This window comes from Aphis gossypii, chromosome 2, assembly GCF_020184175.1.
Source record: "Aphis gossypii isolate Hap1 chromosome 2, ASM2018417v2, whole genome shotgun sequence".
Lineage (NCBI taxonomy): Eukaryota > Metazoa > Arthropoda > Insecta > Hemiptera > Aphididae > Aphis > Aphis gossypii.
Window position 1 is genome coordinate 44,640,471 of NC_065531.1, and position 288,358 is coordinate 44,928,828.

The following is a 288,358-nucleotide window of genomic DNA, read 5'->3' on the forward strand; positions in this document are numbered from 1 at the left end:
ATAGACATAGGAGAAAAACCTGAATATATATTATTATTATAATATTGCGAACCTGTTATGTTAGAAGTTTTAAATGATGTCGCAGGAATGCGGTATATCTTCAAAGTGATTAGAAACATTAAAAATTCGAATAATGTAGTTAACTTAAAACACCTATTAACTTTAAATATTCTTTTAGTAATAAAATTTTCAATAGAAATAGTATAGATACTAGATAGTCATTAATATTTAATTACATTTAAAAAATACTACAATGTGTATAATGTATAGCTACAAAAATAAGTTGATATTCACTATAAACATGGTCATTGGTTACTGTTATTTATTTAGGTACATTATACAAAATTATAATATATATGCATATTTAGTGGGATTATTGTAATAATGGAATTTCTATATTATCCATTTATCCCACCATAAAATAGTGAGACGGTTTAGCATATTATGCATATACCTACCTATTATTATGTAAATATGTTTTAAATTAATATTTTCATTATATAATAAAATCCAGATAGTTAATTTAACTTGAAGACCACTTTTCCTGCGTAAACAATATACTTATATACTGTTATAAAAGAAATATTCAAATACTTAAATTGTTTCAAGTTTTCATTGAGGTACCTAACTAAATGTATTTTAATTTTTAAAAGTAATACAATGATAATTCTAAATTGTCTAAATTTGTTTTAAACACCTAAAATTTTAGAAAAAAAAAACATATCGAATTATAATTTGTAATATGTGCCCATCAGTGTGTAATGTACCTAATTATTTATTTTATTATTGGCAAAAATACATAGATTTATATTTTAGACAATTCTATTTTTTGTAATAAATAAGTCTGCAATTGTACAAAATGTAATATCTTAAAAGGGGGCTTTTCAAAAATTAATAATAATACTTAGCCATTATCAAAATTTATTATTAAAATTTAGAGTTTAGCATCTATATAAATCTAATATGATAATTATATTTTCTAGTTTGGTACCCTGCAATTCAATGGTTATACATTGAAATATTAAAGTGCCTATATATTTTTAATATACTGCGAGTTATATTCCATGTTTGTTTATACACTATTCAAAGTTACTTGTAAATTATAATAGCTTTTTACTTTATAATCAATGTAATTGGTATTAACTCGTAAATAGAGGGGGACATAGACCTCCTTGAGCCATTTTATTATATACCAGGAGATATGTTGCATTATTTTAATAAATAGGTAGGTTATCTTTATTTTAATTATAATTGATATAATTTACTATCAATATCTATATTTTATAACCAAAAGTAATAGTTATAAATATAAAGGGGTAAACCACTAGTTAATTTTTTGTACACTAAACTTCCAGCAATGAGTACATCCGCGGACTTCCATGTACTTCCTATATACTTCCATATATACTTCCTAAGTATTTTCTGATATGTGTACACGGTACACCTATTTCCACTAGTAATTTACCCCCCTATAAATGTAAATATAATAATAGTAATAACATATTGCTATTGATTTTAATTGATTTTCGAGATCTAAACGTTTTATAAACAGTATATGATCTGTTATAACTTATAATTAATATAGTTACCTAGTAATTATAAAAACAAACTTCTGCACCAAATGTCATAGCGTTTGAAGGAAATGCATCGTTGTCCGAATATCTACATTCTACTTACACGATACAAGTATATGAGCAGCAAACGTATGTATGTGGAAGGTTGGGTACTATTACTGAATTACCTACATCGTGCCATCTAAGCATATAAATATCATTGATAATTTTAACATAAAAAATGATATGTATGAATTGGGTGGAACTGCGGAAAACGAATCTACCACTATTTTTGTTATTAAAACATTTTGGCCTTTGGGCTCAAACATCAAGTCCTATGCATTTTAGCCTTTAGGATCCTATTACGTTCATGGCCATTACTCATTAGGTTATAACTTATAACTGTTGCAATTAGAATTTATTTATTTCAATAAATTATTCGGTTTATCTATATCCTTTTAAATTAATTATTATCATTAAAATTAAATAAACTACAAACAGTACTAGGAACGAACAAAAATCACGATTTACGATTACTAAATATTTTCTGTAGAAAAGAATTTGTATAGGTTGCATTTATATTAAATGTGACTCGTGTCTATACTCAAAGAGACGACTTTATTATTACTTATCAGCCCGTTAGGATTTTTTAAAAGATAACAAATCAAATTTGCATCATATTTTAAAATAATTCTTACAATTATGAACATTGTATAAAAAAAAAGTAATGCAATAATGCGAGTACTATACCTACTGTATAATAAGTATAAACTCGTATAGGTATACTGTATACATAATTAAGTATACGTTTGAAAACCTACTTATTGTGACTTGTGATAAACAATAGAAAAAAATCAATTAATAGGTATAATAGCCGCAAGGCCGTAACTGAAAAAAAATTCGGGGGAGGGGGAAACATTTTTTTAAATATCTAGATACTGAACACTTGTAATTTTTATCTATAATTTACGTTAAATACTTTTACTTTTAAAAATTTCGGGAGCAGGGTCCGGACCTCTCCCCAGTTACAGACTTGGTATAGGTATACCTAAAACTATAACAGTATAATTCACAATAGGCATAATTTGTGGAATGCAATGATGTGCAACTCTACAGTGAAATCATAACGCTAATGATTATGTATTTATGTAGATTGGAAATTATTGGAACACATGTAACGTGATGTAAGTAACAACTGCGGAGTAACTAAGCCTACAATATTATCAAAGCTTGACAAAAATTTATTGAAACTTTAAATATTATTGCTATCATAGAATTTCTGATTTAATAAAATCAAAAATCTCGTAAAATAATGACTTATTTTCATTAAAAAAATTGAGAAAAATTTTATCTAGATAAAATATTGTACATATACCTACATGTCCTACCTACTATTTTTTAAATTTATATATAAATATATAAAATGAGTATTGAGCATTATACAATAGGGTAGGTACTTCAGTACTTGTGTAGTTTCTAGTTTTGTAAATAAATTTCATCAAAGCCAGTATAAACGTAAAGATAAGTGACTATACTTGTCAAACTTTAACAATTAGTGAGGTTATTAAATTTGTATATGTATAAACTGTAATATTGATCCTTACTTTGAATATAAAAAAAAGCGGATATTATTATTAGCATATTGTGATGATCTATTAAATCTCTGAGTATTTTGAGACCGAAGTGATATTTCGTTTCGATGTATAGTAAATTATTTTATATTATTTCAAGCTCAATAAATTATTCTGAAATGAAGCTGCTGATTGGTGATCCATGAATAATTACGGTTGTATAATGTACTACCTATACTATTAAATATTAATTTTTATCATTGATCAACCATGCAGTCTACAAGTACCTACAATAAAAAATAGGTAGTTAATACTTTTTAGTTGTGTGCTTTAAAAAAATGTTGATTCGTCTAACCAATACAAACATAGGTAGCAAACTTTAAAAGTCCTTAATTTTACACTGTTATTATTAATATTAGAATGATTACATTACATATTAACCTATTATAAAATTTAAAGGTTACCTATAATTAAAAGCAAATTATCCTGCAGGTGGGTTTCACGTAGATTATTTTTGAGTAAGTTATGAACATTTTAAATTTACATGTTTAAATGCTTATAATTTACTTCAAAATTAAAATATTATAAAATAACTGGGCTATGTTCTGGTTAATATTGTCACGTTTAAATTTGATAATAAAGTGAAAATAAGTTCAATATTAATTCTAATATTAAAAATAATAATGATATAAAATGGATTTTATTATAAGTAAAATTTACAATTATTTATGTGTTGGTACAACAGAAAATACAAGTAGTATTAGTACCTACCTCTTTTTAGTTCTCTCACTGGTATAGTAATATTATTATAATTAGCTGTTCGATGGTGCATATCTGTAATCTGTATTATTAGATATTTAAATACTTTTAAGTATTTGATCATAATTAATTCGTGGTAATATAATAATCACAGAATTTTTATAGGGCTATAAAAATATCAATAAGCTATAGGACAATTGTAAAAAATACGCCAAATACGGACTTTTTATGTGGTAACCTCAGCATATCGCTCTGGCTCTACAGAAATCTCATGAAAATATCGATTTTAAATTTTTACAAAACGATAAGTCAATAGCATTAACTGAATATTATATTAAATGCGTGTAAGTATGTGAAAAATGAAATCGGCATCCGCAAGCTAAAAAAAAAAAAAATACTAAATAAAATACTAAATCTCATTGGCAAAGCCTAATGTCGATGGTACATATTAATAAGACCATAAAAAATATTCTAAAGGAAAAATATATGGACATTTCAATAATATTGTGTCTATAACGAGCTAACCGTCTACCGGCCTAACCTATATGCCGTACGGTAAATACTAAATACTCAAGTCAACTACACGGCGTTGTATTTTACTTATTCTTATCTGTTGAAATTATGTCCACTCGTTCCTTATCAAAAATATAATATATATGTATAAAATAGTACGTAAACGTTAAGTGTTAAGTGACTGAACTATAAATTGAAGTGTGATTTGTGGAAAAAAATGCTCGTTTGTATGTAATGCGCACTTTAATAGTTTAATATTTCAATTCCTATCGATTAAATTATTATTGTTCATATAACTACAGCGGAATCGGTTAGTAAGACTATACTAAGACGACTTCAAAATGAACCCAAACGTAAACGAAGAAGATACTAAATATTGTTTCAACTGGTAAGCTCCAGTATACAATATCTGTCTAATCCACCATTTTAATTACTAGCTTTATAGACTTATAAGTTTTAGTGTTTGTTTACACGCATCAAAACCGACATTTTACGATTAATATCAATTAGTTCTGTTATAATTAAGTTTTAACATATGTCCCTCATTACATTTTTGAATTTGGTTTTAACAGTCACAGTATGATTATTTTATCCACGATTGTTTTGTTAATATATATATACTTATATACCTATATATGTATTTGCATGCACTTCCAATAGGAGATAATCGTATTGAAACTAATCAAAAATGTTTTATTCTATTGCTAATTTATAATTTCAAAGCTTTAACCTTAACTTCTGTTAAATAAATCAATGCTTATTACTATGACATTGCAGAATATAGACTTACTACACACATATTTAAAATTTTAACTCTCAGTGCCCACTTAATGAGGATAGTTACAAATAATTATTATTTGTTTTTGTTTAAATGTGATTGGTACCGATATCATTGACTATTAATCCAAATTGCAAATACCTAAGCCACTGTATGTATAACATTATTAATGCTTTAAGAGCTCAGGTATATTAATCCAAAAACAATCCAATTAATTATTATCCTTGGATGCCGACTGTAATTGAGCTTTTAATTGGTTACATATGTGTGATTATGATAGTTAAAATAATTAAAAATATTTTAAGATTTAATAACACATGCAAGTTACTGAATGTAAGTACTATTCTCTTGTGCATTAAAATTGAAAGTGCTCAAGTACTGAAAATGAGTATTTTAGATAATCCATCCATATCGATTTTATAATTGTGATGGTGTATAATTTTCCGCTTTTGCATCCTAATATTTACTAAGATTAATTATGTTTTTTCATTATAGGTACTGTATTAAATTTATATACTCGTAAAAAAAAAAAATAGTTTTTTGGGATTTCTAAGTAACCTCCATTTTATTTGGTAATCATAAAGTTTGATGTTTGATCCATCATAATTGAGTTATTACACAGTATTAAATTTAATATTATTTGAAAAAAATATATAAATCATGCTTTTATTATGTTAATAATTAATATTTTTAGATATTGATGTTGAAATTATTAAGAAAATACCCATAATATCAATATAGTTGGCCAACACTATTAATTATTGTATTTGTAATAATATATACATTTTTTATATGTTATTGTTACTAAATAGCTCTAAAGACAATACTAACTGTCCTGTAGTTTTTTGCATGTAATGGATTTTGAAACACACTTGTACCTTTATACAGTTTATTCTTCTCATATATTTATGGTTTATTAGGTGATTGGCATTTTCAATATATTTATTCTAAAATTCAAGATTTTTGTTGAATGTCATATCATAGCACACAAAATTATTCCAAAGAAAATATATCAATGCTCTATTGGACCAAACTGTATGGAGGTAGATTTGTTTTTGTGCATTCTTTGGAGATAAATTAGGAAACCATATATTTTATAGCCATGTAGACTAATTGCCTACACTCTAGCTATAGTATTGATTTTTGTGTTTTAAATTGTATTGATAGTTAATTTCTGAGTTTTATGCAACATTTTTGTTTTTATTTGTGACTATTCACAAATAAGAAGTATTTATATTTAATGAAACGTGTAGGATGAAATTGTAAAATAATGTTTATAGAGTACAGTAGAAAAATTTATTAATAATTGTGTTTACATCATAAATAATAACTATTATTACAGGTTTTTGATAGTTTAAATGATAAATATATTTATATACCTATATTCAGTCAATATACTTAGATTTATTCAACTATGTATACTAATCTGATGTTTATTAGTATATTTTTTGTTCATAATATAGGTATTTGTTATTATTGTTTTAGCCGAAGAAATATTCCACTTGTTAACCATGTAATGCACACTGCATACTGTCACCGTAACCTGAAGCTTTGCATGAAGTGTGATGAACCATTCCTAACTTCAGAGTATGAAGAGCATCAAAAAACTATGCACTCGGTTATTTTTTGCGATGCCTGTTCTGAAACACTTGAAGCAATTGATTTAGAATCACATAAAGTATGTTCTTTTTATGTTTTTTTTTTTAAATTCTGGTATTTATATATTTTACATTATTTAGTTAAACGATTGTCGTCACCGTATGCAAACATGTAAATATTGTGAGATTGATGTTGAAGCTTTCTCATTACCTGCTCATACAGATGTGTGCAGTAGTCGTACAGAACTCTGTAAAAGTTGTGGACAATTTATAATGCTGAAGTATTTGGCTTTACATCAAGAATCCCATGAACGCAAAGAATTACTTAATGGTAAGAAACATTATGTGATATTGGATATTTGAATTTGATATTTACTATAACTTTGACTATAGCTGCAAAACCAGTAATAGACGACAGTCCAAGCAGTTTGGCCGCATATCCGCCATTAATAAAAAAAGTGCCGAACATTGCAGTAACTGCAAGACCAACAACAAGAACTACTAGCATGCCCACGTTGAGACTACATGAACCAATTATGACTAATAACAGGGTTACGCCACCAGTCAAACGCAACAACGATCAACCTCAAATTAATACTCACAGCAATAATGATAACACACACAAAGATCCAAAAAAGAATATGCCAATAGTAGACACTCCAAGTGGTAATCATTTACTTAATTATTTGTATATTTATTTATTTATTTATTTATCGAATATTTTGTTAACAAAAGATGTAACAACTGTTTTTCTAGCACTTCATATTTTTTTTTCAAAGAATTTATATTATTTATTTTATTAGTTCTAATTTAAGCAAGTTTGATAAATCTGATTTCAGTTTTCTTTTTTTAAGTTAGAATTGTTATAGGTACCACTTTGTATCTTTGTCATTTAAAATTGATTATTGTGTAAGAATCTGGTTTGTTCACAAACAAAATGTTAAGTATTTGAATATTTGATCAAATGCGCTTGTTTTACATAAATGTCAATATGTTATATTTTTAATTATTCATTTAAATTATTAGAATTCAAACCATTTTCTTTTACTAGATCTAGACGATGACGATGATGAATTTCCTGTACTTGGTGCCTATTCAATTCCTAATAACCATTCTACAAAAATCAATAACCAATTAACAAATGAGTATAACAATTTTTCCGATGCATTTAATAGTGTAAAACTACCATGCGAGTTTTGCCTTGAAATGATTGATTCAGAAAATCTTGTTTTACACGAAGTAAGTAACATTGTAATGTTCTTTGCATAGTAAATGTAAATATTTCTTGACTGATATTTTATAGACTGGATGTCGTCCTGATTTGGCAACATTTCATAATGTTTTGCAAACAAATAAAAATACCAATGGCGAGAATAATATGTTTCCAATACCACCTAATGACTTGGATACTTCTAGCAGCAGTGGAGACAGTGAGCTTAATTTGAATACATTGAGTTTGAGTTCAGAAGATGAAGATGATAGTGAAAAAATCAATGTTGAGAAATTGCCTTGTGAATTCTGTGAAAAATTAATATCTATTAAGAAGTTTTTAAACCATCAAGTAATTATTTGGTTCATGATAATATTTATATAAGATATTTGAGTAATTAAATATTTTTTAGCACTCATATTAACATTTTTAAACCAATAAGCTCCATTTGTAACAAAATATTATGATTAACACAATGGTTTTTTCAGTGGAGATGCGAAAAACTACATTTGGATTTACCTGTGATAAATAATTTTGATAAAGATGTATATTCACAACAACGTGAACAACGTATTAATATGACTACAATGTTCCCGAAATCAGTTAACTTACTTGAAACTCAGCGTAATCAATTGAAACCAACATCTAGTAATAATGGTAATGTATTATTGCACTTCATTGATAATAATATGTTTTAGTATAGTGCAATTTCAGTGATCCGTATCGTATAGGTTTTATTATTGATTAATAAATATTAATTGGAATTTAAATAGTCTAATAAAATAAATCTACATATTATACGCCTTTAAGATAATTTCCTTTCCGAAATGTATAGGGCTCCATTTTTGCTGCAATTTAAATGCCGGTACACAGTCAGATTATTTTTATTTATTTATTTAAAATAATAGATCCCATATGGCTTTAGCTTACAATTTTCTACACTAAGATATAATATACAATATACATTTTTAATATAGAAGTACAGTATTACAATAAATTGTCATCATGGTTTACTAGAGACAATGCTTTTCTTAGAGGATCAACCTTAGACGTAGTATGTTCTTGCCGTATGTATGCTCCTCAACGCTTCTATTTATTATAAATATTCAAAAGCCAATGCTTCATATAGTTCGTCTCACAAAAACCAAATGCTCTTGTACATCTTCACGCTAAGTACCCAGTCCACATTCCCCTTGGCATTAATTTATAGCTCAGTCTACATGCATAAAATGGTTAGTTAAATTGATTCATGAACTTTATTATTTAAAATTTTATCCTAAGTTATTACTGTAGACCATACTACAGAACAAACTTAAACTTAACAAACTTAAAAAAAAACAAAAACTTTAACAAACTTACGTGTAATATAAGACTAAAAGATATTTACTAGACTTAACTGATATGCTACTTGAAAAATCCAAGTATTATAGAGATGACACCCGTAAAATTTTCATAACTATAAGTATATTTTTGTACCCAGTATCAGAGTTTTTAATTTTTACTCTATTTCAGCTTCAGCTAATCTATCTAGTAGAACATTGATGTTGAGAAACTCTGATGCTAATGCTCAATCTTCAGCATCATCAACTTATGATCCACAAATGAGACAGATACTACCACGAGTTAAACTAAATAGACAAAATCCAAATAGACCTAACATACCTATGGATAACCGTTATATGAACAACTCTGCTCGTAACAATTATGTACAGTTTATATCCAAGTAAGTCCTTTTATTCTAATCTAAAAATTATTTATTATAAAAATATTATTTTATTTTTGTTTTTAAAATTTTACAATTATCATTATTATTATTAATTAATGTTCTACAACTTGGTCAATATTCAATAATCAGCGTTATGATTAAACTATTGATTGTTTTGTTAGCATCTCTAACAAGTATTACATGTACATAAAATTGATCATTGATATTTTTATTTTTAAAACCTTATTTTTTAGCATCACAGCCAATATACTCAAAAATATGAATTATTAAATTGTTTGAATATGACTTATTTAAATAAAAAAACTGTCTAATAGCTATGATATAGTTTATTGAGTAATTAAAAGAAATAATTAATTGACTTACTTGAATACTAAAATACATTAATTTGATAAAATTTTGGTTTTATAGTAAAAAAAAAAAAACGTAATCATGTTAAAAGTTTTTATAAATTTGTTACAATAAATAAATAATGAAACCATTTATGTACATTTTATATTATTTGTATATAAAAAGTAAATTATTTAAAAGAAATGTAATAGCTGATTTTAGAATTTGACAACATAACTGAACAAATTCATTAATCATTAACAATGTCAATATTTGTTTGAATGCTAATATAGCTTAGATTGTGTTAATTAGAAATTTAGTGTATTTGTGGTAAAGTGTACCATTAAACTTTTAAGTTCAATGATCTTGTATTGAAATGGGATTTTCAAGGAAAAAAAGGTAATACTTAAGTACTAATTTTCAAACAAATTTAAACATTTTAATTCTTGGTGTGCACATGTACAATTAAGATATCCAGGGAAAGTTGTGGGACCTTGTGGATATAATTACCATAGTAGGAGATATAGTTAGAAATAAAAGATCTAAAATATATTTTAATTACTAGGACTCAATAATAGTTATTATTATTATAGTTTCTACTAAATACTTAGAAAAATTAATTCTTACAAAATATGTAACTTTAAGTTTTACAATAGTAGGGGGCTATATCATAAATCTTATGGAATTCGGTAGTTAGAAATGTGTTGATTTTACAGCGAACTGTCATTCTTAAACGGTGTGTATTAGTCAGCAATTAGTTGTTTAATACTTATTGTTACAATGTTGTAGTTGTCACATCTATAAAACTTTTAAGACTTTTGGAACATTAAGGTAGAAACTTTGAACATTTTATTAGGTAGGTAACTAAATTAATAATTATAAACAAATAAATTTTAATTTTAATTTTAGTGAATTCAGTATGTACATTTTTATTATTTTCATTACCTTTAATATTTAATAATTATTATCTTAATTAAATAGTACAAACGGTCATAATTAGAGTATATTATGAAAACAAATTTTTAACTAGAAAAAATTTTATACATACATTTTTTTAAAAAAAATACTTTACCTATACATATAGAAAAAAATGGTGTTATTACTTAAAAAAAAAAGTAAATGGTATTGCGTATAAGTTTAGATACCAATTTAAGTTTGGTTGCCAATATATATTTTGGTATATTAATAGGTAAACCAACTGAAATATTCGATGGTATCTCTTAGGGTGAATATATTGTATGTACCTAATACATTTTATTTATTAATTTATTTTTATTTTCCATAAGTTCAAGATTAAATCATCCAGAGCAGACTTCCACGATTAATAATTCTCCTGTATACCTAAACCCATCTAGTGGTGCTATACCAAAACAGAAAAATAAGAAGTCAAACAATAACAGGAAAATTATAAAAAATAACTGTGAGTAGATTACATATTTACATGTTAGTTAAATTTGAATACAATTAATAGTTGTTTTGTGTTCACAGTATCGAAACGTAAAGGTTCTGAATCATCAAGTGACTGAATGGTGGTATTCAGTTTCCTTTATTTTAATTATTATTTATATTTTTAAGAAGACTACAACTAGTGAAATTTATGTTATCTTAAGTATTAAAAGTTTTTTTCTTGACTTGATTTTAACATATCCTAATAATTTGCTTTTTATAAACATAAAGATGTTAAATAAAATAATAAAGAGAAATGAAATGATTTGCATTTATTGTATTTTAAATTAAAATATTAACTTTCCATGTCCTCGAGATATTATTATTATTTTTTAGCTATACTTATTATAAAATATCATGTTTGTATTATTATTTATTATATTATATTATATGACAAATGTGATAACTGATAACTATTAAATGAGAAATCAGAAAAAATTATAATTACCAGAATGTTTAAAAGGGATTGATCACGGTGTCATAAGGGAAAGATAAACAGAAAGAAAAATTGTATGATTTTATTCCACAGTGAATGAACAATTTGTACGATTTAATATTTATTTAATTGTAAAATTGTAATGTTTTGTCCCTTTACACTGTAAATTTATGAATAATAATAAGAATCCTCTAGTTAATACTACAAATACAATGTAATGTGAAATCACAAAATATCAGGCCTTTGTGCCAATGACCTATAAAATTGAGGCTTATAATATAACTTAACTAAGTTGTAAATGATTCATATGAAAAATAAATATATTATACTGGAATATTACTAATTGATTGTTGTATTTTTAATATGTAAAGGTTACTCACTCACTAAACAATCAATTAAGCTGATGTAATTTAGAAAAAAATTAATTAGTACCAAAAAGTTATTTAAATAGTCAATCAACTAAAACAAGATATAATATTTTTTGAATTTTTAATGGACAATTAGAACTTCTTCACAAATCTGGCCAAGAGTATTTTTTTTGAATATTCTTAGTTCAATCAGTGTTCCTACTAAAAAAAAGTTGAAAAAATTAGTTGTTAATTTTGATTTGTATGCTAGCTATTGCTAGAGTATATGCTTACATTACATTTTATAAATCTGTTACTAAATGGTGAATTTAATTTAAGATAATATGTTAAAAAGAACTATTAAATAATTTTTACCAAAACTGAATATTAATATTTTGAATTTCTACAATCATTCCATATTGATATAAAAATGAATAGGATAAATGGAAACATTTTTTTTATTATTATTATTAATTTTTCATATGCTGTTCAATTGTGAGTTAAGTAATACAGAGTGAAGTATATTTATAATTATCTTAAATAAATTATAATAAAAACAGAATTTAAAATCAAAGCAACATTAAAAATTAATGTACCAAAATTTTAATAATATATATATATTGGATTTTACAAAAAATAAATTTAACAATATTTAATATTTACTTGTATATTACATATTAATAAATATTTATTCATAAATAGTATAATTAATTATTATTAATTAGAATTAAAACTAGTGTTACGGTTGACATGTAAACGGAATAACCGTAACCTCCATTGGTCCAAAATATTAACGAGTTTTAGTGAATCTGACAATCCAGTTGGTTTGACTGCAGCGTTCAGAAAATGATACATATTATGCAGTTTTTCTTCTTCTTGATACAAATCAAATACAACCACAACATGTTCTAACAGTTGAATAACACTGCATAATATTTTTCTTTCATTTTTATTGAAATAATTCTTATCTACAAAATCTTGTACAAACCTAAACAAAGTTTTATTTAAGATCAATACTCTACTAATAATACCTTATACCAATTATAAATATAAAACCAAATACAACTTCATAACTTTTTTACTTATATTTTGACATAATATAAATATTTCATGGATTTAATTAATAAATGGGATCACGAGTATGTCTTCCTAAACACATTATGTATACCTAAGTATAAACAATACATTAAATTTATTATTTTGGTTATCATTTTTTATTGTAACACAATTTTTATGAGCTGTTTGTTAATAATAATGAGCTAATATGTTTTTAAGAGCAATTAGTTTTATAGATAATAGTTGGATGAAGTATTTAAATATTTTATTATAAAGCGTTAACATAAATGATGCCATACCATTCTTTGATGGAAGATGGAAATGCACTCGTATCATCCATCTTTCCTAAAAGTGACTTGTATAATTTGAATGTTATGTAAGTATAAATTTTTTTCATTATTTCTCCTTTCAAAGGTAGAAATAAATCTACCATCATATTTAATAAATCATCTTCATTGTATTTTGAATACAATTCTTGAGCAAACGCTATAATAGTGGTATCATTGTCTTCTTCTAATGCTGTTTCAATACAAACACTAAATAATCTTTTAATCACATTTATCATTTGTCCACAAAGATGATCAAAAGATATTGTTACAATATATTTGGCTATCGTTAGTAACTCGGCAACACTAAATTTCTTATTATTTTTAAGTATACTGTGCGATATGAAATTTATTATTAATTCAAAATTATGCCGTCCAATTTTTTGATATTCTAATGATGGACCACTAGTTGAAGTATCCAAATCAGGTTGCCATTTACACAAAATATTATGGATATCCTGAAAAACATTAATTCTGTTTTTAATAATGGCAATCCTTAGATAAAAAGTTTACATTATAATTATTAATTACTAAATAATGGGGGAATAGAATTTATTATTTTCAAAACATACATTAAATTCTGGTGACCAATTTTCTTTCATTAAGTGGTTAAAATGAATATTTGCTTCAAGTCCATTTTTTTCAATTGACATTATTTCAAAGCGTTGTATACATAATTTTTTCGAATCAGCAATTGAATTGTCTTTAAAGGGTATATTAAAATTAGAGCGGTCAATCACAACATGATCCAAATTTGTTAATTCGAGAGGAAGTTTATTGATGTCTTCAAAATCAATAGTCTCATTTACTTTTTCTTGATACAAGTCATCAATAACTTTCATTTCTTCATCAAGTTCAGCACTTTGCTTCAAAAGCCGTCCTTCAGCGCGTCTTTCTTTCAAAATTTTTTTTATATCAAATTTAAAAGCGGGTTTCCTCGGTCTTTTTGGCACAGTTTTTTTTGATATGCATTGTTTTTTATTATTTATGGCTTCTTTCTTTGTTCTTGGCATTCTGAAAAATAAATAAGATAAGTATTTTTTTTATTACTATATTTTATAACTGGTATTTTAAAACATTGTATAATCATATATTATTAGATTTATTAGGTATTTACTAAAGTAAAAATGATCAAACAAACAATTAAGTAAACAGCTGTAAGAAATCAACACTAGCGATAAAAAATAAAGTTTATTTTTTACTTATACTACTGCAGAATATTAAATGTACTATACTATCAACCAATTAATTATTACTATTATATGAATAAGCTCTGTTGGTACAGAAACAGAAGTTTAACCTATTATAGTACATGAAATATGAATAGACAATAATGAAAAGTCTAAACTCTAAATCAATATTATGTTCACCATTATTTTATTACTTTAGATTTACACAATATGATTTTCTCAAGCTGAGAAATCCCATAACAAAATTTTATAATAGTTTCACCTCTAATTCATAATAAATGAAATTATGATGACTGAAATAATATTCACTTAGCCAGTGTATATTATTGGTTTTTAATTTATTATTTAAATAATTTATGTATTTTGTAAATAGCCAAATATTTCATTTTTACCTTGTTGATTGTTCTTCAATTTTTATGAAATCTCAGAATAAGCTCGACTGAACTTAATCTTAAATGCTCCAAAGTGCTTGATGCGCTGAGTAAAAAATCGCATTACTGTGTTAATAATAATGAATAAAATACTTATGACAAATTACTATTTTATTATATGTTTCCAACTAAGTACTGTCAGCTCAATATCATCCACAATTTTTTGTTTTTAGGTTTAGTTCAATGTGAAATGAATATGTGATTAATATTGTAAGTTAAGTGTAATAAATAATGATTTAAACAGATAAGGTACTAGATAAGAAATATTAATAATTAATAAATATTATAATTTAAAATTTAATTTTAATATTAGATATTTTGTTCTAAATTCTCAACAAAAATTTGTTAAATTGAGCGGGAATAAAATGACCTCGGAAATAGATAGATAAGTATTTATCCGAAAAATGATAAGGTTCCTAACTGAGATAGATAAGATGTACTGGAGCGCGGATTCGGCCGTAAAAAAAGTAAAAATGAGCCGTCGCGTTTGACGTTATCCCCACCATCGAAGGGCAAAACTGAAAATATTTCATTGTTACATTTTACATAGGAAAATACGATGGATTTGTAAATAACGATTTACCTATTTTCATTTTTCGTTCATAATCGCTGAGATATTTACTCAAATGCTTATCAAGCCTTATCGTTAGTTTGTAATTTGTAACAATTTTGTATTGTATCTTCAACATAATAATATAATAGTTGTCTCGTGTTCAGCTTTTGGATGTACTATATAATAGACACATTAAAGGTGAAAGTATTCAGTTACAAGCAAAGAACAAACCTACAAGTGGGAGTTACCCGGCTGTATTTTCTGCCAAAATAGACCTTTATATTGCCAACTGTACTGACTATCCTAATTATCGGAAAACAATTTCAAAAATATATTTGAACTCGTCATGAAGTTTACTTGAAAACGACTGTTTTTATTTTTTTTAAATTAATCACTTAAGTTCTTCAAAATTTTGAACATTAAGAATTTTAAAATATTAATAATATTAATCGACTAACCTCGACTGATGTGGTGCCTATTTTCAGTGGCGGAGGGATATAGGACAATTTGAAACAATTATAGCTTCATATCTAATATGGGTAGGTGGTATAATAGTAACATCTTCTTGATTATTGACCTTTAAGTCTTATAAGAAAAAACAGTTTATTTCTATTAATTAATTTTATTATTAATCGAAACTATATATATATATCATATTTTTTTCTTATATTATAATAGACAATAGTACAGATTTAAAAAATGTCTAAAAAACCAACAAAAAAATTTTGAAATATGCACTAAAAGATTAAATATAAAAATGTCAAAACATGCAAAAATATGCATTAAAAAAGTCATTTTTGTCACGCCTGCACCGAAAGTTTGGTTTTCGACCACGGTTGAAGCGTTCGAAAGCGTCCTTTTTCCGTCCAGCGGGCGGTAAAGTGGAAATCCCCAAAAGTGCCGGCGGAAAAAGAGGAAATCCCCAAAAGTGCCGGGCGGAAAAGAGGAAATCCCCAAAAGTGCCGGGCGGAAAAGAGGAATTCCCCAAAAGTGCCGGGCGGAAAAGAGGAAATCCCCAAAAGTGCCGGCCGCCGGGCGCGTAGGTATCCCCTGCACAACCAGAAACTAAAATGTACACCTACCACGGTTCTTACAAAACATAAACTTTTGGTTACATCTTAAATGTATAGTAATCTCCTTGCATGACGCATAAACATTTAAACATATTATTTAATTTGCACTGTTGGGCGTGACAAAAAATAGTATGTGTGGCTCGTGCGGGAAGGCAATTTCAGTCTTGGGCGAAATGCGGCACTTGCCTACGGCTCGTGCCGCACACAACGCCCGCGACTGAAATGGCTCACTTCCCGCCCTTGCCACACAATATACTATTTTTAATCAGTATGTTATGAAAATATCATATCTATAAATCAATATCATACAATTCATACGAATATACGATCAACCAGAATAAATATGCAAATACAAAACTGCAACGTGCTCTGATGTCTCATACATTAAATATAATATAGATAGGTACCAAAACGTAGATAATAATGACCAAATCCAAATGTTTATAATGAATAGTATTTCTTAGAGCTCATGGACGGGTTCGTTAGAGTAGGTAATGATCAGAAGTCTTAGACCTAAAAGTGAAGGGTAAATAAACTAATCAAAAAACTTCAATTAAATTTAATAACAGTCGTCGTAAACGTATAAGACTTTGTAGGCCTACGATCATCGGTAACAGCGGAGCAGCTTTTTTTGGAAATGCTGGCCGTATCGATAGTATTTTTATATTATATTATTTTATACTATATTATAATATGTAGTTTTATCGTTCATGGTCAACCACAGCATAATCGCACGTACGCTTATGATTCAACAGGAAATCATCGATATATGATTGACGCAAATTCGTGGGAAGAGCGGATGCATGTGCACTGACCAGCAGGGACGTGCCGGTACCGCGGAAGTCTCTGGACGATATATAAGAGGGTCCCGAATGGGCACATTTTAGACGTGATTTACCAATTAGAGCGAGCACCTTCACGTCACCCAGTTTCATATTTATGTCTTCTGGACTTAGAATATTATAGGATAAAATTGGTTAAGAAGTAGGAGAAAAAAGATTTAATTACTTATCTATTTTATGTAAACATAGAGTTGATATTACTAATTTAATAGACACTCAAGTGTAAAATAACATATCTTGTATAGTCCGTGTATTACACTATTATATCTAATAATACTATGATACTTGTGATTGAAGTCAAATATTGATGGCCTATTTAGTTTTTTTCACTTAACTTACCAATAGGCAATACATCACTATCACAACTCATAAGCCATTGTACTTTTAAATTGATACAATTTGTGTATAATTATGTATTAGGTATATCATAACTATAATTTATAAGATTATGATAAATCTAAGTATAAACAACTAAAAAATATAATATACACTACTATACAATTTTTTTATTCTTGTTTTATTGTGACAATTCATCACTGAAAAATAAAGACACTTGAGACGGCATTAGTCATCACCACTGCTTAAGATAGTAAAATCCTATGTAAAACAGCAAAAACCATAGTATAAGGAATAATATTCCTTATACTATGGCAAAAACGTTTTGTTTTGACTGTGTCTTATCGGGTTGCGTATGCGACGTAATTTCCTATATTCTAACTTTAATAAAACTGAGTTAGGTTGACTAATACTGCTTAAAGCAGTTTTGCTCTTTTGGTGTGCGATCGGCACATTAAATTTAATATAACATTAATGTAATATTTATCTTTTTTATAAAAATATTACGCATGGAATAAAAAACACACTAAAAATCTCGCTTTATTATCATAAAAGTCATAGAACAATAGAATGCTATTATTATATTTTTACACACACATGTGTATTTAACCATGAATTATATTAACAATAAATTATAATATTATTATTTTAATAGTGTTTAATTGTTTGGTGTTCTATGGGCGTTTGACATTTAGAATTATTTTAGATTGATTTGTAGTGTATATTGTTATTACATCTTCCTTTCAAGGTTCTAGTTTCTCAATAAAGTTTAAAGTAAGTACAAAAATATCAGTGACTTAATAATAAAAAATTTAATTTCTGCTAAAGTAAGTAGATGTAGTTTTACGTAAAAAAATCAATACGAATAAATTACACTAATTACAGCAATATAGCAACTGACCTGATACATAAATAACTATTTTTGCTTCAATTTGTTGATCTAGCAAGTAACAGAGGGCAGAGTTGAAGAATTTAAAGATGTCATTTGAAGCAGTTAGGAGAAGTATCGAAGGCATTGATCCATTTAGAAAAAGTATTCAAGGATTTGATCCATCAACTTTAGCATTAGCATTGTTTAAAATTAAAGATGATGACGTCAGTAAGAAACATGACATTGTGCTGATGATTGCAGCATACATTGAAAGGGGAAACACTGTTTCAAAGATGGATAAAAACTCTTTACCTTCTTTTGCAAATACTATAAAAAAATTAATCGCAATTTATGGTTTGGTTGATAAGCCTGGATCAAATCCAATAGCTATCACTTTATCTAGAGTGGCAGAAAGTTTTCCTTTTATAACATGTTCATATTTTTCGTTAGGGGCTTACGAATTTTCAACAACAAAATTAATTTTAAATTTTTGTGATTTTGACAAAAATTTGAATCTTTAATATGCTTATAAAAAAAAATGTGACAAACGGTTTTGGATTTTTTTTAAACTGTAAAAAAAAAAATAACTTATATGAAATCAGGTATAAAATTTTCAAATTTTTTGGCATCCAAATTTGCTTTTTGACATTTACAAATTTTAGTGTTTGATAAGTAGCACCAAAAAATCAGAATATTTTAAAAATGTAATCGAGCATAAGTAACACTAATATAAAAATTTGGTGAAAATTTAAAGTACGGGTCTTTACAGTAATTTTTTTTTTTAGTTTCAATAATTTAAAAAAATTGATTTGTCAAAAACTTATTTGCATAAAAATTTCCGTTTTTCCAAAACATTTTTGGTGGTTTTTTTTTAAACTGCTGGAAACTTCTTACATTTGATCTTTTCTATATGCACCAATAAGGAAATTAAATTTGAAACCAAAAACCATCACTGAATTTTTAAATTGAAGCATTATTTCAACAATTAATGGTATATACAGACACAAAATAAAAAAACACACATCATTGTAATTATTACAATATTTTCATCGCTCAGTTCAGAGATTAATTAAATAATTATTTTACATGTATATAATTTTTTTTAGATGTTATCTGGAATGGATAATTTTATATCTTCGGATCTTACAACAGTAAAAATGTTATGCCTAATCCCTTCATTCTTCTTTCAGATATTTTTGGTGTGTTATTTATTTGGAAATTCACACAATCAAGTAATGTTCAATGCATTATTAGTTTTAATATTATAAATTTGTTCATCGATCAGACTAGTATTTCTCATGAGCTTTTATGGAATTGAATATTATACATTTTCATTCAAATGTATCGAACTTGAGAAATAAAATAAATATAATTTTGATGTATGTAGCCAATATACATAATAATAATATAATATGTAATTTTTATTGATTCTGCTCGTTTGAAAACAACTACAAATACACTATACATTGTAGAAAATAATTAGCATCGGTGACAAATTTAATCACAGGTTTAAAAGTTTATAATACATAATATTCTTTGTATTTTTATTTTTGTTTGATTAAAGAAAGATTCAGTAATATTTTCATTACACAGCAGTAATTGGACGGAAATGGACATGAAGTGTAAAAAACTGATATCATTAACAATGCAAATGAATAATGCTAACTATAAAAAGTTAAGATTCACTAGAACAAAAATTGTAAACTTGGAAATGTTTTTTAAGGTAAGTACTAATAAAGTTATTATTTTACAAAAGGTTTAATATTTCAATTTAAAGCAATCATAGAATAGTGTAACAAATTTAACAAAAAGTTAATACAATTCCAATTATGGGATTATCTGTTTAAAATTTAAAATTTCCATATCTAATTATTAAACATAAGTTTTTAGGTAGGTAATATAAAATCTACTTTACGATGTAGTCATGCAAACATTTTAATTACCTCGTCAGTATCAATGCCATAATTGCTATAAATATTCATCAGCGTTAATCCTATTCAGGCGGTTTTGTTCAATATTCTATCTTAAATACGTTTTTAGTCTCCTTAATATTGAAAACGAACGCTTTGCAGCAATAGTATTTACGGACAAAGTAGATAACATAGTTAAAAGGTACTTTATATGTGGTTAGAAATTCTTAGACGTCTAACTTATGGTACTTAATGAAGATTTTGGGGGATCATCATCAGGATATACATTTCGGAACTGTGTTTACCACATTTTAATATTAACGTCAAATGTATCAAAATTATGCAATACACGTTTTAACACAGCTAGTACACATTCTTTCAATGTTTATTTGTGTAGTATTTTGAGTTAAGTACATAGAAATTAAAGATTTTAACGTTGACATTAAACGATGATGTTTAGAAAAATATTCTCTAATTGAAGAATAAAATTATTCAATGATGACAATAAAAATAATAAGTATATAATATAATCGAGTGACGTATTATCACAATAAGTTTGTAGACCTACTACTCTAGGGACCGTAATGATGAGGTAGGCATAATATCATCTTTAAATATTGCTTTTTTGTAATCAGAAAAAATATTTTTAAAACTCTTATCCGAGTTATTCTTCTTTTTAATTATAATTTTATGTACGTCATCAATTTGCACATAACATTAAGACAAATTGATATTATTTTTTGTAATGATAAGCATACGAATAAGGTTACATAAGACATGTTTTCAATCACGTGTAAAGAAATTACAAAATTTGAAGCACCAGTGGCATTAGATAATTGAAATGGAGTTTTTGATATTTCATTATTCAAATTCCTTTTCAATTGTTTTAAAGCATAGTGAATGGTCAAAAACAAATCATTGAAATAAGTTAGTATTTCATGACGTTCAATTCAATTGATTTTACACATTTGTAATTTGTATTAAAAATAACTTAAGACGATTAGGAACATATTTTTTAATATTTTAAATTAAAATACATTGTAAAGAAGCTCAAAAAGATGTAGTGACTGAGGAAATCGTCAAAACAAAATCAAGCTCAATCAAAAGCAACGAGTATTTAATGCTCAATTTTTAAATATTTAATGCATAACCTCCAAAGGTATATTATATATTAAAACAGTCAGTCATGTTGGGCTAGATACGTTTTTTTTGTCCAAAATTAAACACGACTTAATGAATTAAGCAGCTATATAAAGACCAAGAAAATTTCACTCCGGAAGTATATAAAAAAATTTCGATATCAATTGCAAATATTCAATGCGTAACAAAACTCAATCCCAATGTGTACTTGAAAAGGTATAAAATGGAGCTTTTTCCTAGAACAGAATAAAAATACTTAGATAGCAACTATCTGAACTATCTAACTATTTAGCTTTTAAGCAAAATCCATTTTATATTATTATAGCTTTAGTGTTATAGTGAATTTATCCATTATTAAACTGAAAGGTAAGAATATTATCTATGACATCTCATAATATTTTAGTAATATTATATAATTTCAAAGTGAGTTAGGTTCGTTTAAATAAGGTGATAGTTTAGTCGCTGTAGACAATAACCGAAGAAGCGTGTGTGCAGGAAGAACTGGAAGTTTAAAGTGATCGTTTAGCCGTTAGAGAGGAAAACCGAAACGTCGATCACTATGTTAAGCGCATAAAAAGATTTTTTAGAATATAAATATTTAATTTAGTTTTTTTAATGAACTAACTAATGAAATACTTTGGCGACCATGTGCATAGAATGCATTATTTTAATAGTAATCAGCTTATATAATTGGTAAATTTTTGTTTTGTGAATCAAAGGCATAAAGTTTATTATAATATAATAGGCAATTTTTTTTTTTCATGGTTTGCTTGTTATATTATAATAAACTTTACACCTCTGATTCACAAAACAAAAATATACTAATTATATAAGCTGATTACTGTTAAAATAATGTATTCTATGCACATGGTCGGCAAAGTATTTCATTGGTTCGTTCATTAAAAAAATTAAATTAAATATTTAACAACGCGAAAAGCTTAAACTATGCTCCACAACAAAACATGCACCTAAAAAAACTTTTTTGCTCTTACATAGTGATCGGCATTTCGGTTTTGCCTTTCCGACGGCTAAACGATCACTTTCAACTTCCAGTTCTTCCTGCAAACACGCTTCCTCGGTTGTTGCATTTATAGCGGCTAAACTATCACCGTATTTAAATGAACATAACTAACTTTGAAATTATATAATATTACTAAAATATTATGAGATGTCATAGATAATATTCTAACCTTTCAGTTTAATAATGGATAAATTCACTATAACACTAAAGCTATAATAATATAAAATGGATTTTGCTTAAAAGCTAAATAGTTGCTATCGGAATTTTTTTATATACTTCCGGAGTGAAATTTTCTTGGTCTTTATATAACTGCTTAATTCATTAGGTCGTGTTTAATTTTGGACAAAAAAAACGTATCTAGCCCAACATGACTGACTGTCATTACTTTTGGAGGTTATCATTTTTCTGATGTATTTTCAAAACTGAACTTTATGTATAAAACGACATTATGTATTGAATAAAATAAAATAAACCTCATTTCTATAAGTTAGGTTGTTTTTTAATATTACCTTAAAACTTAAGAATCTTTTATTTTTATTTTTACTAGTAATATACTATCTGTATCATTAATACAATAAGAGTATAGGATAAAAGTACAATTGGAAGTAATATTGTTGTAATGGAAGGAGCCATCCAGTGATGACACTTCCTATGGTTACTTAATATTTAACTATGTTTTTTTAATATATAATATACCTTTGGAGGTTATGCATTAAATATTTAAAAATTGAGCATTAAATATTTAAAAATTGAGCATTAAATATCGTTGCTTTTGATTGTACTTGATTTTGTTTTGACTTGATTTTTTCCCCAGAATGGAATTATCCATCTCCAGAAACTCTTTTTTTGACTCCGTTCGTCCAAAACATTTTCCAGTTCATTCGCATCAATATCGATGACTGTTTCGTGTTTAATATCCTCGTTTACTGCCGAAATATCTTTGTTTTCTTCTAAGGCGGAATTTTCTTCACCCAGAGCTACTTCATTTGATTCAATTTGTTGTACATCGAGTCCTGTTTCGTGTTTAGTATCCTCGTTTACTGCCAAAATATCTTTGTTTTCTTCTAAGGTGAAATTTTCTTCACCCAGAGCTACTCTATTTGATTTGATTTGTTGTACATCCTTTAAGTAATATTATGATTGAATTATTTTCAGGTTACGTAAATTTATTAGAATTATGATCTGCATAATTAATCTTTTTTTGGAAGGGGATCCCCCTATCTTATTTCTGTTACATAATATAAATATACAGTGAGTTCCTCTTAGTATGATAACATTGGTTTAGGTCACTTTAATTCTATTGACCGGTTAATACCGCAAAACATTTTTTTTTAACGATTCAATCATATTTATATGGAAAAATATCAATTTATATATTTTATATTATTTTGTTTAAGATAAAATAATAAAATAAATATATCAAAATAATGTTAAGAAACTATCTATTCTCGATTGTGTACTTAAGAATCTACTAATTTTATTTTCATATTAGCCTGAAATCAAAATCCATGTACATTAATATAATAATATATGTATAATTTTAATTATTTAAAATTGAATCTATAATGTGTATACAATGCACGTTGTACATCGTATATAATTAATATAATCCTATAATAAAACAACTAAAATCAGTTTTAAATACAATAAAAACAAATAGAACGTTCATAAAAGTGATTCAATTATCTAGTACTTTATGTGATTCTGATCTAATAAAAGGTTAATTTAACATTAGTAACATAAGCTTTGGTTTGATATTTTTATTTTTGATTCCAATAAATAGTTGATTCTATAAACCAGTGATACAATAAACAGAACTCACTATATACTATATTATTTTTGTACAATTATTATACAAAACAATAATAAATATTATTTTGTATTACACTTTAAACACGTTGAGTGTTGTATCGTGAAAACCTATAACCATAAATTTACTGATCAACTTTAGACATACATTTTATGTTCAAAAACCCCTAAGACGTGTATACATTAGACAAGTTACAGGGATCCTGCAGGCTATTCAAATCTAATTATTTGTACGATTATTCTATTTGTGAATATGAGTATGTTCTATTATGCTCATATTATTATAATTGTATGGATCATAGGTGTACCTGCAATATGTTAACACCTAAGCTGGTACTTGGATCTTGGTACGTCTGCAGAAATGACTTATGTTGTTTTTCTGAATTTTGCAATTCATCTCCTTTAATTTCTTCTATTTCATGCACGCTTTTTGGTGCAATTATTTCACTCAATATACCTTCCACCAGCTCTTTTATTTCATCCTTCGCTAAATCATGCACTACTTCGCCGACAGGCAATATATCTTCCACCTCTTTTATTTCATCCTTCGCTAAATCATGCACTACTTCGCCGACAGGTGATAATAATGACTGATATGTATTGTATGACATTGAAGGTATATCGATACAAGTCGAAAGTTCAGACAGTTGTGCATATCCAATACCTTTTAATATAGTTTTATTTTATTTTATTTAAATAGGGCTGTTATAATAAGTGTTTTCTATATTGAATAGTCTTACCTATAGCTATTGTTGAATTTACTACTGCTTTATTTATTGGAATGCATTCAATGTTCTTAGTATTTTCAGAAGATATTTGTTTTTCGATACCGCACATTTTACAATGAAAATAGAATATTGAGAAGTATCCATTTATTTCTTCTCTTTTAAAAATCATATCTGAAAATGAACATCCAAGTCCACCACTATGACGAATATTTTGAATTTCGTTGAAAATATGACCTATATCAACTATTCTACGACCATTCAAAATATTCACGCTACAAAATAATTAAGAAAATATAGATTTACTTGTATTAGAAATAGGTAAAAAAATTGTTTAAGTATAATCATACTTCAAAGATGTTGTACTGGACAGTTCATTTAATACAGTTGAACGATGATCATTAATGTTGGATTTAATGTCAGTGCATCTACAATAGAAAACATAATAAAAAAAAAATTAAAATCGTATAACATACTCGTATAAGAAGTAAACATATTATTTAAGTATAATCATACTTGAGAGATGTTGTACTAGGTAGTTCATTAGTTAAACCATGGTTAGTAATGTTCGATTCTATGTCACTATACAATAGAAAAAATAAAAAAATAAATAGTAAAATTGTATTACATATGATTATTATCTCTATATATAAAAATGAATCCCTATTTCCCTTGGTCACGCCGCAGTAGCGTATTTAGGGGGGGGATATGGGGGATAGATCCCCCCTTGGTCTTTTTTTTACTCGTAAGTTTAATAATGTTGGTAAGTGTACCTTCCCCCCACCGTCGAGGAAATTATGTTTTCCAACGTATATCCCCCCCCTGGACAAAATCCTAAATACACTATAGGGTCACGGCATCACGTGCGAACGGCTTGACCGATTTCGCTAATTTTTTTTTTTTGTAAAACCTATTTTATTAATTATTATAAATGTGTGTAACTTTTTAACTAAGTATAAATTTAAAAAAAAGACTATGTCATCGTCTCTAAAATATTGTTACCTACAAATTGTATTATGAGATGTTTTGCTATAAAACCGACCAGTAAGCTGTATTATTATTAAAACATATGAACATATTTTTTTACCATTGGTGCGTCGTCTTCTTAACGATTTCATTATTGCTAATTATTTCGATAGTTGATTTCACGAGTTCTAATTCTTCTTCACGTTTTAACTTCATTTCTAGAAATGCCTTATAACAATTGCGATGGCATACTTTTCGACAGTCCTTACATTTGTATACTGCCTTGAAGATGTTTGATTTTTTACAGTACATACATTTTCTGTATCGATATGGAAAAGACGTCGGTGGTTCAATGAAATCGTGAATTAAATCCATTTTTTCAGTATTTAATGAAATATCACGAGCTCTATTTGTAAATTAATCAATGACTAATGACAGACAAATTACAAATAATATAAATATCAATCGAATGTTTGAATAACACGCGTTACTAATAGCATCACGTAATTAACTTAATCAATTGTTTTTAATTCAAGCCATGTATTATTATTTATCTAATAGAAATGTTTTCGGGTTGAGAAATTCTACTAATCGATTGAATTATTTTCCCAAACTCTATAGATACATGGATATAATATAATTTAGTATTAATAATACTATGTATAGTGATATGTATATAGTATATTATATCTATTAGTATTTTAGAATTAATCTAAGTATTTAAAACAATTTAATTATTGTGTACAATAATTAATAATTTTAAAACAAATTTTGTTAATCAATATTCAACTGGATTATTTTATCAATCAATCTAACGTCTATACTATATAATCATTATTATAGAAATTATAATCAAATATTGCTCTGGTTCCATTAATGGCGTAGTTATCTACAATTTACTGGATATTGTTAAATATTTATCATTTATACCTAATAAACCCAAAGAACCATCGTATAGTTTATATAAAGAAAATGCCAATCTAAAGAACTGGTGAAATTTTCAAGTACATACGACTTATATTTTTTGAATAATAACAAATATTGAAAATCGTTTGAGGATAAATCGTAATATTATATTATATTTATTTAAGACGCTTATAAATAAAATTTGTGACCAACGATTTTTGATTTTTTTAACTCTAATAAGAATAATTTATGAGAAACTTTGAAAAAATTGCAAGTGTTATTGTGCACCCAAAATCGATTGTCCATTATCGACACTTAAAAAAAAAAAAATACTTAGAAAAATCGAAAATTTCAGTTGTCTATTACGTATTTATAATAAATAACTCAAAAAGTTGCAGAAAATTTAACTGCAGTATATAGATAATACTTATATAAACATTTGGTGAAAATTTCAAGTATTTACGACGATTCATTTTTGAGTAACAACCATATAAAAAAATTAATTTTGTCCAAAAATGGTTTTGCGTAAAAATGCCCGTGTTTCCGTCACTTTTTATTGTTTTTACCGATTTTTTTTAAAAAACTGTTAGATAATTTTTAGAAAATTTTTATCTAAAATCTATCTAGTGCCCTAAATTGTTGAATATTGTAGTACTCTCAGTAGTACCCATGATAACAAAATAATCAAAGCAAATTGTAAAATTTATTAATATATGGCATAGAACACAGGCGTGGATTTAATGGGGAGCGGTAACCCCCTCTGTTGGCTGTATCAAAATGTGTTACCTACCTATTTATTTTAATTAAATTTAACATTTTGCGTTATTCTATGTAAATGTTATGTTGTATTATTCGGTCACAAATCTTCCTCTTTTATTATTATAGAGCCCTGGTTTCTTACAACCAGGGCTTAACATAAATTTATAAATTATTGATAACAATATTAATATTATTGTCAGCGATGCAGTTTATGAAAAAAAAGGTATTCATTATAATTAATAAGGAATTATTGCATTAAGTAGTAAGTACTATTACATAATCATATTTACTAGTAGGTATCTAAATAGTAAATATATATAATACATATGTATAATCTTCCCTGTTAATGTAGACTGGATCCGAGTCTGGTACAGTATTGATATTAAGTCAATAATAGTGGTTTTATTTTATAAGTTGGTACAATAGTTAGTATTAAAAAATAAAAGTGATATGTTTTTTGTTATAAATACATCAACCTCTATTGCGTATTACCAATAGACAAATAAATTACTGTAAGTGACTTTCACGGTTTCAGTTTTTTGTACTTATTGGTTCTCCTCCGACGGAACCCACCTTGTCATGGTGGAGGAGCTTACGGACTCAGATATATCGATATACGATTTCTGAGTCTTACAAAGAGGTCCCAAACCAGCCCTTTTTTATATTTTTAACCACCGGATTTTGAGGTAATGCGTCAATTGCCGAATTCGACATTGTCACCGACATAAAATAGAAGAAAAAATTGTGTCAACGCATAACGCAGATTACGCGTATCTATAAAGCAGAAGCAAGGGTTGGTGTGGAGAAAGTAGTGGCAGAACCGCTTACCTATAAAAGTAATACTTTCCTGTCAGTACGTCGGAGCCGAAACCTGCGAATGTCGGCCAAAAATTCGTGTTTCTGCGGTGGCAGTGACTAACCGTAAACTGTGTGTAGATAGCAAATCGACCAAATGAAAATACTTTAACGGTAAAGAGTGAAAATCACTACACAATATTATATATATGCTGGTGAGAATCCGTTCAGTTTATATATAATAAATACCGAAAAAATGTTCGATCAGGGTTAGGTATTTTGAATTTTATTTGGGGATTAAGTGAAATTTTGAAAAGATAGAAGTGGGTTTTTTTTAATTTTAACGGTTTTTAGTTTAAATTTATTTTATACAATCAATATAGGTGGTTAAATATAGACACTATAATAAAAGAAAGTTCCGATTTTTTGTCACGCAAACAAATCCACACCGTCCAACCTATCGTCACCAAATTTTTTACTATTGTACCTGACAGTTTGCTGGAGGTTTTAGTACCACTTTTGTTAGGGAATATGTCCAATATTTTGACATTTTCAGATTTTTACAGAAATATGTTATTTCATATTTGTGTTTAAACATTCTAACACACTATTTGGTGTAAAAATGAAACATATCTACGTGTTACAATAGTAATAGTATATATGTATCTTTATTTTATTTATTTCGAAAAGGGAACATAATAAGTTACACAAAATAAGTTTTGTGTCTCTCTTATAAAATTTGAATTTTGACGTATATTATATATATAAAAAAAAATATTATGTCAAAATTCAAATTTTATAGGAGAGACACAAAACTTATTTTGTGTAACTCGTAACTCATTATGTTCCCTTTTCGAAATAAATATAATAAAGATAGGTACGCACAACGCACTACACGTACTATTACTATAGGAACACATACCTAGATAATATGTTTCGTTTTCTCAAAAAATAGTGTGTTTAGATACTAACATAATTCTGTTAAAATCTCAAAATCTCAAAATATTGGACATGTTCCCTAACAAAAGTGGTACTAAAATCGCCAAAATCGGGACTTGCTTTTATAGTATGAAATATAGATTATAATAAATTAAAAATTGTTTAAAGCTTATATAGTTGAGCAATCACCCATACCCACGATCAGAATTTATACATAAAATCGACGATGAATCAATTATTATTGTCGACGTCTATGAGATGTGACAACGGCTCAGTGCTTTGAACAGTTTGAACGGTCCTGCGGGGTTTCAAGTAAAGATCAATGCATTCTAACTACGACTGATGTACTTAATCTCGAGATTCGAGTAGTTAAGATAGGTTAAAAAGCATTCAATATAATAACCAATACAGAAATAGTAGAGAAAATAAGAAGCACGTTGATTGACTGTATGATGCGAAAAAAAAAATATTATCACCACTTTCCGCTACACCATGTGGTCGACGATATCGAATTCATTACTATTATAGCTACTGGACTTAACAAATAAAAATCCCAATTCTGACTAATTAGTACTGATGTATAACACCTAAAAACTTCTTAAAACCAACCAACTTTGAGCTGCTATAACTCATCTACGGATCAACGAAAGTTAAATATTTTAACGGGAAAATTCATGAAAAAATTGCTTTATTAATTTATGCAATTATTAATATAAGTTGCCATTTGAAAATCAAAAGTTGATATTTTTTTATTATTAATTTAAGAGTGAAAAAAAATTTGAAAAAAAAAATCAATACTTTTTGAAATAACGAGAGTTGTTTGATAAAAGAATCAACCTGTATATAAGCGAGATGTGATGAAGTGTCAAAGTTAATAGTAGATTCACAAGTGTACGTATTAAACGTACTCGCAATAAACGATAACGATTTTAACGTCAAGACTTAAATACCACAGTTGTAAAATAATTTGTTACAGTAGTATGAATTTTACGAATTAATAATAATTAAGATAAGATATAAATTAAATAACCATTACTACATACTTACTATACTTATAATATAAATACTTGGGACTTGGGTATATTTTTTTTAATTTATGAGACCTATTCTATTTTTTCTTCTACTAATCAATACATGATTAAATGATTAAAATATATATGTCATAAAACATACATTTGTGCCTTTAAGGTGTTTATTGTTGAAATATGAAATAATATGCGATATTCAATTATTATAATACTTAATTCGTGAATATTTCAATAAATAGAACTTTAAAAATATAATAATAACAATAAAAAAAACTTACTTAGGTACTTGTAAGATTAATAGGTAGGCAAATTCATCGCTCCTCTTAATATCTAAAATTACAGGTTTAATTATTAAATTCATTAGATTTGGAAAATGTTCTAAATGTATTATATTTATAGTTTAATAACTCTTTTTAAACCATTTTTATATTGATCTAGATTAAAAGAACCAATAGCGTTTAAACAATTAAAATTGCTGTACATAAACTTTCATATCTGCAACGTGCTCTGATGTCTCATTTATTAAATATAATATACATAGGCATCGAAACGTAGATAATAAATGACCAAATCCAAAATGGGGAATATTTCTTACAACTCACGGACGAGTTCGTTAAAACAAATATGATCAGTAATTTTAGGCGTAAAAGTGAAAGGCGAAAACTAATCAAAAAAACTTAAAAACAGCGGAGTAACTTTTCTTAGAAACGCTGGCCGCATCGATAATATTATACAGCGGTATCACTCATGGTCACATACAGCATCATTGCACGTACGCTTATGATTTGACAGGAAATCATCGACATATGATTAACACACGACGTCGCTCAGATAACGCAAAGCGTGGGAAGAAGCGGATGCAGGTGACGCTGACCAGCAGGGACCTGCCGGTATCGCGGGGGTCTCTGGACGATATATAAGGGGATCCAGATTAGGGACATTTCAGACGTGATCCACCAGAGTTAGAGCGAGCACCTTCACGTCACCCAGATCAATAGTTTTGTCATTTGGACTTAGAATATTTTTCACAAGTTTAATTATTTAATTAATTGGACTTAGAATAATTTTTAATAAAAAACACTTAGAATAATTTCAAGAGTCTTCATTTATTTTACAACAACCTATCCGATACGACATCATTCTACTGTTTGTACGTGGCACGTTACATATCTATTAATTTTTATTAACAATAATAAATACTAATTTCAGTATTGAGTTTAATATTGTAATGACTTACTATAAATTGATGATATACTTAGATATTTGTAGAACATTCTTCAATAAAAATAAAATTATTTATAATAATATATTAAGTGATCCATTTAACTGAACTCATTATTTAAAAAAATATCAACATTTATGGAAAATATGGTTGACAACATGCATTTTAATTCAATTTTTAGAAAACAGAATATTTTGGAGTATTTTGATTTATAAATATTGAATTTTAAGAACTTGAAATTTTGATAAGCTTAGTGGAATATTACCTATAATCAGTGTTTGAGACCGATATTAGATACCGATTTTGAATATCGGTTAAATCCGAAATAAAAATTCACTGATTTATTTACTACGGAACCTTAAACTTTAGTAAATTGATTAATAGTTTTAGTTTAAATGAATTGTATTTCTAGAGATAAATACATATTTTAAACTATCTTTTAATGCAATTTCCATACCTTTTTATTAACTTAAATTGAAAATCTTATCAGACACACACACTAATTATAATTGTGTGTTAAAATACGTTCAACAGTTTTGTTAAGTCCAATTAAATTATTAACACATTAAAATCTAGTTGCGATATATGGGGTGTTGCTTCTAGCTCGTGTGTTGCCGTGTCTGACAAATCCTTGTCAGTATGAGGAGAGTTTTTATCCCTAATTATAGTTATATTAAGTGACCATGTATAGTCGGTGGATGCTACCCACGTTATTCTATATATCATATCATATTATAACGGATATAATATACGTGTCGGATGTCCCTTCATGGTCATCTCATCATCTCACTTTGCGTATTGTCGCAATTCTAATGCCTAAACACGATTCCAACTTGTATTAGATATCATGATAAATTATAATAATAAAAGATAAAATTTGGTTCTCTGTGTTAAAAGTATCTACAAATATTCATAGGCCTGTTTGTGGTTATATACATATAAGCACAACATTTTCAAATGAAAGTAAATAATAATATATTGTTTACACGCATTATTAATAGTAGCATTGTTAACAGTTATCAAATAATAATTAATATTTTATGCACGTAAAAAATTTATTTGTTATAACGATATATTTTTGTTTGAAAAATGTAATGCCATTATTAAATACTACGGGAAATAACTCTATAAAATTAACATTTAACAATAATTTAAAATCAGCTTCAGTTAATAATTTTTGTAAGGAGTTTTTAACTTATAGAAATCCGTTAAAGGTTAATAGGAAGTTTTACTGGAATGTAAAAATAGAGCTTGAGCGTAATATATATGTATTCAGGTGCAAATTTAGGAATATAGTGACCCGTGGGTGGAATATATTGTAAGGGCCTAAAGTAGACAATACATTTTTTTGATAATTTTGATAATTGTATAACATTTAATATCTTTTACATGCTTCCTATTAAATTTAATTAGTAATAAAATGTATTACTAAGAGTATAAAGCTTAAATTAATAATAAAATAATAATTTTAAATGATACAATTAAAATTAAATTCCTAGAACTTATTTGATTTGCTATTCACAAAATCGTCAATTTGACTATATATACAATGTATATATTGACGAATTGTCGTCAAAATTTGAACTTCAAAGTTCAAATGCTAATAAAAAAAAATTGTGCCTATGTATTCTTATAATTTTGTAATCACTATAAGAATATCATATGAGGAACTTTGTATAAAATTTTCAAATATTTTGATAGGGCCAAAAAATTTTTATCGATACTTCAAAAAAAAAATTCGCATAAAAATCGAAAATTTCAGTGGTCTATAAATAACTCAAAAAAAGTCAAAAATTTTTGAAAATTTAACTGTATATAGATAACACTAACAAAAACTTTTGGAGAAAATTTTAAATATTTACAGTGATTAGTTTTTGGATTACAACCATATAAAAAAATCGATTCGGTCGATAACTGATTTTGTGTAAAAATTCCCGTTTTTCCGTAAATAAATTATTTTTTTGAAAACTGTTGGAAAATGTTTACTTTTTACCTCCATAATGCACCAAGGATATTCACTTTTCCATCGGAAACCTACCCCGAAGTTTGAAATTGAAACATTATTTCGACTAGTTATGCTGTACACAGACACACACAAAAAAAAAAAACATACATCATTGTAAAATCAATACGTTCATCACTCACTTCGTTCAGAATCTAAAATTTATTTGTAAAAATGTTACGATAAGATGCGAGCCGCAAAAGTCTATGTGGCGAGCCGCGATTTAGGCCACCCCTGTTATATAGTAAGATCACAGATCTTTAGTAAAATGATCGAAGCAAACTTTGCTGTATTGTGTGGGAATAAACCCTTTTTGGCCAACTGCCTGGATCCATTGCTGGGCTCGTGATGGATTTTTTAGAGGAAATCTAGTTATTAATAATATTAAATATAATATAAATATTTTATCAATACATATATATACTAATGAAACATATTAGATACATACTGGAAAAAGTGGATTTTTCGACCTCCGGGTTTCGAACGGTTTGTGCACAAATGTACACTACACGAGTACACCATAATAATATTTTAAAAAACTTACTAATATAATATTTTAGAAAAAAATATACCTACTACCAAACACTTTAAATGAGTACTTTTAAACTATTTGCTCCTACGAGAAGTACAAGTACTAGTAGTACTACCGTGTGATTAAATAATTTAAATTTTAAATTATTATAAATTATAATTTTGTCTGTTATCATTAACATTGATAACATCGGCTTGTAAACAATGCCCAATCTGCATTATGACTGTTGGCTTCAAGTATGGAAACCAAGTCGGGCATCTAGTTAATAGTATATATATGTGAGTAACATATACATATATAGTAAGATTCTGATAATGGCACTCTTTTTAGCCATTAACTCAAAGAGTGATTATTATTATAATATGTTGGTACTTAAGTATTATTTGGTTAGTTAGTATAAATAATTGTATGTGCGTATCATTATAAATACTTAAAAACAGTATTTTATCATACAATTTGGTAGATTAGCGTTACACGATTCGTATTCGATTTGGCAGTCACATCACATAGAGACACAAAGTATATCGTATATAAACAGTAAGTAAGATCATTTTTTTTTCATCTTTAAAAAGATAATAGGTTTATTTGATTTCAGTGAACATATACGTATGGGGCTCATGATTCTACAATTTAGAATCTACATATTAATATATACATTTAATAAATAGTTGGTACTATATTAATAGAATAACAATAATAATACATTTTTATTTTATAATTAAAACAATAAATACTAATATTTTGTTATTCATATATTATAATGATATAATACAATACTATTTAGAAAATCACAAGGTAAAAAAAATAGGTAATAGCTAGTATATACGAGTATATATATTTTTCTAAGAATTTTGTAGGAATCGCTTTGTTTAATTTCTAATGCTTGTTTGTTATAAATTCTTGGACTTAAATATAAGTATATGGATTGTGTTAATTTTTTTTTGCATGGTTAGTACTTTGATATTTATTATGTTTGTCTAGTATTATGTACATTCCAATACAGAAATACCGTAATTAATTATGGATTTTATTAGTGTTTTATAAACAACTTTGATTTTTTTAATTTCTAAGATATCTGTTAAAGTTTTGACAACGTGGGGAGTCCGTCAGCCTGGTACCCTAATTTAAAATTATGAGGTCAAAGTCAAACCACACTAAAAATAAGTATCTAATTCGTAATAATTTGTAACTTAAGTCTTAATCCCTAAATTGGTGTTCCCTTTTTTTCTGGAGCTGGTCTGACGTTAGCCTAGTACACTGAATTTAAAATTTCTAAGTCATACAACACTGGAAAATTAGTAACCAATTCGTAATAATTTGTAACCTAATTCTTAATTAATTTTTTTCTACTAGGATAAAACACGTTTTAAAAATCACCATTTGAATTATTTTCAATACTTTAATATTTTTGAATAAATATAAAATATTTAATAATTGTATACATTAAAAATTCAAATAATTTATTTGTTTAAAATGTTCTAATAAAATAGTACTGTGCACCATACAAGTTTAAGACAATATTAATACACATGAGTATATCTATTTTTAAACTATTGTTTTGTATTTAATATTTAGTGATGTGTTTTTTTACTTTAATCAATTATTTTCTCAACCTTTTCTTTTAATTTCAAATATATATATTTTATAAATTATAAAATCTATACAATGTATCTAATATTGACTATAAAAGATAAACTTAATAAAACGAGTATTGTATGAAAATAATTCATCCATAATAAATATGTATTTTTGTTACCTTTACCTATATTATTAATATTATTTTTCATATTATTACAAAGACCCTGTATTGAATTAACTGTAAGTAGGTAACTGTTTCTAAATTAGAGTATTTTCAGAAAAATGTTCACAATACCATTTTATTAGAACATATTAAGCAAATAAATTATTTACATTTTGGATGTATAAAATGTTTAAATATTTTAAATTTATTTAATTATTATTTATTAAAAATAATTTAATTTTTAATAATTATTAATTATTATTAATTATTCGAGAAACGTATTAATATAATTACCGCTAAACATAATTATTTTAAGTTGATTTGAGGATTCCTCTTCTCTATGGCTTCTGACGGCTAACCCTTATCTATTACAGATAAGTAGAGTATCTTATAGACACTTTAAGTATTTCTTATTAACATCAACTGTTTTTGACTTGACTTATAAGTTATAACATTTCTAGAATTTTCAGTAATTTTGTATCCTGTTAACATAGCACTCGCAACTTTGTGAGCCATTGAATTTTCATGCTGTGGAAAAGAATTGAAATAAGCCTCTTTTGACCATTAGCGAAATTATCACTGATAAATATTGGGTCAGAAGTTGTAGAAGGGAAAACATCAGTGGCGCAACTAGGAGGGTGCAAAAAGGTCTTTAGCACCCCCAAGTTAAAATTTAGCACCCAATGTTTTTTATATCCAACTTTTATTATTTTATTGAAGTGCTATGAATGTTATGTTTTTAAATTATGAACAATTTTCTGAAAAATATTTATGGATATTTATGGATATTCCCATAATATTGTTAGACTATTAACTATAAAGTATACATTACGAAGAAATATATTGCTTACGAGCTATTTTTAGCCAATAGGTCGCATCAAAAAGCACTATATCTCTGTGGTGCGTTCACATATTTAGCAACCTCTGTTTTAGAGGTCTAGTTGCACCTATGGAAAGCATGACATTAAAAACACTATGCCGAATCAGTAAAAGGACTATATATTCTAACAAAGTAAATGACTGATACTAATCAGAACGAAACTTTCTTCCATTATGTTTTGGAAAAACAATATTGGGTATGTGATTGATAAGATCTGAACGATTACAACCATTTACCAACCAAAACAATGCATTTTTTTTCTTTTATTCCCTTTTCCAAGGACTTCATTTTGAATTCACTATACTGAAATTTAAAAAAGAATTGTTATTTATAATAATTGATAAATATAAATATTCTATTGAAAAAAATTGAAAAATTAATTTTTATATAAAAATTACTAATTATTTATAATCGGTAATAATGATATGAATATTGGCCAAAACTCAAAATGTATATTATAATGATTTTAAATACACAATTATTACCATTATATTTTTTTTTTGATAAAGACATTTTAATGTAAGGGCCTTTTTTATTTCTTTATTATGTTTATGTATTTGCTAAAATAAAAAATTTGAATAATTTCATCATAGGTATATTAAAATAATTTATCTAAAAAATAAAATGTGTAATACCTATTTAACAACTAATTATAGGTAGGTACTTCAAATATTATAATCACTTAATTTAACTACATACCACTTACCTATTTAACAACCAATACTTCAAATATTACTAATTAACTACATGTTTATTATCTGCCTATTTAAATTTTTATTTAATAGTACGATACTGTAATGTCAATTTTAGAATTATTGATTTTATTAATTTGTTAATGAATCAATAATTTATTATTAAAGGAATTTGATGTTTTTACTTTAATTCGGTTGATATATAATTTTTCTTTAAATTAAATTAAAGGAAAATTATTTATTTATTTATAAAATTGTATACATTTACATTTTATATTATATATTATACACGTTTATTTTCAATTAAATTTATATGATTTATTTTGAATTTAGTGGAACATTAATTGCACTTGAGTGGTCTTGGTGTCTGACAATACATTGGTTGCAACTGTCTGTAGATTGGCAAATCCCCATTTTAGACGATTTGCTGAAAAGGTCTGCTAGCGATTTTATCTGAGTTGAATCGCTAACAGCGATCGACTGCTATTGATCGCCAAGACCAAACCAGTGATATTTAAATTATACGTTTAGCTGGAAGTATTGAGAGGAGAAGCTGCATTCTGTCTATTAAGAGCAATCGTGTTTTATATACTGAAAAATGGCGAGATATGATGATCCCCTAAATAACGCGATAGGCGCGTTGTCTGTCGACGACGATCGATGGATAGAACTAGGATTGGACTACAAAATTCGAACGCAGCTAAGTGAAATTAAAAACAATTATGAAAGCATTTTCTCGTGGGATATCCAAAAATTAACAGAAGTTAATATGTGTCAGAAGTGGAACCTCATTGATAAAATTCGGGATAAGCAAGAAATGATCGTAACCATGGATGATGAATTCGATTTAAATAGGTAAATGCCAGAAATTTATTTAATTGTATTTTCCTTTATGTAATTATTTTGTTTAATTAACAAACACCCATGGGTACCGAATTTTATTAGATATTGATGTATTTAAGGTTAAAGGTGTATTTATCAGGTGTTTACACTTCCACTTGCTATCCCATGAAATAATGAACTCAAATATTAGACCAAATGAATAATTCGCAATATAATTTTTAAAATATGTAGATTAATTGTAAGCTGTTAAAACAGTTTTTAAGTTTTTATTAGTTATTAAAATATATCTTTTATAGTTATATTACAAACATGATGATGGTAAAATAGTTGACTTTTTAGTTTAATTTAAGTGAGACACTCAACACTTACTGTACTACTGAGTAATATACCCGCTTGCTTACATTTTTTATTATATAAAATGTATGTATTATAATTTATTAGCCTTAAAATTAAAAATTCATTATTTAGAGCTATATTTAATTTTAAAATATTTTCCAGCTGTTTCAAATTACTATTATGATTTAAAATTTTAATGTTATATAATAATCAATGGTATTCAATGAATCATACAAATGTGAGCTGAATTTCAGCCTTCAAAGGATAATTAAAATTTTGATTCTTAACGGTATAGATTTTTGTTTTCAACCGATAAGCAGAGTATGTCGACACATGAGAAATACATCTTGATTATACATAGATAAAGTGTAATATTGTATGCTCTACATAACTATAGAAAAAAAAATGTATTTATAGATTTTATTTACAACTGGTAGCTTGTTATGAACTTTATAATAACAAAAGTTATCAAGAATCGTATTTGGAAATTCAAGGCACTGTTAAATATCTGGAGAAGTATAAATTTGATAAGTCAATCGTGCAATACTTTGATGCCTACTATCATATTACTCAGGCCACCAATGCGTATGTTGCATTAACATTGAAAATTGATTCAGAAAAGGTGTATTTTTATTATTATTTAATTCATTAATAGTATATTCAATATCACCTATAATAAGTTAATTTTTATTAATATTTATAACTACCAATAACCATTTTAAATTAACTATTTGTATAAATTATGTAGTAATAGTATCAATTATGTTTATATGTAATGTGTATTATGTATAATGAATTTACAAATATTATAATTTAAAAACGTTTTAGGGAACATCTTAAATGGGTCTTAATGTATTTTAGCTTTATGATTTAACTATGGTTAGATATATAAAAATGTTATGCACCAAGAATATTCAATTTACCATCGAAAACTACCCCTGAAATTTTAAATTGAAGCATTATTTCCACAAGTTATGGTGTACACAAACACACAAAAAAATAAAACACATATTTTTGAAATCAATACATTTATCACTTAGTTAAGTATCTAAAAATCAAAATCTCAAAAATGTATATAAATGTGTAATTACATGCAGTATGTTTATATATGTATAAATATGCAAAAAAAAAAATGAGTTTTATTTAAACGAGAATAAGCCTAATTGTGGACAAATCAGACAACTAATTAATTTGAACTTAAGGAAAAAAATATGCAAATTCATATACATCCCATATTTATACAGATATAGATCTTTATAAATAAATCTATCAATATAACCATTAAGACATTAACTTATTATAGTATAAGGTGAGACCTAATAGTATTCATTTTCAATCTACTGTATTTTTTTCTTTTAGTTACTCAATGATGTTAAACACGTTAAACATTTTAATCGATATGAGGAAGCTGCAATTTGTGCGGTTAAAGCCAAAATTTTTATGGAATATCCTCATGAAGGGAATGATATGGCTTTAAAATTTATTAATCAAGCCCGTTACCTTGATTCTACTGAACCTGAATGGATAGTAATTTGGTTGAAAGCCAAAGGACGAGTAAGACGTTATAACCAAAAATTTAGAACACCAGATGATGATGAAATAGATGCTGCAAATATGTTATGCACAACACAATCAAAGCTTCATATTTTGGTTCAAGCTATGAACGTTTATGAGGAAGCCGGATTTATTAAAAAATATACAAACAACCACAAAGAATCAATTCGTTTTTATAAGCTTTCGTCTGATATTACTAAGTAAGTAGTTGTTTTGTATTGACTGAAAGGTATTGACGATAATTTAAAATTGTAATAACATACTTAAAAATTATATTATGAATTGTGTCTATCCTATGTGTCCTAAATTGTAGCTTTTCAAAAAATAACTGTACTCTTTGAAATTACATAATTTTTTTAACTATTATTACAATCAAGTAAAATCTATTTATATATTTTTTTATCGTTTTGTTGATTGTTCACAATCTCTTAGTTTAATTTATTTTAAATTAAGTAATTGCATTTCATGTGGTTTTTTTTCATAGAAAAGCAATTGAATTGCCAAAAGATGATACAAATAAACTTATTTTTGTTTTATTGTCATCTTATTCGAGTTATGATAAATCTATTATGAGCAATTTAATCCCAAAACTGACGAATGTTCAAAATAGAGGTGTGGACCAATTTCTAGGCTTTTATTATTTAAAACATGAAAAGGTATAGTATTTATTAATATTTTATTGTTACTAAAATCTAAAAATCTAAAATACTTGTTTTATTTAAGGATTATGTAAAAGCAAAAATACATTTCACTCGTGGAATGGAAGCTGGTGATTTTAATAGTTCATTGCAGTTAATAAAAACAGAGTGTCTGTTAAAATCTGTCAATGACTTTCCTTATGTGCAATCATTAAATGTGATGTATGATAATTTTCAAAGTGCATATAGAAGGCTTATTATATTAATACATATATTGATGTATTACAATTTCTGTGAAAATAATCCGAGTGAAATGATGCGCTATCTTAAAATGTACATTGACCAAGAGATTGATGATACTATTAAACTACATCATTTAACTGTAAGTTATTCAAATATATAAATAACTTTGTATCTATCAATTTTTCAATGAATGATTTATGTTTAGTAGCTTAGTATTTTTCAAGGTAACTATTACAATATATATCAAGTTATGATAATATAAATTTTAATAATATTTTGTTATTATCAAGTAGTTAATTAGTAATTACATAATTTCACATTTATTAAATTGAAGTTTTGAAATTTTATCTAATATCAGAATATATATGTATTTTTCTATTTATATATTTGTCGTATTTTTATTTCAAACGATTTGTAATTATTCATTATTCATTTCTATCTTAACAAATGTATTTAAAAAGTAAAATATTAAATATAAATGTTAAGAATTTAGTTAAATATAAAAACAGACAATGTATATTTTATAGGCTGCATTCGAGTTCTATCCCAAGAACCCTTTTTCATACCAATTCTATTTCGGTTGAAAAAAAAGGTACATACCAATCCCGTCCCAGTTAAAAAGAGTATAATTAAAATAATAATAAATGGTAATATGTATTAAGACTGTAGTTTTAAAATGCATTAAAAAAAATATAGGGATTCATCATATTAGTACATATTCATAATTTAATCTTAATAACTTATAATTTTATATATAGTAATTAAAAATCCAGTGAATGTTAAATAGTTAAAGTCAAACTAGCATATTAATATCCAAAAGAACACATTTAAAAAAATTGTTAGTAGATTGCTTTTAAGCATGTAAAAATTATTTTAAGTACTTATGTCTCATTATAAAAACTTATTTATTATTAATTTAATTGTCTTATCAATTTTTATACATATTTTACATTGTTTTTGAATTAACTTCCAGTGTTAAATATTTTTATTTAATTCTTTGTAAAAACTTAATTTAAATTAATTTTTAATAATTAAAATTTTACCTTTTTCACTGTACATACCATCTATTTTTAATAAATTAAATGACATGGATGTACGTGAAGCTCAAATAACGACTGAAAAGTTTATTTGGCTTCCTTAACTGAAATCATATTATCTTTATTTTTAAATAATATATTATTATTAAATTCGATTGTCAACGTTATTAAGTTGTAAATTTTACATACCTATAGTTTAATATAAAAAGACATACAAAAGGGACTGAACTGGAATTTTCAAAATAGGACGAAATTATAATATATCCATTAAAAAAAACCATGACGGAACTAGTATATTTTTAAATTCAATTTTTATATGTAGCACGGAACTAAGATACAATCAGATTTTATATTATAATGTGTATTTGCGTTAAAGGTTATCATAAATTATTAACTATTTTAGATGATCTTGTATTAAAATGGGGTTTTCAGGGAATGAAAGGAAGTACCAAAATACATATTTTCGTAGAAATTTTGAAATTGAATTTTAAATTTTGAATCCTTCTGCAGTATGCGTATTTTAAGTAATTCAACTTAATTTTTTTTAAATGGTGATACCATCTTTTCTACAGATTCAGGTAGAGTATTTTTAAAAAAAAAAAATGTTTGTATACTTAATAAGGTTTTTCTAATTATAAAATGGCAAATAAAATAAAGTATTTAAGAATTATTTTTGACGAAATTTTAACTATGTTAGCATTTATTTTATAGTCGAAAATCAAAACAATATTCAGATATTGTTAAATTGCTTACATAGACAGATAAGACATTAGGTAAAAACTTGTTTGTTTTCATAATTTAATCTCATTTTTGCCATTTATACTTCTAAAATAAAATAGTTAAATATTGAATGTAATAAAAATAATAAAAAGTTACACACTACAAATTTGAAATTAAGATTTGTCTATTTGCAATTATTAATTTTAAGTTTTAACTACCTGATAAATGGTTAAAAGTTTTCACTTTGATATTCCAAACACAATTCCAAAAGGTTTAAATATTCTAAATATTCTATTGACATAGCAATGTTTTTTTGGTCATCTTTTATATTATTATATGCCACTAATTGTATTGCGTTTTTAAATCTTGGATAATTTGCATAACTGTTTATAAGTGTCCCTATGAAAAAAAATCCAACTTAATGACTGAGATTACCGTTATGCACATACCAAAAGCGTTAAGAATTTGAAATTTCTTTGAAAATGTGTATATTAGTACCTACCTACTCTCTTTACTCCTCGAAAACCCCATTGCAATACAAGGTCATCCAATTTGAGAAGTTAGTGTCCCCCCCTTAACGTGAAAAAATACAGTAGAAATTGTTTATAATGACGTTCAAGGAGCCAAGGAAAATAGGGTGCACACTAGTTGCCTCCCGAAATCAAAAAGATCTATAATTTTTATATGAATTACCTCCCGACTATGTACGAGTTTCCTCTCGACGTACCTTAAATTTTATCAGAAAAGAAAAGGGTCTAATACTATAAAAAAAATAGTTGCCTTCCATTAGTCAGGTAATAAATATATAAGTGGTTCCAAACGTTTTCAAATATCATGTATCAAAATAAGTTTTAAATTTCAATGTCGTAATTTATGATTTTTGTTATATTTGATACGATTACATTATATTTAGTAGATACATATATACCAGAGGAGTCAATTTTAGGACATAATAACCGTTTGTAAATATTACCAAAATTATGAAAATAAAATATATCTTTAATCCATATAGAAAAAAAGTAAAGATATAGACTACTGTACTATACTGTATAGCAGGCGTGGCCAAATTGCGGCTTGAGTTATAGACTTTTGCGACTCATGTAACATTTTTACAAAAATAAATTTTTAATATGAATTAATGTATTTAAAACATTATAATATTTTATTAAATTACAATTTATAGGAAAAAATTACAAAAAATATAGTGTTCTTGATATTATAATACTAAAATGTATTTTTTAAATTTTTAATTATTAACTTTTTTCTTATTTTCTTATTTTCTTCTTTTTGTTATATTATATAATTATATAATAATATACCTTTTCCATTTCAGTTCTTTCGTGTTTATTAATATATTGGGTGACTCGTGAGTCTCTTCTCGCGAGCCACCCTTGCTGTACCTATAGTATTTGTACGTAGAATAATTTGATAAAATTGATGGATAATTTTTGTTTTTGTTTTATGTTTTATGTTTTTATTTTTAATAATAATTGATAGCTGTGGCTGTGTGTTTAAAAAATTCTTATTTGTTTGTTTGTTTTTTTTTTTAAGAATATTGTTTTATTATTTTATATAATTATTTATGATTTCAGTTTCCTTTGCCATTGTTTAAGATAAACATGTATTTTAGACCAAATACATTTCTGAATATGTTATCTGAGAATGTAAAAAAAATAATAAACAATGATTGGAGTTTGGAAGAAAAACAGATAATTGACAACACATTTGATCGGTTCAATAAAATATTAAAGTTAAATAAAAATGATATTAAAATAAATGTTGCTAATAAGACCACTGCTCATAAAAAATGCGAATCTTGGCGAAAACAACGAGTTGATTTGTCAGAAGATAAGTCTAATAAAACTGATCAACATCAATCTAATTCAAAATATTTTTATCGGAATACGACTTTAGAAAAACATGTTGATTTAGCCAAAAAACCATCAACAAATTAACAAAGAATAATTATTGTTAATAATTTAAAATTATCTGTTAATAATCGTATTAAGTCAATGCAATAAACAGTTTGATTAGTTCAAATAGCGTCGAGACATACATAAAAAAAAGTTTGAAAACAAATTTAGTTTCTTCCGTAATGCACGTATATTGTATATTTGTATCACGTGAAAACGACTCTATAATTAATAAACCTTTTATAGATGTGACAAGACATGTGGTAGTTATAAAGTTATTATATTATTAAAACTAGATTTTATATCAAAACTTAATTAATTTATATATTATTAAATTAAAATTGTACTTTGTTTAATGTTTATACCTAATATGTTTTATTTTATATTACAGTCAATAAATGAGTTATTCTATTACTTGCTTTTATTTTTTATCTTCAAAAATCATTATGAAGTTTCGGCCTATTGTGTAAGTAAGTATACATATAAGGTATGTTCACTTTATAGCATTTTATGTTCGAAATAACAATTAAACAAAGAAACAGCCCTACGATTTGAAAACAACTATCCACGGGGGTGGAGGACGCGAGTGACAGCTAGTATATTGAATATTCTATATACGCATATAAAAATACTAAGAAAAATCGAGAATTTTTAATGGATAATAAAGAGTCAAAATATTTTGAAAATGATAATTTCAGCATTTGAAATAATTTAAGTTCCCACGATTATAAATTTTTGATTTGAAACAAAATAAAGAAATACTTACATTTTATCGGAAATTAGTTTAGTGTAAAATTAACAGTTTATTTTCCCAATTATTAAGAAAAATTTCACTTTTTATCTCTCGCTTTAAATACCTTTTAGATCCAATTCGCTTTCAGAAATAATCTCCTAAGCTGAAAATCGAAGTATTTTTATTGTCTCAAAAGGGTCATTCATAAAGACCATAGTATAAATAGGTAATTTTTTTAAATTAATCTACGTTATATTTTAAATATTTAATTGCATTTAGTAAAATTAATAACCATAAAAAAGGCTATGATTTTTATGCAATAAATATTATGTAATTGTTACATACATAAATGTTAAAAAAAAAATACAAAGTAAAACTTTAGTGTTAACTAAAAAAGACTAAAATACTTAAAAACCAATATAAAATCTATGATCGTGTGATGATAAAAAAAAATAATTATTATTAAAACAGAAAATAAGATTAAAATTACAAATAAACTATTATACTAAGGCATTAATTATTATAATTATATAAATGTAAAAACTAATGACAGAAACCTTTTCAGAAGATAGTGAATCGATACTATTACAGATGAAAAATAACGCCATTGGGCATTGGTAGTGGTCTATTTTATCCAAATAAAACAATTTTCTGTTTCTTTTCTGATTTTACGTAACACGTCTTTATAACACAACGACAAGATAAATTCACTGGTATTATTTAATTTGTCACTCGCAATGCCGTACAGGATTAGCCATTTTTGTAATAAAAATATAAAATTAAGATTGATAATCGATTTTTGTTGTAATACAGAGAAGTAAATACAAAACAACACAGACTAAAAGAGGATTTCAAGTATTTTCAGCATAATATTTGTTTTCTTTCTCTGGTAGTCTGATCTACGCTCAAAATAAACAAAACGCATTCACGCAAAATCTTTATGAGTTATCTTTGTGCAAAATCAACTATTACAAAAACTATAGGTTGTTTTATATTTTAGAGTTTATCATACAGGGTGATTTTTTTATCAAACAACACTCATTATTTCAAAAAGTATTAACTTTTTTCAATTTTTTTTTTCTTCAAAATTTTAGATTTACACTGTTCTAGAATTGTAGAACTCTGTATTATTTTTCGCTCTTATATTCATTAGGTAAATCACTATCAACTTCTGATTTTCAAATGACAACCTATACTTTTAATTTCATAAATTAAAAACTCTATTTTTTTTTATGAATTATCACGTTAATATTTTAATTTTTCGTCAATCCGTTGATGAGATATAGCCCCTCAAAGTATAGGGATTATTCATGTTTTTTACGTTTTTTTTGTAAAATATATGCATTATTTCGAACCATGACCCATTATAAATTTTATAGTTCGTAAAATTATGCATTCATACATGTGCATTGTGCATATGTGTATTTCATTAAATTTTTTTTATTATTTTATAAATAATCCTATTATTACCTATATTATAGTCAATTCTTTATCACTATAAAATATCAATATTGTTATTAATTGTTAATAGATTAACATAATGTAGTTACTTATAGTTTGTACCCTGTGCATTGCGGTTCATTACTAAAATACTTAATATTATTTACAGTATTTAGTGACTATTTACTATTTTATGCTGAAATATACACATATGCACATGTATGAATGCGTAATTTTACGAACTATAAAATTTATAATGGGTTATGGTTCGAAATAATGCATATATTTTTTAAAAAACGCAAAAAACATGAATAATCCCTATACTACGCGGGTTAAAGTAGCAACCTTAGCGTACGCAGCACCGCCTGTGGCGGTTTAATCGTGCAACCCATTTCGGGACGTTATCAGAAGCGGAGTTTGGTCTCCTTATTCTAGTCTTCATGGTTCTTAATAACATGTCAAGAGAATAAAAAAAAATAGTTTATTTTTATGTATAACGATTTACATAAATACAAACTAGGTAACTCCTGTCCATTTGGAATTAAGAATGCATATACACGGCTGTTAATTCAGTTTAATTGTAATTTGTAATATTGTAAACGTGGAAGTTAACACGTATATGTTAACATGTTCATACTTACCAAAAATATAATATACTTTAATACAGGTTGAATTACAAATATTTACTTGCTTTATAACATGTAGAAGAGTTAAAAAAACAAAAGTGGGCAAGTGAGTACCGCTCTGCTGTACATTAGGTGCCGTATGGATCATTATTATATATTATAGGAGTGTTAAATTTGAATCCAATGATAGTTATCATTGTATACGAAAAACGATTCTGAACGAAGATGATTTGTCAGCCTAGGATATAATTTCTAGTGGTTGGTGAAAAAGGTGGTTTATGTTTTAATGGCCTGAATACAACAAAATTTAAGTTCTTTTATAATAATTGTAAGCTAAACTAATGAAAAACCTTGTATTAAATTTTCAACTCTTAGCTACTTATACAAAAATTTTTATGAAATATACCTACAAAATAATTTCCAAGTATTCATAGTTTTGACGAATTTTTGTCAATATTTGAACTTCAAATGCTAATAAAAAAAAATTGTGCCTATGTATTCTTATAATTTTTTAATCACTATAAGAATAACTTATGAGGAACTTTGTATTAAAATTTCAAGTATTTTGATAGGGCTAAAAATATTTTATCGACACTTCAAAAATATTTTTTCAGAAAAATTGAAAATTTCAGTTGTCTAGAAATAGCTCAAAAAAAGTCAAAATTTTTTGATAATTTAACTATATACGGATACTACTGACATTAACATTTGGTGAAAATTTCAAGTAATTTCAGTGATTAGTTTTTGAATTACAACCATAAAAAAAAATCGATTTGGTCGAAAACTGGTTTTGCGTAAAAATTGCCGTTTTTCGGTCATTTTTTTTTTGTTTTTCTCGATTTTTTTGAAAACTGTTGGAAAATGTTAACTTTTTACCTCTATAATGCACCAAGGATATTCACTTTTACATCGGAAATCACCCCCATTGTTTGAAATTGGAGCATTATTTCGACTAGTTATGCTGTACACAGACACAAAAAAAAAAAAAAAAAAAACACACATCATTGTAAAATCAATACATTCATCACTTCGTTCAGAATCTAAAAACAGTCAACTCATTTTAGATGGTATTGGAATTATTGTTTTGTGATTGTACAGAACGCAAGATTATTATTTTGCTTCATAAATTTAAATAATTTTAATTTTAATGTTATAGGTGGGGCGGAGTTACAGAATACAAGGGTATTCTTAACTTTTGGCTTTTCATAATCACTAATCGGTATCTATTATTAGAATGACGTATTATGCATCATCGTCGGAGTCGGTAATCGAAAGCGATAAGCGAATAATAGTATTTATAGTAGTAATAATAGTCCAATTAATATTATAATTATATGACAATTGACAATAAAACAGCTAGGTAATAACAGGTACAAATTTAATATTATCACCACTCTCCGCTACACCATGAATCGTTGATATCGAATTCATTACTATTATAGCTACTGGACTTAACAAATAAAAATCCCAATTCTGACTAATTAGTACTGATGTATAACACCTAAATACTTCTTAAAACCAACCAACTTTGAGCAGCTATAACTCATCTACGGATCAACGAAAGTTAAATATTTTAATGTGAAAATTCATGAAAAAATTGCTTTTTTAATTTATGCAATTATTAATAAAAGTTGCCATTTGAAAATCAAAAGTTGATACTTTTTTATTATTAATTTAAGAGTGAAAAAAAATTTGAAAAAAAAAATAAATACTTTTTGAAATAACGAGAGTTGTTTGATAAAAGAATCAACCTGTATATAAGCGACATGTGATGAAGTGTCAAAGTTAATAATAGATTCACAAGTGTACGTATTAAACGTACTCGCAATAAACGATAACGATTTTAACGTCAAGATTTAAATACCACAGTTGTAAAATAATTTGTTACAGTAGTATGAATTTTACGAATTAATAATAATTAAGATAAGATATAAATTAAATAACCATTACTACATACTTACTATACTTATAATATAAATACTTGGGACTTGGGTATATTTTTTTTTAATTTATGAGAAATATTCTATTTTTTCTTCTACTAACCAATACATGATTAAATGATTAAAATATATATGTCATAAAACATACATTTGTGCCTTTAAGGTGTTTATTGTTGAAATATGAAATAATATGCGATATTCAATTATTATAATACTTAATTCGTGAATATTTCAATAAATAGAACTTTAAAAATATAATAATAACAATAAAAAAAACTTACTTAGGTACTTGTAAGATTAATAGGTAGGCAAATTCATCGCTCCTCTTAATATCTAAAATTACAGGTTTAATTATTAAATTCATTAGATTTGGAAAATGTTCTAAATGTATTATATTTATAGTTTAATAACTCTTTTTAAACCATTTTTATATTGATCTAGATTAAAAGAACCAACAGCGTTTAAACCATTAAAATTGCTGTACATAACCTTTCATATCTATTAATTTTTATTAACAATAATAAATATTAATTTCAGTATTGAGTTTAATATTTTAATGACTTACTATAAATTAATGATATACTTAGATACTTGTAGAACATTCTTCAATAAAAATAAAATTATTTATAATAATATACTAAGTGATCCATTTAACTTAACTCATTATTTAAAAAAATATCAACATTTATGGAAAATATGGTTGACAACATGCATTTTAATTCAATTTTTAGAAAGCAGAATATCTTAGTGGAATATTACCTATAATCAGTGTTTGAGACCGATATTAGATACCGATTTTGAATACCGGTTAAAACCGAAATAAAAATTCACTGATTTATTTACTACGGAACCTTAAACTTTAGTAAATTGATTAATAGTTTTAGTTTAAATGAATTGTATTTCTAGAGATAAATACATATTTTTAACTATCTTTTAATGCAATTTCCATACCTTTTTATTAACTTAAATTGAAAATCTTATCAGACACACACACTAATTATAATTGTGTGTTAAAATACGTTCAACAGTTTTGTTAAGTCCAATTAAATTATTAACACATTAAAATCTAGTTGCGATATATGGGGTGTTGCTTCTAGCTCGTGTGTTGTCGTGTCTGACAAATCCTTGTCAGTATGAGGAGAGTTTTTATCCCTAATTATAGTTATCCTAAGTGACCATGTATAGTCGGTGGATGCTACCCACGTTATTCTATATATCATATCATATTATAACGGATATAATATACGTGTCGGATGTCCCTTCATGGTCATCTCATCATCTCACTTTGCGTATTGTCGCAATTCTAGTGCCTAAACACGATTCCAACATGTATTAGATATCATGATAAATTATAATGATAAAAGATAAAATTTGGTTCTCTGTGTTAAAAGTATCTACAAATATTCATAGGCCTGTTTGTGGTTATATACATACAAGTACAAAATTTTCAAATAAAAGTAAATAATAATATATTGTTTACACGTATTATTAATAGTAGCATTGTTAACAGTTATCAAATAATAATTAATATTTTATGCACGTAAAAAGTTTATAACGATATATTTTTGTTTGAAAAATTGAATGCCAGTATTAAATACTACGGGAAATAACTCTATAAAATTAACATTTAACAATAATTTAAAATCAGCTTCAGTTAATAATTTTTGTAAGGAGTTTTTAACTTATAGAAATCCGTTAAAGGTTAAAAGGAAGTTTTACTGGAATGTAAAAATAGAGCTTGAGCGTAATATATATGTATTCAGGTGCAGATTTAGGAATATAGTGACCCGTGGGTGGAATATATTGTAAGGGCCTAAAGTAGATATAGTAGAGTATATCTGTGAGTAAGATATATATATATATAGTAAGATTCTGATAATGGCACTCTTTTTAGCCATTAACTCAAAGAGTGATTATTATTATAATATGTTGGTACTTAAGTATTATTTGGTTAGTTAGTATAAATAATTGTATGTGCGTATCATTATAAATACTTAAAAACAGTATTTTATCATACAATTTGGTAGATTAGCGTTACACGATTCGTATTCGATTTGGCAGTCACATCACATAGAGACACAAAGTATATCGTATATAAACAGTAAGTAAGATCATTTTTTTTTCATCTTTAAAAAGATAATAGGTTTATTTGATTTCAGTGAACATATACGTATGGGGCTCATGATTCTACAATTTAGAATCTACATATTAATATATACATTTAATAAATAGTTGGTACTATATTAATAGAATAACAATAATAATACATTTTTATTTTATAATTAAAACAATAAATACTAATATTTTGTTATTCATATATTATAATGATATAATACAACACTATTTAGAAAATTCATAGTACATTCCAATACAGAAATACCGTAATTAATTATGGATTTTATTAGTGTTTTATAAACAACTTTGATTTTTTTAATTTCTAAGATATCTGTTAAATTTTTGAAAACGTGGGGGGTCCGTTAGCCTGGTAACCTAATTTAAAATTATGAGGTCAAAGTCAAACCACACTAAAAATAAGTATCTAATTCGTAATAATTTGTAACTTAAGTCTTAATCCCTAAATTGGTGTTCCCTTTTTTTCTGGAGCTGGTCTGACGTTAGCCTAGTACACTGAATTTAAAATTTCTAAGTCATACAACACTGGAAAATTAGTAACCAATTCGTAATAATTTGTAACCTAATTCTTAATTAATTTTTTTCTACTAGGATAAAACACGTTTTAAAAATCACCATTTGAATTATTTTCAATACTTTAATATTTTTGAATAAATATAAAATATTTAATAATTGTATACATTAAAAATTCAAATTATTTTTTTGTTTAAAATGTTCTAATAAAATAGTACTGTGCACCATACAAGTTTAAGACAATATTAATTGAAATAAGCCTCTTTTGACCATTAGCGAAACTATCACTGATAAATATTGGGTCAGAAGTTGTAGAAGGGAAAACATCAGTGGCGCAACTAGGAGGGTGCAAAAAGGTCTTTAGCACCCCCAAGTTAAAATTTAGCACCCAATGTTTTTTATATCCAACTTTTATTATTTTATTGAAGTGCCATGAATGTTTTTAAATTATGAACAATTTTATGAAAAATATTTAATTATTTGGTCGTAAGTTATATAATATAATTCATTATAATTTACTCCATACACGGATATTCCCATAATATTGTTAGACTATTAACTATAAAGTATACATTACGAAGAAATATACTGCTTACGAGCTATTTTTAGCCAATAGGTCGCATCAAAAAGCACTATATCTCTGTGGTGCGTTCACATATTTAGCAACCTCTGTTTTAGAGGTTTAACCTATGGAAAGCATGACATTAAAAACACTATGCCGAATCAGTAAAATTACTATATATTATAACAAAGTAAATGACTGATACTAATCAGAACGAAACTTTCTTCCATTATGTTTTGGAAAAACAATATTGGGTATGTGATTGATAAGATCTAAACGATTACAACCATTTACCAACAAAAACAATGCATTTTTTTTCTTTTATTCCCTTTTCCAAGGACTTCATTTTGAATTCACTATACTGAAATTCAAAAAAGAATTGTTATTTATAATAATTGATAAATATAAATATTCTATTGAAAAAAATTGAAAAATTAATTTTTATATAAAAATTACTAATTATTTATAATCGGTAATAATGATATGAATATTGGTCAAAACTCAAAATGTATATTATAATGATTTTAAATACACAATTATTACCATTATATTTTTTTTTTGATAAAGACATTTTAATGTGAGGGCCTTTTTTATTTCTTTATCATGTTTGTATATTTGCTAAAATAAAAATTTGAATGATGTCATCATAGGTATCAATAAAATTTATCTAAAAAAGAAAATGAGTAATACCTATTTAACAACTAATTCTAGGTAGGTACTTCAAATATTAACTTAAAAAATAATTATCAAATATCATTTAATTTAACTACATACCACTTACCTATTTAACAACCAATACTTCAAATGTTATTAATTAACTACATGTCTATTGTCTGCCTATTTAAATTTTTATTTAATAGTACCTACTGTAATATCAATTTTAGAATTATTGATTTTATTAATATGTTAATGGATAAATAATTATTAAAGGAATTTTATGTTTTTACTTTAATTCGGTTGACATATAATTTTTCTTTAAATTAAATTAAAGGAAAATTATTTATTTATTTATAAAATTGTATACATTTACATTTTATATTATATATTATACACGTTTATTTTCAATTAAATTTATATGATTTATTTTGAATTTAGTGGAACATTAATTGCACTTGAGTGGTCTTGGTGTCTGACAATACATTGGTTGCAACTGTCTGTAGATTGGCAAATCCCCATTTTAGACGATTTGCTGAAAAGGTCTGCTAGCGATTTTATCTGAGTTGAATCGCTAATAGCGATCGACTGCTATTGATCGCCAAGACCAAACCAGTGATATTTAAATTATACGTTTAGCTGGAAGTATTGAGAGGAGAAGCTGCATTCTGTCTATTAAGAGCAATCGTGTTTTATATACTGAAAAATGGCGAGATATGATGATCCCCTAAATAACGCGATAGGCGCGTTGTCTGTCGACGACGATCGATGGATAGAACTAGGATTGGACTACAAAATTCGAACGCAGCTAAGTGAAATTAAAAACAATTATGAAAGCATTTTCTCGTGGGATATCCAAAAATTAACAGAAGTTAATATGTGTCAGAAGTGGAACCTCATTGATAAAATTCGGGATAAGCAAGAAATGATCATAACCATGGATGATGAATTCGATTTAAATAGGTAAATGCCAGAAATTTATTTAATTGTATTTTCCTTTATGTAATTATTTTGTTTAATTAACAAACACCCATGGGTACCGAATTTTATTAGATATTGATGTATTTAAGGTTAAAGGTGTATTTATCAGGTGTTTACACTTCCACTTGCTATCCCATGAAATAATGAACTCAAATATTAGACCAAATGAATAATTCGCAATATAATTTTTAAAATATGTAGATTAATTGTAAGCTGTTAAAACAGTTTTTAAGTTTTTATTAGTTATTAAAATATATCTTTTATAGTTATATTACAAACATGATGATGGTAAAATAGTTGACTTTTTAGTTTAATTTAAGTGAGACACTCAACACTTACTGTACTACTGAGTAATATACCCGCTTGCTTACATTTTTTATTATATAAAATGTATGTATTATAATTTATTAGCCTTAAAATTAAAAATTCATTATTTAGAGCTATATTTAATTTTAAAATATTTTCCAGCTGTTTCAAATTACTATTATGATTTAAAATTTTAATGTTATATAATAATCAATGGTATTCAATGAATCATACAAATGTGAGCTGAATTTCAGCCTTCAAAGGATAATTAAAATTTTGATTCTTAACGGTATAGATTTTTGTTTTCAACCGATAAGCAGAGTATGTCGACACATGAGAAATACATCTTGATTATACATAGATAAAGTGTAATATTGTAGGCTCTACATAACTATAGAAAAAAAAATGTATTTATAGATTTTATTTACAACTGGTAGCTTGTTATGAACTTTATAATAACAAAAGTTATCAAGAATCGTATTTGGAAATTCAAGGCGCTGTTAAATATCTGGAGAAGTATAAATTTGATAAGTCAATCGTGCAATACTTTGATGCCTACTATCATATTACTCAGGCCACCAATGCGTATGTTGCATTAACATTGAAAATTGATTCAGAAAAGGTGTATTTTTATTATTATTTAATTCATTAATAGTATATTCAATATCACCTATAATAAGTTAATTTTTATTAATATTTATAACTACCAATAACCATTTTAAATTAACTATTTGTATAAATTATGTAGTAATAGTATCAATTATGTTTATATGTAATGTGTATTATGTATAATGAATTTACAAATATTATAATTTAAAAACGTTTTAGGGAACATCTTAAATGGGTCTTAATGTATTTTAGCTTTATGATTTAACTATGGTTAGATATATAAAAATGTTATGCACCAAGAATATTCAATTTACCATCGAAAACTACCCCTGAAATTTTAAATTGAAGCATTATTTCCACAAGTTATGGTGTACACAAACACACAAAAAAATAAAACACATATTTTTGAAATCAATACATTTATCACTTAGTTAAGTATCTAAAAATCAAAATCTCAAAAATGTATATAAATGTGTAATTACATGCAGTATGTTTATATATGTATAAATATGCAAAAAAAAAAATGAGTTTTATTTAAACGAGAATAAGCCTAATTGTGGACAAATCAGACAACTAATTAATTTGAACTTAAGGAAAAAAATATGCAAATTCATATACATCCCATATTTATACAGATATAGATCTTTATAAATAAATCTATCAATATAACCATTAAGACATTAACTTATTATAGTATAAGGTGAGACCTAATAGTATTCATTTTCAATCTACTGTATTTTTTTCTTTTAGTTACTCAATGATGTTAAACACGTTAAACATTTTAATCGATATGAGGAAGCTGCAATTTGTGCGGTTAAAGCCAAAATTTTTATGGAATATCCTCATGAAGGGAATGATATGGCTTTAAAATTTATTAATCAAGCCCGTTACCTTGATTCTACTGAACCTGAATGGATAGTAATTTGGTTGAAAGCCAAAGGACGAGTAAGACGTTATAACCAAAAATTTAGAACACCAGATGATGATGAAATAGATGCTGCAAATATGTTATGCACAACACAATCAAAGCTTCATATTTTGGTTCAAGCTATGAACGTTTATGAGGAAGCCGGATTTATTAAAAAATATACAAACAACCACAAAGAATCAATTCGTTTTTATAAGCTTTCGTCTGATATTACTAAGTAAGTAGTTGTTTTGTATTGACTGAAAGGTATTGACGATAATTTAAAATAGTAATAACATACTTAAAAATTATATTATGAATTGTGTCTATCCTATGTGTCCTAAATTATTGTAGCTTTTCAAAAAATAACTGTACTCTTTGAAATTACATAATTTTTTTAACTATTATTACAATCAAGTAAAATCTATTTATATATTTTTTTATCGTTTTGTTGATTGTTCACAATCTCTTAGTTTAATTTATTTTAAATTAAGTAATTGCATTTCATGTGGTTTTTTTTCATAGAAAAGCAATTGAATTGGCAAAAGATGATACAAATAAACTTATTTTTGTTTTATTGTCATCTTATTCGAGTTATGATAAATCTATTATGAGCAATTTAATCCCAAAACTGACGAATGTTCAAAATAGAGGTGTGGACCAATTTCTAGGCTTTTATTATTTAAAACATGAAAAGGTATAGTATTTATTAATATTTTATTGTTACTAAAATCTAAAAATCTAAAATACTTGTTTTATTTAAGGATTATGTAAAAGCAAAAATACATTTCACTCGTGGAATGGAAGCTGGTGATTTTAATAGTTCATTGCAGTTAATAAAAACAGAGTGTCTGTTAAAATCTGTCAATGACTTTCCTTATGTGCAATCATTAAATGTGATGTATGATAATTTTCAAAGTGCATATAGAAGGCTTATTATATTAATACATATATTGATGTATTACAATTTCTGTGAAAATAATCCGAGTGAAATGATGCGCTATCTTAAAATGTACATTGACCAAGAGATTGATGATACTATTAAACTACATCATTTAACTGTAAGTTATTCAAATATATAAATAACTTTGTATCTATCAATTTTTCAATGAATGATTTATGTTTAGTAGCTTAGTATTTTTCAAGGTAACTATTACAATATATATCAAGTTATGATAATATAAATTTTAATAATATTTTGTTATTATCAAGTAGTTAATTAGTAATTACATAATTTCACATTTATTAAATTGAAGTTTTGAAATTTTATCTAATATCAGAATATATATGTATTTTTCTATTTATATATTTGTCGTATTTTTATTTCAAACGATTTGTAATTATTCATTATTCATTTCTATCTTAACAAATGTATTTAAAAAGTAAAATATTAAATATAAATGTTAAGAATTTAGTTAAATATAAAAACAGACAATGTATATTTTATAGGCTGCATTCGAGTTCTATCCCAAGAACCCTTTTTCATTCCAATTCTATTTCGGTTGAAAAAAAAGGTACATACCAATCCCGTCCCAGTTAAAAAGAGTATAATTAAAATAATAATAAATGGTAATATGTATTAAGACTATAGTTTTAAAATGCATTAAAAAAAATATAGGGATTCATCATATTAGTACATATTCATAATTTAATCTTAATAACTTATAATATTATATATAGTAATTAAAAATCCAGTGAATGTTAAATAGTTAAAGTCAAACTAGCATATTAATATCCAAAAGAACACATTTAAAAAAATTGTTAGTAGATTGCTTTTAAGCATGTAAAAATTATTTTAAGTACTTATGTCTCATTATAAAAACTTATTTATTATTAATTTAATTGTCTTATCAATTTTTATACATATTTTGCATTGTTTTTGAATTAACTTCCAGTGTTAAATATTTTTATTTAATTTTTTGTGAAAACTTAATTTAAATTCATTTTTAATAATTAAAACTTTACCTTTTTCACTGTACATACCATCTATTTTTAATAAATTAAATGACATGGATATACGTGAAGCTCAAATAACGACTGAAAAGTTTATTTGGCTTCCTTAACTGAAACCATATTATCTTTATTTCTAAAAAATATGTTTTTATTAAATTCGATTGTCAACGTTATTAAGTTGTAAATTTTACATACCTATAGTTTAATATAAAAAGACATACAAAAGGGACTGAACTGGAATTTTTAACACAGGACGAAATTATAATATATCCATTAAAAAAACCATGACGGAACTAGTATATCTTTAAATTCAATTTTTATATGTAGCACGGAACTAAGATGCAATCATATTTTATATTATAATGTGTATTTGCGTTAAAGGTTATCATAAATCATTAACTATTTTAGATGATCTTGTATTAAAATGGGGTTTTCAGGGAATGAAAGGAAGTACCAAAATACATATTTTCGTAGAAATTTTGAAATTGAATTTTAAATTTTGAATCCTTCTGCAGTATGCGTATTTTAAGTAATTCAACTTAATTTTTTTTAAATGGTGATACCATCTTTTCTATAGATTCAGGTAGAGTATTTTTTAAAAAAAAAAATGTTTGTATACCTAATAAGGTTTTTCTAATTATAAAATGGCAAATAAAATAAAATATTTAAGGATTATTTTTGACGAAATTTTAACTATGTTAGCATTTATTTTATAGTCGAAAATCAAAACAATATTAAGATATTGTTAAATTGCTTACATAGACAGATAAGACATTAGGTAAAAACTTGTTTGTTTTCATAATTTAATCTCATTTTTGCCATTTATACTTCTAAAATAAAATAGTTAAATATTGAAGGTAATAAAAATAATAAAAAGTTACACACTACAAATTTGAAATTAAGATTTGTCTATTTGCAATTATTAATTTTAAGTTTTAACTACCTGATAAATGGTTAAAAGTTTTCAATTTGATATTCCAAACGCAATTCCAAAAGGTTTAAATATTCTAAATATTCTATTGACATAGCAATGTTTTTTTGGTCATCTTTTATATTATTATATGCCACTAATTGTATTGCGTTTTTAAATCTTGGATAATTTGCATAACTGTTTTTAAGTGTCACTATGAAAAAAAATCCAACTTGATGACTGAGATTACCGTTATGCACGTACCAAAAGCTTTAAGAATTTGAAATTTCTTTGAAAATGTGTATTTTAGTACCTATCTACTCTCTTTACTCCTCGAAAACCCCATTGCAATACAAGGTCATCCAATTTGAGAAGTTAGTGTCCCCCCCTTAACGTGAAAAAATACAGTAGAAATTGTTTATAATGACGTTCAAGGAGCCAAGGAAAATAGGGTGCACACTAGTTGCCTCCCGAAGTCAAAAAGGTCTATAATTTTTATATGAATTACCTCCCGACTATGTACGAGTTTCCTCCCGACGTAAATTAAATTTTATCATAAACGAAAAAGGTCTAATACTATAAAAAAAATAGTTGCCTTCCATTAGTTAGGTAATAAATATATAAGTGGTTCCAAACGTTTTCAAACATCATGTATCAAAATAAGTTTTTAATTTCAATGTCGTAATTTATGATTTTTTTTATATTTGATATTTGATACGATTACATTATATTTAGTAGATACATTTATATCAGAGGATTCAATTTTAGGATATAATAACTGTAAAAACATTTAAATTAATTAATTAAATTATTATTTTAGAATTAAATAATCAACAGTATTCTGTTTAAAAAATCTGTTATTTTAGATTGAACTTTGTATAAAAATTACACTCTATTTTCTTTCTAGTTCTTCAAAATGTGTATTTGGACTAAATTTTTCCAATATAACCAAAAATAACCATCATAAGATCCTTATAGCCATTATACAGACGTCATAATAACCAATACAAATTAGTATATGGAAAATAGTAGTTTTGCATGGACTTTCAATCTAAGCCCTAAGATCATTACACCCGATAGGTCATTACAACCGGTGTCATTTTTAACGGTTTCTATATACTACTGTAGTATACTGTATAGCAGGCGTGGCCAAATTGCGGCTTGAGTTATAGACTTTTGCGACTCATGTAACATTTTTACAAAAATAAATTTTTAATATGAATTAATGTATTTAAAACATTATAATATTTTATTAAATTACAATTTATAGGAAAAAATTACAAAAAATATAGTGTTCTTGATATTATAATACTTAAATGTATTTTTTAAATTTTTAATTATTAACTTTTTTCTTATTTTCTTATTTTCTTCTTTTTGTTATATTATATAATTATATAATAATATACCTTTTCCATTTCAGTTCTTTCGTGTTTATTAATATATTGGGTGACTCGTGAGTCTCTTCTCGCGAGCCACCCTTGCTGTACCTATAGTATTTATACGTAGAATAATTTGATAAAATTGATGGATAATTTTTGTTTTTGTTTTATGTTTTATGTTTTTATTTTTAATAATAATTGATAGCTGTGGCTGTGTGTTTGAAAAATTTTTATTTGTTTGTTTTTTTTTTTTTTAAGAATGTTGTTTTATAATTGTATATAATTATTTATGATTTCAGCTTACTTATCCATTGTTTAAGATAAACATGCATTTGGACCAAATACATTTCTGAATATGTTATCTGAGAATGTAAAAAAAATAATAAACAATGATTGGAGTTTGGAAGAAAAACAGATAATTGACAACACATTTGATCGGTTCAATAAAATATTAAAGTTAAATAAAAATGATATTAAAATAAATGTTGCTAATAAGACCACTGCTCATAAAAAATGCGAATCTTGGCGAAAACAACGAGTTGATTTGTCAGAAGATAAGTCTAATAAAACTGATCAACATCAATCTAATTCAAAATATTTTTATCGGAATACGACTTTAGAAAAACATGTTGATTTAGCCAAAAAACCATCAACAAATTAACAAAGAATAATTATTGTTAATAATTAAAATTATCTGTTAATAATCGTATTAAGTCAATGCAATAAACAGTTTGATTAGTTCAAATAGCGTCGAGACATACATAAAAAAAAGTTTGAAAACAAATTTAGTTTCTTCCGTAATGCACGTATATTGTATATTTGTATCACGTGAAAACGACTCTATAATTAATAAACCTTTTATAGATGTGACAAGACATGTGGTAGTTATAAAGTTATTATATTATTAAAACTAGATTTTATATCAAAACTTAATTAATTTATATATTATTAAATTAAAATTGTACTTTGTTTAATGTTTATACCTAATATGTTTTATTTTATATTACAGTCAATAAATGAGTTATTCTATTACTTGCTTTTATTTTTTATCTTCAAAAATCATTATGAAGTTTCGGCCTATTGTGTAAGTAAGTATACATATAAGGTATGTTCACTTTATAGCATTTTATGTTCGAAATAACAATTAAACAAAGAAACAGCCCTACGATTTGAAAACAACTATCCACGGGGGTGGAGGACGCGAGTGACAGCTAGTATATTGAATATTCTATATACGCATATAAAAATACTAAGAAAAATCGAGAATTTTTAATGGATAATAAAGAGTCAAAATATTTTGAAAATGATAATTTCAGCATTTGAAATAATTTAAGTTCCCACGATTATAAATTTTTGATTTGAAACAAAATAAAGAAATACTTACATTTTATCGGAAATTAGTTTAGTGTAAAATTAACAGTTTATTTTCCCAATTATTAAGAAAAATTTCACTTTTTATCTCTCGCTTTAAATACCTTTTAGATCCAATTCGCTTTCAGAAATAATCTCCTAAGCTGAAAATCGAAGTATTTTTATTGTCTCAAAAGGGTCATTCATAAAGACCATAGTATAAATAGGTAATTTTTTAAATTAATCTACGTTATATTTTAAATATTTAATTGCATTTAGTAAAATTAATAACCATAAAAAAGGCCATGATTTTTATGCAATAAATATTATGTAATTGTTACATACATAAATGTTAAAAAAAAAATACAAAGTAAAACTTTAGTGTTAACTAAAAAAGACTAAAATACTTAAAAACCAATATAAAATCTATGATCGTGTGATGATAAAAAAAAATAATTATTATTAAAACAGAAAATAAGATTAAAATTACAAATAAACTATTATACTAAGGCATTAATTATTATAATTATATAAATGTAAAAACTAATGACAGAAACCTTTTCAGAAGATAGTGAATCGATACTATTACAGATGAAAAATAACGCCATTGGGCATTGGTAGTGGTCTATTTTATCCAAATAAAACAATTTTCTGTTTCTTTTCTGATTTTACGTAACACGTCCTTATAACACAACGACAAGATAAATTCACTGGTATTATTTAATTTGTCACTCGCAATGCCGTACAGGATTAGCCATTTTTGTAATAAAAATATAAAATTAAGATTGATAATCGATTTTTGTTGTAATACAGAGAAATAAATACAAAACAACACAGACTAAAAGAGGATTTCAAGTATTTTCAGCATAATATTTGTTTTCTTTCTCTGGTAGTCTGATCTACGCTCAAAATAAACAAAACGCATTCACGCAAAATCTTTATGAGTTATCTTTGTGCAAAATCAACTATTACAAAAACTATAGATAATAATATTATATTTTAGAGTTTATCATATAGATTTTAATGTATTTTATTTATTAATTTTCTTGACTTTTAATTTTAAAAATACAAATAAATGTTGAAAAATCACAATTTAAATTTTATTAAATTAAATTGTAGTTAGATGATATTTAAAAACGTAAAAATGATATATTAAACAATATTGTGTACTATTGTCTATTTGTGTTAGTGTTGAGACTTGCCATTTCTAAACATTATAATCAATGAAAATGAATTAAATTTAAAAATATATACCTTTGCATGATGACAGTTTTTAATAATCGTATTGTATATTTTTGTTACCTATAGAATTTTAAAAGCAGTGTAGGTACACTGTACAATAAATTATCATCCTTTTGTAGAAATATCGTCTTTAACAATCATGTATTGAAGTGTTAAAAACTGCTTTATTTATTTAAATTTAAAAAGGTTAAGTTAACTATTACTTTTATAAACTTTTATATTAACTGTTGAAAAACTTAGAAAATTCAGGTTTTAGAGATTTCGATTTGGCTGTGATTGTATTTTACCTTGATAAACTATATCTTCTTTGAAAGTTGACTTTTATTTTTTTACTTTTTCAATTCAAGTGCCATATTTATTTTAAATTCAAAAATGTATTAATAATAAATAGATTTTGATCAAACACGTGGCTTTTCACCTTCAATTTTTATGTGTATTTATATTTAGAAAGTATTATTTTACGTCATCAAATAATTATATTTTTAAAACATTTCTAAACTTCAAAATCACAAAATATAAACTAAAAGTATTGTTTCTATTATAATCTTATATTTAGTTACATTTTTATGATGGTTACTTATCATTGTTTTTAACTTCAACAAATGTTTTAACCATTAATTTTATATTCAACATTAAACTTTAAAAAAAAAACACTAAATTTTGAAACATAGATTATAATATTTATGATTGCTTTAATTGAAATTGTTTTCAATTAAAATGATAATAAATTATTATCCTTTGTGATGAAAGTTTTGTATAATACCATTCACTTTTTTATCACTATTGAAACCGCAGACTATTTTTCTGTTCAACCAAATTGATCTTCATGAATTTTTATCTATGTCGACAGCGTTGACAAATTTTATATTGATTTCATTTCTTTAAAGACAGTGTGTGTTTTTAAAGAATTTTTTTTGAGTATATTTTTCATGTGTATTTCATCTTATATTAAGATTAAACTTTGATATTTTAAAAAACAAAATTAGATTTTTCCGAATAAATGAATATAGTCTTACAATTATTCTACAAGTGTATTTCAATGTAATTAGTAAGCTAGTTACCAATATGATTAGCGTAGTTAATTTAATAAACGTAGTATAATAATTATAACATAATATAATATAATGCTTATAATATTATTGTATATCTAATAATGGTATTTAATAATACAAGCCAATGTGCATTGGTTTAATCATGAATTATGTATACATGTTCGAGAAATCTTATCTCTTGCCAGTTGCCATTGTACTTTGTAACTTAAAGATAATAATAAAGAAAGTGGTCCAATTATATATATTTATGGGACAAATCTTAGTACTATAAAACAATATACTATTCACGATATATATGTCCACTGCAGAAAGTATCTCGTCGTATTTCATGTCTAAGAAAATAATAATTTCTGTTATTTTATCTTAGTGTTTGTTGTCATTATGAAGTTGGCGTGTTTTCTCATTAAACCAGCGTTTAAAAATTACAATGGCAACATCACACCAAAACGAAAAACAATAATATTATCGTATATATATATATATATAAGAATCTCAGTAGTAATAAAGTATATCGTTTATTTTTTTCTGCCGAAAGAAAACTAAATTAAACTACTACTACTACTACTACTACTATAGCGAGTAAGTAGAAAAACAGTTATCAACCTACCCAGGCGAATAACATAGTTGTAAATATATATATAATTATCGATTAGAACGAGGTTGAGTTGGTATAATGGTTTTTTGCGGTTATTCCATAGTAATGTCATTAAGTTTTTGTAGACTATAACGTTAATTATAATTAATTAATTGTTATAATATTATTTCATAAAATATTCATAGCTTCCTAGCTGTTATTAACTCTCTAGTCAAGAACGTATTGAATGTATTCATGGAAATATGGAATAAATAACTTCAACATACATCTAAATATTTTAAAAATGTCACTGTGTAATGTAAAAATGATAATAATATATTTATACAGGGATGAAAAGTTTCAAGATTTATATTTTCAAATTACAACAGAATAACAATACTTAAATAATGTTTCATCAAGCATTTTTATAATTGAGATTCTAATTTTTCTGTAGTAAAAACACGAGAAACCATTACATTTCCAAGTATTGTCAATAAAATTTGAAAATGTATTAATCTTTAACTACAAAATAATTTGCATTTTTTTCTAACTTATTACAATACATTTCTTTGCCACAAATAGAATATTTATGTCACAAAAAATACACCGTCATGAGACCAATCTAAAACATAAATCATAATACAATGCATTTTTAAATAATTATATGTATAATTATTATGACTATAAAACTGAATTTGATAAATTCTTAAAAAATATATACGTGAGTTGTATTTAGTTGGTACAGCCGGTATAGGTAAATTTAAATAAACTAATCTATATATTAAAAAAAAAAATAATAATCATCAGTTATTGTTAATAAATTGCAATAGTAATAGTCAATAGGTATACAATGGTACATGAATTATACTCTCTATTTCTGGATCTATACGGATAAAAATATTTTAATTTCATCAATATTCCAAATTAAGGTTATTACAATTTCGAATTTTGTGTGATTTATAATATATTCCTACAACATAGATCTTTATTTTTTTTTTTTGGAATCACATTTTAAATCAATAACAATTTATTTACGTGAACAACGTTTGATCTACATCATACGTTTTATTAATGTATTGGAATATAACTCAAATAATAATTTTTCTTTAGTATGTTTTTTTTTAATTTAAGACATACCTACTGCAGATTTCATAAAAAAAGTGTTTAACTTTTTTTTGTTTGTTCTTAATTATGCTCCCATTCCTCATTGAATTCACATTTAAAACAATTTAATAATTTTAATACAATAATCAAGTTTACAATTTATCTTATTCGCACCTATTTATTTTAAATAAAGTATAATTACTGAGAGTATTCATGCAACTTACGGGTGTACAGAACACACACAAATACGTCGGTCGTTGATTACGTGTATTATTTTAACCGTGCTACGCATGTTAATTACGTTACCGTTTTGGTAGTTAGGTATTTTCTTACGTGTAGCTTCTGAGAATGTATACTTATATACTGTCTACTGACACTATACGAACATCGTTTGCGATATGCTATGTTGAACGGGTATGTTTGTTAATTCTCTTGAGTGATTGTTATTAATAATTAATACAACGAACATTTTATAATTATAATTATCTTCGTGTTAAGAGCTTACCATTTGAGAATAAAAAATTTACTTGTTATTACTTCAACTACATTGAAGTGTATTTAATAATGTACGATATTCCACTAGGTAATCATTTTATGCTTAATACGCAAACAATAATCATCCAGCATTCCAGCATGTATGGTTTTGTGTTACCATAACTTCGGAGATTTACCTACTAAACTTAAAAATATACAGTTATGGAAAAGTCTTTTACAACGATGAGTCGATTTTCGTATTTTTTTTACTTTAAGTAGATAGTTAAAAGTGTTTTTAAATTTAAATGTAAATCTAATCAATAATAGGTGGTTGTTTTCCTCTGTGAATATAAAACAATTGTGCATTTTTTTTTATTTTTCGTTTTCAATACTCACCACTCATCAGCATAGTTGGTACAATAATATTTTATTAGTAAAAAAAATACTCTAACTCACATCTAACTACGCATGCGTATTTGTTAATGCATTAACAAATATTTATAAACTATAAAATATGTTAATCCATCAAATGTTTTCATATTGTTATTTAAAAACACGTTGTCGTTATTTTAATAAATAATTATTATCATATACGTTAAAATGTTAGCTGATTTCACTAGACCTAATTGAGTTTCTAATTGTGAAGTAGGTAGGTAAATTGTGTCTCCAAAAAACATATACCTACTACGTAAATTGTAGACCGAGTAATTTTGAAACGTAGGCGTAAATTGAGTTCTGGTAATTTGGGTTCTTAAAAAAACATGTAAATTGATATGTATATTAGTTTAGAAACTAAAGGAACAGATTACGGTAATCACGTTGGTTTATTTATTTATTCATCTACAATATATTATACAATCGTCAATCCTGGGTCGATCCTGACTGACGGTGCCATTAGGCATTCTGGCGTTGGTCTTGAAGTTGTCTATCCGATTAAGTATGAATAAACTACGTACAATGTAGTGTGTCAGGTACAAGGCCTATATTGTTAGAAACGAGACAAACAGCAGAAAAGTGTCTACTTAAATGAGTGGATGTTTCTATACCATGAGTTTGTACACTTATAGGCCCGTACGACGAATTTAAAAAAGCGAGTTGATTGGGTTCAGATGATATGTATCATATAAAGGACTTTTAACCAATCACTGAATAATAAATACCTACGTTTAGCTGGAGACCACCAATTGGAAGGGTCTTGTTTTACTCAACGTTAAAGTTCTACAACAGGCCTTCAGGGTTGCTACTGAATAATATAGTCTTGTTTTGATAGTTTTATTGTTTTTGGTTCAGGTCAAATGCTTGAAAATTTGCTGAATTTATTTTTTTGTTTTGCTTTGCTTGTCTGTATACAATTGTATTCTCTTTTTGGCTATATTTGGTATTCGTAGTTTAACGAGCCACAGTGAAATCTAACTGTGGAAATCTACATTTACTGTCGGATCTCCGTATTTCCAACGCGTGGTTATAAATTATTATTTCAACCATTCCCAGTCAATCGTAAGAAAGATCGGTGGTGGATTTTTCTTAGGGAGTGGTCGGTTTTATGAGAGAGAAGGTAATGAGATGATTTCCTATCTTCTACTGAGTCGGAGCAATTAAATGTTTTGGTTATCCTGATACCGTATTATCTGTTACAAAGTTAATGATAAAACAATCAAATTATTAAATGAGTTATACTACATATTAGTACATTAGTTATACCAACTGTTAATATATAATATAATACCAATTTTATATTAGATAGCTATATAATACAATATAAACAAAAACTATTAGTTAACTACTTACCTACCTAGTAAATATTGTAAATGGCCTATAAATAACAATTATATTTTCTGAATAACCAAGTTTTATCCACAGCCCTTAAATTTACTGATGTAGCATTATAGTAATAAAAACCAGATGACCATTAATTTTCGTTATTTCAAGTTTTAGGGCTGAACTTCAATACGATACGGAACTAAGAAGAGATAATATACTGCAGTAAATGCATTTTTTTTTTTTTATACATTATAATTTAATAAATCACACAAATTATATAGAAATCAGTTAAAAATGTACCCAATAGTCGATACGGCCATATCTATAGTATGTGTTATATATTTATAAGTAGGTATAAACATAAACTATCATTATTAATTTTATGTTAATGCACATTGCATATTATTATTTACCATATACCTATATACTAGTTGTACAGAAAATATTGACTTTACCGAGTTAAAAGTTTTCGTGTTGGTCATGCATAAATAAATGTTGCTGTTTAAATCAAAGGCTTTCCAAATCCAGACTTTCAAATAGAAAATATTCTTGACGTTTATTTTAAAGACATTTTATGAACGTTGAGTGGGTATTATACGACAGTAAAACAACTGCATCGTTTTGGATATGACGTTGTTTGTACGCACTTGAACGTGGTCGACGTGTAATAATAAAAATATGGCCATCGGCGTAGCAAAATATTTATTTTTATTTCAAACATTTTAATATTGTCAAAAGAAAAATAAGTTTGACATGGCAATGGCTTTATAAATTGACAGTCATCTTAAGTCTTCACCACATTTTATCGATAGATCTATATGTGTATTTACTGGTTGAGAACTAAAATTCACGAAAGCTTTGAGATAGACAATTTAATGTTGACAGACTTAATTAACGTGTAAGCTTTTGTACAAACTGCTTTACATTAAGTAGGTCATTGTTATCGAAGACACAAATTCGCGTTGGTACATGCAATGGTGAAAAAAAAAACCTAGCATTAAATACAAGTGTAAGATAATATTATTAATATATAAAAGTAAAACACATTTATTTTAATGAATATGGCATATAATATTTAAAATAAATTATGGGAATTTATAATAATATCTAATGCATAGATATAAAATACCTACTAAACATTTATTTATTACATAAATAGTTTTGTTTTTGGTAACAAAAAACCAATTATTTGAAAATAATTATATAATTTATGCTCCGTTTGTGGGGCAAAAAACATGGATATAAAGTTATCATCGGTATGTAAGTCTTATAAAAACGAATCTATCAGTCTATTGATGTATAAGAAACACTTTTTCATTTTTATTTTAATGTGTATGTAATATATTGTATAAATATCATTATTTTGCAAAATAAAAATATATCTATGGTATACTATATATACTTTTACTCTATACGAGTAGAGTAGTATATAAAAAATACATTATAATCAATCACAATAAACTAATGGAATGGCTCTCGAATTTAAGAAAAAATAAAACGAGTAAAATGTATTTTGGTGTTAATGATAAAATCAACATCATTAATAAAAAAAAAAAAAAACTGTATCACTTTCCGTTTACCCTTACTATATGGCCGTATTAAAAGTTCAATTTGAAAGGTCCAAGGTACTTTTAAATTTATTTTTAGAATACATATATTTTTTTTTTACCTTATAAAATTTCAGCATAAACTCGTTTCCCACTATTGCTAAAAACTGTGCTAGCGCCAGGGTTTCAATAAAAGTAAATTTTCTACACGAACGCATCAGTACGAAATTATCAATGAACTGTACGAATTTACTGCTGTTTTTTCCTACATAATGTCTTTTCCAAATTTGTTGCCAGATGACATAATATAAGTTACCTATAACTAATGTGTTGTATATAATAATAATAATTAAATGTATAAAAAATAAAAATCATAACGAATATAAAAATATGATATGACACTTAACAAATTTCGATAACAGGCTATTCAATATTATCTATAATAATAATAATAATAATAATAATAATAATAAATAAAAATAATAATGGCACGCAGATCACAAATCTTCTTTGATTTCTTTTTGTTCGGTCGCGAGATTGTCGTTCGTCACCTGCACGATCACAGAGTCTTCGGTATCACTAACGTAACCATCGTCTGATGTGTACCGTATGGGATAGATGAGCAGAGGAGAAGCAGACAATGCGATTAAGTTGCGTTCTTCAAACTGCTCCAACCATTCGGTCCTGTAACATAATAAATAGATTATTATTTATTATTTCGCGTCCATATGATAATGTTTTTCAATAATCGAGACCAATCAACGAATTTAAAACATGCAGGTGAATAAATCGCGTTCGCACTTTTCACGCCACTCTGACGGGATTTTCTAAACATATAACGCCGTAAAATTTGAGTCAGATATAAAAGGTTTTATGGTATTTAAATTATATATACACATTACACAACACATAGGGCTTTAAATGTATCAACCGTGATTTTCTGTTTCACGCGTTAGATAGTTCGAACGAGAACAAGAGAGACCGCGGTGGGCCACTCTGTATATTATACTATATGTTATATAAATGAGTATCAAAGAATATATTATTATAATACCAGTCTATGTATCTAGTATTAACTAGCTTCAAAAATGTTATAATGATTTCGATATAGCAAAAATAAACAAGTACCAATAAAACCCATTACAGTAGTAAGTACTAAGTAAAATATCAATACTTACATACAAGTACATTATAACTCATAATATATGCATTTGTTACGATATCGTATCAAACAAATGTAATCGCTTTAATTAAAACGTATTTATATCTGATGCATATTTATTGAAAAAATCTCATTCCTTCATAGTTCAAAGAAAAAGGGAAAAAATTCTTTGAAAATAATTTTAAACTATATGTTGTTTTATTTATCTTCAACGACTAAAGACATAAGTCATGTTCATATAAAATTCGTTTTATAGCGTGATATCATCGTAATCTAATCCATCTTTTTTTTTAAACTTCTGACACTATAGTCATGTAATATAATATATAGGATGTGGATATTTTATCATGGGCGAAAATAATCGAGTTATAACTTAAATCATTTTGTGTGTGTTATTTTTTTTTAATAGATATCGAACAAAAACAATATAAATATGTATTACGACATTACCAATTTATTATTGTTTGAATGTGATTGTTTGAGTTATTGATATATATATAAAATTAAAAAAACAATTCGTGTGTACGACTATATTAACTCATTACACTAATGTTCAATAATACGAAAATCAATATCTTTCTTGAGAACTTTAATAATTTTCAGTTTTAATTTGTTTATTTAGAGCAGAATTCGCTATAGAAACGTAATATCGTAAACGAAATTTTAACGAATGTCAAATATCCCGTACGATATTATAATACGTGTAAAATATTCAATATTTACCAAACTTTTGTTTGTCAACTTTAACAGTTTAATATTTATATATATTAAATTATAATAAGTATAGACATTTGTTTGACTTGTAAATAGTTATATTTAGCTGTAGTATGTTAAATATTAGTCCAAGAAAATGTTCAGAACAAATTAAAAATATTATCAAATCTATTTTATGTTCTTAATCCTGAAAGTCAACAATATTTAAATATATAAAATTTATAATTAAAATATTCAACATTTATGATTGTCTGGCAACTTGGTTTATTGTTTTTTTTTTTTTGCATGATAATTATAATAGTTTTATAATTAAATTGTAAACATAATTATAGATAGAGTGAATTAATTATATTTTAATGACAATTCTTTGTATTGTGTGTTTTTATGAATTGTTACAAGAAAAGAATACTTTATATTTCATTTGTATGTAGAAGTAAAATAAAATAAAATGAAATGTTAATTATGAGACTGTAAAACTTTATGAGATGTGGTATCAAAATAAACATTACCCTATTTTTATTTTACATAATGCCGTGTTGGAAATAAATAAATAACGTGTTTTAAATTTATTAAAAATGAACCATTTTTAAATAATTGCCATGTTAAATAGTTAATTGAGAAAATATTTTATTATATTTAAGATAATTAAGATATTGATACTTAACCAAAGTAAACTAAATTAAACTTACCAAATACCAAAACTATACTAGTACATTTTATTCTTTATATTTCTACGCGTTAGTATATTTCTAACAAAATACAAAATTGAGTTAAGCGTTTTTTTGTACAATTGCTCATAATTCAGAACATTTTATGATTGTTAAATAATCAACTATTTAGACACCAACGGCAGGAATTTATCGGATTGTCTTGTACAGTAATGTACACTAATAATGTCATTTAATCGATTAATGTAAGTTTTGTTAATTGTTTAATAGAGTAAAATATTTCCAGGGTACAGCGAGAAGACATAAACCACCCTTTCTATGGCGTATGCCTTACATTGATTATTTTTATTATATTTAAATTAAATAATATAGTCTAACAATAATATATGTTAGTGTAAGATTTGTAGAAATGCAATATTATTGTTTTATGATTAACTAAAGTTTTAGTGAGAAACTCCAAACAGATATTTGATAATCATCGATTTTTTCAATATTTTTTATCGGAAGAACTGTCCTCATCAATGTAAACAAATATAATAAATAGATACATATATGCAAAGCAGGGACGAATTCATGTGATTATGACCATTTTTTTTTTTTAATGTCATGAAATAATATTTTTTCAAAAAACTTAAAAATATATAATTGTTGTTCATGGCCATAAAAAATGTAGTTCTTTAATTTAAATAAATATTTCACGTATTATAATACATACCTAATAATTACCTATAAAAACACTATAGGATTTTGATATAGTAAAACTTGCTATACTCTTTATAGTATAAATAGATATAGACAATAGATCCAATCGCCAGTTTTATTACCACTTGTTAAGACGATCTACATTATGTTAGTCAAATACAATAATTATTATTATTGCTGAAAACCTGATCCAGTAATAGACAAATGATTGGTAAAAAATAAAATCAATTTGAAATTAATAATTTGATAATTTTAGTATAACATTTTATACGGATATATATATCGTTATATCCTATGGAATATTAAATTTATCGAATATGTTTGATTACAAAGAATAGGTGATTTATAAACATAACCATACATAATCACTTCATAAATATAAAGGCATACCTACCTACATTTTTTTTTGTTATGACATAAATATCTACCTGATATACTTATTTTATATATGAATAGATTTTTAAGTTTTTCAACTGATCCTTTTCCTCACCATACAAAAGTAATTTATGTGTCACTACTCACTTATAGTAACGCAGTATTGTGAATTATTTACCTTTGATAAAATTGTCACAATGAGTGTACTGACTTAATACTCATAGAAAAATCGTTTTCAGAAACTTACCGAGGATGTTGGTTGAACATTATCGGTAGGAATTCGTCCACTGGCAACAATTTTTTTAACGGGTTAGCGTTTAAAAGTTTTTTCGCACCACGTCCGCTCAACAAATACCCGAGTGTCCAATATGAATAACCCGGTCGCACAAGTAGTTTCGAGTTTTCTAACCAGCTTTCGTTGTTGTCGTTTAAAGACTTTCGACCAATGTAACTATTTAGAAATACAATAATAGCATATTAATAATAGTATCTTACATAAAATATGAACAACGTTCAGAATTATAATATATGTACTTTGTACGCATAACTACCAGGTTTCTAATAATATATTATATTATACATACACTAAATCCCAAGAAATTTTTAAACGTCTTAATTCATTCAATACCATTTGTAATTTGAAACGGAAATACGGTTCAAACCTCGCGTCGTCTTCTAGAACCAATACTTCATTTAAACCTTCATAAGTTGTCTGAAAAAAAAACAAAATAACAATACGTAAAAGCTTAAGTGTCAACGTTTATTTTAGCTTTATAAATGGAATTTAAATATTTTTATTTTAAAATACATATATGATATAACATTTCTAAAGAATGCCACTTTTATAATATTATACTCTTATAACAATGTCGATTTGATGCATTATATAAAAACATTTCATAACTTTTATAATTTTAACAATAAAGAAAAGTGCAAAATAAACATACATATTAAACATACCATATAGTATACTTTGTAGTATTAATGAAATATTAGTTTACATAGATGCGTTTTTATAAAATTGTTTTTAATTGACACATTATATGGTAATTATACATAATACGAGTATTATGTTATACGAGCAGGTATTCTGAAATATATATACTTAATACGTATTTTGCAGTGAAAATAACCATATTTTTACCTTTTATTTTAATTAGTAAAATTAAAAACCGAGTGTTGTTAATCAATTCTGGGTATGTTACTTAGAGGTTTTTGAATTTATATAACTACATATCGGTAGATAGTATATTGATTAGTTTTGAACAATTGCGTAATCGATATCAGTCAAAGTGTCTAATACGAACGAATCAATAAACACTATATATACAGTTAACGCTTACAACCGTACTCCACCATGATAGATCGCTTATACGGATGGGAGAATAAAAAAAAAAAAAAACAATAAATCTACAAGGCCGGAAACGTGGTGAAAAGAGTAAGACATAAAACAAAATAAATACACTATTTTTCAAGTATTAACGAAAAAAAAAACTGATTCTAAAACTTGGAAAAGAATACAAAAACCCGTAGACGGGAAATTTGCAACATTACAGTTATTTTACTGGGAACAAATTACATTTAACATATTAGGTCACATTCTAAAACTGTTTCGCAGTTATTTTCTACGATAGCAACATAACATAAATAATCATAAAACTAATATCTGTTGGATATTCGTTGGTTCTTATAATAGCTGCTTGCATAACTGACATCACTAACTTGTATATTATACATAATTACGTACCTATAAGTATATTCATTACATTCACTAACATGTATATCGTGTATGCACATAAAAAATCAACAACATTAATTAACGTGTTTTTGTACAACGAAACTTCCATACAACGAACTTTAAATTTAAAAAAATTTAATCTAACCTAACGAATTTTGTTTGTTCACCATCAGACTTCGTTAAATAGAAATTTCACTGTATTAGGTACTAAGTACGATTTCGTTCTTTCAAAAGGCATAAAATGATTAACATTACGTGCAGTACATAATAAATTCTAACAAAAATATATACAAATGACCAGGTCACGGGAATAGTAATTATTGTCAAATAATAGTAAATCGTATTTTTGTTTGTCGACCGTAAACATTTTTGTACAATGGGTCTCCGTCAATAGCTATTAGCTCTTAGCTGACAATGAGTTTTAGAATAACGCATCGTGTACAGCACTACTTCTTCGGTCAAACTATAAATTTTAACATTTAATATTTTGCGCTACCGCCATATTAATTATTATATAGTGAACATAAACTTCTTATTATGAACATAAAGAGTAGCGTAGACCACAATATTTCCCATCCAAACATTGGACAATTCTCAAGACATTTATAAAGTATATAAAGTATCTATTCTGTCTATAATTTATTTATGTTCATTGCTCACAATTGTTAATAAATCCAATTAATCATATACAATTTTCAGAAAATACAGAAAAAAAAATGTTTATATTTTTGTAATAACAAAATGTTAAATTTATTTTAAAGTTCGCATAAAATTTTTCTGACTGCGCTTTAAAATAAGGCTTGGTTGGATGAGTTTTTGCCTTGTGGTTTTCTCATAATATATTCATTATTTTTATCAGTCCCTCTCCTCCCTAACCCTCAGGAATTAAATTCTGAATACGCAGCTGCAGTATACAGGTGTATAGGATTAAGTTTTAGTGGTATTACAAAAATGCGTTCTTCGCGCTTCAAACGTTTTACTCTCTTGTAATTATAACAATACACAATATTCAAAACATACTTCTTGGTAAAAACGTACTAAGTTAAATTAGAATTCAGTTTTAGTAGTGTTGTAAAAATGTGTATGCGTGTCAAACGTTTTGCTTTCTAGCGGTCTTACGAGGCTTTAACTATACATTGATCATGATAAACGATACAGTATTACTGCTACGTGTATTTACGGAATAATTTTTGAAAATTATAGGCTCTATAAATAAATGCGGGAACCCCAAAACTCCGTTTCCGGATATAAAATACTACATTTTTAGCAATTGTATAAAAACAAAATAAAGATATAAATATTTTTAGCATTTAAAAACAATGGAATATTATCTTTAACTTTGTAATACTTTTTCAAATTATTTTTAAATATTTTGTAACACGGCAATAACAATAGGCAAATTAGGTACAGAACTGTCGTGGGTTCATTTTTATCAATATTTCGTTGAATACAAATTATAATACTGATTAAATTTAAAAACGAACACAATAAATTTTAGGTCAGCTATAAACACACATACAAACCAAAATGTCTTAGATATATATATTTAATATAATTCGTAATAATAATAGTGAGAATGTATCACTGACAATAAGTCCTTCTATTAAGATACAGAATTCATTGGAATTACAGATGTGGAGGCCAGATCCTTCTACGAACTTTTAATTTTATCAAAAATATTTTTTGATAAACCTTAAAAATATAATAAGTGTTATTCATGTATATACGTAAAATGTGTAAGTAGACATAGTATATGTTTATATGTTTATATAGATAAATCAATTTGTGACAGGAATATAACCAAAGATCAACTAATCGTAATTTGTAATAATCGATAGAGTAAAAATATCGAGCAAATTCAACAATTCAACGAATTAAATATTATCACTTCATTAAAATTAAACACCGTTAAAATATCTGATTAAGATAGTAGGTATAAATATAATTTAATTTAAGCATTTAAAACATCTACGGATAAAAAAAAATATTTTTATCACAATTTAGAATGTCACTATAAAAGTTTCTTTTTCATCGTTCGTTAAATATTCTTATGGAAGTATAATATAACTAGAACAGAGCATAAAATTTGATTCAAACCAATATTTAATTATTAAAATTTAAAATAGTTTGCACTTACATTAAAATACTTGAACAATTATTTGATTAAGTACGCTTTATAAAAAGCTTAATGTACTAAATTATTTTTTAGTTTTTATACTTAAATTTGAAAAAACATATGAACCTAATTATAATCAGTTATTAAATTAATGATAAAATAATTAATAACCATTAATTTTAAGTATGCAAAAGTATTTTCTCTTTAATTATTATGGATTAAGAATTGATAAATAAAAAGTAGTACATTGGTAGCTAAGCATAAAATACTAAAAAAATATGATTTTTTATTAATTTAGGAGGAACATTCGTTTAAAACTATTATGATATTGCTACCAAAGGTAAAGTATAAATTATTGGTAGATTATTACTACTTTGATATATATTCTAAAATACACGCTAAAAATTAAAATCATATATCGCCATACCAAAGCTAAAAAATTAAAATTATCATACATATTTTGTAGATAAATATAAACAATATATTAGGTGAATAGTTACTACAATATTTTTAGTTCTTACTCAATATGATTTATATTATTTCCCTTCAAAAAAAAAGAAAAAAAAAGAAAGATAAAAAAAGGTTTTCCTAAACACATTTTTACAAAATACATAGACTTTTAAACTAAAATACGCTTTATATGCAAAAAAAATTTTTATGAATACTGTTTTATAACAGTTGTCTATATTTTTATCCTCGTCGAACAGCACGTAACTCAGGAAATGTATGTAAAAATATACAAATCTGAACCTGATTATCTTTATGAAAGATGAAAGCATATAAAATACAAATTATTTGCCAAGAAAAAACAATTTAATTCGTGTAAAGATTAATTCAGAATTATCACATACACTATTGAAATAAACAAATAAAATGAACAATTATTTCATTAAATATAACATTAAGGAAGTAACAATAATGATATTTGTTTAATTAAAAAATTATTGTACTAACATTTCAATAATGTTTATCTAAATGATAATCATCTGTTGTAGAACTGATATTAAATGGGCCATACTTTACTATAGATGTTGTTAAAGTTTATACAAGTATACGTCAAAGAACAAAGATACAAAATGAAATTTTTAAAAAATATGATGGCATTCTGTTATAAAGCGTGATATTAGCTGCTAAATAAAAGAGTAGGTAAACTATCGATAAGTTCGAGTTTATAAATCCACAGACAAATGTAGGTAAACGAATGTAAATAATAATTACATTTTTAAAATTTTGAGATTTTTTTTTTTGTACCACTTAAAGAAGGTACTGTGAAGATACAAATTTATGTTTTCAAAACAAGAACCACATTTTTTACTGTAAACCATTTAGTAGATAAATTTTGTGAAAATGTTGATGTACTGAACCAAATTTTGAACAAAAAATTAATTCAACTTTGTGCTCTACGAATAATAAGTTCCATGATCATAAGCTTTGAAAATATGGTGCTAGAGTGATTTGAATATTTTTATAATATTTAATTTAATTATATTAATACTTCAACATTTACAATTTATAAAAATGCTTCAAGTATAACAAATATTATATCCAACAAAGAGGGCGCTATCTTAACGTTAAGCATTCGTAATTAACTATAATAATGATATGCTTCTAAATTATTTTATACATCATAAATCATAATAGGTATATGATAAATTCTTATAAAAGAAACATGCTACTGAATATTTTTTTTATTACGTAAAAAAAAAACATTGAATCATCGATATTTTTTATATAGGTTTTTATATTTTCAGAATCAAGTGGTATCTGTATATTGTTATGTTTTTGGATACTAGGCAAGGATAAGATTACATAAAATCGGTAATGCTATAACACCTTTATTACCATATTTGTTGTGTTTTTTGGTTGCCTAAACAAAATCATTTACATTTCTACGCTTGCGTTTTTTAAAATGTGTACTATATGTGTAAAATCATACCATCTAAGTTAAAAAAAAATAATTGTATAATCAATTGAAAAAAAATACACTTTAAAGATGCTGTAATGAGGTGAGCATTTTTATAAATTATAAATGTTGATAGATTATAAAATAAAATAAAATATAAATATTCAAATCACTATAGAAAATTACTTATATTATATTGTGATTATAGTATATGATTATATATTTTTAAAAGAGAAAGTCAGTGGTCTACTCGTCTGTCACTTATTAGCTTATTAGCTTATTAATATCTTGTATCAAGTTGTAGTTGTAACGGGTACGAGATTATTATTTTTTTTTTGAAATTTAGTATTATTAGTAATTAATTGAATTGCAAATGTGATAAAATAATTCCAATATACTTAATTATTGGTTATAGAGGGTATTTATTCATATATTATACTCATGCTATAGACTTCGGAAGTTCTTTGAAAACAATAGTTTGTCAATGATTATTTCCACACGATTTCTGCCCATTGAAATTATACATTTTGTTCGCCCGGGCGCTTTTCATTTCAACAATAAGTTTCACCTATCAACGATTAGCACAAACTAATATAAACAAAATCATTCGTAGTTTGTATTACATCGTTTGTTCTTTGAAATCCTAAATCTTTCTTATTAGTACTACATATAATATTTAATTAATACAATATTATAAACCAACATCTGGATTCCATTGGCCACGTTATTATAACTCACCACGTGGTATGAATAAACTGCCTATACTCGCTTAACCTTAGTCTTTTGTCCACTTAATAATTTGATTAAAATCATTGTTTGAAAAATCGTTTATAATTTTTTTTTGTCAATGTTAAAACATATGAGTTTAAAAAAAAAAAAATCATCAATAATTTAAGAAATACCAACAAATCACGTATAATTTAAAACTAACACAAGTTTTTTAATTACCTAGTAATTGCATTATAACTAAAATTATGAACACTATATAACAATTCAATCTTAATCAATCATCTCGCTTCGTTCACGTCAGAGTACCTAAATACAACACTCGTAATATCTTCTATCAACATATATACATTAAAGTAAATATAGGTAATTAAGTTCATTCGAACAGAGTTTAGATTAAAATAAATCGCTTACTCAAGTTATTTCTTGTCTTCCAAAAATATATTTGTACTGTGATAAATTTTTTTCATTAAAATTAAATCATAATTATTGATTTTTTTATAATATTAGCACAAAGTAATTATTTAACAATATTTGTTTTGCAGTATACACCATATGATAAAAATATTAAATCATTTGTTTACTTATCAAAATTTGTTAAATAATACTATATAACTTTATAATTATTATAATTTTCTTTAAAATTAAAGTACTCTTCATAATATATAAACACATAAAAGATTAAAAAATTAAAAAATAGAAAACATTTTGAAACATAATAATAATCCGAGTGCACTACTGAGTAAGTAATGTTATGCGTTTAATACTTTTATAAGTTATTACATAGATTAATATTAAATGTTTTTGTAAACTGCTTTTAAACAATAACTCGCAAACTCAAGAATACACAACGGTATAATATAAATAAGTTCTTTATAATGTAGATGAACATGCTGGTAAAATTATATACCACTGATTTATATCGTAAAACTTATAAAATTATATAGTAGTATACCTTTTATCAATATTACATTACAACATAATATTAATTTAATAACATTAACATGCATAGAATATAGGTTTATCATACTAATAAAATAATGTTATTTTTTAATCGTTTAATAATTTTACTTAAAAATGTATTGAATAAATATTAATAAAATTGAACTGAAAAAGAAAATTCCAAATCAATCTAAATCCAAGTTTTCAGCTTATTCGTTAAAATAAGTACCTATCCACACTCATGTGGTGGTATCAACTAAAAATAATTAAGATACACCATATGGTTATAATCTTTCTATAATATTAATACAGTTAACAATAAATATTAAACAGAATAAATAAAAATTATAAAAAAACATAAAATGTGTGTAACTTTAAAACCTATACAACTACCTACTTCAAGATAAGCGGTTACAAACATGTAGGTAAATCACAAAACATCTATTGATCTCTGTTTGAAGTACCCATATAACTTTAAAACAAAATATATATAGGTATATAATGATATTATATATAACTTAAAAATACACAGAATGCGCTTTCTCTTGTTTTATACGAATTGGCCTCCGATAAATATTGTTAAATTCTTGAACTGCGCTACTGTTAGTTTTAGAACTGTATATACGATAGTATACACTAGTACAAACCTTATAAATTACTATAAACTTTAACCTTCGTATAGTTTCGTGAACTACTGTGGTTTAACATGAAATGATGTAAAATAAGAAAGCATACATTTTATATAAATTTTAGTATAGTATAATACTATATTAAAGTAACAGATTGTATTTGTGAAATTTTATTACAACCGATAACCAAATTTGATTTATCTTATAAACTGTAGCCATTTCCTACATTTCAATACTATTTTGTACATCCTAAAATTAAATTGTATATTATACTGAATAATGCTAAACCGTATAAAATTTCATTAAAATATAAGAAAGTTATATATTATGGTTAAGTTCATTCAAAGTACATTCTTATAAGACCCATAAACAAGAAAGTCTTTTGTTACTATAATAGTTATATATAATGCTTAGATTGTTTATTCGTTATAAATATTTGATTAGTGTAAATAGTATATAGCACGATGAAACATACTATAAAATCTAAAATTACATGTAAATTATAAACGAGAAAAAGCTCAATAAATAATACTACTAATTTTAGATAATTCTATAAAAATTAAATTTTTTTTCTGTACAATAAGATATTTAATGAAATAAAAAAAAGTTGAAATGTTGGGAAACATCAAATGATATAAACATTTAATAGTTAAGTTTCTAGTTATTTAATATTATGTATCTATTTTAACTAAATTATGGTATATATAAAAGACATGTATACGTGAACATTATATTTATGAAATTTTCTTATATAGGTATTAAATTTAAATTTCTAATTTTTTCTTATTTTACACGGTTAAAATATAATCAGTACAAATAATACCACAACATTTTAATTTTATTCTCCGTTGTAAGTAATTTAAATATATTATAAGTCAATTACTTTGAAAATAAAAATAGGTACAAACCAACGAAGTAACTAGTAACTAAACATTTTTGGGGTGTATTATTTTCGACTTTTGCTCAAAAAAGGGGAAAAAAATTAAATAAAGTAAATGTAAATTAAAACATTCTTCGTTTCACTAAAAAAAAAATAATAAAAATGTTTATTAAAAACCATAATATTATTTACGATTTAGATAATCGGACAATTTTATGTAAGCAAAAAACAAAGAAATAATATAAAAGTTTATTAAATCATTTTTTTTTCAATTTGTAAACTACAGAATTGTTAATATTTAATGTTTAGAGTGTATGCCGACTGCAAAATATTCATAATCATTAAACATGCTCATTGTAGTGAAAGTTCATAAATAGAAGTTTGCCAATAAATTATGACTACGGTATAAACATACAATATGATATTACATAATACATTCCAACTGATTAGTACGTATGCGCGCGTACTTTATTACACTCGTATTATAAAATCACAGCTATAGTTGAAAACTATTTTACTGTAGTGTAATAAAATGAACCATAACTATTTTGTGAATCTAATAATGACCAGAAAATATATGATTTTGGCTAATATATACATCGGAACGTTGTATTGCATTTATTACATTACATTATGTTACAAAAATACGCCTCATCGATAAACGCATTTTACTTTCAATCTGAAGAAATAGAAAAATATACAAAGCGCCGTAATATATCCTAGTCTTTATATTACATACACACCTACATAAAATCTATTGTAGTTTTTTTTTATATATTCTTTTCTATAGATAGACCGCTTTTCTGTCAATATCTATAGGCGTCCGGACTACACCGTCGTGAAACCGTTGTTATACTACTCTATAGTAACCAACCTATTCCACGTGAATGCTCACTTGTCTGTATGACATCACGTAGGTACTTCTCTGAGATTTATTTGTAGTTTGAACACAACGAACTCTCAATTTATAAGATGCTCTCGGGTTTGTTCAAATTTATTTTTATCAGCTTCAATTTGTAAGCTAATCACTACACAGCCGAAAAGTAATCAACTTTTTATATTTACATAGAATATTGTTTAGAAAAAATAATCAGCTTTGAAAAACGAAAATAAAAATATATAGATACCACGATTAAAAAATAAAATATAAGAATATAAAAAATGGTAAAAATGTAATTGTATTTTTTTTTATTGTAATATGTTTTTAAATATTATTTTTTAATTCTATTATATTATTTTAAATATATATATATATATATATATCCAAAAATGATATTTGTTTTTAAGATGTCGAGTGTTTACTGTTAAAAGAATCACTCAGTACGAAATATACATATGAGTAGCTCGCTCTTGATTTTATTCTAAGATATTTCTTTACCTCGTATACTTAGTACCCCAACCTACACATCCATCTATCAACGAACGGGCGTCTTTATCGTTCATCTTTTGCCCGACATTTGTCGAGTTTTATTTTCGACGGTACAATATCAACGGGATGATGGGTTTACGATAGTTGAAAAAATCCAAAAGAAACTTACAACTGCCATGCCCTGTTTTGTCTCCGTGGCGACAATATCATTGTTATCGACAACTAACCAACGATAGACATCGCGTGCTATAACTAATATTTATTTTACTGCGAGTTGATTCGAGGCTCCATAAAAACACAGTAATAATAATGAATTTACATACAGTGATAGAAGCAGGGACTTAGATGATAAGTATTTTTAACGCCATTCACGAAACGGCATTATAATAATAGTATAATTCAATACGAAACGGGAGGGTAGATCAATATTATGAAATATATACGAAACAATAGCAATTTGCTGAAACAACTATTATCGCTTATAAAACGCTATATAACTAATATTGTTTATTGTATAAATTTTTATACCATTCAATTATTTTTACACTCGATTTTCGTGTTTATATAATATATATAGATACAAGGTCTATCACTATCATTTGACATATTCAAATGTAATTTTAATATAAAATTGCCATATCTCAACAATATACACCGTGTATATTAATCATTTATTGCGTTTTAATATTTTATAAGTACTAAAATTTTAATATCAAATTAATAATCGAAAGTTTTTTAAAAGATTTGCACCTTATGTCGTATTCCCTAACAGAATATTTATTAAATATATTATTGCTATGCTAATCGTAGTAGGTATATACAAGACAGACTCAATAATAACTTAATTTAATTTAACTAAAGATTTAAAAGAGCAATATTACCTTTGCCCAAATTCTGTAATGGCTCATGAAGCATCCAATCTCTCCTTTAGTAATTGGCCTATAAAAGACAACAATTAAAACATAATTAAATATAAAACGTTCTTCAAAGCAAAATAATAAAACTAATTTACCGTTTATAATAGGGATCTTTATAACCAGGCATGAGCCTCACGCCCATAAACTCCAAATCCGTTTCGGTCAGAGCTCTGAAAATAAAAATACAATTAGTTTACTTAACGTTATCGGCGTTACCGCATTCAATAATTTAAGAAATTGGGGTAAATACTATAAAGGTATATTCCAGATTACTGACATTACGCTTTATTTGCTCTTATAATGCGATTCAATCTATCAGCAATTTATTTCACTATTTTGGGCATTTCTTAAAAACGGTAATTTAATGTGACACTCTCGAAATTTTCTAATAGGAATTGAGAGAGATATTTTTTCTATTTATTTCAAATTATAATAATTCAAATTAAAAGCATTGAAATGCGTGTTTAATTTTGGTTATCTTAAATACCTATTTATAGATAATTAATATTATTCATTATTTTGTACTTAAATTTTTTGACTTCAAAAATCTTAAAAAAAAATATTCCAGCTAAAACGAATTCATCCCATTATTTTAAGAGCTTAAATCTAATAAAATACCTAAATTGGTTATCGTAGAAGACACTCAATCCTTGTGGTTGTAACCACACATCAAATACACGTTGGTTTTTGAATAAAAATATCGACAGCTCTCTATAATAAATAATATTATACAGCCACCTTTCTTGATATTTAAAGAGCTTTCGGCAATGTATGGCACCAATATCTCTTTTAAAATAAAATCTAGATTCTGCTAGAAAGGATTTTTCTAACAATTTAATCATATCTAACTAAACGCACTTTTACATTTCGTATTGAATCGAAGCTACGTAGCTCCAATATAAGCTGATGTTCCTCAAGAAGCACTTATGGTACTTTTTCTCTATAATAGCTACTTTACTTTTCTGATCAACCCTAGACTATGAATATAATAAATCAATTTTATTCTTCCTCATAAACCTAATAACTGTGATTAAAAAAATAAAAGTAAATTTAAGTAACGTGCAAACCGCGTTTCAAAGTACACATAACCTTTTTATAAAGAAATGGAAGTGACCTAATTTATAATAGTACAAAAATACTCAATTCACTTAAGACTAAATACATTAATAAATAACATTCAACAAACTTCTTAACTGGACCCCATATTTACATGAAAAAAAGAATAGCATTAAAAAACAGAAACCTTATGCTCCATAATCTATTATCAAATTATATGTACCATTACCATGCACAACTTACTAAATATTTACAAGCTTCTTCTTAAGTCAAAATTAACAAAAACTAATAATTATTATTTTTTTCTTATAATACAAATAATTGTATATTATATAATATATTATAATATATACATTATACAACGTTAAAAAAAGAATCAGACAATTTAGTTAATCCATTCTAAGTTAAGATATAATATATTTAAAAAATACACGCATAATTATATATATATATATATAAAACCTTTAAAATTATTTAAGTATTTTAAAAAAAAACACTTAAATATATAATAAAATATTAAGATTTTGTTTTGACGTGTTTATTTTATGCAATATTTACTCAAGGTGACTAACTCGCTGAATGCATTTTTCACCCATCGACAAATAATATAATGAATATTATCATAATTTAATCAAATTATAGACATTTTGATTTATTTTCTCGCTTTGAATAGAAACTTAAACAACTTTAAATGAATGTGCTCAAGATAAAACAGAATTACAAATTTAAAAAATATGTGCAGTGAAAGAAAAAGAGCTTTAAATATGTGAAAACTTGATTTATTTTAATTTTAAGGTGGAAAAAATAATTTATACCGAGAGGGAAATTGAATGGGATAAGTAGTAACAAAATGAAATATCCAACAAAATCCTTTTATTAATTACAAAAGAAAATAACGTTAAAACTATAATTATTTTTATTTTTAATGAATTGTTTACAAAACTTTAAAATTAATTTTTCGTTAAATCATAAAAAAGTAAAACAACAATAAAAAAAAAATAGACAAGTGGGCACCACTCTACTGTACAATATATTATACATATACGTATCGGAGTGGGTCACTATAATAGATAAGTCAAATTTGAATTCAATGATATATCATTGTATAATTTTACCATGTATAGAAAATAATAATTTACATACATGGTGAAAATTACAAGTTTCTACGATTATGACTGTTATAATTTTTTGAGTTATAACTTATAACAAAATAAAGAAATCAATTTTATAAAAAAATTATAGTTTTTCGTAATTTTTTTTAAGTATTAGGAAGCTTTTATTTTTGGCCATCCTCCCCTCAAGTTCCAACTTGATCCAATTTGCTAACAGAAATAGAACTCCTAAAATTGAAAATCAAAATATTTTTCCACCTCAAAAAGTGATGATGGACACAAAAGAAAAAATAATATAAATTAAAAACGCACGTCATATAGTAAAGTCAATATATTAATCGCTCTGTTTAGAATCTATAAAATCAACAAAACAGAAAAATTGAAGAAACTTAAGTTTGCTCTAATAATAAAATTATATAATTATACAACGTCAGTTATATAGTTTAAAGTTTCTTAAGCAAACGATCCAAATTATAAATGGATTTAAACTTCAATTAACCATTTCATTAGGTATATTTTATATTTAACATAATTGTAATTGTAATAAATATTTTAGTAAGATATTTTTAATTTATGAATTCTGAAACTATTTAAACGACATATAAAATATAATAAAAATATATTCACGTATTCGGATCTTATTAATAGTTAAGAACTAAAACATAAAAAAAATGTACATGTCAAATTCTTAAAAAAAGACAAAATGACATAAGTTTTAATAAAATATTAATCTAGATTAAGGCAACACAACACTTAAAAACTTTAAATTACTCTTGCATAAAAAAAGTTTGTCTATATTTATAAACATTGTTTTTATATCTTACATTGATTTTATAAACATATAACCTACTCGAAAAAAAAATCCTCGACATTTATTAGGCAAATATAACGAATATTAAACTCAATAGTGATAAAGGATTGGGTAAATATTTTAGGTGCAACATATCGCATACTGACATACTGCGGTTCAAATATATTATATATGGAAACAGATTGTACCACACGATAATAAAATAATAGAACAACATAAATCATAGGGCAGTTGGCATCGTAGACAGTTTTAGCTTGTATATTTATCACTCTAACGCGGAGGTTTAAATTTAAAATTATGTCCGTAACGGAAAATGTTATGTCACTACAAACATAATATCGTTAAAATATTCACAGTTATTCTTTTGATTCACTTACGCTAAAGATTATCAAAAATAATTAAACTTAGCATAAAATATCATCTTGTCCGGAAATACTTTGAATAATACTCCAGTAGAAATGTTTTGTTTTGTTTTATATAGTTAGTCAGCATGAATATATTACAAGTTATATAAATCATATCATATACTATACCCAAAATTTAAATTATTTTCGCATAATGGTACCTTTGGAGTACAATCATAAACATCAACTTAAATAAGTTTGATTTTATATAGTACCATACACATGAGTAAATTATATAATTTTAAAACATTAAAATAATTACATACACAGCATACTAATTAAAATAAATAAAACAATTTAAAAATTTAGTTTTTATTGAGCAAAAAATATTTTAAAAATTTAAAAGAGAAACACTTCCGTGAATACAAATTACTTTTGCACATGGTGCAGTCAACGTATGATTTGTATAATATCATATAGTCTGTATGTATACAAATCAAACATTTTCACAAGCCATTTTAAATATATAAAAAAAATCCAAATATGACTGTCACCCTTAAATCCATATTATAATGTTCCCTGTCGAACGCAATTCAAACGAACACATTTGTAATTCATATATGCACAATAATATTATTTTATTCAATCAATAATGTTATAATTTAATTTGTCTAAATTTTAGTTGTGAAGTTGTTAGTAAAATACACACTCGACTGGTTACATTATTCGAGTGTTTAGCATTCGTTGGCGCGACCCAAAACGTTAAAAATCGCTTTAAATTTATGTAAAAACACACAAGAGTTCAATACACGAGTTATGGATTAGATAACACAATTGTTTTTTTAGAATATAAAATGGAAACAGACTCAAATTTTGATTATTACTTTTAGATTAACGAAACATATATTTTTTTAATGCTCGACAGAATTATTCATAATTCCAAACTAAATGCAAAGTTATTAGTAATTTAAAGATTAGCTTTGTTAGCCTTTGTTTAAATATAATAACTAAATAATAAGGATATACCACGATTAACCGAGTGAACAAATTAATAATTGATGTCAACACAGCATTTATTATCTCACCCACTTTCGTACGTGTTAAACATAATTATTATGTGCAAAGTTTTACCATATACTATTAGGTGACTTAAATTAGTAGGCGTTTATTTACCTTTTGCATTTGTAAATGTTGTATAATAATGTAAAACGACCTAATAAAAATGATTTTGTATAATATTTCATTCCTTCCAAAATAAAAAAAAATTCTAAATTCAGTATTGACATTTCGTTATATCAACATCGATTTTTCAATTGGAAATTTAATATTAATAACATTATAAACTTTCAACGTTTACCTAGATATAACGGTAAGACCATTTATGATCCGAAATAATAAACTAAAAATGGAAAATAAACAAGAATTTCAAAAGTTTACACCATTGTGTGGTTATTCAACTGTTAAGATTTAAATATAATTTTAAATATGATATTTACGTTTACATTACATAATTCGTGTTTAATTTACTTATTGAATTAAAACGAACATGTTGAAATAAATTAAGTTATTGTAATACAATATTTGTGCCAAAACATACATAACAAAACAAAACATGATAATACCTAGGTATTTATTATCTATAAACGATGCGGCATAAATAAGAGGAATATTTATGAAACAAATGTGTGTTAATTACGGCAACAGTGCCAGATGCTGTTTTTGACTTTGTACATGCAATAGGTACGTTAAAGCAAAATTATTATTAAATATGTCTTATTGTACAATGTAAGAAGATTAAAATACTCGTGTTCGGTTACGCAAAATACACTTAATAATTTATTATTATTATTATTATTCCAGAGTGTTTGAGTACAGAAAATACAAAAACAAAGATAATAAATAATGTGAAACTCGACAGCAGTAGAAAGAATTGGAGAAAAAACAAGCGTAAGCATGTATAAATTGCATTATTCTTATTTTCCAATGATTGTAGTTAGGTTTACTCTAAGAGCAAATAGTTTTTGACTCGGTATTAGCACGCACATCTTGAGAAGGGCAAGGACAATAAAGTTCACTCTTCGACTCTCCATTTTACAACATAAGATATTATGATAAAGCTTTATTAATAATATCGATCTTATTATACAATTTATTACATATTTCATACATCGGATAACTATACACACGATAAATATGACATGGCCCATAATGTCTGCTAATATCGCCAAGTAATTTAAATAATTTTTTTTTATTTCATGTATATACTAGAGAATTATGTTATGATTATTGAAGCGAGCATAAAAAGTTTAAAAATAAAAGTTAATTCTATCGGTAAGGTACAACGGAATAGGACGTTTAGAATGATTCGATTCTGAAAGCAAACATTATTTCAAAAGTATATGAGTACGTAGAATTACCTACTATAGAGCAAATCAATTAATTTCAAAAATCAAACAAACTTCTCAAGCCGATTATCTATGTAAAATTGTGTATTATATTATAGTTCGACACCGTACGATATGAAAGCGTAAATATTTGTTTATTTTGGTCAATAAAACACAAAAGCAAACAGTTATCGATAAGAAATTATAATATTCTAACACAAACCAATCATTGGCCTACTGAAAACAAGGTTTTATTCCAAATACGCATTATTCTTATCAGCCGATATTATTATTTATTGCCAAAACGGTCGGTTTACATTTTGCCGTTTCGCCCGGGTCACATTTTTCTTAAACGTATTAAAAACTACACCACGTCACCACATATAATACAACGCACAGATAATGTCGTGTCGACAAAACGTTTTGCAATATCTTATGATTGATTTTTCTTTCAGCGTGACGTTCTCACCATGACGCATCGAGTCTTAGATCCCGAGAGGAAAAATTATACTCAAAACGCCTTCACGGTTGGACAAGGTTTACGAGGGTGTATTCGCATCACATCTATGCTCACGAATTTTCAAGCAAAATGATCGACTCATATTATGCCCGTACGTACTATACGTTCGGGGTGTTTGAACAACCGTTTACTCGTACGTCGAAAAAATGTGGCGTATTCTATAATATATTCAGAGTGATTCACCAAGCATAACGCTCAACACCGTTTTATTCTCCAATCATGCATTTATTCAAATTCCGGTTTTCTGAATTATTAACTAGGTATATATTTAAAGGTAATATTTTCAAATACATAGATTTCGTTATAGGCATTGCAGAGTATTTTGTGGAGATGTATTTATTTTTTTTTTTCAAACGAGAACCTAACTTTTCTTAAAAATATCAATGCATCTAGATCAACATTTGTAAAATATTCTGAGTTTTTTTTTAAACTCTAAGTCGACATATACTAATTAATGGTGATACGATTTAGATAATTTGAAAGATTTGATGATACAACAACTATAATAATTAATATTTATTAATATCTATTTGTTAAAAACTTCTAATTTTTAAAAAACGTCTGAACAATAATAGTACTTACCTACTCCACGAAATATTGCATTCTAGGTATGTTCAATTAATAACCATAAGCTGATTTATATATTACAATCATTCTATTATTACATGTATACATAGGTATACATTTTTTTTTAAATAAGAAGGAAAAATAAGTGCACAAAATATAAACGATGGAATTTTTTTAAAACGTGACATACACACACCGTGCGATGTTAAGTAAAGTTCTACTCACATATATAAGGTAAGTAAAAGTATAACGTAAGTATATATGTATTAGTATAACCACAACAACACACAATACCTGTATTCTGTCTGTTGTATAAGTATAATATATTTATGTGTATATAATATATAAATCAATTTCACCGATGGAATAAAAGAGAGAAAAAAGTGGCGACAAGTGACTATTTTCTTACATTATAATATAGACGGTTTTCTTTTTCTTTCGCTCTTTAAACATTCGTTTCGTGTTTGAGAAGGATTTAAGACGTATATGCAAACATTTCAACGTTTTTCTGGACCCAACGGAATTTTGTCGAAAGAGTTATTATTTTTTTTAAAAACATTCTCGCGTTCTAAAAAAACAATTGTAGATGGCGATGATACGAATACTTATTCACGTCTCGTGACTCTAGTGTGCTATAAACGCCGTGATATACTCGATTGGGGTGAAAGGTGGGACATCAACGGCTCCCCTCGACTGGAAGGTTTGTCGGTGGTGGAGAGGTGGTCCTAAATATATTATATACATGAGCAAATTTTATCCTCGACATAAGTAATTTGTACCAGTGCGGTAAGTATTAAGTACCTATGTATAAATATATTAAGCATTACAAGTGTGTATGTATTGTGTATGTATGTGTATAAATTTATGTATATACCTACTACATGATGTTAGTAGATAGTCGTAGAGAGCGTACCACCTGGCACGAGGAAACGTGTTTAGCGACTATTATCAATTTTGATCTCGGAGCTTAATTTCCAGATAATAATAATAATAATAATATTGTGTTGGTGCCTTTAAAACGATATGTTCAATGACACCGACACAGGATGAGAATAATGTACTAGTAACCTAACAGACACACCCGTCTTATTTTTAATTGGCATGCTTAGCTTTATCATCGTACAAAAGTTCAACAGATGAATATCTCAGAAAATAATCAGTTTTAATTGTATATGCTCAAACCTGACATGACACTAAGAAACGGATACTACGATCGCCATTAACATATACATTATATTGTAAGTTGGAAAGCAAATGTTTTACCTGATACATCACTTTACCTGTTTAAAACAAGACTAAAACAAAACTTATGAAAATTTCAATGCTTTAAATTGTATATTAAATGTACATTGCATACACTAATAATATTCTTTAAATTTTCTTTTTTAGTTAACAAAAATAAAATACTGGAAAAATGCTATATAAATAAAATATACAATGTAAAAGCGTAGGTATATACGATAAAAAAAATATAAAAAACTAAAATAATAAAAAAAAGCAGTAACACACAATACAACTCTAATTTGGATGTGGGGGCTTCTTTCCGACGCATTAAATAACGCACATTCACTTAGACATACGTAGCGGAAATCATGTTGTATAGAGCGTTACCTATATTTTACAGTTTATTTTTAGTTTTTTGTTAATTATTTTCAAAACAAACATTTTTCATAAAAAATTACATTTAGACATTTTTAATTCAAATTATTATTAAATTAACTGACGAATATTATAGACATTGAGAATAAAATTATATCTTATTAAAATCGTGTTTTTATTTTATAAAGATAACATATTTGTATATTTTATAATACATTTAACGTTCATAAAATTCCAATTGACACTTATTGTACAAATAATAAATTTAACCAACAATCACACTAATAAATTGTACATTTCAAATTATTAAAAATCATCGTCGTTTATAAATATTTAAAAACCGTGTAAAAAAATGCATAGACATTAATTTTTATTATCTATTTGTGTGAGTTTTATTTATTTCATAGAATATAGATCAATATATTGATGAGCGAAAGTGGAATAAAATGAGCAAAACAGTAAAAACTAAAAACAACACATAAAAATATGCATCAATACTTATACGCAGAGTGATTCATCAAGCATGCTCACCCCTATTTTTCATTTAATAACGAATTGATTCAAATATTGGTTTCTGTAATTTTTAAATATATTTTATTTTAATTAATATGTCTAAAATTTCAAAATTCTAGAGATTGTTTTGTACCTACTTAATATGGTGAATACTGTGGCAATACAAACTTTCGTTTTTAAATAATTAAATAAGAAAAACTCCCAAAATCTACTCGATTAATTTTTAATTTAGGTACGTCAATTATTCGCTAAATAATTTTCAGTCGAAAAGGAGGACTGTCGTTTAAAAAACATAATTTTTTATCTTCACGCGACACTTCTCAAATAATACAAAAAAAAATCTCAAGAATTTGAAAATATTATAGTTTATTGAAGAATTTAAACAGGATGAACATGTTAGGTGAATCATTTTGTGTGTAAAAGTGTCATCGTTGTATACATCATATAGATTACCAATAAGACCAATATTACCACTATAAATTCGGAAAATATATACGCTTAAACAGTATTGTACGTTTTTTATTCGATGCTGACAAATTACATTGAACAAATAATTTATCGTTTTATATAACGACTTAGTACTTTTATGCCAAGTTTAAAAACAAATTGTACCAATATATACACCGAAAACTTAAATTATAGTAAATTCACGCATTGTAGGTTATTATATAATTCGTTAGATGAACATTTTTTTTCAAAAAAATGTACTCCTTTGTTAATCTAAGGGTATAACCAATAATAAACACTTCCATAAAAATAAAATACGAGAGATCTTCATTGAGTGGTATAATTTTAATCTCGAAAGTTTTCTTGGGGATTCTTTAATCGAACAAAATGTAATTTTAATCCGTGACCGTAATTAATATTTATACAGTTAACTGATTCAAATTAATTTCTATAGTAAGTATACGAACACGAGTTTGTTTTTAGTGAATATGAGTTACAATTTATTATTAAACGTGTTAAGGGCCGATCTGTCATTATGAGAAATTTTCGGATATTGTTCACAATGCCCTATATAAACACGTGCCAAGTAATAAAATATCGATAATTCCTAGCAGTGCTCAGTAATTTGACTCAATGACCATGCTGTTAAACGGACCACATAACTAATATACCTAATAAGAAGTAGAACAGTTAACGCGACCCCAAGATCGATCATAACTGTTATACGCATTACCAATGATGGTACACCAAACACAAGTATCGTTTTAGAACCTATTCTAACTTATTGCATTTATTACGTTTTAGTAAATCAGATATGCCAATCATATGTTACGCTTTTAATTAAATTCTGAAGTGCTTATAAGATGAATTACGACAAATTATTGATCATATAACTGAAATAATACACTTTTGATACTTATGATAATTACATTAAATCAACACAAAGATAAGGAATACATAACGTACTATAATTGTATTACATATCAATTTCATCAAATCGCTAATTTTTACTTCTGTTGTAAGTAAATATTACTGTTTAACTTGTGCATAATACTCAGATGACTCGTTAAATATTATTAATTTTTACATATTAAGCGAGCAAACTATTCAATAATATGAATAATGTTGATAAGAATATTTTGTCATAAATATATTGTACAAAATTCTAATATATAAGTACATATTTAAATGACATTGATCAATCACTTAAAAAATACATAGATTAACACAGTTTAAAATCACTGCGTACGTACTCAAAATCAAATTTACACAGAGTCTAATATTAGTTAAATATACTTAGCTTAATTCAGCTTAGTAAATTCTCGTTAATTATTTGTTTAAAACAAATGTATCACGTTAAAGAAAATTTAATTATGTTATATTAATCAAACTTTAATCAAATTACAAATCACATTAACATATCTACTGCTTACTTAAAAATTATTGATAACATTTAAAAATATAATAAATAACTTGAAAATGCAATTTAATGAAATAATATTTTTTTACACCTTTATTATTTTTCAAATATAATATTGATAATATTTGTTTAAGTTTAATTACCATATAAGATGGATGATAACATTACAAAATAACTATTTTTTTTATAATTAAAATAAACTCTTAAATTCGTAAATATGTTTATTCCTATATATTTATAAGATGGTAATGTTTGAGTGTAATGCACGTAAACGGTTATTTTAAAATTGACAAACTCGTTATGCACAGTAAGTTATAAATTTATAAATAAAACTATTTTTTGATTTTTATTTTTTTTTGATTAGCCATTTATTTTATAAGAATTATGCATTTTTAAGTCAAAACCTACTTAAAACTTTAAAGAGCTTCATATATTCAAAAATAGTTCGTACCTAAATCGACTAGATAATTTTCAAACCGCAGCATATAATCACGGTTTATTACATGACATTACATAATGCTAAATATTTTGCTATATATTTTTATATATCAGTATACGATAATCGATATTGAATAAATAGTCTATTATACAGATACATAAACGTTAAGCGGAGAAGCGTATGGTAACTTAATATAATCACCCCGAAGCTGTAACCTAGCAAAGTACTTTATTCATTTTGAATTTTAAACAGATATAAAAATGTAAAATAATAATATTTTGCAATATACCTAGTTATCATATAAACACACGAAAAATCGATATTTCTTTTAAAATACCAGAAATTAACTGTAGAAAAAACATGTTGGAAAAATAAATAAATGTCATGTAGGTACTCAAAAATATTTACAAAAACATACTGATTAATTAATTCTAATGTTTCAAAATTTAAAAACAATTATTAACTATTAGAGCTCGGACTATCACAAAATTTGAGCTTATATTTCAAAGTTGGGTATATCACGTAAAAATAGTTTTGCGAAAATAAAAATTATATAATAATAAAACAAGTAGCAAATGGATAATATTTATACATAGTTATTATATTCTAGTCATATATTATAACAATGAAATAAAATTAAAAACACCCAAGTCAATTTAACCATTTTTTTAATAGTTTTTCTAAAAAAATTAAATGAACTTTCGAAATTATTTATAATTTAGCAGTATCAACATTTCTTGTTTATTACCAATCTATAAAGCTATATGATATTTTTTACAAAACCTTACTCAATTTTTTTTTTTAAATTTTTTCCGTTTATTCATAAAAATATCTATTAAGATTTAAATAAAAAAGTAAAAGCCATTGATTGAATATACTAAAATTATAAGATGTTTTAAAAAATAATATGTTCACCGCATGAGAATAAATACTAACATAATTATAAGAAAAATTAACCGTTTGTAACACTTACATATTATATAAATATAATCAAAATACGGACAAATCTATCGCTAACACATAATATATTTATTTTTATTTTATTTTGTCAACAAAATAAAGCGCTTCGTGAAAATTACAAGCTTTTGAGAGCGCATCGGTACGGAAAACCACCGCAACAGTGGATTTCGTAGCAGTACGGTAGTACACCGCGTCGACAAACGAAGTCAAATCGTATGTATCACACTTAGGTAAGGAACAATTTATTTTAGTTTGTTTACTAGCAGTAGAGAATCACAAAAATAAACTATTTGCAATTGATTGGCTTATTCTACAACGCATTTCAATGTAACGTTTATCAAAAGACTATAACATAACAAATCGACGAGGTAAAAAAAAATGTATGTAAAATTATAATTATATAAAATAAATAAAATTAATATTTTAAATCATTAAAATACATGGTCCTAATATTAATTAATCTCTACAGTGATTTATGTACAGAAATAACGTTTTTTACGATTAAAAACTAATACATAAAAAAAAACTTTTTCATTTTTAGGTTGGGGTATTAGGGTCGTAAAAATATTTATAAAACGTCTATTAATGTTAATTATATCCTTTAAAATGTTAATATTAATAGTCAAACAAACAAATATAAATTCTGTACGAAAAATTATGTTTTTCTAACGTAAAATAGATTATCAAAAGCCATTTTTTGTATTATATATTTATATATTATACATTTATAAATGTATTTTCATCATAATTTTTCACAGTGAACTAAAACAATTTAATAATATTTGAAAAGTAAATTATAATTACTCCTTCTCAAAATACAAACTGTATTGCTGTTAGACTATAGAAAAGTAAATTAATAATTAAATAAATAATTTTAAAAGAATGAACAAACCTCAGTATTTATTACTTAATTTTTTAAAGTTCATCTCATATTAATTCTATTTTAACTTATAATCTGAAAGTTTTCGTTTTATCCGACTTACTATATTTTATGGTGTAATAAAAGTGAAACAATCATCTAAAAATAGACGCTAAACTGAAATATTTGTTAAATGTTTCGAATTCCATTATAAATGTCAACCGTGTTAATCAAAAATAGTGATAGTATTACACTTCCAGAAAAACTTAAATTTAAAACTCGTTATTATTATATAAATTAAATAACAAAAATTGAATTGCAAATTATTTTTTCCTGCATACAGTTAAAAATTTAAATAATTTATAATTTTTAAATTGATGATCAAATTAATTTTTTTTTATCATAAACATAAAATAAACATTGCCGTAGCCAATGTTTGTATAACATTCCAGAAAGTTAATAGAAACATCTTAATAACTAAATTTAATACTTAAAATTGTTCAGTATTCACCTTAAAGTATGGACAAGACTAATCTTATTATTTTGTTAATATAAAAAAAATGCAAATTTAAGAGTTAATTTTAAATTTTAAGGAAATCGACTATTCATTACTCATAAGTCATAACTGATTCTTATTCTGTTAACCTTATTTCTAGTTAAGATGGTTAAGAGATTGTTTCAAAGTTTTATACAAGCATTTCAATTGTTAAGACATATTCTCTATTTAATATTTTAATGCATTAAAGAATTTTGGTGTTTTAATTTATCTTAGTAAGAGAAAACATTAAAAAAATTACAAAAACTGATCAAATTTAAACCGTACCTATACCTATTAAAGAAAATAGTTATTTTATAATAATTAAAAAAATAATAATCTTAGAAACCATTATTTTCTCCAACTTATTAGTTTTCGTAATACATACAATATGTGTATTAAATATAGACTATTTTTTTAAAAGTACCGACTATAAACAAAGCATTTTTTTTTTAAAAATTTGACGCTTTTTTCATCTCTATGTTTGTGAATTTAAAAATGTTTACTTGTGAGACTTGAATAAATTACCAACTACGATAGATAAAAAGACTCTTGAAAACCGTAATTAACATTTTTATAGAGATTTTTTTTTATAGTAAAGCTTATACAATATACATTATATACAAGTATAACAATATAAGTACAAAATCTTTATTATTACTAATCTTAGTATTAAATAAAATATTCAATTCCAAATTCATTATAATACAATTTTTATGCTTAAAATTATGTACTCTTAATTTTTTTCTAACTTACTTGAAATGTTAAAAATTATAGTAAAAAGATATTTATTTAAAATCGTTGTTTTTTAAGTAGTTACATCGCCCTTAAACGTATTCAAATCAAAACAACAATGACTTGAGGTGAATAAAATGAGACAATCGCCCATTATCTAGTTGATCTCAGAATTTTGTAGGTTATTTTATTTATTTGATATTCAATATTACAGTTTCAACATATACTATAATTGATGTGCAAATTTTGAAGAAAGATTTTTAGTAAAATATGAACATATTTCTAGCTTTTATAGGTAATTTTACCTTTTTTAGTTGAAGTTAACACAAATTTAGTTTAATATAAGTATGCTGTTAATAAAGTTGAGATTTATATTTTAAAAAAAAGGTTGAATTGTTGGATTGAAATCAGTAAATTTTCATAAAATCATACCAATCTTTTTATTTAATTTAAAGAAGATTAATCGCTTCGTCATTGAAGTAAATAACATGTAAAAAAAAAAAATGTTGCATAAAAATGTAATCATAAAAAAAATGTAAAAATGATCGTAAATTTAATTTTTAGTGTAAAAACAATAACATATATTTTGGATAAAAAGAGCTATCTTGCAGTTAGTTGTTAAAATGTTATGTTTAGATCTAAAACAATACGTAATGTTTTAATTATTTTTATTTCATATTCAACTTGAAAAATTAATTAAATTTAGTTTTTACTTAATTAAAACAGCTTCAAATGTATTTACATTGGCACATTATAACATATCTATGTAATATTAAAGTACATATAAATTGTCCAATAGTATTTCATAAAAAACTATAACACATTAAATTGTTTAATGTTTAGTGTTCTGTAAAAACAAAAATATAATGTAAGTGAATATGACATATACAGTTAATACACGATATTTTTGTTACTATACTTCAGAAGTATCGTGTGGATATACAATCTTCTGTTTTTCTAATGATAACACTGTTTTTTTTCTTTGGAGATAATTATTTTTAAAACGTTGACATATCAAAATCAAAACTTCAAAAAAATAGATGAGTTATTTAACTCTGTGCATTAAGGATAATAAGTTTATGATAATGAGTTTGAAAGTATGATGGCTATGGTAATTTGAAAACTTTAGTAAAATTTATATTAATTTATCAATATTTATAATTTATGAAAATAATCCAAGTATAATAAATACTATATTCAATATTACATATATCTCAATATTTTTTAAAGATCATTTTAAGGATTACTATCTTGAAATATAAATATTTTAACAACTGATAAACACTATTTATTCAAATTTTGAATTAGGTACACCATAATTTACAGTAAAAATAAGAGGTTTTCATTTATAATTGAAGTTTTTTACAAGAACATTCATAAGGTATTACGAAAATTCTTAGGAATTTTAAAACATAGTTTTAAATACATAAAAATTCCAAAAATAAGAATTTGAATTAATGTATTGTTAAATTAAAAAATAGTAGGTGTGTTGCGTCTTGGTGTATCACACTGAGTATATATATAATATATAATATATATCATAAAATATTTCATACTAAATGGTTTAGGATAATAAAAATTTCTTTCAGTATTTAGTACATATTATCAAATAGTTTTTAGAAATAGTAGAAGAATACTAAAATATGATTACAAAGATGACCTTTAATATTTTCATAGTTCTAAATAAAAATTCAAAATAATGTTTAATTATTTGTATAACTTTAAATATAATTTATAGTTAAATATATTTAATTTTAAGTAACATACCGTATTGTTTTTATAATAAATTTAATTTTATTTGTCATCACTCGTCATTAAAATAATAAATAATGTATTGAAATAACGTTGTGTTAAAACAGCTTGTTAAATTTTAAAATTAATTTTCAATTAGTTTAATTGTTCAAATAAAATATGAAGTATGCATTTTTTTATGATAATTTATTTAGATAATCCTCGACAGTTGTGACCACCGATTTTTAATTACAAAATATATTATGATTTTATGAGGTTCAAATAAATTATTTAATAAACTAATGAATTATTATTTATTCTATTTGTTCTATTTCCTATTATTGTAATCTTTAATTTTGTGACATTATGATACATTTAATTTTAATAGCTAATTAGATTACTATACCTTGTATATATAAAACAATTTTTGGCATACAAAATGATTATTTTTCTTTAGCTTTCATATAATTAATTTCTAAATTACACATTTTACTAATCAAATTTTTAAAACACTAGAATTCATACAGCACTATCATCACACAACCTGTTATATTTTCAAAAATTAAAGCTCAAATACTATATATTGAATAATGTAAATATTACAATATTATATAATATTATTATATTATTATTATAATTATTATATTATTTATTAAGGTAATTTAAACACGATTTCGGTGGGAAACAATGTATGTTTAAGAACAACACAATGTAAAACAATCTACCGAGTTAAAAATTATATTAATAATTACATTTTTATAATAAATATTTGGTAAAAAATAATAAATGTGATAAAAATAATAGAAAAGGTTCCAAACCAATCATATACCATTATTTAACCAGTTAAACTTCTTTAAACAATTAATATAGTCAGTTTACTCTTAAAACCATATAGGTAGGTATCTAACAGAAATATTCAATAGTTATTAATAATTACTCATTGATTTTTACACGACGATAGATTTAAGTCGTTTTGATAATATTGTAACGATGGGACTTGAAAATAAATTACGTTTCTACATCAATCTCATCAACAATTATAGTTTATTTCACTAAACACTGCAGACGCAATAAAGGTTAATAATAATAATATTAATTATAGTATAATATTCATCACGGTCACGGAACAGTATTTGAAATTTATTTATTCATTATTTTGATAATGTGATTTTCTTAGAACGTTTTAAACCCATTTATATACCAAATCATTCGTGATTATATTGGCCTCTCCAGTCAAGCGCAGACAAGTTGGTCGCGATAAATCTATAAGTATATTATAATCTCTAAGTACAGATAATTTTAACTTTTCATGAAAGAGCTTGTCAACACTTTTGGCACTTCTCATCAAAAAAATACTGGAACTGGTAAAATAGAACAGTTATAAATTATTTCCACTTGTGTTTACCTAACTTATAAACAAAACATTTTGGGACCGCGACGAAGTAGGTTAATTTGTAGATATACGCCACGCAGTCACACACACAATGACAGTTGTAACCATATACGAGGATACATTTGAAACAAGCAGTTTGTAGTGTATACTTATTGTTCCCTTTTTTAATAACGACATACGCCTCAAAAAATCTCGTTTGCATTTGAATAATACGTATTATAGTTGTAAGGATGATTAAAAAATAAAAAATATATATCGAGATAAATATAATGATTTATAACAAGAGAATTATTAAAAAAAATATCATTTTTCTAGATAAAATAAATTGAAAACAAATAATTCAGCTTTTTTATTAAAATATAATACAATTGGCTTTCAAGTAAAATTATAAATACAATAAATATCTGTAATTATTTAAATTTTTCGATTTAATTTTCTCTACAATTAATAAATAAAACTATTTACTGTAACTATTCGTTTAAAAACACTTTTTTTTTTAAACCATAAAACGTTAGCTAATAATTATTACTATAGGTACGACGATCATACAATCTGGCTATTTATAAAACTTATTACACCGGTCGTTTAGTTAATAACATTAACATAAACTACCTATCTCCATATATTTTTTTAATTCACTATTTAATGAAACAGTTGCAATACACATGTGTTTTGAATTTGAAATATATACACCATGGATATTTTTATATTATTTTATGAAACGAACACTCAACAAGGAACAGATCTACCTTATATGGTTTTAAACTGAAAGTTTAATGAAAATATTCGAAATAATATATAGTATTTTAATGAATCATGCCCGATGGCAATTATCCATAGCTTCAGTTATGGGTGTAATTGAATAAACGAAACATTTATCTTTTTCTTATTTCGCCTTTTTTGATATTAAACAATGTATTTTTTAATTTTGGTATTCTTTTCCCAATAAATTTTTAAATACATTATTATACCATAGTATAACAACTTACAATATTCATTAAACCTTTCGTAAAGATTGGAAACAATCCAAAATTCAATAGCTTTATTGTTTATTTTATAACCAAATCATGCACATAATTGCTTGCATGACCTATTCCTTTTACGAACAGCTATAGTTGACCTAAAAGCTCGTGGTTTAACAGAATGTAATTCAATTTTCTCAGAAGCTTTTAATACGAATATATTTTGAAACGTAAGTTATTTCTACAATTCAAATGCGACATCATCTGTGCTGACGCATATAACAGATTTCAGAAGGATTTTCATACTTTTGAAGACCGAGAAGTGGAGCTGTAATTTAAATTAATAATTTATGATATGACTATACAAAAGTTTAAAGAAATAATAAATGACTGATAGGTGAAAAGTGATAACTTACCCTGAAAATATAATACTAACAACAAATGCATTTATGTCCTAAAAATTTTAATGTACTTAAATATATTATTTTCAACAAGTTTTGAACCATCTATTCGGAAAAATACTTAATAATATACAATACGGTAAAAGTTTTATTAGCATACTACAAAATTGTTACTTATTTAAATAATAGTTTTACATTAACATTTAAAAACTAGAATTTTATAATACTGAACATCCATACATTTTTAAAATGTTTTAAAAAAATTAAAAAATTAACTTTTAAGTAAAGATAATTAAAAAATTTAAAATAAAAACTTATCATTTTGATTCAAAAATAATATGGAACGTATAATATTACAAAACGAGCATTATGTAGGTATAAATTTAAAAAACAATAAAATAATTATCAAAGTTTCAACCTTAATAATAACTACTAGATAGAAGACAATGCCACAAAATTAAGAGAATGCTTGCTAAACAAAAAACAAAAAATGTTTATTTTTATTGTTTAATCTAATACGAAATTATTTTATTTAATAACTTACAATTTTGTCATATTCTTCATATGCCTATAAACTATGTCTTCGATATTTAATACTATCTTATTTTATAATTATTATTAATACATAGATACCTAAAACTATGATGTTTCAAAATACTTGGAAGATATATAATATAATGTAAAAAAAAAATCAGCCAAGAGGCCAGTGGTGCCGAGATGTTAATTACTAAAAATTAAAAATCAAAAGACAAATTCAAACAATGTAAACTAAGCAAATCAAAAATAAAAATAATATTGATTTTTAAATCACTTTAATTTCTGGTTGTATTCTTTACTCGTGATATGTCTTGAAGGGAATTTGTGTCAAATGCAGAATTTACGAAAATAAGATTCAGTAGTATATATATACATTTCATAGATTTTTTATATTATTTCACCGCCATTACCAATCATTACTTATGTCTTATGTTAAAAATACTTTATTAAAGATTACGGGATGGTAAGTATCACATTAGTGTTTGGTCAATAATGTTGTAAAAAGATTGAATGCATCAAAAAATATATTATTTAAACATCACATAAGATCCAAAAAAAAGTAGTTATATTTTGAAAATTCTAAAACGAAAAATAAGTTAACAAATAGTTTTATTTCTTTCTTCGTGTATGTAATTTTACATAAAATGGAGGGATCGGACCGATTTCAGCGTTTAAAGGACGGTAAATACAGCATAAAATCCACCTTATTTTTAAAGCTAAATAAACTAACAATAGACTATTATATACTGTATTGTCTTCTCCAATATATCAATATGTCACACAAACAATAGGTATTAAAAATGATTAAAACATTAAAACTCTAACACGCTTTTCACCAGAACAAGTATTAAATATGTATAAAACAGTGATAATAAGTAATAACAATATAATAGAAAATAATACCCGTAATCCACAGCTATTTAAACCCGTCTTTGTAGTATCCACGTATGAGAATTAAACGAATTCATGAAACCTTGAGATAAAAATTTATTCGCCTTCACATCTAATGCAGAAAATGAAATTTATAAAAAATAAAGATGAACTTTAAGGAGAATTGAATTACAATCATTATTATTAATTGATAATATTTAATAAGAATTTTTTATTTATTTAATATTATTAGATACCTACGTTTAATTACATTTCTAAAGTATATCTATTTAAATTTATGATTAAGAGAAAACTTTTTATTTTTTTAATTATATAATATAATTTGTTTAAACATGTAAAAACTTTTAAAAAATATTTATTTATTTATTTTTGCAATTAAGGAAATATTTAACTAAACGAAAGTGTACGTGAAAACTTACACAGTTCTTAAATTGTTTTAAAATTTAAATAAACCAAAGTCCCGAAGGGATGTGTTTATTCTTCAAAAGTTTTTTTTTTTATCTGATAAATTCGGGAGCTTTCAAAAGCCGTCATCGTATATGTATAATCTACCACCTTTGGTAAAAATCGACTTTTTAATTTTTTGTATTTTGAATTTATATTAAATATTATGTGAGTTAAATGAAAAATAATATCTTTCTTGATATTATTAAATTATTTTTCGACGCTTCTTAAGTATACATGTTGGTCTAGATTTTATACGTTGAATACGCCTTGTTTTATTCTCAACGAATAACTTCGAATTTAAAATAATATATACTAAGTATTTTATACTATTAATTAAAATACTATGCTATACACATGAGTTATAGATATTTAATTGATCTTTCAAATTAATATTATCTTTTTAGTAAATTAAAACTTGTATTTTTATGATATAAAATCAAACAAAAGTACGAACCATCAAAAAAATATCCATTACAGTATTACCACGTTTTATTATATATATGAATAACATATCAATCTTTTATTTTTAATATTTCAGAATTGAATATATAGTTTATTTCCTTAATCATATAAATGATTTTTTTTTTCAAATAAACTTTAAAAAGATAACTGAATATTCATTAATGAGAAATGAATTGAAATTTCTTTAATAATAAAGTAGAACACACATCGTAAGAAAGATTTGTAATCATCGGTTCACTTATTTTATTAAAACATAACCAATTCAACACCAATTTGTGAACTGTTACGAAATTTTTTTTATTATGTTAATAACATTAAGAGTGCAGACGATACTTAAGGGTATGGTTAACGAGTTAGATTAAACGAGGAATAGCTAAGTCATGACGCCATTTCCTTATCCATCTTATAGGGAGATTTTCAAACATATATTTGATTAATTTCTTGCTAGAATATTTAATAATTGGAAATGTGTTGTAATAATGCGTATAGAATATAATATAATAGTTTAAAATACTTTTTAAATCGGATTATAATGATTATTTTATAATTTAGAATGACACCTTGTTATTGAAAGAACGATTTTGTTTTGAGATTTTATTTAGGAATGAATTTTCGTGGAACGCCAATTCTAGAAACCATAAAATGCCTACACCCTCAGATTGACTTAAGTAATGTTTTAACTTATTAATAATTAATAACTACAAAAAAATTATCAATATTTCTCATGGATTTATAATAATAGAAATTATTAATTTTTTTTAATTTGATATGTACTGATCAACTTGGAATCACATTAATACACAACGTAAGCATACTAATTAATTTTAATATACAAAAACAGACCCTAACTTATTGGAATATAAATGAAAGAAATAATAAAAAAAATAAAATATAATTTCAGTGAAAATTTAAATAAAATGAAATAATGACCACAAAATAAAGTTAGTAACATATGTATTATACTTTTTTATTTAAAAGTTATAGACACTTTTAGAGTTCAAAGTGTGTACAAAGACATTTCAAGATGTAAATTAAAGTAAAATAGTTAACATATAGTTATACAACAAAAAAATTGTAAATTGATATTAAACAATTATTTCTTAAAACGGGAAATCAAAGATCTTCCGGTATATAAGTTTTCAATAATTTCCTGAAAAACTGTTATGAAATGAAAACAATTACCTACGTCAAGTACCATCTGCGAATGACTTTAAAGCTATCAAGATATCATATTAAAGTTTTGAAAACTTTTTCTAACCGAAAAATATTAAAGGGAATATTGAAAAAAACTATTATTAGCCGAACAATAGAAAAAACAAAGAATAACGTTGTAAAATATTTAATATTTAAAGGGATAATAATTTAAGTTATCTATGGACCAACTTAATTATCATGTATTTTATTATAGTTAATAATGTTCATGTTTATTTTTCATTATTTATTTTGAAATACTAAAAATATAAAAATTCAAAAAGTTTCCAATTATAGTAGAAAAACATAAACAAAACATTAAAAATTACAAAAACTTTTAAATTAATTTTCATAGAATGACAAGTAAGCATATGATAATATATATTAATATAGTATATAATATTATTGAACACAGTACTATTCAAATCAACAATCTTAAGCTAATATTTATCCATATATATTAATATTGAGCAAAATATCTAATAACAACTCATTATTAATATTATTTTTTATTTAAATTTATAAGCATTAGAACAATATTGATTATATAATATATCTATAGACGAACGAATTAGCTCAGTACAATTAGTACAATCGTTGACTAAAGTTTAGTAATTTGTAGGTAAAACAACTTATTAAATAATTAATACAGTTTACACTGTTAATTATTAAAGCAAACAAAACTAGAACTTAACAGTGTAGTTATATTAATGTTAATACTCATAATTGAGCACTACGGTTATATCGTTTAGTAAATTTTACAGAACTAAAAATGTAATTTCCTAATTTGGTTAAAATGATATTTTATCGTCCGTAAAAATGAAAGATGATTGTTTAAGGTATAAAATATTTTCAAGGCTTTTAAGATCCTAAAATTTAAATCTCTTAAATAAATCGGTTCAATATGTAGGTACATAAAATATGACCCTCACCTCTACCGCCCCCCCCCCCCCCCCGATAAAAAAGGAAAAATCCTTCAAGAAACATGACTCAAAAAACCGTGTTTATTTTTTATAAATCGTGAGTTATAAATTAAAATATTAAGTTAACGTATAATACATATATATTACACGCATAAAGAGTGTTTGTTCACTGAATATAGGTACGTGATGTATATTATAATTTCATAATGCTCGTGTAGTCGTAGGTGTGATCTTAAAATAAAATTATAGACATCATTGTTATATGAATATACTCTTTAATAAACGACCATGTTATAACAAGCTGTTACGAGTAAGACTTTTCGCGATTTATACGGATTGAAAATTACTAGTCCTATATCGGTACACCAACAGAAATTATGATGGAAGTCAGACTTATCGACATATTTCGAAGTACCGAAACACGAGCAAATATTTCATCTCCACTACACATAATTTATCGAGTAATAATTAATTAAAACCAAAAGTCACGCTCATTTCTTCATATCAACTCCCACCTTCTATTACGAATTGATCGCTGTTTTCCAAACTCTCGCGACGATATTTTACATCTATCGCAGTTTAGCAAGAGTGCCATTGTACATGTACATTCATCACACCGTTAATCAGTAACTAGCTAAAATGGTTTTAGTCGTTTTTTACCCCAGGACAACGGTTTAGTCGCGTTAAGGACTTTGGTTAAAACTTACATTACAGCAGTCCCTAGTCTACGCGGAGTTGTAATAACGTGACTTTGAAGTCGTTTGAATATTTTTCTATAAAACATTAAAAGGCAAACGAATACTTTTATCAACGAGCTTAACACAGCGTCCCGTCACTATTTTCCCGAATTCCTATGGACTCAACGTCCGTCACGATTTAACACGAGCGCGTTGTTGTGCTACTCATATAAGTGTCGCGTATTGCCGTTTATATTCCAGTATTCAGTACCTATAGCAATAAATAATACAACATCTTGAAAACGGTTTTGGTCGTTTTTCTTCTCCCGGGCCACGGTTTAGTCATGTATAAAACTTTGGTTATAAACATACATTATAGAAGTCACACTATTCGGCGTAATCACAACTGACGACTTTGAAATCGTTTGCCTGGCATATATAATATAATATATTACACGCATTACCAACGAGCCGAGTATATATATTATAATATGTATGATATTACCTTGGAGACCTATTTAAAATATCCTCATCGCAAAGGCCCGGCGCCGTGCGGTCCGACCAACGTGGAGTTCAACTTTTCGTTTTTGAGAATAAAACCCAAAGAACATTAAAATTGTACGCATACGTAATACAGGGAAACGTGAATACATATAAATTGTTATTTTCATTGCTCACTGAACACGTAAAAAACTAATAGGTATACATGCAAATATTATAACAAATGCATCGAATTAATTGATTATTTATTAATTATTATGTTGCCGTTATTCAGCAACCTACTCCAAACAATACTGGAGCAATAGAAACGCAAATCACGGTGAGCAATTAACGGGATTTCGATAGTTGAATATACGTCGCACGTATTTAATAATTCGTTTAAGGTTAAAATACTATGTTTATACGTATTAATAAACGCGAACCTTATGACTTAAATCAAATTTCGATCAATCATCGTTCACATAATACTTAATGATTACTCTATATGAATATATAAATATAAATACTATATATAAAGTAAATGTTTTATAAACGAATGAGGGCATGAAATGAAAATGAAATAAATCCCACACGCACACTCAAAGGTAAACCTCCTACCGGTGTAGAGTAAATCGCTTTGGATAGTTTTTTTATTCCTAACCCACTGTCACCTTCATATGGATGAATGTCTATTACAACCGCATATATAACCACATCTAATGCAGGGACTCGTATGTGCGAATTTATTCATTAAAACGAATTCAAGTAAATCATCGAGTTATATATATAAATAAGCGGGTACTCTATACATATTTATAAATAGAATATATAATTTAAAACCGTTTATGGCTATGGAACGTGACCATAGGTGGACACCACGTCTCAGCTGACCTACGACGGTGAATTAAAATGTACGGTGGTATACGTTTTAATCGTTCATTTTTTTCGGCTTGGGTTTATTTCTCGAAAAATAGAGTTTTACTTTTCCAACTCATTATTCGGCGGTACAGAGCACGTACAATTTAAATATATCCATTAAATGAATAGTACAGAAAACTAAGTACACAATAAAAAGCACACGGCCTTGAAACCTTTTTGCGGATACACGTAATATAAACACATTATTCCTAATGATAATTATTAATAATGGTTGGTCACTAAATACGTTTTAATTAAACTGTCTTATTAACAACTATTTATTTATAAATGTAAATTAAACAACGATTTTGATAAGACTTTTGCTTAATACCTACTTCACTTTAAGTTACCTAAAACTACGAATAATTTTTTTAGTAGATCTATAATATAATTTTTTATTTACCACTCATAACATAAGATGCCAGGAAATCGCATATGACATTGTTGTAGCTATATTGCCTATCCACAACGCCATGTTACCATAGTTTAAATATTTAAACGAAAAAAAAACTTTAAGCCTCATGAAAGAAACCTAAAAGTTGACTCAATAGTTATATTAAATATCTCAACTAAACTAAGCATGATCATTAACTATCACCACTGAAAATCTTTTGTTTATAATTGATGTGCTACGTGATTATTGTACTCAAAATACATAAAACTATGTTTCACAAAAATGGTTTGATAAAAATAATGTATAACATATTATGTTATGTAAATTATTTTTTAATGTTTATTCCGTATTTCTCAAAATATTTACTCTACATGTACAATTTCGCTCATAAAATAAGTTGATACCCCGAATCGTATTTCAAAAATCACAAACGAACGTTCGAGTGGTTTTATAAATATTTTACTTTATAGGTATAAAATAAAGGCACTTCTAACAAATATGTAATATGAACATTTAAAATATATCTCTTGGTACTATGTTATTAAACTTAAAGTTAATTCAGTTCAAACGTTTTTATAACGAAATTCAATCGATATCTTGGTTATAATAATTCAACTGGACTAAGTGTATACATACAATACACATATAAGGTGCATAATAAACCCATAATTCAATAGTTTACTCTTTATTTTATTTTTTTTTTTTTATTGATTTTAAGATCGATACGATTGAGAATACGACATTTACCATATTTATCAATATCCACATATACCGTTTTAGTTGATTATATTTCGTCATACAACAATAATATTAACGAGCTGGACAATTTAAAAACATACAAATATCAATGATTTTATTTTAACAAATATATAAATACACTTTTTTTCTAGCTTTTTTTTTATTTTATCTTTTTAATTATTATTTTTTTTTTTTTTAATGTCTAAATATTTTGTAACAAATACAAATATGCTTGTTTTATCATTTCCATTTTGTGATTTTTTTTTTTCATTTTAACTTTACAGTAATATTGATAGTTGTATGCAAAACGCATCTTAAAAATCATTAGTAATTTTAACTACAGAATATTCATTTTATTAATGGCCGTAAAAATTCTTTTATTCTTAAAAAAATATTCTTTTGTTTTTATTTGATAATTTTAGTAATATTTTTATGTTACTTCTAAATGTTTTTTTTTTCTACAATGACTTTCTAAGTAGTTTATTTTTAACTTTTTTTATACAAACAGAAAAATGAGGACTAATATCATGTTAAGCTATTCTATAACTTTTAACAATTAAATCAAAATCTAACAAACATTTTAGTAAGTTAAATAATACCATAGATACTTATACACACTTTTTATTTAATAAATAACATAGAATGATGACCGATACACATTTATGAATAGTAACTTCAATTTATAGATAAAATAGACATTTAAAATGTATGGTATACAAGAGCACAGTCTAAAATATGCAATTATTGTAAAATACATAATATGCATTAATCAATTATGGTAATTGATAAACATTTTCGTTGTGGTTGTAATTTATACGAATGATGCCGAGAAGAATATAGGTCCAATAAATATTATGTACATTTAGGGATTATTTATAATTATGGTAAAACTCTATGTTTACATATAATTCAAATAGTGTTGTATACATCTATTGTAACATTTTAAAATAAGGAAATAATAATTTAACATTATTTATCGCCATTCCTTTGATGATTTAAAACTATGTATTTATGTACACATTTCTCCGTAGTCAATGGCTCGGAGCCAAATTGAGGGAAATTTAGATTTTACCAGGCCGATTATTTTCTACAAAAGCTCTATGCAAAATGCATTGTTCAAAAACATATAAACAGTGTTTATTTGACACTATAAATATAGATAACTATCAATGGTATAATGTACATTATTTTACTACCATATACGCTGAAATTCAGTAATTAATAGTTAGTTAACAAATAAATAGATCAACCGACATTCTTACACACCCTTCGGTTAATTAGTTACAGACTTTTGTGTAAGTTTTGTTAAAGTATTTCTTAAAAACTTAATATCGTCAAAGAAGTTTAATAGTAATTTGTTTAAAAAAACATACGATATTATTGCGGTAAAAACTTTAATAATAAATAGAAAAAAAAGATACAATTTCTTAGAAACCAAAAACTTTTTCTTCGATAACACTTAGAAACATCAAGCTGAAGAATTATGCCTGAATTTTTATTTTATTTTTTTTATTCTTTTGAACACTTTTCAACAAAATAGTGTTATTCAAAGAGAGAAAACAAAAAAAAAACGATGCATAAAAAGCATTCTTTTTTCTTATCATAAATAATTAGGTTAAACCTATTTGAAAAAAAATTGTGCGATAAAAATAATGACAAAAGTAAAAATAGTTTTACTGCAGAAAAAAAATACCACGTTAACGCTAAAAACAAATTAACAATTATATACATTATGAAGTTTATAATTTATTCAAAACTTAATAAAATACTCGTTAATTATTACATTGGTGTTAATAACGAAATAATAGTGCTATAATACTAATAAAACATATAATATATATTACCACCAAATAATGTGTGTATAAACAAATTACTTGAAATTATTTCTATATATAAATAACTTTCAAACTTTTTCACTGCCTAGCTCCTCTTCATTAATTGTACAGTCATTTACGTGTCTAAATTAAAGAGTTTACAAACAGAAGCATAATTTCGATTAATATCAAGAGGTACATTATGGTTCAGTATTATACACTTTTTGCCTGCATCCATAAAATATAACAATTGTACCTGTAACAAAAACTCTCGCGTTTGCAAAGACTTAACACGTCATAACACAACAATACACTTCACCAACAATCATAACTAATAATACAAATGTAATTTTATACTCTATATTGTGTTTATAATTTTCTCAGCGATTGCCATAACTATTTCTCATCAACAATATTTGTTCGAGATTCGCATTTTTTATTATAATAACAGTGAGTAAATTAAGGACTTTGAACTTAAACGTAATATATTATAAAGACTACCGTTTATATGATTATATACATAATACATAAACCATAGTAAAAATTAATATTTATATTATCCGAAATTGTATATTCTATAAAATGTATGGGGGTTAAGAATGTTCAATTGATAAACGAAAGGCATATATAATATTATGATGTGGGATGTTTTTAAACGGTCTCAGTGGATGTAGTGAAAATTTAAGAGATTAATAGCTATCGTGCTTATTGCAATATCCTCATAGTTGTGTTTTATAAATTATGAATATATCAAATGTTTGCAGTGCTTTTTGCTGAGTGCTATAATTTTGACGAATATCCAACTCCATATAGTGGAGGGAGGGGGAAAGTTAAGACTTTTGAAGATTTTATGATTCTGTTATTAACAAATCGGTGTTGTGTAGTAATTAATTTAGATTTTCTTTTTCAAACGAAATAAATTAAGATAAAAATTCACATTTTATGTTTAATTTTATTTAATGACTTTAAATCAAAGTATTTATTAAATAAAATGTTTAACTTAGATATTGAATAATAATGAATTATCATTTCATAGTATAGGCACTAATATTTTGTGAATGAAATTTTAAGAAAATTTTAATAAATTGATATTGTTATGAATAATTCTTTTAAATAATTTACATAATCAGAAATTCTAATAAAACTTCAATTAAATCAGAGGTCTGAGCATAATAAATAGAATGCACTTATATATGCCAATATGTCACTAACATATTTTATCATTTAGATATCAAAAGGCTTAATATACAAAACAAAACCGATAAAGCATATATTTCTCCAAGTATTAGATATTTTTCAAATACATACATATTTTATAATAATATATAAAATAATAAAACTTTTTTCTCAATACACTTGAAATTTTATCAGTAAAGAGTAAACTCAGGTGTGATTCTTTTATATTTCAAGTTTATTTTCAACAAAGCATTTTCATATTGTAAATATTCATAAGTTATATATTTTATTGTATGAAATAAAAGTTATTAGATCTTACGATGACATCAATCCTGACTTGTGTATATTATATACACAAGTACAATATTTTATAAAATTTTCCATTCGTACTATTATATTATTTCACAATCCAGTTGAGTCAATATTACTTACATAATTCAATATTTCAAAATTGGTAAGGCTGGAATTACCTGAGATCTCACGAAGGAAAATTGTTTATACCTAAATACAATACCTAGTAATATTTATTTTTGAGTAATTAAGAATTGAAAAAATAGAAAATAACATAAATAACTATGATTAATCATCGAATTCAAAAAAATAAAACTGTGTGCTCGTCTTGTTTTTCTAAACGGTTCATAAATAAACAATTATTATTATTTCTCATAAAAATAAATAATTAATGATTAAAAGTATCATAAAAAGTTCGTTTAATAACTTTGAGAAAATTGAATTTATATTCAATTTAAATGCATAGTAAACCAAATATCAATAACAATTTATTTTACTTTTAAACGATTTTCTTTTGTTTTTTTTTATTGTAAAAAATTACAGTTTCAGTTTAATAAAAAATAATATTTTTTTTAAAAAACAAACTTAAGTTACTAATATTATTCTGATAAACGTGTATTTAAAATATTTATCAATTTTGCTTTTTTAAATAATCCGTATGATTTTTAAAAATTAAATTAAATAATTATAAAAAACTTAATTTTTATTATAATTTGAACTTTGTAGTTTTTTTTCTTAATTACATAAGCCTTATTCATAAATCTATAGTTTTTTCATGTTTTTTAATTCAATTAACTGTAACAGTATTTTTTTTTTTTTTACCTATCTCGTTTTTTAAATTTCTGTATATTTTATTATATTAAATATATATATAGAATAATTTTAAAAATATATTAAATTTAATGATGTTAAGCACCTTAAACAATATTTATTTAAGAAATTCAATTATTTTGACATAAAAAAAAAAATCAAATTTAAAAATAATTAAAATTATAAGATAGCAAATATTTCTGAAAATATTAAGTTATAAGTACCTACTTATTTTGTTAGAATAATAAATAAATGTGTTTAGATCAATAGTTTAAAGTATAAAGAAGACACGTTTCTTATTTAAAAGCTAATACCTATTGAATGAGTGAAAATTAAATAGCCAAAATATGAACATTTTATTGATATCATTCTTTACTAATTAAAATCAAAAATAAATAAATGCAAGTATATTCATCATTGATGTCTTTAAACATCTAATAATTGAATAAATCGTAAATAACATTTCAAGAAATATCTATTATATTTCTTCTGTTACAACAAAGTTATAATCATTGACTAGGTACTAAACATTTCAATTTCATAAAATAATTGGATTTCCTGAAAGTAGGTAATTTTTTTATCAACAGTAGGTAATAGTTTCTATTTAGAGTCAAACTAAAAATATTCATTAGTGTTATTACATTAAAAGTGGTACAATAATCATTAACTAGTTAGGTAAATGTAGACAACAAACAGCAAAACTACAACTAAAAATACACTGTAAATTAGTAATGTAGTAAATTTCATCTAGTATAATCCTGATAATATCAGTTTAAATTTTAAAATCGAGAAATATGGACCTATGAGATCTAACTCTGGGGCTCAACCAAACCTCTAACATAAATCGTATTCAAACTTTCTAGTCAAAGTGCCTCCGCAAACAATTAAAGCTCCCAACTATGTCTTAAAATCACATACTTAATACTGATGTCTCTATCCCTCTTGTCTCCAAAGTCGCCGCAATTCATTAGTGAAGGAACTAGTTATAACCCACATCCCTGGTGACTTTGAAAGGCATCTAACATATAAGTATTAACAGCACATATTAACTAGCTGAAAACCAAACACCCACGCTGAAATGTCTTCATTGAAAGGTCTATTCATTCCTATAAAAATCCACTAATAATTTACAACACTCACGCGTATTGTAAAAATCTATTTAAAAACAAATGACTATCAAAATATATATATATTATATATATACACATTTTCAAAAATACTAAAAAAAAAATAAGAATGACTAAATAACATGTTAACTAAATTATTTACTTTAATATTTTTTTATTCAGAAAATGGATATAGATACTTTTTAAGATTCTAAAAAGGGTGTGAAAACTAATGCTTTTACAAAAAAATATGTGTTATTTATTTTTCAGAAAATACTTTTTACTATAAAAATCTTTATCTAACAATTTTAAATCACGTACACTGTGATTCTTATATAATTTAATTGCATTTACATGTATACATAGATTAGGTTCAGCGATCGAAAGTTAAACATAAATAATAGTTAGGGTAAGTCAAACTCTCTACTTAACTTACATTTCTAACAAATAATAATTTGTAAAAATCAAAAAAAGACAAACTTAAAAATCATAAGAGAAAACAATAACTTTAAATTATTTTTTTTAAGAAACGACAATAGAATTTTGTATTAAAAAAAAAATAGACAAGTCAATAAAGGTAACGTAATACCTATTCATAAACCGAAATTCTGACTAAAATCGAAGATAGGTAACAAAAAAATGAGAACTCAACGCTGTTATCATCTTCACACGTTTTACCTATCAATAAAATCATGTTATGTGTATACTAAATAAGATAATCGAAATCCCAATATATTCGTTTGGTAATGTTTATTATTAATCTATGCACAAAGAAATAATAAATAGAGTATCACCAATATAAATATGATCAAATTAAATAAAAAGCCTGCCAACTGTTAAATCTTAAATAACTCAAAATGATAACATCATATTTCTTAAGCCAAACAAAATTGTATTATCTATAATTTTGAAAATCAAATTAAATTAATAATATTAAAGATTATTTTAATTTTAATTTTCTTTTTACGTGTGCACTTTTAAACTAAAATTTAGTAAAGTATCACAAATTTTAAAATAAACAATGCATGTAATATGACTATACTACATAATATTATGACTTAAAGGAAACATTGTAAAAAGTGTATTTATATATTATGTTTTGTTATATAATACAAATCAATAACATTTCATGTTAACATTATTATTAGTTTATAATTAACATTTAATATATTCAACAAGTCAAAATTGAGATTAAGTATTCTAGTTTATAGTATTAATAAACAGTCGTCAACATTTTCTAAGGTTTCACAACATATATTTAGAACGAATGAACTAGTAATTAGTCAACGCAAAATATAAGTTATGGTTATTAATATAAAGTTATTGTATAAATAGTATAGATTTTAAATACTTATATTTTTATAATTATATGATTATAAAAATTAACTAACCTAATAAAAAAAAAAATCATCTCAAATTTAAATAAATATGTGACAAACCAACTAAAATTTAAAATTTTCTTAATCAGAAAATTAAAAGTAAATCCGTATTTATCTTTAGATCAAAAATATAATTGTTAAATTTAAAATTTCGACAAATAATTGAAGCATACTGGTCCAATAAACAATAAATTATGGATAAACATTGTCAGCCATCCAATTTAAGTATATGCCGGGAATAAAGACTAATAAAATAAGTACAATAAGTACATATGTATTTTTCAAATCTTAAATTATTTACATATCCAACTAGCAAACCAAATATGAGTCTTGTTAAGTATTTAAGAATATATTAAGTATTTGAGTTGATATATTTAAAAATTGTATTGGGATCAGAATACTTTTTAAATGTTTTTTGATAAAGTACGTATTTAAAAAGAGTTTTTATATACTATTTTGGACATATTTAAATTAGAAAATCTAACCTACTTTTCTAAATCCAAAAAATTTATTCTTTACATTTCATATTGTTTTTTAATAATCATCATATATTATTTGATTTTTTATTGATAAAATCAAATCATTTAACATTTATTTAAATATTTATTTTGTATTTCATTAACATTCATTTATTGTTTAATCAATGTTAAATTAGGTATTTTAGTATTAACATGTAACACATTTTTATTTATTTCATTTTTTTCAGTGTAAAATGAAGTGAGTAGTTCACACTTTTAATGATAATTAGATGTGACATTAAAACTTTAAATTGACAATTAATAAGTATAAAATAAATTGTTTACCTACTTGTACAAATAAATAATAAACTTTCACTTAAGTGAAATTAAAAAAATATTTATTCTGAATTATTTTTTCTTAAAACTAATTAAAACATATATAAAATAATTTTTGAATAGATGTATTTGTATCTGAATTTAAATAAAAATTTAAAAGTATTTTTTTACAAGACTGCGAAATATTATGACGACTGATGAGTAATGAATTGGTAACAACAATATAGACTGTAGTTAACATTTATATACACATTATTTTTTCAATCAAGTCAACGGAAATTTTTGTAAGTTATTAAATAAAAAAATTAATAAATATCTTTAGTAGATCGAAATATGAAATTAATTTATAAATATTTTATTTTATTTAACGTATTATAATATAGTTGAATAATTTTTATTTTTATCACATCAAGAATTTTAAAACCAATTATTAACTTATTTAATAAGCGTTAAAAAAATACATTTTCACAAGCAGCACTTGTATGAAATATGCAAAAATATATATATTCAAATATAAGATTTGTTGTTAATATTATCTCGTGTAATATATTTACACACTCCTAAACTTTAAGAAAAGTTTGCAATTACTATAAGACCGAACATTGAATATAAGATACACACTTTTCACATAACAATCTCTCAGTTTTGAACCTTTAAAATTACAAATTCTAATGACTACATATTTATATTAAGTAAACTAATGTATTTTTAATCTAATAATAAATAAAATTATTTTATGTAAAATTATATTATACTACTGTACCCTTAGGATTTCCAGTATTTAATAATGCATTTTCTAAATTATTCCATGTTAATAATAGTTTAATTTTACATATTATAAGAATTTTGTCACATATTTTATTAGCTATGCATATTTCTATTTTGTGTACATATATACCCATACATAATACCCAAAAGACTATTTTTATTATCTCCAACATTCTTTAATGTTAAGGTTAATCAAATTACAGCCTTAGTTACACATATTCAGTATCTAGTTTATTATGCAAATAACGAATTACATATTGTTGAATATAATAATTGTACGTATGTTCAAATAGCTTAAAAAAATCCTAAATTTGATAAAATATAAATAATAAATACTTAATACTCTGACAAAACGTACGTTATAAACTTATAACGATCATAATTCAAATTAAACAAATACACATTATAAGTAAATTAGTAAGTAATAACCTAACCTTAAATATAAATTGATATAAATGAAGAACTGTAAAACTCAAACAAAAAATAAATGATAATAGATTTTCAATATGTATTGAGTCTAATAATGAAAACGACCAAGTTTGAATACTAAACCTTGTCTGAATATTTCAAATCTGTATATCCTAAACTGTAAATTCCGTAAAAATAAATTTAAAAAATAATAATAATAACCATATTTTAAATTTATACGTCTTTGAATAAATACTTTGCATTTAAAATATTTTGAATAAAGAGAGTTAGACTTATAAAATCGAATAAAAATCTAAACTAGTGATAACAAAGAACATTTTAAGTATCCCATCAACTTAAAAAATATAATTAATAAAAATTAAAATTAAACCAAATACATTCAGTCTAAAACCAATTTTGATATCATTTCGAATAAAAAAAATGTATTAACAGCAATATACTTTTAAACTTTTCACTAACTTTTTAAATTAATTTAATTTACTCTTAAATTTATTGTTGAACTCCTCACTACTTTCTTCAATTAATTACTATCAATGATGTAAAATAACTAATTTACTTTCAGTACTTGCTCATATTCTTGTGGAATGCTAATCTGTAAGCAAACCACAGAAATGAACTTAACACGCTATTCATCAAAAAAGGTTATAACTAATTTCCAAAATTAAAAAAAAAAAAGAAAAAAAAAGACGTCACCACAAGAAAACTTTTTATTACACTACTATTATATTATAATTATTCAACACATATAAAAAAAAATCTTCTTGAATAATAATAATTATCTATATTTAATATTTATACAAAAATATTATAATTAAACAGTATTGTATTTCAAACACCAAAGTACAAAAATAAATAATTTAATAGTTAAAGATTTTTTTTAATAAAACGAATAAAAATTTAAATGTTTGAAATAAATACAAGTATTCGGTAAAACGACTATAAATTATAATTAAAATCTTTAATTTTATAGAAAAATGTGGTGTATTATGTTAAGTAATATATTATTCAAAACCAGAAATTAGATGAAACTACTATCTGACCGTAATCCCATTACTGTTATGCTAATATAAACCACTATTCGAATGAGTAGTCGGCTGCATTGTCACTTAAATAATTCCCAAGAAACAAATATAATAAATTAAGGGTAGAAATTACACAACAATTATTCTCTTTTAGTAAACCATAAATAGAGGACGTTAATCGCTTTTAAAACTCTATATACATAGTTAACAGGAAAAAAGCTGCTATAATTTTCATACAGAATAGGCCACTTAATAGCTTGTAATGTAGGTAATATTAAATTCTTTAGTAATAATAATATTATCACATATTATTAACTGTACACAGCAAAGCTTTTTTTGACATTTTACCAAGATATAGTGAAAATGTTGTGACATAAACAAACTCACTTCACAGCTGTTAAAAACGGTTATCGAAAATACAGCATATCTCTGAAGATACAAAAACAAACATAATTACTAGCAGTAGAAAATACTGGAAATTGTAGTAATATCTTATTATGTTACTAAGTACTAACTTTATTATGCATTATAAATGTTACTTCCCTCGCAACATAGGAACACTCGGGTAAACACAAAAATTATCATCCCTACTTTAGCATAACATAGGCCATACCATAGATCGGATGTATCACATCAGTTTTGCTAGATTACATTTTTACTATTTTTGTGAACTCAGATCTATAGTTATAAATTATATCATACAATTTATGCTAGTAACAAAAAAACCTATGGTCTCTAATAATTTTATTTCCCAGATGATAGATCTTATTTTTATGATATTTTTTATACCTTTTAAAAATCAAAAAGAATATACTCTACATATAGATAGTACATATACCGCTAGTACTGTTAAAAATATAGAACATTTATTGCAAACAAAATTAAACATCCAATTGTTAATATTCAAAAACGTATTAGATATACTTACTACAAACTATCTAATACCAATTAATGAAAGTTATGAACAATCTATAATCCCACCATTTTAAAATAGAATTTAAATCATTATGAGACATATCGTAGGTCTAGTACATTATTTTCCATTAATAAAATATAATAATTAATATTTTAAATATTTATACTCAACAAAAATTATATGTATTCAAATTTTAAATATCTACTAAATATCCCTTGTTTACAAAAACATGTTTGAACGTGATAAATTTACCTGCCTATTATGAATCGCATTTCAACCTCAACCTTATACCAAATTGTAAAATGTACACATATTAATATTTTCTTTTTACATAAAATATTGATATCAAATGTTTAAAGATATCATTATATTTACAGACTATATATAAAATGTACAAAAATGGATACTAAAATAATCACTTAGGTCATTACAGGTTATCATTTTTTTCACCTTTTGGCTTTCAGCATAAATTGACTATCTATTTAGTATTTCCAATCAAATAAAAGTAGTATACGTAACATTATAAAATACGTGTAATTAAGATGATTTGAATAAAATATAATATGGATATTGGATAGTAACAGAAAGAATTATTACTTATATTATGGTGTTATATATTATATAATTTATAATCTTAATGCCATATAAAATAGAAAACTTAATAGAGCGATAAATTACAATAAAACTTATAACTTAGTGAGACTTACTTACAACTTTAAGACGATCAAGTTTTTAAAAAAAACGGTAAAGTTCGTAAATACAAAGAAAACATATTATTATACTTTTAGTGGTCTCATAAGCAGAAAGGATGTCATATTGAAATTTAAAAACATGTTCGTCTCATATTATGAAATACTTACAATTAATTTAAGTTGAATCATTTTCCTAGTTATATAGCACATATATTCTCCGTCTACATTTTAAAGTGGGAGTAAATACACCGTTTTGCTCCACTATTTAAAGCATGTTTTAAAGTACTGTTTTATTCATTAAATACGAAAACACGGTTTTATTTTTTTAAACCATTATGCTTAAGCTTGAATATTAGGTATTTTTCGTATGCGTTTTATGTAATCAATATTCACTAATTTATCATTCAAATAATTTTATTATTATAAAATATTATATAGGTTAACTTAACGTTTTTCTCATTTTAATACGAATAATACTAACTTAAATACTTAAAACGTTTTCACTAATTTTACTATTCTACAAAACTTCAAGCACTGTTACTACCTATATATAATATTCATATTCATATATATACATATGTTGCAAATAATTATTTGAGAGGAAGAATGGCGTCATCTCATCCGCCCTCTATATACATTTTTAGATATAATATAAAATATGTATTATGTTTACTTCCCACAAAAAATAATTTCACTAAATTACGACACTGAAATATATTATATACCATACAAAATTAGATACATAATAGTATACCAGTTCAGTGAATAATATTGAACAGTGGTGGCCATCCTATAGTAAAAGTCTTACTCAAACAATGTCTACCTTCAAGCATGTAAATATTTTATACCAGTGATTACGGTGTGTAGGTGGGAAGGAAGAGGCTACCCCCTTGGCGAGCAGTTACTTTTTGTATTTCGCTAAACCTATGTTTTTTAAGATAACCGCCACTGATATTGAGTATAATATAATATGTACAAGTAATTCGATCACTATGTATATTTACGTATTATTTTATCGAGACGTGACCAATATAATTGACACACGATCGTTGTGCAGATCCGATTACATGAAATGTTATGACTTTTTTCAATAAAAATCGTGGTACGACGGCCGATACATGGATGTTATAGATAAAATATATATGGTTCGATTTCTCGAGTACTTTTATAGACTGCACCCAAAATCTCAGTTACAGCCAAAAGGTTAATTCAACAATACCCAGACGAATTAATTTAATAGTTCGCGGAGTCACCGCCGCGTGACTTAAATATAGCTAGCTTACTGACCGGGAGATTCAATATCATGCTACAAACAATCCCTTAAGTCCGCGAGCAATTGAAAATGTGAAACTACCAATTAGAATTTTAGTGTACAAATTATTCTCATTACTTCTAGATTGAACCGACAGGCGATATATCGTATAGAATTATTATTATGATGCGTATACTACTAAAGTGAATGCGCATAAGTAATTTCGTCAGTACTTCTTATTCGTAAAATATAAATTAAACAAATGATAAATCAATAATTAAATTATCAAATAAAATGACACAACATTTCAAAATGAACACTGTTTACATTTCCTAGTTAGCAAGTTCTAACAATAATACTACGACACATTATAAGTCAAATTTATTTTATTAGCAATCCAAAAATTACGAATAATTATCCCAAAAATATTCATATAAATTCAAATAAATCACGATTAGCTAGAACACGTCTCGATTATGGCCATTGGATCTTACGTTTAAACTATTTTATATGCAAGGACCAAATGCTATTAGTATTTTTGAATTCTATTATTGTTTGAAAATATTTTAATATTATTACCATTATTACCAAAAATTCGTGGTCATGGTTTTTATAATCAGGGTACGTGCCGGATATTCCACTCTAGTAAATTCACGCCCACATATAAGTATATATATCTTTACAATACCATTTATAGTATGATACAGTAACATTTTTTTCTTGATAATTATTTTTATAAAAACATTAAAAGATAAAAATTGATTTAATTATTAATCATAAAACCTAATATATATTATACATACATCATATTCCAAATAAATATAATCAATCAAACCAAAATATTAGAATATATTTTTTTCATTAACGAAAATCAACTCTATTTCATATTTATATTCAAATAATTGACAAACGTCATAATCAGTGTATATAAACTTTACATATTATATTATAACACATCATATGTATTCCACATTTTAATGTTTGAACAAAATTGATTTCTGCATTACAAAAACTGCAAGATTAATATTAAGTTATACGAAAATTACAAATTTTACTCAAATAGATTTTTACTAAAATAATATGACTGTATTTATATATTATACACAAGATATTTCAAAATATATGCTATTGCTATTTTGTCATTTAAATATTTATAATAGAGAAAAATCTTTAGCACGAAAGTTTTTTTTATTTAAAAATATTTAAATGGTTGATATTTTTTTTATATATTTTTACATTATTTGATGTAGGAGAGGGGAGAGGTCGTAGTCAAATTTCAAATAAAAAACGATTTTTTTTTTTTTAAATCATAATATTAAAAAATATAGATTTTCATTTGAATTTTTAAAGATGACTCCAAAACCCCTCCTTAAAATATTGTAAAAATATATAAAAACTACTTTAAGTTACTTCTGAATAAAAAAAACTTACATACCAATAATTTCTCTCCAATTCCCTATTATACATATTTATATGATAAAATTACTATAACATCAATTTTTATGTTTTTTTTTTTATTTTAAATGTTAACTGTTTTACTAATGAAAATACGATACAGTGATATAAAATATAATTATCCAGTGAAAATATAATTAAAATAATAGCTGATTTTCCTTCTTTACCAGTTACGTCAACCGTATTAATTTTCAGTATATAGTATATTATAGTATATATACCTATGTTCTAAGTAATGTGTTCAAGAATAATGAAGACCTTTTTTAATTTTGCTCCCATTGTCAAAGTTTCTATACTTTTTAGTTTTTATACAGTGTCATATTGTGTATGTTTATATACGTGTAATGTTATTGAATTTTTATACAATTGTGTACTATGTTACTCTACTAACCATTATTAAATTGTTAATAAAAGTAATATGATACCAGGTTAATATATTTTTTTGGTACTCAGTATAAATCACTCTCTTAACTAAAAACAAACAATTAAAATGCATGAGAAAGATCTTAAACGAGAAAGCTCTATCTATGTTAAAATATATTATGGCTTTACCATGCTCAATAAATGTTACCATAATATTATTATTATCTTTATTATCTTACATTTGAGAATTTTTTTATTTCGACCCCTTCTAAAATGTTACCTATGGGCGCCCATGAACATATCTATATAACTTATGGATTAAAAGTTATAACTAATTTATAAATATTTTAAACATTACGGCTATATTTTATGCATTAAATAAGAAACTAGGAAGAAAAAGATTATCAATATCTATTTCAAAAAAAATCATTGTATAAATATTATCCATACTTCCCAGTATTAGTCAATTAATGTAATAAAATTTCTTTACTAGTTTCGAATCGTTGGCCAACGGTTGGCAATTGGCAGTAAAATGATTGCCACGATTTCATTCGAAATTTTTATAAAACAACATTTTTCAGTGATAATGGTGTATCATTTTCAACAAAAACCAGAGCAACTTGATATCGTTTCACTCGATGTATTTTTTGAGCTATCGAGTATAAAATTATTACGAATTTCAAAATAAATAAATACCATAAACTGTCAGACAACTAATTTAATACAGATATATACAGGCATACAGTCTTCCAACAGACTTGACTATATAAGTTGGCGCCAGTTTAATGCACGATACAATTGAAAATAAATAATATAAAGATAAACCAAAAGAAATTTAATTTAACATTAAAGTATGTATAAAAATTAAAAAGCTTTTGGATAAATTAGGAGAAGTCGACACTCACAGATTTGTCTTATCGCATAAGATTTCTTGATGCCACGGTAGTTAAGTATGCACTAATAAATATTATATATTCTTATAATTTTCTATGCTTATTTCTCATTATGTTCTGATTTCATTTATGACTTTTTCGTTATTCTATTTATATTTTTTTATAAGACTAATTAAATACAGACACTTTTTTTATAAATTAATTTATTAATTGTATCTTAAAATAAAGGTAACAACTAGAGTTTGGACTTTGCATTTGCATGTTTTTTGTGAAGTATTTACAACGATCTAGGTAAAATAGATATTATGGTGATAAATTAAATAATTTAAGTACTCAATTTTATTTTGTATATTACGCCATAATTTAAAAAATATGTTTTAAAATCGTATAGCATAATAGAGCATCTTTAATATTTTAGATTCAGAAAGGAGTGATGAAAGTATTGATTTTACAATGATGTATGTTTTTTTTGTCTGTGTACATCATCATAACTTGTCGAAATAATGTTTCAAATTTAAACTTCAGGGGTGGTTTCCGATGGTAAATTGAATATCCTTGGTGCATTATAAAGGTCAAAAATTAGAATATTTTTGCTCTTAGGGTTATTTATAGACAACTGAAATTTTAGATTTCTCTAAGTATTTTTATTTTTGAAATGTCGATAAAAAAATTTAGGGTGCCCAAAAAAACTTAAAATTAATACTAACAAAGGTTCTTATAAGTAATTAGAATATTAAAGCTAAAAAAAAAAATTAAAAATCGTTAGTCACAGTATTTTTATAAGGATTTTAAGTTCAAAATTTTACGAAATTTATCAAAATATCGAAAATTTGAAATAATTTTTTAATTACAAATTCATAAAAATGTTTGTATTTATATCTTAAGTTAAATAATTCAGAATTAAATTTTCCATAAGTTTTTCTTCAAATAGCTATAGAGAAAACTCGATGTGTCATCATAGAAATAAATGTTATGAGCGTCTAAATTTTAAATTTTTACGAAATCATGTAACGATAACGATTTATCCTGAAACAATTTTCAATATTTGTTATTATTAAAAAAGTATAAGTCGTAGATACATAAAAATTTCAATAGTTATTTAGATTGGTATTTTTTTACATAATTTAATTTTCAAAATATTTTGCTTTTTTAAGGCTATTTTTAGACATTTGAAATATTCATTTTTCATTCATATACTGCACTCTTTTTTGACCTATACAGCCTGTAATATACGCAGAATTTTTCATTAAGGAGAGGTTTAAAAATAAATAATTAATCACTTGGCACAAAATTATAAGCTTGAAAAATAAAGCAAGTGGTTTCTTATTTCTTACTAATATTAAGTTTAAAACATACAACAAACCTATACATACAAAAAGAAACTAACAAAAATAATGGGCAATTTTATTTGGTTCAGTCTAATAATTGTAGTCGCTTAGGTGATTTTTTTGCAAATTGTTGTAGAACTTCCAATTCGAAATAAACTAATCACTAATCAAACAGAACATGAAAATGTGGAATGCTTGCAAACTAAATTACAAAAGAGGTTTGGAATCAGTGATTTTATCTATTTGTCTAACATACGCGCAACATAGGATTCTATGTCCAACGTATTAATTGATAAAATAAAGCGATAAGAATTTTGAAAACAGTTTTGTCGTCAAGTTTATTTGAAATCAGCCTTCCTAAGCTTCCCACATTTTTAATTGTATTATCCAAATCCTAAAAACGGTAGCTTTATTGAAAAAACGTAATTTAAAATGTTACATAATTCAATTTTTGGAGAAGTTTAAATCAGAAATAATAATAATCACCGCTTCCAATCCACATAACCAAAAATTTTTGTATAAGGCTATACTTAAATGTAACGGGTATCGGAATATCAGCTAATCTAACGATGCTTGGGTTATTGGTAACATCAGTTTGGTTGTAATCATAGATTATAGATATCTATAGACTATGGTTGTGATAAATAGGTAAATACGTGATTTAAGATACAATATTAAATCATGGGTGAATACAAAAACATAAAATAAGAATGTGGTAATGCAGGGTGCTTCAATCCATTAGCCCCCCCTCCCATAAGTACGCTACTGTATACACCCGATAGATATATTAACTTAATGAAGACTGTAATAAATAAATAATATATACTCCACATATTTTACTCAAAGAAACAATTAAAATTTTCTAAATACCACTTTGATTAGTGCAGTTTTTGGAAAGAACACAATTGTGAACGCACATCATCACATTTACTACATATTTAATGAACGACACTTCAACATTCTAGAAAATTTCAATAAACTTCAAACTACGGTTAAGATAATGTACGTTAATTTATAACAAGCACTTGAATAAGGGGGAAAAGATTTTTTTATATTATTTCACAACTTTTTAATAATACTATATACATACATAAAACTATAGTTAATTGTTTATTTTATTTTGTAGATGAGATATATTGTTAAAATTCCATAATTTATGTCTCAAAAAGTCAAAAGTTTAACATTTTATAAAATTGTAAAAATGTTATAGTAATGTAGATTTTTTTTTTAATTTGCAATTAAATTTTTTATTAAAATAAAACCTAACATTTTACATAATTTATTAATGCTCTCGTAAAACATTAATTGTGTTTTAACATGATTTTAATAAATAAACCAGAAAATTCAAATAAGACAATTTAATATTACTTGTATGAAACTCATATCCTTATAGAATTAGTCGGTACATAACCAGTTTTAAAATAGGTATACAAATTGATATATATATAATGATTTATGAATGTTTATAGCAGTATAACACGTTAAAAGATTTTCTCGTGTGTGAACAAATTTGTGAGAAAACTTTATTTCCTAAAATGAAAAATATACACCATGAATATGTTCGTGCAGTATTCTTAACTGAACTAAAACTTAATTTAACGCCGTTAACAGAATTTTACAGAGATCATTCTTAACCAAAAAGTTCGAAATACTTTTTATTTATGATGTTCTCCTACACTAAAATATATAAAACATAAGTTTACATAGTATATGACAAAATAAATGAATGAGATTTTTAACTGAATAATATGCTAAAATTTTATGTTCCATACAAAACATTATAATAAATATTATTACATTGTTATATTATTTTTTTATCGTCGTAATTATTATTTTTATTGTTATTAGGTATATTAATATTAGTAGCATTACATTTTAAATTGTATCTTATATTATCATTCTCTGAAAATCATTTGCAATATCTACTTGGAATTAAGTTAAAATTATATTAATAATATACACGGATTACATTATGAAAATAATAATAATGTTTTATAAAGGGCATATAGGTACTAAGACTAAGCTGTGTTAGTCTACACCATTACTTTAATAGAAATGAAATTAATTATACCCTCGTATTGTGTCTTGACTTTGTAAATTGACGAATGCGGCAAGAATTGTCTACTCAAATCCAAAATATCTCTTACACACACGCGTATCTTCTACCTACTAACATACGCTCAGTTTTGGTATACTAAGAGGACATCACACTCAGGTATATGTTGTTTCAATAGTATTAACGTACGTATACAAGATTGGTAATCATAATATTCCACTTTACTCTGTTATTTTTAACATTATATTTTAGAGTGAATTGACCAACAATAAAATTGAAAATTAAGATTACTACTTATACAAAGCATCTTGAAAGCTTTCATTGATATTTTAATTCTGTATCAAGTTATGATCATTTAATTAAAATATCAAAACAATTCTCAGTTAGTTAATCCAAGACGGAGATAATATATTCGAGTGTGGGCGTCCTATTAATCGAAATTTGCCTATTAATTGTCAACCATTCAACTACCGATTAATGTTTTTTCACAGGACCGAAGACAGATAAAAAAAAGTCACATTGTCGGTGATCCAGAGAACTTCTGCGAGTGCTGCAAAGCACGCAATGGAGACGACAAACAGCGTCAACGACCAATGCAACTACACGGAACCGGTGACGAACAATACGTGGGAAAAGGACACGTTAGACAATGAATACTCGCACTTTCTGTACATCACGTTCACACCGGTGTTAATATTGCTGTGCGTGTTCTCGATAGTATTCAACGTAATTCTGTTACTATCGGTGATATGGATCCGGAGGCCACTGTCACCGACCCTTTACATTAGCCTCAGTCTGGCCGGTACTGATCTATACACATCGTTCCTGCTGGGCCTCGGCCATACCTTCAACAGCCTACTGCCGGTTGGCTTCCAAGTGTACCTAATGGATATGTGCACCATTCTGGGCTTGGAGGCGCTCCGGCTGGGGGCTATAGTAACCACTGCGGGTCATCTTATCATGTTGGCGTTCAACCACTACATAGGCATTCTGCGGCCGCTCCACTACCCAGCCACAGTTACGCACGGTACCGTTACCGTAGTCTTGTTCTTCCTGTGGACGTTACCACCGTCATTCCTATTCGCCTACTTTCACATGATACCCTGCCAAGCGTTCCAATCACCACAATGTAAGCTAATCGAGTAAGTGTTTTGCAAGGCCACCGAGTCTACGCCGAGCTCCAGCAGAGTTAACAAGTACCTACTACCTAGCAACCATTTTTTTTGCAACAAATTTTCTATAGATTTCTAATGCATCTCTACTCCATGTGTTTAAACGTCACAAAGAACGATATTCGCTATAATGGTTTATTGCTCTTATTTTCATGGATAAGGTTTATCGACACGTTTGGGAAACAAAAATGAGTGTGAATTTTTTTTAGAAAATTGTTACCCTCGTTAAGTTAGCAACACTATCATAGAAAGCACATATGAAATATATCCACCAAATATGTTGGAAACTTATTTTTCATTATTAGATTAATCCTCGATTTTTAAGCCAACACAAAAATGAAAAAACTATACTGGCAAAAATATAATGTCAAACAAAAATGGAATGTACTCGAATATTCAAACAAGTTATTAACAAATTTGTCGAACATATTCCATAATTTTATTGGTAATGGTGTGGACAACATGATCATATATACGACATAGTTTTTTTCAAGAAAACAAAACATAACAAACCAATCTTATTCATAAAATGCAACCTTCATTTATATTTTTATTGACTATAATAGATACTTTTTATTACACAAGTGTGATGAGCGTAATTTATAATGTGTTTTCTAATATTATATCCTACGTAGTAATCGACAAACGAAATGTACTACTCGTCAGTGGCGGATCTATATGATTGACGGAGGGGGGGGCGTTCTTTTAGTAAACACTCTTACCTTAAGAAGCTGTTCCACTTCCATTATCAATAATAAAGAGTCAATTTCATATAGGTAATTTAAAAAATAATAATAATAATATTATCCTTAAATTCATGTTATTACAGTTGTTGGTCGTTTCATAATAACGAAATTATTACAGAAAATTCATTAAAAACATATTAACGCACAAATGGGCTATTCACTAAAACTGCTTCTATATAGCTTCTATATATAAAAAAAAAATGAACTCTGAATCCACTAGAATTATAATATCATAATACTTAATCTTATAATAATTTTATCGCATACTTTTTTCAGTTTTTTAAAAGAATCGAAATTCAGAAGTACGTTCTCAGCTGTACTTTTTGCCGCTCTTACCATTATGGGAATAGTGTACTATCACATATTTATATTGGTGAAAAAACATCAAGCTTCTCGTCTCTTGTACAAACAAAGTGGCAGTGTACATTCCAATAAACCGAATCAAGTAAAAATTATACAGCTATTCGTTATTTTTGCACAATTGACCACAAATTTACGTAAATGCTGTAGGTGCGCAGACAAGCGGAATCCCAACAAAGTAAAAACGAAAAAGCACTATATACAACGTTAATAATTGTCGGAAGTGTTGTAGTTGGGTGGATGCCAGCGTGTTTACAATACTACCTAATATGTACTGACTGTATAATTCAACCCGATTGGGGCAGTTTAACCGTGAAATTTTATACATACTTTGCGACTAATTGTCTTGTAATTCTTAAATCAGCAGTAAACTCATATATTTATGCAGCAAGAATGCAAGAAATTCAAGTGAATATTTTTTAATAATTAACATTTTTTTAAATGTATTATTGAATATTTCCTAGTTTTTTTTAAATTTTAATAACATAAATGAACTTTTTTATTTTATTAAATTGTATAATTGTAAACTAATTATTAAATACTTTATCAAAATCCAATTCACTGTTAATTTGTATGTTTTTTTTTTTAGGTAGCAATACGTAAAATGTATTGCACACTAAAACAAAAATTATGTGGTTTTGACGATGAAATAGATGTGATTGGATTTGACCAATACAAATACAGTAGATCATCAGCAAAAAGCAGAAGAACAGTCATATGCAGAATATCAGTTCAACATCATAAAGATGAAAACTCAATAGAAATCAACCAGGATAATATTATTAATGATCATGAATTAACAAACTTTAGTGCTTGTCCTAAAAAAAATGAAACACCAAACATGGTGACATATCTCTAATATTCTTATTATCTCTATGTAAATGTCTGTGTTTATTACTTATATAAATGACCATTAATACTTATTTCTTAATGAACTGTTTATCTTATAAGTTTTACTTTTTAATATAATATATTATTTAAAACATTCTGGAATTAAATTACTAACCTTCCATCGGTAGCTTCGATAAATGTTGCATTTAATCCCAGTTCATTAAGACAGTAATGCATACGGTTACGTCTTTCTGTTCTTCGAGCTAAGTTAATCACAAAAACATTATCCAAGCCCATATTGTCTAAGAGTGCACTTGGTAAATCAAGATCTGATAAATTACTTGAAATTTGTAATGGTTCATTATCGACTAGAAAATATTGAGAAAGAAATTATATTATTATATTTGAATATGTTATCCGTAATGTATGTAATATGTTATTTTATTAAATAACAAGTTATTCTATCAAATTCCTAAATATGCTCGTTAGTATAGAAATTACATGGTTTTACAAGTTAATATATACATAGAATACCAGTTGGATTTTCACTAATGTATGAAATTCATAGTCATTGTCAGGTAGATAACCGGGTCTAGAGTAGATAAAATACAATCTTTGTTGTCTTTGTTGTTTTATTATTAAAAATAATAAGATAGGTACCTATAACAAAGCAACTTTACACAAGGTCATAATTTAGTTTATGTGCAGTAAAGTTTATTACATTCAGTGACAACCCAGATGAAGATATTTGTCTTCAAAAGACATCCAAATCCTAATCACTAAGTAATGGTCAAGGGTTTTTCAAATGAACATGCCAACAAAAGTGCACCATAAGATAGAACATATATTTAAAAAAAGGGTACTTTGTAACTCTAAATGCCATCCAAGAAGTTTAGTACTAATAAATTGATGTATAAATTAGAATTGACTTTTTAAAAATGAATATTTATATTTTATCAATAGATTCAAAAGTAATTTTAAATAATTAACTAAACCATTTTTGTTAGTTTATAAAATATCTAGTTAGTATGTATTTATAGATTCATTCATTACATTAATTAAAAGTACCCATAATTCAATAAAATAACTAGTTATTTTATAGAATTACAGAATTTCATACATTAACGCTAACAAATATATATAATACATTATATTCTTTACCACTACAAAATATATAAATACTGTTCCTTACCAGTTATTTCTAATTTTATATTTGTCAACTGACTTATGTCCATTTCTAAAGAACTATCTTTTTCAAGTGGTATAGTTATAAAGCCATACATTTCATCATTACAAATATGTAAAGGAATACCTAATCAAAAAAATTATAAATAAATTTAGATTTCATTTTTAAAGGAAAATTACTAACAACTAACCAGAAAAATTTGCAGACATAGCAAATATAATTATATCATCTACAGGTCCCATGTAGTTGGACAACAAACTATGGTTAAATGTTAAGTAGTTAGTGATCTGAAGTCTTAAATCTATCAAAACTGAGCTGTGAATCATTGGTACTTGATAGCACCCTTTAGTTTTCCACTCTACTATAGGTGCATAATCAGAAGTTCTCTTGTAATAATAGTTTTCAGTCATACCACACCAAAAATTTGAATATAATCCATCAGACTTCAACATAGGAGCAACAACTGGATATTTTTTTTTTATTAAATGTCTTAAAGTAGATTTGTTGATAATAAACGCATCACAATCTAAAAACTATAAGTACAAAAATTAAGACATTAAGAATAAAATAATATTTATTTTTATTCATCTATTTAGAATTATTAATTATTTACCCAAATATAATCAGACCAACTTTCTCGTGCAGTTCGTAAAGCAGATTCCTTTAGCTGAACAATATGTTGAAATCTAGAGTGGGGCCAATGTGCTGGACCACTTTCATCATCATACTTTGTTGAATTATTATCTACTTTGACATCGACTGAATGGTAAACTGTTCCTGATGTCTCTAACCATTTATTTAAAATTGTAATAGAGTTATCTATATTATGATCACTTCTAATCCTATAAAAAAATAAATATATGTAATAACTAGGGCCCGGAACTTGATGATCTAAAAATATATAAAAAATGCACAAAATAAAATGCATAAAATGACATAAAAATGTTAAAAAATGACACGAAAAAATTTATATTTTACTGTGAAAATTAATAAATAGGTATTGTTTTGATACAAAAATTAAAATATTAAAATTATTATATTATATTATTATTCTATTGTTTATAAAAAAATATTTTTATTCAACTAAATAAAACTATATATTAAAAAATACTACAGATTATTAATTAATCGTAGATCGCGACAAAAAAAAAATAAATAATGAACGTTGATAATTTACAAGCTAATGGAAACTGCATGTGTTACATTAAAATGTAACTTTTAACAAGAAAAATGCAAATATATGTAAAAAAAAGTACTAAAATGCAAAAAATGCAAAATAAAAATTGTACCATTAAATTCTATACTTCATTAATCACATTTCTGTATAAACAAGCATTAAATGTGAGCATTAGAAAAAAAGATGCAAATGCATCAAGTTCCGGGCCCTAGTAATAACATAAAATATACTTGTAACAATTAACTTTGATATTTTAGAAATTAGTCAACATAAATTTAATTTAATATCCTATATGCTTATAAAATAAATCATTGATTGAAATTATGATAAACATATTATTTTCTTAAAAGAAAATTTTCTTTTAAGAAAATAAATGTTTAATTTATGATATTTAGAAAACAGATAACTGCTTTCTTAAATACAAAACTAAAATTAATTTAAATGGAAAATAAAACAAAAGCAATTTTTCCCCACATACTCAAACCTTTTTTATATTTTTATTTATTATATACCTATTTTAAGTTGTCACATTATTACTTAGTTAATATCACAATATGTATACATTATGAAAAAATAATGCATTAATAATGAAAACTAATTTTCTTTGATTACAATTCTTTGAACATATTCATAATAAATGTAAATATCAATAATTTTAGTAAACAAAAACTATTAAATTCTTATTTTTCTATCACATTTGGCAGGTCTTAGGAAATTAAATAATAAATCTGTTATTATTTTGTCTGTATGTACCTATAAGAGAACAGTGAGAAAAACAGAGAGAGGATAACCTAACCTAACCTTAACTGTGAAAAGTAAAAGTGACAAACTGTGAGATTCAAAGGATTACTTGTAAGATTACTTATATTGTACTATTTATATAGAATTTAAATAAAATGCCATCTCTGATCGCTTTGTCATGCGATGACTAACATGATCATTTCAGACCATTAAAGTGAAATCACTTTAAAGCAAAACCAACCGAGCATGTTTATTTTATCCATCAAATAACTCAATTGCTCACCACAGGTGCATTCGGTCCTTAGGATAGTCAAGAGATTCAAGAGCACTGAAAAAGTACGGAAGAGTGTGAGCTTTATTCCGTATGAGTATGGCCACGAACACGGTATTTGGCTTGCGGTCATCAACAGCCGATCCTAAAGCCAATGCCAGCAATGCCACAAACGTCATCCAAGCGACCATAAACGCGGACATCGCGCTAGTAACGACGAAATCCTGGTACAGTCGAACTAGCCCGGTTTGGCTGCCGATTTCGGAATGGCGCCAATCCGGCGTAAGACGGTTTATGTGCGACGAAGAAAGTGACTGCCGGTCCCGGTTGATAACGACGATTGATAGCGAATGACTGATAATCACAGTGATTGATAACAATTCACCGGAAACGGCGCGGCAGCACTGCAGCACCGCCAGTGCACGTGGTTCGAAGTTTCGAACAGAATGCAGATTGATGGTAGGTAGGTATTTTGATCATTAAAATAATATATACGTTGATTTTAGCATGATATAATAATATACTAAAATCTATTACCTATATTATCATGGATTTTAGTATTTTACCATTTTATTATTTGATACTTAAAACTTAAAATTGTTATTATTAAAACACAAATAGAACTGCTTGCTTTGAAAACGAAAAAAAAAATCAACATCCATTCAGGTAGCAAATTTAATCTAGTTAGTACTTTGGAGATCTAAAATTAAAAATTTCGATTACTTTTCAAAATAACCGAGAATAACAAAATAAAGAAAAATGAAATTTATACGAAAACCAATTTTTGACATAATTGATTTCTAATTTGAACGAAATTAAATTGATCTACTCTGACTGCCATGCCATCATACCATTTTCAAAACCTATAGTCTATAATACCATAATGCATGATGCATAAACCAATAATAAATTATTAATAATAAAATGCAATTTAAATACATCATAAAATATTAAAATGTCAACTTGTTTATTTCCTTAATAAAAGCTAAAAACCATCTTCCAACAGAATCGTATTTTGAATTTTTTGCATAAAATGATTAATGATTTACCTATCACTAAATTCTATTTTTAACACATGGTACATTACAGTGTTTTGCTCATTAATAATAGGTATACTCAACACTTTTTATACCTATAGCACATTATTATATTAGTTACCTACTTACTCCCTTTTGAAAATATTTATATATACAAATCAAAATTCGAACAAGTAATTATCGAATTATTTAACTATGTGTACTAAAGACTTAAATAATATTGTATTACTGTATTAGTTAGGATAATTATTAGTTCCTATTATTATAATTATTAATAAGTAATAAGTTAGTGATGAATAATAATAGGTTTTGAAGATATAGGAACTAAAAATTATTATTTATTTATATTTACTATTAACTAATTATTATTAATTTACTGATTGTACTGGGTTTATTTTAAAATTATTGTGATTAATTTTCTTTTAATCTTTTAACATTTTATACTTTGAAAAATTGTCATAAATACCTATATAATAAATAAATTTATTAAACTAAATACGTACCTAGTATCTATTCTATAATTATTATAATTTATTTTTAATAGTTTTAAGGATTATTATAGTATTATCCTTTTTCTTTTGGTTTAATAGCTTCCAGTACCTAGGTATCTAATAAAGTAATACAGCTTGACATACTGATACTACCCTTTAGTAAAAAAGATATTTGAAAAAATAAAGTTTGTATTGACAAAATACAAAAACAAATATATTATATAGTATGTAAAAAATAAAATTGTGAAAATATGATGTAGGTTCTTAAAAATTCCAGAAATCAATTATTTTAATAAATTCACTCATAAAAAAAATAGATGTGTAGTAAAAAAATGTATAAACAAAAGTGTTATAAAGTAACAGGTAATAAGTAGGTATTCTGCAGGTATAGCATTGCACAAAATTTGAGAAAAAAATTAATAGTGCTAGTGCCTCCCCCCCCCCCAAAAAAAAATAATATATTTTGGCTACAGCACTGATTAAACTTATTTAAAAAGATACTTTATAGTTTGTATAGTTTATATTATCTACCTAATTTTAATGATAATATAATTAACATTATAATATGTTACTGCGTTGCAGCAAAGCAGCTTATGAAAAGCTTTTAGAGTGAAATGGAAACCATCTCGCGTAATAAATAATAACGCGACAGTAATATAGTATTCATTATCATTGATTTTACTTACATTATACGTATAATATATATTATGTACAATAAATCAACCATGTCCTATCGAATAACTATGTTATAACGATATACGGTAATGGACTACGGGCTATGGCCTATATCAATCAGCCCTTTTAAGTTTTAATTATTGTGACTTGAACATTAAAATTATATACGGTTAGGTTAGGATATATATAGTACAGTAACATTCATTATTCAAAAAACTAGAACGATGAATTTTATTTGCTAAAAATTATAAAATATGCACTTAATACCCACTTACTTATTATGCATCAAAAATTTAAAATTATTTAGTTAAATATGCCCTAAAAAATGTACTTGTCCATTCACACTATAAAATTACATTTTTTCTTAAATATTTTATTTATTTTAATTATTTTACTTTATTCAATTTTCTATGAACTTATTTATTTAAAAAAAAAAAAAAAAAACAATAATATAGGTACAACTATGAGCAGTATGAGCTAATAAAGATCTTATCAGTTTTCTAATTTATATACCCACCAATTATTAAAATAAAAATTAGTCTTTATGAGAAATTTACAGTTTAATATTAAATTGTTGAACTTGACTCATGAAAAATATTTACCGAAGTGTATGGTTTTAATTAAAGTATACAAATTTAGAATACGCTCTTATAATCTTTTAAAGCTGAAAATATCAAAATGTTCAAAAACATGCACAAAAAACTTAGAATATTTGATTAGAAATAGTACCTAAATACAACATATTAAGTACCTACTTACTAAGCTAACGATAAAGTTAGTTAACTAGAACAAATATGAAAAAGCATGAAGGTTTTTACTATAGTAATAACTATAATAATATGGACACGGACATTTTAGCGCCGCTGTTTGAACGCTAGTTTTAGAACCAGCGGCACCAACGCCACCAACCAATATTTCTATACATTTAAATAATTTATTTTGTAAAATATTACAGCTAATTTGAAATCAAAACATAGTTAGATATAAAATGATATTAAAAAATAATAACAAAATTCTATACGTTTAAATAGTTTAAATAGGATAATATTTATTTATGATTGGAATATGATCCAAGACGAAAACATTTCAGTCGACAAGAAAGATAGAGCGTCATCTACTCATCTATCACTAAACAATATTGTTGGCTATCTAACTATTTTAAATGTATTAATTTTTTAATGTTTTATCATATAAATAATTTAAATGTATAGAATTTTGTAATTATTTTTTAATCACATTTTATATACAACGATGTTTTGATTCAAATTAACTGTAATATTTAACAAAATAATGTTTTAAATCAACAAAAATATTGATCGGCTCCAAAACGTCCAAGACGGGTAATATAGTATTATAATTTATAGGAATATAGCTAATATTAAAAAATAGGTATAATTAGTCCTAGATTATAAAATTATTAATTTATACCTAGTACTTCGAGTAATTGGTATTATTGAAGTCAATAGGTAATACACGGAAAATACGCGTTAGTGGTTGATAATGTTCGGAGAAAACGAAAAGAAAAATACAAAATATGAATAATAATAATCTTTCATCGATGTTGGTAGGTTTCACCGGTGATTCCTCCGTTTATTTTCAGAACATATCTCTCCAAGGACCCTATAAAATTTTCGGAATGCGATTGGCCACCGCCCGTCATCCGATAGATGATCGCCAGGTTTATGTCTAAAACTCTAAAGTTTAGTCTATGGATTATAATCCAAATTTCATGACTCTTCTATTTTAAATTTTTTCTCTCCCATCTCGATTCTCAGACCTCGGTATTCAATCGCTGTCGTCCGAAGTCTTGGTCTCGTAAAAATCAGAATATGTAATCACTTGTCTTTTTCGTCAAGCTATAGCTAGCTTACAAAACATCTCGAGTTTATATAATAATAAACTATTTTTTTCCTATACTCAACTAGAAATAAATATGCCCAACAAAAATCAACTACAACTACACACCAAAGTGGTGCAACACACTAACGGTCGTAAACCATCAATTATACCAGTGCCAGTAAGTACGCACAACTGTTTTGAATAACTATCAAGTCAATGATATATTATTTATAAATTTATAATATAGCTATGTATTATACATTAATCACATTTTGTTTTTATTGAAACTAATATTGTTAATAATATCTTGAATGTATAATTCGTTCAAAAACTATGATCACATTATATTAAGATTAATTTATTACATGATGTAATACCTCGTAAAATACCTTTTGTGAAACGATTTTAATATGTTATAAAATAGTATCTATTCAATAGTAAACCCGAGGATCTTGGTCTTCTGTAGTTCTGTGTAATATGTTTCGAGTATAAGTAGGTGTCTCGTCATTGAACTCTGGTGTATCTGTATTTAATGAAAGTGAATAATCAATAATATGATATATTGTGTCGTACGATTTTCATCGAATTTTGTCAGCCTCTATTTCTACGAGTATTTTTTTGTAATTTTTATACTGAAATCAAGTACCTACTATTTTCAGTTCATTTTTCTGGGAGTAATGCAATAGGATTTTTTACCAAAAATATCGCATGATTTATAAATTTATAATAACATAAAATATAATGTAAATCGCTTATTGACTTAATCCCAACAGACTAACAAGTAAAATAATTTTAGTTGGCTCGCTACATACAAAGCTTAAAATTAATCAATACCTATATATTTCAAAATTTTTATTATGCATAAAAAATAATAATATAATTTTTGATATTTTTAGTATATAATATATCAACATTTGAACTTTAATATAATGAATGTAAAAATATCGTACTAACCTATATAATATCTAATATTTATGATATTTTTAAATTACATTATGACCAATTTATATGAATACATTTTTAAAGATTTATTTAAAAAAAAACAAAATAAAAGTATAAAATTTCCAAATGTCCATAACTAGCTCATAGCCAGTGACGAGGATTATTCATTAGGTAGAGTAGGCGTCCGCTTTGGGGCCTCACTCATTTAAAGGGCCCCATGAAAACGAAAAACCCTAACTTTTTTATTTAATAATACCTGTATTTTATTTACGAATTTATGGGACAAGAGTCAATATGAAATCTAAATATTAAATTAAAGATACATGTAAACAATAATTTTGTAAGAGCCCGAAAATCTAATTGCTTAGGGCTCACAAATGATTAATCCGGCACTGCTCATAACTCATATAAAGTAAAAAAGTAAAAATAATATAATCATGTATAGGAAATTTTCGGTGTTCTTGTTGTATGGAATCTACCGCACATAGTTCGTATACGTCATATGCGGTGCGGTTTATCATGTTTTACTGATATTGATCTTATAACTTTATTGATGTGTGATTTTTTTTGGGGGGGTACACCATAACTGGTCGAAATAATGCCTTAATTTAAAACTTCAGGGGTGGTTTCCGATGGCACAGTGAATATCCTTGATACATTATAGAAGTCAAAAATAAATATTTTCCAATAATTTTCAAAGTATTTTTTTATAGTGTATTTAAAAAAAAAATGCGTGCCCAAAAAAACTTGAAAATGTAGTATACTAATAAAGTTTTTTATAAGTAAGTCATTCTTATTATTGTTAAAAAAAAATAAAAATCGCGAAAATTTGCAAGTAATTTTGTAGTAACAAATTCATAAAAAATTTTGTATTTATATCTAATATAAAAAAATTCAAAATTAAGTTTTCCATTAGTTTATCTTCAAAGAGCTATAGAGAAAACTCGAAACGTCATTATAGGTAAAAATGTTATGAGCGTCTGAATTTTAAATTTTTACGAAATCGCGTAACGATAATGATTTACCTATCCTCAAACGATTTTCAATAATTGTTATTATTCAAAAACTATAAGCCGTAGATACTTGAAAAATTAACCAGCTATTAAGATTGACATTTGTTTTACTTACATAATTTGATTTTCAAAATAAAATAAAATATTTCGCTTATTTTAAAGCTATTTTTAAGGATTTGAAATATTCGTTTTTGTTTAGTTTTTTATTATAAATATTGATAAAATTGTTTTGCTTATAATACTTGAAAATTTAATACAAAGCTTTTCATAAGTCAGTGTTATAGTGTAACGTGGTTGGGGATGACCCGTTAAATATATGATATTCAGGGAAGAAGTTGGTTTCTTATGAATATAAGTTAACCGTAGCTCGGGAGCAAATGGTACTCAGGGTACAAATAAATGTGGATTGATCCAAATACTTATAAATATATCAAGTTTATTTTTACCTAAATAAAATGTTTACAAGCTGTCTCTTATATAATATATATCTTATTTAGCCGTAGCTTTACAATAGCTAAATATGAGACAGCACAGGGGGGGCATAATGTACATTCATCATAATATATTTTACATGTTTTGGTTTACGATACACATACATGTATACGCCTATATACATATATGTATGTATACTATATAATATATATAATATGTACCTACAGTTGCATATTATTATGTTTATAAATAAATATGTAACAATCGTTTCAATAGACTATAGTGATTCAAAAATTATAAGAATACCTACGTAGGCACGATTTTTTTTTATTAGAATTTAAATTTTAAATATTGACAAAAATTCATGAATATTTGCAAATTATTTTGTAGATATAATTCATAAAAAGTTTTGTATAAGTAGCTAAGAGTTGAAAATTTAATACAAGATTTTCTAGAAGTTTTGCTTACAATAATTATAAAAGAACTTAAATTTTGGTGTATTCAGGTCATTAAAACATTTTAACCTTTTTTACCAACCATCAGAAATTATATCCTAGGCTGACAAGTGACAAATCATTTCCGTTCAGAATCGTTTATCGTATTCAATGATACCTATCATTGGATTCAAATTAAATTTATTATAGTGGCCTACTATGTACTGCAGCAAAGCGTTACTCAGTTGACCATTCTTTTTTTTTTTTTTTGACACAATAATCAAATTAAGTTGAAAATTGAATTATTTTCTCTATTATGAAACTTTATCCTTAAACAAAAAAAAACAATTCATTGTAAATCCAATACACCGCTCCTCTCTGAATAAAGGGTAGGTTAGTAGGTTTTCTAACTGTATGTTTTTTTAATCCCTTTGTGCACCAATCATGTACTATAACTGTATACATATATAGATACTTAGTATCTATATAATATAGTCTTGACGTCTTAATTGAAGTTATCTAATTTTAGATTCTAATCAAATCATGTTTTTTTTTTGTATCATATAGTATCAATATTGTCTTATAAGTTATAAGTTAGTTTCTGGTAGAGGTTAGTCTATAGATGGTAAAAAGAAAATGTAGTATTCGAGGAAATTTAATTTTAGATTTTAAGCGGATTAATAATTGTATTGATTTTACTATGTGTTTGTTTCCTTTGTCTGTATACACTATTTATAGTAGAAAACATAATTCGATACAATAAACTCATATAAGTTTTTCTTTATAGTTGTAAAATATTAAAAATACATAATATATAGACATTTTTCATAATATGCATTTTAAGTTAAATTCTCAACAAAATTCGTCAATATTACAACAATTTACAAGATTTTTCGTAGTAAAAAAATATTAGTCTTCAATTTGTATAGGTACCTAATGAGGATTTAATAATACAATAATGTATAATAGTTCTGACAAGTAATTAATACTTGTGTCAAAAAATTCAATAAAGATAATCTGATTATATTTTTATAGAAGTCGAACGAAATTACTTATTTAAACGATGAATGACGATGGTGGTCATTATTTTTTGTTATAATTTTAAAACATCATTTTCCTAAGGACATAATATTTTTATGCACCTTTGTACCTATATTATAAGTTTTATTTAACGCAATGACAAAAAAAAAATAATAATAATATTATGTGAATTTTTTTATTAAGATATTACTACCTGACAAATATATCACAATTATTATAAACATATTCATACTGTTTCATTCACTATTTTACTGTCACTTTTTTTTTGTTTTCCCGAATTTTTTTTTTTTTTTTGAAAAATACTGGAAAATTCTCACTTTTGACCTCTTTAATGAACCAAGGATATTCACTTGGCCATCGCCCATCGGAAACCACTCCTGAAGTTTTAAATTGAAGCATTATTTCGACAAGTTAGAAATGGTGTACAAAGACAAAAAAAAACACACACATCAATGTAAAATCAATATACATTCATCACTTCGTTCAGAATCTAAAATTAAGTAGACACAATCATATTTTATTCATTCAATCACACACAATTTATTTACAAAAACAACATCGTATTTCAAATTTAAAACATTATTCGTCTAAAGATTTTTTGTGATTTTTTATACAAGTAAAATGTTGAGTGTCCTTTGGTCCTTTATATTATTATGTTATAATATTTAATATTGGTGTACCTACTTACCTTTAGACCAGCGGTGGCCAGCCATGCGTTTTGGTTGCATCGACTGCAGTCGATCTTTCTAAGAATATAGGTTGATCATTATAAAAATTAATTTTACCATCATATGTGACTTATTAGTTGTTTGAAAACGTCAACGACCTCTGCTTTAGACTATTAAACTTAAAGAACTGCTACGAAAGCAATATTTTGTTTTTGTCTATAATTTGAGAGAAGATTAACAGAAATATATTAAGTAATTAATTAGTCATTTTTCGTAAATTGTATGTAATAAAATATTATATTACATAATTATAACAACTTAGTATTATTTCGTCATTGCATAGGCGTTTTGACGTTATTGTAGTTTTAGTATAACCGTATAGGTATTCAATAAAATTATTGTAATGCATTTTTCAAAGGTCATTACGTCCTACATTTATTTATTTATTTTTACAGGTTCGTAAAAATGTTAGTAATTCAAAAGTCAAATTGAGTCCAACCTCAAAAATGTCACAAGGTTCTTCACAAACAATGGATCGAGAAATAAAGTAGGTAGTAATTTATTGTATTAGGTAACTTTATTAAAATGTGGTTTTTATTAATCAATAAATAATTAATAATTATAATAGGAAAGTAATAAGATTAGCCCAGATTTATATGTATGTAGATTTATTTATATAGATACATTAAACATTTAGACCAACTTCCAGTTACAACCATGGGCCCCCATAGGTAACATTTGGGGGGGGGGGGGGGGTTAAAATAAAAAAATTTCTTAAATGTAAGGTAATAAAGATAATAATGATATTATGGTAGGTAATATTTAATGAGCTACAAGTTTTTAATATTTTTTGTTCAGGGGGAGGGCAAGTACTGAAGTACCCTATCTTGCCTCCCCAATGGTTCAAATGGCTCACTGGGCGCCCATGGTTACATAGTTACAATTGAAAGTGTCTTTGTGGCTATATACTTTATATATATTATAATTTATAAGAATAAGACACTGAATTATTTATTAAAATGTATACATCTCTCTTCAGTTATACTTCCCATCATAATTTTAGAAAATAAAATTAAACAAAATATTAAAACAAGTTTAATAGGTATTCAATTTAAAATTTGAATAAAAGAAAGTTAAATTATTGATAGTGACTCATTCAAAGTTTTTTTTATACCTTGTACAGTTGTACATAATGTATAGGTAAATAACTATAGGCCAAAGGTATCCCTGCAGTGCACTTCATTGCCCGTACAAAATGCATCCGTGTTAAATTTGATTGACATAATGCTATTATTTAGCGTAATGCGAGTGAAAAAATAATACTTCTGGTTTTCTAATTTGATGTAACTTTTTTTTTTTTAACAATTTTCTAGAAAAATTGATTCAGTGTATAATCAGAAAGAACAATCATTAATTCCATTACATTTAAAGATTTCAAAAGAATTAACTATAACTCATGTCAATGATACAAAAAATAATATAATATCAAAGTTAAAAAAATTACCTGAAATTACTGTTGATTTAATTAAACCTGAGCCAGTTTTTAAAGTCCCTGAATCTCCAAAACCTAAAACAAAAAATATTAAAAAATATACCATACCATCTAATGTATTAAAAGATAAAGGAGCTACTCATAATATTAAACTTAACTCAAACACGAATTTAAATTCTAGTGCAGTTCTAAAACAAAAACAAATATTAAATAAAACGTCATTGATAACAAAGAGTTCAGATAATAAAGGAATTTCAAAAAAACCAGAAACTTCTATTAAAATACATTCAGTCTTGGGAAAAGAAAATTTACAAAGAACTAGTTCTCCCAAAATGCTTTCAAAAATTATACAGAGTTCTCCAATGATTAAATCAAAAAGTTTAAAAACTAACAAACCGGTAGAAGTAATTTCAAACAATTGTAAAATTGTCACTGAAGAAGAGAAACCAGTAGAAAAAGTATCAAATAACCCAGTTAATACTTTATCTAAAGAAGTAAAAAAAAAATCCGATAAGAATACATTTATAAATAACACAGAACTTAAGACTAACAAATTGGCTAATGAAAATTATATGCTGATGGATTTATCAACTGATGGTGAATTGAACATCGTTCCAGCATCTTTTATTTTAGATTTTAATAATGTTAATGATCCTGAATATAGACAATTTTTAATGGGGATTAATAAATCACATTTAGACAGTAATATGGATATGGAAAGTTCTCAAAATGTTACTAAAAAAGAATTATCAATAATTATTGAAGAGTCGGACACGTTTTCGGATTTTATAAAATGCATCAACACTTCATTAAATATTAATGAATCCAATGATATAGATTCAGAGTTAGAATCTCTATCTTCTAACAATAAAAATTCTTCACTGGGTATTACATTTGAACAATTACATAAAAGCAAAGAAAATATAATGAAAAATATCGAAGATAAACAAAACTTTTATTTTGATAATCATACTTCAAAACAACCATTACTTCAACATAATGATATGAATCGATCAATGGACATGTTAATTAAACAAGAAGACAATCAACTGTTTCGAAAAATGACAAGCTATTATTGTGGTGATAATTTGATAGAAAATATACCTGAAAATGAAAAAAAATTAATAGCATTTAATACATCTAAACAACCAAATAGTATAAACGATTCAACATATCTTAAGTCCGATGAAAATAGTAATAAAAGAAAACAATTTCAAAACCAAAATGAGTTATATAAAAAACAAAGGATGGAGGTTTTAGAAGAATTTTAGTAAACAGCATATTTTAAAAAATTGTAATTTAAATAATAACTAGTATTTTTAGTTCTATACTTTATGTGTATATATTTATATAAAAATGTTAATTGTATTTAAAAACTACATTTAAATCAATTTTTTATTTAAACTCTACTTATTTAAATGTTTTTATACCTACTTAATGTAAATTTAATTTTTTTAACTTAATATAATTTTTGAATAAATATTATGTAATTACATTAGCTTAATTATAGGTATTTGAATTTACTCAATTTTTCTAACTAATAAAAAAATACACGCTTTTAAAATAATTATTAAATATTTTAAAAATATAACATTTATGGAAATAAAGTATTCATATTAAAATACATTCCATTTTCAATAGTTACCATCATACTCATAATGCATACTATATATTCATGATTTTTGAGTTTGAATTATACAATACTATCATTTTTTGGTGGTTCAATTTTCAAATGTTCAATAGTTGCTATTAAAATGGCCTTGAACAGTTCAAGCTTTCAATTTAGTTTGGGCCACCTAATTAAGTTTGATAATTCATTGATTTTTTTTATTCAAAATAAAGGTTGACATAAAATAAAATGCATCAACAATCAACTGAATACTTGCCACTTAAATTTATTGTTCAAATAGGCATACAAGTTTTTCTTATTAATTATTATATAACTTTATACTTAAATGGTAAATATGTTTATACGTAAACATTGAGGCTTTATAGTTTGTATCCAAAGCAAAACGCATTGAATTACTTATATAATATTACTTATGCAAATCAAATTTGAAATTTATTTTTATCTATTTTAACATAGATCATCATCTCGCCATGGTTTAGTGTTCATTATTTTATGATCGTTCGTATGTGATGTTAGCCGTTAGGTACCAATTTGAACATTAATGTCAACGTTATATTTTTAATATCCGAGTATACCCATGAAGGCATGAAGTATAACTTATTTTAGGTTACTGCTTAACCTAAATGTATGTAGTATGTACCAAATACCAATAAATATCAATAAAATAATTATAATACAATACAACTTGATACCTAGTTGGTTTTGTTGTATTTATTGCACTATTATTACACTATGATCTGTAAAACCATGACAGCATTTGACTTGCATAATAATGATAATACCTACTAAATACTGCATTACTGCGACTACGACTACCATCATCTTAAGAGCAACTACGGATATAATACAGACTACAGAGACACAGAGTTAGAGTATATAATAAGTAAAACGTTTACATTGTGCGAGTGGCCAATAATCGATAATATTCCATATTATTGTAATGATTTATTACATAGAGTATGTATGGACGTATTGTTAATAATAAATAAATCGTGATGAAAACCCGAAATCGTTTCCAAACTACAATTCACATCTGAGGTTGATCATCGATGTTCATCATAGAAAGTCAGAAATGAGTAAAATAACAGAAATAAGGGAACAAATCTACTTTACCGGATACCCTATTTTTTTGAATTTTTTTTTTCCCAAACTACGTGTTTTTTCATGCTGAATTCAAAACTGTTTGAAAAAATTTGCGGAAATTTACCGTTCAAAAGTTATGACAATTCATAATTATAATTATTACAAAATACGTAAAATAACCAATTACCGTTGTTGTACGTAGTAGCGCAGTGGAAATAATTGAGTATACGATCATTCACATCACAGACTCAAACCCGGCTTAACCAAAATAAATTCTTGCAATTTTTTTTACAAAAATTAATAACAAAAAATACATTTTAAATGCATCCAGTCACCTAGCGGGGTCACTCGTTCGCTCGGACAATAAAAACGAAAATATCCCTCGATTTGTTATGCAACAGCACCAAAAGTAGATTACTAGGTAGTAAAAAATGCATTTTAATTACATCTAGTCGGCGGGCTGGGTCACTTGCGCGCTGTGCTCGCTCGGACAATCAAAATCGAATTGTCATGTAATAATAATCAACCTAAAGGTGGGAAGTCGCAAAATCACATAGGTATAATATACCTATATATTATATGAAACGTACAAATAGTTGATTAAAAAGGTTCTTTATCTAATATTTTATCGTATGTCATAAGTAGGTATGTTTTGAGTATAGGCGAAATCGTCTAACAGTTGTGTACAACAGACTGTATAGTAACCTAACCTTGTGACAACAGTAAGATTTAGCGATGGATATTAACTTATACATTCATTATTAATTTTGATGTGAAAAGTAAATGATTTAATTCTCCGATTGGGTACAATTTTGTTTGTTTTTTTAATGTAACAAAAATTAATAATTTATTTACATAGGTAAATGAAATAAATATAATAACCAATATAATATGTTTACATACATATTTACATATTTACATATTACACATAATATGTGTAATATTGTTATTTTGAATCCTAATGATGGTAGGAGTAAGATTAGATAAATCTGTTATGTATTAACCACCAAATTATAATTTAGAACTTAATTAAATACAAACAAATAATTAAAATATTAACTTTAACTATATAAAATAAAATAAAATAAATTATTACACCAATACTTTATAAGATATAAATTAATTAGAATTGATATTTTTGTTTTTTCTCTTCCTTCATGAAACTTGGCATTAGTCATATAAAATTTCATATATCTTGATCAATACAATTTTTGTGATTTTTCACAGTTCTTATAGTTTCTGAAACACATGTAAAATGTAAATACTTATTAATTATGATTTATACTAAATGAATACAGCAAAAGTACAGTAGGAGAGTTCGGGTACAATTGTAACATTGGGTACAATAATTGTAACATTTTTGATAATATTATTTATTTCTAAAAAAATACAAACTTTTAAGTTCAGATTTCGAACTTATTTTAAATAACTTATAGTCTTTATAAATATGTAAAAAAAATGTTACGAACGTACCCCATCTTTATTTTATCAATATTTGATCTTCAAATGTTAATACTAATAAAAAATTGTACCTATATATTTCCTTTGATCATTTTTGAATTGCTATAAGACCAACTTATCAGTAAATTTGTATTAAATTTTCGAATATTTTAAATCAGCAAACAATTGTTTATCAATAGTGATTCATCAATGACTATGAATTGCTTAGAAATACGTGATAGATTCAGACTTGGTAGTATTCTGAATACTTTTTAACATCCAATCACACTTAAAAAATAATGTTGTTACCTTTTTTGTCATTGAAGCTTTTACAATTGTATATAACTATAAATTATAAATTAAACAAGATTATTATAATATTCATTTATAAACAATAAATTAAAAAAATATATATTTTTGTCATTGAAATCTAAATCTATTAAAAAAAAATACTTGGAAATATTATTATTATAAAGTATTCAAATATGTATTCTGAATACTTTTTTTTAAAGTATTTGGAATACATATTCAGATAAATAAATGTAATAATTAATACAATAAACATAAATCATTCGTTTATGCATATGACTTATTAAAATTCTACGCCTCTGGATTTTAAAAGAAATATTATTATAAGTAAAAGAATTAATATTAAAGGATTATTATATAAATACATATTTTTAGAATTGAATAATAATGTGTATTAATTTTATTCTTCATTGTAAATTATTGCTAAATTGTATGTTATTTATATATTGACAGTATATTTTGATTGCTTTAATGCTGTATCAACTACATGTATTACTAATTTATTTATGTTAAAACTTTACATCTTGTCCTCTCTTCTCTATTATTATTATGTTTTTTAAAGTGTTCATTTTCATAAGTCAATGTATGTAATATTATAAGAAATTACCTAATTATTTTATTTTATTGGTAAATGTAATAACTCCCTATCTCCAACACAAGCTATTAGCTTACATGAGGTAGGTATTATACTGTAGGTAGTGATTCCACACAAAGAGTGGGATTTCGAATTGAATGGATGTGAGAAATTAAAATGGAATTAAAATGTTGCAAAAACCCAATGTCTTTACAAAAGACATTTTGCAACTACCAGCTACTATGACTGGAATAGATCTCTTTTTTCAAATGGTAGGATTTCGATAATTAATACGAATTTGAAAAACATATTAAACCAACCAAAACCTTAAATATTGATAATTTCATAATTCTATTGAGATACTATATTATTTATTGTATTTATATAGGTTTTAATATTTTATTTTTATATCACCTATCGAATTGCATTAACAAATAATGAGCTACTACAATAAATGCGAAAAACGAGTTCAATATAATTATTACCTATTTAAAACGTTAAACAGACGTATAATACCACTGTGACGTCTGGTTATACGAATAATCTAGTAAAACTCGATTCTCGATAGACTCGCCAAATTCGTATTATGATTTATGGGCGGGCTGCCATCCTTCTGTTTTCATTCTACTTAGAGCGACGCAAAATAAAAGTAAGTATTTTTAATAAAATACTAAACAGGACCTTCTTTTTTAGCGTATTTCTATAACTGTGGCGGCGTAGCCGTTATTGCTATTGTGTTGCGCTATCTATTGGTCAAACGTAATTTTTGAATATTCAGTTGATTTTTAACGTGTTGCAGGTCCTTATCAAATATTGCTGGCGGAACATTCGTATTTATACACAGATATCTATATCTATATCTGTGTATTTATCACGATTTAAGATTTTAAATCGTAATATTTATACTTAATAAGTCGCTCGTATAATAGACAGTGTCGTATCGCTAATCACGTTCAGTGTTGCGGTACCTGTACAGTGTACACTGTAATCCTTAAACGAAGTATACGATTTTACATGACGTTTGATAAAATATGCGAGTTGCATGGCGAGAAAATACTAAGTCCAAGTCAAACTAGATGGTTGGCACTACATAAATGTGTTTAAGCCAGTGGAGAGTACTTAATGATTTATTCAGATTAGCCTACGTAGAAGAAAAAAATCCAGCTGCAAATGTCATATCAAGAACTACAAAATCCATACACTAAAGCTTACTTGTGTTTTATACTTTTATGCATTTTATTCTTCCTGTTTTTAATACTTTTAATGCTTTACGAGGAAAGTGTTAGATTCTTGCGTATAATATGTTCAAAATTTTTAAAGCCAGAATGTTACAAAAATGATGAATTTGACAAGTATAAAAATCCTTCAATGATACTTCCCAACAATAATATTGAAATTGGTCATGACACTAGAAATATATTAAACAGCTGTAAAAACGAAGCAAATTATAATAAATTTATGAACATAGTTATATTTTTTTACCAAAAAGTAATTGAAAATAGTTTAAAACGTCTCCCAATGCATACTCTGTATACAAAATTTAGATTTGTTGATCCAAAAATTTTACTTAATAAGTCTAATATCACACTAGATTGTACAATAAAATCATTGAACTACCTAAATAAGAAAGACGTAATTTTATATGAATTAAGTCAGATAAAAAATTAATTTTCAGATTCTGAGAAAACTTAATTACCTAATGATGTATTGCAGTTTTGGAATTACATGTATGAGCTCAAAAATTTTAATGATTGTTACATTTTTAAGAACATAGCTGAATTGGCATTGAATGTATTATATTTGCCTCATGGTAATGCCGGTGTTGAAAGAATTTTCTCAATGATGACAGACATAAAAACAAAAAAATGAAACCAACTGAAACCAAATACGATTAAATCTCTATTGCGAATAAAATTAGATATGGCAAATAAAAATATGTGTTGTCTTACCACATCTATAACTGATCAGCATCTCAATAAATTTAACAAATGTATGTATGACGAAGACGAATCTGATGAAACTGACCATGGATCTGATAGTAAAATAAATAATGATTTTATACTTGTAAGTTTTTTTAAATTTTATACCTTATATATATATATATGACTTAATTAGTGTTTACTTGAAAAATTGTTGACAATTTTTTGTTGATTTAATATTTAATATTTTGTTTTTTTTTTAATTTATTTGTATTTGTATTTAAACTTTATATTTTAATAACGACGTGATTTTTACTAATAATTTCTTTATTTGTTATAACTTATAAGTTTATAACTTTAAAGTAAAAAAAATTACTATTATTAATCATCATGGATAACAGTGATAATAACCGTAGCGCTATTGTGGCGCTTTTTATTCTCATTAGTGGCGGAATTTGGTTTTTATAATATGACCACACTGCGTCTGAGCCTATTATAGTATTGCTGGTGTCCGCGATTTTTGGGACTTTCTTGTGTTAACCCGTTTATTTTAGTCTCATAATCGTCATTCATCAGTCATAAGTCGTTACTACTACTTATAATTTCTCAATGCTTTTATTAATTAATTAGTTATTTTGAACGTTTCACTTTGTCTATTTTACCGTCAACTATTGAATGCTGATCTATAATTAATTTTTGCTAAAGTCCACTACGCAATCATCAACCATGAAACTGTTTACCCACAATATGCTGTCATCCAAAGTTGTGAATGGAGTCAAAGTAGGATATCCGCTTCGTATTGTCGTGAGTGATTTCATCTTTTTTGTTTGTCCTATTGACGACATTCGTTCAATGCCGTTGTCTCCTTTTTTGTAATATTGTGTATTCCTGCTATATAAGTTGTATTCGATAGGCGAAAGACATTAAGATATCTGAATCTGAATTCGACAAAGAATTTGTGAAGAGAATTATATCAAAAATCAATTGGAAAGTTTTTGTAAACGCTGCTAAGCAAGTATGTTTATTGTGTAGTTGTGCATTTTTATAATGTTATGCAACCAAATTATATCAATCTACTATGGTATTAATGGGTTTTACGAGGTGTTTGTTTTTATTTTTATTCCAGATTGGCTATGGCAAAGACCTATCTGAAGAGTTAATCAACAATTATGAAAACGATGAAGAGTACCTCAAAAAAGTACACCATTTACTCATGGAAGTAAGTCTGGACTGATGATACCAAATAAAATATAATCATCATCTATTTTTCTTATATTATGTTAATAAACCTTATGACAGGATTGTGTTTTATCTATCAGTTTGATAGTTGTTTGTACTAAACATAATTAAGGAAGTATTCTTTTAAAAATATTTGTCAATACCTGTTAGTATATTAATTTATTTTTTAATTTGGAAACTAATTAAATTCTATATCAGATTTTATAAACCATATTTATGTTAAGATCCAATCATATATTTACCTATTGGTTTCATTTAAATTTTTTTTCATGTTATATTTTATTTATATAATTTGTATACAAAAATGAAAAAATTTTATGATAAGCACAATTGATGATGGATTAGATGAAAAAAATAAATCAAAAGGCTTGGTTGACTTGATTAAAGAAACTATTCAATGATAGTACTTCATGGCATAGGTGGGAGTGGTTAGTCGACTAGTTGATTAATAAGTCACGAACCAGTTACACTTAGAAATTATCCAGGGTCACCCAGGATCATTTGAAAATACAATTAATTTTAAAATTTTACTTTATTATAATGATTGATATTCTAAAATTTTTATTTATTTAATTTAGGTGGAAGTTATGAATGGTGAACTTATATGTCCAGAAACACATAGGGTGTTTCCAATATCAGATGGTGTACCTAACTTATTAAATGAGGATTAAATATAATAATCAATACATTTAATTATTTGCTTTTTTTTTTTTAATATTTTTAAAAGAGGCTGACGATTACACATGGTAAAATATTATTTTAAAGCAAAAGCATTTCATGTTGCTTTCGAGTACTATATAGAACTTACTATAAAATACTTATAGTTAACATCAAGCCAACTCTGAAATGAGTAATAAAACTCTTTGAACAGTTTGAACTATAATATAATATGTATAATCCAGATGTATAATATCTTGGAACCTTAACATTCAAATGAAGTTTTTTTCAAAATTGTCTCCTACACAAAAATCTTAAAATGTAGTCAGTGTTGCTTTTGGTGACTTAAATAGTAAAATGTTTGGTCATAGAAACTATTTTTATTAACACGTTATCTTTGACATAGGACATGAGTGGAAGTGATCAACTTCTCCTTAATTATGTTTATAGAAAAGGTAAGGTTCCTTTGACTCTTTACTAATATAAAAATTAACAAGTTTTCGTTTTTTTTTTTTACTTTAAAAAAACCCCATAGTCAATATCAGCTAATAGAAAATCATCTCCTTCCAGGATGCGGTCATACAGATGTTGATATAATGATATGTGTTGACATAAGAATTTTTATTGCTCTGTCTACACCAAACAATTGTAGTCTACCTACTCCTAAACGTTAGCCGATAAATAACATTAAATTTTTCTCTTTTGGAAAATGTTACATAATTTATATCTCATAAAATAAAATACACATATACATCAATACAACTTTTTTTGTTATTGCCAAAAATATCTAATAGTATTGGTACAGAATAGGTAATTGAATTTATTCTGTGGTATTGAATTTAATAATATAGTCAAGTACCTAAATAATGTACAATAAACAATAGTAATAATAATAATATTAAAAATAACAATTATAATCAAATGTGATTGTGAATACCCTTATGCGATGCAATCAGTCATATTTTAAAATTTAAAGCTCGGTGCAGAAGGTAAGATTACGTATCTAATTAGACAAAGGCGTGTTTAATGAAAGGCAGTTGCCTACGTTGATAAAATTCTAAAATTGCTTACGATTAATAACCAGTACTATTATTATACTAATATCAATATCTATTACTCGTAAGCCGTTGCCACGATGTAGATAAATTTATTTTTTATATTTATTAACGATTTACATTTCACATAGTGTTCGTGACTTCCGACTTATCTATACAGTGTTGATAATAATATGACATACTCATTTTATATTTATATAAACTATAAATGTTTTTCGATATCAAAGTCGCACCATTATAGGGTCGATCGGTAGGTATCATAGAATGAAAATTGATTTTTGAAGAGAGAGGAATCGACACTCAACAGCAAAATAATATTATTTGATTATACGCGACACACCAAGTCTAAATCGTAGGTGGGTATCGGAGGGGGTTCTTAAGGCCCGTCAAAACGAAATCAAGTCACAACAAACTGTTGAAACGTCTAAAAATACGTGTTTACATGTCAAGTCCCCCCTCCACGAATGTGACCAATTATCCGCTTATGTTCATGTTCAAGTGGTGTGCGGTGACGCATCGAGCAAATCTGTAGCACGTGCAAGAACAAGTGAATCTGTCTATAAATTACCGATCATAACATACTAAATAAATAAATGATCACTAAGTACTATACTAATCGTATGAGCCTGTGTAAAATCCTAAAGAAAATGTACGTTTCTAATCGTTGTACGACGAGGGACCTACAATAATGTCGATTTAATATAATATTTATTGTGACTTGCAGTCACGGTGACTGAAAAAAACATGAGGGGTGTGAAAAATGAACAAAAATTGTTTTGGCAAGGACGGTATCGGTTGCGGTTAATCGAAGGACGTCTGTGAACTGATCCTATGTCGTCAATGGCCGTTTAAAGCTAGGGACGGCACAATGAATCAATGATGGTTTACTTATATCTATTCTGTACAAACAGATTCTTCATTTAACTGATACACTATTTACACCAGGTAAATATAGGTCTGCCGTACGGCTGAGTTGACGTCGATTGCCGCGAGCGTCCTCGCAAGATCATCAAAATGATTCGGTTGTACTTATACCTATATACTTTACAAGTCTTCTCCTGTAGCAACAAGTTAGAGCTAGTTTTGAACACCGCGCTATAGCGGAAACGAACTGTCATCATTGGATTTTCTCCATTAATAATTATTGCAGATATAGCCACGATTTAGAATAATATCTTAAATCGTGAGTAGAGCGCAATATTCTTACCAAATCGTCATGAAACAACTGTTAAGTATAGCTATGTAGTACTTATTGACAATTGGTTTGGATTATTTACATTGAAAAGAATAGTAGTTTGTAGTACCAACTAAATAAATAAAAAAACTAATAGGGCCTAAAATTGTGCTGCAGTAGAAAATTTTAAAGTGTGCACTACTTAAATTTGTATTTTAACCAAAGTTATTTTGTTTTTAATTTTAAAATTTTTTGTTATATAGGTATCAAGGACTTTTATAGAAGATTGTATTATAACTAATTATTAATAAACACCAAAAACAATTATGCTACGAATTTATATATGGCATGTATACTATTAAGTCTATGTTTATTATTTAAAAATATTTTGGAGTATGGAATTAGGTGTGCAGTAGCAAAATACCCTAATTTTAGGACCGGGTTGGTACTATTATAAGTACTACCACAGAAAAGATGAAATCTATTTTTGATTTTATCTATTCTGTGATAGGGCTGCGAGTTTAGATGAGCGGTAAGTGATGACGCCATAATAACCGGTAACATCTGTATATTCGTAATCATATTCGCAATGATATAGACGGTACTTTCATATTATTACAATTTCATGATTTATGAAGTTTCATAGAGTATAGACAACAAAACAAAATTCATATTACCTATAATAGAAATATTTGAATTACTAATAGGGTAACTTTTTTTTTTTAAATATGACTTTATTTTAAAATATTACAATCTATACAGAGGTGTACAATAATAAATAATAATTTTAGAAAAGAATGAAAAACTATGAACTAATAATAACATGGTAAGAAATCTCACATTAAAGACACCTAGTGACTTTACATTAACATATATAATTCCGTTTGAGTCGTCTGGTTGGGTTTCCGGGAAGTGCTGGAGGCTGGAGTAGCAAGGTCCCTGATGAGCTGGTTGGGGTTGGATTGTAGTTTTGCGTGGAAGCGTTAGTAGTATATAGTAGCAGTTTCATTGACAGAGCAGATTCTTAGGTCAGAGTTTATTGCGTTGTTGGAGATATACCACGGTGTTTCAGTAATTGTACGACAGTAGATATTCTGGAAGGCTTGGATAGTTCTCTTATTCGGTTTTTTAGCAGAACCCCAAATTACTACCCCGTACACCCAAAGTGATTGTAGAAGATTTTTATAAGGGATAATGCCAGATTTGAGCGGAGGAGTGGCCTTAATAGCGGACCCGGACCGTACATCAAATCTCAAGTTATAAAAAATAAAATAAATATAGCAATTTTATTAGATGCTTTGATTATGACATAATAATATTATGTCTTTATGAATCAAAGTTCAGACTAATGAAGTTTTTATACCTACTGACATTTAATGGATTAATTAAATATTATTAAACAGACAAAAGTGTAAAATACTTAAATAAAGGAACAAACTACACATTTTTCATTTATTTTATGAACAGAGTCGTTGACCGTTGTATTGTAAATTTGTAACATTAGTACATTACACATTTTTATGATTTATATAAAAAAAATATTTATCGATTTATTTTCAGTTATTACTTATTGCCACTAATATTACCACAGGGCACAGAGGCACAGAATAATAGATGAAAATCTGGAATCTATTCTGTGATATTTATATATATCACAATATAATATATATAATATATACATAAATAATATTATCTATGAATATATACTACGATGTTGTTGTTACCACAACTTGGGTTATTACTATGGTCTCGGCATATTTAAATAATCCCTTGTTTATAGATAACAAAATAAAAAAATAAATCTGTTATCATTATTATAGGTATTCTGCGTCTCTGTTAGATTTGTAGTTTTTCAATTTCAGATATTTCAATATCAAAGCGATTTGTATTTAGTGCCATCGATTTATTCTTAATACGTGATTCGTATTTTTACGTCCCCGTATTCAGTTAATTAAAATTTTCAATGGTGGTTCCATTCACAACGATACGTTAACGATTGCCGCTGTGACCGAACTGGATGACAGACGCCAAATAATAACAATAATAATAGGTACATTATTGCTGTCATCATTGTTATAGCTATTATGGTTCCGCATCCGATATTCGTCATGAATGCTGAAACGTCTCGTTACTACATCGACAACCTGTACACTCAAGACAACGCAAAATGCTATCAGGCGCTCAACTTCGTCAAAAATTCCATCATGGGCAGTAACAAACAGAAGGGAATAGTCATCGCTAACGGCATACTTCCCAGGCTTCTGCAGGTAATTTGTAGTAAAATAAAAATAAAAATTCCTTTCGGGCACATTTTTTTTGATTTACCAATGCATTATTTATTATTATTTTTTAGGTGTTACCTGACCAAACAAAAACACCAGATATCCGTCTAGAAACTGTAGTAATACTTGGCTCATTGGCTAAAGGATCTGAAGACCAAGTTAAGGCATTGGTAGATGCCAATGTTGTTACGTACATATTCAATGCTTTTCTCATGGACGATGAACCAAAATTTATAGAAGCATGTCTTCGTTGCATATGTACCATTCTACAATATCCCTTTTCTGATTATTCTGTAGTGTTTAGTGATGCAGCCATTATAAGAAAGCTAATTAAAACTATTGAAGATTCTATTAGCAACAGTATTTGTGCCATGTCTATATTATCTTATTCTTGTCGTACAACAGCTCATCAAAATATTTTATGGGAAGAAGGAATCGGTTTGATTTTGGCTAATCTACTAAACACTGAGGTGGATGATTTATCCATTGCCACGTTGAAATGTTTTGCCCGTGTTTGCCAAGATAATCCAATGATTTCTGCAGCTTTGGAAGAGACTGAATATAATGGCGAGACAATATCAGATGTATTAGACTCCATGCGAGGTGGTGATCGACCAACTAGTATGCGTTTAGCCGCATCAAAATGCATAACATGCCTCTATAGAGCAGGAGCTATAAATGTAAATGATTATAAAGTAATGTATGGAACATTACCTACTCTTGTGCGTTTATGTCAAAATGACCAAAAATGGGAACATCGTGTAGAAGCAGCTGAAATTTTAGCTGTAATAATTGAGGATGATGCTGAACTTCAATATTTAGCGAGTATATCAAATCACCTGTTACAAACACTAGCAGAGTTTGTGAATTATCCTACACATCCTTTGGGGGAATATGGTGGCACTTATGGAGAACATAGGTCTAAAGAAATGAAACAGGCTGCTTTCAAAGTAAAACAATTAAATTATAATTTTTTTCTGATGCTTTAACTTATTTATATTTATGTTTGTTTTAGGTATTTGCATCTCTTGGGGCAAATGACGAAGAAATTCGTAAGCGAATAATTGAAACGGACAATTTAATTGATCATATTGTTTTAGGTTTGAAAGATCCTAGTCCTAAAGTGCAATTAGCTGCTGTTCGATGTTTACATTCTTTGTCACGTTCTGTCCAGCAACTACGTACAACTTTTCAAGATCATTCTGTTTGGAAACCTTTAATGACATTATTAGAAGGTGCTTCAGATGAAATTCTAAGTGTCACCTCGTCCACACTATGTAATCTTTTATTAGAATTTTCACCATCCAAAGAACCCATTTTAGAGTCGGGAGCTATAGAACTATTTTGCAGCTTAACCAAACGAGAAGATCATTCGTTAAGACTTAATGGAATATGGGCATTAATGAATATGGCGTTCCAAGCAGAACAAAAAATTAAATCACAAATCTTGAGTACTTTGGGAACTGACCAAATATTCAATTTGTTATCCGATTCTCATATTAACATTCTAATGAAAACATTAGGGCTGTTAAGAAATTTGCTTTCAACAAAACCCCACATCGACTATATTATGAACCTTTGCGGTGGTGATATAATACAGGCTGTGATGATGATTCTCGAAGGTGATCATTTGCCAGAGGTAAAGGAACAGGCATTATGTATTTTAGCAAACATTGCTGACGGTGATATTGCTAAGGATTATATAATGAGAAATAATGAAATATTGAAAAAAATACAAGAATACATGACAAATTGTAATGCAAAATTACAAGCTGCAGCAATATTTTGTGTTTCAAATCTAGTGTGGAAAGAAGATAGTGGTGCAGCTGACAGACAAGCCAAATTAAAAGAAATGGGCATTTTTAAACTTTTGCAGCAATTGATAACAACATCAGATTCATTGTTGTTTGATAAAGTAAAAACTGCATTGACCCAGTTTTCAGACTCTTGACAAATCAGCTGTTACAACTTACCGCCTTCTGTTGGCGTGTAAGCAAAATGTTTATTTATTTATCATTTCATTAAAAACGAAGCCTTCGAAAATTTATTGTAATCTTATTTTGTTTATTAAAAATTATAAATTGTGAAAGGCAATGTTGTTATAAACATTTGTAAAAAATTTCTTTTGATTCTAAAAAATCTATTGTATAATTTTTTTTTTATCTTTATTCATTATTATTATATTATTTGTTAATTATTTTAATTTAGCTGATAAAAATTTTGTTTTCATCATATGATTATACTAAATATAATTTAATATTTGTACTCTTAAAGATGATTTATCATATTTTATGTTTCAATATTTATGAAATATTATTTGAATGTGAGGTTATGAAAAGACAAAATATAAATTAATAATATCCATAATTTATTTCAACAAAGGAATTGTTATTTGGAAGAAAATTTTTTACATGTACATGAATATTCAATGTTAAATCCTGTATGCACATTTAATCCTAAATTCCATAAATTGGCAATATTTTAGCCTATATTACGATCGTTGCAAATAACAATACAAAAGAATACAAAATTAGTATTGAGCACCCATATTCAATTACTGAATGCACATAAATTGAAAATAATTTATAATAATAAATTATAAGTAAATTATAATAATATTTAATTTGTAATGAGTAAAAAAAATTATATGTATATATATAAATATATAAATAAATAATAATTAATAATATATGATTTTTTTTTTTTTTAATTTAAATTATTGTAACCCAGTCATGAAGAAAGACTACATCATTGTTCCAAATACAGGATTATGTCGACATATACTTGGTCCATATTCTTCGTAATCTTTTTTCGAATGGCATACTGTATAAAACTCCGGCTAAAAGAACGAATAAAAAAAAATAATCAATATATTGAGTTTAAGAAACATTAATTGAAAAAGAAAAAAAATTGTACTTACTGAAGAAGCTAACATACTACCGCCAAACCAAACAGCATATCTTTGCATGTTATGAGTGTACACTTGAACATCAATAGGTTTGGGCTAAACATTATAAGATTATATAAGCCATTTGTATAAATAGTGTTTTGCAAAAATTTACTTTTAAATTATCTCCGGCTATTTTTTCACTGCGTTTCAATCTAGCATCAACCACACGTTTGATATCCCTCTGAAGACGTCTACCAAAGTCTTTAAACATAGTTGAACCTCCAGATAAAACAATATTATCATACAATGGACGACGCACATCAATCGGACAATTTTGTATAACTGTGTCAACCATTTCAGATATGGGAGTGGTAAAATCGGGATTTGAAAACTATAAACAATAAAATTATTTATTATAACTCTTTAATTACAAAATAAGAAGAATTACATACTTCGGGATGGAAGAAAATTTCTGGTCCCAAAAACCGTTCATAACCAACATCTACAGAAAATGGTTGCTTAGTCACACTATTAATACCATCATATTTTCTCAGCCATTTTGATGGCTCTGAATCATATTTGGCAAATTCTTTAGCAATATCTGGACATATATAGGAGTAACGCTCTTTAATTGCTTTAGCTGTCTCCAAACTTTGTTCTGGTGGAATACCAATTTCTCTTTCTCTTAACAATGACTGAATAAAATATGTTATATTACGGCCAGCTATTGGTATGTGTTTAATGCAACTACCAATTACATAACCTTCAGCCTGAAATCATAAAAATTAAATATTAATGTTAATTAACAACTAAATTTAATACAATTCTAATATGGCATAAAAAATAATGAACACATACAACTTTGGCCTAAACCAGTCTTTCCTTTATCTATTTTTCAAATTCAATTGGGGTATGGAAAAATTAGTTTCAGTTACTATCATTGATTAAATATACTGTATAATACATTGTATATTTAATCAATGTTACTATGTACTTATATCTGAGTGCAAAGAAAATACTATGTGAAATATATTTCATGATATAAAACATTATAGTTAGTCAACTAGCTTGTTGTATAACAGTTATATTGTAATATTATTTAGTTACATTATTTTGTAAGTTATATCAAAGTTTATAAGATGATCATTCATAAATCTTATAATGCAAAATATTTTTAAAAATATGAGACATTTTTAACCAATACATATAATTTAAAATTGTTACACACTCACGGGTTTACAGAATTTATTAGAAACTTAGATAAATAAATGTTATGTTGGTACATAAATTATGTTTAACATCTTAACCAAAGTAATAATTAGCTTTACTACTCTAGGATGACCAGTCTAATACTCATTGAAGTGCCTCTCATATTGTAAATTATGATCTAACAGCAGCAAATATTAAAAACAACAAAAGCATTGGTTAAAATGCAAGACCACTGAACACTGGTCCAGGATATGAGGAACACCATAAATAAGGGAGTCTATTGTACAGATTATTTAGATATACCATAGGTGTTACACCCCAAGCATCTTCATATCACACAAATATTTTTATAAATATAATGGTAATACTTAAACTTTTGTTTTTGTTTAATAAATATTGTTTTATTTCAACTTATAGAAATTTTCTTAAACTAATTAAAACACTATACTATAATATAACTTAATATTTTAATTACTGGTAGAGCAGCACGTAACAAAATTGAATGTTTTTGTTAACTTAAATTGTTCAAATAACTTTTTACTTAGTTTAAATAAAATTAAGCAAATGAATTATTAAAGAAACAAGAAACAAAAATACGTAATATATTAAAAATATAGAAAATAAAATTAAGTATACCTAATCAATTTGATTGCACTAATAAAAATAAAATACTTACTACTGGAATTATATGAGTTACACCATCACCACTATCCACTACAAGGCCGGTCAATATACGTTCATGAAGGGGCCGTGATTTCCATGAAGCAGACAATGCCAATACAGCTTGTACAGCAATATACAGACCAGGAACGTTAAACGTTTCAAACATTATTTCTAGTAAAAAGAAAAAAAATTATTAAATTTATTACAAATTCTATTGTAGAATAATATACATTTGTTTGTATTTTATTAAGAAGATGCTATAGCTAGACCTTTACAATTTGTGTCCATTATGTTGTTAATGAGAATTAACCTTTTACAAAGTTAAAGGAAAAAACATAATCTATGCTCATGTTATTTTTGATACTTTAATTTTTAAGTTAGATATGAGTTTTTAAAGTGTAATATTTATTCATGTCTAGTTAAAAAAATTACATGCTTATAATTTGGTGACAAATAATTTATAACTATAATTGTTTTATTTAATGGTTTACTCACCTGCAGTATATTCACGATTTTCTGGAGTGTTTAATGGTGGTTCAGTTAGTAAAAAATGATGATCTTCAGGTTCAGCTCTTAAATATTTAAAGATACAGTGTTCTAAAAATCTTTCCATCAAATCCCAGTCTTCAATCAAGCCATGCCTCACTGGATACTACAACATTTAATCAAACCAGTTAACATTTTGATTTGATTTTTTTAGTGATATTAAAAATGCAGGTACTTTAACGGAATAACCCTTGGCATCAAATGCTTCATCTCCTATATAGAAATCCAAATCTTCTACGCCCTTGGTGAGTCTTCTAACTGTCTGATCGCCCACTTTAGCCGACTCCTTGATGGCAATCGCCGATGGTATTATCATCTGTGGCTCTTTGTTGGGAGCAAATCCCAATTTGGTATACCTGAACATCAGTCATTATTAGAAGCTAGTAATTGTTAAGTATGAGTCCAGGACAATACAACAAAATAAGATAATATTATGACCAGGGGATGGGCCAACTATTACTCACCCAGTTCCCACATCGATGACGCATGGTGGAAGTCTTCCTAGCATATCGTCGGCGGCGGTTGAATTGAATTGTTCTGTTAAATAGTTACCTCGAAATAAGAGAAGTATCTGGTAAACGAAATTGAATAATAATAAACAAAAAATGTAAGAATCGTTGTGATTGCTGTTTGATTATTTTCACGTACACCGGACTAAACAAGTCCAATAATAATCATTATCAATATCTATGGGTCGACCCGAACGACGTTTTTACTGATAAACGCCGTTAATACCATACGGTACCATAATTAATGAACCACTATAACCATTTCTCTGATCATGGATGAGTCAAATCTCTAACTACGGATGGAGATATCCCGATATTTGACTATTCGAATTTCGAAGCACATAATTTTAATTTTATTAATTTAAAATTTTAAGAGGACGTCGTACCCGCATTTGTTGTTTCCGTTTTATACACGTGGGATGTAGACAAAATTTGTTAACGCAGTCTGAACTATATCATTCGCTCTATAGTTACATCTCCTTCAATAATTTACTTTTGATCGATTTAATATATCAACCGATATTCACGCTTAAAAATGTCAGTTTTTTATTTTTTCCATTCACGTAAAAAATAAACCAAAACATTTTTTTAAAAAAACTCATCGAGGAAACATAGTGTAAGTCGTGATCTTTCTATTGGAGTTAAAACCATAATTTTACGGTATCTGTGCATTGTGATGTGTGCATAGAGCCTAGGCTGGTTTTATACTTTCAAAGTACACGTTCGACGTCCTCTTAAACGATGAGTCTGGTTAGTAAGTTGTCAAGGTGTGCACTGTGCAAGTGTGCTATAGCTACAGCGCACTCGCATATTATATTATATTTATCGCATACTTATTTTAACAGCTAGGAATTTTAGATATGAACAGTGCTGCCAAACTGGGTAAACCAAAAAATGGGGGAAAATTCCTAAAAGATCGTATTTTTGATCGTACCAAAAAAATTTAATAAAATATGGTAAAGAAGTGGCGTAGCGCAACTGCGCAAGAATGTGAAGAGTGCAGTGTATTCTCGTCTATGGAGTGCAGTACTGCAGTGTCCAGACTCCGAGTGTATACACTATGCACTGTGCATTAGCAATAATTATGACATGCGTATCTTTTTTAAGCGTAAAAATATGTTATTTATGTAGTGTATGTTACGTTGGTGCCACTGGCACAACCAATCAAAGTTTTCATATTATCAGCAGCAGAAATGTTGATAGTAATTAGTTACGTTTGATTCGAACTCTTGTTTTATGTTATGTTTTTTTGTTCATGTTTTGTTATGTTAACTAATAAAAGTTATTAACAACGTTAATGGTGACACGTTTGTTTTGTTAATTATTTAATAATGCCTGGACATTACAATTTATATATTTAATTAATGGTTGATCGTTGATATTATGATAAGCATAACTGAACTGATAAGAATACATGGTTGTATACGTCTTGTATATAATATAAATACTTGGAGATATCATGCAACTTAAAATAAAAACATAAGGCTTAACAAAAAAATATATCTTAATATTCCACAAAATGTTTAATAATAATAATATTAAGTATAATATGAAGTATACACGGACTTACATTTAACCGTGTAGGTAAAAACATAATATAAAGAAAAAACATTAGATATTTAGACTTAACAAAAAAATATATTATAACTGTCTTCAACAAATTTGATATAACAATATAAAATATACATGGACTTACATGTAAGAAAATTAAATAAAAGGAAAATATTAGATTTAACATAATAAAAAAAGAATTAAAAATTTCAGTCTTCAACAAATTGAATACTATTTTCAGTCTCATGGTTTATATGATTGTACATATTAGAATTCACCATTCCTAGCATTGTTTTTGTTATATTTATGTGATGGCATTCTGAATTTTTTGTGAACTCTTTGGCACTCAAAATTCCATTTAAAGTTTTAGTGTTTAAACAATTTCTTTGTTTTGTTTTAATTAAGTTTATTTTTGAAAACATGCGTTCACAAGACACATTCGATTGCGGCAAAGACAGAACAGTGAGTAAAAAATTTGAAACATCTTGAAATGGATATTCATCATCTTTTTCAAATGTCTTAAGCTTAATCCAAAAATCTTCAACATTTAAATTTAAAAGTAATGTACGTAATTCAGGATCAAACTCAACTACACTGAACATTCTCCAGCTGGTATCCATATTTTGGTTATTTTGTTTAATTCTAGGGAATAAATTAACAAAATTAATTAAAGATGCCGGTCGGTTTTCACTTAGTACTTTTTTAGGTGTAATATTTTCCAATTGCATTAAAACTGGGTCGTTGAAATCAAATCTGGCTCTTATTTCTTTAACACTAATAATAAGAAACTTTCTACAGTGTTCTAAGACATCTTGTACCATAACTTGATTCTTAGCAATTTCTGGTTTTTGTAGCATATTCATAACATCAATTCCTAAATACATCTGGTTTAAAGGAAGAAAGTATGATGTGTTGTTTGGATCTACTGGCAAAGGATTGTTAAGCCGTCTCATATATGAATACAAAATATCAGTATAAGTTATGGACATTTTACTATATACCAACCATATAATTGGTTTATCACTTTGAAACAATTTATTGAGAATCACAAATTTTGGAAGGACCCATTCTAGAAATTTAAAATAAATAAGTACAGAAGGATCATTCAAGGCATGAAAAATGTTTTCCGAAGCTTTAAGTTTATCATCAAGCCAATGAGATGAAAAAAACAGTTTTAGTGCAGGCCATTGCTCAACTATTCGATTTACTACCATACTCAATGAAAGCCATCGGGTCTGTGCTGGTCTTAAAATCTTGTGAGGGGATACATTACAGAAGTCTTGGAATTGTTTAAATTGACTTACTCTCTTGCAGCTTGATTTAAAGTAGTTATAAATGTCCCTGGCAAGGTCTTCACAGGTCTTGGGTAAAGCTTTGCATGCAGCACTGGCACATAAATGAAGTGAATGGCAAATACATTTTTGAATATAAATACCTGCAAAAAAACAAAGAAGTTTTTAAATATTAAAATCTACATCATTACATTATTAATTAATGTATTACCTGGCAAACATTCTTTCAATCTTGACGTAACAGAATTTGATGCACCAAACATGGTATTACATCCATCAGAAGCGAATCCTATAAAAATTAAAGTTATTGTGTTATTAAATTATTATAACTCAATAAGTTACTAAATAATAAGTTGTTTTTAAATAATGTTTTAACTTAGTTACCTATTAGATTATCCAATGGAATTTTTGAGTCTGTGAAAGCTTTTATTACTTCATCAAATATTTTTTGACCGGTAGCTCCTTTGTCTGCACTTTTGATATCTTCAAATAACTGAACGAGCTTAAAAAACTTAGTTTCAAAAGAATTTGATACACTGTCAAAATATTTAACACAAATACACATTGTTTTTAAACAACCAATATCTGTACTCTCATCAATAATCACACTAAAAAGTGTTTTCTGTAAAATATGTGTAAGTTGTTCAAAGGAATAAAGTCCAATAACATTTGACACAAGAGCTGTTGATTTAGTACGAGCTAAAGATACATTGGAACAAATTTTTGAGTCCGGATATGCTGCCTTACATGTCTTTACTAAATGATCACTAATATTGAATGGTAAATTGTGTTCACTTATGAAGCTACTAAGTAAAATTTCTGCCTTTTTAGTTTGCTCAGCTAATTTGAATTGATCTGTGTTATTTATGAAGGTCGAAATTGAATTTTGTTGGCGTCCAATAGAGTTCACTGAATTTAAATGTTTTTTTGTCAGAGAATGTTTTTTGATGACACTTAATTCAGCAGTCATTTCTGTAATACATAACTTACACTTGGCTAATAGCTTATTGTTATGTACTGGCAATAACCAATTCCTGTATTCATTATTGGTTAACCACTCATCTCTGAATTTCTGTTTTTTGTGCGAATAGGTTTTAGAACTTTCTCCTCGTCTCCTTTTAGTTTTTTCTGGCGTCGAACAATTACTATCACTTTCATTTTCAGACATAACGAAAATTTGGTGAAATTAATGAGTTATAACCAAACGGTGAAATGAACGACAAACGATGTACTATGTTTTATGTATACCGCGGTTTAACTACGTCCTACACAGTACACGATAATAAAAACACGAAGGAACAAGGAAATAAAAACCGAAGTCGATATAACAGCCTTACGATGGCAACAGGCAAGACAATGAATTATGGAAAATGAGGATAATGGATTATTGATATGTATAATTTATAAATAGATTTTGACGTAGAATCATTGGTTTTTAACAGTGATATAGTGAGATAGACATTGTCTATTTTATCTCTCAGTGGTTTTTATTATTTATGGCCAAAAATTATAGATTTTATTAAATATTTGATTTTTCCATGTTTAATAAAATTGTAAAATACGTGATTTATAATAATTATTTTTAAAAACTTAATAAGATCGTATTATTTAAAGGTTTGGTGGGGGATCGTACTTGTCTCTAAATTATCGTATTTCCCCACCAAGATCGTACCATTTGGCAGCACTGGATATGAATATAATTACCGGGTTTTTATTTATAAAATAATTATGCGACGAGTATACTTGCGCAATGCGCATGCACAAAATATAACGCGTATATTGTACTTCAAATTGTTTACGTAGGCGAGAATACAGATAGGCAGCGGCCAGGCAGGGGATAAATTTGTTATCATATATAAAACCATTGATAGTATTTTAATCAGTTTTATTTATTGTTTTTGTACATTTTGACGGAATTACCCTTTTAGACACTTAACTGTCTATTATTAAAGTACAACAAAAATGAGATAAATTACAATAGAATATGTGGACACAGTCGCCACAATCGTCTATTCGTTTCAAACTGTCTAGCTGACGTATTTCTTGAATTTTGGTTTATGTTCCCGAATAAAATCGCCTAATAGATACTCAGAATTTGTCCACCTCCACCATCGGTCATTTGTGTTCAGAAAATGGATGAACCTTCTACCAGTTCAAATTTGTGCAAGAAATTATCGTATTCCATACATTCCTATTCGAGTTTTTTGCCGACTTACGCACCAGAGTAAGGACCAGCTTACTTTTACACTTATTGTTTATTCATTATATACAAATATTAACCGAACACATTAATACACATAATATTTACGTCGTACCTCTTCTCGTTCGTAGTTTATTTTCATTTAAATCTATTGGTTTATTAACCAGAAAATAATAATTGCAACATTTGTTTTAAATTGATGGCAAGATTTTCAATGAACTCAAATCCAATTAATTAAACACTTAAGTATTATGAAATTGTAAATTATCTATAAACCTAATGACAGAATAAAAATTATAAACAAGTTAACACAGCTTTGGTCACATTTTTGTTATAACTTTGTAAGATTTAGATAATAATGTTAAATAACTGATTATTGAACTTGGAAAAATATTTCTTTTGAATTAAATACACAAATATATTTTTTTAAATTCTTAGTACCTACGACTTACCTAATTTTATGAATTTACTTCTGAATAACTTATGCATTAATTGTGTATTTTACCTTGTATTTTTTTACCTCAAGGTTGTTAATAATAGGTACAAAAATGTATGTCATAATGCACTGTATAGTTAATTTTAAATTATAGTAATATTTAATCAGTCTTAAGTATGTTTGTATACATTATAGATTTAATCTTAATTTTTATTATTTAAATATTTGACTATAAAAACAAAATAATCTATTTGCATATATACCTAAGCTATATCTTTTAATATTTAATGTTTATTCATTTATTATTATTAGCTAAGATTATTATTGTATTCAGATTAATAACTTAATAGAAAAATTGTAATCATATATTGTATTAAAAGTTATAACCTTTAAATATTTATTTATTTTGGTACTGATCCAATATTTTTACCTTGCATAAAGCCATTAAGTTCTTATAAAATCAAAAATGGACAATGCCATATAGATAGTAACTTATATTTTAAGTTATTATCAATTTAATTTGATTGGATTAATTAATATAATTATAATGGTATTTTTAAAAGAGTAAACTATTAATTTTAATTAAAATCTAATATTTTTAACTTTTTAAAATTATTTTAATTTGAGTATTCAAATAAAATTTGATGTTTTTGTATGTTGACAGAAATATTTTACAAGATAATCAAAAAGATCAAAGTTCTAGATGGTCTTCGATTTCCAATAGTCCACCTCAAGTACAATTAATAATATTATACGCTATAATATATGATTTAGATCTATTTTGTTAATTTACTCAAAATAATAATTTTTATTTATTGAATTATAGTATTTAATTTTGAAGCTACAAAACACTTCCATTGTAAAGTATATAAAGTTTGGCAAGTATGAACGACCACATGTATGTAATTTAAAAAGATTCAAAGTTTATGGTGGGTTGGAAGATGATACAAAAATTGAATTGCTCTATAGGTGATAATAATATATTGTATTATATTAAACATTTTTTTTTTTACATATCTTAAGTATTTTATTATTATTTTTGTTTTAGTGGTCTCAGCAACAATAGTGAAATAGAAACATTTAATTTACGCCATACTCTTGAAAATAGTACAATGATACCTGTAAGATATATCAGATTAGAACCTCTTGAATCCTGGGGTTCAAATTTTAATTACAGTCTTTGGTATGTCGAGTTACATGGCATTGATGATTCTCATATTATATCTAATGAAATCTCTAGATTTTATCAAGTATGCTTTAAAATTATATAATTATTTATTATTCAATTGTTATGAAATATGATGTTATTATTAGTTTCGAGAAGAAACATTAATACGATTGTGTCTCAAACATTTTCGTCAAAACCATTATGACCTAGCTGCCAATGTTCTCTTACATAGTTCTCATGTAACATTAGAACATCCGTTTTTATCACAATTATATGAAACAATAGTTACTCATGGAAATTATGAGATGGCTGAGATTTCAATGGATCAAGCAATAAATGGTAAGTCTATACTCCTCGAGTATTAAAAACTTTAACCATAAAAATCAACGATTTGTTTTAGATGGCTTTTTAGAAGGTTTTATGAAGAGTCAAAGTTTCAAACCTGTTTGGAGTTTGGTTAAAGAGCATGGCAATGCCAGTAAAAAAAAGCCATGTATGCGTGGAGGTCATCAAATGTGTATTGATTCAGCCGCTGGTATTATATATCTGCTTGGTGGATGGGATGGACAAAAGGATTTGTCTGATTTATGGTGCTTTACTATCGCAACTGGTACATGGCGTTGTATTTCAGTCAATGTAGAAGAGCATGTAAAACTATTTAATTTTTAACATTAAAATTATTGTACGTAAATTTATTTAACCAACAAAATGTATTTTACATAGGGTGGACCAAGTCCACGGTCATGTCATAAAATATGTATTGACATGGAAAGGAAGCAAATTTTTGTTTTAGGAAGATTTTATGAAGTTCAGTCGTATATTGGTGATTATCCTCAGGTATAATTGTAATATATTATAAGTATTTTGTGTTTATTTTTGTTCTTAAAATGTTTATTTTGTTTTAGAGTGATTTTTATGTCTATGACATAGAACAAAATCAATGGACTCTTATATGTGCTGACACAAGTATAATGGGTGGACCTAAATTAATATTTGACCACCAATTGGTTATGGATTCCATATCGTCAACTATTTATGTATTTGGTGGTAGAGTGGTAGCGTCTTCTTCTAGGTTTGAATTAATTATAACATTTAACAATAAAATTTTAAAGAAAAAAAATTAATATTTGTTTTATTTATTTTAGATGTGGTGCTAACGAATCTCATAAACAAAATCCTGATTTTTCAGGTTTTTACAAATATCACGTCCCAACCAATACATGGACATGTATTCTGCCTGACACATACCACGAAATCAAATATCTAGATGGAGTTGTGACACACAATCCACAGTCAGTAGCATCACGTGGAGGACATTCTATATTATTACATTCAGTTAGTTTTATTTTTTGATGATTATTATAATTTATGACAATTTAATATACTCTAATAAGATTGGTTTTTCATCAGAAATTGAGACGGATATATATATTTGGTGGTCAGCGACAAAGAATGGTACAAAGATGTCCAGAATTCTTATGGTATGATATTGAAACAGGTATAACACAATCAATGCCAATGCCAGCAACTGTTGATAAGCCACCAGTGGGATATACACAACGCGCAACAATTGATACTGATAATGATGAAATTTATATTTTATCTGTAAGTATAATTATTTTTTTCTTATACCTTATATTAATAATAATTATATTCCTTATTTTTATGTAGAGTCTTAGTAAAGACAAAGATCGCAAAGAAGATAAAGTTCAAAATGCATTCTGGGTATATTTTATTAAACAAAATAAATGGTAAACCTATATATTTATATATAATTCTATAGCAACAATTAAAGGATATCACAAAACTAAAAACAAGTTTGTTTAGATTTAAAGTATGTCATTATTTAAGAAATATGGTGTGTGCCCCATACTTATTTTTATTTAATATTCGTGTTTGTTTTACGTGCAGGTATAATTTTTTTTATGTAATCCTAAGTGTTTTTTTGTGTTTATGATACTGGTGTTATTATAATTTTGATATGTTTTCTAGTTTTTTATCGTAGATAATACTAATATTGTAAATTTCATACAAATTAGTTTGTGCATCAATACAACACTGGTCGAAAACTCATTAATTTTATTAAACTATAATTTATAAATTATGTATGCAACACTAAGATATATTAAGTTTTATACCACACCATCCTTTTAAGCACATAAAATATATACTTAGGATTATGAAAAAAAAATTCTAAAATTCTATTTAAAGTTTTTAAAATCATTGTGTAAATCAAATTAATTATTTTTTGGTAAAATATATGTGGCTGCTGAGTCGTCAGCTCTATGACGTCACTCAGCTATTTATCTCTCTTAACTCTTATTATCTCGTTAAATAATCAATTTTTTAACTTTGAATTTTTACCAATAGTTTTGTTGACTACAATAATACACCAATAAACTTAAAATTAAAAAACAAAAATTTAGTTTTGTGACGTCTTTTAAGATATTTATTCTTATCAGCGAAACTCCTCATAACTTAATGAGCTAACAAAACAATGAAATATGTGCATACATATTCATTAAAAAATCTTAAATATGCTGTTATATGTTTTTGTAAAATACATTTTTGTGTTAAATCTTTAAATATTAAAATTAATTAAATTCGATAAAATATAGAACTTAAAATATTTTAATACTTATGAATTAATATTGTGCACTTGGTTGTAGTGATACAAAATGACATGTATGTCAAATAAAGTTTCTGATATTGAATTAATTAAGTATTTTGGTATTCTATAAAAATATAGAATTTATATTAGACAGTAAATAAATAAAAAATAAAATAATCAGATATCGTCAACTATTTAGTAATATTAATATTATTTAATTTTAATTTTACATTGATTCTTATTATTTAATATATTATGTAATTATTAAAAAAATTCATAAATTTATTAAAAAATTTTAAAAAAGGTTATATTCAATTTCCTAGTATGATACTATCATAGTATATGAAACAATATAGATACTAAATAATGTTTTACTGCATCTTTACTTATATGTATTTTAAAACAAATTTGTATCAAATCAGATTTGAATGAGCAACTTTTTAAAAAAAAAAATACAATATATATATTTTAAATAAAATAATTATCAATTATTATATACACAATACACGTGCAATTCATATGCAATTATTTAGAAATGTATGAACATACATTTTACCAATAGATTTCTCACTTAAAAAATAAACTTGTAGATTTTCTCAGTCAAATGTACAAAAAAAGAATTCATACATCCAAGTTCTACTTATTAGTATTGTAAAATATTGTTTTACTTTTATTTATTTATTATATTTTTAATTTTTGTGTAGTTTTGATAATTGTTTTTCATTAAATTATTTAGAACTTTTTACATTTGTTTTAATAATTTAATTATAGACTAAAAAAAATTAAATAAATACAAATAACAAAATTGAATAAATCTTATTAACCTATGTCATAATCTAAAATAAATTAACCACTACCACATGACTTAGCAAAAGAAAGAAAATACACTTTTACAAAAGTTTTAATGCTATTTTAAAATTAATGTAACAGTTACTAGTTACTACACATTTTATATTACTAAAATAATCAAGTCTAAGTTTTATGATTTATTATAGGATCTGCATCTATAAAAATCACAATTCTGATGAACAATATTGGAATAGAATGCAACACATAGAACCATGTCCTCGTTTTGCATATCAATTGGTATATGATCAAAAGAATAAGGTTGATGCTTCTATCATAAATACTGATTATATTTTTCCCAGTCTTCTATTATTTTGATTGTATTAAATTAACAAAAATTATATTTTTATTTTTTACATATTACAATTAAGATACACTATTTATTTGGTGGTAATCCTGGGAAAGCTGATGCTCAAAATTTAAGATTAGATGATTTTTGGGAACTCAAAGTGCATAGATGCACTAACACAGAACTCAGCATCCAATGCAAACTGTTGATTCGGAAATCCAAGTTAGTTTTATGTTCATTTATTCCTACAATAAATATTCTTAATACTATTATGTTTTAAAGGTTTCAAGAAATCAAAAAAAAAGATAAAGTAGCTGCTATGCAATTCTTACAAACATCTGTATCGGAGCTAATTAATCATTCCGACACGGAGCAAACTCGAGAAGTAAGTAAATTGATAGTAAACAAAACATCAAAAATTGATTTACATTAAATACAGCTTATTTCCATCTTATCAAAATGTATAGTCATACATTTATTTAATGCGATCCCTTGATTTATATATTAATATTTTTTAGTATTAAGTAATATATAAACTAATAAATATATATTTTTTATTTGTATAAACTCTGTCAAAATAACCCATGTAAAAGTGTATAATTAAATACTTTTAATGTTTGAATATAAATAATTTTAACTTCTATTAAACAAATGAAAAATAGTTTCAGGAAACTGCAGCTCTATTGTTTAAAGATGATAACCAATCTGGTGATATTAGCGATGAAATACACAAGTGGCGTTGTAATTTATTTGACAAATTATGTAATTTTTTTCCTAAATCAATGGTTCAACCTCAAGAAAATTTAGTAGATTTGATTTCCTTATAACTAGACCATGTTTAAAATTTTAGTTTTAACTTAACTTGTTTTGTTTATTATATTATTAGTTCCTTTTTTACCGTGTTGTTTTTCTAATCTAAGTTTGTAAAAAGTATTATTTTAATTGAAAATGCGACTTATTTTCATCATAATTTGTCCCATTATTATTATTTGACATTGAATTTTAAAATGAATGCTACTGCATTTTTTCAAAAATGAACTTGACATTAACATTTTGTTGATTACCAAATTAATTGGTAATTTTTTAATTATTTAAACATTTACAAGCAATAATAATATTTTTAGTAATATTGGTTGACTTGTATAATACTCTTTGAAACTTGAGTAAAATTCTTCCATGATGTCCTTTGAAAATGTATATTAAGTATATTATACTTGGATAATTTAGACTTTTGTAAATGGGTTTTTCCATTTCTACCCTCACTTCTGTTACTAATATAAATTATTTACTATTTGTATAATACCTTTATTACAAATGGGTTTAATTTTTATGTTAAATTACTATAAAGAATTAACTGTTTGGATTAATTCTTGCAATTATTAAATGTTAATTATTGTAATGGTACTATGTAAATTTAAATTAATATTTTTTAAAAATTAATATTTTATTTTAAAATATTATGTTCACTAGTCTAATGTTTTTATTTCAATTTTTATATATACTAGATAATAATGTTTACCAAAATAATTTGTATCGAGTCATACTAGTTTTATTAATAGCAATTTTGTTTATTTATATGATCTCTTAACATTGATTCTTATTTCTTACTATCAAAAAATAAATGTATTTATTATTTGATTATAGTTTATTTTATGTTAATCTACTTATAATTTTTGTAAAAATAAACCAATTTGATTTTGTACTTAAAAATTTCTCAGTTTTTACAATTTGCTATCATTTAAAATATAATTTAAAAGTCCATCTACAGTATGTAAATATTTGATATTTATTTACATTTTAATATATTAACATAAGCAACAAGTAAGCACATTAAATATTGTAATATTACAATAATTACTTTTGATATTTATAATATTGAAAAAAAATCTAATGAGTGAATGACATAACCATAACCATGAAAAGTAAATAAGTATTATTATAATTTATTTTGATTCATGAAAATCATTTTTTTCTTGTCATGATTTAGGATATACATCTATTATAACAGTTATAACTAACAGTATAATAAAATGGTATATTTTGATATTTAATTTTACTAAAATTCTAGTTAGGGAACAACATCACATGACAAATTTTCGTTAACTGATATTTAGACTGATACACAAAGCATGCTCAGTGATCGCTTTTTACTTTTTAGCCGCCATGCTCTTATATTTATAGAATTCTAATTTCTAATTATGATTTTTGAAATTTTCAAAACATGATTTCAACAATTTAAATTATTTATGTAATTTAACAAATGTATTATAGCAATATAAACTTAACGAGAAAAATATAACCCAATTTTTTTTACTCCCAATTGCTAAGCGTCTGATTGTTTGGAAAATGTTGATCCACCTAAATGAGTTTCGTACTATAACTTTGAATTATTGAATTTACCTACTGAGTATAATAATAGTCCTTATAAATATGTTTTTATATGAAATATACGTCAACATGTAATATTTATAGTCTAAATTTATTATATTATACACGGCAGTTTTTATAAATTAAAAAATTTTAATGTAAATATAATAATATCTAACATCAATGAATATAATTTTAAAATTATTATAGTTAAATATACCTCCTCCTATAAGGTATTTACATTCTAATTATCTATGTTTTAAACCTTTTTAACTATGAAAGATTATTATTTATTATCCTTAGAATATAAAGTTGAATAAATCAAAAAAGACTTTCGTAATTTCGTATTTATTTTGAAATACCATTTTTGAAAATATATTCTATAAATAATAAATATAATATATACTTACCACCTACTTACTTAAAATTTAAAAAAATCAGAATTTAAATCAATAGTTCCATGATTAAACCGAAAAATAGTAAGTGTTTGAGAATAGGTACATTATGATTTATTTATACCTATATCCATTGGCAATTTATTTCTTTACAAATAATATGTAATACGGTAAGTTTAACTCATTTTTGTCGAAATCATTTGATGGTTACCATCTGATATGTTATCTACCACACATTTGGTAGTTATTATAGTATTATAGGCTATAACCTTAAAGGTACTATATAAAAAAGCTATCTAAGGTATCTAGTTGAAGTAGTGTTACTGGACGCTCCGTCGCTCCCTTCATTTAAGTCTTACTGTAAGTCTTTTTTATATAACATAGTATATAGCCATATAGGTTAGGTACATATTAATTTTATATTTTTTCCATACAGATTGTATATATACGTTTTTCTTAATAAAAAAATAAGTATCCATCAAAGTATCAAATTGTATTAACCTACCTTTATGGCTTTATGGTTGTATACTTGTATGTTATTTATCATTTTGAATATTAAAATTAGGTTTCTTCCAAATGTCGTTTATTACACTGCTTGTACTTACAAACTTTGTTATTAGACACCAACCAGACTTTATCACTTTGCAAGGTTAGTATAGTTATTCTGTCTGTCTCTCTTTAAACTTTAAAGGTACCTAGTCATAGCGTGTCATCAAATCTACTCGGTTAAACCGTGGTTTATCTGGTTTAAGTTAATATAGTTAAATTAACTATTTATGTTATTATTTTTTAATTATTTATATGAATGTTTGAACTATAGTCTATAAGTTATTAAAGTTATTTGTATCGACGTTAGCATTGAAAATACCTACGTTTTTTTTAAAAAACTGCTCGTGGTTTATTGCCAATCTTATGAAAAAACGTGTAGGTACTAAAACTAAAAACCAAACAATTTGTGGTGTTGAACTGTGAAAGAAATTCTTTAATTATCTATTAGTGCATACAAAATCTTTTACCATAGGTACGTACGGTAAACATCGGAAAATACAGTTAATTTTAATGATAAAACACTTAATAATAATTATCTTCTATATAATATATAATAGGTAGGTACTTAAACATTTTATTCGGTCTAAACGGTTCTAATCCCCCCCCATATTTATTTTTTTATTTAATATTTTCAAATAAATAAATAACTTAAATTAATAATGCTGTGTCTTCAGAGATTCTTATATTTTCAGCACTAGCCTTGTTCGCACATTTCGATCAGACAGTTGGTGTATTGTTAATTTGAATTCTAAATTGAAAATTATTGCAATTGAATGAGGATGTACCTCATTATTAATATTTGTTAGGTAGGTATTACGCTGTTATTGTACGTATGTATAAACGATAAACCGAAAGAGCAATATAATGTAAGAAGGTATGTATAGTAGTTGGTCTTGATACATGTACCCTGCAGTGTTAACTGTTTTTTACGATTATACGATTTGCTAATTGTTAACAGTTTTATTATTATAAATTGTGCTTATATTATCAATATTATCATATAAACGTCGATTTACTCGCTAATTATTAATTAATCAGTTATATATTTTTTTTTATCATTTTAATATTCTATATAATAATATATTATTATACATAACTTTCACATTGGTTGCACGCGATACGAGACAATAATTAATTTATAATAGCAATTATTTGCAATCACCACAACTCATATCAACATAACTATGAAGAATTTATGTATATAAAAATTACTTATGACGTATACCTACCTACTATGTTTTTTGTATTATAATAAGTTAATTTACATTTTTACTTATACGTAATAATATTAATGTAGGTACTATGCATGCCTAAATGTGTTAAAATATAATTTTATATGATAAGCGATTCGATTATTTTAAATTCTGAGCGTAGTGATGAATGTATTGACTTTAAAATTATGTTTATTTTTTTATTTATACGTAGGTACATGATAATTAGTTGGTAAAATATACCAACTTTCAATTTTAATGATGATTTTATGGATAGACAATTGGATCTAGTTTATTCTTTAGAGAGGTAAAAATTAAAAATTCCTATTACTTTTTTTTATAATCAGGAGAAAATCCTATAGTTTTGACAAAATCAATTTTATTTTTTTAACGTAGGTAACCGGAGAATAAATAATCTTAGATATTCGAAATTTTCAAAAAATCTTCATATTATCATATTTTAAAGTTAATGATAAAAATATAAAATATTTTCGATTTTTTTTATAATTGTCGATAAAGAATTATTCGTTGGATCAAAATTCTAGAAAATTTAACACAAGAATACACGATACCACAAAAATTGTTTTAATAGGTTCTAAAAATTTTAAAAATACATTTGAACATTTTTTTTTTTATAATTAGATGAAGTTAAAATTTTGACAGAACTCGGCAAAATCACAAAAAGTTGCAAATTATTTCGTACTTTCGTAGTTCCTTTTCTTTTCTTTCATAATCTTAAAGATTAGAAAATTAATACAAAATTATTCATAAGTAGTTCATATATAGTGTTTATACTTATAAACCTATTAGAAAAATAAATTCTAAAATGTGTAGAAAGGTCATTATTTTTTATGGACATTTTAAGTTAAAATTTAGATGAAATAAATTATTAACGATGTTGATTATTATGTTATAATTTAAAAACATTATTCGCAGGAATTTAAAATTTTTACGTATTCTATTATTATAAATTTTACTATACACATGACATATTTGATTTATTATCTATTATAACTATAAACCTATTTTTACTGTTATACGATATTTACAAAAATACGTCATAATACATTTTAAGGTATATGTTAGTTGAAATAATATGGTATAAACTAAATATATATTATTAAAATAATACTAAAAATTAGAGCTATGATTTATATAATAAAAAAAAAAAAAAGATAATAATTAATAATTTTAAATAATACGCATTTGATCGACATATTGTTGAACTTTTTCACTGGTGCTTTGTATTTTCAGCATTTTAAACTATGAATGTAAAAATTAAGTAGATCCTCAAACAATGTGTATTTAACGCACACACAATGAACGACAACAATCATAACAAAATTGTCATTGTTTAAAATAATTTGTTGCAGTCATACGAGTTTATGACAATAATTAAGATAAGATATAAACTAAATAACTATGCCTAGGTATATATAAGTTGTTGGATAGTACCTATTTTTTTTTAAATTAATAGCATTCTACCAAACCAACTACCATGGTTAAAATATGTCATAAAACATGCATTTCAGGTGTTTATTGTTGAAATTTGCAGTAATGAGCATTTTATTAAAAATAATATGTAAATTACGCAAAATAAAATAACCACTATTTGTTTCATCACGACTTAATTCGTGTACATTTAAAACTAAACCAGTAATCTGAATATTATGCAAAAATAATATGCCAATGCATATAAAACCTAGCTTTATATAATTTTATTGTAATTGTAATAAATAATAATATAATAAGTGCAATATTTTAGGAAATAATTATATCAACCTAGTACTGATTACCGTATAATACTTATACTAAAACAAATTATTTTATTATAGCTATTAAAAAAACAAATTATTTTATTATAGCTATTAAAAAAGCAAATCACAATGTATCACTCAGAATCATTTTTCACATTACATTATTACAATGATGTATCATTAAATTCAAATTTTATAATTTATAAATTATAACTAATTGAGTACAATTTAAATGTCCGTGAAGTTGAACATCAAATTTAATATAAGCAGCTAGTAGAGTAGTAGAGATAGGAATTACAGAAAACCTAAAATGTTATAGTTATATAAAAAAAATATTTTCCTTTTTATTTGGCGCCCTTGCAGTGTAAAATATATACATTCATCCCAAAATAGTAAATACAAAGATACATTATTATTTATTAGTAATATTTTAATACATTAATATAATGATATAGCATACAATATTATTCTATTTTTTATATTGTTTATATTCTCTCAGCTCCTATTAAACGGGACAATTTGAAAGACCGGTTCAGGCGCATAGTAAGCTTACTTAACGCTAAGTTTTTCTCTATTTCAGTGATAATAACTTTTAAAGGATTATGTATTAACGAGTTAATTTACACAGAAATAATGTTATCCCCATAAATCAAAAAAACACTAAAATTGAACAAAAATGTCTCAAAAAAGAGCCAAAATATTTTGATAATTATTATTATATCTATATTTTGAATATACCTATATAATAATATTTAACAAAAATCTCAAATATCTACGGTTTATTTTAAAATTAATTACAATAACGAAACATCGTTGAGTGATACTATAAAATCAACATTGAATCGCTCCGCTTAAAAAAAAAAAAAATTTGTTATTTAAAAAAAATAATAATGCGAATTATAAAAAATACAGTATCCTATACAAATTAATGATCGTTATTCCAACGCTGTTTCTTATCTTACTTAAGATTCTCACCTTATCGTGTAATATAATATAATATTAATTATTATTACGATGACACAATGATGCCGATGTCTGGTAGTATTGTGTGTGTTTATTATACATATATAATTTCAGATACGGGGCTACAAAAAATTACATTTATTTTATTTGATTATTATTAATGTACAAGCTCCCATATTCACCGTTCAATCTACTAAATCATAAAATAAAATGAATATTTTATGATATATAAATGTATATTTAACGTACGTACAATATAATATCGTAATTTACATTGTTATAATATATAGTACCCACACCCTGCACATGTGACTCCAGACTCCAGTACCTATATAGACTGCAGGATGGTCCGATGTCAAACGTTATGTAAGCTCAACACAATAATTATAGGCTATATAGTATGTATACTTAGTCGATAGGTACATGGAAAAAATAAATATTATTATTTGATAATATTATACTATATTATATAAGTAGGCATAATATTATTTAATAGCTGATGATATTTTATTAAATTATCGTGCGTGTTCATCGATTGTTTTGGAGCGTTGTGCGCATCAGAAAAAAAAGTATACCGCGCGGTGGCATTTCGTCGAAACGTATTAACCGACGACAACGTTACCACGCGAGCGTGGAATGGAATTATATAGCCATTTAAGATGGGTGGGATTTAAATTTTTCGCATGCGGGGTTCACAGATTGGCCATTTCCTCATCCTGCAGGCTCACGTAGGATATAATACGTACGTATGATATAATAGTAATAATGATCGTAATAATAACGGTAATATACTCGTTCACGGCAGCCGCAGCATCGGCCGACAGCCGGTCCACAAGTCTCGCGCTGGGCCCTCTCTTCAAAAGTTTCGAGTAAATATGTATATATATATATATATATATATACGTAGGGCGACGTTAAAACGCTCGCGAAAAGGATATGCTATGTCACACACCTAATACCCGGTCGGTCTAGTTTAAACAGAATACCGACCATTTAAATAACGGTCCATCATATTATCGCGTTTCGAATGTGTGACACTGTGATTCTCACGTGCTGTCAAAACTCCATAGCTATACACCGCCGCCGGCAAACGAAAATCGTATAGGCACGAAAATATGATTACATCACATCATTTCACATGCGAATTTTTTCTAAACATTTATTTATGTTTTAGAAAGGAAATCGCCGTTTAATAAATTTAGATCCAACGGAAACCTATATAACAATCATGCCATTGACACACTTTTATCGAAAGTCACGAGATTATTGACGACCAACTTTACAACGAGATGTATAAAATATAAACAATTTGGAAAGTAAAATAATTTTACGAGAGAGTCTTCATTTAATACTAACCCTATATTATACGTTTAATTTATAATTATGTATTCACGAAATACTTCATTAACTTCAATAATAATTCATTATTACCAGTATTAATAAAAATATAGTTATAAATACGTAATGATATAATTAATATATCTAATATATTATAATGATCATTATAAAGAATGCATTCGATTGTAATACCATTAGGTATTGTCATAATTAAATAAATCGATATTGACACATTTATAGATACTAATTGACAGTTTTAAAAATGATTAAAGAGTTTATTTATTTATTATTTTCAAACTTGTTGCAATAAAATCAAAAATATTTAATACAACACGTTTAAAATATTCGCTTCCTTGCATTGTTAAGTGATACCTGTCTTTATTTCTTGTATATTTTTGTTAATTTTAAAGTTGAATTTCCTCAATATAGATACTGGTCAGTTTATTATTATATTATTTATTAATTTATGTTAAAAAGATACATTTAGATATTATGTTCTTAGATTGTTTTTAATTAGGCCATTTTATAAACTTTTAAAATTTTGTTTTAATAATGGGACATAATAATTCTCTTTGAAATCACTCAAATCTACACATTTTGTAAGACAAATCAAAGAATGGAGTTTTGAATTAATCATAGTGTATTGGTATAAGTAATAGCGATAGGAAAAGGAAAGAGGAAACCACAAGAGAGTGAAACAGACAAGAGAAAGGTAAATTTTTTTTAATGCAAATTTATTGTTGAAACAAGAACATCGTTTGACCTTAGTTTTATATTCATTTATAATTTTGGAAGTGTAAATGTCAAATAAATGTTGTTAAATGTAGGTAACTTACAAATCACTGACTGAAACATAAGAGATTTATTAAACAATTATTTTATTTATACTCTGTTGTTATTTATATGATTTATAATAATTATATGTCAATAATATAATTTTATTTTGCTATAACCTATAACTATAATAAAATTATATAATATGTCTGAGTGATTGAGTATATTATAATGAGATAATATGATATCACTGCAAGTCTTATTCATGTGTCATTAAATTATTAAATCTATGAAAATATGTACTTAAATCGTGTACAGGTTTTATTGTTAGATCTTTATGATGCGTATATCTAGTATCTACAGTAAAAGTACTAATTAAGTCAACTTATCGAGGATAATATTTTGGGATGTTCGAATTTTATTTGTTTAATTTGTTTTAACGATTATTATAGCTTAAGTCCATAGGTCTATAATATTAGTTTTAAGAAATGTAATTCAGTGGGTTAATATTTCAGAGGTATATTTTTATTTAAAATTATGTTTAATCTTCGAAATCGGGTGGTGTTTAATTGAAGTTGCTTAGTTTTTATAAGTTATGTGCTCAGGTTATAATATGATGGATCACGGTTTATTAAAAACTCTGAGTCAATGAAAATAAATGTCTATGTATTAATATATATCATAATGAAAACAAGTAATAATTGTAGATACTTACGTTAAACTTTTAAATTTCAATGTAAGAATATAATATGATTTATGTCGTATAATATAAAATTATAGACAATTATAAATGTAGAAAAGAGAATCTTACTCACCGCCCAGATGAAAAATCTCTGTAAAATAAACCGTGTACAGTGCACTGTTGTATGCATTTATAAAAAAATATTTGCAAAGTTTGATAAGTGCCTATTAAAAAACAAAAAAAAAGTAGTCAGAAGGTCCATATATATGAGTCATGACTCATGACAGATAACATTTATCTTATTAACCAAATTAACTTTAATATTAAATTGTGTGTTAGTTGTTAAATAACTTGGTTGCTCAGGAAATATAATTTTCAAAATATACAAATATATTATAATAAGAAAGAGGGATCTAATTCATTTGATTTTTATGTGACATTAATTGTTACAATGAATATTGTAATCTAACCTTCACTTCTACAACGGAACTTAAAAAGAGGGAGTGTGATTTTACATTTTTCCATAATATAAATTTAATAAAATCATAATTTTTAAATTACAATTTATAGACAACTACAATTTGTCTCTGTTAATCACTAAAATATTTTTATAAAATCAATTATCATTCAAATAACCTTGTATATGAAACTGAAAAACCACCTAACAAAATCGTTTATGTGCAGTGGTATCCACCCGCAACCGAAGGCCACGCATGTGATTTGTAAAGATATTGAGTATAATATAGCTCAAGGGCAAGCCCAGGGGGTGGTTTTTGGGGCTTAAACCATCCTCAAATTGACTTTCTAAATTTTTTAATTTTTTAACTTTATTTTTTTTCTAAATAAAATAAAAACATATAGGTACCTATTACATTATACAGGACTAGTTAAATATAATTTTATTCATCAACATTTGAATAAAAAAAGATAAAAATAAAAAACTATTAAATACTCTAAGAGTCCTTTCTTAGTGTGATGAAAGGTACATTTTTTATAAATATAAATTAAAATGCTTGAAATCTTAAATACTTTTCCAGTATCAACTGCGACTTATATAGTTATATAATGCATATTTTTATAATCTTATAAAGATATAAGTTCAACTTATGTGGTAAGCTGCATTAAATTTTTCAAGAACTTTGACTTAGCGAATAATTATTATTTACATTTATAGAAAAATAAACTAAAAAAATATTGAAGTTATCAAAAATGTTCTCATACCTATAAATAACTCAAACAGAGTCAAAATATTTTGAAAATAATTATATGCCTAGGAAAAGCAAACATAAACATGATTTGATAAACATTTCAAGTGTCTATGGTTATTTGGTATTGAATTAACAACAAAACAAAACAAATGTTTTAGGGAAAATAGTTATAAATTAATATTTATTTTACGGAATAAAGTCGATGAAGGGAGTCCTACTAAAACTGAAGTGACTATTTAATAAGGGGTAAAATTTAGGCAATTTCTACGCTCGTTGCCGTTAAAAGTGTGCATGTGTGTGTAAGATATGTTTTGTGGCCCGTACATACGCAGATATAAAGTATAAACGGTCAGCTGTCAGAAAAATAATAACAAATTTTATTTTGTACTCAAACAGTCAAACACACATTACAGAAAAAAATCTCGTAACTCGTAGATTGATCTGATTTTAATAATTTTTATTTATTTTTTTTTTTTTTGAAAGAAAATTTTTAACAGAGCATATTGGACTTAATTTGGAGCTTAATTGGTAAAATTCACTTTTATAGTAAGATTTAGAAATATAATTTTGAAAAACAAAGTCCAATGTGCTATTAATATATCTTTCTTTAAAAAAAAAAAAAACAAAAACGAGTTTTTGATTGAATTGAAATCAAATAAATAATTAATGCGCATGGGTTCCATAAGTTGTTCATTATATATAAATACCAACTGAAAATTTCAAAAATTACAAAAAAGTAATTACAGTACATTATTACAATACTTTTTTTATAAGTGTTTGAACTTTTGAAGTTCAAAATTTTGAACATAATAATTTAAAAATTATTTTATAGTACCTATATTATATAATTTATAAAATACCTAAGTTATAAAAATGTAATGCATGGTTTGGGAGTCTTATTTTATCGGATCGTTTATTTTTAAAATATAATCTTAGATAGTAAAATATTTCGTCATAATGTATATTCTATGTAAAAATTTATTGTCAGGATAATTATTTGTTGTATCCATATTTATTTAGAATTGTATTTAAAATGAATTCCAGGAAAAATACGTTTCCAATGAAATATACTTAGTATTATAGGCACTAGGCAGAAACATTTTCGATCACAATCGTTTTTCGTATCAATGATTTATCATAAAATACTGGTCTTTTTTTGTTGTTGTTAAGATTTAAAAAATATGTGTGGTTTAAATAAATGTATGTCTTTAAATTCCACCTAGAATGATAAAAGATATAAAACTATAGATAAATACTTAGATACGTACTAGATATTTAATCAAAATAGACAAAATATCAAGTGTCTGCCAAAGTCTTATAATCATCATTATACTGTACCATTACTCATTAGTATTAATATATTTTATTATACGTGTACGACATAATATACCTATTATAAACTTTATTATCAAAATAGACAAAATATCAAGTGTCTGCCAAAGTCTTATAATCATCATTATACTGTACCATTACTCATTAGTATTAATATATTTTATTATATATGTACGACATAATATACCTATTGTAAACTTATTTTATAATATACTAAATACCTACTTATATTTTATTTTTAATAATAAACTATGTTCGATTATTAGAGTGGCTACTAACTGATTTACTGATTTTACTAAATTTAGTAATCAAATAAGAGTTGATTTTCAAGTAGTGACATACCTATGTATATATAAAATATTAAATTTGAATTGCTCTCACTCTTAGGTGAGTTGCAGACTCATTAATTACATCATCACAGCTAAGGTGTTTACGAGCAAGTGCATGGCCTGCAATGTATGGATAGACGACTGACGAGCACGTGGATTTAAATCACCAACTATTTTTGTCGATTATTTAAGTAGCTACTGTATACAATACTATTATACGTATTTTACAGTCCGTTAAACGTTCGTTTATTAAGTTTTTAACGAACATATCCCAATACTCGCTGAAAGAAGTTTCTGCAGCGCATTCTGATATAAGGTTTGCTTCCGAGTAGGTAGGTACGTGCGATCCCACAATAAGTGATCTGCAGTGTCATTAAACGCGTTCAGTTATTCCTCTCGCACAAGTGCCATCGGTCTATTTGGGGGGGGGGAGGGGTAGAGTAGTGTACATCGTATAATGTTATAATTTCGTTATTTCTGTGACGACAACGATATGCTGGAAAACGCGTGTGACGACCGGAGGAGTTCTTCCGGTGTGTCACTTGACGACGAGGATATAGGACATATTATCATTATGGCAATAAATCACCGTACGCCTATACAACACACGTATATAATATGGTTATGTGTGTACGAATTACTGCTAATTAAATCAACAATCGCGCGCACGCGCACGTCGCCGGAAAGTTTACTCGGACTGGTTTCGCGACGTGTGCCGTGTGCGCCCATTCATTCTAGTTCGAAACCCGACGGTGGACGGTACACGCACACTGCACCGTGTAAATCGTTATACAGTCCGCGACGGTGTACAGTCCGCGACGGTGCGATTTTTTTAGTTTTAAGCACATAAAAAAAAAAAAATAAAAATAAAATCAACATACGCACACGCGCGCACGCAACATCGCATGTACGTATCGTTTATTGAATAATTTTACACGTAAATAATATAAGTACACGTGACTGCAACGGGTCCGCCGCGAAATCTCGTCGTTAACGGTCTTACGTTTTAAATAAATACACATCGGTTTTTAAAAATAATGTGAATGCACATCGCCGTCGTCTACTTCGATTAACGTACCTATATTATTTGTTAATTTTTTTTTGTCAATCGGCCAGTAGTTATTTTGATTTTTACCAAACCCCCCGAACACATCGCGTGGCGGTCGGTGTTTTTTCTCAAAACAATTTAAATCTCCTACTCTATCGCTCGCGCAATAAAAATCACCGGTGTGCGTTTGAAAAACAATGCGCGCACCTCTGGGACCAGGAAATTACATTTGAAACGTCATTGCCGTTCTTCTGTCTTTGGAAATTAACGAATTCCGACCGTGCCTTACCCATTTATCTACGATCACCTATAATTGTACTTGTCAATACTTCATATACGGCCTTATCCTGTGAGTAGATATTATCCTCGTAGTATATACATATTATCAGACGGTTTGTGAATGAATAAATTAACATTAAACGTAAATGGATTGTAATTTTATTTTTATAATAATATTATATTCGATCACAACGTTACTCGCAACACGGAGCCGGCACGCTAGATCGAGTATCGACTGTGTCTGTCGATGACGAACAATCGCATTGTTACGTCGATTAGCACAATAATGTTAAAAATTAAAATACCAGTTATTTATTTACCTTTAAACGCCAATATTTGTGCAATTATTATAGAAGTTATATGTATGCGCATAATATAATAATATATTAATTATAGTGGATAATGGATATCATTTCGCTCGTAAAAGTAAAACATATACAATGATGTTGAGATTGCGACCCCATTTTAAAATTTGAGTAGACAAGACATCATAAGTTATTACACAGGTACCGTTAGAGTAGATTATTTGATGCTATAGTAGGTATAATGAAACATAACGGACGATCTTGACTATTCCGAGTACAATAATAAATTATTCCTATTAAGTAGACACTATTTATTAATAATTTGATTGTATCCATCAAGTTTTAGAGTTATGCATAATGGGTATCATACATAAATGTTCCAACTACTTTAATATCTATATATTCTATATAATTTATCTACTTGTGCATGTATTCGTTTTCTATTTAGAAATCGATATAAATTTAATTATTACAAAATTATTTTTGGTTTATTAATTTTTTAATGACCAAAATCAGAAAAATAGTTTATCATTTATTTCATATATAAGATATAACGAACGGTACCTAGTAAAATAAAATATATAACAGTCTAACAAACAATAACAAGAAAAAACATTGTTATAGGTAGGTATCCCGGTAGGTATATATTACTATTATACATGCTAAATAGTGAATATACATGTAATGTTATTGGTATCTCAAATACTTTAATACTTTAAACTATTGTTTTACGTAGTGATAGATTAACAAGTGTAATAAGTAATAATAACGAGTCAACGCGTATATCGAGTAAATTTTACATTTTTATTTATTGACCTACTACATATATAATTGTATATTTTATAATTTATATCACGTGTAATTAATACATTAGTACAAATTATTAGTGATTTTAAATTTATATTTTTCTAATCTCATTTATGTTAATTATAAAATCGGAAATTCAAAATATGATGGGTATAATGGGTAGGTATATGTAGATATGTATTTAAGTATAAAGAACGTGAGCCGGCCATGTGAGTGGATGGATTGAATTTTAAATACCTAGTCCAATCAACTCGGGTATGGAATAATAAATTTGTATGAAAACATCGATGACATGGTGACGTACCTACGTTATAGATACAATAATTAATATAGGTAGTACAGTATTAAATTATAAATGTAAATGTTTAGCTATTTAACTCACGCGTATAATGAATTAGCCTAAAATAAAAATAACTTGAATGGCTATAATAATTTATAAATGCCAAAAACAACTTAAGGAATCAGATATATTAAAAGTAATAAACTTCAAAAAAGTTCATGCAATTAAAATATAACGCATTATTATAACCATTAAAAATGCTAGAATTTATAATCGATGTTATACCTAATATTTTATGATTATGTATAATGAATAAATTATCACTAAAATATGAGTTTTATTCGTTTTGAATTTTGAAATAAAATAAATTATAATTCAACGAACCCGATATTTAGAGTTTAATAGACAAAAATTACCACTCCTTTAATAAGTTTAATAGAATAATTTATTTCTAGACAGAAAACAAAAAGCGTCATTCATTATAACTTATAAGTGAAACTCCAAAATCGTATTCCTCTATACGTTAGATCTGTTTTATAAAAAATACCAAAAATAGGTTATAATTTCATGACCAGATATTTATAAAGATTGAAAATATTATAATTTCCATATTAAATTAAAATGGAACTGGATTTGTAGATTTGACTGCGACGTACCTACTGTTGTTAGATTAATTTAATGAATAAATTATTAAATGTTACCACTGCATAATCAGTTAATAATAAAAGTTAATTTATTGAATAATCGAAAAGATTCATAACTTCATAAGCAGATAATATGCGTCCTATAGTCCCTAAAATAATCGGTCTATATTAATGATTCTTAATCGGCAATTGTGCATATTTAGAATTACCATCATAATTAGTTTATACATAACTGATTTTTCAGGACGTATATTTTACAATGTAATTTATGTATTAAAGGTCATGAATACAAAAACTCTAAATTTGGTGTGAGTATAGGTACTTAATACCTACACTATATTTAAGTTAAATTATTAAAAGTACTACTTATTGTATCTTTTTTGGTAAACATAACGTGTGTTCCTACATCGTCTTTGTCAAAATTTACTGAAATATTAAAAATAAATATAAAAATCAACGAGGAATAAATCTTTCCAGCTTATTAAAGCAAAACGTTAAAAATATAATAATATTAATACCTTAATATAAATGTTTTTGTTTAACAATTTTTAATATTTATTTGATTAAATATATATTGTCAACAAATAATGTACGAACTTAAAGTTCAAGGATTTCGGAAATATCTAATTGTTTACGTAATACGTAATGGCTTGTAGTTCTAACATCTAACGGCGTTTCAATAAATTACACCAACACACTATATAGGTATAGAAAATAATAACATATTTACATATAGCGTTTATGTGAATATCTATATATAAAATTATATAGCTGGATAGGTTAGCTTAATAGATTCACTTACCAAAGGACCTCGTGAACCAGTTAATCTAAATACACACACACTCAATTATATTAATAAACTGATTCGTTTGTACTATTATTGTTTTACACGCACTAGTAATAAATTTGTATTTGATTCTGGTGTTTAATGATTATCGAATTAAATCAGCTAATGAAATAAAAATTAAATCATTTTACTAAAGTTATTTTATGACTTTTTTATTAATATTTATCCTATTTATACATACATATTTTTAAACTTTATCGTTACCTCCAAATAATATATTCGAAATGTTAGAAACTAAAATATATTTAAATGAAAACAAATGTTTTGTCCACTAAACTTAATAATCAATAATGTTTATATATGTGTAATGTACACATAATATATATTATATATACCATTCATTTATTTTTTAAACGTTATCAATATATGAATCATAAATCATTTATGTGTAAAATATCGATATTTCTTGGTGGCCTTGACATTTTTACTAACAATTTATTTGTTTATGAGCTAATAACAGCGTTTTAACAACCAATTGAAACAATAATATTTATTTATTTTATTGAATACGAGTTTGACCTAAAGTACAGTAATCTATAAGTAAATAATACACGTAAACGACAAGTTTGTAAAAGTGAAACGAAACCAGGGAAAGTTAAGGTAAGAAAGATGAGTGAATATTATAAAGGTGCGACATGCGAGGAATTGGATTAATCGAATTATAATTAGTAGTGTAAAGGGATAACAAAAGGAGCGATAGAGCGGGTTAGTCGTGAAAGGACTCGATAGTTGATGAGGGGAAGTGAAGCGAAGATGTATCGATAGAACCATCGATGAAATTATGGGAGATTTGGAGAAACTTTAAGTTTATTTCATATTTTCTGTTAACTAGCTTTGATGGTCAAAGCTCACGGAAAACTGGAGAGTATTTGTGCAACGGGTGGAGAATGTTCAAAATAAGGCTTGCATTGGATAGAAAGTGCCTTTGAACCAGCTCGATCATTGCATTTTTGGAAGCTGCGTGGGAATCCTGTAAAATTGAATCATACTTAAGGAAAAGTCGCACTAGTGAATAAAAGAAAGCTTTCTGAGGTGAAATAAGATTAAAATTGAACGATATTCGCTTTACGAACCTTAGTGTCTTATACGTCTTGCAACTTATTGATAAGATGTGAGAGTGATCTGCGGATATAAGAACTCCCAGATCTTTTTTTACAACTGGTTCGTATAATATTAAAGTTGTTAATCAAGTAGATGTGGTAAATTAATTTTAGAGATCTGTATAAGGACATGGACTATAGCTTTTATGGTGTTCAACTGTTCAAGTTTACGTTAGGTTAAGACTCTGCAAAGGTTGAAACCATCACAGAAAATTAGAGTACAATATCGTTGTTGATCGAAAGCTGAAAGGACTGATTGGACTGAGTCTATAAAATATTTATAGATAAATAAATAATAATAATAGGGAAACTGAGGGGAATATAAATAAAACCTACAATACATTGTTTATTGTTAAAGAATATTTTTACAAAAATATGGTCAATATTATTAATTAAGTTTGTTAGCGTGGAGGAGAGAATATATTTTCAAATGGTAATGAGCGTCGTATCATCTCTGTTGAAATTGCAGCCAATAATACTGCTAAAATTTAACGAATCACTAATATTGTTCAAATAGCTTAAAAAATAGTTAACATTGTGTTTCAAACATAGGTTCTAAATAAAAAAGCAAAACTATTTACATAGATGCATTTAAATTACCAATGGAAAATGTATAAATAGTATACTTCATGTTACCATATTATGATTTTATTATTATTAAATAAAACAAAATATGAGTTTTTGGTCAGCAATACCATACTCGTAAAATGAAGATAAAATGTAGTTTTCATTAAATTATATTATTAATCATAAGTTTTGGTAAAAAATAAAAAATAAATTATTGTAAACTAGGAATAACTAAACTTTATCGTAAAATACACTTGAATGTTTAATTAAATAAAGAGCACTGCAAGCGTCCCATACAAATTATTAAGATATACCTATATCACTTACCGTTACAACATTTGAATCAATTTAATATTGATTAAATGGAGCCACTTGTAATGTAAATATTATTTTCTAATTCTTCACTCGATTAATAATATTATTATTTTATTAGTTATTATAGGTAATGCAAGAAATAAACATTATATTTAATAACTATAATCTTAAAAACTGTTTGAACTATAATCCATATAATATTTAATGCTAAAAATATATTGCAAATGACGTTTTTAATCAAATAATAGTCCATAAGTGCCCAATTGTATCTTTTTTTGTATAATGTATAATGTATAATGTATTTACCCATTAATTATTAAAAAAATAAAAACAATTTACGAACGGCAAATACAATTATTCTATAAATATTTATATATGTACCTAATATTAAACTATTAAAGCACGACGAGTATACCGTCAATCGAATTCGAAAAGTGTAATAAAAATATATTATGCAGTAGGTACTCATCTTTTTTTTCAGTGACTTAAACGATGGGAGACAAATCTCGCAAGAACAGCGCCACTCAGGATGTGGAGGCTAATGGCACATCAGAACAACAACAACAAGTGGAAGCCGTGGCCAAAGCTGTGCACGGCCATCCGGTATCTGAACATCCGACTACGTGAGCATTATTTTCTTAATTATTAAACAATATTATTGTCAATTACTATTAAAACATGTTTTAGAAAATTATAACAAATTCATCAACCGAAAAACAATTTAACTCTACTTACAGGTACTGCGAAACACTAATGCATCTCTTAAAAGGAAACATCGGTTGTGGTATGTTGGCCATGGGAGACGCATTTCGCAATGGAGGCCTCTTGATGGCACCAATTCTTACGATTTTTATTGGAACCGTATGCATTTACAACAATCACATACTAGTAAGTTCATTTACAGAAATAAAGTATAATCATTAATACAAACAATTTGACTAAAGTCAATCAACAATCGGTGACTATTAAGTATTAACTGCCCAAATTATTACCTGTTATACTATATTATGATATTTGTTAATAATATAATTGGATAGTTTAATTTTTAGGACATGAGTTGTATTTTATTTTTACAGATGTACCATAGTTATTAATTTTTAAATTTAATTTTAAATTTCGTATTATTTAAAAAATGACATTCTTAGTATTTCGGTAATTAAAGATTTTAAGTACAATATTTATGAAAACTTAGGTCTACTTAAGATACAGAGTTATATGGGAATATTGAGGTGATTCTGGACACTGAACTAATTATAATTACGTTTATTTATGGTGTAATTTAATGAGGTCTTCATATCATTTAACTCGATATAAGACATTGACAGTTGCTATAGCTAGTCTGTGATGGATATTTTATGTTTATAATACGTGCACAATTAATATTTTTACATATATTTTGTACCTGAAAAATTATTTTCTCATTCCTTCAACTAGGCATTTTAATAAAATAATTATACGATCTGTATGGCTGTGTGTATAGGTTAGGTTAACCTATAATAATAATAATACACGTATTTTTATTGCAGTTAAACGTCGCTCATAAACTGAAGAGCCGACTGAAACTCGAACACTGCCCGACATTTTCGGAGACTGTCGAACTATCCTTCGCAACTGGACCCAAGAGTTTGCAAAAGCATGCTGACCTATTTAGGTATGCGTGTAGTGTAACAACCACTATACATATTGAGTTATTATTAACTGAATAGTGAAGACATAAATAGGGTAGAATACATCACATAATATTCATGCTATTTTTCAGGACCACGGTCAACGTATTTGTCATAATCACTCAGTTGGGATTTTGCTGCGTGTACATATTGTTCGTGTCCAACTCCATCAAACAGGTAGGTACCTATAAGGATATAATATTACATAATCCAGTTATAATGCTTTATACTGTATATTTAATACTGTATTACTGCCGACAGGGCAGGATTTAGGATTTGTAGGCCCCTATAGAGTATAGGGTCAATTGTGGTGTGGGCCCTACCAGAGTGTTTTTAGAAAATAGGAAGGGCTAGGGCATAATACTATATGTATAGCAGGGATGGACAACTTTAAGTTACTAGAGGGACAGTTTTTAGAAAATTAAAATCTAGCGGGCCAGAGCATAGAAAGCAAAAAAAAAAGATCATTCAAAATATACATTTTAATTTGCAATTATTTTATTAATAATAAATAAATAGGTAGTCATTCTACTATGCGGTGTTAAAATTTCTATTTTCATCATAAATTTTACTTTTTGCGAACATTTTTAAGTACCTCAAAAACACGAAAATAACAAATTTTCAACGACAGCACGATACAAATGTACAAACAGCTATGGTTAAAAGCTATACATACGTGTGTATATTATAGGTATACAGTATGTATAATATATATACTATATTAGGTATGACATTTAACGATGTTCAATGCCAGACAACAATTATTAGATATTGACAAGATAGACTATACATAATATAGTCATTAGTCATATATATTATAGAATAATAGACGATATACTTTAAAATTGTATGATGTAAATTGTAATTTGGAAATGTAGGACGGGCCAGACTAAAAATGCTCGCGGGCCGGATGCGTATAGTATACAGTATAGATATGTGCCTTGAAAAGTAACAATTTTTTTCATAACGCAAAATCAATTTTAGAAAACTGAAAAAGAATGAATTTGTAATAACTTAATCATTAACTACGCTTAAATGAGGATAGGAAATTTACAGAATCAAGACTAGTATAATACGAAAAATTGTAATTACTTATATTTAATCAATACAGATTTTATACCCTATCATTCCGGTCATAAAATAAACATATTCTATTATAGTATAACGAGTTAAACATATTTTTACTTTTTTATTGTTATAAATTTATAATTAGAAATATCATATTTGACTGTTAGGTATCTGAATGCTTTTTTATACAATAACTAGTTAAGTTAAGCAAGTACTCATAGATTGATTATATTAGTAATATTAATTATTAATTAAAGTAACAAACGAATTTAAAACATTGATAGTGGAGTACCTAAGTATGGACATTATTTATTTGTCTATTTAAATATAGATAAGCTTTATTTGAAAAATATAAGTCTTCCACCTTAAATTTGACTTATCTCCACTCTACGCTTTACAGAACATTCGAGTAGAATTTTTCAATTTAATACCTCGAATATTTTTCATCAATTATATTTCATTGATATTTTTTTCCCAAGTTTTGCGACGAATATGGAACCGTACTGGACATCCACATTCACATGATATTCGCTTTGGTGCCCATAATGTCATGCGCCATGATAAGAAATTTAAAATTCATTGCACCCTTGTCGACAGCAGCCAACATATCGATGGCCATTGGTCTGGGAATCATTCTGTCATACTGTCTAGTTGACTTACCGACTCTCAACTCCAGAACAGCCGTAGCCCATTGGTCGCAAATACCCCTGTTTTTTGGCACGGCCATTTATGCTTTCGAAGGCATCAGTTTAGTAAGTATCCGCCGACTAAATAATACGATCAACTAAGTTGACGGTGTTACCAGGTTTGGTCAGTTTTTGATTTTAATAAACAATATTTTTATTTTTTAGGTATTGCCTCTTCAATTGGAAATGAAAACACCTAATAGATTTGCGTCGACCATGGGAGTGTTGAACGTTGGCATGACTATTGTGACATTTATCATACTGACCATGGGCTTTGTAGGATTCTGGCGGTTCGGCGACGATGTCAAAGGCAGTCTCACGCTTAACCTCCCACCCACTCTCATGTAAAAATAAAAATAACACATGTGTCTTATACTTACCTATAAATTATTAATATCGAGGCTTTTGATACTTATCTACGAAAAACACATTTTTTTCAGCCTTTCAAAAATCGTAGTCGGTCTGATGGTGTTTGCAATCATCTGTACTTACACACTACAGTTTTACGTGCCCGTCGCTATCTTATGGCCGTCGGTACAAGAAAAATACGGACCGTTCCAATCGCCCGCCCTCGCTGAATATCTTTTGCGCGCTGCACTAGTTTTTGCCACATGTAAATTATCATTTTATAATAGACTATTAGTGTGTTATGATTTTACAACTATATCATGTATGCATTTTTTATTTGGCTACAGTTTTAGCGGCAGAAGTGATACCTCATTTAGCACTGTTCATATCGTTGGTTGGAGCCATCGCCAGTACATTCTTGGCTCTAATATTCCCACCCATATGCCATATGGTTGTATGGAAGGACGAAGGATTTGGAGCTTTCAATTGGAAACTCCATATGGACATCATTACCATACTCTTAGGCCTGTTAGGATTCGTAACTGGTACATACTTTAGTTTACATGATATTATTGTTGCGTTTAGCAAAGATTTTGGTTTCCATTGATCAAAATGGCTGCAAATCTCAATCACCTAATAGACTTAGTAAATGCACTGTTATATTTTTAAATATTTTATTATAATGACCTATATTTATTTTATTGTTGATTAAGTATATAATATATATTTAAAAGCTAGGAAATCACATAATAACGCTCCACCAAATTTAGATCAAAGACTTTTAATTTGTTTGTAAATTATTTCTGTTTATTGTCAAATAAAATAAATTAATAAGTTTTTATTTATTCTAAACAAGAAGTAATTTAATATGTACTATAATCCTGTAATAGCCATTATTCCATCATCATAACAATGGAATTTTAATTTGTTTTTGTTTTCTTTGCCTTTTTTGTTGCTTTTTGTGGCGCAGTCATTTGTTGTACTTTTTGTGGTATCTCGGTGAAAATGATAGTACCAATAAACACTAAAAGAGTTCCAATCCAATGGTATAGAGTAAATGGATTGCTAAAGTACAATATACTAAACAATAAACTGGCAAACTTTCGTAATGTTATAACCAATGTTACTGTCAATGACGAACATTCAGTTGTCAAAAAGTAAACTGAACTTATGCATATATATCTATAAAAATTTGGCTAAGGAAAAATTAAAAAAAAATATCTTAAATATACTTAAAAATAGGTTAGGTTAGTATATATACTAAAAATGTCATTAGCCAACTTAAATTACAGCTAAATACAAGTTATAATATTTTATAGTTAATAAATGTTTTTTACTTCAGTTTATTTTCTTAAAATATATTAAATTGTTTCAGAGTTTAAATTTGTAATTGAAAACAGTCAAACATAGTATTTACCACAGATTAAAAATTTGAGTTAATTTTTGCTTTGTTTAAAATTAAAATTTATCTTATGAAATATTTACCATATCCAAGATCAATCCATAAAAATATTCCATATTATTCTAATATTTATTTCTCTAACATCAACTAATTTTTGAGCATTTTTCTTCTATTTATTAGACACACATTATAATAAAATTAATATATTTATAGTTTCACTTAGAATCTAAAATTCAAGGGAAAAACCATTTGACAAAATCAATTTTCTTATTTTGTTATTGTTTAAAAACTTTAGGTTATTAAATTTCTAATGTTTATCATATTATGTTAAAATTAAAATTTTTCATACATAGTATAATTTTCAAAATATGTACTTTTATTGAAATATTTTAAGGCGTTTGAAATTTTCTATTTTTTAGAGAGGATTGATGAATGTATTGATTTAAGATAATAAACGTTTCTTGGATAGTGAAAACGTTTCATTTAAAACAAGATTCTTATAAGTAGTTTATACTGTAACAAAAAACTTTAAAAAATACATAGATAATTTTTTTTATTGACATTTATTATAGACAATTGAAATTTGGGCAAGATTAGATATTTAGATGGAGAATAATAATTTTAGTAATTTTATGTATATTATTTCTCGGAATTTTTAAATTTTTATGTATATTATAATACTGTATACACATTGCACACAATATTTTCAATTTTAAAAATTAATTCAACCTACTGTATTATTAATATTAAAATAAATATTACTCCGATAGAAATATGAAAATATTTTAAAACAATTAACAATATATACTGACAGTCTGTCTTAAGTAAGAATTGTTTTTAAAATGCAATGATTTATCATTAAATTAAAATTTAGAACACACATGACTTAGTTCTCAATGAAGAAGTACATCTCACAACTACTGTACAACTATCTACTTTCTCCTATCATGAAAAAAAAATGTAAGTTGGTATTTTTTCCACTTATTTTTATACACCATATCCCACTCCCACTGTATTTAATATTTTAATAATCTATTACAAAAACAAATTATTTTATCAACAAAGCATACAATTATCAAAATATTATTAAAGGATACTGAGTGAAAACATTTCCAATAAGATAAACAATGGTACCTGGTATACCAAATCCTATGTATGGCAATGGTTCACTTTCAAAAGCCATTAATGTATGTTCTTTAAGATTGGAGTACAAACACAGGAACCATGGAAGTGGTATCAAATGCTAAAATTAAACAAATTTGTGTTATTTATAGTTGCATAAATAATTTAAGACATAGACACTATGCCACTACTAGTGGCTGATGAAAATACTATTGAGTATAAAACATAAAATATTAACTTTTACATGCAATGCATTTATGTACAGCATGATGAATTTAGATTTTGTTGTTTTGAAAAATACTTTATAATATAAATTATAATTTTTTGCATTTATGAAGATAATAGATAAATAAACTGTTTAAGAATGTTTGTAATTTTAATATCACCTTAAACAAGTGAAATTAGATTTTAATAGTTAAAGCTATAAGTTATAAGATAATAACTTAAAACTAAAACTAAACACTGTGTTGCTTAATAAGGTAATATGATTACATTAATATGTTGACAGCCACATGGCCGCTGTCGGTCATCTGTAATTCTCAAATTTTATACATTTGTGACTGCCGGCTCTCATAATTTATCATTACTACCATGCCATATGACTACCGGCAACCATAAATGTATTTGGTTTTATATTATTAACTTTTCTATGACACTACAATAATGCACTAAAATAAGGACCGTGGCGTAGTGGGAATCATTAAAATTTGTTTTGATATCATACGTTTTTTTTCCCATTTTTTTTCTATTTTTCTATTTTTTCAAATATTTGGGATATACAATTTTGGAATACATTGAAAAATATACTTGGGGTATAACAAATACAAATTGAATGACTGCTGGCGGCCATATGATAGTCAATGTGTTAATGTAAAGGAGATAAATTTATTATAATTCTAATCAGCCATTGACTTCATAAAAGCAGAAATATTTAACATCTAAGCATATAAAAACATAAATGGAAAATATCTAGTCAACTTTGCAATTCATTTTAAGTATCACTTAATTCAATTAGTTAATGATCTATTGAGTGATACTCACTATATAATAATTTATAAATAATACTGTTTTTACCGCGACTTGTGAAAATAATATATTTGTATAACAGACAACAATAATTGTTCAATGCTTCAATACATTTATAAAATGCCACTAGAAGATAAAAATACTAGTTTTAAAACTTTAAAGTATATTAATGCTGTGTAATAAAAATTTTAAACTAGATGCATTATAATTTGCATCCTATTATTCTATTACTCTTAATTTTCTCAATTTTTATTTATTTAAAAACCAATTAATTTTAAATTGCATTGAAAACCATTAAACAAATGTCAACCTCACAAATATATTAAGACATTTTCTTTAAGGTTTTGTATTTTTCAAAATAATATTAATTTACCAAGGTATTTATTTATCATAGTTAAATACTTACTGTATAAAATAAAGCTTCTTGTGGATGTTTACCATGCTGTTTGTATAATGTTTCTTGGTATATACCCATGCGAGCAGAAATGAATAATGCAATAGTTAAACATGCAATTCCTAAAATATATTAAAAATTATTATTTTTGTTAATTTACTAAATATATCTGTAGATATGATTAATAAATTTTTGAACTAAAGATTATATTTTTATAGAGTTTAATAACATAAAACACATACCTAAGCACCACCAAAAGAAGTCTTCTAACTCTGATGTGTTTTGAACAACACCGTGTACAACAGTTTTTTTCTATTAACAAAAGAATTTGAATATTGATAATATTTACTTAGCAATTAGGTATTAAGTGGCACTTACAACATCTTGACCGGATACAATTGTACATATTGTAATACCTGCTGTGATCATGCCCACAGAAATAAATTTGTCAAGCGTATACTTTTTTTTTAATATAATCACTCCCATAACCATATTTGCTATTAATGAACCCTGAAAAGCAAAGGTTTTGATTATCCACATGACTACATGATAACATAATACCAGATAGTTGTATATCCTCATTAGGATAAGCTGGTGAATTATCGATTAAATTTATAATATAAAATAATTAAACAATATAAGTAACTAGATGAATTATTCAGTTTTTGCATAAAAAAGTCTTGGGCGGGGCATGGTTTTTTAACAAATTATCTTATTAAACCTATCCACAATTGGATAATCTTAATTTATTACTTTTTATTACAAAATAAATAAATATACTTTAATAAATTGTAACAGTTTGTATGCCTGGCTCAGGAAATATCTGAATATCACTCATTTTAGGTGGTTTAACAGGGTTACCTGAGACAAATGAAGTACAGGGGATGATATCGACAACATTTAAAGGAGAGAAAGAAATGCATTATGGAATGAATGATTCAAAATTTAAACTTATCATAGGCATAGTACACTTGAAAAATATGAAAAATTGACTTTTCTTCTAAGTATTCAATTAGCTGTAACACATTACCATCTCTGTACACCACTAAATTATATTGGTATATCGTATATTATCTCAGAAGCAGTGTGATTTCACGTGGGATGACAAGGTGGTATGGAGGGATATGTGAGCCTGGTATTCGGTGACAGTTTTGTACATATTATCCACACAGCATCATGTAATACAGTTCAAACTGTTATCAGTTTTTACACAAATGTATGACACATGCCCGTAATTAAAGTGCATTAGAGACAGTGTCCTAAATGATATAATGACAATATAAATAAAAAAAAACACTACCTCCTCCTACATCTACAAAGCGGTAACGTGACACTGTAAACATAAATGCACTTCTTTTGTTTATAAATTAAAACAAAATAAAAAAATTAAATTTATTTTATCTATTGGTAGTTGGTATGACAGCAAGAGGGGTAATGTTTGTAAATTAAGTGCGTGTATTTAAAATTTTAAACCAAGCAGCGTGTGTCAGAGGTGTATTTAGGACTTTGCTGCCCTGGGTACACAAAATAATGGTACTGTTTAAATCAGTTTAAAAATACAACCTTCCAGTTAAATTTACTGCCCTCCAAAAAAGTGCTACCCGGGGCAATTGCCCCCCTTAAATATGCCACTGGTATGTGTCTTATCTGTTATACATAATCCACTTAAATATAATATATTTTTAAAATCTTTTCTTACTGCATATCTTGTATTTTAAAGAAATATTATTCCAAATTTCAAGTTCATACATTTAGTAGTTTTTGAAAAGTAGCAATGAACGAGTGAGTGGTATTTAACATTATAATATACTTAAATTGTAAAAATAAAAGTATTAGGTGATTATATCTCAAAAATGGTTTTGTTATAGTTATAATTATTTATCTTTTATCACTATCTTGAATTTTTAAAATATATTCGATGCTAATTATAATGATTATATATTTTTTATTCTACTTAATGATAATAATAAACAAAAATTTACTTTTTATTTTTAATGTAGCTCTTATAAATCAAATTTAAATTTAAAAATTCTTGAAACTGTAAAAAATTTAGGATTAATAATATAGTAAAAAAATTAATAAGCATTAAGCACCATTATACCCACAATTATTAACATAATAATTTTTGATCTTTGGTTACATAAATAGGTCATATAAAAATGATAAATGTTTGTAAAAAAAAACATACCGCTCTGAAGATCATATGTAATGGCATGGCAATGTTCAAATCAAAAGCATAATTGTTTAAAACGTTAGTTACAAAAAACATTGCTACTAAGATCATGTACCCTCTGAAAAACAATTTAAAATTAATAAAAGTTAATTATTTTAATATAAAACCATAAATAATTAATTAAATAGAGTTCGAGTTATTTTTTTAATGAATTAATATTATTATATAACTTATATAACTGCTAAATAATTTTTTTATAATTTGTTTTTATTGTCTTAGACAACATAACAAAATATATTAATAAAGATAAAAATATTTTAGTAGCAAAACAGAATGTAATAAGAGAATATAGCACATATTACATTCACGATTAAAAATTGATTTAAAATATGAACTTAATCTAGAGAACAGATATAATAGTTAATTGAAATCATAGATTAATAATTAAGTTAAAAATGTATAAAAGTAAATAGCCGTGATTACTAAATACTAGGTACACACTTATACTTTCAAAATTAAGAAATAATGAAACAAAACTAATAAAATAATGGTTTAGTTAGAGAATATTTAAACAATATTATGTATAAAAATAATAATTTTTAACCCTATACTTATAACTAACATTATACTATACTTATAATTATTTTAAATATTAATGAATACATACTTGACACTAATGCTCGGTTTTTTGGTACCACATTTAGCTGTGAATATAAAGCCATGTAACGCTATTAAAAAAAATTGGGAAAATGTAATCAAATTTCCTATGCCAGGATCTTCTCTAAAATTTAAAGAATACACATTTTATTTATATAAAATTATATAGATATAATATTATTAAATCAATACATACTTGACTAATAGTTCCAAGAAAACAACGTTGCTCATACATCCAAAAAATGTAGATCCAATTGCTACTGGTATACTCATTTTACAAAAAATAAATTAAAACTTTTTGGTTTTTTTAAAAGATAAATTATATAAACTTCAATTATTATATTGAAGTGAATAAATTTCTTATTCTTAAGTCGATATTGTTAAATAATCAACATAAATACGAATCAAGGTATTCAAAATTAAAAAAAAAAATTAATTAGTCTTCTTTGAAAAAATACGAGTATGACTAAAATTAAAAAGTAAATACTAGTTAGCTACACGACTGCGGTCTGTGAGTAATAAATAGTAATTACGTAAATGTTGTAAATGATTATACGCCGGCCGTTTCATGGTCATTTATATTTAGGTATCTCCATAGCTGCTGATGGTAAAACTACTATGATTTATAATAGAGTACGTAACCATATACCTATGATAAGTAGAGCTAAAAAAATTAAGACGGAAAAAATCGTTTTATGTAAATGTAATAATATACTAAAAATAATACTGAACTCATTAACACGTCTTGTCTACATATTATTATTATCTATTTGCTCAGCAATCACTCTAATCTCGAGGAGTTGTCGACTGATAAGTGATAATGTTTTTAACACGGCCGTGTTAGCTGCTATCAGAACGCGGCACAGTTTTTGTATACGATTCCACCACGAGTCACGACTATAGTTGTAGGATAAGTCTAATTGACTGTACTGAGCGCTTATAGTAAATAGGGTCAATTTTTCAATGGACGGCTCTACGTATTATCCGCCAAAGGTTTAACCAAAATGTGTCGCATTGCCTTATCAACTTTCATACGTACGTTAACGATAGTGAAGTGAGAGAAATTCAATTACTTGGATGCACAAGGGAGTTGCGGTCTCTCGTGGGCCGTGGCGAAGAGTAGTTTCAAGCCTGTCTACTGAGTGTCTAGTCATAGCACCTGTAGCTATAATATTAAGCGTACCATGATATTATAATTAACACGTCAATTGAAATAAAGATAAGTTGTACACTGTAAAATAACAGCTGTTATTCATTTATATAATAATTATGTGTAGGTACATTCTAAGTTTGAAATTGCAGAATTCCACAAATAAGACTAAATAAATTATGTTCAATATTTGCTAGTTGGTGTGTAAATAATTATTAAATAATACTAATTCTGTCTGTTTATCCTTTTGATATCTAAACATTTAATATTATTGTTTATTTTAGTATAATTCTACTATACTCGACACTTTTTTAATTTTTCTTTCCGGATCTTACAATGGTTTTCCGCCGAAACACAGTACAAATAGAAATCGGCAATAAAATTCATAATTTATAAGGTATAGCGGTTTGAAGTTTGTACCACCTTAAGATAAGTCACTTTTTACGTTAGTTTAATCTACACTTGTGACTTGGCACTCACACAGCTGACTTCAAAGAAAAATCCTAACTCAATAGTACCTAGATGGACCATGTGTCGAGCCCGCAACCAAAAGCTTTATACATAAGCGTGCAGCGTGAGTAGATCCTCAGAGGAAACAATACTGCAGTGCCAGTAGCTTGGGGTTCCATGAGCCCCTCCTGAAATTTTTCCAACTATGGTCTTGAGATGACACAACGAACTTTGAAATTAGGTAACCTTCACTCAAAATCATGGATATGTTTTTATTAAACGATAATAGGTATAATAATACATTGATTTTTACGATTATAGGTTTGTAAATAAAAAAATATCACAATCAACCGTTTTCAATACGTCATTTAAAAAAGAAAAGAAAATATAACAGTAACATTTTTCCGACGTTTGAATTGCGTTATCTGGTTTAAGGTTGGTGGTTTTACGGTATATACTTGGTATGTATTTGTCACTGTGTGCAGCCATTATGTTTTCAAAAAAACAAACCGGTAACCGTTATTGAAGCTATTTTATTATTAAAAAAAAAAGGAGGTCAGCGCATTTCGGTGGTTGATCTTTGTCCATCGCCCTTTTGGTTAGGTTAACCTCGGACAGGATAGTGTAATTTTACTGTAGATATTCGATTTGAATGCAATATAATTGCATTCGATAAAAAAACGATTCTGAGCGGACGAGAAGATCTTTTTTATTTAATTTTATTCGTTTCAATGGTGATAAACAAAGCCGTAATTATTTTATATTACCTACATACTCGTGAAGTTGTACATTTTTTCTCCTTTAACCGCTTTTATATCGAGTATCATTTCGAAAATCGAAAATCGACCCTTCTAAAGTACCAGCTCAAGAACATTATACCTTTCAGAAAATATGCTACACTTGTACTTTTGAGCAAGTTTAGAGGGAGAAAAAGTTAGTGTTTACACTTTACAGAATAAAAAAGAAATAAACATCGTTATAAAACCAATACATTCTTTGCTCCGCTCAAAATCTAAAATCTAAAATTATATAAGTACTGTGAAAATGGGCATTCTAACACCGCATCCCATATATTGTATCCTTAGTTCTGTATCCGCTTATCCAGTATTCACTAATCCCCACATCCTAAATCTCTATATTATAATTCCTAATCCTTCAGCCGCAGTCACTAACCCCAGCGCCTTCTGTCACAAATATTATTATTAGTTATTATTTCAAATATTATTAGCATTTATCACAAATATTCACCGCCAACCACAGAGTTTTATAATCATATTTATTAAGATAAATAATACAAAATAATATTTCGGTTTAGAATCGAATCGAGTATGCAAGTCCTCTTTTGAACTCCCACCTCCACTCTAATCTATTAAACGTTATAGTCAAAATTGAAAATTGTTATACTTAGGGAAATTTCTCACTGGTGTTATACACAAAATAAAGTGCAAACACAAAAATCCAATTTATACTGATTCTTAATATGGTAGACATTAAGACATCAATGATCCATTAACACGAAAATGTTTATAAAATCTATTTATGATAGATGGCAGTAGTATTTTCATTAGTAACACATCTCCATACATTTTCATAGTAGTTAGTAGCTATCCTTTTGCTGGATACTGATAATATATATTGTAATTGATATTCCTCTTTAGCAACGACAAAAAAAAAAATTATAGAATAGACAGTCATTGGACATACAATTTAAAGTGTTTTATAACAAAATAAATCTCATAAACTATCGCACTGTTAATAAAATGACTCATTTATAATTCAAGAAATAATAACCTGGAATTTCAGTTTAGTACAAATTCTAATGATATTCCATGTATTCAACAAGTTTTCTATATATTTTAGTAATTACAGAGGATTTTGCTTAAGAGAAATAAAATTAATTAGACATGATACTTAGCAGTATTTAGCTGAAGGATGGCCACTAACGCGTACGTTGTTAATTCTGATCCTAATGATATTCCAGGTTATTATTTTTTAAATAATAAACGGGTCATTTTATGAATAGAGCGATAGTTTATGGGATTTTAGATTCTGAATGAAGTGATAAATATATTAATTTTACAATTATGTGTGTTTGTTTTATGTCTGTTGTACAGCATAACTTGTTGAAATAATGCTTCAATTTCAAACTTCGGGGGTGGTTTCCTATGGCAAAGTGAATATCCTTGGTGCATCATAGAGGTTAAAAATAAACTTTTTCCAAAAGTTTTCAAAAATAGTGATGGAAAAACTGGAATTCTTACTGAAAACCAGTATTCGACTAAATCGATTTTTTTATATGGCTGTAACGCAAAAACTAATCGCTGTAAATATTTGAAATATTCACCAATTGTTTAAATTAGTATTATTTATGTTCTATATACAGACATATAGTTAACTTGTCAAAATATTTTGAATTTTTTTTTAGTTATTTATAGTTAAATTATAGACGACTGAAGTATTCTATTCTTCGGAAAATTTATTTTTGAAGTGTCTTATTATAGAGGACTTAAAATAATGTCGATTTAATATAACATTTATTGTGACTCTTGCAGTTATGGCGTCTGAAAAAAACATGAGGGGTGTGAAAAATGAACAAAATTTTTTTGGCAAGGACGGTATATCGGTTGCGGTTAATCGAAGAACGTCTAAACTGATCCTATGTCGTCAATGGCCGTTTAAAGCCAGGGACGACACAATGAATCAATGATGGTTTACTTATATCTACTTTGTACATGAGATGCTTCATTTAACTGGTACGCTATTTACACGAGGTAAATAGGAGGTCTGCCGTACGGCTGAGTTGACGTCGATTACCGCGAGCGTCCTCGCAAGATCATTTAAATGATTCGGTTGTATATATACTTTACAAGGCTTCTCCTGTAGTAACAAGTGAGAGCTAGTTTTGAACACCGCGCTCTAGCGGAGACGTACTGTCATCATTGGCTTTCTCTACATTAATAATTATTGCAGATAGAGCCACGATTTAGAATAATATCTTAAATCGTGAGTAGAATACAATATTCTTACCAACTTGTCATGAAACAACTGGTAAATATAACCATGTAGTACTTATTGACTATTAAGTATAGTAGTTGGTAGTTGGTACTATTATTTCTGTGGTACTACCATCTCTACCACTCCGTCCCTTCAACGTCGACTGCGTGTTCAGACAGCTACGGATAAAGTAAGGTGCATGCGCATCGATATCTATATAGTTACAATTTTATTTATTAATTTATTAGAATTTAATAAATTAATAATCCACAAACATTTTACCAACGGTATACTTGATCGTTCTCGAATCACGACCTCGAGAGCCCTCCGACGATCAGGAGGAAGGTAATCACGCAAATTTAAAATAATAACCAATAACTTCTAATAACTAATAGCTTATAAATAAATATAAGGCATTCATTCAAGGCTTGTGTCCCTTGTGATTGCCTTACTTTTATTTAAACAACTATTCTACTCCCAATTCTATATTAATATCACAAATATATTTATATTTATAACTTTATATTTCTTTTTTCTTTTCTTTTCTTTTCTTTTTGCGTTATTACAATAGTTTAATGAAAACTGCAAGAGAACAACATAAAATAGAGAATGAAAATTCTTAGTGGTTATGGAAAGTAGAGTCGAAAATAAAAGAAAACTAATCCAGAAACAAAGAGAAGTTAAAAGAGTAATAAACTAATAACTAATAATAAGAAAAAAAGAGTGGGAAAAATGGATTGAAATGATGAAGGAGTCCTATAAAAACTTGAAATATTTTTTTGGAAAGCTAATGAAATAAGGAAACCATATTAACCAAAAACCTCAATAATGAAAAATAAGAATAACGAACTAATAATTAATAAAAAATTCATTGTTGAAAACTTCAAAAAAGTTTTTTTTAAGAAATGCTGGATCAACCAGAACAGAGAATCAAGAACAGGATAATACTGTTTACACAACGGTAGAATAATATCAATTTACACAAAGAAAGAAGAAACTAAAGAAGCTATAGAAGTACTAGAGAATAATATTGCTCCAGGTGAGAGCATGATAGAACTACGAGCATAGAAGTCGAACTATTAACACTGTTTAATGTTGTCTGAAAAGAAATTGTCAACAAAATTTATACTTAGATAAATCGATGTATCAAACCCTCAATATTTTTTAAAACTAGGTAGGTATACAAAAATGTAATAAATAATAATCTCAATTTATATAATTTTTTTTTTATTATATTATAACTATTTAAAAAACATGTATTATATTAGTATTGTTTAATCAGTAAGAAAAATTTAGCAAATTCAAATACCTGTATCATATTATAATTAGTTAGAAAAATTAATTTTATTACAAGTATACAAAAAAATAAAAAATTGATTTAAATGTGTTTTTTACAATTAAAATTTATATACATAGAGTACAGAACTAAAAATACTATAGTAAGTTATTTCAATTACAATTTTCTTAAAAAGCTGTTTATTTAAACTCCTCTAGAACTTCCATCTTTTGTCGTTTATACAGCCCATTTTGATTTGATTTTCTTTTATCACTATTTTGATTTTGATTAGACTAAAGATTTGTTGAATCTTTTATACTATTTGTATAGATGCGTTGAATTTTATTAATTTGTTTTAATTTTTGGGTACATTTTTCAGTTGATTGTCTTTTTGCTTAATGGATAAATTCATAACATTATGTTGTAGTCTTGTTAATCTTACCATTTTCTGATTATATATATATATATATTTTTTTATTACTTAAGTATTTGTAATTGTTCGAATGTAATACCCAGTAAAGAATTTCTACTGTAAGAAGATTAAGATTCTAACTCTGAATTTATATCATTGGATCAATTTAATATTTAATTAAGTATTAAACATCTTGTAAAATCTGAAAACATAGCCAACTTCAATAATTACTTATGGGTAGTTCTTTTTTGGTAAAATTTTGAGAACTTGCTATATCCACGTTACTGTGTAAATATTATTTATTAAATCCCATTAAAAACTCTTTATTCTCGAGATCATTAATTGTATTTTGATTGTTTGATACTTCTTCTACTGGTTTATCAGTTTTTAAATTTATTGATTTAATCACAGAACTTTGTACATTTTTTGAAAGAATTTTGGAAGAACTAGGTTTTTGAACACCTTCTTGTTCTAAGACGAAATACATTTTATTAGAAGCTTCTGGATTTTTTAAAATATCTTTATCTGAACTCTTTATTATCAATGGAGTTTTATTAAATATTTGTTTTGGCTTTTGCTTGAAAGTTTCACATACATTTGAATTCATAGTTGAATTAAGTATAATAGTATTAGTAGCTTCTTTATCTTTTAATATATTAGATGGTATATTTTTTTTAGTATTTTTGTTCTTAAGTTTTGGAGGTTCAGGAACTTTAAATATTGGCTCAAATTTAATTAAATCAATAGAAATTTCAGGATATTTTTTTACCTTTGATATTATATTATTTTTTATATCATTGACAGGGGTAATAGTCAATTCTTTTGAAATTGTTAAATGTAATGGAATTAGTGATTGTTCTTTCTGATTAAATACTGATTCAAATTTACTAGAAAATTGTTAAAAAAAATAAAATTAAACAATCATAAATTACAATGAATCTATATAATTTTAAATAATTAAAATATATTTTTTACACAATGTACCTATTACCTATGTTTTTATTTATTTTGTAGAAAAATGATTAAATTAATTATGAATATCAAACAGTACGAGTACATAATATGTACATACTAATTTAAACCTTTTGTTAAATATTATACATAGATATTAAAAAAATGATGAAGTGTCTAAATTATGTAAAATTAGGTAGATCATAGAACCGCGGGTATGCATTACATTCAATATAATGTTAGCACCCAGGACATATGCATAAAATAATTACAGAGGGTGTCAAATTTATATAATATTTATATTATACAATTTGATTGGTTTTTTTGATAATTTTACATGGTCGCAAATATTTTTTTGTGTTATTTTAATAGTATAATTTTAGATTTATTTTCATTAACCATTTTAGATTTTGAGTATAGTGATGATAATGTATTAATTTTATAATTGTAGTATTTATTTATTTTTGGAGCAGGAATGGTTTTCAATCTTCAACTTCTACATTTTTTATTCATACAAAAGTAGATATAGTTGGTACTTTGGTGGGTAAAATGAAAAAAAATTATATTACTTTTTTAAATAATTACAAAAAGTAAGACATTTTTGAAAAACAATAATTTTCACCAATTTTTTTTTACTAGATCGATTTTGTTATTTTATTGTGATTTTAAAACCAATAAAAGATATAGTATATAATTTTCAAAATATTTTAACTCTGAATTATTTATTAACACTAAAAAAAAAAAAATAACATTTGTATTATGTTAATTTATAAATATTAACTATTATATTACATAATATTATCAGTATATAATTGTGAATTTTATTTTTTTGTATAAAGAAAAATTATGAACAAATGATGAGTACAAACCAGAAAACATGTTATTGCAAAGACATATATCTTATAATATAGTTATATGTTGATGTATAAGATATAAATATTGAATGAGTCACTTAATAATTCTACTTTTCAAATTTTAAATTGAATATTAAGCCTGTTTTAATATTTTGTTTAATTTAATTTTCTAAAATTAATTATGGATGGAGGAAAGCTCATTGATGAAGAGGAAGAATTTATTCTTACAATGTAAACATATAAAGCCATTTAGACACTTAAACGGTATATGTATATTGTATATAAATTAAATCTATACATACCAATGTGGACTATACTACTAATCTACCTATTATGTTTTTTTATTCATCATACCTATTAGTTATTTTTATAATAAATAAATCAATAAAGTTATTCATTACCTAATACTATTTTATTATAGTACCTTACTTTATATTGCGGTTCATTGTTTTTGAAGAACTTTGTGATATTTTTGAGATTGGACTAAATTTGACTTTTGAGTTATTTATATTTCTACGTACCTATAAAAATAAATAAATAAATGTTGGACATAATTTATTATTCCTTTTATAATTTAGTTACTAGCTGATATCGCATGATGTTGTCTGTAACTAATTAAATAATAATGCTAATAAATTTACTCTTAAAATTATATACAATATTACTATTATAATGATATTTACAAAGTATGTTCCTATGCGGTTTCAAAAAAAAAATCCAACCAAGAAATGAAATTTTTTTCGATTTTTACCTTTTTAACCTCTTTGGAGATTGAATTTTGGAAAATCCTTCTTAAGCGGATCTCTAAATCATGAAACAAAACTACCGACCAAATTCAGTGGTTTCAGTAAGACGATGATGAATTAGTCAGGACAAGTTATTTTATACATATACCTACCTACATCGTTTATGTTGTAATTGAATATGGTAGGTACTAAAGGTACTTCAAAGTGACATCACGGCGACACGGCTCCTCAATAGAGAAATAATACTAAGACTCGGTCTTTCAATCATATTTATTTTTATTTGATAAGAAAAAATAAATATGTCGACATGTCACATGTTTCCGTAATTAACGTTTAGCCCTAGAAGTACGAATGTACAATCATTTATACGCTTAAATAACATTTAAATTAGTTATCTAGCGAACTAGAAAAATATACTATATAATATTTTTTTAATATAACTACTAATTAGTACCTAACTAGTAAACCATTAAAAAAAACATCAGTCTATTGTTTTAGTCATGGACACAATTAATTAAATTTGGCCTTTGCGATTGCGATACGTTTTCACCAACATTCAACATTTCAACAAAGTCGCGTTGCTGTTATTATTTATCGTAATCAAGGTGGATATATATATTATTACACAAGTAACGGCATAAGGGCTCACGGTGAGCAAAAACAAAGCGTTCGGCGACCCAAGGAGTTCGGGTTTGCACGCTGCCACGCTGGCTACGGTGCCCACACTTTACAAAACGCCCGGTCCCGTGTTCTATGACGGAACGGGGACGCGCCCACGCGCTATAGCGAATCACAGGCCAGAGTTTGCGTATCTTCAAGCGCTAACGAATCACAATCCACGGTGGGTATGGCTTCAAGCGCTTTAACGAATCACAGGTCACGGAGGGCGTAGTTACGACCGCAATAACCAATCACAAGACAAACGCGGGCGACTTCGGCGATTACACAGCGCCGTCGCCTATAAATACCAGTGCGGAGCACAAAAACAATCAGTATTCAGTCCTACACTCCTACCTTACCGTAGCAAGACCTACCCAGGCAGACTTGCGCAGTTTAAATCGTACTGCAAAAAACGGCGAACTCCACAAGCGAACGCGCACAGCAACCAAAATACAGTCCATTGTCAAGGCACAGTACAAAAACAATTAATAAGTCGCATATTATGTAATATACCTACCGTCCTAACCTACCTTATAACACCTACATTCATTAAAAATAATAAAAATTGAATTTAAATGTAATAATTTACTACTAACTGGTTTACCTATTCAAATTTAAACTAACACTATCAGCTTTAAAACATTGATTTACCTACTTAAAAAAATGAAAACTTAGTTTCGGTGGAGAACGATTCCGCAAATTTTAATAGCCACTGCAGATATACATACACCATACACGACTCCGCAAATTTTATAAGTATGATTCCGCTTAGTTTTAAATGTAACATTGCCATTCCGAAAACAAAATATATATTATTGTAAGGGCCGAGCCATACTTGAGTGATTTTGACACTCGGTAACGCGCGTTAAAATGACGCGTGGTACTCGAACGTACACGCGCGTTTTCTCACAGCGCGTCAAAGTCGCTCTAGTGGTTCTCGTATAATGAAATAACGAAAATCTCGATAGAACGTATAAAACTGTCGTTATTTGAAAAATAAAGAAAATGACTCTTGGAGAAACAGAACGCATTGAAACTATTATTAGAGCATATGATAAGTATAAATCTTGTAAATCCCAAGATCATTTATTATATTATTTATCATTTACTGACCATACTTATCAAGGTGAATCATTATAATTCATATTACATATACTGATGATTGCAACATATACTGCAGCGGGTCAAACCTAGCAATCTCAACACAACTGATACAAGAATCACTTAACATATTAACTCAGTGGTCATGTACTCATGTTACATATATTTTTAAAATTATTATACTCATTATTATTTTTAACTTCCATATTAAAATTTTTATTAACATACATCATATATTTTATATATTATTATAACTTTTTTTGACTATATTAATTGCTAAAAAAATTACAATTTATAGTAACAAAAGTAATTAATTGTATACTTGTATGGCAACGTTGCATTTAAAATCATGCGGAATCTTGTATATATAAAATTTGCGGAGTCGTGTATGTATATCAGTGGCTATTAAAATCTACACGATTCCGCAAATTTTGCGGAATCGTGTTATAGCCGTGCACCTACGTAAAAATGTAAAATCGCAAAATTTAGAAGGATACAACTTCCAAAATAATGATTTGCGTAAATGCTTTATTTGCACCATCGTTCTTAATTCGTTAAAATACAAATGTATCAGTATAAAAATCAAAAAAATCGCTTGGTAGCTAAACTACAATATTGTTCCCGTTACCTAACTTAATTTTTGGAACGTAGGTATTGTATCTAAGAAAATATTAGCTATATTAATTAGTTTCAATAAAAATAGTTAAAATACCTAATTAATTTATATTTTAAATGTAGGTACACTTACAGGCAACGATATCATCGATTGTTTCTGACTGTTTGTTGTATCTGTATGTTGAACCACTGTGGTGTGTAGTTGATTTTTGTTGGGCATGTTAATTTAAGTTATTAGGTACCGAATAAAAGAAAAACAATTATTATACAAATCTAAGATGTAAATGGACTGGATAAAAAAGACAAAAGGAATTAGTTGTTTTGATTGTCAACGAGACCGAGAACCATAAAAAAAGATATTTACCGAGAACAGTCACGGTAGAGAATCAGATGTCGATTGCTATTTGCTGAGAAAAATATAAAATATAAAAGCTTAAAAATCGTAATGATTTTATTAAAATTAAAGATATTTTACCCGTGTATTAAACATGGTTAGGTTATAGACTATATGTTATAGTGATATAGACTATCTTAAACCATGACCCAAATCTGTGATTTTACAGTTTTACACTCAGTTATTTGTTTTTCATGTACATAATATATTATTTCTCTGGATTTCCGATTTTATTGGATTGATCATTTGATCGATTGTTTATTCGCTATCTATCACGGGTAACGGGTGGTAGCCAATCGAAATTCAAAGATTTTACAGGGTCCTTGGAGAGGAACGTTCTGAAATAAACGGCCGAGACCGTTTTCGAATTTCGAGTCGAAGTTTCGAGTTTTGCAAATACTGTCCTTGCCATTATCAAATGCTATTGTTGAACGTGTATTTAGTGTGATGAATTCAGTTAAGTGTAAGTCGGGAAACCGTATGCAGGTTGATATGTTGGAAGCAATTCTTAGAATTAGACTTCACCTTAATGTAAGTAATTTATTATTTCATTAAAATTGTTTATATTTAAGTTATGTTTTATTTAATTTTACTTTAAAATATGCTGTCAAGATTTTAAACCAACAGAAACAATGTATACTAAATTCACATCTGATATGTATGATTCACAAATGAAGATCTCAGATAGTGTCGATCCTGTGACAGCTTTCAATGAAGTGATGGATATTTTTGAAAGTGAAGATGCCCAGGAAATCCATTTATACGAATGAAATTAAGAAATTTATAGCATGCATTTTATTAATTTATTAATTATAATCATATTGACTATTGTACTGACGTTTCACAACATTTTTTTTTTATAATTATATCTTATTTAACAACAAATTATTTTTGACTAGGTAACTATTATGAATTTTATTAACTAATATAATTATTGTTACTATAAATTTTAATGATATTTACAATTATACTCACAAAATTGTACTTTTTATTATATCTTATTTTACAACAAACTATTACTAACTATATAGGTAACTATTATGAATTGTATTAACTTATATTATTATTGTTACTAATGTTACTAGTTACTATGAATTTCACAAATATAGATAATAATTATTATCTCTATCTGTGTATTTTATATTTTTATTGGCTAGTTTGGGCTATGTCGATGGTTTGGAGCACGATGTAGAGAACATCGTGCTGGCAACCCTGGTTTCGACCAAATTTAAAAAAGGTTAATTCTCTTTTTGACCAAAACAAAAAGTTTAATACATATTTTATGTTATACTCATCACATTTTTAGGTGATTTAAGATTTTGTTATTAGTTTCAAATAATTACTTCAAAATCTAGTGAACCACTGCTAACAAAAATCAGACAGCGACAGGAATTATAACAATATATTCATAGGTAATTACAAATTAACAAACATCGTTATTTTCCGATATAACATTATTTACCGTAACAAAAATAATGTTAATTTATTAGTACTTTTTATTATATTACTTTAAATTTCATACAACTTATATTTTTTAAAGTTTTTATTTTCTTTAAAATAATTTTTGATAAAAATAATACATTACCTATTTATTTTTATTATATTATCGACATAAATTAGATAATATTGTTGTTATATTGATATATTGTACATTTTATAAATGAGTTAATATTTTTAATAATTTTTTTTGTGTTTTTCACAAAGACTTTAATTTAGAGTATTATAATAAATAATATTGTTATTATTAAACTTTTTGTTTTGGCCAAAAATAGCCATGCCCCTAAAAAAATCGATGGAAGATAGGTAATTTTATAATTATTTATGTTTTATATTTTTACTAGGGCATGGTGAAACTTAATCGCGTGTTTGAAAGCCACCTTCGAGTGTGTTCAGTGAAAATTGTTTCAATTGGTTGTTGAAGTTTAGGTGTCTATAAATCGGTCACTAAAAAATATGAATAACTTAATGGCCATATTTGAAGGTCTAGTAGTTATCATCTGGTGTAAAAGTTTATCCTGTCGCTTGTCCGATACTTTTTGTATGTAAAAAAAAATTAATGCATACCAAAATGATAATAATGTCTAGCTATTAATCATCACCTTATGATAAATCGATACTTGGCCTTGCATACCTCCTTACAGTCCTGACGTGAAAGTCTGTTGTATGGTATAAGAAGTATCAAGTAAGTCAAATAACATTTGAACACATAGTGGAACCTTGATAACTCGAAAGAATGTTTTGGCCTCTGCCTTACAATATATATTTTCTGTAATTAAAATTGTTTTTTGCCCCCAACCGATCGAATTATCGAGGTTCAATTGACCACTGTACATTAATTAAATTTATCATCACTTTATGTTGTACATACATCTTATAAGTTAAAGTTATGTGTCTTAAATGTTATTTGCAATTTTGCTAAGAAAAATATTAATCATATAAAAAGAGATGGAAGGACACACATTTGTTACCTATGTATACAAATAATAGTAAAATAAAATTATATGTTTATTTCAAAGTAAACTTTGATGATCAATATTCAGATCTTGCAGTTGTACAGAAAAAAAGGAAAAGATTGATTCTGATATTAGTTATAATTATACTCAACTTCATAAGGAACCTTATAGAAAATACAAAAAATAAAATGGGAGCATTTGCAATAGCTAAAAGCAGTTTTTCCCTCATGAATGTCATGCATTTTAAGATCAAATTAAGTATAAACCATTATTTGATTATTTACAATTATTATAAGTAGGGCTATGCATTTGTAGGTACATTTTTTTTTTTTTTGGCGATTGTGAAACGTAGCTTTGTAAGTATATAATTTGAATTATGTAACAACAAATCCATTTATGAAACTTTTATTTTATATTTCGTTTGCATTTTTGATGTTTTTAATATTTAGGTCATGTTTTCCTTTTTTAGTTCATTTTTTGGTATTATTAATCAAATTCTGCCAATTAATAAATTTGAAACCAAAGACCCAAAGTACACTGCGTGCTATTAGGAATTAATACTATTTCAGTAAAATTAGTCTACTTAAAAAATGTACATTATTTATTATTATTAGAACAATAAAATGTAAGTTATATAATTGTATGAAAGTTAATAAAAATGAATAAATTTAAATAAAATAGGATTTTTTTTAATAGATATAACGTGTATATAGTGTGTGTTTTGTTAAATATATATATATTGATTAATAACTCAAAAGGTATGGTGAATGGATTAATTTTCTGTAATAGACTATCTAAGTCTGCTATTAAATTCTTCAATAGTGGGCGTTGGCATGGCTGCTGTGTCATCCAAACTATTATCCAAATGGTTGGCTGTCCCAGATTTGATATAATACAACTCACAGTATCTAGGTTGCATCAGTTCATTTCTGACAACATCATTACAATTCTGTGATATAGTTGTCTGTTAACAGTGAACACTCGGTTTCTGACCTAGCTAACGTCTAACCTGTGAATCAACAAACAAATTAATAATAAAAATAAACTTATACAAATACTTATGATACACTTAAAGGTATTGCAGAAATGAGAGTGGAAAATGAACGATAATTAAGCAATAAATAAGAACATATTATATTAACAAAATGATTATAAATTAAATAGTGAGAAAGTTAATTCAAAATTGTTTGCTACACAGTATAACTCCGATTATCCAGACTAATTAATGTCAATGATGGACCCGATGTACAAATAACCGAATGATTGACATATGACATATTAAAAGTTATATAATTGTATGAATATATTGTGTGTAAGTATTTATTATTAATATGTAGCCATGTAGGTATGTAATATAATTTAAAATTTGTAACCATAAACAAATAATTTTATTGAAATCTTTAACTGAAACAAAATAAGCTTTAATTATAATATGTGACATATTTTAAAATAAAAAAAAGCCAACTTGGCACATTTTTTTTTCTTTTCAGTTCATTGACGTTCGGATAATCGGAGTCTACTGCACTTGCATAGCATTATGACTGAGTGTAGGTTTACTTGTTGAATGAAGAATGTGTTAGTTAAACTGAAATTAAATAATTAAATAGATCATTAAAAAAACAACAATTGTATTTTAGAAATTAAGTTTATAAGATGAATGCAGTCATTCAGTGGTGCAATAGTTTTTAATATTACTGAACATTTCAAGTAAAAATTAAGCATGATATTATGTTCAAGTTTAATCTCATTACAGTGACCTGAGACCCAACAACACCATGTTAAATTAATAAATAAATACTTGACTTAAAATAATTATTATAATCTAACATGTAGAAAGAATAAGTTATTTTTTTGTATAACATTGAAATCATGTAATTATTACACCCAACATTAATAAAAATGTTTGTGCAAATCAGAGTAGTAGCTAACAAAATATGCAAGATATTGACATATTATGTTATGTTTAAAAATATGATTTACTCACCAAAGACGGTAATGGTCTAGGGAACAGATGGTGAAAATGTGTTCCGCTGCTGTAGTCATGACTATTAACAAAATGTCTGAAACTCAAAGTTCAAAGTTGTCTTTGAGGTGGCCTAAATCTGTTGTGCATTTATACCATTGTCCTCAGATAGGTCCTCAGTGAATAAACCCACAAGCGCCTCTGTTCCACATTCGCTGGAAATCTAATGTAATCGTCAAATAATAAATAGCTATGGTGTAATATTAAAATGATATTGTATAGTATATAGTTAATATATTATTGTAACCCGTGTACAAGAACTCTATTAACACCCATCTAGGTTTTTGTAGATCAAATAGTTTGAACATGGTGATGGATGATGGCACTTAAAAAGAACAATTTTAAAGAAAAAATAAAATAGGAACGTAATAAATGTAATAATTATTTTAACTGAAGTAAAACAAAATTGTGCTTAAGTATGTATTAACACCAGGGCGTCGTCATATAGCATAAGAGTATTACTCTATAGTCTAATAGTCTAATATGTTATATTACTTATATTCTTAGATCATATACAATATATTATATTATATATATAATAATATGATAAAAATATAATAATAAGTTTATATTGAAATGATGTTATCAGTTTATCACTGTTATTGGTGGTGGAAGGTGATAATACAGCAACTCGGGAATCCAAGACTTTTGTGTTATTTTTAGAAATACTGTGAATATTATAAATTATTACTTTTATTTGCGTGCACGATTTAAGTTGATTATCTTGAAACGTGTTGGTATGATACATAAAATACACGGAAAAAATTTATTTATTGAATTAATTACCACAAATTTCGCGTGGAAAGTGTTAAGTAACGGGTAACGTGCGACGTACGAAAAGGGAATTCATGTCGACCGATGATCCCGTGAAAGAATGTAAACCATAGGCCGTTGGGTAACCACAATATTATCTTAAGGAGTAGGTAGGTTATATTAATTCTCGTCTTTTTTAAATTTTTTATTTAATATTTTAGTTTTATCTTGTTAATTTCTGCCCCATACTCTTAAAAAAAAATTAATATTATTATTTTTTATCTTACAATAAAACCGTCATTCATTAACGCCTACCGTTATTACATATCTTCAGACTGTTCAAGAAATGTCCAAATGTACATACCTACTACATATTAATTTCAATAATTTAACTTCCAGCATTATTTTAAATACATTTATGACAATATTTTTACTTATATTTATTATATTAGAGAGTATGGATGTGAGCCGACCTGCACAAACACAAACATCAATGGCCAGTACTAAACATGAAGATGTCCATAAAGCAATTGTTGATGGTCCTAATCTGAAATCTTCTGTCACTGAAGGTAACACACTTATAGAAAATCAATATTATTATTTTTTATCTTACAATATAACCATCGTTTATGTATATAAATATAATATAATATATATATATTGTATATAACCCCAATAATTTAACTTAAAGCTTACTAAATTCTACATTTTTTTTTATTTTTCATTAGAAAATGGTAATCAAGGCAACAATAGTAGCCATGTCAGCAATGTTAGTGATGAGAGCAGTGAGACTGATGATGACTATGATATTTTAAAATATAAATGTGATCAATGCAACTTAGAATTTTTATACAAAAGTTGGTTTCTAAGACATAAGGCAATACACAACCCAGCAACTTTTACTTGCAACTATTGTCCAAAGAAATTTAAGCGTAAAGATGGTTTAAAAGAGCACACCTTTTATCACATTGGTCGAGCAAAGTTTAAATGCGATATCTGTTCAAACCTATTCTCTGATAGAAGAAACTTGAATAGTCATATCAAAAGCAAACATATTGGTAATTTGCTGTCATGTCCTAATTGTTCAAAACAGTATAATGGTAAAAGACAGTTACGGTACCATATTCAAAGGATGCATGAAAAGATAAACAAATATTTTTGTGAATGCAATGCAGGGTTTACGGTTCCCTCTTTGCTTTTCAAACATCGAATTAAAATGGTAATATACAAGATGTTTCTTTTAAAATCTTATTAAATATAATTTTTTCTTTTAGAATCACAAAAAACCAGAGATAACAAAGGAACCCAAAGGTAACACTACTAACTGCTGTTTTTTTTATACATTTTACTTTTTATCGTGTTAAATTTTATCCCATCAAACACACTTATAGAAAATTAATATTATTTTTTTTATCTCACAATATAACCTCAATAATTTAACTTATAGCTTACTAAATTCTACATTTTTTTTTATTTTTCATTAGAGAATGGTAATCAAGACAACAATAGTAGCCATGTCAGCAATGTTAGTGATGAGAGCAGTGAGACTGATGATGACTATGATATTTTAAAATATAAATGTGATCAATGCAACTTAGAATTTTTATACAAAAGTTGGTTTCTAAGACATAAGGCAATACACAACCCAGCAACTTTTACTTGCAACTATTGTCCAAAGAAATTTAAGCGTAAAGATGGTTTAAAAGAGCACACCTTTTATCACATTGGTCGAGCAAAGTTTAAATGCGATATCTGTTCAAACCTATTCTCTGATAGAAGAAACTTGAATAGTCATATCAAAAGCAAACATATTGGTAATTTGCTGTCATGTCCTAATTGTTCAAAACAGTATAATGGTAAAAGACAGTTACGGTACCATATTCAAAGGATGCATGAAAAGATAAACAAATATTTTTGTGAATGCAATGCAGGGTTTACGGTTCCCTCTTTGCTTTTCAAACATCGAATTAAAATGGTAATATACAAGGTGTTTCTTTTAAAATCTTCCTTTTTTGAAATCTTGTTCAAACATATTTTTTTTTTGTTTTAGGATCACAAAAAACCATAATAAAATCATGTTTTTTACTAGTGTATAATTAATTAAACTAACCTTACAATTACTATTATACTATAAGTAACTTATATATTGTAATTATTATTTATTATTATTATGTTAAATAGATAATTCATCTAATTTATATTAAACAAAACTATTGGCTGTTATTAAATTAGACGTAACTCAATGCCGTAGGTCGGTTATAAACAGCTTAATACAGGTAATATAATTTTGTCATTGTCCCTTTGAAGATGAGTAAATTACATTATTAAATATAAGTATTTTAATAAAAAATGCAATAATAAATTTATGTTCACAGCAATATTATAATAAGATGTATTATTTTGCATGGTTATTATTATTGCTAATCTATGTAGGTACGAATACGATAGATATAATTTATTAGGTATGTACGTCAATTTATAGTTATTGGATTTATTATAATACCGCGTACTTCCGTTAGTACATTTTTGTTTTTTCTGATTATTTAACGTCATATAACGATTATGATATTTTTATCGAAAACTTTTGTCATATTTTTTATTTTATGTTTCTCTGTTTTGTTAAATACAGTAAATACAAATACAAATTTGTTTTCATCTCGATCAATTATTTTCTATTACTCAACGGACTACGAGTAAAATAGTTTTGTTATTTTTTTACCATGATAAATTATATTCTATAATGTGTATACAGACATCCAGTCGGATATCTGCATATTTTTTTACAGGTTTTTTTTATTGTTCATCTCTGCAACGCGTCTGGGATTTCCCAGTTTTCACAATAACCTACTTTTCCCGTGCACGTAATTCCAGTATATTGCTTTTATAATATACTGCACAGACATAGAGCTATTCGTACGCATTACGTATTCGATATAGTATATATATACGATATAGATTATTCTAAATAATATTACCTGCACTATAACAATGTATACCGATGTGGATTGTAGGTATAAGTGCGGAACGAAATACAGACACCGCGGAGTATAGCTCTGGGCGCGTATATAGTATATACCCCTTGGTCAGTTTTAATAAGTCAATCGTGCACACGAAACAATAATAATGGTGAAATAAAATAAATAAAACACCGTCGTAAATAATACACAATAGTACCATTGCCCTGATCAAGGCACTCTAAATATACCCACATACATCATATCACTCGGTATACATATATTATTATTATTATATTTGTTTTATACCTACGCGACGCGCGTTTAAAACGAGACATTGAATACGCGCGTGTATAATACGAGTATACCTATAAACAGCTAAGGTCCGGGCGCACAATTATGTATACGTATGATTTATACGTATATATATAATAATATATATAAATTACGTATATTACATTAACAATACGACCCCAGCGGCCGAGAGCCCTATTATTGAACACCGCGAGTCTTACGCATACAGCACTTGTATATAATATTATTATATAAAGGATCATTAAACAATTTAACCAAAACACTCGATCGCACTCTGTTATTTATTTATTATTATTATTTTTTTTTTTTTTTACTTTTCTCGTCTGCGTCTCCACTCTATAATACCTATACACTCTTTCTCCCCGCCGCACAACCCCTCGCACTATATTCCGTCGAACGCGTTTCACCTGAGGTGATGATCACGTTTTTTTATTCCTCTGTGTTCTCTCCCCCTATTTTTTTTTTTTTTATTTAATAGACGTTCTGTATTCTAGTCGTGATGATAGTTATTTCTTTCACATTTTATTATTTTCTTTTGTATATCGCTCGCGCGCATCCGAAATAAATTAAGTCCGAATACATCGACTAATTATCGTTATCTCATTCATTAAAGTTACATCTTTTTTTTCTTTTTTTACAGACATGCACAAACACACATGTCATAATATATATAATACATATATTATATTTGATATTCATTATCCCCTTCGGTGTACAGTATTAGTATATATCATAGCGATAGCATTGTATAAATTATGATATCTTCCTATAGTAGGTACACAATTAATAGTAGGTATGTATATTATTGTAGTAAATTGTACTTCTTAGTCGGCTGATGGATATCTAATAATAATTAGGCTTACAATAAATGTGTTTGAACGTACACAAGCGCACTTTTTCTGTGACGAGTAAAATGTTGTCTCTAGTCTTATGTATAAAGTGTTATATACTTAATATAATTTTAATATCGTGAATACCGAATTTGTAATAGTGCTATAATTTACGTTCTATCAATATTTTTCTAATGACATTCGGAAATATATTTTCAATAGATAATTTGTGATCTGTTTACGATGGTATCGGGAAAACGATATTTTATGGAATCCCGAGAAAAACTCAATAGGCTGTTTGAATGATATGATAAAACATTATTAGCTCCGGAAATTTTTAGTTAAGTACATGTTTATTCAATATTCAACGAGATATTCAATATTATTTTTAAAATTTTAAGAACTATAAATATTTGATAAAAAAGAAACAATTATTATGATATATTTTGTTGCTATATAGTTCAGTAGTTCTTAACCAGGGTGACACGAAAAATCATCGAGAAAAGGAAAAGAAATTTAAAAAGAAATAAATATAAATATTTTGTGAAGACTCAAAGGAGCCTTGGGATGAAAAAGTTTGAATACCTCTGATATACGCGAATCTTATGACGATAGACGCACACCGGCACGACTGACGGACCTCGTAGTTTGAGTAAAACGGACGCATCAAGCCGGGAGCTGCAAGCTCAACGCTAAGATCACCGCAAATACTGCGTAAAAAATATTATAATTTATAATATGATCACACGGCTTAAAATGGCGGCACACAGGCGTACCGTAGAATGTGCGACAGCAGGGTGATAATCGTGCGACCAAAAAACGCCAAAGAAATACAGGCAGGACCGGATTAAGGGGAAGGCAACCGGGGCCCCCACAATAGTGACTTCGGGAAAAAAATCTTTCAATTTACAAATACGCTGTCACCCCGCTGTTCCGTCAAAAGGTTAAAACATTGTTCATTTTATTTGGAAAATAATTTTGGGCCAGAGGGCCTCCCCTTTTTTGATGCCCCGAGGCCTCCACTCCTCTAAATCCGGCCCTGGATACAGGGATTGTCTGAAAGCTTCGGTCGTGGACAATCTGTGTGCTAATTTGAACAATATTATAATAATATTTTATATTATTAGGCATTTTTCGATTTGAGAGTGTAGGTTAACTACATTTATTGGTGAACACTAAATAGTATTTTTATATTATCTATATAAGATAGCGATTTCAATAACATAGTAAGTAAATACCTATCGTTTTTGTAAATATATTTTTGTGTATTAATTATACAATTATAATTTATATTATAATAACAAAAATAATAATTTGAATTGATTAGGTATTTTGTATGAAATATTAGCATCGAAACATTTGTTTCATTATCAAATATCAATACATCACAAGTTATGATTTATAACTATTAAAAAACAAAGAAAATACCTATTCATAAATGTATTATAGCAATTGGAATTTATTTGAATCTTACTAATTAAATTGTTATTATGAAACGACGCTTAGTTATAGGATTATAATCCAGAGGACGTGTCACATGTTGTAGGATAAATTTATAAAACGCGTGTCGTGCCTAGCACATATTATTATACCAACTGTAGATGTCGATATGCAAGTCGTTGACTAAGGACGCTGACCTGGAATTTGTAATTTTGAAAATGTTTTTCAATCTCCGCAGTCTGCAAACTATGGATGGTAATTTTGCATTTTGTATTCGTAAAGCACGACGCGCGGCGTGCCGCATTAAAAAGGTTTAATAAAGGAAAACTATTTGTATTTAGCTTAACTAAATATCAAAATAAGTTGAAGGTTTGTGCTTTTTTATTTTTACACGAAAATTTCATAGGAGCTGAGAAAATCTTTTAGGGATTATTATGTCGGGAAAAAACACCGAATTATCGATGATAATACAAATACGTACGAGTATAAATACCTATTCGTGTGAATCATCTCTTTTTAATATTATAATGTCAACTTTCAAAAGTATATATATCTATTATCTGATGTATTTTACTTGAAAAGATTAATAATTTATTGTTTAATTTTAATTTTTATTAAAATATATTGCCATTAATCACTAATTATTAATGGGTCACTTATTAGTTATCAGTTGGTTATTAAATTTAAAAAATCTTCCACGTTGTATACATTTATAAGGTCATAAGATAAATTGTTTTACTGTCTAAAAAATAAATCCTAAATATATTATTCTCAAACTTATAAAATACAATTGCTACTATGATAATCTCTCGTGGAAACATAAAACAGTAAATTGTGTGAATTGTGAATTGTATATCATCGTCTTTATTTGAGTTTCATTTCATTTCATTGGAAGTAAACAAATATTATAATTGTGTAATAAGCTATTTTCAAAACACAGTGACACGTACTTGTAAATAAACCCAAAATCGTATTGATACTTTTCGATGTTATCCAATTATTTTCGTTTAGTCATAATATACTTTGTATCAAACCTAATAAAAATTATTACTGTGGTTTTTTCTTAACGGTTATGTTTAATTGAGTACATTATTGTAATATGTAATATATTTTATTCACTAATTACTATAATGTAGGTATACTTATAGCAATAGATCGCAGTTATAATGTTATTATCTATATTATGTCATATGTATAAAGTAGGTACTTAAACTGATTATTATAATTCAAAGTTTAAAACGTTTTACGCCATGGATATTTCATTAGCTTTGATGGCGTGAAAACCTATCAAATGAGTGTGATAAGTTCATACTGCTGGTGTGGTTGGTTTAGATTTTTCGATCCAAGACTACATCAAAGGTGAGTTTATTTATTACACTAACGTCAATAATGTCACACAAATTCGCTTTTAAGGGGTTTTATATAGGCAATTTGTTTTAAAATCTATAAACAATTAAAATTAAAGTATAATATTTAACTTTTATATTATACGCATTTAAAGAAATTAACAAGTAGTCCCACACATAGAAAATAATAGAATATCTCTTAACATACAACACGGTATTCTATGAACGAAGAGTCTATTATGATCTATTGTTGCCATAGTATTTTATTCAATGAAATTATACATAATATTATATTTTTTTAATGTCTCATCAAAAGAAAGAACCGAGAAGGATTACAGTTGTTATAGCCGATAAGAAACCAAATCTCATCATAAAAAGAAAATAACTTTCAACTTTGACTGCCATATCATCGTATTTATTTTCCTAAATCACTCATATTTCTAGTTTGAAGAACATAAAAATAACAGATTTTAAAACAATCGTAACATTTTTTCGGTTGAGTGATATCGAAAAATAATGAAAGCTGTATTATTTTATGCGAGCAGTCAATGTTTTTTTTTCTTTTTACCACGGAAATTTGGTGTCTCGATTCTCAACTATACGCAGTATTATAGTACCATTTTATTATATTACTAACCGTGATTTACTCGCCAGACGACTGTACGTTCGGTCTGTCAGTGACTACACAAGCGTATTATAAGTTATAATATTCATAAGCAAGTTTATTTGCGTATGATATTTGTGACCAGCTGTATAATAGCACAATACCTGTCCGTATTAATATTACTATTACAATATGGGTTTACTGCAGCGCCGCGGGCTAGGGCGGACGTCAATTTCGCCCACAAGGCACACATATAGTTACATGGTTGTATTATATAACCTATACGAAGAGAAGATTACCCCCTCGCTATCACCCAATCCATTCTCATATATATGGATCATGAAATTGTTTCGTCTTTACCGTACGTTGCAGTACCTACGCTGTCACTACGCGGGTAATAATATGACGTTATTATGCATGTTATTCTTAGAATTCGTAATACAGATTTTATACACGGATTTCACGATAAATGTGTTACTTTTATTATTTGTCCCTGAAAAAATTACAGCTTCGTAGAGCGAATAAGAAAGATTAGAGATCAGAGATATTATACGATAGAGGGAGGTACAGAGAGAGAGAGAGACACACACACACACACACACACACACACTCTTTATTATTTAATTATAGTTTTATTTTTTTGTTGGTCTTATATGAGATATTGAGAGAGCCTTTTATTTCGCCTTCCATGGGTGGCCCCGGAGGTGAGATGATTGTAAATGAAAACCCTACTGCTGCAGTGGGTCGAGGAATAGCCATTAACCCGGGCAAGGATAAACATTGCGGTCGACCGGGGAAGATGTGTATATAATATAAGTATACATATATATTATTTTATATACGGTTCACATACACGAACACTGCAGGTATAATACTCTATAATTTGTGTTCTGTGTGCGTTTAATGTTTGGGTTTTGGGTGGTTTGGATGATGGCGTATGATATTGTCCTATATATAAAAAAAAACCCTAATAACACCGTGTTTAATAATATATAATAGCAGTACGGTGCATACTCGTCTTGTTCACGCTGTAGGAGAAGCTCACGTCAGTTTTTGATTACGTACTACGTATTAAGGAATGTGCGAGAACGTTTCCGGTATATTATTATTTATTATTGCGTGATGGTTTTTATTAATAATAATAATAATAATAATAGTAAAAAGTATTATCATTTAAAAACGATCTTTTAAATGACTGATCCTGTATAAGACATTAAGACGCATATACAACGTATTAAAATATTAATTATTATTATTAAGCGTGCGTGGTCTATTTTGTAGTATTTCTTGATACTACGTATGTTATTAATTGTAAGCTCGACTATTAATTTTAACCATCGTAAGGGTAAACTAAAAAATTACATGATGTGTTATTATTTGACTTATGACGAAATATTGACGTGATTTGTGTAGTATTAACAAAACTTGAATTATTAAATAAATATAAATACTATAAGTACTTGACCAATGGCAGTTGACAATTAACACTTAGCGCTCTATAGGTAGCTAGTTCCTATACATTATACACGTGACAGTGTAAAGTATATAGACGTAATATATAAATCTATTTGTTAATAAAATAATTATGTATTAAAAAGTCTTCAACATACGTGTTAATGTATTATTGCTCGGAAAATTAATGTATTTGTAATATGATTGGAATGTTGTGTAATAATAAGTTAAATATTTCTGTTAAGTATTATAAGCGTATACTTATAATTTGTAGATTGATATTAATATATATAGGTACCAAAATATATAGTGATAAATAGTATCATATAAATAATAATTTTCAAAAGACGTACCTAGGTACTATAGGTACTGTACTGTACGATGTAGGTACTTTTTATTTTTAAGTTATTGTAAATGTATAATTGTTCAAGTGAAATTATATTTGTTTATCGGTTATTTTACTGGCTTTACATCTTATACTAATCATAAAAATCTCATTAATTAGGATTTAATACATATGGTCGATATGTGCAGTGCACGAATCATTATCACAACGAATAATATTAAATATTCCTAGAAATATAATTTGAATTTTCAATTAAGAAAAATACTAATGCCAGGCTATAGTACCTAAATAATTAGACGTGTTTCTATCACATTAATCATCTATTATATTGTCTGTAGTTGTTTCACTATTTACCGCATATGACATATGATTATATGAATACAATGAATCAATGATGTATGTATCAATAGTTAATAGTTATGTATATTATTTTTTTATAATTATTATAATCATTTATATCATATATGATTATAAATATATAGCTAGATATTGGATTAATAACAACATATTATAGTGTATTACTAAATATAATTTGAGGATTTACTTGGCATAAACTTTATTATTCACGTATAATTTAATTAAAATTGTTCCTCTAGCTTATTATATACGTATAGGTATATGCACATAAAAGGCAAATAATCTTTAATAATGCATAATATATAGGATATATAACTATATGGCAATAAGAACCTTACAAGGGGAAATTGAATGTCAGAACTCAGATCTAGCTTTAATAAGGCTATAACCTTATTATATTAGTTTAAGAAAGTCAAAAATTTTTTTCTAGTAAGAAGGATTGAGGTTAAAAATGACAATACAGGAATTAGATATAGGTAGGTACTTCACATATAGCTGTATATTATATATATATAATACACAATTTTATTTAGTTAAAACAAAAATATCAGTTTCATAAATATTTTCCATTAAGATTTAAAGTTATTATTTATTACTCAGTGTATAGAATAAGTACAGTAAATTATATCCATTATATCTGAACTTTTTTGTCGTGTTTTTATAATAAAAGAAATATTAATATAGTATACGGAAAGGTTTATATTATCGAGTAGAATTACACAAGGAAAATTATTTCTTCATTCGATTTTCAAACAAAACAGTTTCCAGTTATTCTTGTATTTGTAATAACAATTAACAGTAAGTCACAGTCTATTATAGTGAAAAATATTCAATAGAGATGTTATAACATGTTATTTTATTACAGTTACCAGTTTTTATACACAGTTTATATTACAATATATCTTTGAATTAGTTATTTTAATGAGTTGTGATTTTATATTTCTGAATATTGGTGATAAATGAACAATGACATTTAGCTAATGATTATAGAATAGGTGTATTTATCAAAAACATTATAAACATAAAAGTTGTAAAATCTCTAAATAGTTCACTATAAAATTAACAGCTATTGAACATTTACTTAAAATCGTCTTAATTATTAATAATAACTTTAATTAAGTATTTAATTAATATTTTATTTGTCATAGTGTATTAATATGTGCCTGTCATAATAATGTTTCTCAATCTTCTTCTCATCGAAAAACTGACGAAAAAACTGCATTCTAAATCAACTTGTTGCTTTGAAGAAGATGACACATTTTGTTAACAAACGATTATTGAAATTATTGGTAATTTTCAGAATGAGTAAAAAGTAGTTAAAATAATTTACATTTTGATCATGAATTAATTAATTTTTTAAAATTTTTTATTTAAATTAAAAAAAAGAAAAATAGTGTTGTTGGTTAATTAAAGAGATACTAGATATAAAATATGATTTAGTATAAATACAACAAATACAACCTATATAAGCTATAACATGGCTATAATATTATGAATATATTTATGTATAAAACTATATTATACACGTCTATAATGTCTATACATTATATACTTACTTAATATGATTTTAAAAAGAAAACAACATTAAATTTAACCTAATGATATGATGGAGATATGAAATATTACAGGCTTATTTTTGCGTAGGTGTCCGAAAAATAAATAATGCTGGATGTTTACCTTATGAAAAGTAAGTATAGTACCTATTAGATATATATGACGTAAATATATGTAAGTACGATTAAAAAGGAAAATTATATATTTTATTTCAAAATACACGATTACCTTTTAGTAATAGATTTATCTGTGGTATATTTTTTATTACCTACGTAAAAATAAAACAATTATATATTATTTTATCACATGATTATAACATTGCTATATTTTATTTTTACGTACATTTACAAAATAAATATAATATTAAACTTATCAGGACGATTTCCATTAGCATTCGTTTATGTGTTGTCAGAAAATACTGTAGTTAATTATTTTAGTAAATTTAGTTTATTGTTTTATATTGTTTATAGATAAAAAATGGCGTATTTATGTGTTATATAGATATTCGATATTTAATTAGTGTACGAAGTCACTTGGAAAAAAATCACTTTGTTTTGAAACGCATACTTCACAGTTGCGTGGGAATAAGTCGTAGTTATAAAAACTATCATAACGATGTATACAATTTATAATAGTTGTATCGTACTATCGTGCTACTATGAATAAAATTGGCGGATAAAAAAATAATATTGACGTGCGGTAGGTATATTATTATATTATTAGCTACGTATATTACGTCGATATAAACCTATTATATGCTTTTATGGAAAAAGAAATAATCGCTCGCGAAAAGGCCTACACGTATACACTATATATAGTATATAACTATATACGTATGTATATAACGGTTAAGCGTAAAATCGCTGCTTATACGGCGAAATCGCCGACTAAATATGCTATGTGTATATAAATATATATAGTATATAAGTATACATATACGCCGCTGGGATCAAAGAAACGATGACGACGTTAGATGAAGACGTGCCGCTTGCGGGATATAATTAACCGACTATTTTTCTGCGATTCTATTGCGGACCGAGACGGATTTAATTGAGACCTTTCGCTCGATGGATTCCTAATACCTCACACATCGTGTCGGTTTATAACGCACAGTGTATACATCGTCGAGGGACGACGACCCCCACCGCCACTACCATCATCACCTTATACCAACGCGCGGATAGAGTATTATATATATGTACAAACAAGTATATATACCTATAACGTAATAATAATATATCATATTATGTGTTTTTGGCGGACAAAAGACTGAAAAATAAGGGGCGTCGTTCAAGGTGCAAAATAAATATATTATATATGGGATAGGGTATACTACAGACGAAAAAAACTTAATGAAAATTCTAAAACGCAATTCGCGGCCATACGACTAAATTAAATAATATATTATTTATTATTTAATTATTATTATATATATACTTATATATTATTTTATGTACGTCGGTTCAACGTGTCGTGCACTACCGTCAAAAAAAAAAAAGAAAAAGAAAAAAAAGCCACTCATCCGATCGGACGACAGACGACTGCTGCAGCAACAGCAGCGGCGGCTCGACCGTTCGCGGCGATGACCCGCGGGGGTCTCGGGGCCCGTGACATAATAGGCTGCGGTTATTAGGCGTGCACGTCAGCCCAAGGATCGCATCATATACACTCGGTGTATAACCAATTACGAGGTTCGGGAGGCGTGTCGTGTCGTTGGCGGCGGAGGCCGTATTCTCTCTCTTTCAGTAGTATACGTATATGTATATATACACATTACCCGCTCTCCCGGCCGTCCGTGTTTCCCTCTGGTCGATGCCGCCGCCGCCAACGACGACGACGACGACGACGACGGGGCATTAAAGTCTCCGACGTCGAACAGTTCGCGTGTACGCGCTCTCCTCCTTATACGCGCGTAAATGTACCGCGATCGTACATCGTAAGTATATGCGATAATAATAGTGAAAATACGTAATATCAATATCGTAAGCGACGAAATTTTTCACTTTACGACTATATATATACAGTGCGTTACGCGCCGGGCCGGTTTAAAAATAACTCCGAATCGTCGTGCCTCACGCCCATACCATTACGACGCGTGTATAAAATAGATTATTAATATTCATAAGATATCGACTGACCTGTCGCAGCTGCGGTCGTAAATCGTACGATAATATGCTCGCGTATTTATCTCCGTCAATTATATAACATACGCGCGTTATCGTGGTGCAGTTAATATTTATTTGATTCGCCGAGTCTCGTCTGTTTGGATCGATGCTCGTCGTTGGTCGGTAACTGCGTCACAGTGGCGCGCGAAGTCCGTCAGCCCTCGGCGGGCGCGGGAAGCACGCGTAAGTGATAAGAACGCCGACAGCGGCTACCGGTATATACGGGACGGCCCCGGGGGCATGCCGCCGGTTTCGTAGGGCTCCACCGGCCCATTATGCGCACAGTCCGGACGGGTATCATCATCAAGGCGTTGTTTTGGAACATTTTGTTGGCCGTCAACTTCAGGTGTGTTATGATATTTTTATAAGCGTATACTGTATAGGTATATTATCCACAGGACAATTTATATAAGAGTACGAGTATGCAGTGTCACTTTTGTAGTTATAATAACATGTATATAGTTGTGACAAATAATAATAGTTATAAAGATTAACCACACCAGCCGATAAAAAATAACAAAAATTGAACTACTTAATTAGAATTGTAGGTAGTGTGTATAGGTTAGATTTAATATATTATGCATATTTATACATAAATAATGCATAATATATATGGTTACCCCACAGGGGTATATAAATTATATAGTATAATATATCTGTAAGACAAAATTAAAATATTATATGATAATATAAGTATTAGTGTATATATAACGTCTTAATAATGCTGCACGTTCTGTATTTGATTTGATTTGTGCTTACCCCGGAGGAGTTTTTTTTACAGACATAATTTCTAAATATTCAAATATTATATTTTATGATTTAATTGTATAAATCATATACGTATTTTTAAACATAAGTTTATGTTACATGATTGTACTGATATCACTGAAGACTAGGTTAGCTGGTTAGGTTGAAACGAACAAAATTAGCATATATTTTTTATATTTACATAATACATATATAAGCTCCAAGTATAAGTTATTGTTCTACAGTCTACACAATGACACTAATCCTATATTTTATAAACGCATTATATTATTTTAAACAATTTCACTGCTTATATTGTTAGTACAAATAGACTCATAAACGTTGCTGAGAAAACGGCGCGTTCTAAAAAATGCCACTGTATAATTTTATTCAAACAGAGCTTATAGGTAATCGCGTTTTCCGGATTTTTGTTCTTCTTAAATCCAATTTATAAACCAAACCAATATACATCCCCCTTTACCGCCGTGATTAATGCGATAACCGTTCTACAGACCCCAAACCACGACGAATCACCCCGGAGGGCTTTCTGTTATTCGGTCTACACCAATGCGAGAGGGAGTTCGATGAACAAAAATCTTTAATGGACACTATCGTGCAGTGCTTATCGTGGAACGTATTTTATTTTTTTTTCATCCTCGGTGATGTAATAAAATATGGTCGAACTATATCCATTCGCCACTAAATCGAATAAAAATCAACCGTTTATCACATAGTAGACTACAGACATATTATATATAGCACTCGATATATTGTTAGTATAATAACCAGCTAATTATAGTTCATATACGAATATACCTACCTAGATATATTTTATTTTATGATATAAAAATTTAGTAATAAACTATATATTATATTATTATTAATTAAATATAAACGAGCCTAAACGTCGTATCAGTTCACACCGACTCGTATGTACACGAAAACCTAAAATATTATTTTACAAGGTTGTGTAAATTAGGAATAAAGATCGTCGTCGCGTCTGCATGTAACACCTGATGGTCATATATATATATTCGCGGTGTAAAATCGTGTGTCGTATTTTAAAGATTTGGTCGTTGGAAAAAGAATGTCACACGTCAACAATATTTATTTATTTTATTACGACCGAGATGAGCAAGTATAACTGTCCGCCCGCCGTGTACAGGCAGACCGCTGCGGATAACAGTCCACCGGAGAATGCTGCACTGGACCGCGCGTGGTGTGCACTTCTGCAGCAGCAGACGGGCCCTTGAGGCATTACGCGCACATCGTCGTCGCTGCACACTGCTACATTATAATAATATATAACAACAACCAGTTAGAAATACCTTCGAAATGCTCGGCCGGTCGTAAATAATTACGCCATTTAAAGAAATTGAGAGAGAAAAGAAAAAGTCAAACGCCCGCCGTAATGTATTTATCGACGTTTCATTGTCAAAAAATCGATTATAAATCAAATTCGCTAAAAACCGTTTCGCAAATCATATTATATGTAAACGTGACGTGTATATATAGGTACGTCCCGCGGCAATGGTAAGCGCGAAATTCTTACAGTTATTTGTATTTATATATATATATATATGTACAAAAGCAAATAGCGTATATTATATACGAAACATATGTTATAATAATATATACGAACAATACGTAATAATAAACATTCACTGAACGCCGCTCATATAATATTATAGTATAATATGTGTGCCTACTACAGACTGATGGTGTATAACTTAATCGTACCGGGTGATCCATTTAACGTAAGATATTCATTATTTCTAAGACTATAAACATTTTTTTTTTTTAATTATATAATGATTTAGAATAATTATGTAAAAGAAATATTTTCAAAATTTGTGTTGAGTGGTTTCTTAAAGAATGAGTGTTTTACGTTAAACGAATCACTCAATTATATTAAGCATCCACTTCCGACTATATATATACATATATTGGTAAAATGTATTTTTATGTTGAGTATCGATTTTCCTATCGAATCGTTTCAATTACTTGGTTTGCACCAACTCGCGACATAATATTATTATTTCGGTTTTGTTGTCATTATAATATTATTATTATTTATTTTGTTGATATTATACAATACACGATGAGTTTCGGCAAACTTACTACACTTTAGATCTTACAGTATTACGTCTTATACTCTATACACGCATAGGTATAACGCCATATAAAGGTACGGATTAATGATGATGCTGCGGCACTCCGGAGACATGCGTTTGACTTATCTGCGGCCTGTACGATGCAGGTACTTAAAAACCGTAAACTGTACGCTCGTCCTCAGACTGTCCGTGAATGTCATATTGTAATATGTGTAGTGTGTACTATAATAATATTAATATTAAAGTGGCAGTAACTTACTATAATATTATTGTGTATACATACGTCTTATGTCTTTGCGATGTCTAATAATGTACGACGTCTGTCCATCCGCGAGCTATAAATGTTTTGTCAAAAGACTACACTTCTTTTATTGTATATTATACTATTTATCTGCCTACGTGAAATCGATAGTCGTACCATAGTCGTCGTCGTTATTCGTTTATCGTAATGCCAATGCGTATCTACAGTCGTTTTTTACGATTTATATTGAACACATCGTACACGTATACAACACTATTACGGGCACTGTAAAAGGCTAAGCTAATAATATACATATTATGTATCGCCAACGTACAATGTAAGGAGTAGTGACCGAGGTATAATTCCTAGAAAAGTTCAATAATATACACGAACGGATCGGTTTACGAGAATATCAAAACTAAATATAAAATGATATATGTTAAATTATTTAATTTAATTTTTGTCTTCTTGTGTGAAATCTGTGCACTATATAAGTGTACAGCGTAATTTTGATCGTTGAATATTGGACCGGCAGAGGTGATACGATTGCATAATTATAGTTAGGTATTAGATTTTGCTATATAGGTACGTAATTGACGCTTCTCACCGAATCCAATAATAATTAAAAATATAAAAACGAAAATTAAAGACTCGTATGACATTTATACGCTCAAATAGATTCAAATGGTTTTCCGAAATTAAAATACTGAACATTTCCTGAAAATTATGATTCGAATTCGAATGGTAAACGTCTTGCGGTCTTTTTTTACTTTACAGTGCCTATATTATCATATGACACAAAAATACACACTGAATACCTCCTATAACTTTATATTATATAGATTGTCATCACTAAATTGTAATTTGTCTGTGGCCGTCACGACCTAGCGAAACAAAACGGTTGGTACCCACGACACAAAATAATTATAATTTTAATTAACGACGATAAATCATCGTACACTACTATAGATGTTTTGATGAGTAACTATTATTATTTAAGTTGTATACCGAATAACGTGTAAAGGTTCCACCACATTTCTGTATGACTGTTTATATGAATAGGAACCACGTCATAGTAAATATCCGATGTCAGCGCCATTAGCGTATTTCGAAAACTCGTGGGTTGGATGACCATAGAACTCTAAGCTCTACGTTTTGTTCACTAAATTAGGTTCGTAGTAACTAGAAATCTATTATATTTATTATATATACTCGCGCGTATCCCGTGTATGTGTATATATACAAATATACATTATAAATACAATTTTGTTCTTAATGTATAATGTATTCGCACTGTTAATTTAAACGAGACACAGCTCGTAAACCTTCGCTAATAAATCAAGTTTTTATTCCTAAACGTGAAATGCATATTAAACTCTAATTGAACCGAAATGATTTACTGAAAAATGATAGTGCGCGATAGTTTTCGATTTATCCTGGTGTCATTGCGTCGTCTTGTTGGTTGTTAAATTGTTTCGTGTCGTATAATAATCAGGCCAGGATTATAAGAGGGGGGTCCGAGGTCCCGAGGCCCCGAGGTACACGAAAAATAGGGGTCCAACTTGTTTAGTATACTACTTAATTAACTATGTATCTTTAATTACTAAATTATTACTTATAAAGTTATAACTTATAACTTATAAGTAATAGCACAATGATTTTTTTTTATTGGAATTGAAAATTTGTAATCCGATCAAAATAATTTTATCAACTAAAACCGTGGTTATATTTTTACTATAGGTACATATCTACTAGCATTCTATTATGGCTCCTTTTATAAAATTTACTCGATACTATACATACTATAATATAACCAATAGTATAATATGTTGTAGGTAAATAATTTGTCTATATTTTAACAACTAAAATTTACTATCGACTATTACTTAATTGACACTATGAACAAGAACAAAAAATGTTTATATATATTTTTTAATTTGTATTCTCTTATTGTTATTGTAATAAGTATAATAATATAATGTATTTATTTTTTCAAGATGACCAATAAAATATCTCACCCTGTGGAGAGATTTGTCTTTTTCGGGCCTAATTATAATTTTTAATTGAACGGTTAGATTTTTCATCATTATTATTTTTGAATAAATCCTAAATTTTATGTTGCCACGACGTACAGCTATAATAAGTATATGCGCTGCAGTTTACGTGTTCAACGACAAAACCATATAATATAGGTATAGGTGCTTATGTCCGAAATTTATATAGTCTATTCACATTTCACAGTCCTACGCACCGGTCGTAATAAATACATTTTTAACGAGATAGACCGCAAATCAGAGGTACAGGTTTTGAGAACTCATTTGAGTAGTTCTCGCACCCATAGCTGCTTATATATAGGTATAGGTATATATCATTACAGTGATTATATTGGCGAACACGGTTTTTTATTCGCACTATTATTACTATTATACGCTGAAAAGCTATCGGACGGGTGATTTTTTTCATGTCAGCCGGTTGTAAAATATGAGACCCAACACCATCACTCGTGTATAATATAGTTATGTTTATATAGTCATAAAGATTTCTCGAGCATCCGCTGCGTGACGTGATATTTCACTCAACGAGACCAACGACAATCCAACAGTAATACTACAATATATTACAATAATAGTATACATGCGTATAATATTATAATATAATATAATGGTTCACACCGCTGCAGTGGTCAACTTACGGTGCATCTCGGTCAACCCTCCCCCCTTTTCATTCACAATGACACCACGAGAAGCCAAGAGAAGAAGACTATAATGTTGTACGCATTGTTTACAATGCTTATTATTGCGAAGACCGTCGTCTTATTATACTTATTAGTTATTGCGACCTCTCGTGCAGCATATATATAATATATAATATATGATACATAATAAACTTCTACTTAGTCATCGACTGAAAATAACAAAAATTGCGAAAACACCATGATTATAATATTATTTTTAACTTGTTTATGTGTAAGGTTATAATTATTGTTATTATTTTTGTAATTACCTATCTCAGTTTTTTCTCAATAATCCAATGTAAAACGAATTGGATTTTCTTTATTATTTTTACGAATAGGTTACCCGAACATCTGGTCCGGAAAAAAAAAACACTAAGACTCAACATGATGGGGTACACCTCCAAGGGTGGAAAACTATCTAATATACTCACGGTAAATACAATATTATATATATATATATATATATATACATCCATAAGGATATCGGATCATGTATACGTGTGCGTCCAGGTGTTTTCGCAAGCGTATTATATTATAAGACAATCTTCTTTTATGAAATGTGGGCAGCGAGGAGTAATCGGCAAAACGTTTCAAAGGGAAGTAAGTATATATATATAGGGTTAATAGTATACATAATATTATTATATTTTACATCAGATATACCTTTACAACTTTGTGCCTAGACCACAACGAATCGCGTTAAATATATATGTATTCACCATACAATGTTTAACACATGTAAGTATATTATTATTGTGTAGATTCGATTTCGATTTTTCGGTTTTGTTATTTCGATGAAAGACAATTTTTTTTTTTAAACATGGTGGGTCCACGGTTACAACAGTATGTTACGTTTGTTCATCGGAGCGTATTTTTTTAAATTTTATTTTTTTATTTTTCTCAATGAATCTTTCATTATCATAAAAAACACGTTACGGAAACTGGTTTTTAAAAATGTTCGATTAGCCTCAAAAAAAAAGAGAGGAAAAAATAGCGAGCGTTGGACATAGGTACCTACTGCCAAAGATTGGAATCTGTAACATCCGCGGAATCAAATTTAAAATTCGATTTTAATCGCGTGCTGATATAAACAAAATACAAATACGATGTCTGACGCGCGTCCGTCGTAAAAAATATATCAGCATACTACGTATTATATTTTGTTATATTATATATTGTTCGATTGTAGCACCATTGATCGTTTCCCATACACGGCGCGCGTAATAGGTATGATAGGTATAGTGGTTTTGTGTTGTTTTTTTTTTTTTTTTTTTGGTGAGTCTTTCACAATAATAGACTCGTCGTCGTCGTTTTTGCTGCTCTCGATAGTTGAACCGGTCAGTACTATATTATAAATACTATCATATAATACTACCTTTATATTATTATATTGTATTTTTCGACGGGCGGTGTGCAAAAACCACAGCAGCCGTTTCTATTGATATCGGTGGCCCCGTGGGGAAAAGACGAGAGATTACCAAATGTACACCGCGCACTCGAGGATTACACACTTTGAAGTACAAAAAAAAAAAAAAAAAATGGAAAAACAACAACGACAACGACGACGAAAACCGTCGCACGGGCCTTTGTGTAGCCGATTTCTCGTCCGATTTTTCTGCTCCTCCTCCTCTTGCAGACGGTCTGTCTCCCAGCCACGAAACCCTCTGGGGGTGTGCGAAATGAACATTATTATTATATTTATTATACTAATATAATATACCACTATATATACCTTATTTATTATTGTATGTATGGTTTTATTGTATTGAGCGTGTGTCTGACGAGACGTGGAAAGACAGACACACGATCGGGCACGGAACGATGTCGGGATTGAACTGGTTGGAGAGGAGAGGACGGGGGGGGGGGGGTCAGAAAGCGGCAATAAACAGTAACGACAATATAATTAGAGTACGCCCGTGAATGGGATATTAGGAGGTCCGCGTCTCGGTTGGGTGCCATAGATATATTCGTGTGGTGTGCGCGAACATATTTGATATATATATATTGTAATATGTATATCGGTGCAGTATAGCGCCAGCGGGATACCATTACGGTAGCCGGATAACGTTACCGCGATCTACACCAGGTGACCAGGTGCAGCCTGTACAGCGTTATTCGACGGTGTGTAGTCATCGTACATGTACAAAATGTATATTATAATCGGACGGCATCGACGATGCTGCGCAGTGTAATCGTGAAAGGGACAACTATATTAAAGTAATAATGTATAATAAATAATAATAGTATACCTAAAACGTATATAATACGCACTCATTCAAGTTTGGTGTTACGAAATCAGAGGGTGATTCAATAACAACTTAATGTATTTTCCGCAGATTTTCTAACACAACATTTCCACGAATCTGTATGTATATATATATTATATACATTAAACCTATTGTATAATAATTATTACATACTGCAGTATACTGTAGTCACTAGTCGTCGACTATCATTTGGAAAATTTTTATCATATTTGGTTTCAAATCAATAATTTATCATACATACTACACAGTGTATATGGAAGACGTGATCTATACATTATATAAGCACTCACGTCTTCCTATAATATGTAGATAGAACTATAAAAGTCGATTTTTATCCAAGAAAAGTATAATAATTCTATTTATAAAATATCGTTTTAAACGACCATCACATAAAGATGAAACATCAAAAAGAGACGACGTCACGCCGTCATGCCATAAAGTACGAGTATAATTAAATGAAAGTCTGGCTTTTGTTGCCACGTGTAAAATATTTACCACTGAAAAAAAAACACGCCGTTTAAATGCATTGATTAGGTAAAGTGAATTAATAAAAAAAAAATTTCAGAGTATTAGATAGATTTTGAACGGTTAGTAACGGTGTATTTTTATTTAATTTATTGTTAGAAAATCGTTTAAATGAAAAGCTATAAGTAAAGTAAAGTTATAAATATTACATATTATATGTTTGTGTGTGTATCGTAGGTAGGTTTGTTAATAGTGAATTTCTCACAGATTTCCAGAAATGTATTGTGCAATCGTCAATCTTTATAATAAAAAAACAGCGAATAATCAGTTAAGTAGTATAATAATCAGTAGTTTTAAGATATTTAATGCGAAAACACTTGGTATTATACTATTGTATATCATAATAGATCGAAGCTTTATAATACTTAGGTTAGGTAATTCCATTACCACTGAACTATATAAAAGCAAACGGATATTAATTGAAATAATATTTGAAGACTCGACGAAATCGTGTTGAGCCTAACAGATAATTGACCGCTACAACAGCTAAAGCGAACGTAAACAAAGAACACATTTACAACGGTTCAAATTATTATTAATCGAAAAAGATCTCATTCATCTGTAGGATGGCGGTCTCGAATGAATACGAGTGTTATTAACGTTTGATGATTCAATAATGTTTTAAGAACTTGGCGTTTTCAGTTGATTGATGTTCGCTCGTACTATGTTTAAATAGCCGTTTTACCATTATATACAATGAACAGATACTATATTATATTAAGTGCTATTAACCTAAAGTATGTAATGTGCTATATTAAACGTATTTATGTATACCTATAACGCCATACGTGAAAACACTCCAAAACTTATTTATATTAAAATAAATAAAATAATGATTCAATGTTTCTATAAATTTAACGTTACAATTGTATATTTGCAAAAAAAAATTCAAACTTACGTTGTTTTAACTACAACGGTTTTACGGAATTTTTTTTGTCTTATTGCAGACAGGTTTAATCTTGAATTCTCACGAATCCACACACAATAAATTAAAACCAGATAAAAATTTGTCGGACTACCTATTTTAATTTGAAAAAAAATATCTTTTCACGGTGTCGGTATGTCCTGCAGGTATTTTTATTAATTGATAAACGAGTATAATAATTAGGTACTGTACGAATTATTACGAATCAAATCATTGTAATTACATTAACATTTTGAAGTTTTCAAAGTAATTTATTCATAACATTTCTTGTCTGCCAATAACCGTCGTTATCTGAATCATAAAATATTATTTCTATGTGCTGGGTACGTTTTAATCACTGAAACCCTCTCGCACTAAATCGATTAACTTAATTTCCGAATTATTATTCGTATTCGAACATTATAATAATTAATAATAGGTATACGTATAGGTGTTTAGCTACCGGACATTATGCCAAACATGTTTTGCAGGATTAAAAGGGAAAATCTGACTAATAATTACACCGCGATTCTTATAAAATATAAAATATAATGTAATACTTAATAATCGACTGCGCACATTACTTCTTATGTATGAGTATAACGTTCGTAAACTATTAACGTCGGTGTTCGTCATTATTATGGCTTTTGTTCGTTTCATATACTTGTCATGTTTTACTGTTCACCCGGCCGATTACACTGCGATTGATTATTCGAGTCGTAAATTTCGCGTTTCTTCGGATCATCGTAGCGTGAATAGTTTCCAAGAACTTATTTAATACGAAAACAAACACAGTATATTATATAAGTTTATGTCTATACATAAAAGTTATCGATCAAAAAAAAAAAAGCATATAATGTCTAAAACGACGTCGTGTCGCTGTTCTGTGAACTTTGAAACTAATGGATTCTGTCAGTTTTAGCGAATAATTATTACTTGTAATATTCCGAGATTCGGTCGTTGCAGTGCTCGTACGAACGTCGAACGGTATGTAACGCAAGAAAGAAACCGGGCGTGGGAAGATTTGTACAGTCATGGCCCGTGGGGTACATTCACGGACGCAGTCGAAATTGGTCCTATAACAGCCTTTCGGCGACATCAAAAGGCTTGACCCTGGTGTACACCTCACCGAACGCGCGATATGTATAATATGAGTAAAATATATAGTGAATAATGGGTATAGGTGGGCATAATATGTACTCCGTGCGATGTCACCAAAACGGACAATCCGTTTATGCGGCGGTTGTTGTCGTATAACGAACCCACCACCGCCGCCGCAGCATCTTTCGGGCGCCCGACATGTTGTAAAAACATCGTAATATTATAGCTGGTATCTAGGAACCGTCACCGTATACCCGGTCGTATATGTTATACGTGATTTTTATTTTTACTTAATTTGTCCATCTGTGTGTGTGTGTGTGAGTCAGAGAGAGTGATGTGTGTGCAGTGCGCACAGTGCCCCCCGGAGAATATTTCAGCTCATTTCACACGCGACTCACGTTTTTGAACTCGTTATAAATTATATCCCATACCATGAATATAATATACGCAGTCTCTCTAATAAACAATCATAATACTCGGAGCGCATCAACTGAGTGTACCTACCCGCCAGTGTAGCTATCAGTCACATCAAACAGGTTCTAAATCAAATTTCCTTCTTGGTCCCAAACCCGAGCCGCAGTGGCAAGACGTAGTCGCCGATGTTGTTGTTATTATTCGATATAAACGTGGTTTTTTTTCTTTTTATAATATGATATTACTAATATATTATATATATATGTGCGACTGTATCGTCGACGACCCTTGTCGTGCATGGGTACACCTTTACACGAGTGATACGCTAATGGACGTTATTACTATTATTATATACATTTTACTGTACTAAAGCCACCATTATACTGTATATAGTGTGTGCGCGCGCGTGTGTGTATAGGTATATATGCAGCATTTGTACGTACATAATGAGAGCTAATCGTCCTTGTCAACGGAAAAAGAAAAAAAAAATAATAATAATAAAAAACACAGACAAATTCGTAGGTCACGCGCGACACCGTGCCACTGTCACCACCGTCGGTCGCGGTGTCGCGCGTGGGCTGCAGCTCGCCCGGCCGTTGGGCAAATCGCATATTAATTGAAAAACGATAAATGGAAAACCGACATAATAATATATTATTGTTATTTGTGTTAGACGAGACCGGATTTGTTTCGTAAACACATACCACGTATAAGATATTTACACGCATCGTAATTGTTGTTATAATCATATGCGCGCTCACTCACCGTTTTCGATATGCATAACAAGTTTCGGTAGCAGACGTGACCGATTTATCTGCCGGAATGGTATAATTATTGCCCCTTCGCGTGTCTGTGTGTGTGGCCTTTTAATAAGTGCTTAATGCGTACCTTTTTTTTTTTCTCTCGAGAAAATATTCGCACGGGTGCACACACACAGTGATATCGTATAGTATAATGTATAGTGTATTATATTTTGTGATTAGTTTTTTTTTCGTCTGTCAACATTTTTATATGAACCAATAATGGGTCAATAATAAATAATTATTAATCGATTGCATGGCTAAATGATATATAGTGAAACTAGTACCTATCTACGTTTCGCCGATGATTAACGATGACATAAATATCCGTATGATTTTATTAGTACCTAGGTATATTTTACCGATGTTATCGGCATATTTTTTAGTTAGTCAATATTGATAAATAATAAATCGCGTTTTGAATATCATCTGCCGGTGTGTAGTATGCGCAACGTTGGTATATATTCCTGGAGAAACTACACTGCCGCACGAGCGATAGTCGGACCGTCTTTATTATTGTTACTACCTTTTTTTTATAATAAATTATTAATAAATAATAAGTAATAACTGATCGATGAAAAACGATTTTACACTATAATAACGTTTGTATTTTAACCATGTCCGATTGGGAATGGCCGTAGTACATACGCAGTAGGTGGTACTTATACACAATGCCACTATACACCAGTGCTATCAGTGCTATACCTACTAAATAAATTATAATAATTATGCTATTAAAGGAAACGAATATGGACGTCATGGTTTCTAGATCACGTGAATAAAATTTGTTTTGATTGGTTTGAAAATATGTGTATTTGATATAAGAAAAAAATGTATTTGTTTGTACCTAGTCGTTCTTCAACCATTATATAATATGCATGTTATGTACGATATACTACTCTCTACTATATAATATAGGTATACTTAATGTGTATAGTTATATCAATAATATTTTTTTTGAAATCACGTATTACTGATACTAGATGTGAGAAACATTTGTAGAGCAATACGTATTTTCAAGAAGTTCACATTTTTGGTGAAAGGGAGTTGTACCTCCCCAGTGTGCACCATATATTTTGCATATTTAGTTTATGCCTTACTATTCTTACACGGTTTGTTTCGATTTAATTGCAATGTTATTCATCCCTTGAAGGGAATTCTAATGTATAAATGTATTATTTTTTGATTACCTAGAAATTATATCTCAAACACGTATGTTGTTTTCTTATCATTCCACCAAAAACTCCCGAAATAATAGTAGCTAAACAATGTAGGTAAGTTCCCTTTCCCTATATATGTAATTATTTGTGTAAGAATATTAGTATTTTTTTATAATTTTATGTTACTTATTTTTGTTTTTAATCTTTAATATTAAATTTAAGATATTGTATTACAAAGATTAGTGGTGTAATGATTTTTTAAAATTAAAGGGTTCTGAGCAAAATAAATCCATTTCATAAAAATTCCGAATAACTAAAAATGTTATTTTAATAATACTAAGTTAAAGATTCTACCAGTATATAATATATAAAAATTCTTATGACAATTAAAGGTAATTTTTGGCACTTAGCTTTCAAATAATTTGCCACCCCTATGATATAATGATAATTAAAATATGCACTCTTTGTAACTTGAACACAAGTGACACATTCTAGATTTTTCATTTATTATTATAAATATGAATTAATTCTTAGTAAACTTTGATAAAGTTTAATAAAATAATAATTAACAAAATAAAATAAAGTTAACTGCTCCCTGATGAAAAATTTAAATAAAAGTAGTTCATCACTTTATTAAAAAAAAAAATTAAAAAGTAGTAAGAGATTATACAGAAATGAATTAATCTTCATTATTTGACCTATTTTCAATCCTATTCGAATTTTCTTCTTCAACTAAGTTTTCTATAAAACCAAAAATTGTAATATCCGATGTGTCAATATACGCGGAAGTATAGTTTAAGTTATAACTATAATAAATTTAAAATTTTTCTTCAATGTAGGCATATAATATAGTAATGTCATAGGTAATTAAATTGAGTTATAAAATATTTATTATTGAAATCAACTTAAAAATAATTTATACCCTATCGTAGATGTAAATTTAGTGTGATTTTTGGTTTAATTATTATTCAGTTTAAATATAAAATATATTAATAAAATGATTGCGAACAATACGAACAAAATATTATGTATTTATCATGATAATAATTCTAATTTCTAACTATACATGTTTTTATCGATTTTTGACTCCTTAAAGTATCAACTAAATCAAACCTCCAATTTGAAATCATTATTAATGTTGAAAATTAGAACAAATTTTCGTCTCTGAAATCTTATGACAGACAAAAAAAATATATTATTGTAAAACCAATATATCTCTCGCCCTAATTCCAACCTAAAATAATATAGATAGATATAACTGTATACTGCCACAGTGTATAGGCACTATAGGATAGATGAAAATATTTCGATTTTAATATTTTGTGTATATTTCTGGTATTTATTACATTTATAAAAATTAATATTAAATAAGTAAAAATTTAATCTTAATTCTAACATAATTATTTGTATTTAACTTTCTATTTTATTACTATTTGTTTATGTTTTCAAAAGATAATAAATATTATAAATTGTATTTCTTATCATTGTTGCACTAAATTCATATTACGCATAGACAAGACAACAATAATAAACTACTAATTATTTGTTATTTGTGCATATAATATTATTATTTATAATAAATAGCGGAACTCTAAATCGTTATGCGAGTACTTAAAACTTTTAACCCTTAATAGTACATTTTATAGCATAATCGTTAGTTGGGATTATATATTTTTTTGTATAGTTATATGGATATTATAATTATACCATATTTACCATAGCAATGAATTAATGGCTGCTAATGACATATTCCTATATCCAATGTATAATCAATAATTTTATTATTTGTAATACCCGATAATAGCCGTTTGGTTTTAAATACTTAACTACATAAGTTATATATTATACATTCTATTAATAATATAAAAAAAATGTTACATACATTTATATATTGATAATTAAAATACATAATATATAGTTTATTCAAAGAATACAGTATATAAAAATATAAAATATAGATTTAGAATAATTTTAAAGAAAACAATTTAAATTGGGTGAAGGACTGAGAAATACTAGCGTAGTGCAATTTTCGTATGCATATAACCATTTTTTAAACCATCTTTTCCTGTTGGAATAAGTCGATATTTATAGAAGTTAAGTTATTCAAGTGGTTTTCATTTTTCCGAAAAAATAAACTTCACTCCGTTATTGACTTCCATATTGACTATTTAAAAATGTGATTTATATAACGCAACACAATTTACAACTTAACACACAATGACATAGTTACAGACTGGTGACTCGGTAAAATGTAAAATTCTTCAGGGATAATTAAGATAAGATAATCTTATAATACGACAAAAACTTATTTGATAGGTTTATAATGATTTTAATGCTGCTGTCTGTTAATTATATAAATGTTACTAAGCAGTCGACCGATATATATAGAGTTAGAACATAGTAAATTGACAGTGCTGTTTATTATCGGTATCGGTCACTTCATCTAATACGCTAGCTCCGGCATCTGCACTTGGAGGAACACAGCAACCGGCCAACAAAATCTGATCTTCTGTTTAGAGCTTCGCTAATAGTTGCGCATACTCAAAACGTACGTAAAACGCTATAACTAAGTCAAATAATCAAATACTTACGTAACCTTATGGAAATCTGACAGCTATGTGGGTAACTAAAATATTAGGAACAAACGTAGACGGAATCGTGTTCCTTAAAATGTGCACGATTCCGTACGCTGATAAGGACCGAATAGAGCCGTGTTCTACCTAATTTAGAATACTATAGAATTCTATAATATATTTATATTAGATAAGTAAAATAATTAAAAAATTAAACACAGTTGTATTACGATGGTATTCACCCATATAACATAGTGTGGGATGTAGTTGAAGTATGAGTACCTACTGTTTTTATGTTAAATGATACTTAATAATATTACGAGTATATAGTATATACCATAAACTAATTAAACATCGTATTTTCTTGCTACTATCAAATATATTTTAAATATTATGGTCCTACAGACAATTCATATAATATATTGTTTTACAATAGTTTGTCTATATTCATTGTAAACCACTCAATCGTGCGAATTTCATAAATTAGAACCGATTCATGTTATACATATTAACAGGAACATTGAAATATCCATTGAATGTATCACAATATGTATTATTTCACATTAAATGAATTTGTCCGGAATTCAGATAGATAATATTCAGAATAATAGTATTCAATTTACTGTATTATGTATAATGATACACCTGCTATAGATATTTTTTTATTTTTATCTACATGTCGTATTCAGTTTATACAAGGTCGTTTAGGAGAATCGTAAATTTCATTCATGACTTAAAAAAATATATATTTTAAAGATTAACCTGTTTTTTCATACATTTTTCAAATTAATTAATCGGGAAATAATCAAACTACACATTGAACATCGCGGCAAATCGTTTCTGAAGTATGGTGATTTCAATGGAAATTTTTTATGTATATTGTAGTAAAATCAATAGAATCAATTAACTGCAGACACTGTATGGTAATAATAATAATACCTATATAGGATTTTTAATAATAATTCAACTTAATATATGAATACCAATATCGCCGCAGTATTCTATTTTGCATGCACATACTATTATCGTTTAACCGAAAAATAAACAATGTAATAAAATGCTGTATTTTTAAACCTTTTAATTTAAAAGTACTTAAAAACTTTAAACAATAAAAAAATGTAGGTACGTTATAAAAAAGTTGTTCAATAATGAAATACCAAATATCCATACAATAACTCAAATTTAATTGCTAAAAAATTCTACACACCAAACAGAGTCTATGGTATTTGTTGCCATTGTCTCTCGTGTTTACTGTATGCAAGAATTCCGTTATGAGTTCCATACATTTTTTGTTAATTAAGCGCATCAATCTTTGAAGGAAGGTCAATGCTTATATTTTTTATTTTATTTTTTCGTTTACTCGAGAGGATCGTAAACATTTTTATTAGAGTATCATCCAAATCCGATCTGTGCGTGTAACATATAGCTAGTCTAGACGACCGAATCAATAATAATTTAAAAGAACACAAAATCTAGTTTGTGCGTATGATGGTTGTGTGTGTGGGTAGATAGGGACTACTTATTGTATCCAGGAAAAAAGCCTCACACTTTTATCTTCACTTTCTAATGTTATAGACTTGGATCATATCTTAGAACAATAATTCAATAAAAATAATTGGTAATTATATTAGGAAGCAGAATACATATTATATAATATTATAATTAAAAATTCTGGAAAGAATTTGTTTTTTCAACCCCGTGACTTTTTTTTTATCGGATATATAATGTACAAACGCGTTAATGATTTTCGTTTAATTATTACTGCGGATTATTGGGAATTTATTGCGAATAATGTGTATTTGATCGCGCATTGGTATATACACGCACCGTGTATAATATGTATAATATACAATTCTGCAAATACTTGTACAACGTCGGGTATTGTGAATAACGCAGTGATTATATCAATGATAAAAATATATTATACCTACCTATATTATATTATAATAATATACAATATATTATTATAATATCTATACTTGATCGGTACACATACGACATACCCATAGCACATATTATTTCGAACATTATAATGTTATGTACAAAACATTTATGGTACAGTGCGGATATTATGCATAATACAATGTAGGTATGTATGGAAATGTGCAGGTTATCGACGAGACGCCGCCGGAACGTTTTCAACGATATCAAAACGTCGTAAACTTAGGTTTTAATAGTAATAATATGGTACATAGCATACAATAATTTATATTATTATATACTACGAATTATTTAGTTCTCGTGTGGCGTACCTTTCTCGCTCCTTAAAGGCCATCGAAACAAATTCAGTGTAGCTTGTAAATGCTTATGGGGGTAGACGTCATAAATATTACGTATAATTTTTGAGGGACTTAACATAAACGAATTGTTTAAGAAAAATCGAACTATTTACTTATTATATTCTTATATATTATTATACTGCAGTTAAAGGAATTTACATATATATTCTTATTGTTTCAACTATGGTAGTTTAGCGTTATATTTTATCGTATACTGATAATTGTAAATTTTTATCAAGTACCATTCTGTTTTCATCCATGTATATAAACATATCTAATTTTTATATTATATTGTTTAAATAACTACCTATCTTTTACGAAGAGAAACCTAAATTTTTAATTATATTATAATTCAAAGAACAACATGTTCAACAATATTTTTGAGTAAAAACAAAGAATTTGAATAAATTATGTTTTATTAAAATATGTAAAATATTTTAAATACAAGAAACAAACTGATGAGAAGAGTATTATACTCTGTGAAACTGTTGATGCATCACTCCCGAGCACTTTAATAACTATTATTATTATTATTATTATTATTTATCACAGCAAACAATATTATGTCTGTACATTATAAGAAGATAAAGTAAAATGTTTTGCTTTAGGCTAGGTTGAAATAAAATAAAAATTAATGCATAGTAAGTTCATTTATAAACATACGAAGCTTAAAAAAATATGGGGAATATTAAAGGAGAATTTTAAATGAAGAAATTTGAGAAAAAATTCAATATACTTTTTGATAAGTAATAATATGAACGAGTGTCCGTTATTGAAATGATCACTCTGTATCTGTACGCTTAGATATTTTACTAACATACATATTATAATATTATATGCGGGTACCTCGCCTTGCGCTTGGCTGTGGGAGTTTGAAAACTAAAAACCTCCGCGGTTTGCTAATGTGAATGTGTATAGTGTATACTATATATGCGTGTACGGTTGAAAGTTATAGTACAGAATTAATTAACAGAATATAATTTCTCGACACACAGACATGCACAAAACACACATTACTAAAGAATACGTGTACCAGTGTGCCTATCTTTTACAACGAAATGAATCATAATAATATTATATCATATTATCGTATATAATACGCCGAGTTAGTGAGTTGCGAACTCATATTATACGCCGGGTAAACCGCCTTCTGCCCGTTCGCAGATGGTAATGATTTTTGTTTTTTTGTTTATTTTTTTTTGCCATCAAGATTTCAGACCCCACACTAACTAAATAAAGTGACGAATTTTATATTTGAACGTACGCTTAAATAGTTAAATGCAATGAGCGACCGCATATCGTTATAATACAGGGCACGTATCTTACATCTTCTGAGTCGTTTATCGGTTATATTTTCCTCTAATGTCAAAAATTACAAAAATAATTTTGTCTCTCACCGAAAATGTTTTCCATTGATTAGTACTTGCCGGTGTGTTACAGATATTTTAATAATAATACCGCATGGAGGCCGCAACTAGTTATTTATGACTTGAATCATCCAGGAGCCGCGAGAGATTAAGTTGTGCTCGGTGGCCGACCGCCTTCTGATTAATCGTGAAACGTTCGATAATTTATTAACGGCTAAGCTATATTGATTAAATATATAATACGTATTGTTCATCAATTTCCTATGAATTTTGACGGTCGGAATTATTAGCTTGTGTTACAGTATTACAAGTATCTATTAGGTACATATAATGTCATCGTTAAAAATGACATAGATTGTACATGTGTATCTAACTCATATACTTATTATTGTTATAGTTATACATACCTATGCGCCCTAAAATTTGCGTGGTGAAGAGCTTAACGTAAATTGGGAAATTTCTATGAGATTACTGTAATATCCTCGTTAATTATTTATTATTACATTGTACCTATACATAAACAGTGTCACATTTACTGTGAATTTAATATGGTATCATATATTATTAAATTTCAGTATTAATAATACTATTAAGTGATAGGTATTGATATAGGTGCATATTAAACTTACCTAACCGTAGTTATATTATGTAGTTAATGTCGAATGTACGTATATCAACTGCTTATTCAGAAACAAAAAAAATCTTTTTGAATATCGCAAGTAATGACACCAAAGGGTAAAGTTTTTAGTCCTACAGTTCTTATGGTTTTAAGTGTTTTAACAGTACACGAAGTGGATACAATTATTATGGAAATCGCGAAAAAAAATAAGAAATGTATAATATGCACCCACCACCCATGTCATTGTTCTACACGGTAGAAAAACAATAAAACAAAATACCTACGATGCAAATGAAAAACTACAGTCGTATTCCGATACATAGCCGTATCGAGAAATATATACATACGTGCTAACTGTATGATGACCGTCTTAAAGTCATGTATATCGAGCCTATATGGCGGAGGCATGAACAAAAAAAATCATAATTTAATTTTAGGCATAGGTACGTGTTATATCGGATAGTTGCAGAGAAGTACAAAACTCGACTAAAATATTGTCAAGATGCTGTGAATATTTTGTATACTGCTAACAAACATTTACGTATATATAGTACGCGTGTTGTCTATAGTACGCTTGAGCGCGGTATTTTGTACACAGTATTTCTCTTGAGATGATATTATTATAAATTTATAACGTTTCGGCCGTTTGTATATTGCATAATATCGATCGATCTACATTCTACAGGAATTCGATTTCGAGCTAGACGAGAGCGACGTGTGTGTACCCATATATATCGGTCGGCGACATCAGTCGGACACAACAATTATTAATAATGAGTTGGTGCAGTATATATCGTCAAACGATTGTTTTGGTTTTGTTCTTCTTTTTTCCACGGAGAACCGCCGGTGGCACTATTCCGGCAGAGTTCGTAATATATTATTATTATTATGTGATATTATTGTAAAAAGGTGCGCGCCGCTGTCTCTCTGCGTCAATTAGCGACGGACGTCCTCGTCGTCGTCGCCGCAGTCGTGTCCGTACGCCCACCGGTGGTCACGAACGATTCCCACAAAACTAGCCGAGGCACTCGAGGTTTTTATTCGTATTTTTTTTTCTCTCGTTTTATTACCGCACGATAACTCGCGGACGACAAAATTTGTATATAAAATAATATATAGTAATTGCTAGACGTCATATTATTATTACACGTACCTATATATGCTGTACGTCGTCTCCCGGTCACCGTATTATATATACCTACGAGATAATATTATGTGTGTGTGTGTGTGTGTGTGTGTGTGTGTGTACTCTATAGAGAGCCCGACAACTGCACCGCTGCACACTGCAGCCTCCTCGGAAATATGATTTAACTGAAAAAATATAATAATAATAATAATAATACTTTTAAGACCAGTCGACCGACCGTTTCTATTTCAGATTCGCTCGGTGATAAAAACAAATAAATAAATGTGAACGTCATGTGAACGGCGACCATAATAATTATATTGTACATCACGACGAAAGTATAAGTACTGCATCCGCCATATCTCGACGAATCTCGCTGTATAGATTATTGCACGAGCGGACAACGATCGAAATGACGTCTGTGTGGTGTTTGCCGATGCGAGAAACAAATGGCAATACTATTACTTATTAGGTAGTTAGTAGTATATATTATAAACCTAGGCATTATACGCTTATATTATTATTGTCTTTGTGTATTACTGTATTATTCATAAACTGGATAAGTGGAGCTGAGATCGAGATCGTCTGTGAGCGTAAAACCAGTGTTAAATTTGTAATGATATTGATATGGTATTATTATAATTAAATCTATATTCATGATACAGTTTTGAATTCATTTACACAAACAATCGGTTTTCGTCTAGATTAGTCAATCAGTAAAATACTTCATATTTCATTGTTAAAAAATATTGTACACATTATTGCAAAAAAAATGTGTTATAAATTATATATTTCACATGTAGATTACTGATAAAGAAGATTTCTCTGATTTGATATCAATTATTTTATTTAGTTTTAATTCTATAAAATACAACAGATACAACATTCCATTTAAATTATTATCTACCTACACGATTATTTGCTCGTCAACTGTCACTGTATGAAATATATTTGGTTTTGACAAAATAGAATATTATTATTTAATACGACTGTAAGCTAAATTTTTTTTTTATTTGCAAATAAATTTATAAAAAATGGTTTGCGGTTAGAAGAACTATTTTATAATATACATTTATTTATTAAAACAATACACGATGCATAATACGATAAATTTAAACTGATTTTTTACCTATACATTTCGCATTGTTGCAATGCAAACCGGTTGAAGAGAATACTTTTTTAGTCTTTTAATAACATATAAATCTTTAAATTTTTCTGTTTGAAAACAATAGAACCGAACGTATGGATTTAAGATGAGTTTGAATATTGCTTTTTAAACATCGTTCGTTCAATCATAAAGTGGTTTAGTTTTTCCAAATATAAATCCCACAATAATTTACAAAATAGTATTACAAAATATGTTATTTATTTGAGTAAAATTGATTACTTTCAATAAAAATAATGTTAAATGATTTTTTGAAGAATATATTTTATTTAGTTACTTTATATTTTTTATAACATATAGTATCTCATAATATAAAAACAGAGTTAATAAGGTTAAAAAGATACATATTTACTTATATTTATATTTTACTTACAATAAAAGTCAATCTAAATAAAAGTTTAAATTTTTTTCTAATCATGATTAGGAATTTTGTAAAAATAAATTATATTAATTATAATTAACAAACATTGATTAATAACTTGAAAGTGTATACTACTATAAAATAGTAACATGTAATAATATTATTATGCCACTCAAATAAATTATTGATATAAAGTATTTTTTAATTTTATAATTGTATTAAACATTAAACATATATTTTAATTATAATCAATTCATTCAATTTATAACCTTGTATTATATTAATAAGTAATCATAGATTATTTCTTTGTAAAGATCATCGAATCGAACAGAACTTTGGGTTCACTCTCTAATTTTCATTAACAACAATCGCATTTTGAAACGAAATAATTGCATTTTTAGCTTAAAACTTATTCCAATTAAAGTAGGACCGTGCAGCGTTCAAAGGAATTGGAATTTTATGCAAAACCCTCTAGAGTCCTTATAGTCATTATATACAAGACTACAATTATTTATTTCGCACTGACAAATTACATCAAAGCATTCCTTTGCAACATAAAATGTCTCCATAAATATTATATTTAATTTGTTTTAGTCTACTTTTATAATATTATGTCACGAATAATAAACTAAATATATATAACATTTTTTTAGAATCTACATAATTACTTCTTCAGAGTAATGTGATACAATAAATACTGAATAATATGAGTACCTACAGTTTGAATCGATTAATAATTGACTTAATTGTCTTAAATACAAACTAATCAGTACATTGATACAATTTTGATCTCTATTGTTTTTCAAAAACTATCTATAAAATATTACTTACCATTTAAATTTTACTATAGATTATTTAAAAGTGTTAAAAAAATTCATTTTATTTTCTATAAACATTTTTATGCAATAGTTGTATATTATTATTGATTTACTGATGTCGAAAACATCTAAAACTATTTATATATTTTAATATGAATATTATAGCATAATTACATGATCACAAGTCACAATATGACCACTATACAGTTATTGTTATAGGGTTAATGCCACACTCATAATAATATTTATATTATTGTGGGCAATGATAATAATAGTATATTGTTAGTTGTTACCTAACACAGGTAATATTATAATTCAAGCGTACCTATGTCGGTGTTCCTGTGCAATGAGAAGACGAGAAATATTACGATTGGTTATAATGTACGTGTGAACAAGTGAAAATTATTTATTCGTCGCACGAAGAGGATGGGATTAATGATAATTTTAATTATATGGTACCCATAGCTTTTAATAATAAAAAAAAAAAAAAACATATAGGTAGGTACGAATATAATATATTATTATAATACTCGTAGACAATAATATTAACTCGCCTATAGCTACAGCTCTATACAGCTATATTATATTATGTTCGAACAGAAACAGATCTTCATCAATTTGAGGTGTTTTCGGTAGACGTGTATCATGTATTGATACGCTGGACACCTTTTACCTATAGTGTCTCGATGGACTGATAATAACCGGTTCAAGAAAAAAAAAATGTTTTGTAGTCGTTTTTGTTATATTATTTTATTATATCTCTGTCCGTTTAGTGTACACCTACATTATAAACTACACGGGATATTCGAATCGTTTATTAAGGCACTACTAATACAAATCTATGTAAATATACGTTTTGTAATCAAGCGATATCATTAATTTTAGAGGGTACTAGATTTTTCTTACATATAGATTTCTAATGTTTAAAAGTGCTTTTTTTTTTATTATTCGTGCAACCGTTAAACACTGTTAAACGTACAGTTTCCCAAGTCAAAAATAATTTCAAACATTATTAAATCAAATTAAGTTAAAAGAGGAACATTATTTATATATCGGTGCAAAATAACGAGTAGGTATATCGTTTCTCATTTTAAACAATCTAGACGAATAATATGCGTGTATAAAAACTAAGATTTAATTATGTATTCTAAAAATAAATTGATTGAGATTTAAGACTTTAATTAAAAAAGTTTACGTTGGTTGCTATTCAGCAGCTAACTAATAATTTTGCTCCTCAACTATTACGAGTGTATAGTTTTTTCAATATATTTATGTACTATACATATGCTTGTCAAAAAAAAAAACCCAATACTGAAATTAATGTATTTAAATTATTATTTAAATGAATACAAATAGTAACATATTATATTACTTCAACGAATATACATATTATTATGATGTGGGTACTATGTATATTGTTTATGTTCTAATTTATTTTAATGCGTTTAACTAACTAATGATTCGCTAAACTACATAATTAAACACTGAATTTTTAATTACAATAATTTATGTTTTTTTAAACATTAAATCAAATACTTTATTTCTAATAAAATAATTTTTGTATTTTACTCGCTTGATATGCGACCTGAATTTATTATTTCTTAACTTGTATAAAATGTTATATAATAGGTAGAACATGAAAATATTGAATTATTGTCGCTTAACAATTAATTACAAGTTTATGAAAAATTAATTTAAACATGGTCTTATCGAATCCTTAGAATATAATTTGTGAAATAGCTTTAATGCTTCCTATTTATTTAAAATTCTATGTATAAAAAATTGTTCTATTTATTTTTTTTTCTTTTAAGAATACTTTTATTCTTAATTGATTTGAGTGATTGCCTTACCTGTTCATATAATATTATAATATTACATTTTTATTTTTATTTTTGTTTTTGACTCAGTTTTATAAATCAGAATACACAAAAGGAATTCAATTTACTTTATTATTTTATTGTTTAGAAGTAAAAAAATTAAAACCACTATTAATCATCAAATTATTTAGCCAATACTCCATTGTATAATTTTATAAATAGCATTGCGCAAAAACAATATACATCTTATTTTCAAATTTATGTTCTGCATTCAACATTGTATACGTATAAGAGTTGAATTTTAAATTTTTTACAAAACAAATAAAGCAGACTAGGTATAAGAATATAAATTAGTGAAACTAAAAGTATATTTTTTCTCCAAACGCTTACATCGGTCGATAATTTAATTAGGTCAGAGTGGTGTGATGAATTTTCTAGCTAAACATTTCGTATGATAATTAAACTGCGTTAGTTATAATGTCTTAAATAGATGATCCGTTAGGGATTTTTATACAAATGTATCATATATGTATTGTATTGTGTTAACTCCATCTGACACAAATTATACATAAAGTGACATGGGTAGGTTGTAGAGGTAAAATTACTGTTTATAATTTTACAAACATGAGTGTCCTTAGATAAAACAGTTTTTGTATGATTATGGTTAAAGTTGTTAATTCTATTCTCTATGATTTATTATAATACTCGGAGAGAATAAAAAACTTTTTAAAATTTTATAGCTCTTCGACCAATACATTTTTTTAACAAAAATGAGTTAGTATTTAGTAATATAAGGTGTTTAGTTTAGGTAAAGTAAATACTATTTTTTACACAATTCCAATTACATTCTGATATTTTATTATTATGGTTCCGATGGTGCATATACGTAATAATATGATATTTATATCACACACAATATTTATCTATGATTATTATACATTACATAATTTATCAATATACAATTTTTGCTGACAAATTTTGAGTTAAAATTATAGGGATTATTTTGTCGCCCGAAAAAAAAAAGAGAAAAACAAAATTATAATAGTATACAATACAACTTAGGTTATATTAGTTGGTTACACCTGTATAGATTATTAGTTACAAGTGATAATTAATAATTCAACTGAAATAAAATTTACAATCGGAAAGAAAAATTAGGGTCCATATTAGCTAGTGTATACAAAGTGTTAAGGGGAAGTGTAATAGCATAGTTTGTAGAGGAAAATAGAACATGGAAAGGAATATTGGATCTCGTTTGTTGAGATGGAAATTTTGAAATTAATTTAGGAAAACAACGCAGGGGAATTAATCCTTTAATAAGTAAATAATAAAACCTAATAATTATTATTAGGTTAGGTTAGTTCTCGTTGCAAATGGTGGTTTTTGCGAAGTTCGTTTTTAATAGACAGTAGCCTCCAGTGCTAGATCACTTACAATAGTAGTTAATAATTAATAATTAGTAATTACTATCTAGTGTAGCCCACCCAGAAAATAATTTCCAGCTTGTTAATACATTACGGAATTTAATTACCGTAATTTATCTTTCAGTTAAACAGATATTATTAAATATTATTTATTACTATAATATTGTTGATTAAAGATTTGTGTATAATATAGATTACTAATACTGTGATATATTGAAATAATCAATGATAAAATGTACGTACTACGTAGTGTGACAATCACTGGCATTGCTGTAACAGTATTATATGTATGGCATATAATCTAGCCAAGAAGTTATAAGATTTAAAGTATAGAATATATTTTAAAGTCGAACAAACTAAGACTATCGTAGTTACTACTTATTTAATAATCATTAAATAAATAAATAATTGAATAATTGAGTACTCAATTCAATATAAAATAAATTATGACTACCACGTTTCAACGAGAAATAAAGATTGAAGTAATGGTGCTATTATATAAGTATAACATTTTAAATTAAATCAAACTTTTTGATTTAATATTTTACTATTGATTACGATGTTATAATTTATAACCGGGTATATATTACCTATATATAATGTTTGTAATTAGGTATGTATTTAGGGACTAGGAATTAAACTTTGCTTTTAAATTGTCAAATATTGATACAAATGATAACGATTATCATTAATCATACTGTTTACATCATCACTATAATAATTAAGGTTTAATAATAAATATTCACATTTTGATAGTGCTCGATAATTATTTTGAATGTAATAAATTATTGTAATATTTAATGAGAAATATTGATTATAATCATTTATTATACATTTTACGACGTTATCCTGCGCGCCTAGGATATTTGTAATAATTGATCAATTTTTCAATTTACGTAAACTTGTAAATGTTGACAATCAATGTAAGATTAAAATTTATAAAAATGTATTTTTTTTTTTTGACTTAAAAACTTGATCATTTGTTGCTATGTCTCTTAATCATCTCGTGAAAATTATTTAAACGTTATCAGTTGAATACATATAAAGGGTTGTGTATTTATTAAGTGTTTATGTTTTCAGGGTATTGGCAAGCGCGTTTGGTGCCCAAGTGATTTGCAACAAGATAGTCGGACTGACGGCAGGCCAACGGAGGATTTGCGCCGCTGCACCTGACGCGATGGCCGCCGTCGGTCACGGCATACGGATGGCCAAACAAGAATGCCAACAACAGTTTAGTACACATCGGTGGAACTGTACGGGACCGTCAAAAGGCAACCCGTTCGGACATTTACAAATCACCGGTAAGCTATATGATAATAATATGTGAGTTCCATATCTATTTACCGTTATTTAGAAAAAAATTGATTAGGATAGTACGTGCAAAGTGATTGTTTTACCATCGCGGACCAGGCTATATCTTAAAAAAATACAAGGTATTTTTAAATATAAACAAATAATAATATTCGTAGAAAATATAAAAATATATTTCTATAGCATTTCATAATAATATATTGATGAATATACCTACCGATGTACTAAAAAAAAAAACTGGCAATAAGTACCTACACAAACATCATAAATACGATTTTTATAGTATTATTAAATGTCATTGATGCGCATTTCAATATAGTACAATCTTCAGCCATTCGCTTTCAGCGCCCGCAGAAAGTTATCGATTCTTCGCGACTTACAAATTACAATACAGACCTGTTGTCACTATATATATTCGGCAAATATATTATAGCACAACAATATCGTGAGTATACCGTGATTATATAGTGATTATCAGGTCTCTGGCGGCTATATTATAATATACATATCATACATTACGTCTTGTTGCATTGTGAAGGGGGGTTATCGATTATACTGTTAATATACGTATAATATAATATTATATGCGTAAGCAGTGGACTGTAGATGAGGTCGGCGTTTGTTTATATAAGTAGGTTAAAAGAGATTACCGCGGTTGTTATATCTTTGAAATGTAAATATTTCAACGAACCGTCGCGAAACCACCATGATATTATTTTATGTACCCCTTGTTTTATATAATACGAGTAGGTTGTAATAGTATATATATATATTATATAGGTACCTATAATATACCACCTACACTGTATCTATATACTTTATATAACTGTACAATATGATATATTTATTTATATATGAGTGTAAACTTACACTTTTATCTATATATAGTTAGAACAAGTAATTTCAATAAAATACTGTGTTTTAATATCGACGTACATTAAATAACTTTGTTTATTCGTGCGCTTGGAGTATGCTTTTTGTGACTTGATGTAATAGCAGATTGATGTGACAAAGATAAAAACGTATTACACATACAATGTCGTTTTCTTAGGAATGAAATACAAAAATTATTTGGGGAAAATTATAAACGATCGCGTAAAAACAATATAGTTAAGGATTGTTAAAGGTTAAACACTATTACTTACCGGTCCACGTTTTAGAACTTATAATAACAACAACAAAAACAACATGATAAAAACGAGTGTGAGAGGTGTCTGATTTATGTGAATAGGAGTGTGTCGGTAATTGCCAATAAACATATAAATATTACAAAAAATAAATAATAAATAATAATATAATACCTTTGAGCAATTCCGGAAAAAAATATCGAAATTAATTAATGATTATCATAAATATTTTTATGTAAATCATAATTTTTATATTATTTTATACAAAACTATAGTCGATATTAACTATTACTTATAGGTAAACTGTACATAGATAATAGGCGGTTTAATATTCAACAATATTCTATGTTTAGATTTTGTGTGTAGTGTGTGAGGGGGCGTTATCGTTGTCCATTGAAATTCCCTCTCCAAAATAAAAATACGAAATACTAGGTGAGGAAACACTAGTGTCTATAGTGTATAATATTATCAATTATCATCATCATTCGTCATCAATTCAGTTGTTTGGAATCGGTCAATATTATTGGAATCTTGTTGTCGTACAACCAAAACGTTTCCATCACCTACGTACATTTATGAGAATAAATTTGTTGTTTCGGCTAAACGACAGTTTTATTTTCTACCAAACGCATTTGTGATTAAAATTCGACTCGGTATAAAATCATTTGTACCAACTTTATACCTTGTACATAGGTAAGACGTGTAATTAAATATACATAATATATATCGCAGTATAATATTTATTTGAATCTCGTATAATAATGCTCAAGATTTTGTATGTAGGACGGTGAAATGATAATCATTTTTCATATCTGGAAAAATATTTAATACAAATTTCCAAAGGAATTTATTATGCGGCGGAAGCGACAGCCACGCAAATCATTTTTGATGCAAATGTCAGTGAAAATAAAATAATAATATTCTAAGATGCTAACCATTTTCTCCTTCAGTCACCCATACAAGTTATAAATACAATATTATATTTTCTTTGCGCATTTAATACAACAATGAGGTAAAAATTGCATAATACTTTAGTGCTTTAAATTTAAATTTAGCATACTTTGAAAGGACTTCTAAAGTTAGAGAATATTTTCTTAAATATTCTGTTAAAACAATCAATAAATAAATTCCTAAGCTGGTAAAATCAAGCAATAATTTATAATATACAAAAGTATTAAAATAATATTTTATGTTTTTTTTTTACATCGACAAGCATCGACGCATCATACGTTATTTGTTGAGTTTACAATCATAATATAAATAGATTAAAGACGTTACATAACAATCTCTGTTATTCATCTTATTGAAATAAGTATGTTGTGGTAGTCGGGTTAGAAGGTTCAAGTACATCGTTACAAAAGATCCAAATATACCATTATATGTATATAATAATGTGAGTGCTATTCTATCAACGAATAGTCATTTTCTTAAATGTTTTCGAAAATATTTTTATTCCTATACAGTTCGATGATGTTAATTACTATTCATCATGTTATAATATAATATTTATCAACAAATATACTCCAATAAATTACTATTCTTTGATCAATTATTTACGAATCTCAAAAACTTATTTGAGTAGGTATACCTATATAATTCATCATACCTAGTTAAACACAACTATTTCTTGTCACTTGATATAATTTCATTGTTTTATTATGATAAAATTATAGTATATAGTGATCAGTTAATAAATATATTTTATAAAGACGTTGAGAAGTGAAGTTAAATATAATTATTGGTTTAAACTTTAAGTAGTCAGTATCATCCATAAGTTATGTGATAAATAAAATGCGAAAAATATATTATTTATATTAATTTTAATAAAATTGACAAACATATACTATAATATAATAGTTAAAACAATAATGTTTAAAATTTGAAATATTAACATATTCTCATATGAATAATATAATTTAACAATTTATTTTTAATTATCCTTATTGCAATTCAAATAAATGCCATACAGTATATTATATTTAAACATTAGAAGTTTATACGTTATACCTACTTAGTACTTAATATGAATTACAGTTTAATATAACAGATTATAATTTAATCACACTATACACTTTTGGTATTTTGTTTTAATAAATTAAAAGTTATTTAGTTTATTACCATAAATATTTAATATATATATTTTTAAATAGATGAATAATATTAATATCATATAAAAAATATTTGATAAGTACTAAAATGTTAAAAACAACAAAATATAAATTAAAGTATATAAATTTTAATAGGTTTTAAAGTTTTAAAATAAAATGCAGAATGACTTATCTCCTTAAAACATTCTATATAATTTGATGCGTTAGTAAATAATAATTAATTAATATGGAAAAATATATTATTAGAAATGAATTTAAATAAATTCTCGATTGTTATATCGATCGTCGATGCAATAAAAATAAAATAATACCCCCCTGCGATAAATTATTGTTCATAACTTTTAATACATGCTGTACACAGGTACATTAACAATTTATTTATTTATTTTATTCAATGAATATAATATATTAATAAGCTTTAAAGTTTATTATACTTATAAACATTGGCAAGTCTTAAATTTGTCTATCCATTGTTCAATTATTTTTCATATAAAAATAAATTTAAAAAACCCATCGACATTTTTAAATTTTTTTTTATATTATGTGAATAATTTGTATTGCTTTAGTTGATGTTTTCGAAATGATTAAGTAGGTATACTGTATAAAATATTTATGATGACGCAAATTGAGTTGTCTTTGTAAACGTTTCATAAAAATCATTATTTGAAATACTTGGATTCCGTAGTCTTTCATATTTTAGCTTTTTTAGAAAACTCAATTCAAAATTAGATCAAAAGTTAATTATTTATATTTTGCGAATCTGCAATGCGTATTGCGTATATTACTTATATCTATAATAGTAATTGTATTATATATGCTTTATATTATAAATTATTCAATGCCTATATAATGTTATCATAATTGAATAAGGATAAACAATTTTGGACCCCCCAAAAAAAGAAGATATTTATGGAATTATTGACACTCAGCAATATTTTACTAGTGAAAAGAGCGCTGATCCCAATGCTGATGTTTTCTGATATGCTGTAGTGTGGGACGTGGGGTGGTCGATGTTCCTAAGAGTTTGATATTTTATTCTTATACTTGGAAGTAGTGATAAATTATATTATTATTATATTCAAAAAATGATTTTGAGTAGAGCTTATTTTATCCAAAAATTTTTAAGATTTATTTTAAAATCAAAAGTAAAAACGTTCCATTAGACTATTACAGTTATTTTTTCGTTGTTACAATTTTCTCAAAAGCAGCTAAGCAGTTCGAAAAAGCACCTTTTTGCAGTATAATGTGTATTTTACTGTTCTGTATCTAATATATTAAGAATTGCTTGAGACTTTTTAAGCTTTTTTTACCATCTCAAGTAGAATTTCTTAAAACATCTGAAAAAAAGGACACGAAATTATTGGAAAGCTAATATAATTAATTCCCTCGAGAGAGATTCGGTCAAAATCATTTAATATAAATTCGGCACTCTTTAAATTACTTATTTTACAGTTTAATACATTTTATATTGTTTAAATGAAATTTTTTTTATAACGTGTTTACCTAAAAGTCATATATCTTGTGTATTTAAATAATTTTGACGAAAGAATAATAACTCAAGTGTCATTCGATATATATATATATATATATTTTGTGATATTAGTATATTACTTTTTAATGGACTGTAGCTAGCTATTTATGGAATTTATATTTACACTTTCACACTCATAAAGATTGCTATACATGAAAAAATAATAGAACATAGAAAACTTGGGATGATGACTTGACTATTAATGATTAAACGATTAAACGATAAAATATAAATTCAAAAAAAAAAAACTTGCAATATTATTATATTTTACAAACTAAAAATACAGAAATAAATTGTATGTATCTAATTACAAATATATTAATTATTAATTTCCACTTTAAGTTATTTCCCCCCGTTGGTCATATCATTAAGAATATTAACATAAATTGTGATTTTTTTGCATTGTGCTCTAATTTTTGGGACTAATATTATGTAATACGTATAATATTATTATATACTAATATGTTAGTTATTATTAGTATTTAGTATACAATTATTTTATTAGATCGAAATGTCAAATTTGAGTCAATAACAACATTGTGTAAATTATAAACAAATAAGCTATACATAAAATGGAAAATGAAATGTACAATTAAAAAAAGTAAAATATACGTTTTAGATATTTAAATTTAAATTCTAAAACAAAAAAATGATTCGCTATTCGTTGTGTAAACATAATATTGTTTTTAGCAAAATAAACACACTAAACGCGATATCGAATGTCCAATAGGCAGTCGTTAATTAAGTGCGTTTATTTGGGAATTCGAAATCTGTTTATTGCAATTTGCAATACATAAATAATTATTATCGCATAATCATGATAGAGTTTCATCCAAACCCCTCGTGAATCGTGATAAAATAACGAGGTCAAATATTAATTACGTAAATCATAAAAATACTATATCATAATATCATAATCGGTATAATAGTCGTCGATACTTTGTAGGTGTAACGTTAAAGCAGACCTTTTTAATTTTATTATTTATTTACTTCTTATATGCAATAATCTGCAGACTAATTTTTTTCTACACAAAAAGTTTACAAGTCATTAAGTTTTGATGTAATTGCATGAACCTATTTATTACAGTATTCTGATATACATTTTGGTTTGTATTAACAACGAAATCCATACGGTTTCACACTTTTACTTAAAACAAACCTCATTCGAAAAATCGAATTCGCATTGGTTTTTAATACGCATTATAGTACTTAGTGTGAATATTTTGAATATCCGACGGAAATTTCTGTTTGGTGGTGACGATTCTCCGAGTACAAAATATACAATATACTTATTCGATGATCAATCGTATACACATGTAAAAGACACCTTGTCGTAATAAAGGACGTATATCACGTCACGAGTATCTATACAGAATCATGCATACTATACGTATAGCTCGCACAGCACACGCGCACACTTGATGATATTATATTATACCTACTCATCGCAGACCTCTTGAAACGACACAATGGTTTTCGAGTTTTTCGACCAATATTTACCAACCTAATTCCGTTTAGAAAACACTCGTCGTTTATGAGCGTGTTGCGTATTAACACCTCCTACCCGGGTTTTGCTATTTTGGTTAAGTATAAATAAATACCTATCTGTATATGTATATACTGCGTAATTCCTAATAATATGTATATATATTATGCTGGATGGGTATTCACCACGAGCAGCGGTGGTAAGTATATACGGACACTAAAAACGTATTGTTCATCGTTTGAATTTCGATGTAGGTACGACGCGGGTACGTCTTACATTTTATAATATTAGTGTTGTTTATTATTATATCTATGTATACGCACATACACGTGATATTTTACGGTGCTAAATTAGTATACCGTACATGTATATAATATCGACGGGTCTCGTGCTATTACAACGGAACTACACTGAGTCGTATATGTATATATGTATATGTTTTTAATGGTAGTCATAAAAGTCGCGGCTTATCCATTAGCACATATGTCGATTGCGCGTCTCTGCGTTCGAATCTCGAACGTACTATATGTGTATAATGTATATATATATAAATAATATATATTATATTATAATATATTATAGTCTTCTCCCACCGTGTATAGGCACAAAGCGAGAAGGCCCATAAACTTCTGTTGGTACCTACCATATACATTTTTTTCACGTAATTTTTATTCGTATATTCTTTTTCTTTTTCGACTCGGTTTTTTTTTCCTCACAGGTGTTATACACTTTATATTATCCATAATACACACGTGCTATTAAAATTCGTTTTCGTTCCAGACCGCTGTTTTGTGTTATTGTTTTTTTTTCTTTGTATAGTATTGAGATTTTTGTTTCTCTTTTCTCGTATGGAATCTGCAGGTCAGGTTTCCTGGAAGTAAAATTACACCTGAACTTCTAACCGTTTCGATTACGTCGAATTTTTTCTGCTACAAATTGCCACCGACCGCGATAGTAACCAGTAACCGATTTACTTGCTGCAGCTCGTCTTATTGGTGTACCGATTGTTTAAATTTGACACTAAATTGAGTGGTGTTGGATGAAAATATTATTCCTCCAGATGCCTATTGCTTAGAACTCCATAATTTGTCGAACATTTACAGGAAATGGTTCAACTAAAAGTGTATTTTACTAAGTATATTATTATTTTTTATTTATTATGTATCAAAATGTTATCATTATCGTTGTCATATAGTCATAAACAATAAAAATATAGTTATTGCTATTTTATTAGATTTCCCTCAAATGCCTTTTTTTAAATTTAATTTCATCAAACATACCTATTTCTAATCTATAAGTTCGAATAGTTCGATATAAAACTTTTCAACGCTATTTTATTAACACAGTGTTATAAGTAAAAGTGCGTATTAGTAAACTTCTTTATATTGGTCTACTATTATAGTCCATAGTACAATAGCATGCGTTTTCATCAACCAATATTATTGTACACAATAGTTGCTCAGTATTATTTAATATAAAGTCACATGTATTGTATATATACTAGATATACAGTTATATTACAATACGTATTGTTGTGGGCGACAATTGTAAAATTGGATACTGTGCGAATTTGAGGGAAAGAAAGACGAAAGTTTCCCTAACAGGGATGTTTTAGTTCTAAAACATTGCCTATGACCTAATATAATATTTGTAATTTGGTTGACGAGTAGCGCTGTATATTATATATTTATGTATTATGTACGTCTAAGTATTTTAATAATATTAACAGCGTTTAGTTTGTCTCGGCGAATACTATTTATACTCGCATCGCCCGTTGTCGTGAAACCACTTTAAGTAATTTTACAAGCGCCTCGTGTATTCTAAATAATACATTATATTATTATGTATTATACTTGCTTGCGTTGTAGTATAATTTAGGTAGGTGTATTGGATACACGAATTGCATGTGGATCGTGTGTTTTTTAATTGGACCGTTGCTAGTGAATATTTTGTTCTTTATGTCTATAACAATACTAATAATAATAATAATATCATATATACTTATAATATATTCGCGTTTGTGTACCTACCCATTTATTTAGTATACAAGAAGCGTGTGCGGGGTAAACACGCGCTATATATCAGCTGTACGTAATAATAGAAATAATAATAACATGTACAACAATAAGCATTGTCTAAGGTCTTGATCGCTTGCGATATCTCAGAGAATGGCTTAACCGCGTTGGCTATAAGCAAATGAAAAAAAAAATTACCTGACAAACGATAATGGCAATATTTACAATTAAACAAAACACCACGTTTGCTATGAATATATATTATATATGTAATACGTATGCATACATTGGTACATAGACACTAACCTGAGTACATAGGTTATATTATTATAGTTAAGTAGTTTCGTCTAGAAAATCGTGTTCAACAGGTTTCCATAGAAATTAAAATATCCTTGTCCGAACTCGTTGGTATGTGCATTTTGACTATATTGATACAGTCCATATTGGACAATATCAATATTTACTTACTCCGTAAAGTAATAAATTAAGAACTAATCTTTTTGCACACGGTGAAAGCGAGTTAACTTTGTTCGAGTTTTTACACCTTGGGTCAGAATCTCAAAACTCAGTAGTTTATGGACGAGTTTTGCAATCGTTTGATTTTTAAGATATTTTTCTCGTCACCCATTATTCATTTTTACCAAATTTGTCGCTTGATTCAATTTTTACCACCATCACATATTCAATGTATTAAATAAATGTGAATTGCTGTAACAAGTGGAAACTAAATAAAATAGATCAAACTACATTAAAAATAGGATAGCGACTAAGAGGGTGGTCGCGTATCGAGTCTTATGAAATATAGTTAGTCGTTGGCTTTAATTTATTGAGTATGGTATATTAATATAATTACATATACCTAGTACCTATGCAATATAAAAAGTAAAGTCCAAAAAACCTTTAAAGAAGCATATTCGCAAAATATTTGATTTCAATAATTTGTAATAAGATAACGTTATTTATCTAAAAAAAATGTTAAAAGTATAATAGTTTCTTCTTTATACTTATAAGTTCTAAATAAAGAAGTAAAAATAGTTATTGGTAATTGGTTTTAGAAAGATGTTTTTTTCTTCAATCATGAAATTTTTGTGACTATCTATGTAAGACATTTTATTGGAGTGCTCAAAAACACATATTATTAAGTTTCATTTTTTTAGGTAATCATTTCTATTTATTTATTTTAAATAAGTTATTTATTTTTTTAATATTACGGAGGTATGAAAACAGGCTATGCATGCAAAATAAATGTATAGGTAAGTGTAAGGATAATCTACTGAAAAATATGAAATGTATGTATTAGGCTTAGACTTTAATTTAAAAAATGAACTATATCAATAAAAAATTATATACACTTATTGTAATTTATATATATTATTTTATTTCAAAAAATAACTTAAAAGATTTGTTTTTATTCCAGTATATTTTCGAGTTAATTAGTTGTATTATTGTTATTAGCTTTTTAAAATAAAATAAAACTGTTGCAAGTGGGTACCTCTTTGCTATAGGGTAGGTTTTGAATGGGTCACTGACTCAGTGGCGTAGTTATGATTTTGTTCTGGGGGGGGGGGATATACAATTTATTGGTTAAACATAAAGTGGGGGGGCTCAATAAGTCAATGATTTAAACATTAAAAAAAAGGCTCTGGGGGGGATCTATCCCCATATCCCCCCCATAACTACGCCACTGGTCACTGTTATAGATATTTTAAATTTGAATTCAAATATATATATCATATTGATTAGTGATCACCCACGAAAATAATTATGATCTGATATAGTTTACCAGCTTATATCTCTAAGTATATTTCAAATTATGTTTTTTGATATTGCTATTAGGTAAAGTAATTAATTTTACAGCAGATTGAATGTATTTTTGCTGAAAATATTAATATATGTATAAAATTTGAGATCTATTTTGGTATCCGAAACCAGCATTAAAGTTGAAAATCGAAGCAATTTTCCGAATACTTATATGTATATAATAATAAATATACACAAAAAAGCATACACATCATTGTAAAATCATACACTGAAGAGCCTAAAAAAAAAAAAAAAATAATTTCATAAATATTATCGTTAACCGATCAACATTCTATAAGAATTATTTTTCGAATGCTATAGCGTTTGTTATTATTTCCATATTTAAATGACCGTTTACTTGATGCACATCGTTTCACGTAACTGCCATGTATTCAATTTTCAAACCTCTGGATTCGTAGATAGAGTTATATTTACTGAAGTTATAATTTATTGAATTAAATACGATTACGGTTCTGTATTTCCGTTTAATATAGAAAGTAAAAAATTGCATTAGACATAGTGAGTATGAGTATGTGACACGCCGTTTAAAATAATAATTTACTGCGATTATCGATTATACTCCAAATACTGCGGTCGACTTGCATGTTTATCATGCGTATCTGATGATTTGTGTTGGTATCCAGGGTCAGAGAGTGGCGGGACACTGTATTATTATATCGACCGACACCGTAAACGCCATCATATACACGACTGATGCTCACGGGGGGGTGAAAGTTCCAACGTTACGATATACGCGCGTCTAACAAAATCCCGATCGCGGACACCCATATTCCGAAGATTTGACACAAAACTGCACACGCACTCACTGCCGTTAACGAATAAAATGCTTCAAAAGCTCACCCGCTGACAACACTCCACGACATTTATAAATAATACCTTAAACGTCCAATATTATATACGTAATATGCGTTGGGATATCGCTTATAATATCATTACAATATACTTTGTGGTGTCACAAGTACGTGAAAGTCACATATTATATATCGTTATTTGATTCCATTCAACGATGTCATCTTAAAAGTCGATCGGTTTTTAATATATCACAACATTATGTTTAATGTATAATAATTATATGCAACTATTCCATCCAGACGCAGTGACCTACATTTTGGTGTTCGTATAAAATCAAACACTATAATATAATAGCCTTATGTATATACATTATACACACATATTATATGTTGTAGGTGTAGGCTATGTATTATATACACATCGTATATGTATATATATATAGACACGATGCAGTATTGAATCATATTATTTTACTTGTCAGTAAATCGTTATTTTGTTATCGTAACGCAGTCAATTTAACAGTCACAGCCGATGTTATCCAAACAAACAGTCCGCAAAGTATTTCGTATTGTTGCGAGGGAAAACACATAGCATATTATACTGGATGAGTGTGTATTTTTTTTTTTTTTTGAAAAAGCTATGAAAAATATACGTAACGCTTCGTTTTTGCGAGTTCTTCTGTGAATTTTTGAAAACCCGAAAAGCCCATAAAATGTATAATTGTTCAAAGAATGTATAGTTCATCATTCGATAAAGAATGCAAGGAATCGCTTTTAAATTTCAACGATTCATCATTGATTAAAAAATTTCTATGGTTTAAAAAGGTTTGTAAAAAAAAAAAAAATTATTTACTATGTTATTTTCTCATACATGAACTAGTTAGTCAATAAAAATAAATATTGTTACTAGATGGTGGTTATATCAGTTCATATTCCAAAACTTAGTTGTTTGAGTTGGAATAAGTTTTAATGACTGTGGTATACACTCTAGAGTTATATGTGATTATAATATTCAGTGGTTAAAAGTTCAATGAGTAATACTCTTCGAGATGATAGTAATTTCAAGAATATCACAATTCGTAACCATTCATTTAGCTTACATTATATTATTATTCAAAATGGTAAATTCATAAAACAAAATTTAATTACATTACTCTCGTAGAGGATGCATTTTATATGAGTATTAGTGTAACAGGAAAATGAATAATTCTAGTGACATATATTAATATGTGCACAGTGAATGTAATTTTTAATTGATATGCATTATGTAATATGCATAATTGGATAAATGGGTTTCCTTTTGTTTAAATATAAATTTTGAAATAATATAACGATGTTGAGTTAACTAAAAACATTAAAAGCCCAAAAAGGACATTTAATTTTAAGTTTTATAACTCGTCACAGTAATAAAATATAGAAGATGTTGTTAACACAAGTGTCATTAGTTGATCAAACTAAAAGTAGTATTTAATTAATATTAAAATTAATTAAATTTACAATCGAGATTCGGAAATAAACTAACGGTTTTACAAGAAGTTATCTGTTAATTAAAGGAAGCCATTATTAGTTTAATTTTAATGGATAGATTAATTTTCAAAAAACATGAAAGTTTTAATTTTCGAACATTTATTTTGACGATACGGCGATACTTCAATATTTGTTAAGTACTTCTATAGACAGATTAAAATATATCAAAATTACAAAAATCATATAATGACGATTATATCTATATTAGCTATGTTCAAAAATTTAACAATAATTTGTACTTATGAAACATTCTTTCTGTTCACTTATTATAACTAAATAATGTATGCTCTTCAGCTCTTGTATTTTAGTTTTAAAAATATTGTTTAATCATTTTTTGTAAAAAGAATATTTAAATGTTTGTTTTACTTTATGTAATTACAATTGTACAAAAGTATTCCCAGATTAAAATGAATACCGTCGATAAATTACAATAAAATTTGAAATTTGATTCTATTGAAATTATACTTCAGTATTTTTATTGTTACATTACACTTATAAAATTTAAAACAAATTTTAAACTCATAAAATATGTTTTTAAAGATGTTAACAAGTGGTTAACAAGTAGAAAAAAGAATCAGCGAAGTTGGTAATTCTAGAAAAATATAAAACAGTTGAAAATGTAATACAATGTATCTATTCAATGGTATTATTACGTTTTTAGTCAGTATGTTTGTGATAGTCCTTGAAAATGAATAATTTATGTGAGGATTTTAACGTCAAATGAATTTAGCCAAGTAATATTCTTAATAATACCATGCCATTTCTGTCAGCTGTTTTAGACTTGAACAGTCTGAACGGAGTGATGAATGTATTGATTTTACAATGATGTGTGTTTTTTTGTGTCTGTGTACAGTATAGTAACTAGTCGAAGAATGCTTCAATTTCAAACTTTAGGGGTGGTTTCCGACGGCAAAGTGAATATCCTTGATGCATTATAGAGGTAAAAATATTTTTCAACAGTTTTCAAAAAAATCGATAAAAACAAAAAAAAAAGTGACAGAAAAATGAGAATTGTTATGCAAAACATGTTTTTGACCAAATCGATTTTTTTTTATATGGTTGTAACTCAAAAACTAATCATTGTAAATATTTGAAATTTTATTACATGCTTATATTATCAATACATGGTTAATTTTCAAAATATTTTGACTTTTTTTGAGCTATTTATAAACAACTGAAATTTTTGATTTTTGTGAGAATTTTGTTTTGAAGTGTCGATAAAATTTTTTTGGCAGAGTCAAAATTCTTGAAAATTGAATACAAAGTTCCTTGTAAGTTATTCTTATAGTGATTCAAAAATTATAAAAATAGTTACTATTTAACTGGCCATTAAAACATAAACCATCTTTTTCACCAACCATTGGAAATTATATCCTAGACTGACAAATCATCTCCGTTCAGAATCGTTTTTCGTATACAATGATACCTCTCATTGGATTCAAATTTAATACATCAATTATAGTGACCTACTATAATACAGCAGAGCGTTACTCACTTGACCACTCTTTTTATTCTATTTTAAATATTTAACTGATATTTAAAAGCTGTTAATTGTTGAAGTATGCGTGCTTCCGTAGTTAATCATACAAGATTATACTTAATCATGATAAAATGAACGTCGGAACTGACAGATCATTAATACAAAAACTTGCCTCATATGCCTCATAAAATAGTCAGATTTTAATAATTTATATTTTTATATTTAAAATATGATGACTTTTTATAGGTTAGACTGGACACTGATTTCCAAAATCCTAAACTCAGAAGTTGTAATTAAGTATAATTATACTATAATTACTTTATAAAAACACTTAACACTTTGAAATGTATTTTTCTGGTGGTATTTAAACTTTAAAGGTAATTAAAAAATCTGAGTTTAATGTTACCCGAAGTTTTTCTCTTTCAAATAATTAAAAAAAAAAAAAAAAAATGATCAAATCCATCTGTTTTACGAGGCGTGAACATTGTTTCTATAATGTCCTTTTTAATTATTGAAATGGTTTTATTTTTCCACAAGGCATATTGTGTTGCCACCGAATAACGTAACTGAAAAGTGCCTAAATTTTTACCCCTTAATAAATAGCTGGGTCTGAAACTTAACAATGCAACTATTGTTTTATTTATTTATTTATTTATATTAATTAACGGCAATTGGCTTTTCTAACGGTATTGATAAAAGTATTTACTAAATAAAATATAGGTAACAACAAATATACGTAAATATAGTAACAATAAAATTTATGTGTTGAAAACATGAATGAATATGATGAGTGTCTTTAAGTACAAAATAATTGATAGTTATTTTAAAATATATGAACATCATTAATGTTAGAGGTGCATTTTTTCAAAAATTGCAACTGCCTAAGGTTTTGTAAAAGAAATCTTCCTTTTTTTTTTATTTTAACACACGATATCGCTAACTAAGGGAGGTTAGCAGTAGTTTTGAAATCGCTGCAGAACTATAGAATACAATTTTATCAGTAAAATATAAAAATAAAACCCTATAATACATACTATAATTGTGTAGATATAATTTTACAAACCACCTATTCTTGAGATCGTAGTGTGGCAGACTTGGTCTACAGATCATAGAGAAGTTCGAGTTCCTTTGATTTTTTTGTTGGAATTTGTACGGACGACTCGGGACGGTCACGAGCATGACCTTTACAGGTCGGTCACCTGGTAGACCCTCGGATTTCGCTGGTGGTACACCGGTAATATTGAAGCTGCCACGGGGAGACGACTGTTGTATTCAAGTCCCCGACACATTGAAATTCACTAATTGGTCCTGGTGGGATCTGTACCTCGTCGTATCGGGAGTCTGCGGATAAAAGTCATCGAGTCAAACACGATACGGATAAAAACGTTAAATAATAATATAATAACGGTGATTATTGTCATCATACACGATCAGCCGAGTCGTACATTACAAAGGATATTATACTGCACTCGGAAGTCGGTATAACGACGACAGTATAATATTATGGACTATGCAGAGCACTTAGAGCGTGGCGCGCTAGGTCCTCCCGGCTCGACATCAGCTGATATCAAAATCTCTCTCACACTCGCTCTCTCTCTGTCGGGCGCGTCATCTCCTGCACAAAGAGAGATAAGTACAACGAAAAAACAAAACAAAAAACGCAATTACACACATTCGATGCGTGTATTATTATTATGTATACGTATGGCATAGTATATAGTGTATAACTGGTTTTTCATTATCTACGCGGTAATTGAAAGTCTGGACGTCCACATCGCGTTCCCCGCGCTCATACCCTGCACGCCGCGCAATAGTGGCAGCTATAATATTATTATCTCTTTACGGAACGACCGCGCTAGCATAATATTATCCTCTCCGCGGGGTCGCACGCTCTCGCGTGTACTGTAATAATGTATAATATAACTGCTATTATAACTAGGCCGCAATAAAATTCCAAATTTATCGTCTCCGATCGAAAAAGAGACGACGCGGACGTGTGTTTTCGAGACGCGGGGCATTACTATATTATACATTATACTGTGTATGGTGTACGCGCGCCGAGATGCGGGGGATGGCGGAGAAAGTGTTGTCCGGGATTTGGGGGGGGAGAAGGCCATTTGTTTTGTCTCAATTATTATTATGTTATTATTATTACTACGAGACGGACGGCACGATATACGGTCGAATAGTACCTAAAGATATCGTGATCCTCTATTATGTAATCACGTTTAATAACGACAATGTAAAGACGTACGTTTCCACAATAACGACAAACTATGATGATTCGATGTGCATACGAAACAGATCTCCGATCGATGTACGATAGATACGATATAAGTATATAATAATAACGTACCCTGCAATTCAAAATTATATAATATCCTATGTACGACATTGTAGGCACTTCTATAACGTTATACGCATAGTGATCATTGTACCGTGGCTGATGAATTTACGAATTTTGTCCTTTGCAAAATATATTTTTTTAAAACCTAGGTTAAGATCGATAGGTTTCACGGAAAAACCTTTCGATATAGAAAATATATATAGTTTTTAATTTTTGCTTTCCTGTGACATGATACATACGGGTATCAAATCTATAGTTACTAATACAAAGTGATAATTTTTTCATTTTCTTCAGTGTATTTTTCCAAACGTAAAAAAATTAACGTCAACCGCTGAACAGTTGTGAAGACATATCATTGACTGTGACTTTAACTGAGTATATATAACACTCAAAACCGTTTATAGCACTGAATGCAATAATTTATCATTGTTCAGTGTTCTTAAACTGAATGACTACACGCAACATGCCAATATAATAAATTCTGAGCTGAAGTGAGCGTAACGATTTCCATTTGCAGTCTCGGTATTCGTCTTAATGTCTTATTTGATTATTAATATATAATATATTGTAACAAAAACATTTTTTTTCATTACATAAATTTTGCATCCATTTTATATATTTATATAATGTATACCTATTCATAAATATTTAGTTTGAAACTTTAAGCCAATAATTGTGGTTAAAATTAGCGTAGTAAGAAAAAGATATTACGTCATGTATACAATAAATTATAATGTTATGGCGATATTACAAAAATAAGTACTTCGTTTTTTTGATTATATATTTTCAAATATACATTTGTCTGTATTTTTATAGCGTATCATCATCATATCATCATTTGAGCTAATCCACGAACGGTTAGGTTAACAATTTGTTATATCTGACAGGTACCTACTAACCTGCAGCTGTGTACGTATTTTCGACGATATAATACTAAATAAAATGTTCAATTTACTTTTCAAACATAATAATATATAATGTCATAACGTTTAGTTACTAAATGTCTGGTACATGTAATACGTACTATAGAGCACAATATATTTTGTTCACATTTACTATTATATAACTAATGACGTTGACATGATTTGATTATTTTTCGGCATTGACAATGTAAAAATTAAACCATACTGAATTTCATTAACTAGGCAGTATACAATACTATACATACTCTCCGTTTACGCCTAAACATAAACCTATATGTATAAAATAATTAGGTAATTTAAACGTAAAATCAACTATTATAATACGGTCCAAAGATAGGTTTATATAATGCATGTATAATTTATTTATAAACCATCGGTTGCGAATTCCTATAGTCGTCTTTTTATGCACTTATTTTATTATTTAAATAGTATATCTGCATACTAATAATGTTGGGACACCACCGTTAATTACATTCGTAAATACGTACATTAATCATTGTGTATGCATTATTTCCCATTTGCACACCGTACTTTAAAAGCATTACAAAGCGTTTAATTATGATTTTTACATTTTTATACAATACGCGTATTACGTTTACTATTGAACTATTTTAACTAAACTCCGTCAACAATCACTTTTACATAATATTTTCTAAACACTAAACAAATTTATTTTAGACATTTGAATCGTATGATTTATTTGTACGAACTATTTAATATTTTCCAATAAACGTGACACGTTTACAAATTGTTATTACAATTTTAAAATACTATATATTCAAATCGTTCGTTGTATTATTTTATACGATATTACAGTATAACCGTAAATACATAACACAATCGTCAAATCATCGAATGAAAATATGATTTATAATAAAAACCGTGTGTAGTTTTAATTTCTAAAATGCGAAAATTTATTTTCTTTTACACCCATTCGTGAATTCAATACTTACACACGTGCAACTTTATTCAATTAAAAAATATATATTACCTATGACGTGTTTATTTAAATCTGTGATAAAATTAAGTGACCAAGTCACAACAGTTGAATAATATCAATATTATATTGACAATATACGTACATTACAAAGTTAGCATTTATCCATCCAAACGCGATAGTACCATATTATGTTTATGTCCATGTTATATACTTGACTCAAAAAGATAGTAAAATAAGTAAGTTGCATCAATGCAAATATTATTTATATATTTTTTTAAATATATTTTTTATTCGAAAATAAGGGCTGAAGTTTCAAATTAATTCAACAACACTATCATATCATTAATTTTTTTTTAACAACAAACCACAATGAAGTAAAAAAGTAAAATTTGTCATGAGTACTTACTCTGAATTGCTACTGCGGATAACTGTATACGCTAGGGAATGGCGATGTCCATTAAAATTAGTCGAAAAATTGATTAAAAACTTGACGTTTACAGTAGGTACTAGTTTTGTGATAAAACTATTTAATATTGCATTAACGGAGAATTCCAAGCATTCTAGGATTACTTTATATAAAATCAGTGTGTGGGTATATATACTATACGCTATTACAGTCTGCGGTTAACAAATATTATTGCATTACTATAAACTATATTATATAGAATAATAATATAAGTACAGCTACGCAAACCACGTTACGCGTACAGAACTATAATATTATATTGTAGGTACTTGGCTTTAACATCCGTCCAAATCTTTTTTCTCTTCTTTCTGTCTCATTCACTCTCTTTAACTATCTCTTCACCACTTTTCAAGCTGATAATATTGACGGTGATATAAATGGGTTGGGCACATCGACAGCAGTGCACTATATAAATACAATGGGTAAGACATCGCCCGTGATGAGTTAAAATCTTTTTTTTGCAATATAAGAGTAGTTTTACAATGCTATTCATATATATTTTAAGGATAAAAACATTTCCAATTGTTTTTCGTTCCGTCTAATATGTACAACTGCGAAAACCTTATCCCAATCATATCAAATACTTATAGCGGGATCCGTAAAAAACCGATTAAATGTACACGCGCGATCAATACATATATTAAAAATGTATTGCTAATATACAGAGTGATTCACCACGCATGCTCACCTCTTTATTATTCATTTTCTTTAATATTGCAGTTATTCAAAATCTAATTTTTCAGAATTTTCAAATATACTTCAGTGTTAAGACTATATTATTTTCGTATACTTAAGCTATTTTGTACTATTTAAGAAGTGTTCTAGAAGTGGCGGTACAAAATTCTATTTTTCAAATGAGAACTATCGTCATACTTTTTTTAAAAACGTCGATATATTATCTAAATAGAAATTTGTATAGTAAGTTATATTATGTTCATTAAATATTATTTAAACAGTTATTATAAATATTGTAGAATGCTAATATATTAATAAAGTTTTCCTACTATAATTTTAAAATAAATCAAAAAGTAAATATTACAATATAGTAGGTATCAAATTTATTTTGTCGTATCTCTTATTTATAACTATTTATTAGTAAATATAAACAAATAAATATTACATAATAATAATATATTTTATGATGCAAATAAGTATATATAAATCAACCTTAGTATATATATACTGCATAATGTTTATGAAACTACTTAAAAAAAATATTTTCTGAATAATTTATAGTAAAAATGGGTGGTTGATTCTCAATTGAGAAATAGAAATTTGATACATCACAGTATACTCCCAATGGTACCACAAATCTCAATTATTCGAGATTATGGTCTTTAAGTATATTTAACCTTTTCTAAAACCAGATTTTGAATAATTTATAGTTATAAAAAAAATAAGTGAGTAATCACGATCCTTGGTGAATCACTCTGTATAATAATATACTTTAGGTATTTTATTTACATTATATTGTACATGTATACATATATTAGATGAGGATTTAAAAACATCGAAATCCTAAGATTGGGGCGCCTTTGTTAATAATAATAATAATTACCATATATATAGCTTACGTTTAAATTAGCATTTTTATCGAAGCAATGCCTTTTTTCTATCGTTTCGCATGCGAAAAAATATTCAAGCGAACAGCACTCACCCGAATCGACAAAATCGTTGGCCCGTAAATGGTAGTACCAGACACTCTAAAAATAGAATTGGAAATTTGCACAAAGTGCACAGTACGCAGCCATATACACACTCGAAATGAAACCGAATGTACTTGTTTTGTTAGAAGTGTAGTACAAGGGCGTTATTTGTGGACGGGGCGGAGGGTGTGCGACGCACCATTAAAATTCAAGATATTGTTAATTGGCCATTCTATTAATATACCAATACACCGTCACAATTAAATTTTATAATACTGTAATAGGAATATGCATTTTAAATCATACTTTTTGTAATATTTTATGATCAATCGTCATTATAATATAAAATCGTATAATAATATTAGAATTATAAAAGGAAAGGAGAGAATATTTTACGTACCTACAATTTCATAACATATTATAATATGGACCTGTGAAATGTTAAAATCACACCCAGAAAAAACTTAAATGACGACCCTAAGGGTATTATAGAATATAGATAATCCGAATTTCCTGCAAAATATTATATTAATGTGTAGGTACCACGCTGTATGAGTGTTGCAAACTGCACACGAACATTGGAAGGAATTTCAGTACAGCGTGACTTGATATTTAAACAAAAAATACACTTTCCTCGCTGCAAAGCGTTCGGAACAGTTGTCGAAAAGTAAACTTTTTGACAACGGATAAACATACATAGGTAATATGTGGATGAAAAAAGTTGTAAGTAAGTTACGTGCGTAAGAAAAGGATCGTAAATATTTGCGCACGTTCAACATACACTTAAAATGTAGAATATCCACCCTAATCCAACAACCAATAAACGATAAGCTGCCATCAGCTGTTGCTCAATGCACGCGGTCAAATATATGTATATATATGTAGTATACACATTAATATATTTTGTATACCTATACACCTGTATACATTTTTTTTTATCGAATCGAGCTCGAAAATTGTCGCCGTTACCGATGGAAACGAAATGGACCACCACCACCGAAATATCAATCGAAAAGCTAATTAAAGCTAAAAAAAACGGCGTAGGGGTACAAAAATCGATATTACGATAATACTATTGTATAATAAATATAATTAGATTTTGTTACAATTGTTGTTGGTAAATCAGTTTTTGTTAAAAATCAAAATTATTGTCACTCGAATTAACCGTTATTAATGTATACGCATCAAATATAATCAACTCGCCGTGAAACTAAATAACAGACGTCGATAATGTGATATTTCGGTCAGGCTAGTGCAGTACGTTCGGTTGCGTCTCGAACGTGGAACAGGAGCACTTTTGGGCCGAGAGTCGATAATAAATGTCGTGATGGGTAGTATTTTAATCACATAATTATGACGAATAAACTAGGTATCACACGGTTATCGTTGTCTAATAGATTAATCGAAACGGCTTTTCCCAATTTAAATACCGAGTACATTATAAAATACGTATAAGACAAAAATGGCTGTGTAGTCATAGAAAATCGTAAAACGCATACGTTTATATTATATTTGATTCATATTACTATATTATGTTTGATAATATATTATTAAATGTACAAATAACATAATAGATAATAATATATATTATTATGTCTAAATTATAGTTTATTACTACTAATAGAAACGAAAATTATAGTTTTAATTACGTTCGTTGTTATAATTTATAATAATTTATGAATAATTATTGTAAATCGTAATGATTTATTCGTAAAGAGTAAGTTGTAATCAACATTATAAACCAGCAACTGTTGGGATACAACTGAATATATTATTACGATTATTAATAAATCATAAAAAGGTATTTTTCAAATTTTTGTTTCGTTTTTTTACTAACGATTTTAACATTATTATTCATTCGCACTGATCATAATATACTGTATAAAAACAACAGACAATATCCGTAAACGATTAGTGGAAACAACTCTGATATTAACACTGAGAACGATTATATCATAAATGTATTTTTAGGGCGGATTGAAAATTAAAAATTTTACTTTTTTGAGATATGACCTATTAGTCGCCCATCGACGATATAATATAGGATCTTAGTATAATTTTGAAAATTCAACTGTGGTATTAGTGCGGCCGTGTGACCCGTGATGGGTGGATGAGAGCAGAATATGAAAAATGTGAGTTTATGTACCAAACTAAATCAATAGTTGATATTTCATAGTCAAATTCTCCAAAAACTTTTGAAAACCGACGACATCTTGCCGTTGCGGGGCAGCGATGATATTGTATTTACGCGGTAAAATGTTGCTTCCGCGGCGGCGTGTCCTATTTTATCGATCGGGCGCGCGCGCTGACCGCGGCGGCGGCCGTTGCGATGTAGGTGTGCATGATATGAAAAAACTCTCAGGATTCCATTTGAAAAGGAATTTTGATTAGGTCGTCTCTACGCCGGAGAGAAAGAGAGAGTGTTCGAATTAATCACATTCTACGGTTTATATTATTATTTTGTACCACGGTATGATGTTTACGGTAATACTGCTGTAGTGTGGTTTTTCGAAGATTTTTGTTAATTTATTTTTCCCCAATCGCATTCCGTTGGACGCAAAAAGCGCAGTAATAATACAACTATACGATAACAGTATTCGCAAGCCAGAACGGATACTCGTGAATTCCACTGGGTCAATCTCGGCCGATATATTATTAAATTATCACATCGTACGCGGATAAAACCGCAGCCAGCCAGCCGCAGTAGCATTATGATAAAAACGTTGATGGCAGTAAAAAAAAAAAAAAAATCGTCTATTTGTTCGAATCTGCTGATTGATGATGGAACTTCTGCACTTGTAAATATTAATAATAATAATAATAATAATAATAATACAATAATAAGCACTGAACACATAAATCCTTAGACTTGGGATTCGCCTCGAAATCGTTATATATTATTATATTTCAGAACTTCAGAAGTCGGCGTGTGCGCCATCCATAAATCAACTCATTCCTAGTCTGGAAATCCGTGTCGTGTATATAAGAAACGTATAAACTATATAATATAATATATATATTATAAACCCATTTCATTAGAGTGTTGTGCCCGCAATGAGAGTTGCGCATAATTGATCGCCGTTTGGATGTGATTTTAAATTAATCAAGCAACGGACAAAGAATATATTATTATTATCGTCAAACGACTTATTTATAAAAGCTGTATTGGACACGTCATTTTTATTGTCTCTAACCGTAAATTTGGGCCAAGCACGTTAAAACGTGCCAGAATTTCGAAACTTCGTACCACGCAGATGACGTTTCGGTACACGCGGTGTCTATAATATATACCTACTAATTACTATAATGTATTTTGGGGATGTACCCGCCCTCAAAATTCGATTGGTTGAACTTCTGAACTATCGACAATCCTCGACGATATGCGACCTTTGAAATCTTGCCTTTGTGTGCCATCATAATATTAGGCGTACTAAATAATATGTACGTTATACGGATTTTGAACAACGACTCACGACTAAACCGTATATTTCATATCGTATTAACAACAATAATAATATAATCAACCCTGATTTTTGCGCGTAAATCACATACGTCATATGCACTCTGATTATTTGTAATTGTTTTGTTTAATCGTTTCAATACTTAATATTATGATGTTATTGCTAAACAGCCATGACGGTGACGTAACGCGGAACTTGTTGGACATGAAGCTTATATCAATGGCAGTTACCACTTATTTAAACACATAGAAATTAATTTACATAAATATTATATTAGATAGTGATGGCGTGATGACACTGCAGATGGCAGAATAGCTTAAAAAAACAATTTTTCATAAATTTATAACACCGCACCTATATAGTATAATATGTACTTAACATTTTACTCCCTGAGCTATCGTCTAAGAAAATTTGACACAACTATTCTATTGTATTTAATGTTATAAGAGTCATGTGATGTTTCTACTGAGGCATAAACTTCAAGGTTCCGAGATTTGGCTCTGGTGGCCATCATGACCTATATACGTCACTAGCAGTTGATAATTTTTCTCGCATCGTTCTATAAGCACACTTCTGTATAATACGTGTACGATATTACGAGTATTATACATCCGATACCATTTTACCATCAAAGTTTTTTAAGGTAAAGATATACCTAATATAATTTATAAGTTCACGTGCGTAAAACATAGAAAAGTTGGACTGTTTTTATTCGCAGGATAATACTCCAAGTTCATATTATATTAATACCTACGTTTTTTTCTTACCCTGTCGTATCGCATATTATAGTCTATACTCCATACTATTATTGTTTTAGTGCATTTGTTTTTTCTTTTTCGTAATTTGTACATTATGTACCTATATTATATCTTCTATATATATATTTATAAAAACAATTTAACCAGAACACGTGTCTGTCTTAGAACTTTGATACATGATGATAATGATGTCACGGTGCGTAATCCAATTTAAATCGAAGAACTCGAATAGCTC

General features: G+C 26.8%; 16 protein-coding genes, 2 long non-coding RNA genes and 1 pseudogene across 29 annotated transcripts in view; 12 read left to right on the forward strand and 7 right to left on the reverse strand.

Annotated features, from left to right (window-relative positions):
• The first annotated feature begins 4,540 nt into the window (after positions 1-4,540).
• Positions 4,541-11,752, forward strand: LOC114124840 (TRAF-type zinc finger domain-containing protein 1-like). Of its 2 annotated transcripts, none has more exons than XM_027988272.2 (10): positions 4,541-4,784; positions 6,638-6,852; positions 6,914-7,103; positions 7,166-7,438; positions 7,824-8,011; positions 8,076-8,333; positions 8,471-8,639; positions 9,495-9,705; positions 11,322-11,455; positions 11,524-11,752. In XM_027988272.2, exons 2-10 carry the CDS (start codon positions 6,691-6,693, stop codon positions 11,559-11,561), a joined length of 1,623 nt encoding a protein of 540 aa, XP_027844073.1. In that variant the 5' UTR covers positions 4,541-4,784; positions 6,638-6,690; the 3' UTR covers positions 11,562-11,752. The 2 variants fall into 2 exon arrangements, with proteins under 2 accessions (XP_027844073.1, XP_027844072.1); XM_027988271.2 differs by having other exon boundaries at positions 6,660-6,852.
• Positions 11,753-12,851: 1,099 nt separating this feature from the next.
• LOC114124843 (uncharacterized) lies at positions 12,852-15,639 on the reverse strand. The gene is made up of 4 exons (XM_027988275.2): positions 15,229-15,639; positions 14,219-14,660; positions 13,620-14,104; positions 12,852-13,252 (listed from the first exon to the last, which is right to left on the reverse strand). Exons 2-4 carry the CDS (start codon positions 14,657-14,659, stop codon positions 12,982-12,984), a joined length of 1,197 nt encoding a protein of 398 aa, XP_027844076.2. The 5' UTR covers position 14,660; positions 15,229-15,639; the 3' UTR covers positions 12,852-12,981.
• A 3,376-nt stretch (positions 15,640-19,015) lies between these two features.
• LOC114124831 (uncharacterized) lies at positions 19,016-32,089 on the forward strand. Its single transcript, XR_007603815.1, has 4 exons — positions 19,016-19,104; positions 20,133-20,174; positions 20,507-20,665; positions 31,733-32,089. It is a non-coding gene; the product is annotated as an uncharacterized LOC114124831 (long non-coding RNA).
• On the reverse strand, positions 21,852-34,820 carry LOC114124847 (uncharacterized). Of its 4 annotated transcripts, XM_050199741.1 has the most exons (8): positions 34,613-34,820; positions 31,219-31,270; positions 26,635-26,832; positions 26,064-26,129; positions 25,898-25,975; positions 25,563-25,822; positions 25,131-25,486; positions 21,852-24,135 (listed from the first exon to the last, which is right to left on the reverse strand). In XM_050199741.1, the coding sequence occupies exons 3-8, from the start codon at positions 26,823-26,825 to the stop codon at positions 23,770-23,772; spliced, it is 1,317 nt and encodes a 438-aa protein (XP_050055698.1). In that variant the 5' UTR covers positions 26,826-26,832; positions 31,219-31,270; positions 34,613-34,820; the 3' UTR covers positions 21,852-23,769. The 4 variants fall into 4 exon arrangements, with proteins under 4 accessions (XP_050055698.1, XP_050055696.1, XP_050055699.1 ...); XM_050199739.1 differs by lacking the exon at positions 34,613-34,820 and having other exon boundaries at positions 31,219-31,316; XM_050199742.1 differs by lacking the exons at positions 26,635-26,832; positions 34,613-34,820 and having other exon boundaries at positions 31,219-31,316.
• A 273-nt stretch (positions 34,821-35,093) lies between these two features.
• LOC126549694 (uncharacterized) lies at positions 35,094-61,971 on the forward strand. 2 transcript variants are annotated; one of them, XR_007603814.1, is made up of 8 exons: positions 35,094-35,233; positions 38,343-38,864; positions 39,606-39,810; positions 40,548-40,942; positions 41,227-41,398; positions 41,466-41,762; positions 44,973-45,446; positions 61,712-61,971. XR_007603814.1 is itself a non-coding variant. In XM_050199738.1 (7 exons), the coding sequence occupies exons 2-7, from the start codon at positions 38,608-38,610 to the stop codon at positions 45,333-45,335; spliced, it is 1,689 nt and encodes a 562-aa protein (XP_050055695.1). In that variant the 5' UTR covers positions 35,094-35,233; positions 38,343-38,607; the 3' UTR covers positions 45,336-45,707. The 2 variants fall into 2 exon arrangements, 1 of the variants encoding a protein (XP_050055695.1); XM_050199738.1 differs by lacking the exon at positions 61,712-61,971 and having other exon boundaries at positions 44,973-45,707.
• On the forward strand, positions 51,997-61,971 carry LOC114124792 (uncharacterized; annotated as a pseudogene).
• Positions 61,972-69,181: 7,210 nt separating this feature from the next.
• On the reverse strand, positions 69,182-136,693 carry LOC114124785 (glycosyltransferase 25 family member). Its single transcript, XM_027988154.2, has 10 exons — positions 136,371-136,693; positions 134,783-135,011; positions 134,360-134,702; positions 134,176-134,295; positions 133,159-133,351; positions 84,980-85,054; positions 84,849-84,906; positions 74,249-74,376; positions 73,912-74,115; positions 69,182-70,727 (listed from the first exon to the last, which is right to left on the reverse strand). Exons 1-10 carry the CDS (start codon positions 136,559-136,561, stop codon positions 70,541-70,543), a joined length of 1,728 nt encoding a protein of 575 aa, XP_027843955.2. The 5' UTR covers positions 136,562-136,693; the 3' UTR covers positions 69,182-70,540.
• On the forward strand, positions 97,194-133,036 carry LOC114124786 (trace amine-associated receptor 3-like). The gene is made up of 5 exons (XM_027988156.2): positions 97,194-97,286; positions 130,366-131,016; positions 132,069-132,237; positions 132,303-132,560; positions 132,742-133,036. The coding sequence occupies exons 2-5, from the start codon at positions 130,439-130,441 to the stop codon at positions 133,009-133,011; spliced, it is 1,275 nt and encodes a 424-aa protein (XP_027843957.1). The 5' UTR covers positions 97,194-97,286; positions 130,366-130,438; the 3' UTR covers positions 133,012-133,036.
• Positions 136,694-140,260: 3,567 nt separating the features above from the next.
• On the forward strand, positions 140,261-147,850 carry LOC114124789 (rho GTPase-activating protein gacZ-like). 3 transcript variants are annotated; one of them, XM_027988160.2, is made up of 4 exons: positions 140,261-140,392; positions 140,487-140,578; positions 145,386-145,477; positions 146,304-147,850. In XM_027988160.2, exons 2-4 carry the CDS (start codon positions 140,495-140,497, stop codon positions 147,691-147,693), a joined length of 1,566 nt encoding a protein of 521 aa, XP_027843961.2. In that variant the 5' UTR covers positions 140,261-140,392; positions 140,487-140,494; the 3' UTR covers positions 147,694-147,850. The 3 variants fall into 3 exon arrangements, with proteins under 3 accessions (XP_027843961.2, XP_050054913.1, XP_050054914.1); XM_050198956.1 differs by having other exon boundaries at positions 140,261-140,578; XM_050198957.1 differs by having other exon boundaries at positions 140,261-140,578; positions 146,604-147,850.
• Positions 147,851-153,855: 6,005 nt separating this feature from the next.
• On the forward strand, positions 153,856-155,309 carry LOC114124784 (multifunctional methyltransferase subunit TRM112-like protein). The gene is made up of 4 exons (XM_027988153.2): positions 153,856-154,181; positions 154,291-154,392; positions 154,504-154,596; positions 155,195-155,309. Exons 1-4 carry the CDS (start codon positions 154,104-154,106, stop codon positions 155,285-155,287), a joined length of 366 nt encoding a protein of 121 aa, XP_027843954.2. The 5' UTR covers positions 153,856-154,103; the 3' UTR covers positions 155,288-155,309.
• A 4,005-nt stretch (positions 155,310-159,314) lies between these two features.
• On the forward strand, positions 159,315-162,057 carry LOC114124783 (armadillo repeat-containing protein 8-like). The gene is made up of 3 exons (XM_027988152.2): positions 159,315-159,769; positions 159,856-160,734; positions 160,800-162,057. Exons 1-3 carry the CDS (start codon positions 159,587-159,589, stop codon positions 161,733-161,735), a joined length of 1,998 nt encoding a protein of 665 aa, XP_027843953.1. The 5' UTR covers positions 159,315-159,586; the 3' UTR covers positions 161,736-162,057.
• Positions 162,058-162,131: 74 nt separating this feature from the next.
• On the reverse strand, positions 162,132-165,778 carry LOC114124780 (actin-related protein 3). Its single transcript, XM_027988150.2, has 8 exons — positions 165,557-165,778; positions 165,268-165,448; positions 165,042-165,198; positions 164,560-164,717; positions 163,127-163,444; positions 162,847-163,065; positions 162,705-162,788; positions 162,132-162,623 (listed from the first exon to the last, which is right to left on the reverse strand). Exons 1-8 carry the CDS (start codon positions 165,598-165,600, stop codon positions 162,528-162,530), a joined length of 1,257 nt encoding a protein of 418 aa, XP_027843951.1. The 5' UTR covers positions 165,601-165,778; the 3' UTR covers positions 162,132-162,527.
• Positions 165,779-169,616: 3,838 nt separating this feature from the next.
• On the forward strand, positions 169,617-177,132 carry LOC114124779 (muskelin). The gene is made up of 15 exons (XM_027988149.2): positions 169,617-170,668; positions 171,745-171,814; positions 171,907-172,049; positions 172,129-172,330; positions 172,395-172,587; positions 172,649-172,896; positions 172,972-173,085; positions 173,154-173,320; positions 173,394-173,583; positions 173,659-173,853; positions 173,920-173,999; positions 175,855-175,966; positions 176,077-176,216; positions 176,277-176,379; positions 176,657-177,132. Exons 1-15 carry the CDS (start codon positions 170,577-170,579, stop codon positions 176,819-176,821), a joined length of 2,214 nt encoding a protein of 737 aa, XP_027843950.1. The 5' UTR covers positions 169,617-170,576; the 3' UTR covers positions 176,822-177,132.
• Positions 177,133-189,638: 12,506 nt separating this feature from the next.
• On the forward strand, positions 189,639-199,718 carry LOC114124777 (proton-coupled amino acid transporter-like protein CG1139). 2 transcript variants are annotated; one of them, XM_027988146.2, is made up of 9 exons: positions 189,639-190,296; positions 195,573-195,714; positions 195,829-195,979; positions 196,618-196,742; positions 196,851-196,935; positions 198,306-198,578; positions 198,678-198,856; positions 198,953-199,125; positions 199,208-199,718. In XM_027988146.2, exons 2-9 carry the CDS (start codon positions 195,584-195,586, stop codon positions 199,465-199,467), a joined length of 1,377 nt encoding a protein of 458 aa, XP_027843947.1. In that variant the 5' UTR covers positions 189,639-190,296; positions 195,573-195,583; the 3' UTR covers positions 199,468-199,718. The 2 variants fall into 2 exon arrangements, with proteins under 2 accessions (XP_027843947.1, XP_027843948.1); XM_027988147.2 differs by having other exon boundaries at positions 189,639-189,806.
• On the reverse strand, positions 199,626-206,388 carry LOC114124778 (UDP-xylose and UDP-N-acetylglucosamine transporter). The gene is made up of 8 exons (XM_027988148.2): positions 205,831-206,388; positions 205,645-205,758; positions 204,993-205,095; positions 203,183-203,314; positions 203,047-203,116; positions 202,817-202,926; positions 201,360-201,505; positions 199,626-200,042 (listed from the first exon to the last, which is right to left on the reverse strand). Exons 1-8 carry the CDS (start codon positions 205,905-205,907, stop codon positions 199,781-199,783), a joined length of 1,014 nt encoding a protein of 337 aa, XP_027843949.2. The 5' UTR covers positions 205,908-206,388; the 3' UTR covers positions 199,626-199,780.
• A 5,325-nt stretch (positions 206,389-211,713) lies between these two features.
• LOC114124788 (uncharacterized) lies at positions 211,714-217,463 on the reverse strand. Its single transcript, XM_027988159.2, has 3 exons — positions 216,977-217,463; positions 214,151-214,242; positions 211,714-212,803 (listed from the first exon to the last, which is right to left on the reverse strand). The coding sequence occupies exons 1-3, from the start codon at positions 217,061-217,063 to the stop codon at positions 212,212-212,214; spliced, it is 771 nt and encodes a 256-aa protein (XP_027843960.2). The 5' UTR covers positions 217,064-217,463; the 3' UTR covers positions 211,714-212,211.
• A 2,894-nt stretch (positions 217,464-220,357) lies between these two features.
• Positions 220,358-222,220, reverse strand: LOC126549923 (uncharacterized). The gene is made up of 2 exons (XR_007603896.1): positions 221,675-222,220; positions 220,358-220,699 (listed from the first exon to the last, which is right to left on the reverse strand). It is a non-coding gene; the product is annotated as an uncharacterized LOC126549923 (long non-coding RNA).
• A 121-nt stretch (positions 222,221-222,341) lies between these two features.
• On the forward strand, positions 222,342-225,014 carry LOC126550352 (zinc finger protein OZF-like). 4 transcript variants are annotated; one of them, XM_050201710.1, is made up of 6 exons: positions 222,342-222,636; positions 222,919-223,035; positions 223,195-223,685; positions 223,741-223,777; positions 223,951-224,441; positions 224,517-225,014. In XM_050201710.1, exons 2-6 carry the CDS (start codon positions 222,924-222,926, stop codon positions 224,532-224,534), a joined length of 1,149 nt encoding a protein of 382 aa, XP_050057667.1. In that variant the 5' UTR covers positions 222,342-222,636; positions 222,919-222,923; the 3' UTR covers positions 224,535-225,014. The 4 variants fall into 4 exon arrangements, with proteins under 4 accessions (XP_050057667.1, XP_050057668.1, XP_050057670.1 ...); XM_050201711.1 differs by having other exon boundaries at positions 222,342-222,632; XM_050201713.1 differs by having other exon boundaries at positions 222,342-222,589.
• Positions 225,015-235,499: 10,485 nt separating this feature from the next.
• The window catches only part of LOC114124781 (protein Wnt-2), a 58,888-nt gene continuing 6,029 nt past the window's right edge, over positions 235,500-288,358 (forward strand). The window contains exons 1-2 of the mRNA XM_027988151.2: positions 235,500-236,175; positions 263,466-263,686. Of these exons, the coding sequence (XP_027843952.1) occupies positions 236,105-236,175; positions 263,466-263,686 (292 nt within the window). The 5' untranslated portion in view covers positions 235,500-236,104. The remainder of the gene's footprint in view (positions 236,176-263,465; positions 263,687-288,358) is intronic.

Excerpts from the sequence above, each read along its gene's own strand:
- LOC114124840 (XM_027988271.2), top strand. The coding sequence starts at position 4,738 with ATGAACCCAAACGTAAACGAAGAAGATACTAAATATTGTTTCAACTG. Across the intron at positions 8,640-9,494 it reads ACCAACATCTAGTAATAATG|CTTCAGCTAATCTATCTAGT; the intron begins GTAATGTATTAT and ends ACTCTATTTCAG. Across the intron at positions 11,456-11,523 it reads GAAAATTATAAAAAATAACT|TATCGAAACGTAAAGGTTCT; the intron begins GTGAGTAGATTA and ends TTGTGTTCACAG.
- LOC114124843 (XM_027988275.2), bottom strand. The coding sequence starts at position 14,659 with ATGCCAAGAACAAAGAAAGAAGCCATAAATAATAAAAAACAATGCATA. Across the intron at positions 14,105-14,218 it reads ATTGGTCACCAGAATTTAAT|GATATCCATAATATTTTGTG; the intron begins GTATGTTTTGAA and ends AATGTTTTTCAG. Across the intron at positions 13,253-13,619 it reads CCATCTTCCATCAAAGAATG|GTTTGTACAAGATTTTGTAG; the intron begins GTATGGCATCAT and ends AACTTTGTTTAG.
- LOC114124847 (XM_050199739.1), bottom strand. The coding sequence starts at position 31,301 with ATGAATTTAATAATTAAACCTGTAATTTTAGATATTAAGAGGAGCGAT. Across the intron at positions 25,976-26,063 it reads CCTAGTACAACATCTCTCAA|ATGCACTGACATTAAATCCA; the intron begins GTATGATTATAC and ends TTTCTATTGTAG. Across the intron at positions 24,136-25,130 it reads TAGGTGTTAACATATTGCAG|GATGTACAACAAATCAAATC; the intron begins GTACACCTATGA and ends TATTACTTAAAG.
- LOC126549694 (XM_050199738.1), top strand. The coding sequence starts at position 38,608 with ATGGCGAGATATGATGATCCCCTAAATAACGCGATAGGCGCGTTGTCT. Across the intron at positions 38,865-39,605 it reads GATGAATTCGATTTAAATAG|ATTTTATTTACAACTGGTAG; the intron begins GTAAATGCCAGA and ends ATGTATTTATAG. Across the intron at positions 40,943-41,226 it reads CTTTCGTCTGATATTACTAA|AAAAGCAATTGAATTGCCAA; the intron begins GTAAGTAGTTGT and ends TTTTTTTCATAG.
- LOC114124786 (XM_027988156.2), top strand. The coding sequence starts at position 130,439 with ATGGAGACGACAAACAGCGTCAACGACCAATGCAACTACACGGAACCG. Across the intron at positions 131,017-132,068 it reads CCACAATGTAAGCTAATCGA|TTTTTTAAAAGAATCGAAAT; the intron begins GTAAGTGTTTTG and ends TACTTTTTTCAG. Across the intron at positions 132,238-132,302 it reads ATTCCAATAAACCGAATCAA|GTGCGCAGACAAGCGGAATC; the intron begins GTAAAAATTATA and ends TAAATGCTGTAG.
- LOC114124785 (XM_027988154.2), bottom strand. The coding sequence starts at position 136,561 with ATGTCCGCGTTTATGGTCGCTTGGATGACGTTTGTGGCATTGCTGGCA. Across the intron at positions 133,352-134,175 it reads TATAAAATTAGAAATAACTG|TCGATAATGAACCATTACAA; the intron begins GTAAGGAACAGT and ends AATATTTTCTAG. Across the intron at positions 74,377-84,848 it reads ATTACAGAATTTGGGCAAAG|ACAACTTATGAAGGTTTAAA; the intron begins GTAATATTGCTC and ends TTTTTTTTTCAG.
- LOC114124789 (XM_050198956.1), top strand. The coding sequence starts at position 140,495 with ATGCCCAACAAAAATCAACTACAACTACACACCAAAGTGGTGCAACAC. Across the intron at positions 140,579-145,385 it reads CATCAATTATACCAGTGCCA|GTTCGTAAAAATGTTAGTAA; the intron begins GTAAGTACGCAC and ends TTATTTTTACAG. Across the intron at positions 145,478-146,303 it reads ACAATGGATCGAGAAATAAA|AAAAATTGATTCAGTGTATA; the intron begins GTAGGTAGTAAT and ends ACAATTTTCTAG.
- LOC114124784 (XM_027988153.2), top strand. The coding sequence starts at position 154,104 with ATGAAACTGTTTACCCACAATATGCTGTCATCCAAAGTTGTGAATGGA. Across the intron at positions 154,182-154,290 it reads GATATCCGCTTCGTATTGTC|GCGAAAGACATTAAGATATC; the intron begins GTGAGTGATTTC and ends TGTATTCGATAG. Across the intron at positions 154,597-155,194 it reads TACACCATTTACTCATGGAA|GTGGAAGTTATGAATGGTGA; the intron begins GTAAGTCTGGAC and ends TATTTAATTTAG.
- LOC114124783 (XM_027988152.2), top strand. The coding sequence starts at position 159,587 with ATGGTTCCGCATCCGATATTCGTCATGAATGCTGAAACGTCTCGTTAC. Across the intron at positions 159,770-159,855 it reads TACTTCCCAGGCTTCTGCAG|GTGTTACCTGACCAAACAAA; the intron begins GTAATTTGTAGT and ends ATTATTTTTTAG. Across the intron at positions 160,735-160,799 it reads TGAAACAGGCTGCTTTCAAA|GTATTTGCATCTCTTGGGGC; the intron begins GTAAAACAATTA and ends TGTTTGTTTTAG.
- LOC114124780 (XM_027988150.2), bottom strand. The coding sequence starts at position 165,600 with ATGCTAGGAAGACTTCCACCATGCGTCATCGATGTGGGAACTGG. Across the intron at positions 165,449-165,556 it reads GTCATCGATGTGGGAACTGG|GTATACCAAATTGGGATTTG; the intron begins GTGAGTAATAGT and ends ACTGATGTTCAG. Across the intron at positions 162,624-162,704 it reads GTAGTATGTTAGCTTCTTCA|CCGGAGTTTTATACAGTATG; the intron begins GTAAGTACAATT and ends TCGTTCTTTTAG.
- LOC114124779 (XM_027988149.2), top strand. The coding sequence starts at position 170,577 with ATGGATGAACCTTCTACCAGTTCAAATTTGTGCAAGAAATTATCGTAT. Across the intron at positions 172,331-172,394 it reads AAATCTCTAGATTTTATCAA|TTTCGAGAAGAAACATTAAT; the intron begins GTATGCTTTAAA and ends TGTTATTATTAG. Across the intron at positions 173,086-173,153 it reads ATATTGGTGATTATCCTCAG|AGTGATTTTTATGTCTATGA; the intron begins GTATAATTGTAA and ends ATTTTGTTTTAG.
- LOC114124777 (XM_027988146.2), top strand. The coding sequence starts at position 195,584 with ATGGGAGACAAATCTCGCAAGAACAGCGCCACTCAGGATGTGGAGGCT. Across the intron at positions 196,936-198,305 it reads TGTCCAACTCCATCAAACAG|TTTTGCGACGAATATGGAAC; the intron begins GTAGGTACCTAT and ends TTTTTTCCCAAG. Across the intron at positions 198,857-198,952 it reads AACCTCCCACCCACTCTCAT|CCTTTCAAAAATCGTAGTCG; the intron begins GTAAAAATAAAA and ends CATTTTTTTCAG.
- LOC114124778 (XM_027988148.2), bottom strand. The coding sequence starts at position 205,907 with ATGAGTATACCAGTAGCAATTGGATCTACATTTTTTGGATGTATGAGC. Across the intron at positions 205,096-205,644 it reads AAACCGAGCATTAGTGTCAA|AGGGTACATGATCTTAGTAG; the intron begins GTATGTATTCAT and ends ATTGTTTTTCAG. Across the intron at positions 203,315-204,992 it reads TACATATGATCTTCAGAGCG|GGTTCATTAATAGCAAATAT; the intron begins GTATGTTTTTTT and ends TTTGCTTTTCAG.
- LOC114124788 (XM_027988159.2), bottom strand. The coding sequence starts at position 217,063 with ATGCCCAACAAAAATCAACTACACACCACAGTGGTTCAACATACAGAT. Across the intron at positions 214,243-216,976 it reads AATCGATGATATCGTTGCCT|GTACGTAGAAATATAAATAA; the intron begins GTAAGTGTACCT and ends TTATTTTTATAG. Across the intron at positions 212,804-214,150 it reads ACAATGAACCGCAATATAAA|TAAATTTGAATCAGTATTTA; the intron begins GTAAGGTACTAT and ends ACAATTTTCTAG.
- LOC126550352 (XM_050201710.1), top strand. The coding sequence starts at position 222,924 with ATGGATGTGAGCCGACCTGCACAAACACAAACATCAATGGCCAGTACT. Across the intron at positions 223,036-223,194 it reads GAAATCTTCTGTCACTGAAG|AAAATGGTAATCAAGGCAAC; the intron begins GTAACACACTTA and ends ATTTTTCATTAG. Across the intron at positions 223,686-223,740 it reads TCAAACATCGAATTAAAATG|AATCACAAAAAACCAGAGAT; the intron begins GTAATATACAAG and ends TTTTTCTTTTAG.